This window comes from Rana temporaria, chromosome 11 (assembly GCF_905171775.1).
Source record: "Rana temporaria chromosome 11, aRanTem1.1, whole genome shotgun sequence".
NCBI classification, from domain to species: Eukaryota; Metazoa; Chordata; class Amphibia; order Anura; family Ranidae; genus Rana; species Rana temporaria.
In genome coordinates this window covers 50,254,516-50,498,308 of record NC_053499.1, presented here as the reverse complement: position 1 = coordinate 50,498,308, position 243,793 = coordinate 50,254,516, and the positions used below count along the sequence as shown (strand labels likewise).

At 43.7% G+C, this 243,793-nt stretch overlaps 2 protein-coding genes across 6 annotated transcripts; one reads left to right on the top strand and one right to left on the bottom strand.

Annotated features, from left to right (window-relative positions):
• The first annotated feature begins 13,497 nt into the window (after positions 1-13,497).
• LOC120916765 (mucin-5AC-like) lies at positions 13,498-143,830 on the top strand. 5 transcript variants are annotated; one of them, XM_040327703.1, is made up of 33 exons: positions 13,498-13,567; positions 15,514-15,534; positions 17,882-17,917; positions 23,016-23,066; positions 24,933-25,194; positions 25,282-25,399; positions 38,428-38,512; positions 42,455-42,561; positions 46,668-46,884; positions 49,627-49,752; positions 49,869-49,986; positions 62,597-62,735; positions 63,815-63,925; positions 70,184-70,253; positions 72,297-72,431; positions 73,656-73,820; positions 73,927-74,021; positions 79,560-79,686; positions 92,342-92,597; positions 96,581-96,630; positions 99,943-100,034; positions 100,499-100,650; positions 101,456-101,594; positions 109,516-109,626; positions 111,746-111,925; positions 118,725-118,964; positions 122,737-122,893; positions 125,559-125,687; positions 128,341-128,485; positions 134,869-134,912; positions 139,703-140,610; positions 140,698-141,190; positions 141,874-143,830. In XM_040327703.1, exons 1-33 carry the CDS (start codon positions 13,513-13,515, stop codon positions 143,730-143,732), a joined length of 6,993 nt encoding a protein of 2,330 aa, XP_040183637.1. In that variant the 5' UTR covers positions 13,498-13,512; the 3' UTR covers positions 143,733-143,830. The 5 variants fall into 5 exon arrangements, with proteins under 5 accessions (XP_040183637.1, XP_040183636.1, XP_040183638.1 ...); XM_040327702.1 differs by having other exon boundaries at positions 139,703-141,190; positions 141,874-142,048; positions 142,136-143,830; XM_040327704.1 differs by having other exon boundaries at positions 139,703-141,190; positions 141,874-142,626; positions 143,311-143,830.
• A 91,925-nt stretch (positions 143,831-235,755) lies between these two features.
• On the bottom strand, positions 235,756-240,533 carry LOC120916768 (intestinal mucin-like protein). The gene is made up of 2 exons (XM_040327708.1): positions 240,345-240,533; positions 235,756-236,766 (listed from the first exon to the last, which is right to left on the bottom strand). Exons 1-2 carry the CDS (start codon positions 240,431-240,433, stop codon positions 236,568-236,570), a joined length of 288 nt encoding a protein of 95 aa, XP_040183642.1. The 5' UTR covers positions 240,434-240,533; the 3' UTR covers positions 235,756-236,567.
• Between the last annotated feature and the right edge of the window lie 3,260 nt (positions 240,534-243,793).

The window sequence follows — 243,793 nt, the reverse complement described above, 5'->3', positions numbered from 1 at the left end:
ATTACACAGCACCCTGCACCTCTGGGCCCCTTTACATTACACAGCAGCCTGCATCACTGGACCCCTTTACATTACACAGCACCCTGCACCTCTGGACCCCTTTACATTACACAGCACCCTGCATCACTGGACCCCTTTACATTTCACAGCACCCTGCACCTCTGGGCCCCTTTACATTACACAGCACCCCTGGGCCCCTTTACATTTCACAGCACCCTGCACCTCTGGGCCCCTTTACATTACACAGCACCCCTGGGCCCCTTTACATTACACAGCACCCTGCACCTCTGGACCTCGTTATATTACACAGCACCGCACCCCTGGACCCTGTTACATTACACAGCACCCTGCACCTCTGGACCCCATTACATTACACAGCACCCTGCACCTCTGGACCCCTTTACATTACACAGCACCCTGCACCCCTGTCCCCTTTACATTAGACAGCACCCTGCACCTCCGGGCCCCTTTACATTACACAGCACCCTGCATCACTGGACCCCTTTATATTACACAACACCCTGCACCACTGGACCCCTTTACATTACACAGCACCCTGAACCACTGGACCCCTTTACATTACACAGCACCCTGCACCACTGGACCCCTTTACATTGCACAGCACCCTGCATCTCTTGACCCCTATACATTACACAGCACCCTGCACCCCTTTACATTACACAGCCCCCCACAGCTCTAGACACCTGTATGTTACACAGACACCCCCCTACAGTGCAGACCCCCCCTTACAATACAGACCCACCCCTACAGTGCAGACCCCCCTCACCTACAATACAGAACCCCCTTTACAATACAGATTCACCCCTAAAGAGCAGACCCCCCTACAATACAGAGCCCCCTACAATACAGAACCCCTCCATCTACAATACAGACCCCCCTACAATACAGAACCCCCCTCCTACAAAACAGACCCCCCCTACAATACAGAACCCCCCCCTACAATACAGACCCCCTCACAATACAGAACCCTCCCTTCCTATAATACAGACCCCCCATACAATACAGAACCCCCCTCCTACAATACAGACCCCCCAACAATACAGAACCCCCCTAAAATACAGACCCCCCTACAATACAGAACCCCCCTCCTACAATACAGACACCCCCCCTACAATACAGAACCCCCCCTCCTACAATACAGACCCCCCTACAATACAGAACCCCCCCTACAATACAGACCCCCCTACAATACAGAACCCCCCCCTACAGTGCCGACCCCCCTACGATACAAACCCCCCCCTTCAGACCCATAAAGCAGGCTCAGATAATGTGCTTGCCGTGTGCTGCACACACAGCACAGTGCAGAAAAGGGGGAGGCGACTTCACTGCTTGACTGCGTGACTGTGAAACAGTCACAGGCAGCCGAGACTCATCAGACCTGCAGCGCTGTCACAGAGAAGGGGGATCATTGCGGCCGGGTCCCAGGTGTGCCGACGGCACACTCGGGTGCGGCTTGCACCCCCCCGCAAAGCCAGGCGCCTGTCACCACGCCATACCGCCCAAAGTCCTCTTCAGTCACGGAGGGGGGGGGGCGCCGGCATGCCCCCTGCCCATTACTTAGTACGCGGGCGATATTAAAGAATTTGTGCCGGTCGCCAGGCGCCCATGTTGCTATTGCGCCCTGTGCGACTGCACATCCCACACACCCCAAAGGCCGGCCCTGTGCTGGACAACCGACAAAGTCCTGGCTATTAACCATTCACCTTTTATTTCTAGATTGCGTTGTGGTTCTACCATCACAGTGGCTCCTTCTACGTGCCTTCTAGCCATAACAGGAAGGGGGCACACCAGCTATTGACAGAGTTTGTATAGTAACCCGCTCGTGTGCGGGAAGGAAGATAACCCCAAATTTCTGTGTATATTTGTGACATGATGTCTGAACAGCCTGACAAGCATTAATACAATTCTGTAGCTGAGTTTCTGGCCATTTAGACCCCTGTGTAGAAGCCTCCTGAAGAAGGCGGGTTAAGTCCAGTTGCTTTAGGGCTTTCATGCCCAACACTAGGGATGAGCTGAATACCCCCCCGGTTCACATCCAGGACATGCGAACGGACCGAAAGTTCGCGCAAACTTTCGAACACCGTTAAAGTCTATTACACTCGAACGTGAGAAATCAAAAGTGTGAATTTTAAAGCCTAATATGCACGTTATTGTCCTAAAAAGGGTTTGGGGACCCGGGTCTTGCCCCAGGGAACATGTATCAATGCATAAAATAGTTTTAAAAATTGACGTTTTTTCAGGAGCAGTGATTTTAATGATGCTTAAAGTGAAAAAATAAAAGTGAAATATTCTTTTAAATATCGTGCCTGGGGGATGTCTATTGTATGCCTGTAAAGTGGTGCATGTTTCCCGTTTTTATAACTATCCCTGTGCAAAATGACATTTCTAAAGGAATAAAAGTAATTTAAAACTGCTTGCGGCTTTAATGTAATGTCTGGTCCCGCTAATATGGATGAAAATCAGCCCATTACCAGCCCCTTTGGGTTTTGTATGGATATTAAGGGGAACCCTGCACCCAAATAAAAAAAAAAGGAAAGGCGTGGGGCCCCCATGCCCTATATACTCTGAACAGCAGTATAAAGGTGGTGCAAACAAGAAAGGGACTGTAGGTTTGTTCTTAAGCAGAATCTGTTTGTAACTTGGAATAGGTACATTTTTAAGTGTAGCTCCAGCCAAAAAAATCTATTTTTAAGCTTTTTGGAAAACTTAGGGAAGGGTTATCACCCCTGTAACATTTGTTTTGCTGTCTGTGCATCTGTTGTTTAGAAGATTTCACCTCACTTTATGTCCCAATGACAATTGGATTTTGAAAATTTGGGGTTTTTAGGGAAACAAGGATTGGTGATAAAGCATCAGTGGAGAGGATTAGAAAATAAACATCAGAGGGTGCTAGACAGAATGTCCATTTGCCAGGAAGGTGAAAATCATTAAAAAACGTTGGAAGACTTTGAGAGACAATTTTAAATGAGAATTGTTGAAACAACAACAAAACAAGAGTGGATCTGGCGCCAAAAAGGGAAGGATCTATTGCCACTATTATGAACTGGAGTTTTTAAAACCGGTCATGCAAGAGAGACACCATCTATTCGTTTTGGATGATCGGTTCCGATCTGAGGCAGCTCCAACACACAGTATATAGTCGTTTGGGTGACTTTAAATAACCTGCGCCCAGTCTGACCGCCGTTGTGGTCAGTACATCTGGTAAGGAGATTTTACTTCTGTCACTCGGGTGTACCCTTGGTGGAAGGTGGTGCCAGCTTTTAAATACCCTCTATTGGAAGATCGTTTTCTGGAATTCACTTTTCATGAATGTTTCTTTAGACACTTTGGAATTTTTTTATGGACACATATATTTTTCTACCTAAGTTTGGAGCTATTTATTTGCATTTTTTTTACTCACTGTTTTTTCATAAATACATGGACAGACACTACTTTTTATGTATTTTTATGTAATCACTCAATGATTATTTATTTGCATTTGTAGTTTATATATTAGTATCAATTTTTTCTGATCAGTATATATTTTTCACAGCTAAATTTGTTCATACATTATTGATGCATGGTGTTTTTGTTATATCATTTATATAATTTTGGATTATTATCAGAATTTCAAGTATTTAGTTTTTGCGCTGTACCTCACTCTTTTTCTAATCTCTTCCTAATATACGTGTCTATATTTTTGGTACTAGCAGCAATTTCACGGTTCTTGGTTTAGTGCAGTGTTTTCTCTCTTTTTTCATCAGTGGAGAGGAGACTAGGGATGAGCCGAACACCCCCCTTCGGTTCGCACCAGAACCTGTGAACAGACCAAAAGTTTGTGTGAACGTTAGAACCCTGTTAAAGTCTATGGGACTCGAATGTTTGAAATCTAAAGTGCTAATTTTAAAGTTATTGTCCCAAAAAGTGTTTGGGGACCTGGGTCCTGCCCCAGGGGACATGTATCAATGCAAAAAAAAGTTTTAAAAACGTCTGTTTTTTCTGGAGCAGTGAATTTAATAATGCTTAAAGTGAAACAATAAAAGTGAAATATTCCTTTAAATTTCGTACCTCGGGGGGTGTATAGTATGCCTGTGAAGTAGCGCTTGTTTCCCGTGCTTAGAACTGTCCCTGCACAAAGTGTAATTTCTGAAGGAAAAAAAGTCATTTAAAATCACTTGCGGCTATAATGAAATGTAGGCTCCCGACAATTCAGAGAAAAGTCAATAATAATAATAATAAAAAAAAGCGTGGGGGTCCCCCCAAATTCAATTACCAGGCCCTTCAGGTCTGATATGGATATTAAAGGGAACCCTGCATCAAATAAAAAAAGGACGTGGGATTCCCCCCAAATATCCATTCCAGACACTTTAGGTCTGGTGTGGATTTTAAGGGGAACTCCCCCCCAAATTTAAAAAAAATGGCGTGGAGTTCCCCCTAAAATCCAAACCAGACCCCTTATCCGAGCACGCAACCTGGCAGGCCGCAGGAAAAGAGGGGGGGATGAGCGAGCGCCCCCCCTCCTGAACCGTACCAGGCCACATGCCCTTAACATTAGAAAGATGCTGTGGGGTTCTGTGACCCCTCAAATGAAGGGGACCCCCAGATCCCAGCCCCCCCATGTGAATTGGTAATGGAGTACATTGTACCTCTACCATTTCACTAAGGAAGTGTAAAGAATTGTAAAAAAACACACACACCGGACTGTCTCCAGTGGAGACAGGCGGCGATGCATGCGCTGGATCCCGGACCTGGATGAAGAGATCTTCTCATCGCTGGACCCCGGAGGAGAGGAGATCACCAATCGCAGGATACCGACAGCGTTGGAGCAGGGACTGAGAGTGTTTTTTTAAATTTTTTTAATAAAGGACTTTCTCCACGGTGTGTGTGTTTTTTTTACAATTCTTTACACTTCCTTAGTGAAATGGTAGAGGTACAATGTACCCCATTACCAATTCACATAGGGGGGGGGCCGGGATCTGGAATTCCCTTTTGTTAAAGGGGTCTTCCAGATTCCGATAAGCCCCCCACCCGCAGATCCCCACAACCAACGGGCAAGGGTTTGTGGGGATTAGGCCCTTTTCCCCATCAACATGGGGACATAGTGCTTTGAGGGGTCACAGACCCCCAAAGCATCCTCCCAATGTTGAGGGCATGTGGCCTGGTACGGTTCAGGAGGGGGGGCTCTATCTTGTTCGCCCCTCTTTTCCTGCGGCCTGCTAGGTTGCGGCCTGCCAGGTTGCAGGTTGCGTGTGGACTTTTGGGGGAACTCCACGCCATTTTTTTTTATTTGGGGTGGAGTTCCCCTTAAAATCCACACCAGACCTGAAGGGTCTGGAATGGATATTTGGGAGGAACCCCACGTCATTTTTTTTTATTTGATGCAGGGTTCCCCTTAATATCCATACCAGACCTGAAGGGCCTGGTAATTGAATTTGGGGGGGACCCCTACGCTTTTTTTTATGAATAACTTTTCTCTGAATTACCGGGAGCCGGCAATTCATTATAGCCGCGAGTGATTTCAAATGACTTTTTTTTCCTTCAGAAATTACACTTTGTGCAGGGACAGTTCTAAGTACGGAAACAAGCACTACTTCACAGGCATACTATACACCCCCCCCCCCCAGGTACGAAAATTAAAGGAATATTTCACTTTTATTGTTTCACTTTAAGCATTATTAAATTCACTGCTCCCGAAAAAACAGACGTTTTTTAAAACTTTTTTGGTATTGATACATGTCCCCTGGGGCAGGACCCAGTTCCCCAAACACTTTTTAGGACAATAACTTGCATATTAGCCTTTAAAATTAGCACTTTAGATTTCTCCCACAGACTTTAACAGGGTGTTCCACGGTATTTCAAATTTGCCGCAAACACCTTAAATTGTTCGCTGTTCGCCGAACAGGCAAACAGTCAATGTTTGAGTCGAACATGAGTTTGACTCGAACTCGAAGCTCATCCCTAGAGGAGACACGTTTTTCCCATATTAACTCTTACAGGAGAGAATTTCCCTTCCTAGGGGTAGATTTCCTCTGACTTCCTGTTGTCTCCCTTTGTTTGTAAGTAGGAGTCGTTTGTAAGTCGGATGTTTGAAAGTAGGGGCCTGCCCTATATACTCTGCAGAAATGTGGGCCTTAGGTTTGGTGTTGCCACAACACTGTAAGCCCTCACAGTTACTCTTGGTGGGTGCAGGAACAGGCCCTGCTGTAAAATATTAGATCAACAATTGTAATTACACGCCCCTGTTGAATAGGGGCAGAAAAATTGGGCCTTAGGCACTGGTGCTGGTGCCACAACACTGCAACCCCTCACAGATACTCTAGTTGGAGCACAGGAATGAGCCCTGCTGCAAAGTATTACAGCAAAAATTGTAATTACACGCCCCAGTTAAACAGGGGCAGAAAAATTGGGCCTTAGCCACTGGTGGCGGTGCCCAGAACCAAAAATGTTCTTACAAGCTATCAACATGAATATTGAGGAGGAAGAGGATAGTCACTCAGCATAACAGGATAGTCACTCAGCATAGGCAGTCTTAAAGGGATCCAGATTCATTAAAAAATTATTCGGTTACATCAGCATCAGGTGCTTGGTAGCTGGTGATTCAAGACTGATTCATTTTTATGAAGGTCAGCCGATCGACCAAGTCACTTACTTTGGGGGTCACCATTGGTGTGGCGACCGACGACACAGTGGCAGCAGCAGTAGTGGTGATAATGGTGGGAGTGGGCCAGGGAACAACTTCCTCCGCGGTCACAGCTCCAGTGACCCAATCGACCCGATATTCGCTGGGTGACTCTGTTGGTTGCTCCACTTGGAACAGGTATTCCCCACACTTTTTGCATCAGACGAACGGCTGGATCTGGATAGCCAGCTCCGTGCATCTGGGGCAAGACACGCCGAGTGCCTCCACGCTGCCGTTAGTGAACAGCACGAACCCCCCCCGGGACTTCATCCGTATTCCGGTGTCTGTCAAAGAAGCTCCAGGAAGGACAGGCATCGGGTTAACTCCCGGGAAGGACATGGGAGACCTCAGCCTCTTGGGTGGCTCTGGGAATGCAGACATGGTTGCACGATCCTTCTCATGGGCAGGCAATCACTCTCTCCCTTGGCGCCAAACTCGCCCTACGCCTGACGCAGAGGTGGGTAACTTCTCCCACTTTTATTTATTTTCTAGCAAGTTGCTGGGACATGTCACTCTGCTGCACGTGCACCCAGAACTTTTCAGTACCTAAATTTAACCCTCTCTTCACCGGCACAGTCCAACACCACGACAATTCTGAGCTCTCAATGGCGGAATAAACACAAAAATCACTCAGTTCAGTTGCCAGAGGTAACAGCCAATCCCGGATGAGCCCCCACGTGTAGCACTACCCCCGAAGGAGCTGCTGGTTTGTTTTGGGTGGCACATTACCTCTGTATCTCCGCCGTATAAGGTACTTGATGAGAGCTGCAGTAAAGTCAATGTCCGCACGACAGGTATCTTTCTGTGCTTTTATTACCCAGTCGGGTAAAAACAATAAACAGTAGAAAGGTGAAGGGATAGCGAAATAGAAGATAGCAAATTCGGGTGTAACTGTATATGGAAAACAGTCCTGCTTCCAACGACAACTTTACTTCACCACTCCAGCCGGAGTGAGTACAGTGCACCTGGACAGGCCTCTCTCACCAGCCTGGCAGCCAGATCTGATGAATAAGATTAAGTCTCTGCCACAGACCCTCCTGAAGATTGGAGACAATTTCGATCCAAAATCCTTCTTGACTGGATTTAGCACTCGGTTCTCCTTCACATAGCTTCTGGTTTGATCAGCAACTGATAGGCGACCCATGTCCAGCCTCTCAGAACCAAAGTGTCCTCCGATGAATAGACAGACTTCTCCTGAAACACCAGCCTCGTGCTCGGTATCTCCCGGACAGGTTCCTCATCGGTCAGCTTCCTCCAATTGGACGGACAGCCCAGGACCACTCGGCAAAATAGGGACCCAGTCGACTCACTGGATCCACAATCTAGATGAATGCGCTCCGGACCAACGTGGTCCCGGAGCCATAAACACACACGCACGCACCCCAGGAGGGCCACACATGGGGTGGTGGGAAGACTGCCCAGCTCAAGGGCGGGAACACAGCGACCTCAACTAATGGCGTCTGCCCCTTAAATACCCCTCCCCAGCATGCACAGCAAGGTGGCCCAACCTCCTGATAGGCTGCTGAGGTGAAATACTTAACTACACTTGACCCCACTGCTGCCACCTGCCGTCCGGGGGTGACAGGAGTCCCCAGACAAAAGGATAGCACACAGTACAGCTAAGCTGGAGCAGAGACCCAAAATTTAACCAAATAACAGGTTCAGAGCCAACTACCTGTCTGAACTCCCTCTAAATTTACCATAGCACCGGCTCTAAAAGTAGCCAGGCGCTACATAAGTATTTAGGGGGTCTGTGGGGAGAGGGGGGCTGCTTGCAGAATTTTTTTTTTACCTTAATGCATTAAGCTAGAAATAATGTTCTGCCTTTAGAACCACTTTAATTACAGATGCTAATGCTCAAGTTTTTGGTACTTTGGTTTGACAAATGGATTTAATAATAATGTTATATAATATGTAATCTGTTTCAGGTCCTGTTATGTCTGTAAACAAAAAGGAAAAAACTGTGGTAAAACAAAAAATATCTCCAGTAGGTAAGTGTTTTACTGGGACGCCTGCCATTTTATTCTGCTTGAAAATTCTCAAAAATGCAATCCAGAAGTTTTTTTTTTTTTCTGCCTCTAAACCCTGAGCTTAAAATATGCCTCTGAACATCCTAATGTACATGGAGCTCAGATGCAGCAGAGATGATTTAATAGGAAAATACACCGTCTTAGATTAGGGTGACCAGACATCCCCAGTTTCAGGGGACAGTCCCCTGATTGAGGACACTGTCCCCGGACCAAGTCTGTCCCTGGTTTTGTCCCCAGATTGGATTTAATAGGGGACAGGGGCAATTTCAAAGACAATCAGTGCAGAATTAAAATAAAAAAAATAGAATTACACACCCTTGCTCCGCCGTGCCTACTAGCATAGGGGGGTTGCATTTTTCCCATTATCTGTGCCCCCTTCTGATGATCATGTGCTGGTCAGAGCGGAGGGAATATTTCTTCAGTTTCGGGCGCATGCCCATTCAGCTCCGCTCGCATGTTCTTCTGCCTTGGCTCAAATCCTGGCCAGCCACCTGCCTATCTCCTTGCCTTCCCTGGCGGAGTGATCTTCCTCCGCTCCCCATCTAGTAGTAGCCGGGGCCCGAAGAGTAAGACTTGAGAGGCTGTGAGGTGAGCGGCAATGGGCAGAGAGTCACTGATTGTTGCCATTACTAGTAAAGAAAAAATATGTCCCCGGGTTTCATTTAAAAAATCTGGTCACCTTATCTTAGATGATCTTCTATCACAAACATAACAGCAGTGCTGATAGGCAGGTCTCCTGAGGATCCCTGTTCTGTCCCTGCATGCTGGAACACTTTCCCTGATTAAGGCCTAGCTTTCCCTCACAGGCAGTATACCTTTCCCTCACTCATTCCACACACGTCTCTCAAAATGTTGGCTGGGCTCTCTTTTAGAGTGCTTTCACACTCACAGTGCCCGGGCGTCGGCAGTAAAGCGTTGTTACTTTTAGCGGCGCTTTACAGTCATTTTTTCTGCACTTTTCAGTCGCCAGCGGGGCTCTTTCAAAACCCGCTAGCATCCGAAAAAGGTTTAAAATTCTCAGCAAAGCTTCTCGAAAGCAGTGCTTTGCCGGCGGTTCGGCCGCGCTGCTTATTGATTTCAATGGGAAGGGGCGCTGCAAAGAAGCTGCTGGCAGGACTTTTTTTGACGCCCTGCCAGCGCAGTGCCCCAGTGTGAAAGCACTCAAGCTTTCTCACTGGGATTGCAGCCAAGGCTTTTTTCAGGTGCTTTACAGGAGCTATTTTTAGCGCTAAAGCGCCTGAAAAAACGCCTCCAGTATGAAAGGGGTCTTATATGGAAGCCAACAGAAAATGGTGGACAAAATCTTAAGATAATTTGGTACCAATCAGAACAAGAGGTTTCTAAAAGATAGCTGCTGGGGACAATTTAGCGAACAGTTACAGCTTCAACAGGATTTCACAAAACGGCAGGAAAACACAAGCTCATTCTGAATATAATATGACATTTCTGCATGAGAAAGTAAGTATGATACAATTGTAGTCCCAGGCCAGCAAGACTGTCCTGTCAGGCCCCGTACACACGTCCGAGGAACTTGACGTGCCAAACACATCGGCCCCGTACACACGTCCGAGGAACTCGACGTGTCAAACACATCGAGTTCCTCATCGAGTTCAGTGTGGAAGCCGCCGAGATCTCGGCGGGCCGACTTTCCTCATTGAACAACATGTTCTCTATTCGGCCCGACGAGTTCCTCGTCGGCTTCCTCGCTGAAAAGTGTACACACGACCGAGTTTCTCGGCAGAATCCAGCTCCGATCGAGTTTCTGGCTGAATTCTGCAGTGAAACTCGGTCGTGTCTACGAGGCCTCACAGTTAACTGTATGTGAGGAGACTACCTACACACATCTAAAACAACATGGACCTACACACAGGTGGAGGTATCTGTAGGTGCTATTAATCCACGTTAGTAGTTTAGAAACGGTATTTTTATGATAGATTTACTTTTAAAGATAGAGTAATAAATAACACATCCTTGACTCTGTGCTAGGGTTGTTTTATATTAATGATATGATATGAGTCCAGGTACATAAAATCCAATATTTACAGTGTGAGACATGCACATACTCCATAAGTCATTCTGTAAAACTGTAGCAATCACATTACAGTGACTCTAAAAGAAAATGTTTTCTTTTTTTTAAATAACAAATGTCATACTTAACTAGAGATCGACCGATATTGGTTTTTCTCTGGCCAATGCCGATATTTAGAACGCAGATTTTTTGGGCTGATATCTCATAAAATCTAACAGTTATGCTGCGTACACACAGTCGTTTTTCGGCATGAAATCGTTTTTTAAAATGTCATTTTTCGTGTTGTTAAAAATGATCGTGTGTGGGCAAAAACGATGTTTTAAACCCATGCATGCCCAGAAGCAAGTTATGAGACGGGAGTGCTCGTTCTGGTAAAACTACCATTCATAATGGAGTAAACACATTCATCACGCTGTAACAGAAAAAAAAGCGTGAACCGTCTTTTACTAACAAGGAATCAGCTAAAAGCAGCCCAAAGGCGAATAGAACTTACGAGTGCCGTCGTACGTGGTGTACGTCACCGCGCTTTGTTCATCATTTTTCAAAAATGATGGTGTGTGGGCAACGTCGTTTTTAATGATGAAGGTGGAAATACTTTGTTTTTTGGACATGCTGAAAAACAACGTCTTTTTTTAATGCCGAAAAACAACCGTGTGTACGCGGCATTAGACCCCTTTCACACTGAAGTGTTTTTCAGGCACTTTTTGGCTAAAAATAGCGCCTGTAAAGTACCTGCAAAACGGCTCCCCTGAGACTCAGTGTGAACGCCCGAGTGCTTTCACACTGATGCGGTGCGCTGGCAGGACGTTAAAAAAAAGTCCTGCAAGCAGCATCTTTGAAGCGGTGTATACCGCTCCTTCACCACTCCTGCCCATTGAAATAAATGGGCACTGCTGTCGAAGCGCCTGCAAAGCGATTCTGCAGCGGTGCTAGACGGGCGCATTTAACCTCTCCATCGGCCGCTAGCTGGCAGCCGTGCTAGCGGGTCTGACCCCAAAGCACATTGTCCCCATGTTGATGGGGACAAGGGCCTCATCCTCACAACCCTTGCCCAGTGGTTGTGGGGGTCTGGAAACCCCCTTTAACAAGGGTACCCCCATATCCCGCTCCCCTATGTGAATTGGTAATGGGTACATTGTACCCCTACCATTCCACAACATTTTTTAAATGTGGCATCAGAGGGGGACGGGGTCAACAGTTTACATCACCGGCCCCGCCCTCAGCTATATAACTGGAAAAAAGCTGTCAAAGCGAGAAGTGTCACTCAGCGGGAGCCTCCCGTTACCAATTCACATGGGGGGGGGGGGGGCTGGAATAAAGGACTTGTCCCAAGGTGTCTCTTGTGTTTTCTACAATTTTTGACACTTCTTTTGTGAAATGGTAGGGGTGCAATGTACCAGTTACCAATTCACATTGGGGGGGGGGGGGTCTGGAATAAAGGACTTGTCTCAAGCTGTCTCTTGTCTTTTTTACAATTTTTTACACTGTTTTAGTGAAATGGTAGGGGTACCCCGTTACCAATTCACATGGGGGGGCGGGATCTGGGGTTTGCCTTGTTAAAGGGGGCTTCCAGATTCCGATAAGCCCCACAACCACCGGGCAAAGGGTTGTGGGGATGGGGCCCTTGTCCCCATCAACATGGGTCAGATGGTCAGACCCCAAAGCACCCTCCCCATGTTGAGGGCATGTGGCTTGGTATGGTTCAGGAGGGGGAGCTTTTCTTCCTTTAGAAATTTCATTCTGCTGTGGGACTGTTCTAAACAGGGGACAACTGCACCACTTAACAGGCATACTATAGACACCCCCAGGCATGATATTTTAAGGAATATTTTATTTTTAATGTTTCACTTTAAGCATTATTAAGATTACTGCTCCCAAAAAAAACGTCTGTCTTTAAAACTTTTTTTTGTATTGATACATGTCCCCTGGGACAAGACTCAGGTCCCCCACTTGTTATGGCAATAACTTGCATATAAGCCTTTAAAATTTGCATTTTTGATTTTTCATGTTCGTATCCCTTAGACTTTAACGGTGTTCACGTGTTCGAACAATTTTTTTGCCTATCCGCAAGTTCTGGTGCATACCGAACCAGGGGGTGTTCGGCTCATCCTTATTTACAACTTGAAGGTAGACAGTACAAATACTATACACTTTAATACAGTAGGAATCAGAGGGCCCTGCTCCTTAGAGCTTACAATCTAAGAGGGAGGGTCAAGAGGTATGAACTTTGGGGGATGTGCTGATGGAGAAAATAAATGTACAGTTGTTAGGTGGGAGCCAGATAGGCTTCTCTAAGGAGATGAGTTTTTAGGGATCATCTGAAAATAGACAAAGTAAGAGATAATCAGACAGATTGGGGTAGAGCATTCTAGAGGATGGGAGAAGCTCGGAAGAAGTCCTTGAGGCGAGCATGGGATCTAGAGATGGCAAGGGAGCTTCCGGAGGTCCTGGGAGGAGCGAAAAGGACGATTTGGTTGGTATTTTAAGACCAACCAATGGAGAGACCAATGAGGAGAGAGAGCTAAGAGAGCCTCTGCTATCATGGATATCTTTGGATTGAGATCGGGATCATGTAAGTATTTAGGGGGTCTGTGGGGAGAGGGGGGCTGCTTGCTGAAGGTTTTTTTTACCTTAATGCATTAAAGTAGAAAAAACTTTCTGCCTTTAGAACCACTTTAATTACAGATGCTAATGCTCAAGTTTTTGGTGCTTTAGTTTAACAAATGTATTTAATAATAATGTTATATAATATGTAACCTGTTTCAGGTCCTGTTATGTCTATAAACAAAAAGAAAACAACTGTGGTACATAAAAAAATATCTCCAGTAGGTAAGTGTTTTACTGGAACGCCTGGCATTTTCTTCTGCTTGCAAAATATAAAAAATGCAATCCAGAAGGTTTTTTTTTCTGCCTCTAAACGCTGAGCTTAAAATATGCATTTGAACATCCTAATGTACATGGACACATAAGATGGACACAGTGGCGGCTGGTGCTCCATTTTTAGCGGGGGGGTCGGCAAACAAAACCCCCTACTGTGCGCCAGGTCCGCACTTACCCTCTCCAGGTTGCTGGCTGCTTCCTCGACTTTGGCGGCTTCCCCTGCTTCTCCTCCCGGGCCAATCCGACTTAAGACCTGCTTCCTGAGTGGCCATGAGGAAAAGCAGGAAGACAATAGCTTATTTTATTTTTCTAATGTCACAAGTGGGTGGGTTTGGGGCGCAGTGCTCTGTGCACCTAGCCCAACCTTTTTGAAGCCAATTAGAGCCTCAAGCTCTAATCATGTGCTTCAAAAAAAAAAAAAAAAACCTTGTAGAAATCCATGCGTCCAGCCCCCCCGCATGGAGATTAGGGGCCGGCGCATAGAGATTAGGGGTTCGTGCGCCCCTGCACCCCTTATGGACTGACCGCCGCTGATTGAGCTGCTTCTACAAGCAAAACCCAAAACTCCTGTAGAAGCAGCATTTTTTAAGCCCAGTGTGCATGGACCCTAAAAAGTCCTGCGTGATGCATCTTTGGTGCAACGTTTCAAAAGCACAACAGAAAGGCACCTTTCATTGTAAAAAAAAACTGATGTACTACAAGATTTACACACCCACACTTTAAGTCCCACCACTGCACCAGGAATAATGTAATAGAAAATGAAGAAAGCTGCCACTTTAAATTACCGTAAATATAAACTGTATTTAGCCTGTACTTTAAAGTAAATAGTGGCGCTATGCCTAAACAATATACACCCAGTGACACGTGTTGGTCAGTGTCACTATAACAATAGTGAACACAATAATAGTCGCGATTAAACAGTCCATAAATAGGCCACAATGGCTCAATAAAGGTTAAATAGCAATTGTGTTCTTCCAAATCTTCCACCACACCGCGTGCATTTAGTTATTTCACTCCCCTTTAAAAATGCACTCACCAAACGAAGGTGCCTTGCACTCTAATGCTCGTCAAATAAGCATCAACCCTCACAGGGTTAAATCATTCAACGATATCCAATCATGTTTAAGATGTCATATCCTCTCCACATAAAATAAAGTGCAGTAAAGTTATAATAAATGTATTCAATAAAAAGTAAACCTTCAAACATCGCACTCACATGAAATCAATCAAATAAAAGCATGTAATATCCACTTGCCACAGCAAGAACTGGCATTTTGTGGTCACAGCAGACCCGACGTGTGTATCCTGTATCTCACCCATACAAGATCATCAACCTTGGAGTGTTACTTCCGGTATAGCGTCAAACGTCACAACTAGTTGCCTTACAGCCACACTGACGCGTTTCGTCATCACCTGCTCATGGATACTCATACACAATGGGATATCTTTGGATGATTTAACCCTGTGAGATCTGATGCTTATTTGCCAAGCATGAGAGTGCAAGACATCTTCGTTTTGATGAGTGCATTTCTAAAGGGGAGTGAAATCACTAAATGCACGTGGTGTGGTGGAAGATTTGGAGGAACACAATTCCTATTTAACCTTTATTGAGCCATTATGGCATATTTATGGACTGTTTAATCTCAGACTATTATTGTATTCACTATGGTTATAGTGGCCAACACTAGGTGTATTGTGTTGAGGCATAGCACCACTATTTACTTTAAAGTACAGGGAAAATACGGTTTACCTTTCATTGTAAGTCAATGAAAACGCATCAAAAGTGCATCAGTGTGAAAAGGTTCGTAAGGATAAATGATTTATAATTGATAAAGTTGGGTTTGCCTTAATCGATCAGTAAGGGAGCAAAAACCTTTTTTTTTTCCTTTTTACAGGTGTTGGTGTCAATTACAGAGGTAAGACAAAGCTTATCTTGAATGGTAACTCTTTATAAATTGTTATCTTTAAAGAAAATGTTTACTTTGCCAATGTGGTCCAACTGTGGCCAAATTTGAACAATTAAACTCACTAGTGCATAAGCAGTGAACAAAAATGTTTTCTAGTTTATACCTAGAGACCTGGTTATTGACCCATTGGGTTTACTAAAAGCCAGGCAGTCAATCAAAGTCCATACTATACGTCAAAGGCTTCTCTGCTGTTCCTGTGACAGTCATATGTCACTGCTCTCAGCATATAGGCAGTGGCCATGGGAGATATGGAGAATAAAGCTTAGCTCTTGATTTTTAATTCTAACTTTGCATCAGCTGCTTGGGCTGAATCATTTAGGGAAAGAAACAGTGGGGTTATTTACTAAGACTAGAGTGTGTAAAATCTGTTGCAACTCTGCATAGAAACCAATCAACATCCAGGTTTTATTGCCAAAGCTTAATTGAAAAAGCAGAAATTGAAAACTGTTTGGCTACCATGCACAGCTGCATGGATTCTGAGTGCACTTGTTTTAGTAAATCTACCCCAATGAGGAGTCTTAAATAGTTGAGGGAGTGGATTATAAAAAGTATCTCTGGCCCATATTCTCTGTAAAAATCCGTGGGCTGCGCTTAAGGCACTTACACTCCGCTGTCCCAACTTACAGGAGCAAGTGTTGTATTCCCCAAACACTTGCTCCGTAAGTTGGGATGGCGGAGTGTAAATGCCCCGGCGTAGCCTGGCGGATCTCCAAGGGGGTGGCTTGTATTCAAATTAAGCGCGCCCCCGATTCTAATGAACTGCGCATGCGCCGGGCTTCAAAAAGCCCAGTGCGCATGCTCCAGTTCTCGGCGGAAAACGTCAATGACGCCGACGTGTGCGTCATTGACGTAAAGTCGTATTCAAGAACGACTTACGGAAACGACGTACCCGACGAAAAAACACGACGCGGACCCGACGCCATCCGTAACATGGCCTACGTGGGACTTGCAGAAATTTAATCCTCATATAGCAGGACTAAATTTCCGCTTACGCAAACGACGTTAGCGACGGTTACGCGACGCGAACTCGTTCGGGAATCGGCGTAGAAGGATCATTTGCATACGCAAATGAGTCCTTCACGTAAATGCCATTTAGCGGAGGCCGGCGTCATTACATTTAAGATCCGCCAGTGTAAGTGACTTACAGATGGCGGATCTTAAGTGTATCTATGCGAAAATGATTCTAAGAACCAGTCGCATAGATACACGGGCCAAAAAAGGGAGATACGATGGAGTATCCTGAGATACTCCATCGTAACTTCTATGAGAATATGGCCCTCTGTGTTTACATGTTTGGGAATGAAAAGATTCACTTTATAGAAGTGTTATGCCGCATACACACGATCGGTCAAACTGATGAAAACGGTCTGATGGACCGTTTTCATCGGACCAAACCGATCATGTGTGGGCCCCATCGGTTATTTATCCATAGGTTAAAAAAAAGCAATCTTGTTTTAAATTTAACCGATGGATACCTAACTGATAGAAAAAAAACGATCGTTTGTAGTAGGGTTGTCCCGACACCAATACAAGTATCGGTATCGGGACCGATACAGAGCATTTGCGTGAGTACTTGTACTCGCACAAATGCTCCCGATGCCTGACCCAATACTTGGTCAGCGGGCGGAGGTTTTGAGCGGATAGGTTGGGCAGAGTTTGCGAGCAGAAAGGGCGGGTGTATGCTGCTCTCCCCCTCCGCTCGCCGCGTCCCCCTCCGTGCTTCTGCTGTCCTACTCCATGCTGTGTACTGTGTCCCCTTCCGTGATGCTGCTCTCCCCTAGTGATGCTGCTGTCGGTGCTCCTCCGTTTTCCTGCTGTCCTCCATGCTCTGTGTCCCGATGCCTGTTTCCTCCATGCTGTGTCCGGATGCCTGTTTCCTCCATGCTGTGTCCCATGTCCTGTGTCCCCTTCCGTGATGCTGCTCTCCCCCCGAGTGATGCTGCTGTCCGCGCTCAGTGTCCCCCTCCATGATCCTGCTGTCCTCATATCCTCATCCATGCTCTGTGTCCAGTGTCCTCCTCCGTGATGCTGCTCTCCCCCTCCATGCTGCGTGTCCTCTGTCCCCCCTCCTGCTGCTGTCCCCCTCTGTGCTCTGTTTCCCCTCCATGTCCTCCTCCACTCCCTCTGTCCTTGTCAGAATGGAGAGTGGAGGTAGGAGCCACTAAACCCGGCTCCTACCTGTTTTGAATGAACAGAATCAGTGATCACTGACTCTGTCCATTCACATAACTGAAACATCGTAACCTGTGGTGTAATTTGATGTAAGAATGCCTGTATAAAATATAGTCTATTTCAGGTGCTTTTAGGTCAAAACCAAAACCAGCACCTGGAAGTAAGTAATTTATAAGTACTGTTTTTTTGCAAATCAATATTTATACCAGAGCTGCTTTTACTGAAATATGGGTTTCTTACTGAAAGTGGAAGTAAACCCTTTTATCGATTTCAGCCAAGATAGGTGCCATCTTGGCCTCTGTTTAACCCCTTTGTGCTTGAAGGGGTTGTAAAGGTAAAAAAAAAATCCCCAAACAGCTTCCTTTACCTTAGTGCAGTTCTCCTTCACTTACCTCATCCTTCAATTTTGCTTTTAAATGTCTTTATTTCTTCTGAGAAATCCTCACTTCCTGTTCTTCTGTCTGTAACTACACACAGTAATGCGACACTTTCTTCCTGGTGTGGAGAAAGCCTCTTGAGGGGGCGAGCAGGCAAGTCAGGACACTCTCTACTTTGCAGATAGAGAAAGGAGCTGTGTGTTAGTGGGCGTCCTGACACTGCTGTAGTCCACGGGAGGGAGCGAGCACGACACTCCACACCAGGGGGAAAGTCGTGCATTACTGTGTGTAGTTATAGACAGAAGAACAGGAAGTGACTATTTGTCAGAAGAAATAAGGACATTTAAAAGCAAAATCGAAGGATGAGGTAAGTGAAGAAGGATTTCAATAGTACTGGCCTAAAATAGTAAAAAAAAAATAGTAAAAAAAAACAACCTTTTTTTATTTAGCTGTAACTTTCTTGCTACTACCAAAACCTTCCACCCAAATTAAATTCTCCTTTCTCTGACGATTGCAGCAATACCACATATGTGTATGTTAGGTTGTTGTTTGTAGCCGTAGCACAGCCCAAAAACAATAGTGCACAGTTTGCCTTTTTTTTTTTTTAATACACTGACACTAAGAGCCCATTCACATCTAGGCGACAAAACGCCCGACGCCGGCCGCTTGTGCCGCTAGAGGGGGAAATTCCCATTGCTGTCTATGGAGATGGTTCACATCTCATAGACGCCATACGCCTGTCGCCTGAAAAAAAGTCCCAGACCCTTTTTTTCAGGCGACATTGGCGTTCGCCCATTGACAGCAATGGGAAGAATCTGAAAAAAAAATTTTAAAAAAAAAGATACACTATCCGTGGCAAAATACGCCGCGTACGCGGCGTTGCTTGTCGCGGAGATGTGATACTAATTTAAAAATGTAAGTAAAGAAAAAGTCCTGTCCAAAAAAAAATACGGACCCTGACCTTTGACCCTGACCTCAACCAGAACACCCAACCTTGATCTAAGTATTTTTTTTGTATTGTTTTGTTACTTTTTTTTTTTTTTTTTTTTTTACTTTGCAAGGAGAGAGAGAGAGATGATTTATCTCTATCCTCCATTCATATGGATAAAACACAGGGGCAGGCTTCACAGTGACTGATTACTGTGATAGCCAATCAGAAGCTATCACAGCTACTAAGTGACCCAGAATTGTTAGGTATGGACCCCGATCATTACTACGGGGCCCAAGGTGCACTCCCAGCACACGGAAAAATGCAAAGCCCCATGGAAAAAAAGTCCAGTACAGTGGGCTGCATATTTGTGTTAGGTCGGCGTGAAGGGATTATCGTCAACTGCCATGATGCTGCACATGTGATCAGTTATGACACCAGCCATTGGATTGTTTGTAGTTTAGTTAAAAGCACATCTAATTTGACAGTTATGTTCCTGCATGTGTCGCAAATGTAACTGTTTTTTGAAACTGTTAAATCGATGGGTTTACTTCCACTTTAAGAATACATGATTTAAACTAGACTGGAAAACTTGGGGTTGCTCTAATAAATAATCACAAGTGCTAATTTTCAAGGCTTATATGCAAGTTATTGTCATAAAAAGTGTTTGGGGACCCGGGTCCTGCCCCAAGGGACATGTATCAATGCAAAAAAAAGTTTTAAAAAACTGCCTTTTTTTCGGGAGCAGTGATTTTAACTACTAGCCGACCGCGCACCGTCATTATACGGCGGCAGGTCGGCTCTCCTGGGCGAGAGCCCGTAGCTATACGGCGGCTCTTTGAGCCGCCACTAGGGGGCGCGTGCACGCCCCCGCTCGCACCGGACTTCCATGCGTGTGCCCGGCGGGCTCGATCGCCAGGCACCCGCGATTGCTCGTTACAGAGCGGGGACCGGGAGCTGTGTGTGTAAACACACAGCTCTCGGTCCTGTCAGCAGGGGAAATGCTGATCTTCTGTTCATACAATGTATGAACAGAGGATCAGTGTTTCCCCTAGTGAGGCCACCCCCCCCCCCCACAGTAAGATAACACACAGGGACATACTTAACCCCTTCCCCGCCCCCTAGTGTTAACCCCTTCACTGCCAGTGGCATTTTTATAGTAATCCAATGCATTTTTATATCACTGATCGCTATAAAAATGCCAATGGTCCCAAAAATGTGTCAAAAGTGTCCGATGTGTCCGCCATAATGTCGCAGTACCGAAAAAAAATCGCTGATCGCCGCCATTACTAGTAAAAAAAAAATATTAATAAAAATGCCATAAAAATACCTCCTATTTTGTAAACGCTATAACTTTTGCGCAAACCAATCAATAAACGCTTATTGCGATTTTTTTTACGAAAAATATGTAGAAGAATACGTATTGGCCTAAACTGAGGGAAAAAAATGTTTTTTTATATATTTTTGGGGTATATTTATTACAGCAAAAAGTTAAAAAATATATATTTTTTTCAAAAATTTTGCTCTATTTTTGTTTATAGCGCAAAAAATAAAAACCGCAGAGGTGATCAAATACCACCAAAAGAAAGCTCTATTTGTGGGAAAAAAAGGACGCCAATTTTGTTTGGGAGCCACGTCGCACGACCGTGCAATTGTCAGTTAAAGCGGCGCAGTCCCGAATCACAAAAAGTGCTCTGGTCTTTGGGCAGCAATATGGTCCGGGGGTTAAGTGGTTAATAATGATAAAAGTGAAACAATAAAAATGAAATATTCCTTTAACCGCTTCAATACAGGGCATTTTCACCCCCTTCCTGCCCAGACCAATTTTCAGCTTTCAGCGCTGTTACACTTTGAATGATAATTGCGCGGTCATGCAACACTGTACCCATATGAAATTTTGATAATTTTTTTACCCACAAATAGAGCTTTCTTTTGGTGGTATTTGATCACCAAACAAAATAAGAGCTTAAATTTGGAAAAAAACACAATATTTTTAACTTTTTGCTATAATAAATATCCCATTAAAAAAATATATGTTTTCCTCAGTTTAGGCCGATATATATTCTTCTACATATATTTATATATATATATATATATATATATATATATATATATATATATATTAATTGGCTTGCGCAAAAGTTAAAGCGTCTACAAAATAGGGGATACATTTATGGCATTTTTATTGTTATTTTTTTTTTACTAGTAATGGCGGAGATCTGCAATTTTTATCATGACTGCAATATTGCGGCAGATACATCAGACACTTTTGACACTAATTTGGGACCATTCACATTTATACAGCGATCCGTGCTATAAAAATGTATTGATTAATACATAATCCACGTCCTCGGCTGTGTCACCGGAAATCGTGGGTGCCCGGCAGACTTCCGGCTAGAGGCTCGGAAGTAAAAGACGTCATATGACAGCGGACAAAGGGTTCCTGCCACCATCATATGTCTATCCACGTAGGGAAGTGATTAAATATCATGCCTGGGGGGTGTCTATAGTATGCCTGTAAAGTGGCACATTTTTCCCATAGTCCAGCAGCAAAATGACATTTCTAAAGGAAGAAAAGTCATTTAAAACTGTTTGCGGTTGTAATGAATTGTCAGTCCCGGCAATATAGATAAAACTCATTAAAAAAAAACGGCACAGGTCCCCTCCCCAGTCCATTACCAGGCCCTTTGAGTCTGTTATGAATATATTTTTTATATAATTAGGAGGTGTTGCGTTTATAATATCACCAAGCTCCAATATTAACATAATATTTATGAATATTAAGGGGAGCCCGATCCCAAATTTTTAATAAATGGGGGTCTCCCCAAAATCTATACCAGGCCCTTCAGGTCTGGTATGGATATTAAGGGGAACCTTGTGCCACATTTAAAAAAAATGGCTTAGGGTCCCCCCAAAATCCATACCAGACCCTTGGAGAGTGCAATGGTTCTCCCCAAAGAGGACCAGTGGCACTGGACAACAGTGGATTCTATGGTGAGTTTTGGAATGTGAAGAGGGAAGTAGAACATGTCACTTTTTTATTTGTATAATTTGTATTATAGTGGGGAGCACAAATATAAAAAAATGGAGTTCTGCGTTAATAGGCAATTTATGCAAGATACTTACAAGATGTGTGTTAGTAAATATGTCCCAGCTGTCAAAATCTGTCCCGGCCAGGAATTGCCAGTAAGGCTGTACTGTACATTGCAATAATACATGGAAGAGAACCCACTGTTTATACTGCACAGTGTTTAAGTGAGAAACATTAGCATGTTCTATGGATTACCTGTTATTACCTATCTATTGATACGCCGCACAACTTCTAGGTTGCTCCGGCGTATCTTTGTTTTGTATTCACAAAACAAGATACGCCTGAAGCTGGGCTAGATCCGACTGATGTACGTCTTAGTACGCCGTCGGATCTAAGGTGCATATTTATGCTGGCCGCTAGGTGGCGCTTCCGTCGATTTCCGCGTCGAGTATGCAAATTAGTTAGATACTCCAATCCACAAACGTACATCTGCCCGGCGCATTTTTTTACGTCGTTTACGTAAGGCTTTTTTCGGCGTAACGTTACCCCTGCTCTATGAGGCGTATGCAATGTTAAGTATGGACGTCGGCCCAACGTCGTCTAGGCATTGAGCGGGCGTAATTTAATTTGAAAATTCGACGTGATACTGAGCATGCACGCACCCTTGTTCATCATTTGAATTCCGCGCCCTTACACCGGTAGATTTACGCCTCGCCGCCGTAACTTTAGAGGCAAGTGCTTTGTGAATACAGCACTTGCCTCTCAAAGTAGCGGCGGCGTAGCGTAACTACGATACGCTACGCCTGCCTAAAATTACGCCGGGCTACGTGGATCTGGCCCAGAGTTTTTTTTGTTTTGTTTTATTTTTGGTGCAATGCAATTTGGATGTGAGAATATTGTAAAAAAAAATTATCTGTTTTAGATGGTTTGGGGTCTGTTACCATAATACCAAAACCACAACCAACTCCTTTACGTAAGTATTTTACATCTTTACTGGTACTTTGCAACTCTATGCACAATTGTTTTTATATCATTGTTTTTATGCCAATTTTGCTGGGTGACATACTGAAGGATTTACAGGAAGAAAATGTTTAGTTTAGTAATCTTGGTGGTAGCTTTTTAGGGGGAAAACATTTGTTTCTATAATTTTCCTTATCAATTACAGATAAAGATAAGCACACCAAATCTGAGAGATCTGTATTCAGCTTGGATTACAGCAGATTTTATGTCTATAAATCTGAGGCAAATTCATTCTCATCCACCAATATATTATAGAGAAATAATAATTTTTTAACAGTTTAATGTATACTGTATAAGCCACTTTTATGATGCTGATAATAAAAAAGAAGACAATAAAATTATTGTTATACTTAAAGTATATGTAAACCCTCACCTTGTAAAACAACAAACTCCATTAAAAATATAAATGAAAGGCAAAACATTTGTGTATAGATATAAAAAAAAAACACGTTATAAATACATGTTTTCCCTTTTTTTTTTTATAAGTGATCACATTCCCTCTGTTCTCAGCTGCATAAGAGCCAGGGAGGAAAATCAGCAGCACAGTGAACTTTTGTGTAAATCGCTATAAGCTGTCAGGACAAGTTGAATTATTGGAGGAGAGCAGGATGAGTTCTTAGCATAGCTGGAGAACTGACCATGTTGTGTTCTCATGCCTAGTGTGGCCAGTTTTTAATAGGAAAGCAGAAAGACTGTCAGGAACACCAGGAATTTCACACAAATTAAGCAATACAAAGAGAATAGGATACTTTTTTTTATACAAGGAGGGACAAGATAAGGGGTGGGCAGGAGTGGTGGCTGCTGTTGGAACTGTGGTATCATGTGAGGTGGAGGAGGGTGCCACAAGGAGATTGGGGAAAGGGTGATGTGTGTTGGAGGGGTACATTTAGGGGTAACAGGCAGGGAAGTATTGTTCTAGGGGAAATCTGGGGAGGGGGTTGCTAAGAGTGGTGATTTAGGGGGATTTGTGTGGGGAGGGGAATGGGGGATGAAGATGCGTGCTAGGAGGGGGGATTTGGGGGGATGGGAGGGCAAAAATATGTGCTGAGAGGGGGGATTTCAGCAGGGGGGGTGGATTTGTACAGGAAGAAGGGGGAATTTATGCTTAGGGTGTAGGCATGCAGATTAGTGCTCAGTGTCTTTTGTGTTTTTTTTTTGCTATCACAGAAAGCTCATACATCTGGGGGGGGGGGGCACAGTTTGGCATGTTAGCCCTGAGCTCTAGGTGACCTTATCCTGGCATTGCATACAAGCACATGGTACAGCGGGCACATATCAGGAATATGAATTGTTGGTTTTACATATTCTTTAGGAATGTAAACACTAAACCCAAGGGTAGAGTTCTTTTAACCACTACACAGAGCAGGTAAGTATAGACATGTTTGTTATTTTTAACAAAAAATAAATAAATTAGACTTTAGTATCACTCTTTTTCATGATCTATTATTGCCATAAAGTAAATTAATCTCTTTGTGCCAACTACCTCGCGACCCTTTAATAGTTCTAAAAACAGGGGGCAGCGGCGGGCATTTGGGTCATGTGACCACTGTAATTGGCTGTCACAGCTGTCAAATGTTCAGAAAGTTCCCGATCACTTGTATGCCAGCCGTCTACCATGCTGGGAGCGTGCTCTCAGCAAGGTAAGTTGTAAATACAGGGCTGAATATATGCGGCAGCTTGGCCCCATGGTCTACCCACCAAGAGGTTGCATATATGCCTACGGCTGGCGTCAAGGGGTTAAAAAACATACTTTTATTGTAAAAGAATGTTCTGCCTACTGTTAAACTTTCCTGATCTCCTTCTCTTCTCTGACACACAGCACAATTCACAAGTCATAGTGAGCAGGTTTGCAGTACCTGGGGAAACTACCACTTCATGACCTATGATGGTGACTTTTACTACTACCCGGGCAAGTGCAAGTATGTCTTTGCCTCCCATTGTAAAGGGAGTCAGGAGGACTTCCACATTTTGTTCCAACGCACTCAAGAAGATCTCGGTCCAGTCATCAGTAACATTTCCATAAAGATCCACCAAGTAGTAATAGAAATTTCTAATAATTCTATTACAATGGATGGAGAACTGTAAGTGATTTCTTTACTCGTAGTTAGTGTGCATTTCAGAAATGTTACATGACAAATAAAATTATCATTTTTAATCTGTACTTGCAGTATTACTGAAACACCTGTTGATGAGTCCGGGGTTCTGATTGACATAATTGGCGATTATGTGAAGATTGCCTATTCTAGTGACATTTACTTTATGTGGAATAGAGAAGATAGTATACTGGTAATTATACTTGTATTTATTATACAGTAAATAACTGTACGATCTCTTTATTCATTAATGAATAATAATACATTTATTCCTACAATCTATGCTGTAGAAATAGGAAGCGATAGGCTGGCTGCCGCACCCCTCACCAGGCCCAAGTGGTTAGCAGGTAAGAGCAGCCTCAGCTTAATTTGATACAAGCCATGCTCCTAACAAATTTCGTCCCACCCTCCCTGGGGCTTATCATGAATTGAGCTGAGGCTGCTTTTACCTGATAACCACTTGGGTCAGGTGAGGCAACCGGGTTATCTCTTACTATTTCTACAACATGCTTTGGGTCTGGACAAACATTTTCCCAGCCTGCACCCTTACTAGTCAGCGGCATCCAATTCATCAAACCTTGTAAGCCTGAGCGGGCAGCCACTTAACATTTATTGCAGGTGTGCCCAACCAGTGGCCCGGGGGTCACATGTGGCCCGTGGAGCACCCTGATGTGGCCCACGACCTTGTGCTTTGGGATGGAATAAAATAGAATAGAATACTGTTATTAAAGGTAAGTTTCTTACTAAAATCACAGTGTATATATGGGCATATCTTTTCTGCAGTGGTTACTGGGCTTCTTCAAACTGATCCACAGGTGCACCTGTGGGTTACCTGCACTGAGCCATAGAATTCTATTACCTGCGAGTTGGGTGTGCTGAAAGTATAGTGGGCTCTATAGAGCCGAGTGGGCTGCCATCCACCCACTCCACTCATTGTGACCCGCGACTGGTTACCAAGTCGCTTAAGTAGCCCCTGCTCTTCAAAAGGTCGGGCACCCCTGATTTATCGTATTCCTACAATCAAGTTACATTTTACATAATTGATCTTTTTAAATTGAAAAATCTGTTGCTCTTTCAATATGCAAAGCAAAACTATGAATCAAGAATATGAGGGTTTCAAAAAAAGAAAGCAACATTTTAGATAATGCAATTTTAACTAGATGTGCCCAATAAACATCAATATGTATTTAACCACTTAAGCCCCGGACCTTTAGGCAGCTAAATGCCCAGGGCAGTTTTTGCGATTTTGCACTGCTTTGCTTTAACTGACAATTGCGCAGTCGTGCAACGTGGCCCCCATACACACTTGGCGTCCTTTTTTCCCCACAAATAGAGCTTTCTTTTGGTGGTATTTGATCACCTCTGCGGTTTTTATTTTTTGCGCTATAAACAAAAATAGAGCGACAATTTTGAAAAAATGCAATATTTTTTTACTTTTTGCTATAATAAATATCCCCCAAAAACATATATACATTTTTTTCCCTCAGTTTAGGCAGATACGTATTCTTCTACCTATTTTTGGTAAAAAAAATCGCAATAAGCGTTTATCGATTGGTTTGCGCAAAATTTATAGCATTTACAAAATAGGGGATAGTTTTATTGCATTTTTATTTTTATTTATTTTTTACTACAAATGGCGGCGATCAGCGATTTTTTTCGTGACTGCGACATTATGGCGGACACTTCGGACAATTTTGACACATTTTTGGGACCATTGTCATTTTCACAGAAAAAAATGCATTTAAATTGCATTGTTTATTGTGAAAATGACAATTGCAGTTTGGGAGTTAACCACAGGGGGCGCTGAAGGAGTTATGCTTCACCTAGTGTGTGTTTACAACTGATGGGGGGTGTGGCTGTAGGTCTGATGTAATCGATTGTGTCTTCCCTATAAAAGGGATGACACGATCGATGCAGCCGCCAAAGTGAAGCACGGGGAAGCCATTTTTACATACGGCTCTCCCCGTTCTTCAGCTCCGGGGAGCGATCGCGAGGGGGCGGCTAGAAACGAATAGCCGTGCCCTCGTCCCGGATCGCTCCCCGACGATTTCCGACTGCCGCATGTAGCAGGGGGGTCCCGATCGGACCCCCGACCCGCGGAAAGGCGGGGACGTACATGTACGCCCATATGCCTGTACGTGCCATTCTGTGGACGTACATATACATGCGGCAGCCGTTAAGCGGTTAATTATCTCATGTATATTTGAAAATACTTATTTATAAGTGCCAATATTATACTCAAGGTATAACTAAAGGCAAAACTTTTTCTGTTTGGATAAGGTGGAAAGGGGTTAGAGGGATTTTTTTATTGCTGTCTGTGTCCCTGTTAGGGAGATTGAAAGAGGAAGTAAAAGAAAATCCCAATTTTGGGTTGTCCCCAGAAAAGTAATAGAGGCAAAATATTCCAATGTGGACACTAGTTCTAATGACCTGAGGGTGCCCAAGATATTCCCTTATTTGAAAAAAATCAGACAGGGGTTATAACCCTCCCTTATGCCCTGTACACACGATCGGTTCATCCGATGAAAACGGACCAATGGATTTTGTCATCAGATATCCGATGAAGCTGACTTTCATCAGTCTTGTCTACACACCATCAGTTAAAAAAACGCGGTGACGTAAAACACTACGACGTGTTGAGAAAAATGAAGTTCAATGCTTCCGAGCATGCGTCGACTTAATTCTGAGCATGCGTGGATTTTTAACCGATGGACTTGCCCACAGACGATCGTTTTTTTCTATCGTTTTTTTAACCATCAGATAATTTTAAAACGGGTTCTAAGTCTTTTTACCGATGGAAAAAAAACGATACGGGCCCACACACAATCGGTTCGTCCGCTGAAAACGGTCCATCGGACCGTTTTCAGCAGACGAACCGATCGTGTGTACGCGGCATTACTCTATCCAAAATGAAAAAAAAATACGTTTTGCAATATTTCTACTTTAATTCCACTAAACCATTATTTTCTAGTGCTGATTAGCATGTTGACCTAAAAGGTACAACTGGCAACTGTATATAATGGTTTACTGGATTGTGTAACTGGACCTACTGTATGTGTCTTGCTTTTTGGAGCATTTAGCTTGTTTTAAAGATCAACTTGAGATGCTACTGAGAATGCTATAAGTTTCATATTGGGTTCATTTCCACTCTTTAACTTATTCCTACCTGGATTTAGGGGGGTAGTGTCTAAACACATACTATGGGCACATATCTCCCAGGAGAAATAACCTACTATCCCTTGTGTGGGGGGATGCCTTCAGGGCAACGTGTCCTGGCTTAATAAGTATCTGTTAACAGCTTTTTTCCAGAAGTTATCCCCATAGAAACTAAGGAATCTCTCCTCCTTCCTAATATATCCTTACTCAGGATGCCCATTTGATACAGGAGCAGAGTTGGCACCTAACCCAAACAGCACCTAAGCTGAATCTATCTCTAAATCTATGGAGGCATGCAGTGGGCGATTAGAGAAACTACGACAGACCACATCCATGCCCTTCCACTGATCTGTAGTTGATTTCCTTCTAAGCTGCATCAATCGTCCGATGGTTTTGAATTTGAAGATGTTTTTTGCATTTGTGAAGCTGTGAGGTAGGGCAGGGAATTGAGTTTCAATTGATTTGGATCTTAAAGTGGACCATTAGTCAATAAAATAAGTCCTACTAGATCAGTTCAGGCTGGTCCTTTTGGCAGGCTTAGCTGTGTAAAATATTAAAAATAAGTGACTTCACTGTTTAAAATCCAGTAATACACTGACTCACCCTGCTCTGCACATGCTCAGTTGTTCTCTATTTTTAGGGAATGTGCCAAATTTGTAGAGACCAGTCTGACATCCTAAAGATTTACTGAACTAGGTGATACTCCTGCGCTGTGTAGGATAAATGGGAAAAGGAGGGAGGTGATGGGGGGCCAGGGAATGGGTGTGGGCACTGCAGCAAACAAAGAAAAAATCTGTCCAATACAGACAGTGAATAGTGATTAAAAAGTGTATATGTCTGCGCTGTGAATTAAACTAGTGTTATAAGTGAGCAAAAGGAAGGGGAGGGGGGGAGGGGTGAAGTAGTGTGAACTTGGGAAGTGAAAAACTATGCAGACAGAAAATGGAAGGGACCTATGTGACAATCTATAAGTACAGTCCTAACTGGACCGTATTAAAAATCCATGGTGAAAATGCTTCGGTGAAAAAACCATATAAGTGATGAAGATAAAAATATATGAAATATATATGATATGCAAAAAGTCCCGGATTAGTCCAAGTAAATACAAAACAGTTCCAGGTGAAATTAATGGAGTAAGTGGATGGTTGAAAGTGAAAACAAAATCCAAATGCACGTGGGTGGAAAATGTGCAGTTTGATCAAATCCACAACAGCATGCAGCCCACACCATAAGTGATCTTGTCAGCTTACCTCCCAGCTGTCACTTAAAGCCAAAGATAATTACCAATACTCCAAATTCCTGTTAGATGGCTGTCACTCTGTGTACTCATCGGTGATTGGTCATACATAAGGGAGAAAAAATATGAGGTGTAACCTGGTTCTTCTATCACATATGAGGAAAAGGGGTGTAGCCAAGGTGGGTAAGTATACACTTACACTACTTACACAACGTGTAAGAAAAGGGAGCCTATCTCCACGAGCGCCGAGCTCGTCTCTCTGACTTCTCTCCGTCTCAGCTCCAATCCCTCAGTGTCCTCCAAGCCGATTGCTCGTGGTAAGATGGAAGAAACATCGCGTGAATGGTACAACAAAAGTATATGGAAACACAAAGGTGCGGTAAAAAACTCACATGGAGCAGTGATGGAACGATCGCAAATCCACGAGCGCCGCGCTCGTCTGCCGTCCGTCTGGTGCTGCTCCTGATTGGTGCTCTGGTGTCACCAGAAAAATACAAAACAGGAATGTCAAAGCAGGAGAGACGATGCAAGGTGTTACAGGTAACAAAAGGGGCGCAGCCCTGGTGTGACAATACTCATACGTAAACATAGACATTTCACTGAGCGGATCAGAGAATAGAATACGGCATTTGAAGAAGATCAATAAGCATGTAATGGTTACAGTAATAGTTACAGTAGAGGCGAGATCCTCGTCCACAGCCCCCAAGAACAGGAGGGGGGTGCGAAGGAGGATACCGCCCCCACATTGGTATGAACTGGTGGGATCTATGCAAAAATAGATACGTTACCTGGGTGAACCTGAGACGGGAGGGGGGGGAGGGGGGGAGAGAGGTGACAACCAAGGCCAAAGTCATCAGTACAGTCCCAATCAGCTGGGAGCGGTGGAAAGTGTCAGAGATGGGGTATCCTTGCCTGAGGCCACAGGTGGAGGAGACGTAAAGTACGAGAAAGAGTAGTGGTCAAAGGGGTTGTAGTCCTCTTGAGAGAGTGATGCGGACATAAAAGGTTGCCAAGTTGCGAGGAAGCGGGACTTTGTCGTAGTACGTTTGAAATCCGTTGTGGCTCGTTCCTTGTAGAGGAGGTGAAGGAGATCTCGTGTAATCATGGTGATGGAAGGGGGTTGAGGAGAGATCCAGTTTCTCAGGATAGCCCTTCGTGCGACCAAGAAGCATAGTAGTGGCCAGTTCTTGGGTACCTGTGAGGGGGGCGGAAGAGCAGTGGAAGGGGGGGCAGCCCCTTGAGATCTTTGGAGCAGCAGGGGGTCCCAGTAGCCAAATATGAGGAGGAAAGGGTCCTTGGGTAACTTCAGTAGGGTGATTTAAAAGACATAGGCCAGGATTTGGTCCCAGAAAGTTGAGATAAATGAACATGACCAGAACCGGTGCGTCAGAGACGGTTTCGGGTGTTGGCACATGGGGCAGGATGCGACATTCGTGTCCTGTGATGAGCGTAGAAAAGGGATGTGAGCCCGGTGAATTATCTTTAGCTGGGTTTCCTTCCAAATTTCGTTCGGGGTTAACTGTTGGACTTTGTTAAAGCCATGCAGTAGTTTGGGTATCAGATTCTCGTCAGGAAAGTCCTTGCCCCAGTTAGCAGCGGATGAGGACGACAAGGAGGGTATGGCTTTAAGGAGCAGAGGCTTGTAGATGTCCGAGATTTTATAGGAGCCTTCCAGGAGCAGTCGGTCCGTGAAGGTGGGGGAGAAGCGCTTCGCAGAATTAGTACAGGAGAAACGAATGTAATTGAGACATTGCCAGTAATGGAAGATATGCGACTTGGGTATATCAAACGTTTCAGCAGTTTTCGTGAAGGACAGGGGGAGGCCTGTCGACTTTTCGCACAGTGAGGAGAAAAGCGTCAACCCCTTTTCCTGCCATACTTGGAAGGGTTTGTGGTCCAGTCCCGCGGGAAAGCTGGGGTTGCCCTGGATGGGAAGATGGCGATACATGAAAGGGGACAGACCAAGGAGCTTCCGGGTTTCCCTCCAGGCGATGACTGTGTCCCTGAGTAGCAGATTATGCTGTAGTGTGGGAGTAATCGATTTCCATTTGCAGTGGAGGAGGGCCACTAGGGAGAAGGGATGTACCATAGCGGATTCTAGGGAATAGTTTGAGTACCTCGACGAATGCGAGATCCAATCTAGACCTGTTCTTAGTAGACATGCTAAGTTGTACAATCTAACATTAGGAAGACTAACACCGCCTTCGCGTCTGGGAAGAAAAAGTTTTTTCAGAGCTATGCGGGGTCTCTTGCCATGCCATATGAATTTGGAGATAGCCGATTCAATAAGTTTAATATCTTTGTGGCGCAGGAGTAGGGGTATGGTTTGCATAGGGTATAGCAATCTGGCAAAGCTGACCATTTTGACCAAGTGGCATCTTCCCAGGAGCGAAAGCGGCAGATCCGACCAGTTCAACAGTTCCTGATACAATTTTTGGAACAAAGGGGGGTAATTCAGATGGTACAGAGAAGAGGGGAGTTTGCCGATTTTTATGCCAAGATACGTAATGTGAGAGGTAGCTACCGTGAAGATGGAGTGGCGCGTCCAGGGGGGGGTCGGGGCGAGTGCCCAGGGGTAGGATCTCGCTTTTGGAATAGTTTATTCGGAGGCCGGAGCAGAGACGAAACGTATCGAAAACCGTTTTAATGGTGAGCATATCTGAGGAGGGGTCTGCCGAAAAAATGAGGACATCGTCGGCGAATAGAGACAAACGCAGGTCGTGGGAGCCCGATTGTATGCCGTGGAGGGGAGCTATTTGGGAGAGGTGCCTGGACAAAGGTTCTAGGGCTATGTTGAACAGGAGAGGGGAGAGGGGGCATCCCTGCCTCGTCCCCTTATGGAGGCGGAAATCCTCTGAGAGAATTCCGGTGGCCACTAGTTTCGCTGAGGGAGTTGTATACATATCGTTTATAAGATGGCAGAAGGGACCAGAGAATCCCATTTTTGCCATGGACAAGGAGAGCCAATCGAAGCTGACATTATCGAAGGCTTTCTCCGCGTCTAGTGTGATAATGGCATAGTCGCCTTCTGGGTGTTGTTTGGCGTGTTCCAGGGCCAGCATCACTTTGCGGATATTTAGGGTGGCCGTCCTACCCTTCACGAAACCCGATTGTGCCGGGTGTATTAGGGAGGGAATGATATCAGAGAGCCTATTTGCAACGATCTTGGAGAGAATTTTCACATCAAGGTTTAAAAGGGATATTGGTCTGTAGGAACCTTGTTCAAGGGGGTCCTTACCTTTTTTAGATAGCAACTTGATAATCGCCTGGTTTCCCGAGGGGAGGTATGGGCCGCCGGACCACACGCCGCTGTATACTTTGTGCAAGGTAGGCTCTAACATGGTTTGTAGGGTCTTATAGAATTCGCCTGTGAAGCCATCTGGACCTGGGGCTTTCGAGGGTGTAAGTTTGCGGATGGTGCCTGATATCTCTGGGATGGAAATAGGGGCGTTTAGGCTTTCTAGTTGGTAGGGAGTAAGTTTAGGAATGTCTAGAATGTCCAGGAAGGTGGTCGCCGCATTTTTGTCTATGGGGTCCGGTGCGTACAGGGCCGAGTAATATTGGAGCATCACTTTGTTAATCGCCGGGGGGGTGGATTTAACGGAGCCACTGGGGTCCCTCAGGTAGGTGATGTGGGTAGGGGCAAAGGGGCCTTTACATAGTCTGGCAAGTAGTTTGCCCGACTTGTTCCCAAATTTGTGGAGGGTGGCATCTAAATTCGCTCTTTTGACTGTTTCTAGGGTGTCTGCCCAGGTGTCGAATGACCTCTTGGCTGCATGCCACTTGTCTCTGTTGTCGGGGGAGTCGATTGGATATAAGGTCCTTTGTGCTGTATGTAGTCGGGAGCTTGCTAATTTGTATTTAGATAGTGCGTTTCTCTTGAAAGAGGTAGCGTAGGAGATGATTTGACCCCTGAGGAAAGCCTTGCCTGCGTCCCAGAAGAGGTTTGGGTCATCTATATGGGGGGCATTTGCCGAGGAGTATTCTGTCCAGGCTTTCTCCATAAAGAGTCTGAAGTCTGTGTGGTTGTGGAGGTAGGAGGGGAAGCGCCATAACTTCGGGTGAGAAGGAAGGTCTAGGTTGTCAAGGGATACTGATACCGGGGCGTGGTCGGATACTGCGATGTGGAGGATATCAGAGGCTGACACCAAAGGGATTAAGTCGTCGGATCCGAAGAAATAATCTATTCTAGTGAATATTGCGTGGGGGTTTGAATAAAATGTAAATTCCCTATCTGCAGGGTGAGACAAGCGCCAAAGGTCTCGCAGGTGGAGGGAATCCATAGTGGAGGCAAATAGCGAGGGTTGCGACGTGTCAGGGCCTGTGCTGGAGTGTTTGGGGGACGATCTGTCGTCTACCTGGTGGAGAGTGTCATTGAAGTCACCTCCAACCAGATGGGGGAGATTGTTGTTTTGCAGTAGCCAGGAAGATAACTCACAGTAGAAAGCTTTTCCTGGGCTGTTAGCGGCATAAACGTTAGAGATGACCAGTTCCTTGGAGCCAATTTTGAGGTGGGCCGATACTAGCCGGCCATGTGAATCGGAATTAACCGCTAGAACCGTGCATGGGAGATTTTTATGGATCAGTAGGAGGACACCAGCCTTGCGGCCCTCCGCTTCTGAGCCCAAGACCGTTCCCACCCATAGTTTCTTCATGCGCGGGAAGTCAGGTGTGGCTAAATGGGTCTCCTGTAACAGCGCTATGTCTGCCTTAAGTCTTTTTAAGTGTCTGAGGATCTTCATCCTCTTGTTTGGGGATCTAAGGCCTTTTACATTCCATGAAAAGATTTTCATGTTATGGGCTCTGGGAAGGGGGTCTGAGATGTATTTGCAGGTAAGGCACCGCTTGGTGCGCGGGCGGAGGAGGTCACCGTAGAAAGGGGCAGTAGGTCCTGTGTGTCATGGGAGGAAAAGGGGGTGCGTGGCGAGTGTATGCGGGTGCCGGGGGGAGGGGGAGGGGAAGAAGGAAGTGGGGAGAGGAGGGGCAAGAGGGAGAACTGAAAAGAAAGTAACAAAAATAACCAAACCAATATCGAGTACTTCGCTTTTTTCCGCATGGAGTCACTGTACTAGCAGGCCCCCTTGTCACGACCCTGGTGACAAGTGCCCAAGAGCCCGGACACTGGTAGCGAGGTTCCTAGCAGTGGAAACCGTCAGCGTACGGAATGCGGGGGGGGGGGCATGCAGATAAGAACGTACAGTGAGACCTGGAGGGGCACATATATATAACAACTATAGCAACATAACTGAATGCATGAAAGATCCATTAGGGAGGGGGGGTAGAGGGAGAGCATGACCGGATTGAATGCAGTCATTTGCAAATGAGCATAAAACATAGTAAAACTAAACCAATTAATAATGGCAAAAGATAAGATAAACGAGCGAAATAGGGACATAGAATAGATCAGACAGATACATTCACATATGAGTCTACATGACCTGACGCTGAGGATGAGCCGACCGCAAGTGGGTAGGATCAGGCAGTGCCATAGCATGGCCTGCTCGGGAAGGTCCTTGACGGGGCAACAAGAGCGTTCAATGGTAAGGGTTGAGCCAGGGGGTAGCTCTGGTTGCAGGTAAATCATTTTGCGGTGAACCAGGCCGGTTCTTGAGCCGAGGGCCTGAAGCGCTTGGGTGATTCTTTCCTCGGGCTTCTTTGGTCCAGTGGACGGTTGAGTGGAGTGGCCTTAGAAGGCGTCTGGGGGTTAGGGTGTGCATGACGCGACCGCAGGAAAGCTTCGGCTTCCGAGGGGTCCTGGAAGGTCAGCTGATCGCCATTAGGGGCCCTGAGGCGCAGTATGGCGGGGAAGGCCAAGGTGAATTTGATTTGTTGATTAAAAAGTTCCGTGCAGACCTGTTGAAATGCCTTTCTCTTTTTCGATACCTCAATGGAGTAATCAGCAAACACTAGCACTTTTATGCCGTCGATCTGGAGCTGGCGGGCTTGCCTAAAGGAGTGCAGTATGAGAGTCTTGTCAGCATAATTGAGGTATTTGGCGATAATCGGGCGCGGTGATTTACGGTCTGAGTTGAATGCCCCCATGCGATGAGCCCCAGAGGTGGAGGGGGGCTCGGATGGCTTCTTGGGCCGGTTTTACAGGCTGTTTTGCGGGTCGTACGGCGGGAGCTGCAGAGGAGAGCTGCTAGTCCATGCGGCGCCGGAACCGGAAGTCGAAATTATTTTTTTATCAAGTTGTTATGGGTTCCAGTTATAAGGAATGGTCTTCAAGTGTTTTATTTCTTTTTTTTTTTTGGTGAAAGATTTTATTTACACAGCATGTCCTATTGCATCTTCTATTTTTCCTGCATGTGTGATAATGTGAATGAAAACAAAGCAATTTGAAAGGTTTAGGCAATTTTTTCTTAAAAGCATAACGACTAACGTTTGTGTCTGAGGCCTCAAAGGTTACTGCTGTTATAATGGTAACTCACCATCTTGGATACAGTTTGGGTAATTTGCTAAAGAAGTATTTTATCTTTCAAAGATTTTTATTTGTTTATAAAAAAAAAAACAGACATACAGGAAATACGAAATTCTTACGAGGCATTGAAAGAGCCTACATTCTTGCAGATACGAAAAACAGTTGACGTAAGTTAATGCAAAACATTCTAAGGCGGAACTGAAATTTCTGCAGTACACTCATGTTGCTAGAATACCTGTTCCAGGAGTTCATTGAGGTTCTCCCGGCACCCCTAAAGGGAGCATACTGTGCCTGGAAAACCACCTCTGAGAACCCGGAGTGTGGTGGCCATTACCACAGATAGGCTATGAGTACTATGTAATGTAGAGTGGATTAGGTGCCTAGCCTAGATGCCCCGAGGGGAGGGCCCTTTGACCTAAGGACCAAGAGGTACTTAGTTATATACGGTCTTTAAAATTGTAGTATAGGGCCATAGTGAATGAGAGAAGGTGGGACAGAGTAGAGAAGGGAGGAGAGGGGTGACAAGCCAATCAACAGGATGTTAGCTGAATATGGGGTAGAGATGTGTGTTTGTTATGTCTGTACCCCAGGGGTGAGTTCAATACCCATATGTTGGGCCCAGGGTTCCCAGGTAGATTCAAACTGAACTTGAGTCTGGCAATACACTGGTCAACTTCTCCTGAGACATAATCCATGATACTTTACGTTTGGCAACCATAAAGAAGACTCTGGGTTGTTTAAGAAGTATTTTATCATATGCCAAGTTGACCTGTGGACATAAGAATATCCTTTGCTCATCCTGACTGAATTATTGAAGTAACCACTGCTTTATCAAGTAAAATTCAACAATTTACTTCTTTAGAAAATCAATCCTAGTCCTAGTACGACTGAGAAAAGGGAATACCCTGCGCTGCCAATAATGCGGTAATGGTAGCTGCTAACACAGCTTATTCAAAAAAGCAAAGTGACAAAAAGATATATAAGTGTAGCGCTTATAGTGATATAGTAAATATCAAAATACCATAGTCTATGTAATAAAAAAATACACAGATATTAATAAATGTAAAACATAAATCAAAACAGTATGTACAACCCTTTAAATGAAAGAGGTGCCAATTAAATGAATGGTCTAGTACACTTGATGTGATATCAAGTGAAGTGCAAAGTCCAACAAAACTTAGTGTTCAGGATAATTGATAATGTTGAAGTTCATATTTTCCACATGTCATTCAAGTGAGTGAATAAATGAAAAGATACGTGACTTCTAAAACGAAACAATCCCACCACCGATAAGAGTGCAGGCTTACCGGAACTAGTTGACCACTGATGGCGTATGCCAAAAGAGGTCGATCAAGGCTTTGTATGACAGATGTCAAAAAAACGATCCTTGGCCGGGAAGTGTAGACCCAATTGGATGATGTATCCTTGGATGGAATAGGTCCCCAGGGACAGACTGGAAACTGTACCATGTCTGCTCCAACTGCTTCCTGATTCAAGCTGGAATCAGGAAGCAGTTGGAGCAGACATGTTTTTTGGAACTGTGTGAAAATTGAATCTGTTCGCATCCAGGCGGAACCGTGCGTCCTAGAGCTTCAGGAACGGCAGCTGAGTAATCACCGTTCAGTACAGAGCCTGTCCGGAGGAAAAAGGGATAATTTTTCAGGAAGGATGATAGGAGTTGAGACACAGAGAACTACCTCACCTGCAATATGATTGCTGAAAGGACTTTTGTTAATCGGTTGGAAGACATCATCGGCTACAGTTCAAGACCTGGTACAGTTTCCAGTCTGTCCCTGGGGACCTATTCCATCCAAGGATACATCATCCAATTGGGTCTACACTTCCCGGCCAAGGATCGTTTTTTTGACATCTGTCATACAAAGCCTTGATCGACCTCTTTTGGCATACGCCATCAGTGGTCAACTAGTTCCGGTAAGCCTGCACTCTTATCGGTGGTGGGATTGTTTCGTTTTAGAAGTCACGTATCTTTTCATTTATTCACTCACTTGAATGACATGTGGAAAATATGAACTTCAACATTATCAATTATCCTGAACACTAAGTTTTGTTGGACTTTGCACTTCACTTGATATCACATCAAGTGTACTAGACCATTCATTTAATTGGCACCTCTTTCATTTAAAGGGTTGTACATACTGTTTTGATTTATGTTTTACATTTATTAATATCTGTGTATTTTTTTATTACATAGACTATGGTATTTTGATATTTACTATATCACTATAAGCGCTACACTTATATATCTAGTAGGACTGAGAAACAAATTGTAGCTTCAAACCATGCAGGTTTTAGGCAAATTTGAACCAAAGATTTTTTTTCAAACTCCTTTATGTGTTGTATGGAGGCCAACATTTAATAGATATTAAAACTTCCTTCTTTTATTTAGCTGAAACTGAACCGCGATAAATATGCTAATCAGACATGTGGAATGTGTGGAGATTTTAATGGCGTTAAAGGATTAACATACGATGGTAAGAATTTATTGTAAATAAATATATGCTTATTTGTTGGAACAAACCCATCGCTGAGTTAAACATATTAGCACTTATCAACAAAAAAAGCACACAGATTTTTAGACAGGGTATTGTTACTTAAAGGAACACTAAAGGTTCATTTTTTATTAGATCATGTGATTGCTGTAAGCTAGAGCATTTAAATATCACTTACCTCGTTTTTCCTTTTGACCTCCAAAATACAGTAATCCAGGTTTAAAAATGCCATTTCCTGTCACTCCTCTTCTTGCTTTCCACCAGCATCTGAGCCGTTTTGCATGGTGGATAGTGTTGCTCACGAATATTCGTATTGCGAATATCAGGCTCGAATATGGCACATTCGAGTATTCGCGATATATTTCGAATTTCGCGGTGAATATTCGCTATTCCGAATATTCAAATTTTTTCAATTTTATTTTTAGAACAGATCACATCCTAGAGATCTCCATCGACGTCTAAAAGCATTGCTGGTATGATTAGAGACCTTGGGCCGAGTAGCTGAAGCGATCATTTTATCTTGCCGAAAAATCGCAATGCGATTATTCGGCAATCGGAATATCGCGCGATTATTTTCTCCGCCCTTCTTTTGCATCAGAGCCAATCAGAGTGCTCCTACCGCAGTTGTCGAAATTCTGCAATAAATATCGCATTCGCATTTTGCGAAATTTCGATAAAATATCACGAATATTCTGAGCCAATCAAAGGGCTCCTACCGCAGTTGTCGAAATTCCGCAATAAATATCGCATTCGCATTTTGCGAAATTTCGATAAAATATCACTAATATTCTGAGCCAATCAGAGGGCTCCTACCGCAGTTGTCGAAATTCCGCAATAAATATCGCATTCGCATTTTGCGAAATTTCGATAAAATATCACGAATATTCTGAGCCAATCAGAGGGCTCCTACCGCAGTTGTCGAAATTCCGCAATAAATATCGCATTCGCATTTTGCGAAATTTCGATAAAATATCACAAATATTCTGAGCCAATCAGAGTGCTCCTACCGCAGTTGTCGCATTCGCAATAGCGAATTTTCGCAAAAATTTAATTTCGATAAAATATCACGAATATTCGAATTTAGCGAATATTTCTCGAATATTCGGCTATATATTCCTGATATATCGCGAAATCGAATATGGCGTATTCTGCTCAACACTAATGGTGGAAAGCAGAATGTGCTCACCCCCTCCCTATGATTACAGCCCTGCGTGAAGATGCTCTCTTATCCCTCACAGGCATGGAGGCTAAGCCTAATGGGAACTGTAGTTCCCATTAGGCCGTGATGTAGCAAGAATGAATGCGCACCGCAAACCAGGAAGTCAGTGAGAATAATGATTCAGGAGTAACGGAGGTGAATAAAACAGCTCAATTTCAACAGGTATCAAACTAGTTATAATGCAAAACATTACTTTTTACTTTATCAGCTACTGTCAGACTTTAATTTAAGAGGAAAATATCTTGTCTTTACAACCCCTTTAAGGGCTCTTTTACATGGGTGGACCGTTGAGGCCCGCCTGCCAGTTTTTTAGGCAGACCTGAACGGGAGCTCCGTGCTCCTCTATGGAGTCACGGATGTCAGCGGTGACATGCCTGCTGACATCCGACCCACTGTGTATCGGAGAAAAACCCTATTTTTCCATCCATCTGCGGATCGGGTGACAACGGTCCATCGTCATCCGATCCCCCATAGGGGAGAGCATTGCTCTGACAGGTCGGTTCCTGCACAGTGTGCCGAGACAGACCTGTCATCTGTCGGGTCAGCGGGGATCGACGGAGTGATCCCCGCTGAGCAAAGCGGAGCCCGAAAACGTTCCGCCCTAAAACTGACCTTGCAGAGCACTGAAGAACCCACTTATAATGTTTGGCCCCCTCTTACTGTAAAAATTACCTGCAAATAGTATTTGAAAAAGCTACCCGTAAAGAAAAAGTTAGAATTATTCTTATCTTACCTTTGTCTAATTTTGAGGGGGACATTTTCTTTTTTAACCACTTCAGTACCAGGCACCTTCACCCCCTTCCTGCCTAGGCCAATTTTTAGCTTTCAGTGCTGTCACACTTTAAATTGACAATTGCGTGGTCATGCAAAACTCTACCCAAATGAAAGTCTTATAATTTTTTTAACCACTTCAGCCCTGGAAGGATTTACCCCCTTCCTGACCAGGCCATTTTTTGTGTTACGGCACTGCGTCGCTTTAACTGACAATTGCGCGGTTATGCAATGCTGTACCCAAACAAAATGTATGTCCTTTTTTCCCAACATATAGAGCTTTCTTTTGGTGGTATTTGATCACCTCTGCAGTTTTTATTTTTTGCGCTATAAACAAAAAAAGACAGACACTTTTGAAAAAAGCACAATATATTTTACTTTTTGCTATAATAAATATCCCAAAGTTGAAAAAAAATAAGAAATTTCTTCCTCAGTTTAGGCCGATATATTTTCTTCTACATATTTTTTTGTAAAAAAAAAAATCGCAATAAGCGTATATTGATTGGTTTGCGCAAAAGTTATAGTGTCGACAAAATAGAGGATATTTTTTATTATTTTGTTATTTTTTTTTTTACTAGTAATGGCAGTGATCTGTGATTTTTATTGGGACTGTGACATTGCAGCGGACAGATCGGACACTTTTGACACTATTTTGGGACCATTGACATTTGCTAATTACTGTATAAAAGTCAGTGGCAGGGAAGGGGTTAACACTAGGGGGTGATCAAGGGGTTTAATGTGTTCCCTCAGTGTGTTCTAACTGTAGGGGGGATGGGACTGCCTGGGGGAGGAGACCGATCATTGTTCCTATATACTGGGAACACACAATCTGTCTCCTCTCCTCTGCCAGAACACGGATATGTGTGTTTACACACACACACATCTCCATTATGGCTTGGTCAGGAGAAACTACGGGTGCCCCACCGACATTGCAGCCGCTGGGCATACGCATCAGCTCCTCAGTGATGCGGTGATGCCCCCTATACCCCTTAAAGCAGCTGCTGTACAGCTACGATGATTCGCGCAGGGGAGCCATTCTGCCCCTGTCAAACGATGGCGGGCAGTTGGCAAGAGGTTAACACAAATAGAGCTGTCTTTTGTTGGTATTTGATCACCACTGTTTTTTTTTGCTAAACAAAATTTAGGAATATTTTTTTCTTAGTTTCTGTTATAAAATGTTGGAAATGTATCGTTTTTCTTCTTTGCTGATGTGCGCTGATGGGGCTACACTGATGGGCACTAATAAGCTGAACTGATGACCACTGTTGAGATTGCACTGAAAGTCGTCACTGATGGGCATTGATAGCCTGCACTGATGGGCACTGATAGGCTGCACTGATGGGCACTGATTGGCACTGGTGGGGCTGAACTAATAATCAGAGCACTGCTGATCAGTGCCCTGATTACCATTGTTAACCATGTGCTGACAGGTCTGACGGTTACCGGCTCTCCTTTCCTCCCACAGACAGTGTAGGAAGGAAAGACTGCCAATAACTGGCTTGTCTGTTGGACACAGCAGATCACATACAAAAGGGCTGCTATGATTGGCTCTTTACGCTGATCAGTGCGCACCTGATGCACGCCGCAGGAGGCGTGCAGGGGGCAGGGTTCTGAGAGGACATCTTTTGATGCCCTCCCAGAACTGGAAGACCACGCTGTAGCTGTCTTTTGACTATAGCGTGGTTGGCAAGTGGTAAAAAAAGATCAAAAAGCAAGCATTATGTCATTCTCTTGTTAGAGCTGGTGTTCCCATAACGATGTAGGAAAGTCAGAAGATGTTATACCTATCTACCATACAGTAGCTGTAATTTACACATCTCATATCTGCTCAAGTGGAACAACTTAGTCAATACGTATACTTGGAGTTATCAATATATTATTAATAATAATAATAATAATAATAATAATAATCATAAGAATACATTTCTGTTTAGGCATTAAGGCCACTGCAGTGCAGTATGGAAACATGCAGAAACGGAACGGACCAGTGGAAGACTGTCCAGATGTTTCTCCTCTAACACCAACTAAATGCAAAAATGCGGTAAATGGAAACTTTCATATATGTGAAGAAATGCACAGTTCACTCAAAGACAGAGGGTCAAAATGCAGTCACACCCCTACCCATAGATTCCTCTTAAATGTTTTATTTTTGTTGTACAGTAGACATTTTAATTCTATGGGTGGGGTAATGAAATGCTTGTAGTCAAATATAGGGTAATGTTTGGATGAATAAGTGTGGCTTATATGTCGTATGGGTTTCAGATTTTACAATTCTCAAAACCTTGTATACAGTATACATGCTTTTAAAATAAATCTGTCTCAAACCAAGCAATTCAGGATCGAAAAACTTTGGAAAATACATAAAGGTTTCAATTTAACCTGGTTGTAAACCTCAGACATGAACTATAAACAAAGCATAGCCCTCTATTGTTTGTGCTTGACTCAATTAAGATAACTAATTGTCATTTCTGTCTTCTGTCCAGTTTCTCTGCTATCTGCATGGATCACTTTTGACAGGTTTTCCTGACACTAAAAGAAAAAAGGTGACAGGGGAGGGAGCTTTAGTACACAGCTTGTGATTGGCCGCCTCAGCTGTGTTCCTATGTGCTGTGTGAAGGGGATCTGTCCATTCCCTCCAATCAGCTCTCATCAGCTCTTCAGCTCTCTGCCGCCTGTTTACTGACAGCTCACACACCGTCCACTGCTCTACTGTCTGACACTGTCCACTGCCCTACTGTCTGACTCTGTCCACTGCCCTACTGTCTGACACTGTCCACTGCCCTACTGTTTGACTCTGTCCACTGCCCTACTGTTTGACTCTGTCCACTGCCCTACTGTCTGACACTGTCCACTGCCCTACTGTCTGACTCTGTCCACTGCCCTACTGTCTGACACTGTCCACGGCCCTACTGTCTGACACTGTCCACTGCCCTACTGTCTGACACTGTCCATGGCCCTACTGTCTGACACTGTCCACTGCCCTACTGTCTGACACTGTCCACTACCCTACTGTCTGACACTGTCCACGGCCCTACTGTCTGACACTGTCCACTGCCCTACTGTTTGACTCTGTCTACTGCCCTACTGTCTGACACTGTCCACTGCCCTACTGTCTGACTCTGTCCACTGCCCTACTGTCTGACACTGTCCACGGCCCTACTGTCTGACACTGTCCACTGCCCTACTGTCTGACACTGTCCACGGCCCTACTGTCTGACACTGTCCACTGCCCTACTGTCTGACTCTGTCCACTGCCCTACTGTCTGACACTGTCCACGGCCCTACTGTCTGACACTGTTCACGGCCCTACTGTCTGACACTGTCCACTGCCCTACTGTTTGACTCTGTCCACTGCCCTACTGTCTGACACTGTCCACTGCCCTACTGTCTGACTCTGTCCACTGCCCTACTGTCTGACACTGTCCACGGCCCTACTGTCTGACACTGTCCACTGCCCTACTGTCTGACACTGTCCACGGCCCTACTGTCTGACACTGTCCACTGCCCTACTGTCTGACTCTGTCCACTGCCCTACTGTCTGACACTGTCCACGGCCCTACTGTCTGACACTGTTCACGGCCCTACTGTCTGACACTGTCCACGGCCCTACTGTCTGACACTGTCCACTGCCCTACTGTCCTACTGTCTGACTCTGTCCACTGCCCTACTGTCTGACTCTGTCCACTGCCATACTGTCTGACACTGTCCACTGCCCTACTGTCTGACACTGTCCACTGCCCTACTTTTCTGACTCTGTCCACTGCTCTACTGTCTGACTCTGTCCACTGCCCTACTGTCTGACACTGTCCAAGGCCCTACTGTCTGACACCATACACTGCCCTACTGTCTGACACCGTCCACGGCCCTACTGTCTGACACTGTCCAAGGCCCTACTGTCTGACACCATACACTGCCCTACTGTCTGACACCATACACTGCCCTACTGTCTGACTCTGTCCACTGCTCTACTGTCTGACTCTGTCCACTGCCCTACTGTCTGACATTGTCCAAGGCCCTACTGTCTGACACCGTCCACGGCCCTACTGTCTGACACCGTCCACTGCCCTACTGTCTGACACCGTCCACTGCCCTACTGTCTGACACTGTCCACTGCCCTACTGTCTGATACTGTGCATGGCCCTACTGCCTGACACCATCCACTGGCCTACTGTCTGACACCTTCCACTGTCCCAAACACAGTGATTTGCAAACACCTGGACTTTTTCTGGGCACTTTTATTCCCTAATCTGTTAGGCTGGGTTCACACTAGTGCAAATTGGATGCGAGTTTCCCTGCAAATCACTGTTGTACTTGGCACAACTACAGTGAGTGTCATAGCCTTCTGGGTCCTGTGCCGAGCAGCTGCCATTCTGCATAGTCATCACGGCTGCCACAGAACACCTTGTATTTTTTGTGTGAATACAAGGCATTCTTTGACTGGATGAAGGTGGAGATTGTAATTCCAACTCCCCATCTTTCCACCTCATCCAATCAGAGAAAGCCTTGTATTCACTGGAAAAAAGTATTTCTGTGAACACTGGCCATACTGAGCAAGTGAGTTCCTGTGCTGAGCCACTCTGTTCACTATGCAGAAGGGCATCCACTAGGTACAGATCATCAGCTTCCATAGGTATTCACTATAAATCAGGGATAAGCAATTAGCGGACCTCCAGCTGTTGCCAAACTACAAGTCCCATCATGCCTCTGCCTCTGGGTGTCATGCTTGATGCTGTCAGAGTCTCACTATGCCTCATGGGACTTGTAGTTTGGCAACAGCTGGAGGTCCGCTAATTGCATATCCCTGCTATAAATGCTTACAGGCATACCCCACATTTAAGTACACAATGGGGTTTATTTACTAAAGATGGAAAGCGCAAAATCAGGCTCACTTCTGCATAGAAACCAATGAGCTTCCAGGTTTTATTACCAGGCTTAATTGAACAAGCTGGGGTTAGAAGCCCATTGGTTTCTATACAGAAGTGAGCCTGATATTGTGATTTCCAGCATTAGTAAATAAACCCCATTGTGTACTTAAAAGCGGGGTATGCCTGTATATGTAACTATGCAATCAAAACCATACCTTGAGTTCATTAGTAATAATAAAAACCTGACATAATTTTTAGCACGTGTTCACTTAAAAATGGTATTTGGCCTTTAAAGCCTCTACAACTTTAGGCACATTCCTATTTTTTTTTTGGGGGGGTACCTACATTTGATACTTACCAATCCTTCGTAGGCGATCCCAGTGAAGGTTTGCCTCCCTTCTGCCTGCAGCCTCTTGGGACATGTTAAAAGTCCCAGAAGGTTGCAGGACCATTCATACATGTGCAATGGGAAACCAGCTGTGAAGCTGCAAGGCTCTGGAGACCCGTAGAATGGTAAAGAATGGCCCCAGTGAGGATGGCGCTGGATCCTTGGCCAGGTAAGTGTCCTTTTATTAGAAGTAAGCAGCTACATTATTTATATCTGCTGACATGAATTATTTGGTTCTTAGGGTAAAGATCCTCCTTAAAGGGGATGTGCCATGAAAAAAAATATTAAAAGCCAGCAGCTACAAATACTGCAGCTGCTGACTTTTAATATTAGGACACTTACCTGTCCTGGAGTCCAGCGCCGTCCGCAGCAGAGGACGAGCGATCACTCGTCACTCTGCTGCTCCCCCCGCCAGTGAGAGAACCAGGAACCAGGAAGTGAAGCGCTCCGGCTTCACTACCCGGTTCCCTACGGAGCATGCGCGAGTTGCGCTGCGCCACTGATTGGCTCCCGCTGTGCTCTGGGAGCCGAGTGTTCCCAGAGCACAACGGGGGGAGGACGGGAGGTGACGTCATGCCCGCAGTTTTCCCGAAACTGTGTGGCCGGAAGTGGGTGCAAATACCTGTCTTTAGACAGGTATCTGCACCCCCTCCCCCTGAAAGGTGTCAAATGTGACACCGGAGGGAGGGAGGGTTCTGATCAGCGTGAGATCCACTTTAGGGTGGAGCTCCGCTTTAAGGATCTGACTCTTTGTAAATGGAGTTGGCGAACACCTAGTACTTTGTGTTAGCCTCAAAATATCCTGCTCAAAATAGTTTATTGGATACATGCAGTGTAGAAAGGGGGGGGGGGGGTGTATGGACCACACAACCTAACATTATTTGTTTGTTATAGGATAAAATATGTGAAGACAGCCTGACATCTGAAGCCTTCAGAAGTTGTAACAAGCTTGTTAACCCTAAACAATACATAGCCACCTGTGTGCAAGACCTGTGCAGGTGTAGTTCCAAGAGCCGAATGTCCTGCCTGTGCAATATGCTTGCTGAGTATACACGTCAGTGTACACATGCTGGAGGTGTTCCTGGGAACTGGAGAAACCCCAAATTTTGCTGTAAGTATAAAGCGAATGCAAGAATATGTCATACATACGGAATCAGACAGAGTAACTAACTGGTAAAATTAGCTACTATGGGACTAGCCCACCCCAAGTGGGTGCAAGTGCAAGTGCAGTTTCTCTAAAGCTTTGTAAATTAGGTAAAGGTTCTCTTTGCAAAGACTACCCAATCACATGCAAGGAAAATTAAAAAAACTACATTTCTGATTGCACATGATTGGATGATAGAAGTCAGCAGAGCTTCTGCTCATTTACTAAGCTCTGGAGCAACTGCACTTGCAGAGTACCACTGCACTTTGCAAAGTGCACAGTCTCTTTGCATTTAAGTAAATCAACACCATATCCAATCCAGGGATATACCAATCCAGGTATAAGCACAGAAACATTTAAGTAATTGCATTCTTACTTTCAGCATTTATCATTTGCAAATATGATTTTTACTGACTTGCAATGTGCTCGGGAATTGACACACCAGCAAGTGTAATTCTCCTACCACATTTCTAGCACATTCTCCCATCCCCTTCCTTCTTGCATGTCATAGCCTCTTCTCTTATGGGAGTGTCTAATTACACTGTGTGCTGGCCCAGCTCCTTCTTCCCTCCTCTCAGTTCCCCACATAACCTTTTATGTAGCAGATGGAGGAGGAGTGAACAAGAATGCCGTTCTCCGTTCCCTGCGACATTACGACGCATGGGGACGGAGAACGGCGCCAAATTCAAAAAAGTAAATAAACACATTACATACAGTATACTGTAATCTTATAGATTACAGTACTGTATGTAAAAAATACACACCCCCCTTGTCCCTAGTGGTCTGCCCAGTGTCCTGCATGTACTTTTATATAATAAAAACTGTTCTTTCTGCCTGCAAACTGTAGATTGTCCATAGCAACCAAAAGTGTCCCTTTATATCAAAAGTGATTTTAGACAGCTAGAAAACAGCGATAATAAATTATAATCACTTGCAGAATTGAGCGATAGCGATTTGTGGAGAAATTCGTCATAAAAAAATAATGACAGCGACAATTTTGCAACTGAGCAAATTTCAGTGATTTTGATTTGATTACATTATTGAATAATTTTTATTATAATTATATTATTATTTGTTATAATTATTTATAATTATTTATTATATTATAATTTATGATTTAGTTTTTCAAACTTTTTCATACCCGAGATGTCTACTAGACTCTTGTTTGGACAGATTTAATTGAGTTATTCCTAAGAATTGCAGGCCTACAGTATAAAACACCAATAGGTAGATTCACAAAGAGTTAGGCCGGCTTATCAGTAGATAAGCCGACCTAACTCCGAATCTACGCCGCCGTATGTTTAAGCGTATGCTCAAACAGAGATACGCTTAAACAAAGCTAAGATAGGACGGCTTGCGCCATTCTATCTTAGCTTGCAATTTTTCGGATGGCCGCTAGGTGGCGCTTCCATTGCGGCCGGCGTAGATTATGTAAATGAGCTTGAAGTTGGGTAGTTGTGTTGAGGATAAAGATACTTGTAGTATTGAGGATAAAGCTATTTTCCATTTATCACCTTCCATATCGCCAAGATCCTCGTGCCATCCTCTGCTACATGGTAAATGTTCAGTGGCTTGTTGAGTGATCAGTAAACTGGTATATAACCAGGATATCATCCCTTTCTTGACAGGGTTTCCGAGCCATATCCTGTAATGAGGTTGGTTCATGTTGTTCCAGAGAAGTGAATTCTGCATGGGCATGGAAAAAATGTGAGACTTGAGCTGGGCTTAATATTTAACATAAACCCAGTTCTAATGCCGCGTACACACAACCGTTTTTCATGACGAGAAAAATGCAATTTTTTAAATTGGTCGTGAAAAACGGTCGTGTGTATGCAAAAGCAGCCCAAAGGGTGGCGCCATTCGAATGGAACTTCCCCTATATAGTGCCGGCGTACGCGTTGTACGTCACCGCGCTTTGCTCAAGCATTTTTTTTCATGAACGTGTGCATGCAAGTCAGGCTTGAGAGGAATCACGACAAATCACGTCGAGAAAAACAACGTTTTTTTTGCATGACATGAATAACTTTCCCTTTCCCTCAGGGTTCCGAGCCAAATTCTGAAATAAGGTTGGTTCATGTTGTTCCAGAGAAGTGAATTCTGCATGGGCATGAAATAAATGTGAGACTTGAGCTGGGCTTAATATTTAACATAAACCCAGTTCTAATGCCGCGTACACACAACCGTTTTTCATGACGAGAAAAATTTAATTTTTTAAATTGGTCGTGAAAAACGGTCGTGTTTATGCAAAAGCAGCCCAAAGGGTGGCGCCATTCGAATGGAACTTCCCCTATATAGTGCCGGCGTACGTGTTGTACGTCACCGCGCTTTGCTCAAGCATCTTTTTCATGAACGTGTGTATGCAAGTCAGGCTTGAGAGGAATCACGACAAATCACATCGAGAAAAAACGTTGTTTTTTTTTGCATGACATGAATAACGTCCGTGTGTACGCGGCATAAGCCTTATCTCGAAATTTAAAATTGTCCAGCTTTCCTAGTACCTACCAAACAAGTCCTGGGCCCACTAATGGTTTGACGTGAACCCATCTGCTCTTCTATTAGGATAAAGTGCCCTTCATTTTTTTTGTCCATGCCTCATAAATAGTTAATACAAAAATAAGGGAACGTTTTCCAAAACGTTTGTTGGGTGCTGTATGCCAAACATTTAGTCTGTACTAACTTACTCATACTTAGCTCACTTTTGTTTTGCAGCAAAGACATGCCCTTTAAACATGGTACGCCAGGAGTGTGGCTCCCCTTGTCTCAATACATGCTCCAATACAGACAGATCCATGGTTTGTGAAGATCACAACATGGATGGATGTTTTTGCCCCAAAGGTAACACATTGACCAGTTTTTTTTTCCTTTTCAAATTCATTGCGTCCTGCACTATATTTCATGTATGCAAACATCAATTATTTCCCTTATATACTGACTTCATGTTTCGTTCTCAGACACTGTGCTTGATGACATAAACAACACAGGCTGTATTCCTCAAGAGAACTGTTTCTGTGTCTATGATGGTAAAAATTACTCCCCAGGATCATCCTACAGTACCCCATGTCGAGCATGGTGAGTTAAAGCAGAAACCTGGGAAAAAATACCAAGATAAAATAAACAGACCGTTAAAAGATAATAAGAAAACCAGCATTTGTTGCAATATCAGCATATTTCAACCCACTTCCTCTGAGCCTAGGTCATCCTGGGCTCAGAGGAAGTCTCTGCCTGTGACCGGACAGTGAAATGAGAAGCAGCACAGTGATGAGCTCATCTATGTCACTTTGCATTCTTTATTAGCATGCTTCTTGGCAGCACTGATCAGAACTGATTGGTTTCTTATGCCGCGTACACACAATCGTACATTTAAACTCCGATGGAATTAATCTAAATTCCGATGGAATTTCTCCGATGGGGCATACAGATGGTCGGAATTTCCTATGGAAAAAGTCCATCTGACTTTTTCCATCGGAAATTTTGATTGTGTGTATGCAGCATTATGCTGCTGCTTCTTCTCGTGATGTTTCAGGCCTGAAACATCACGTCGCTCATCTGCTGTTCATTCCTAAAGATTGTTACTTCATGCCGTTTTTTGTCTGGCCAAATGTGAGTAGCCTGACTTTTGCTTCTTTTAAAGAATAAATCCACACATTGCAACAGTGAGCACTTAGTCTGTGATTATCTCTTTACATGCACCTGTCCTTTGCGGTTTGGTTGTCTTATGAGGATCTAATACATCAGCCTGGTTCCTGTTCATGACCTGCCTATTTGATTTGCTTTATTGACCATCTGTTAACTCAGTGGTCCATATATGAAGGTGAGAGTAGCCATCTACAACGGTGGAGGGATGACTTCAAAATTTTGGTGGATTGTCACGTGGTGGAGATTTATTTTCGTTTAATTCACTCATCTTCTGATACTTATGGACTTTTGGACTGTTTGTTTGAATTATATTTAATTTTTAATATTTTTTTTTTTTTTTCATTTTTTCTGCATATTCATATTCACACTTATGGTATTGGTGTTTGAGTATACCAGTATCATTTATATATTTGAGTTTTGCGCTGCACTTTTTCTATTTTATTTTTTACATACAGGACCTTATTGTATAATGTCTGTTCCTTTGGAAAAAATAAACTCTTGTCTTTCTTCAGGCTTTGCCAATGCTACCTATTTTATATTTACTTCCATGGCTTTTTAAATCAAGTCAGATATTGGTAATTATATTTACTGCTTGTTTGTTGGAGGATTTTCCTCCATGGCAAAAAAGTAGTTTGTTGTTAAAATGTTGGAGGCATATTTTGTCTCATGTTGTACTGTAATGTGCTAGGGTGCAGATCTATTTATTCAGCATTACATCAGGCTGATACTTACCCCTATTGTTGATGCTTCCCAATAACTTTCCTAGAGATGAGAGCAAACACAGCCAAAGAATAAAGTCAAATGTCTTATCTTTATAACTGTTGAGATTGGATTAAGTACAGAACTGTAATGCAATGCCTATTATGCTCAAAGTGAACATGTGTTTGTCCATGCAGGACAAAGCAAAAGGTTTGCTTAAAGTGGATGTAAACCCACTATCATCCTTTCTAAATTACTGCCATAGTGCTGATCTATAAGGATATAGATGCCTCCTGCATGTATCCTCACCTTGACTAAGCATTAGTTGTTAATGCGAAACGCGTCAGCTGTCTATCCCACTGTATGCTGTTGTGTGCTGTGCATTTTTTCCTTTTTACAATAAAGAGCACATCTTTTTTCAACAAGACTGTTTGGAGTGCGGCTGTCCATCCATTCTCCCACCTGCTTTATCCTCACCTGTCAAATGTCTCCCCTCTGTGTTATAAGAACTGAAAAACTGCAGATTCTGTGGGTGGATCTGTTGTCTGGAGCTCGGTGGGTGGAGTTATGATGTCATTAGACTCCCCGCCCTCCTCTACACTCCCCTTGTCAACATGCATTTTTTCCTATGTATTCTTTACACTAAATTCTGCTATGATCACTAACTTCCAGTCAAAATCCAGAAAAGTAACCACATGACTTCAGAAAAGGAGTGGGGGTGGGAATTAAAAAATAATGCCTGTGTCCAGGCTAGTGCATGAGATATGTAAATAACCTGCCATTCACAGCAGGGGGGCGGAACGGACTAAGATTTTTCTCTGTAAGTCCGTTTTATCTCACTGAACAATAAAAGAGGATTGCTCAGAGCTGGATTAACTCTGTGTGGCAAGACTGGACACAGATGATAGGAAATCTTATACTGTACATTGTGACATCGAAAAATAAATAAAAACATTTCGGGTTTACATCCACTTTAAAGTGGTTGTAAACCCTTAGGCCTCGTACAGACGAAGGGACAGTCCGCTGAAAACGATCCGCCGGACTGTTTTCAGCAGACATGTCCCCTCGGAGATTTCTGTCTGATGGTTGTACACACCATCAGACAGAAATCCGCGCGGACAGACAGCGCGGTGACGTGTCCGCGCCGTCGCCGCGACGATGACACGGCAACGTGCGCGACGCTGGAAGGTCAATGCTTCCACGCATGCGTCAAAGTGATTCGACGCATGCGAGGGATGGCGGCCGCTCGGACATGTACGGTGAGTCTGTACAGATGACCGAACATGTCCGACGGACAGGATTCCAGCGGACATGATTCTTAGCATGCAAAGAAACATTTGTCCGCTGCAAAACGGTCGGCTGGACAAATGTCCGCTGGAAACCTGTCCGGTCGGCCGTACACACGACCGAACATGTCTGCTGAAACTGGTCAGCGGACCAGTTTCAGCAGACATGTTCGGTCGTCTGTACGAGGCCTTACAATCTATTTTTTACTACAGGTAAGCCTATAGTGCTACCCCGGATATCTCCTAAACTTGCACGGTTTAGGAGATATCCCCTGTATCAGCATGTGCCGACGTCATCGGCACATGCACACTGAAGCAATGACACATTCGTAACGTTGCTTCAGCTAGTGTGCCATTACTGGCGACTTGCATGCGCGGGAGTGACGTTATTGCGGTTCCAGCCAATCACAGCGGCCTGAGCCCGAGATACCCGGAAGTACTCCGGGAGCGATGTCTCCAGCCAGAGCTGTGTACTGGGACCGCTGCGGGGGCTTTGATCCAAGGTGAGTATTTCATAATGAGCTAGTATACAATGCATACTAGCTCATTATGCCTTTGTATTGCAGGATTTGTATGTTTATTTTTGTGGGTTTACAACCACTTTAAAGGCAAACCTTTGGATAGATTAGTGAGGGGGTAGACCCCAATCAGAGGGGTTCACACATTCTAATTGCCCTGATCACTAATGTCATGGGGAATAAAAGTAAAGGTTGCCATCAGGACAGGAATAGAAAGGAAATCTTCCAGTGGGGACACTAGTTCCAATGACAGTTGTTTAGGAGGGGATATCCCTTAGTTTGGTGGCTTATCCTCTTGCTTCCTATCAAGTCTACAGGACAGGAAACCAAATGCCAAATTACATTATCACACTCTCAGTCTCTTCTATGGGTTTCTCAGGGAAATAAGGATATTGCAGTCCATAATCTTGGGCAGCTTTCTTTTTCACTGTCTGCTACAGGCATGGTAGTTCAGTCAGCTCCTGCACCCAGGGAGAACAAAAGAATCAGGTAATTTAAAGATATGGTTGAACTTTTCTGGGCTTGAGTACAGGCCGCAGTCCATGAATTTGAATCACTAGGGTGATCTATAGGTAAATCTTCCAAATTAACCCTCTGCAACCGAGGGCTGGTACAGGCAGAGGTAGTTTAGGGGCAGGCATTGGAACAGTAGTGGCAGGGATCACTCCACCCCCTACTCGTCTGTAGAAGATCCAAAGTCTGACTCCCTCATGGTCTCTGGACACTAGTACTGGGGCAGAATTCACTACACTAGCTATGGTAGTAACCACATTGTCACACCAGGTTTGATTGTGAATATTATCCCAGGTGCAAGGCTTGCTCCCTGCTTATTTTCCTTCAAGCTTTCTACCAGACCTTGACTGTGCTGTAGGATGCCTGACCATATCCCACCATGCCAGGTGCTCTCAATGGAGAGGATAATGGCCTTAAGAGACACTGGTACTGGCAGTACTCAAGTCTACTCTCAGCACACTAAGGTTAGTATAACTAGCACAAAGTTTAAACAAATGGTCACAATGATGCTCAAGCGGAAAGTGCCATACAATTTCCATTTCCTCAATAAGGTTGTATCAACACAGAGTGGTCCTGTGGGTACCTCTAAAATAATAAGTTCCTCGTCCTATTAATTGAAATATACAAACACATTTGGAAAGAGGCTTGGACTTTTTAGGCACCATCCGATGAGTAGTAAATGTATAAAAGTTTATTAAACATATATAAAAAAAACATAAAAAATATCCATCTTTTAGAAGTCAATAAAAATCTATAACAAAATTCATGCTGTACGAGAGCCATCCTTACACGTCGCCTCGGATTTCCGACTGCTAATCCCCCTGTCCTAGCTCCTGGGATTCCCCTGTGCAGATCCCTGCCTGTATTGGATCCGTAGAGCTCGGGATCACTGAGAAAACGGAGCCGTGGACGGCACCATCCACGGGTGCTCAGCCGCCATCTTGAGGCCTCTGGAGCCTTACATTCAGCCGCGCTTGAGTATCGCTGACGCGGAGGTATCAGCGATCGACCTCGGATCCACCCACAGTGGCTCTCCCAGACCTGGTGGAGGACAGAACAGAGCGGAGAGATCCCGGAGCCCGGAGCACACACGCAGCAGGAGACGCCGCGCAAACCCAGGTGAGAGGCTTCACACCGCCCGCCTCCTGGGCCCCCCCGTTGGCTCCCTCGCCCCCTCCGAGTCTGACTCAAGCCCCCCCAGCCTATCACAGGGGTTCAGTTTGGGGACCCCGCGATCACATCCACCCCCGTCGGACGGCGGACCTAGGCGAGACCGCGGCTTCGGCCTAGTCCTGGAAGTCGGCGGCCATCTTGGCGCATCCAGGCTTTTCATCTACATCTCTACTTGCTGGCCTGGTCACCTGAATCCCCCCCCCCAACACTGAACACTGCATACTCCCCAAACTGCTGCTGACTGGTCCGAATCAGCACATAAACCATTGATTGCATACAACCTCTGGGGAAGTTGTGCTCTTAACTGAACAATGCAACTAACAAAAGCCTAAAGTACAGGGGGGAATGCGCATGTAAGGCCTGTGACTATGCTTAAAATTAGAACCTTGGCCTAAATTTGTCTTTTTGTGGCTCCCGCTCCACTCCGACAGCTTCTTCAGCCCCGGGAGCCGTCCCACTAGCTCCAAGAACTGCCCAATTGCCTAACGGACGTTTTGTATGGGGAAAGTCGGGGATCAGCGGCGTATTTACAAAAAATCCACGCCGAAGACCGTATTTCAGCCCTCCCCTCTCATGGACCGCTTTGTGTTTAGGCCTCATTCCCCGGCCCCAAGCTCTATAACTGACACCACAGACCCACCTGACGAGCCTGCAGTGGTTGACCCTTCTCTACTTGCTGAACAGCCTGTAACCCAGCCATCAGCCTCTACTCTGCCAGCAATGTCAGCGCCAGTGACGGAAAATGTGCTTGACCAAAAATTGCAGGCTCTGCTGCAGAACCTCACCAACAACATTGCTAAAGAGGTAAACAAATTAGCACACGAACTTAGAGGGGAGATAGATCAATTGGGAGAGCGCACAGATACTCTTGAGACTAAGTTTGATGATATGGTCCAATATGTTCATGCTTTAGAAGAGGAAAACGCTACCCTTAAAAATGCTGTGACACAGCTTCAGACACAGCAAGAAGATCTCGAGAATAGGGAGCGCCGACAAAACCTACGGATCCGTGGGGTCCCTGAATCAATTCCCGATAAGGAAATTCGGCCCTACCTGCTGGCTCTCTTTAACTATCTCGCGCCCGATATCCCGGATATAGATTGGCGCCTTGACCGGGCACACAGATCATTGGCCCCCAAACCCCCTCAGGGTGCCAACCCTAGAGATATCATCGTTCGCTTCCACTTCTATGAAAGCAAAGAAGCTTTGACCATTATCACACGCAACAGATCAAGAATTGAATATAAGGGTGCAAGGATTCAACTTTTTAGTGATCTATCTCCCATCACCTTAGCCAAACGTCGCACTCTGAAGCCTGTCACGGCGCACCTACAGCAACATCAAACACCGTACCGTTGGGGCTTCCCGTTTCGTTTATCAGTAACCAAAGACGGAGTTCAGCATTCCATGAGGGATCTCCAGGAATGTGACTCTTTCATCAGAAACCTGGGTCTCCCTCCCATCCCGGATGAAAACCTGCAGGCGCAACCTCCAACATCCAGACCTCTTTCAACTCCAGGCAAGATATGGACTCCGGTGCGTCATAGATCTCGAAATACCGTCTTCACTCCTCAACGGGCTGCGACATCCAAGGGCTACACCTGATCTGACTTCTTTCTATTTTTATTTCTTTTTCCCCTTTTTTTTTGGTGCTCTACATAGAGTGGCTCTGATCCCCACCCTTGAGCCTGATTGTTCTGACTCTCAGATTAAAAATTTTTCTTTTTTATATGCACTATGCAACTGGGTTTTCACTCCCTGAACAATTGCTTGTTAAATGTTTCTTGATTGTTTTCTTTCTTGCAGTTTTCTTGGAATAGTTTGAGGCTAACACACACGATCCAGCGGGCTGACATGCCGCCCCTCTGTCACTGACATGGTCCTGATGTGTGACCATGTCCTCCTGAGAGGTCCACTCCTCTCAGGCTACATGCCTGTAAGGTATTTTTCTTTTTTTTTGGTGTCGTTCCTGATGTTTTTTTTCTTATTGTGCTTTACAACCCTTTTTTTGCAGATACGGGGGGCCCTAGGGTCCGTCTTAACCTTTGATTTCCTTTTCAGACACCCTCGAGACCACCGTATACTGCTCATGTTTTTTTTATTACTTTTTTTGTTCCTTTTTTTAATTTTTTCAGGGTCTTTTTTTGACTCGTTTCAGAAACACGGCTGTGTTTCCACTACCTTGTACCAATTTTTCTTGTTCACACATATTACTATAATTACCTGTTTTTTTTTTTGCACATCATGGTCTCTGCTGAATATATGTTTTTTTTTGTATGTAATGCGAGATATGCTTACAATGCTTAACAATGGCTATTAGTGTATTTTCTTATAATGTTAAGGGCCTGGGCTCCATCCGTAAGCGCTGGCTGGCGTTGAAAGAGTTCAGGTCCTTCAATGCTGACGTGATCATGGTTCAAGAGACACACTTTAAGGCTGAAGGTTCATTTAAATTTGCATCTAAACACTTTCCTACCACATTTATTGCTTCTGATCCCTCTGGTAAAGCCGGAGTGGCTATTCTTTTCAGACGCTCCTCCACCATACGTGTCAAATCCTCATTTTTAGATCCTAACGGTCGCTTCATTCTCTTGAACTGTGATCACATGAATACATCATTTACCTTGGCGAATGTTTATGCTCCCAATTCGGGTCAGATTGGGTTTCTGGAAGATTTTTTTGAAAAACTTACTGCCTTTTCCCAACCCTTCATGATTATTGGGGGGGATTTTAACCTATGTATGTCTTCCTCTAAAGATAGATTTTCCTTACTACACAAAACCCCCCCTGGTCAAGCACAACGGTCTTCTACCTCATTTCGAAAGATAGTCAGGGCTCATAACTTGTTCGACGCTTGGAGAGTAAAACATCCAATCGCTAAACAATTTACTTTTTTTTCACCCTCATGCAAACTATATACGAGACTAGATCATTTTTTCATTACTGCTCCACTGCTGTCCTATTTAATCGACTCTAATGTCCATCCGATTACATGGTCAGACCATGCGCCCATCTCACTTGAGCTCCTCATGTCTGCGCCTACTCCTAGAACATGTCACTGGCGCCTTAATGAGTCCCTTCTCAATACCCCTGATATTCATCTGCACTTACAACACCAATTATCCGAATTTTTTCAACTCAATGAAGGCTCGGTGTCTGAGGTCTCTACCCTGTGGGAGGCTCATAAGGCTTTTTTCAGGGGTGAATGCATTGCCGCTGGATCTCGCCTTAAGAGAGATCGTGCTCTCCAACGCACGACTCTACTAGCTGACTTAACAAAAGCTGAGAGGAATCTTCTTAGTTATCCCACGGTAGACCGCCTCCGCATTGTGACTTCCCTGAGAAACCGTATCAAGTCACTTGATTTGAACAAAATTGCTAAGTCTATGCTCTGGTCAAAGCAAAAATTTTATGAATTTGCCAACAAACCTCACAGAATGTTAGTCAACAGATTAAAACCTCGCCCCCATACCTCTCTACCTGATTTCATTCTCCAGTCAGATGGGGTTCCTACCTACTGCCCTCAAGGTATGACTAAAGTTTTTGGACATTTCTACCAAGACCTTTACAATTGTATATCTAAAGACTCAGGGTCCCAGTTTTCCCAGGAGAAATTTGATGCCTTCGTAGACTCCCTTAAATTATCCAAACTATCCCCAGGTGACCGTTCCGGACTTAACGCACAGATCACTGCTGAAGAAATTTCTTCGGTCATTAAAGAGCTCCCATCTCATAAACCTCCAGGCCCTGACGGACTCCCTTACTCCTATTATAAGAAATTTCTCCCAGAGTTGCTTCCCCATATGGTATCTTTATTTGCGTCACTGATGAAAGGGACTGTACCATGCTCTCAATTCTTACACGCTTATATTACAGTTATTCCGAAACCAGACAAAGACCCATCAATTCCCGATAACTATCGCCCCATAGCCCTCCTGAATTCCGATTATAAAATATTCACTAAAATATTGGCGAACAGACTTTTCCTTCCATCTCTGATACATAGAGATCAAGTAGGCTTTGTTCCCACTAGACATGCAGGGGACAACACAAGACGAACCATTGATCTTATTGACCTTCTGACCAAGACCGGGAGACCTGCCATTGTATTGAGCCTAGATGCGCAGAAAGCTTTCGACCGTCTAAATTGGTCTTTTATTTTTGCCACTTTGACGAAATACGGTTTTTCGGGCCCATTCATGCAGGCTTTAAAAGCGCTATACTCCACACCCACTTCTCAGGTCCGACTGGCTTCTTGTCTCTCACCGCCCTTCCCCTTGAGTAATGGTACCAGACAGGGCTGCCCCCTGTCCCCTTTGCTATTTATCTTAAGTCTCGAGCCCTTGGCTGCTGCTGTTAGGTCCCACTTGGATATACGGGGGGTGACGCTGAGGCGTGAAGAGTACAAGCTTTCGCTTTTTGCAGACGACATATTGTTAACAATCACCCGCCCACATATCTCCCTCCCTTCCCTTCATGTAACTCTAAACTTATTTGGTAGCCTATCCGGTTTTAAGATTAACCCAACTAAGACGGAGGCTCTCCCTATAAATGTCCCTGCGGATACACTTACCTCTCTACAGAATAACTTCAATTACCATTGGTGCACCCACTCCCTGAAATATTTAGGGGTACACTTGACCAACCTCTATTCAGCCCTATACCAGGCTAATTTCCCTCCCTTATTTATAGAAATAGGTAGATTGCTGAAGTCATGGACGAAGCTCCCGTTATCTCTCATTGGAAGGGTGAATGTCCTCAAAATGTCTATACTCCCCAAATTACTGTATTTATTTGAAACTCTACCGGTATTGATTCCCATGAGCCAACTGGAAACATTACATAGGAATTTTCTAAACTTTATCTGGAACAACGCCTCCCATAGAATAGCCAGCTCGGTTCTCATGGCCCCCCGCTCACAGGGTGGCCTAGGAGCCCCCGATATAATTAAATACTATTATGCGACTCACTTAAGGGCCATAACCTCTTGGACGTCTAGATTTGCCCCAAACAGGTGGTCTGAAATAGAGATGGGAATTACAGTCCCTGCCCACCCATGCTCCTTATTGTGGCCCTCGAGTGATAAATCGAGTGATAAATCGTTTGCTCTTTTAAAAAAAGTCTGTCTAAACCCGATGCTATTCACTCTTTAATATGGAGGCGCTGTTCTGGTAAATTTTCCCTGTCGTCCCCTTGCCCACCCCTGATAAACATTATCTTTAACCCGGAAATTCCTGACAGTTTGTCCTATGACTCTATGCTGCCCTGGACTCGAGCAAACATATTCCAATTACGACACCTAGTACATCCAATAACACGTACATTACTATCTTTCACGGACCTTCAGTCAAAGCATAAAATTCCAAAATCCCTTTTCTATTCCTTCCTCCAGATTAGACATTTTTTTACATCCCTGTCCCCCCTATTGACCCTTAGCGTTCCTACCGATTTTGAATCACTATGTGCTAGGGGCCCTCACGAACTTCACCAGATCTCCACTATCTATAAAATCCTACACTCAGATTCTCCCCTCTCTGAACACACCCATTTATATATGAGGAAATGGTCCCACATACTGGGTAAACCCATCTTACTGGGAGATTGGAGACGAATTTGGGACGCTACCCTCAAAAGTATCTAGGTGTGTGGGCCAGAAAGAAACCGCATATAAAATACTTATGTTCTGGTACAGAACCCCAGAATTTCTGGCAGCACATGGATTGACCCCACATAGCCATTGTTGGAGATGTAGCTCCTCTGTGGGTACCCACCTCCACATCTTTTGGGATTGTCCATTAATTACTCCCTTCTGGTCACAGGTCCATAATCTCCTCGAGAAGGTCCTAGGGACCAGTGTACCTTTTCAGCCTTTACATATGTTGCTAGGCCTACCTTTCCCGAAAATCTCAAAAACTCTTTGCAAATTGGTGGCTTTTCTTTTACTGGCAGCCAAACGTGTCATCCCACAACGCTGGAGAGATACCTCCCCTCCAACCTTTGCACAATTCTTATCAAAAATTGCTGATATTAGAAGGATGGAACGTCTTACAGCTGTCATAGATGATTCCTTACCCAGATTTGAAATTATTTGGGAGAGATGGGACTCTTCTGAGTTTAACACAGAGCCTCATCTCACCCCACCATAACAGAGTACCCATTGCCCATATCCCCCCACTGCTTCATATAGGATAATATCCCTTTCTTTCTTTTCTCGCTTTTTATTTCTCCTATGTATAGGTCATAGTTTGTCTATATAGGTTTCTACTTAGCAGAGCCATGATTAGCTGTTCTTGTTGAACTCGCTACTTAATTCCTAATTTCTTTTATTGTTATAACAAACATGTATACATCCGGACCTGTATGTTTCATGCTGACAATGTGATTGTTTATTTCCTATACTCTCGATCAATCAAATGTCTGGATTTTGTTATTACTTTGTATGACTTAAAAATCTTTAAATAAACAATTTAAAAAAAAAAAAAAAAAATTCATGCTGTACAAAGCCACTGGAAATAGACACGTAAACTTGAAGATGAACATAGATCATTACATCATTATGTTAAAGTCCAGATAAGAGGCTAAGTATCAGCTGTAGATAAGAAGATGTCCTGGGCTCTACATGTTACACGCCTTGTACTTCTTCAGGAGAAAAGAAAAGACTAGTAATTTGTGTGGGATATTGCACATAAGGGTAAGACCAAATTTATAAAACCACAGACTTAAAGCGTATTGCCGTCTGTGGTTTTATAAATTTGGTCTTACCCTTATTTGCAATATCCCACACAAATTACTAGTCTTTTCTTTGCTCCTGAAGAAGCGTGAGGTACGAAACATGTAGAGCCCAGCCAGGACATCTTCTTATCTACAGCTGATACTTATCCTCTTATCTGGACTTCAACATAATGATGGAATTATCTATGTTCATCTTCAAGTTTATGTATCTATTTCCAGTGGCTTTGTTTAGCATGAACTTTGTTATAGATTTTTATTGACTTCTAAAAGATGGATATTTCTAATGTTATTTTGATATATGTTTATTAAACTTACATTTACTATTCATCGGGTGGTGCTTAAAAAAGTCCAAGCCTCTTTCCAAATGTGTTTGTATACTTCACATATGATTTCATACCTGCCCATGGTGCACAGAGCTACGCTCCTTCATAGTTTCATCTGCAGGCCTGTATCTCTGTGAGATACAACAAGACTGCTGGTAATAAAGCACATTTAGCTTACTAACTCTCTGTATAGGAGAGATATTACCTGTGGAACAGCCACAATGTAACCGTGCAACACAAACAGTTATTTTACTATAGTATGCCGGACAGCTCTCTAGCAAGCAGGGTATGGTGGCTCCACTCTTGTTCCTCAACACCAATATTTCCCACCAAACAAAATCCTCCTAAGAAAAATTAACCCTCAGATCACCATCTAAAGTGACAAATGCTAGGGATCATTCTCTTTCAGTAAAAATACACGTCTTCGCGCTAAAAGAGTTGCTCTTCAACAGTGACCTTTACTCTTAGCTCCAAAAAAAAAACATTTGCCAAATGGCCAAGATTATTTCTCACAGTTTATTTGATATTCAATATACAATACTTAGTCCAAAGATAGCATTCATTAAATTGTCATGTTTGTATTGTGCAAAATCCTCTTCTATGCATGGGCATATTATAATTTCTGTAAGTGTCGGACACAAACAATATCAGTGCTATGTGGATGACCCTGTGTCAAGATTATCACCATGTAAACTGCAGAGATATGAGACCTCATCATAGCTGGTTGACAGTAATGAAATAATATACTGTAATTGCATAGTAGAATACATTATGACTTACATCACTTCATTTTCTTCAGCACATGTTCCAGAGGGAAGTGGAAGTGTAAAGAGCTACCTTGCAAGGGCACCTGCTCAGTTGTAGGAGGATCACATATTACAACCTTCGATGGATTCCATTATACTACCAATGGGGACTGCAGTTATGTCCTGGCAAAGGTAAGAATATTAATAAAACAAAATTCTAGAAACATAATAATCAGTAATAAACAAAATATTGCATGGGCTATGTCCTCCTTTATGTACTCTTTTTGGATGAGGTTGATAAATAGGACAGCCAAACAACTATGTAAATTGCATTTCTTGTCTATTTTATTCCTGCCCTAGGGTGACAATGCTTGCTCACTGTACCTATGAAACAACGGTGTTGTCTAGGACAGGACTACAAACACATCCTCTTCTTCTCTTCTCTGCAACATAGTAGGGAATCATTTTATGTATAAGAATGTGGCACAGGAAGACAGCACAGAACGTAATCAGCTGACAAGATTATTGCAAGATCTTTTTGCACTTATTGAACAGATTTATCAAAACACTTGCAATTGTACAGTATATTTAATAAACTAAAAGGGAGCAAATAAGAGAAGTTCATTGTTAGGGTTCACATATGCTTTGATTGTTGCTATCAGGTGACTGTAGTGACATCAATATGCTGCACCTATGTAAACATTCCATGGAATAGACAGCAATAGACTCCATAGAGTCAATCACTTTAAAAGTTTCCATTTGGTCTCACAGTGATACTGTAATCGTTATATATTTTGGGTGATAAAAGCAAGAGAGTGGAGAGAAGCTCCAGGCAAGTCCCAGTAGAGCAATATCAATTTATTTAAGATTAAAAATCTAAAATCATCAATGGCAAGATTGGATTGCACTCACATTGTGCTCAGTGGATGCAGGCTTTCCAAGTCCAGGGAGAAAACAGAAACCTCCGGCATGACCCTAGGATGGTGAGCTGTGAGCGCCATGGGCAGCGGGGAGCTGGAGCCTCGAGGGACCTCGGGTGGATGCCAGCTGGACAACTTGGCTTTAGGCTGATCTGGAACTGTAGACCAAAGAGCCACTGGAATAAGCCAATCAGAACGCATTTTGGAAGCACGGCCACGCCTCCTTCATCATATATTTTGGGTGATACTTTATATTCTTGCATTGGGTAGTCTTCATTCTGTAAAGGCAAATAACACAGATTCCCATGCACATTATGAAGCTTTCATTCTCTATGTTCTCATGTATTTCAGCACAGCACTGGTCATGACTTTGTGTTACTGGGAGAGTTACGGAGATGTGGAATCATTAAGAGCAAATCCTGCCTTAGAGGTGTAGTTCTGGTATTAAACGGAGGCGAAACTGTAAGTATGAGTATGAAATATCAGCTTGTTTTGGTGACCCTCAGCTGTAACCCAAAAAGAAACATAGGCCCATCCCAACAAGTACCAATTAATATCCATTAAAGTAGGCCACTGTACTACTGATCATAAGGATGATCATGAGAGAGTTCTCGTAGAAGACGTTGTATAACACAGTAAGGCCGATGCTGGATAAAAGGCCTGCGCAAGATGTGTCCTGACATCTCTGGTGTGTTATATTTAACATGGGGGCCACTGGAGAAGATAACTTACCTTGAGTGAATTGTAGATGGCAGTGTTGCCAACCGTCTGTATTTTTACGGACAGTTTGTAAAAACAGGCACTTTCCCCCCCCCCCGTTCGTAAATGTCCGTAGTTGCGGGAATGTGCCAGTAAAAATAGCCGAGATCGGTTTGGCTTGGAACTGTGCATGGAGATTGGAGGCAGGGGGTGATGGTGGCTGCGGTGGCACCGCAGAGGGGGATGGAGGCAGGGGGCAATGGAGGCAGGGGGAGATTGGAGGCAGGGGGTGTTGGTGGCAGGGGGTGATTGGAGGCAGGGGGTGTTGGTGGCACTGCAGAGGGGGATGGTGGCACCGCAGAGGGTGGGGGATGGAGACAGGGGTTGTTGGTGGCACCGCAGAGGGGGATGGAGGCAGGGGGTGATTAGAGGCATGGGGCCTGGGGGAAATTGGAGGCAGGGGGGAGATTGGAGGCAGAGGGAGATTGTGGCACAGCAGAGGGGGGTGAAGGCAGGGGGTGTTGGTGGCAGGAGGGGGATGGAGGCAGGGGGGTGATGTGACTAAATAATTTGCCTTTATTATATATAAAAAAAAAATGTTTACCTTAATATCTACCTTAAATCACATTGCTATTTGCCTAGCGTACTTGTTTGTAGCCTAAATACTGACATTTTCACCTAAAAATTTAATGTAGTAACTTTTGTGAAATACCAGTAAAACGTGGCTGCGCCAGTAAATTTTGGGTGTCGTGCCAGTAAATTTCAATCTGGTAGGTTGGCAACACTGTTAGATGGTTCCTGATGAACGTGACAAAATTTAAGCCATGGGAGGCCCTATCAGCAACCTACTGCCCGATATTCTTCAATCTGCAACTTGAAGGAGCTGGGCAGAGAAAAGGCAGTTGCAAAATACAAGAGCTGGTACTGCACATTTGTCCATTAATGCTGTTGGATGGGGGAATCAATAGATTTTTCTCATTCAGCCCCCAGAGCTGAACAAGAGAACTCTTACAGCATATTATCAGCTTAAAAGTGGGAAAGCGTAGCTGTACATAAATGATCCTAAAATATCACTAGCCGATGTCAAAATAAATTTCACAGTGGAAGCCAATGACTATATGTTGTAGCATTTACAAAAGTTGATGGGTGTCAAACGCGCGCATTTTTGAGGATTATGAATTTTCTATTAAACTAACTCCCAAAACTTTTTTAAATTAAGTCAATATCATTGTTACCAAACTGTCCCCTGAAGTGCCCATAGTGGTTTTCATAAATATCCATTAAGCCATAAAAGTAAAGCCATTTGTAAAGAAAAAAAACTGTTTTTAGGGCTCATTCACACTAGGCGCAGTCACCTACTTTTTTTTCCCCCATAGAAAAATTAGGTAAATGCAATGACACAGACAACGATAGTTCCCTGTGCATCATGTTCAGACCAGAATGCTGTGCGATATTATGAAACATGTGTAGTGCTCACCCCCGAAGGAGCCGCTGGTTATAGAATGGGATGGCCTGTTACCTCTGTGACTCCGCCGTCTAGGGTAGTTGATGAGAGCCAAAGCAATGGAATGTCCACACAGCAGGTGTCTTTTCTTGTGCTTTTATTTTACCCAACACGGTAAACAGTAAAACTTGAGGTAGATAGCAAAGAAGGATGAGGAGAAGAAATAGCAGATTCAGATAAGGAAACAGTCCTGCTTCCAACGATACTTTACTTTCGTCGCCACTCTGGCCGGAGTGGGTATAGTGTACCTGGACAGGCCTCTCACACCGACCTGGCAGCCAGAGTATCACTCGGAACTTTGAGGGAAAAGATCTCTGCCACAGACCCTCCCTAGAACTTAGATCATGGAGACAATCTCCTTGGTAGGAATTTGTGTTAGAATCGTCTTCAGGTAGTATTTTCAATCAGGTTACCGACTGACAGGTTGCTGACATCCAAACCTTTCAGTGTCCGGTTACCTTGATCCTCGATGGATTGTCTAGGCCCTGTTTTGATTGCCAACCTCTCTTGGCTCTCCTCAGGAGGACTCCCCACCGAACAGCTATCTTGCTTGGGTCTTCTCAGAATTGGGGGACCCAGTCGAATACTGGGGCCCCGCCACAGCTTTAAATGCTCCGGGCCAACATGGTCCCGGAACCAGAAACAACGCGGGGCACGCGTACCCCGGCCTGGTAGGCCATCTCGCCAGGGGTCGTGATTTGTGTGTCACCCTAAAGGTGGGTGCCACCTCAGGAAAAGACTCCCCGCCTTAATGGCATCTGCTCCAGAAGTACCCTCCCCCAGCATGCCAACCGCAAAGAGAAACTCCCTCCTGATTGGCTGCTGGCAAGAGGCACCCAAGCCTGAACTCCACTGGCGCCACCTGTCTCCCCGGGGTGGTATAGCACCCCAGGAACAACAGAATGGACCCACAGCACAGCCCAGCTGAAACAGAGACCCTTTATAGAATTGCAAACAGAATCAGAGTCAACTACACTCTGATTTCCCTTAACTTTTAATAGCACCGGTACTTGGGAAGCACACAGGCGCTACACATGTTTTACATAAATCCGCACCCCACTGCATGGTCTTTTAAAGCTTTCAGGACATAAAAGTTCTATTAATCTATTTATTGGAAAGTAACTTGGGGCTGGAGTAAAGACACTGATTGTGTAAGTTCCTAGTTTGTTTTTACGTTCTATGTAATATCAGATTTTCTCTTTGAAGGCGTCTTTTTTTGTCAGTTATACCTTCCTTGGTTCCCTACACTATATTGTCAAAAGTATTTTGACACCTGACTTTACACGCACATGACAAGGTGTGGCTCGCAGTCTCTGCTCTAATTCACCCCAAAGGTGTTCTATCGGGTTGAGATCAGGACTCTGTGTAGGCAAGTCAAGTTTTTCCTTTCATTATGGACCTTGCTTTGTGCACTGGTCCATTCATTTGTTGGGGGGGGGACATTATGGTTTGGGGTTGTTTTTTAGGAGTTGGGCCTGCCTGACCCCTTAAATCCAGTGAAGGGAACTCTTAAGGCATCAGCATACCAAGACATTTTGGACAATTTCATGCTCCCAACTTTGTGGGAACAGTTTGGGGACGGCCCCTTCCTGTTCCAACATGATTGCAAACCAGTGCACAAAGCAAGATCCATAAAGACATAGGTGAGCAAGTTTGGGGTGGAGAAACTTTACTGACCTGCAGAGTTCCGACCTCAACCCAAGGGATGAATTAGAGCGGAGATGAGAGTGGAGGCCAAGGGTAACTATATGGTGTATATCAATATGGTGAAAGGTTGTCTGAATATAAGAAAGATCCATAAGAAGGAGAATTATTAGAAGGCGCTAACCAGAGGATTTATTATTACCAAAGGCGCATATATGCAGCCTATGAGGTGAGGGCACAACTGGTGGAGGGTACATCAATATTTTTGTATATGTACAAAAGTGGATCAGTGTGGAGATATTATATCTATATGAACTGTCTTCAAAAAAACGGAATGTCACGCTGTTTGCACTTCAGATTGAATACTATAAGGACACTGTGTGGTGTATTGAGCCCATTACACTTTATTGCCATCTTGTGGTTGTTTGCAGCATTTTTATTATTTTTTTTAAATTGCAAATAACATTTCTTCTGGATATTTTTTCTTTTGTGATATTTTTCTTTTGGATTATGTCAACTACTGTTGCATTCTATATTGATATGTATATGTATATTAGAAGTTCATTATTTAGTTTATTTAGGCCTGCACTCAATTATCTTTATCTGTTACCTCTAGTCACCCCCAGTACATCACCTGGTTCCCCAGGAACAGCTAGCCCTATTTGTTGGTTAGGCCTGACACCGACTCATCCAGGTCTCAGCAAATACCCATTGAAGGCTGGACGGCGGGCCCCAGTGTTGTAGAAGAAAAGTCCTTGTGCTAGCTGCCCTAACTGTTTCCCAGTTAGCCCTGCCAGCCCTCCTGGCTGCAGTTGCCTTCCTCCTCTGCCCCTTCCACCGCAGTACACCACTTCTGGTTCTGAACCCATCTCCAGACTGCAAGTTCCCCAGTCCTCCTGACTGTGCCTCACTCACCAGCCCTCCTGGCTGTGACCAGTTGTCCTACCTGGAGTCTCTTAGAAGTGCTCTCTCCCGCTCGCTGTCCTCTTCTTGCTCTCTTTTGTGCCTCGATCCAGGACCTTTTCATGCATTCTTGTTGTCTTGACTGCACCCGAACCCTGGCCCAAGGTCACCCATCCCCCCCAGACTAGGGACCTTCTTCAAAGGCCCCAACAGCCTCTGCACCTATCCAGCTCCTCCACCCAATAATTCCTCACCAGCTGGGCTTGTAATATAAGGAGACTGCCCCCTGCCATTTCCGATTGGGAGGTCCTGGTGACACCACCTGTGAGCCACCCTGCCCTACCCTGAGCCACTCCCAGCCCAGAATGAAAACAAATAGGCCTAGTAACCAACCAGGCCTGCTTACATTTACCTATCCTCTCTGACACACTACTAGAGCTGCGACACTTGCAGTTTGATGATCTTAACACAAAGGGGTTGATTTATTAAAGGCATCAGAGCTTCACCTCATTCCAGGGGATCCAGGGGGGGGGGCAATGGGGCAATTGCTTTCACCGAAAAAATAGTGAGCGGGTGAGCCGGCAGGGGTCTGAGCAGGCAGGTGGTTGATCAAGCGGATGGGCAGGCCGGCGAGTGAGCAATCATGACGCCGTGCCGGTCAGGCTTGTGACCAAGTGAGCAGGCAGGTGTTCTGTCAGGAAGCCTCTCCCCATCTGATATGAAACTGACTTGGCGTTACATCACGGCCATCTTGGTACACCCGCACGCAGTAAACCTAGAGTTAGAAGTCAGCAAGCGGACATCTTTATACACCCACTAGAGTCTTGCTTTTCACAGTTATTTTTAACAGTAAACCCAACTTATATTTCACTATATAAGCTGAGTTTACTGCTAAAAATAACTGTTGAAAAGCAAGACTCCGGGTGGCTGTATAAAGATGTCCGCTTGCCGACTTCTAACTCTAGGTTTACTGCATGCAGGTGTACCAAGATCGCCACAATGCAACATCACTTTGGTTGCATATTCTGATTGGTAGCAGCTTTCTGACCTCATCTCTCACCGCCCGCCCTCAGTCCTGGGACACAGCCACTGGCAAGTGACAATATACATTTGGTGGCAGGGGATGTGCAAGTGACATGGCATGTGACAATCCGCATCTCATGGCAGGCAATGGTAGCAAGTGACACCGCTTCGGGCTCGATTCTGCATTATGGTGAGTTGAACTATTAAATTGTATATTACAATGTAATAATACAAATAATGTGCTTTAATCATCCTGACACCATAACAACCATGGCGCCGTGATGATTGAAGCGCCAACACCAGCCATTGTCCCCCGACAAATTCCCTGCAAAATTTTCTAGCAGTGTCCCTCCCGAGACTAGACTCTGGATCCGCCCCTGCCTCATCCACTAAATTTTGGGGAAAATTCCTTGCAAAGTGCAACTTCCTTTACAAAGTGAACAGCCTATTTTCCTTTAGTAGAAGAACCCTAAAGATTTTGAGAAACAATCATGTCAGAGCACTGTTTTACCCTCACTTGTACATTAACTCTTAGGGCCTGCACAACATTTTGGACTGTAGAGCTGTGCGGCAGAGGGCGGTGTGATGGGCAATTTATCACATCACACAACTCTCTTTTTTTTCTTGTTGAAGCATATAAATACTTCAGTCATACGCTACATTTGCTGTGCAATGACACACAAGACCATGCAATGGGGTGCGGATTTATCTAAACATGTTTCATAATATTGCACTGCATTCTGGTCTGAACATGATGCACAGGGATTTAATGTTGTCTGTGTCATTTTAGTTACCTAAATTTTCCATGGGGAAAAAAAAAGGAGGTGACTGCGCCTAGTGTGAATGAGCCCTAAAAACAGCTTTTTCTTTACAAATACTTTGCAAAAAGCACTCTTCAGAAAACGTTTTGATGCCTGAATGTCCAATCGTGTTTCTATTATATACAGGTAGTGAATATTAAAGAAAATTGTGCCGCCTATCTTAATTGGATGACCATTCAACTTCCTGTTTCAGTTGGTAAGTATGGACACATTTGTACATTTGTAAAACACGTCTCCAACTCAGACAACACTAGGAAAGGAAAAAAAACAGGGGCTTAAAGGAGAATTACAGCCAAAGTATAGCTGTACATTTCCTGTGGATCACAGGAGTGCAGTTCAATTCTGCACTCCTGTGATCCATTTTCAGCAGACAGCGAACTGAAGCCCACTGTCGACTGACATCACAGAACCGGTTCAGGCTCGTGAAAGATTGTGACCATATGGTCAGGATCAGCCCACATGCCTGGACCCAAACCTGGCTCAGCCTCTCAGCATGCCGCCTGACAGTCACCTGCTCTCTGCTCTCTTCTCAGGCAAAGACTGAATACATCCAAGATATAGCTGCCAATGAAAATATACATCAAGGATCAATATTATTATAAATGCAAGGGCCATTACAATACAGAATATTGGAGTAGGCCACACTTACATCACAGATTCACATAATTGCAAAGGGAGCACAAGTCCCAGGTATAAGTAGTACTTGCTAAATAGCATAGTTGAACCGAGGTAGAGCCTATCAGGCAGTATTACAGATCATGCTTAAAGTGGAGGTCTGCCCAAAAATGGAACCTTTGCTTTTTGGAACCCTCCCCCCCTCCAGTGTCACATTTGGCACCTTTCAGGTTAAAGGGGGTGCAGATACTGCACCCACTTCCAGGCATAGACCTCAGCGGGGGTTACGCCTCTCCCCCCCACCCGCTGTCGGCTTCGGCTGCCAACATAGCGGGCAGGATGTAAGTGTCCATTTATTTAAAATCAGCAGCTGCAGTATTTGTAGCTGCTGGCTTTTTTTAATATTTTTTATAGGCGGACCTCCGCTTAAAAGAAAAACTCTCATAGCCATAGTACAAGCCACACATAAAATGGCGTCATTTATTCATAGAAATCTGTGAATGTGAAAACTACAAGTACAGATAGCCTTTGCAACTGTCAGCTTGTAGCTCCTAATAAACTATGAGGGCACTGTTGGGCTCTCTAGGTAGTTCACTGAGATTCATGTCATTGTGTAACTGCCTGCCATATCATAGGTAATGAGGGGGGGATTAGTGACAAAATGCTGCTGGTGTTCCTGCTGGAGCACACACTGCATGGTGTAATAGTCTGGTCACTAGAGGCAAAGCAGGAGAAGGAAGAGGAGGACTTCATGCTTTCCCAGAGCTAGCAGGATACTTTTCCTACAACCTCTATCCCCACAGAGGCAGCAAAAAGCACAGGAGACTATAAGGCATAGGGTTTGGGTGCTGGCAGTGTGGAGGAGGCAACTTTGCAGGGGGGTATTTCATCCCTCTCAAAACCTGCTAGTTGTCTGGCCAGAATTGACAATAATTTGCTAATTCAAGAAAAGAAGACGACTATGATGTGCAAGGAGGGAGGAAGTTGTGCTAGGGAATGACTTTTCCTGAATATGTGACACTTGCTACAAAGTTCAAAGACATATTGAAAGTGAATAAAAAACATTTAAGAAGAAAAGTTTTGGCATTTAAATGATCTCTTTTATTTGCTAAAAAGTGTATAAAGATACAGTATAATCCTTGGATCCAAGCTTCTTACAACTATACAAATGTATAAGGCCCCGTTCACACCTAAGCAAATTTCTACTTAAAGCTTGTTGCTCTAAATCTCTCAACAAGCCAAATCCCATTCATTTTGATGGCCCCTATTCACATCTGAGCATTCTGTCGCCTGAAGCTCAAAAAAGTACTTATTTTTGGCAGATTACAAGCTTTTTTGGCTACATAGACTTCAATAGAAACGCCTGACTTGAGTGTTTTATGAGCATTTTACGAGTTTTATGCTCAAATAGCAGTTCTCCATACGCTCAAGTGTGAATAGAGCCTCAGGCTCGATCTAAGGCATCCTGAAAGCTTGCTGTATTCGATGACAGGGTCTCTTTAAACAATTTATTCAATATCATTTGGGCTACAGGCAAACATAAATAACCCCATCTCTTAATAACCTTGAAGAGGGGAACCAGTGCTACATTTCTGACTAACAATATGTTGTTGTTTTTTCACAGCTAATTTGACAATTTCTCAGCCTACATCATTTTATCTGAACATTAAAACGTTTGGAATGTCTATCATGGTTCAGTGCGTACCAATATTGCAGGTGTATGTTGATTTGGATTTTTCTTATGAACATCAGACTTGTGGTAAGATATTCTTACACTTTAAATTGATATTTCACTGGCTGGGTACTGGTAAATAAAGGGTCCATGCACACACTAAAAAAAAAAAACACCATTGTTTTTGGCAGAAAATAAAATGCTCATATAGAATGTTTTTGTACAGGCATTTAGGAATTTTTAGTTTTTTTTCTGCCAGAAAACTCTGTCAAAAACACAAACCAGAAGGTTTTTTTTGTGCCTCTAAACGTTGAGCTTAAAACTTCTGGGAGATTGGGCCGCAAGAAAAACTTTTCAGCAGAAAAAAAACACACTAATGTAAATAAATGCTAGGGGCTTTTTCAGATGACCTGTGTACATGAGGCCATAGATTGAAATTTGTATTCTTACCAATGAAGACTCAAGATGTTACAACTAGGCTCTTTCACATGGGCGGACTCCGCCAGCGGATCTGCCTGTTTAGTGGGGGGATCTGTCCACATATTTCCTCTATGAGTGGTCGGATGTAAACAGACCACCGGTTCATTTACATCCATTTGTCATCCGATCTGCCAGACGTATGCAGAATTGCATCCCCCATATGTCTGTTTTTTTCAGATAGGATCAGATCGGATGTCAGCAGGTGTAAAGCCTCATACACACGATCAGATTTTCGGACAATATTTTTTGTTGTCAAAAGTGAAGAGGTTACCCACCATACGAAAATTCTCATAAGACAGAATACAACTTTAGTGACATAATGGGGATTATTTACTAAAGGCAAATCCATTTTGCCCGATCAAACTGTAGCAGGCACTTGGACGGTCTCAGCCGATTCCGGACCAAGCCGAGCGTCACAGCAATATATTTTAGTTGCCAGTAAAAATACTGACGGTTGGCAACACTGAGGCCAACCCAATCGGTCTGTCCGTGTAAAAGGGACCTAATAATTAGTGTTGGGCGAGCAGTTTGGAACACCGCCTGTTCAGCAAACACCTAAATCTTTGGGGTGCTCAGCAGGATGTTCGCCCACCGAGTGCACAGTGAACAGCTGGCAGTTGTTGAAGAGCGAGACGGGAAGCCAGCCGATATGTCCTTAACAACGTATGAGCCATCAGTTGTCAGCAGGCTTCCCCGCTAACAGCTGAATGAAAAACAAAACAAAAAACATTGTAGTCAATAGAAAAAAGCCAAGTGGGTGTACCTACGTTAATTGTTTAGCATTCTATAGCACTATGAAAACATATTTTCTAATATCATTATATGTTAAAGGTCTATGCGGAAATTACAACAAAATCCAAAGTGATGATTTTAAAGCTCTGAGTGGAGTCATTGAAGGTACTGCTGCAGCTTTTGTTAATACCTGGAAGACTTTAGCCACCTGTCCGAATATTAAAAACAGCTATGAGGACCCATGTTCACTCAGTGTGGAGAAGGGTAAGTCTTTAATGTAAGGTGAACTAAACATGAAAGCAATGTGAATATGTTGTATATCATACTTTTTTTCTCATGTGCTATAAAAAAAAAATGTTGTATTCTGCAGAAAGATATGCAGCGCATTGGTGTGGTCTTCTTACATCTGAAACTGGACCTTTCACTGAGTGCCACAGCTTGGAAAGCCCTCTTATTTATCATACGGTAATACCTCTATATAATATTATATCACGCTTATGTACAAGAATGTTATATATGCAGGCGGATGGGGAAAATTCCTACAAGTCAAACAAAACAAGAACCTGTAAAGGTGCTTGATGCCCAATTTGAAAATTTTAGAAAGTCTTGTGTCTCTAGGTGTCAATTGGCTTTACCAGACAATAGGGTTGAGTTACTAAAACTAGAGAGTGCAAAATGTGGTTCAGCTGTACATGGTAGATGATCAGCTTCTAACTTCAGCTTGTTCAGTTAGTGCCGGTTCACAGAGGGGCAACCCGACTTGCAGCGCGACTTTGCAAGGCGACTTGGAGGCGACTTCAGCGTGACTTTGAGCAACTTACAACGCGACTTAAAGTTGCCTCCAGGACAGGCGACTTTGGCTGTGGCCAATCACAGAATAATAGGCTATGTGGGAGGGAGGGGTTTGCCTGAGTAAACTATTTTCTTTTCCTGTAAAGTTGCTTCATTTAAGACAGTGATCCGACTTTGGAGGCAACTTCCATTGAAATCTATGGTTACAAGTTGCCTACAAGTTGCCTACAAGTCACCTTGAAGTAGTACAGGAACCTTTTGTGAAGTCGGAGAAATTTCAGTAGTGTACATTAAGGCAGCTCTCATTCACTTCAATGGAATTTCTTATGTCCAGTGACTTGGGGCAACTTGAGGTCTGATAAGTCGGATCCCAAGTCGCTGTAGTGTGAACCGGCACTTAAGCTTTGACAAAAAAAAAACTGGAAGCTGATTGGTTTCTATGCACAGCTGCAGCAGATTTTGCACTCTTCAATTTTAGTAAATCAACCCCAATGTCTGACGATTGAAAAGTGATTTACAACAGGACCATTGGACGTGTTGAATGTTTATAGCAGACCACAATTGTCTTCCTTAAAGTGGAAGTAAACCCACCTATCGTTTTCAGCAAAGGAAGCTGCCATCTTGGCCTATGTTTAATCTTCAACTGCCATGATGCTGCACATGTGAACAGTTATGATACTAGCCATTGAATGGTTTAACAATTTGGTTGAGAGCACAACCAATGGAAGGGTTACATTACACAATTTTAACTGTTTTTTGAAACTGTTAAATCTATGGGTTTACTTCCGCTTTAAGATAAACCAACAGTGTGACTCCACGTTCTCCAGCAGATACTGTACATATACGCACGGCTACACAGTCAGAAAGTCCAATTGGATATTTTGCCTTGCATCCTAGCTTGCTTTTAAACTTTGTTGTGAATTTAGCTGCAGCAGACAACACTGAGTTTAATTGCACATGCAAGATAAGAATATGATTGTTAATCTGTAATCCGCGATGACAACAGTGATCCATAGTGCATGCATCTAGCTGCAAATTCAATTTAAAATGATTGTAAAGTCTTGTTTTTTTTTTGGTTAAAAATAACAAACATGTCATACTTACCTGCTCTATGCAGTTGGTTTTGCACTGAGCAGCCTGGTCCTCCTCTTCTCGCGTTCCTGGCCCATGCCTTATGACACGTGCCCACAAACTAAGCAGCTTGCTATGGGGGGCCCCATTCAGACACAGAGCTGTGCCCTGGCCCCACCCCCTCCCTATTGGCTCACTGAATTTGATTGACAGAAGCAGGAGCTAATGGCGCAGGCTGACGTCTCAGCCAATGAGGAGAAAGAGTCTCGGGCAGCCGAGACACTCCTGCAACATTGCTGGATCTAGAGGGGGCTCAGGTAAGTAGTAGAGAGAGGCTGCTGCACACAGAATCCTCTGTATCTTAATGCATATCATGCATTAAGATAAAAAAAAAAAAAAACTTCTGACTTTAAACGAAAAGCAAATGCACTTGACAATGCAAGCACGTTCTTGGATACTGGCTTATTGGAGAAAGTGTTTTTTTCCACATCATTTACTTGCTGTGTCAAATACAAGGCCTGTAGGCCTCTCCTAAAAAACTGCAGCACCCCCCCCCCCTCCCATCTTTGCACTCACCTTATCTCAGCAGTAGACAGCAGAGAGGAGGACAGAACTTTTCCACCAGATCCTGTACTTCTCAGTGCAGAGACAGACAGACTCATCTCTACCCTCGCCCCCTCCCCCCACCTTATCTCAGCAGTCAGCAGCAGAGAGATCATCCACCTACAGGAAATATTCCACATTTTGTCATGTTACAACCAAAAACTTAAATGTATTTTATTGGGGTTTTTTAATGTAATAGACCAAATCAAAGTGGCACATAATTGTGAAGTGGAAGGAAAATTATAAGTGGTTTTCAAAATCTTTTACAAATAAATATGTGAAAAGTTTGGCGTGCATTTGTATTCAGCCCCCCTGAGACAATACTTTGTAGAACCACCTTACGCTGCAATTACAGCTGTAAGTCTTTTTGGGTATGTCTCTACCAGCTTTGCACATCTAGAGAGTGAAATTTTTGCCCATTCTTCTTTGCAAAATAGCTCAAGCTCTGTCAGATTGGATGGAGAGCGTCTTTGAACAGCAATTTTCAAGTCTTGCCACAGATTCTCAATTGGATTTAGGTCTGGACTTTGTCTGGGCCATTCTAACACATGCATATGCTTTGACCTAAACCATTCCATTGTAGCTCTGGTTATATGTTTAGGGTCGTTGTCCTTCTTGAAGGTAAACCTTCACCCCAGTCTTTTGCAGACTCAAAATAGGAAAAGACAGGAACTCCATGTCCATTTTCAAATGTAAATGTTTATTGGTACATTGCTCTGTATTTGGCTCCATCCATCTTCCTCTGAACAACTTCCCTTTTCCTTGCTGAAGAAAAGCATCCCCACAACATGGTGCTGCCACCACCATGTTTCACGGTGGGGATGGTGTTTTCAGGGTGAAGTGCAGTGTTCGTTTTCCGCCACACATAGGGGCAGATCCACATAGATCTGCGCCGGGCGCAGCGTATGTCAGATACGCTACGCCGCTGTAACTTAATTTGCCTTTGTTTGAATCCTCATCGAATTTGCGCCGTAAGTTACGGCGGCGTAGTGTATCTCTCGCGGCTTAAGGGCGCGGAATTCAAAATCGGCGGGTAGGGGGCGTGTTTCATTTAAATGAAGCGTGTCCCATCGCCGAACAAACTGCGCATGCGCCGTCCATAAAAACTCCCAGGGTGCATTGCTCCAAATGACGTCGCAAGGACGTCATTGTTTTCGTCGTGAATGTAAATGGCATCCAGCCCCATTCACGGACGACTTACGCAAACGACGTAAAATTATACGCGGGAACGACGGCCATACTTAACATTGAGTACGCCACCATATAGCAGCTTTAACTATACGCCGGAAAAAGCCGAACGGAAACTACGTAAAAAATTGCGACGGCCGCTCGTACATTCGTGGATCGTCGGAAATAGCTAATTTGCATACTCGACGCGGAATACAACGGAAACGCCACCTAGCGGCCACAGAAAAAATTGCATCTAAGATCCGACGGCGTACTAAGGCGTACGCCTGTCTGATCTAACCCAGATGCCGTCGTATCTTGTTTTGTGTATACCAAAACAAAGATACGACGCGCAAAATTTGAAATTATGCGGCGTATCAAGAGATACGCTGGCGTAATTTCTTTGAGGATCTGCCCCATAGTGTTTTGCTTTTAGGCCAAAAAGTTAAATTTTGGTCTCATCTGACCAGATCACCTTCTTCCACGTGTTTGCTGTGTCCCCCACATGGCTTCTTGCAAACTGCAAACAGACTGCTTATGGCTTTCTTTCAACAACAGCTTTCTTCTTGCCACTCCTTCATAAAGGACAGATTTATGGAGTGCACAACTAATAGCTATCCTGTGGTAAGATTCTCCCACCTGAGTTGTGGATCTCTGCAGCTCCTCAAGAGTTACCATGGGCATCTTCGCTGCTTCTCTGATTAATACTCTCCTTGGCCAGCCTGTCAGTTTAGGTGGACAGCCATGTCTAGTAAGCAGGGGTCAAGTCCTGGGGAAAAAAGTGTGGGAACTCCCACCCAAGATCCACTCCCCCACCAAAAAAATTATACGCTCATATCATAATTACTAAACCGCTTGCTTAGAAAGAAGCAAGTCCTTTCTAAATCCTGAGATAACTCGCGGCAGACCTCCGCAAAGTCTCCGCAAAAGCTCCCAGGAGACATTGCGGCATCGAGGAAGTGACGGAATACCCGCACACTACCTGATTAATCCATATACAAGAAGCGGCCAGTAACATAAAGGATTACTAAGGTTCGCCTGCCCCTGACAGTGACTCGAGCTGGGCATCGCTGCTTAGGGAAGGATCGGCTCGGGCGGCTCAGCTGCTCTAGTCCTGCAAAGGGAACTGCGTTCCTGTTGCGAATAAAGTGCAGGAACTCCTTTCCCACGTGTTCCCGCAGGACTTGAGCCCTGCTAGTAAGGTTAGCAATTGTGCCATATGCTTTCCATTTTCAGGTGATAGATTGAACAGTACTCCATGAGATGTTCAAAGCTTGGGATATTTTTTAAAACTTAACCCTGCTTTAAACTTCTCCACAACTTTATCTCTGACCTGTCTGGTGTATTCCTTGGCCTTCCTGATACTGTTTGTTCACTAAGGTTCTAAGGTAACAAACCTCTGAGGTCTTCACAGAACAGCTGTATTTATATTGAGATTAAATTACACACAGGTGGACTCTATTTACTAATTAAGTGGCTTCTGAAGGCAATTGAGTCCACTAGATGTTCGTTAGGGGTATCAGAGTAAAGGGGGATAAATACAAATGCACGCCAGACTTTTCAGATATTTAATTGTAAAAAAAAATTTAAACCATTTATCATTTTCCTTCCACTTCACAATTATGTGCCACTCTTTGTTGGTCTATATCACATAAAATCCCAATAAAATACATTTACGTTTTTGGATGTAACATGACAAAATGTGGAAAATTTCAAGGGGTATAAAAACTTTTTCAAGGTACTGTAGATGCCCACAAAGTGTACATTTATTGTATAGATTTTTTTTTTTTTTTTTCATTAAGTCCTCAGTTGTTTTTACATTTTCCTGTATAAATAAATGATATTTTTGTGCCATTTGTTTATTTGGGTCATCTGCAAACCAATAATATCAGAATGAAACTTTTTTTTTTTTTCATATTTATCATTTTATATTATTCTCTTTCAAATTATCAAACTTTTCTATAAAATGAGTTGTCTGAGAAGTTTTTTTTTTGCTTACCACTAAGCCCTGGTTCACACCAGTGCAACTTGTCATGTGACTTGACAGGTCAAAGTCGCATGACAAGTTGCATCCCATTTGCGGCAATGAAATTGTTCAAATTTAACTTGAAAAACAGTTCCTGCAATATTCCTGTGCAATTTCAGTGCAACTTGCATTGACATATATCAAATTAAGTCGCACAGATGTCAACAAGCCACGGATGAAATCGCACTGACAAGCTTTAAAGTCGTGCTGAAGTAGCCCAACTTCAAAGCCGCACTGGTGTGAACCAGGACGTAAAGAGATTCATCCTTCAGACCTGTCTGCTCTTGTTGTTTTTATCTCACTATGACTTATGCTCTAAATTTGACGTTATATCTTGTGTCTAGAACTGTATGTCGGATACCTGCAGCTGTACAAACAGTGAGGAGTGCATGTGTGCTGCCCTCCATTCTTATGCTTTTGCATGTAATAAAAAAGGAGTCCTTATCGCTGGCTGGAGAGACAACGTGTGCCGTAAGTATTACACTCATCACTTCTTTTACTTTAACCGTTTGCCGGCCGTAAAACATATTTAGCGGCAAGGTGGTTCTCCTGTGCCAGACTTCTTGCTAGGGTGCGCGTGCATGCGACGCTGGCAACACAGTTATATACATCCGATGCTGATCAGCGGATGCTGGCCAATAGATGACCAATTGTCTGGAACACACACACAGGATGTAAACAAGGCAAAGCTCTGTCCTGTCAGAGGGGAAGTAATAGATTTCCTTTCCTCGCAAAGCAGGGAATAAAAATTACTTACAAGAAAAAAAAACAAATGCGCACCAGCCTAGTGTATTACTGTTTTGACATATTTTATTAAATACAATATAAAAAACCTACTCACAATTGTGGTAGAAAAGTTTGCAGTAAGAAAGTCATTCCATAAATGGCTGCAGCATATAGAACCCGAACCGCACTCCAAATGGTCATGGAGGAAGTGAAGAGGGTCACTACCAGCTGATGTGTTTCAAAGCACAAGGCTTCTTCATCAGAGCCCAGCAGTGTACTACCCTCAAAGAATCACTTTTTATATATGCACATATATACACACAGACATGTGCACCACAGAGCAAGCAATGGAGGACCCCCCAGAGGTCATAGGGGCTCCTCCCACCGAGGTGGGAGGTCGAACAACAAAAATAATAATAATAATAGCAGTGGGATGAAAAATGAGACACCTATGGGATGGGGCCAGATGGATGGTCCTAAAAGGCCATAGCAGATTACTAGCACTAGCGAGGCTAATGATACCACAGGCTCAATGAGTATTAGTGTAACTGTATGTGTACATATACATCTTGTTGTCTCACATGAAACAGAAAACAGGAAACACGCCCATAAGTCAATTTAGAAAGATATTATTTGCCAAATGGTAATGGCTGCAGATGGAGCCCCACACGATCTGTCTATAGCAGCACTGGTGGTGTACCTTCGCACGAGGCCTCGCGTGGAACGCAAGCCAAATCGTCTGCGCTCCACGCTATCCAGAATGCGGGCCCTACGTCATCACCAAAGTGTCCACCGATGCCCGCTAATGACGCGCGGGCTGGGCTGGATCGCCACCATTTTAGAGGAGATCAAAACGATAGAGGGAGAAACCAGGACAACCAAGTAAAACAGTGGTTGCGATATACAGTGAACTTACTCACAGGAGGTCCTTGGGGGATGGCTAATTCCACCTACTACCTACTGGGATGGTCACACCATCAGCTCACAGGGGCACATACATATGCACTTGGAGTGTGGGTACAATAAAATCAATAATATAATATTAAGATTTAAAAATTACTTAAATCACATATAGTGAGTGAGTGAGTGAGTGAGAAACTTATATAGCGCAACAAATGCGAACTTAATCGCCTCAAGGCGCTTGGCATCCAGAGTTGTACAGGTCTTTCAGAAGAGGTGGGTCTTCAGTTTTTTCCTAAAAACCCGATGGTTTTCTTCCAAGCGGATGGTCGTGGGTAGAGCATTCCAGAGGTGTGGTCCTTGGACCGAGAATCTACGTTCTCCCTTAGATTTGTAGTGAGATTTGGGGATTTGTAGAAGGTTTTGGTTGGTTGATCGAAGCACGCGCTTGGTGACGTAGGGTTTTATTTTCTCGCTTAAATATTGAGGAGATTTACCCTGTGTAACTTTGTGGGTGAGTGTCAGGACCGTTAAGGTAAGTACTCACCGAGGCCGAGATGCCGAGGGCGGCTACCTTTGCGACTCTGTGCACCTCACCCCCTGGAGGTGGTAACAGCGAGGAGGGGCACAAAGAGGCACCGGCTACCAGCAGCGGAAGATGGTAAGACGAGAATCACTGGAGATGTGATGCGAAGACACCAGGGGAGCTGTGGTAGATATAGCAGAGATGCAAGTGCAAAAACAAAGTCCAGAAGGCTGAGAGCCCGTTCAGGTCAGGACAACAGGAGATCCAAGAAGCAAGCCAAATGGTCAGGGGTTCCGGAAGGCAGAGAGTCCAAGTCAGTAAGCCAATGGTCAAAGGGAGTGGAGACGGCAGCAGGTCCAATAAACAATCCACGGGTCAAGTGCAGGAGAAGGCAAAAGAGTAGTCAAGTCCAGATCCGGGTCAAACAGGTAAAGGTTCAGGTTTCTTCAAGGTGTTTCAAACAAGGTAAAGCTGACAACGAACCAGCAATTAGCAAAGGGGAAGGGGCTGGCTTAAATAGGCCGCACTGGCCACTGATTGGTCCACAGAAGTACAGGTTTCAGAACCAGGCTCCAATGGACAGCACACAGAATAGAACTGAGCAGTGGCTCAGAGACAAAGAGCCGGACCTGAAAATGAAGAAGTCCCAGGTTCGATTCTACCCAGAACCAGCTGGGGAATGTGACCGTGAAAGGTCTGTGCCCTGACAGTGCCCCCCCCCTAGGGGCGGACTCCGGACGCCCAAACTGTCCATTAGTTCCGGATGCTCCTGATGGAAGCTCGGATAGAACATGGAGCATGTAGATCTTTACTTTTTCTTTTTGGACTTAGTTGATCCTGAAGTTCTGGTAGGGGGTGCCCTCCTCGCTTGTAAAGCTCGTTCAAATATCTCCAGATCCCGTTTACAAACTATGGTACCAACTGAGGCATATGTGCAGTCTGGAGGGAGAACTTCACTTGGGGAGATATGATCTGGAATTTCAACTGGGGACACAGGAACTGAAGACACTGGAACTGGGGACACAGGAACTGAAGACACTGGAACTGGGGACACAGGAACTGAAGACACAGGAACTGAAGACACAGGAACTGGGGACACAGGAACTGAAGACACAGGAACTGAAGACACTGGAACTGAAGACACTGGAACTGAAGACACTGGAACTGAAGACACTGGAACTGAAGACACAGGAACTGGAACTGGGGACACAGGAACTGAAGACATAAGAACTGGAACTGGGGACACAGGAACTGAAGACACAGGAACTGAAGACACTGGAACTGGGGACACAGGAACTGCAGACACTGGAACTGGGGACACAGGAACTGAAGACACTGGAACTGGGGACACAGGAACTGAAGACACAGGAACTGAAGACACTGGAACTGAAGACACTGGAACTGAAGACACTGGAACTGAAGACACTGGAACTGAAGACACAGGAACTGGAACTGGGGACACAGGAACTGAAGACATAAGAACTGGAACTGGGGACACAGGAACTGAAGACACAGGAACTGAAGACACTGGAACTGGGGACACTGGAACTGGGGACACAGGAACTGAAGACACTGGAACTGGGGACACAGGAACTGAAGACACAGGAACTGAAGACACTGGAACTGGGGACACAGGAACTGAAGACACTGGAACTGGGGACACAGGAACTGAAGACACTGGAACTGGGGACACAGGAACTGAAGACACTGGAACTGAAGACACTGGAACTGAAGACACTGGAGCTGGAACTGGGGACACTGGAGAGGTAGGTACAGATTCTGAGGCATAGAAAAAACTCCCAATAGAACCCAGCTGAAGAAGCTTTGGCCGAGGTGGGCGAGTTGGGCAGAGCGATATAAGGTGCCCGCTAGCACCACAATAAAAGCAAAGTCCATAGCCTCTCCTCCGCTCTCTTTCTACCTCAGATAGGCTGGACCGGATGGCCCCGATCTGCATGGGTTCTTCCTCCTCCAAGGTAGGCGTGTGTGCATCCGCAGAAATGTCAAGACCTTGTGATGGGGAAACTTCCAGGCTGGGCACATAAGGAGTCTCATAATTTGGCACACACTGGGCTGGCTGGAGGTCATAACCGTACTGGGGCTTCCTATCCTTGGGTACCCGTAGGCCTCGTGAATTAAGAGCAGACCTGGGAGTGCTGGTCCTCTTGGAAGCAGGGATATATGAGTCCAGAGCAGACATGAACGTCTCCCAGCTGTCCAAGACTGGACTTTTTTCCTGCAGCAGCAGGTGAGCCCACGATTTGACCTGCCCTGTTAGCAAGTTGACAGAGGCTCTAACCCTAATATAGTCCGTGGCATAGGTCCTAGGTTTAAGGGTGAACAATAGCTCACAGTCGGTTTTAAAGCACAAGAAGGATGCACGGCTACCATCAAATTTTTCTGGCATGACAACAAAAGGTTCATAACATGCTGGTTCCGGGGCTGGGCGTGTTGTCCCTTTAAATTTTTGGACTTCTTGTTGTAGTTCCTGAATAGTATGGTTCAGGCTGGAGACTTGCAGAGCCAGGGAGGTGAGCATCTTGTACAAGTCTGCGGACTCCATATTATTAGTTAGTCCATTATGTAAAGGTTTACCTTCTTGCAATTTTTGAACGGCAATCGTCAAAACAGACACCTGTTGACACAGGTTTTCAAGGGGTGAGCATGCCCTGTCGGCCTCAGACATAATGGCTGGTTCGTACTGTCAGGACCGTTAAGGTAAGTACTCACCGAGGCCGAGATGCCGAGGGCGGCTACCTTTGCGACTCTGTGCACCTCACCCCCTGGAGGTGGTAACAGCGAGGAGGGGCACAAAGAGGCACCGGCTACCAGCAGCGGAAGATGGTAAGACGAGAATCACTGGAGATGTGATGCGAAGACACCAGGGGAGCTGTGGTAGATATAGCAGAGATGCAAGTGCAAAAACAAAGTCCAGAAGGCTGAGAGCCCGTTCAGGTCAGGACAACAGGAGATCCAAGAAGCAAGCCAAATGGTCAGGGGTTCCGGAAGGCAGAGAGTCCAAGTCAGTAAGCCAATGGTCAAAGGGAGTGGAGACGGCAGCAGGTCCAATAAACAATCCACGGGTCAAGTGCAGGAGAAGGCAAAAGAGTAGTCAAGTCCAGATCCGGGTCAAACAGGTAAAGGTTCAGGTTTCTTCAAGGTGTTTCAAACAAGGTAAAGCTGACAACGAACCAGCAATTAGCAAAGGGGAAGGGGCTGGCTTAAATAGGCCGCACTGGCCACTGATTGGTCCACAGAAGTACAGGTTTCAGAACCAGGCTCCAATGGACAGCACACAGAATAGAACTGAGCAGTGGCTCAGAGACAAAGAGCCGGACCTGAAAATGAAGAAGTCCCAGGTTCGATTCTACCCAGAACCAGCTGGGGAATGTGACCGTGAAAGGTCTGTGCCCTGACAGTGAGGCAGAGTGTCTTGAATGTCACCCGGTCCTGTACGGGCAGCCAGTGGAGGGACCTCAAGGCCGGGGAGATTGGTTCCCACGGCTTTTTACCAGTTACCAGTCTGGCTGCCGTGTTTTGGACGACTTGTAAACGTGAAATCTGGTATTTCGGTAGTCCTAAATAGAGTGAATTTGCCTAGTCGAGTCGTGAGTTGATGATTGTTCCAACCACTACTGCTGTGTCCTCTTCCGGGATATAGTAAAATCACATATATAAATATCTATTTACCCTTCAACTATGTATACGCTAGAGCTGCTCTACGACAACCTGCATAACGTGTATAGAACAGCAATATTAGTACAGACCGATAATGTCAAAAAATCACTTGGAAAGTGTAAAATTTATTAAAATAGACTAAGGAAAATATCATCATGACAATATCAACCAGAGTAATGAAATTGCTACAGATAACAGACCGAATAGAAAACTACTAGAAAGGGGAAGGACCAAGAACCTGGCCTAAGCCTGAAAGAGGGCCACATAATACTCCAAAGGGAAAGGGAAGGAAGGTAATATAAAAAGAAAAGCGGGGGGGCCTACAGGGATGTTAACTTTTCCTTTTTAGGGGAGCATTTCCTGCAAACTAGGGGCACGGCTATGGGAACCAGGTTTGCCCCAAGCTACACTAACCTCTTTATGGGGTATTGGGAGAAAGTCTTGATTTGGAACAATAACCCGTTTGAGGCTAACCTGGTTCTCTTCGCCCGGTATACAGATGATATTCTTAATATCTGGGATGGAATGGACCTAGAGTTAAACAATTTTCTTGAATACTGTAGAGTGAATCCTTTTGGAATATCGTTTACTCATGTTATCAGTAAGGATGCTCTCGTTTTCCTTGACTTAGAACTTAGGAGCGACTCTGACGGTACTATTTGTTCTAGGACTTATTTTAAACCTAGTGGGGGCAATTCCTTTCTGCATGCTAAAAGTAACCACCATCCTAGATGGATTAGGAATATCCCCTATGGACAGTTTTGTCGCCTAAAACGCACACTTATTAACCACTTGCTTACTGGGCACATATACCCCCTTCCTGCTCAGACGAAATTTCAGCTTTCAGCACTGTCACGCTTTGAATGACAATTGCGCGGCCGTGCGACGTGGCTCCCACACAAAACTGACGGCTTTTTTCCCCCCACAAATAGAGCTTTCTTTTGGTGGTATTTGATCATCTCTGCGGTTTTTATTTTTAGCACTATAAACAAAAAAAGAGCGACAATTTTGAAAAAAACACAATATTTTTTACTTTTTGCTATAAAAAATATCCAATTTAACCACTTAACCACCAGCCGCCGTCTACAAACGGCGGCAAGGTGGTTGCTTAACTGGGGGTCGCCGTTCTGAAACGGCGCCCACCAGAAGCAGTAATGCGCGCCGCCTCGGGCGCGCACACAGAAAATTCTGTGCGCGCCGGGTCTATGAGACCCGGCGCTACACAGATCACGGTAATTGACCGGCAACGGCGGTCTTTTACCATGTGATCGCGCCGTCCAATGACGGCGCGATCACAGGTAAACAAACCGGCGTCATTTGATGACGCCGGTTCCTCCCTCCTCTCGCTGTACCGATCGGTACAGTGTGAGAGGAGAGCGCGGATGGCAGCAGCAGTGTGGGATGGATCTGTGACTATTGCAGTCACAGATCCATCCATCCCTGCTCAGCCATCCCTGCATTAACCCCTACAATACTCTGCCTTCCCTGTGCAATACTCTGCATTAACCCCTGCAATACTCTGCCTTCCCTGTGCAATACTCTGCATTAACCCCTGCAATTCTCTGCCTTCCCTGTGCAATACTCTGCATTAACCCCTGCAATTCTCTGCCTTCCCTGTGCAATACTCTGCATTAACCCCTGCAATACTCTGCCTTCCCTGCGCAATACTCTGCAATGCTCTGCCTTCCCTGCGCAATTACTCTGCAAAACACCCGCGCAATACTCTGCAAAACACCCGCGCAATACTCTGCAAAACACCCGCGCAATACTCTGCAAAACACCCGCGCAATACTCTGCAAAACACCCGCGCAATACTCTGAAAAACACCCGCGCAATACTCTGCAAAACACCCGCGCAATACTCTGCAATACCCCCGCGCAATACTCTGCAATACCCCCGCGCAATACTCTGCAATACCCCCGCGCAATACTCTGCAATACCCCTGCGCAATACTCTGCAATACTCTGCAATACCTCCGCGCAATACTCTGCAATACCCCCGCGCAATACTCTGCAGTACCCCCTGCCAGTACTCTGCAGTACCCCCTGCCAGTACTCTGCAGTACCCCTTGCGCAATACTCTGCAGTACCCCCGCACAATACTCTGCAATACCCCCCGCAATACTCTGCAATACCCACGCACAATACTCTGCAATACCCCACGCACAATACTCTGCAATACCCCCCGCACAATACTCTGCAATACCCCCCACACAATACTCTGCAATACCCCCGCACCATACTCTGCAATACCCCCCACACAATACTCTGCAATACCCCCCACACAATACTCTGCAATACCCCCCACACAATACTCTGTAATACCCCCGCACCAATACTCTGCAATACCCCCCACACAATACTCTGCAATACCCCCGCACCATACTCTGCAATACCCCCGCACCAATACTCTGCAATACCCCCCACACAATACTCTGCAATACCCCCCACACAATACTCTGCAATACCCCCGCACCAATACTCTGCAATACCCCCGCACCATACTCTGCAATACCCCCGCACCATACTCTGCAATACCCCCGCACCAATACTTTGCAATACCCCGGCCAATACTTTGCAATACCCAGAAAATACTCTGGGGAAAAAAATGTGTTTTAACCACTTCCCGCCCACGTCATATGAGGTCCTTGACTTTGTGCAGGGATATCTAAATGATGCCTGCAGCTACAGGCATCATTCAGATATCATTTTTTTCAGCCGGCGATTCTCTACACCATAAGAACGATCATTGCGGCTGTTCCGCCTCTTGATCGTTCTTACGGGAGGCAAAAAGGGACGTCCCCACTCCCTTCGCCCTCCGGTGCTTCTTCTGACTCACCGCTGCGATCGAAGCCAGGATCGTTTTTTTTCTTGTTTTTTTTCAGGCTTCCCAGCCTAGAGGTGAGATTTGGGGTCTTATTGACCCCATATCTCACTGTAAAGAGGACCTGTCATGCTATATTCCTATTACAAGGGATGTTTCCATTCCTTGTAATTGGAATAAAAGTGACCAAAACATTTATTTTTGGGGAAAAACGTGTCAAACTAAAATAAATTAAGTAAAATGAACAATAAAAATAAAATAAAAATATTTAAAGCGCCCCTGTTCCCGCGTGCTCGTATACAGAAGCGAATGTGTACGTAAGTCCCGCCCACATATGAAAACGGTGTTCAAACCACACATGTGGGGTATCGCTGCGAACGTTAGAGCGAGAGCAATCATTTTGGCCCCAGACCTCCTCTGTAACTAAAAACATGTAACCAGTAAAAACATTTAAAACGTCACCTATGGGGATTTTTAAGTAGCGAAGTTTGGCGCCATTCCACAAGCGTGTGCAATATTGAAGGGTGACATGTTGGGTATCTATTTACTCGGCGTAACTTCGTCTTTCATATTATGCAAAAACATTGGGCTAACTTTAATGTTTTTTTTTTTAAAAAGCACAAAACTGTTTTATTTCCCAAAAAAATGCGTTTGAAAAATTGCTGTGCAAATACCATGCGCGATAAAAAGTTGCAACGACCGCCATTGTATTCTCTAGGGTCTTTGCTAAAAAAGCATATATAATGTTTTGGGGTTCTATGTAATTTTCTAGCAAATAAATGATGATTTTTACATGTAGGAGAGGAATGTCAGAATTGGTCTGGGTGTTCCAGAACGCCTGATGGTGCTCCCTGCATGTCGGGCCTCTGTATGTGGCCACGCTGTGTAAAAGTCTCACACATGTGGTATCGCCATACTCGGGAGGAATAGCAGAATGTGTTTTGGGGTGTAATTTGTGGTATGCATATGCTGTGTGTGAGAAATAACCTGCTAATATGAAACTTTTGTGGAAAAAAAAAAAAAAAAAAAAAAAAACCTTGATTTTGCAAAGAATTGTGGGAAAAAATGACAACTTCAAAAAACTCACCATGCCTCTTTCTAAATACCTTGGAATGTCTTCTTTCCAAAAAGGGGTCATTTAGGGGGTATTTGTACTTTTCTGGCATGTTAGGGTCTCAAGAAATGAGAGAGGCTGTCAGTACATCAGATGTGATCAAATTGATCAATTTTCAGTAATTGGTACCATAGCTTGTAGACCCTATAACTTTCACCCAGACTAAATAATATCCATTTTTTTTTTTTTTTTACCAAAGATATGTAGCAGTATACATTTTAGGCCAAATTTATGAAGAAAAATTCATTTTTTGCAAAATCTTATAATAGAAATGAAGAAAAATTCATTTTTTTTACAAAATTTTCGTTCTTTTTTCATTTATAGCAAAAAAAATAAAAACCGCAGAGGTGATCAAATACCACCAAAAGAAAGCTCTATTTGTGGGAAAAAAAAGGACAAAAATTTCATTTGGTTACAGTGTTGTATGACTGAGTTATTGTCATTCAAAATGTGAGAGCACCGAAAGCTGAAAATTGGTCTGGTTATTAAGTGGGTTTAAGTGCCCAGTTGTCAAGTGGTTAAAAAAAATTTTCCCTCAGTTTAGGCTGATATGTATTCTTCTACATATTTTTGGTAAAAAAAATCGCAATAAGCGTATATTGATTGGTTTGCGCAAAAGTTATAGCGCCTACAAAATAGGGGATAGAATTATGAATTGTTTTATATATATTTTTTTACTAGTAATGGCAGTTATCTGCGATTTTTGTCAGGACTGCGATATTACAGCAGACACATCGGACACTATTGACACATTTTTGGGACCATTCACATTTATACAGCAAAAAGTTATAAGCTATAAAGCTATAAAACTGCACTGATTACTGTATACATGTGACTGGCATGGAAGGGGTTAACACTAGGGGGCGATCAAGGGGTTAAATGTGTGCCCTACTAGGTGATTCTTGCTGTGGGGGGAGGGGACACAGCATTGGTCTCTCCCTGACAGGACATGGATCTCTGTGTTTACACACAGAGATCCACGTCCCTGGCTCTGTGACTGCCGATCGCGGGTACATGGCAGACATTGCGGCCGATAGGCAAGCGCATCAGCACCTAAGTGACGTGGGCACCCTCAGCGGCCGGAGGCCCGAGGAGGTCATATGATGGCCTCCCGACCCTGTAGAGCCGTCATTCGACAATTTCCCGGGTCCTAAATGGTTAATGCGGGTTACCACGTTTAGATGCATTTACGCGCTGTTACAAGCATTTGATGTTTCAAATGGTACTAAACTACCGTCCTGAATGCGATTTATCTGCTTTCAAAAAAATTCTTCTGACCTCAACTGCTTCTTAAAGCGTAGTTCCACCCAAAAATGTAACTTCTGCTTATCCGGTCCCTACCTGTGTAATCCTCCGGCAATAGATTGCCACAGAATCTACGACATGTCCGACCCCTCCTCTGCCCCCCCTCCCCCGATGTCTTCTGGGAGACACACAGGTCTCAGAAGACAGCAGGGACCATTCAGAACACGCAGCACGACTCGCGCATGCGCAATATGGAACCAGGCTGTGAAGCAGCAAGGCTTCCCTTTCTGATTCCCTTACCCAAGATGCCGGCGTCTCCACCCTGGAGCTGATGGACAGGTCGGCTTCGGGTTAATTATTAAAAAAAGATTTTGTCCGAACTCCGCTTTAACTTCTATAAACAACTGAGTGTACATGTACCCATAAGATAACAATAAGGCGAGTTCAGGGGCAGCTGAAAAAAAAATCCCAAATGTCCTAAATATCTGTTTACCAGCTGCAGTGTACATGAGGCCTAATGCCGCGTACACACGGTCGTTTTTCAGCATGTCCAAAAAATTAAGTTTTTCCAACTTCATCATTAAAAACGATGTTGCCCACACACCATCGTTTTTGAAAAATGATGAACAAAGCGCGGTGACGTACAACACGTTCAACGGCACTCTGAAGGGGAAGTTCTATTCACCTTTGGGCTGCTTTTAGTTGATTCCTTGTTAGTAAAAGACGATTCAACTTTTTTGTCTGTTACAGCGTGATGAATGTGCTTACTCCATTGTGAATGGTGGTTTTACCAGAACGAGCGCTCTCGTCTCATAACTCGCTTCTGGGCATGCACGTCGTTTTAGCCCTCACATGATAATTTTTTTACAACCCGAAAAACGACATTTTAAAAAACGACGTTAAAAAATGCAGCATGTTCAAAAAAAATGTTGTCGTTTTTCAGAAGCCGAAAAAAGATGTGATGTGTTAGGGTCAGAACCGACCCGTTTTCAGGTTTTGAATGTCTATAAGTATCACATAAATTTGTTTATTGCATCAAGATTTATTTACTTTGTCAGGAACCTCTATTTAAACAATGTAATAGAAAAAGAATCCTTTTCTCTAAATTATAAAATACTGTGGTGAAAATTAAGACGTTTATGGTGTTAGGGTCAATTCTGACCCAGTTATAATATAGGATTATAGGACACTAATAAGTGCCAAAACTGAAATCATAAACACTCTCTCTGCTTAGTAACACTGACAGCCAAGCATCTCTCAACCCTGTGAGCTGTAGTTAGGGAGGGGCATATCTCTTTGCCTGCTTGTCTGCTTCTCTAAATAAAGTAAAGAAACATAGGACCAATTTATAATATTCTATTGAGGTTCATTTTACCATTTTTTAAATTTGAGGTATGCTATCAAAAGAAAGGTCTAAGGGGTCACACCAAAAATATTAAAACCAATCTTTTCAAGGATAAAGAAGCCTAACAAGGTAACCAAGAGGTAAGAAACAAATTGGATGATAAATAATTGTTCAGAGGGTATTTTATGGCTGATTTAAGACACGGGTCAAAACCGACCCGTTAACATCATGGATAGTAACAGAAAGCTAACATAAGAGGAGGGTTAAATGACGTTTTCAAAAACGTTGTTTTTTTAATGCCGAAAAACGACCGTGTGTACGCGGCATAAGGCTTCATGCATACGGGTTGTTTTTAAAACCTCTCCGGAATGATTTTACTTGACAGATAGTAACCCACGTTTAAAACGTCCACGTTTACATGCTGCATTTAGCAAAGTTTTGCCGCGTTTGCGTTTAGAAGCGTTTAAAAAAAAATAGATTTTTTCTTAAGAATAGACAAAAATTAAAAACACCTGTAAACTAAATGCCAGTTACCGCGTTTAACCGCGTTTAGAAGCAGTTGGCGCTTGAAATGCCTCTAATTTTCTGAACGCACTGCCTAAAAACAACTGTAAACGACCCTGTGTACATGTACTGATAAGATAACAGAGGAGAGTTCAGGGGCAGCTTAAAAAAATGTGCGTTTACCAGCTGCAGTGTACATGAGGCCTAAATGGTAAAAATGTGTAGCTTTATTGTTATCATTCATTCTATCTGTTGCCTTTTCCAGAAAATTACACACAGAGCTGCAAAGAATCCCAGATATATCGCTATCATGTCAATGAGATCCAGCCTACATGCCGATCCCTGAGTGAGGCGGATGCTACAAGATACACTGAGCTTGACCCTGTGGATGGCTGTGTGTGCAGAGATGGCACCTATATGAATGACAATGGAGACTGTGTAGAGGCCAGTTCCTGCCCCTGTTATTATCAAGGAAATGTCATGCAGTCTGGAGAAATGGTCGAGGAAAATGGGGTAGCTTGGTAAGAACTTGTAGTTAAATTTATTTATTTATTTTATGTATTTAAATTTGTTTAGTTAGATTTGTTTAATCCGTTTAACTCGTTTTCAGAATTAATTTAGTTTATTCGTATTGGAATCGATTTGAATAGTTTTCTAATTTCCAAAGAGAATAAAATAGAATAGAAAATAAAGGAATAGAATAGAAAACAAATTGAATAGAAAAGAATATAACAGAAATAAAAGAATAGAATATAGTAGAGTCAAACCAAACAGAATAGCATGGGGTATAATAGAATAGAATTTAAAAAAAAATAGAATTAAATAGAAAGATTATACCCATCTTCTGAAATTTGAATATAATAGTAAATAATTGAATTAAAAAAATACTACCATTTTCCAAATTTCAAATAGAATCAATTTGAATAGAATAGAAAATAATAGAGTAGAATATAATAGAAAATAACACACTAGCATAGAAAAAAAACTGAATAGACCCAGAATACAAAGAATATAACCATCTTCATATTCTAATCTATTATTTTATATTCTATTCAAATAGATTCTATTTGAATTTTGGGAAATTGTTATATTCTTTATATTCTATTCTATTGTTTTTGTAATTTTATTATTTTTCTATTTGTTTATTCTATTTTGCTCTTTTCTTTTCTATTCTATTATTTTCTTTTCTATTATATTCTTTTCTATTCAAATTTATTCAAATGTATTCTATTTGAAACTTAAATTTTGGAAAATGGTTATATTCTTTCTATTCTATTGTTTTTTTTATTATTTTCTATTCTATTGCAATCTATTGTACTCTATTTTTTTTTCTATTCTGATATTTTCTATTTTATTCCTGTTTTATGTATTTAAATTCAAATTTATTCTATTTGAAATTTGAATTTCAGACGATGGTTATATTCTTTCTATGTTATTCTATTTGTTCTGTTCTTTTATTTTCTATTGTATTTTGTTCTGTTTTACTCTAATATATTATATTCTTTTATTTTCTGTTATATTCTTTTCTATTCTATAATTATTTTTTCTATTATATTCCTTTATTTGTTATTCCTTTATTTTTTATTCTGTTTTATTCTCTTTGGAGATTCGAAAACTATTTGAATTTGAAAACTATTTGAAAACTAATCGAATTAAAAAACTATTTTAATTTGAAAAAATTTCAAATTTGATATTGAGAATTATTTGGATTTCAAAACTATTTAATTTGAAAACTTTTCAAATTTGATTTTGAGAACTATTTTAATTTGAAAATTATTTGAATTTGAAAACTACTCGAATTTGAAAACTATTAGAATTCGAAACGTATTCAAATTCAAATTTTGTCCATTTTTTTTTCATTATTTCGAATCCATTTAAATAAGAAACTATTGTAATTTGGAAATTCGGATACTTCGAAAATCAGTCCAAATTTCAATTTAGAACAAAATGAACCGCACATGTCTAGTCTTGCCCACTGTGAGCTGCAGTATCTGGGAGGGGGAGCATGTTGTGAAACACAGATCAAGGAGGATTTGGCTCAGTCAGGGAAGGTAAAGGAAGTTTTTGGTTTACTTTAGGAGGTTTGTGAATCCCAAAACTTTGGTATTTGTTCATACTGCCATACAGGAGCTTTTATTTGTACATTTAGGCTAAATTCACATATATGCGAATGCGGGCGTGTGTAAATTGCATGCATTACTGCACCCTCATACAGCTTCACACAAAATGTGTTCCTGCCTAGAAAATGCACAGGGTGTCATTAACTCTTAATGGCACACCCACGCACTGAAAAATGCAGTATGGTTTCCCGCACACGGAAATCAAATGCTGCAGAAGCACGGTGCGGCCACAAGAACCTTTTCAATGCAGAAAAGACAGGCACAGCAACTCATTTTAATGAATGGGCTACTACCCCGTGGCACATAGAGTCTCATACAAGTTAACCAGGGCCAAATTGTTGCCAGTTTAACGCCATACAGAGCCAAATTTTGTGCAAACCGTTTTGTCAGGAGACAGTGTGGAAACAGACTAAACTAGAAATTTCATAAAGTGGAACTAAATTCCCAGGTTAACACCATTTACATTTGTGTGCGTTACTGCCAGTTTAACGCCATATATTTCTGTGTGCGTTACTGCCAGTTTAACGCCATATATTTTTGTGTGTGTTACTGACAGTTTAACGCCATATATTTCTGTGTGCGTTACTGACAGTTTAACACCATATAGTTTTGTGTGCGTTACTGCCAGTTTAACGCCATATATGGGCCAAATTTTGTTCAAACCATTTTGTCAGGAGACAGTAAATATTTTGTGTGGAAACAGACTGTATTTGAACACCACAAACTGAAAACACTATTTATTTAATTTTTAATACTCAAACAAAGCAACCAAATTACACTTTACTGCTATCAAATGAGAAACATATCAGATCTGTTTGCTTTTTATACATTGTTGCAGTTTAAGAGCTCTTCCCAATATTGTCTTCATTTTAGATCTGCCTTTTTTTTTTTTTTTTAAAGTGTGATTACAGAACATAACATACATTTTGCAACTACATGGGAAGAACCTAAGGCAATAGATGGCCGCATACATAAATCAAGGCAGAAACTGTAATATGCGGATGTCTATTAACCTCCAGAGTTTGGCTCGGGGTGAATTTTCATTACCAAAAGTGGTAACCCAGAGCCACACTCGGGATCGCATCGCAGGATCCATGTAGAGGTTACTTACCTTGTCCCCTGGATCCTGCGATGTCTCCCCGCTGTGATCTGCGAGCCGCCATTTCTCGCTCGATTCACAGTGTCAAGCTCCGTTCCCTGCAAGCGTTGCGACGCATGGGGGCAGAGTTCGGCGCCAAATTCAAAAAGTAAAAAACACAGTATACTATAATCTGTAAGATTACAGTACTGTATCAAATAATTACACATCCCCTTTGTCCCTAGTGATTTGTCCAGTGTCCTGCATGCACTTTTATATAATAAATACTGTTCTTTCTGCCTGAAAACTGTAGATTGTCCATGGCAACCAAAAAGAGTCCCTTTATGTCAAAAGTGGTTTTAGACCAGCTAGAAAACAGCAATAATAAATTAGAATCACTTGCAGAATGGAGCGATAGCGATTTGGGGTGAAATTTGTCATCAAACAATAAAAGTAATGACAGAGACAATTCTGCAACTGAGCACATTTCAGTGTTAACATTATTGAATAATTTGTATTATTATTTGTTATAATTATTTCTAGCTATTTATTATATTATATTATATTTATTATATTATAATTAATGATTTTGTGTTTCAAACTTTATCATACCCGGGATGTCTACTAGACTCTTGGTTGGACAGATTTAAGTGAGTTATTCCTAAGAATTACAGGCCTACAATATAAATAATTTCAGCATAAAAAATCTGACAAAATCATACTGCCAGGAAGGTTAAGTAACTTATATGATAAAGTACTCTACCTCCATAGTGGTGACATGGTAAAAGACAGAACATATATAAGTATGTGTTGGCATCAGATAGAACACCTTCGGGATGGGGGAGAGGGAAGAGGTGAGACCGGTATGTTATCTTCGGGTAATTTTAGTCTGCTGGGAAAGTTACTAAGGTTTGCCTTGATATACCATTCTGTATATTAAAGCAATTTCATAAGAAGAAGGATTTCTGAGCTCAGAAGAGAATGTCCATGAATGACTTGCAGCTACCGAAGAAACGTTTGGTAGGCCCAAAGTTCTGGATAATGGTATCTAGTTTTTCAATATATAGGAGACTTTTCAACTTCTTTTTAATTGTGACAATTGAGGGAGTGGAAGATTATATCAGGATAACCCAACGTGTTGTCAGAAAACAAAGTATCAATCGAGGGAGTTTGACAGGAGAGGTCTGACTTTTTAATGAAGACATGTATATCTTGTACATTTTGTGACCAATATTTACTTTAGGTTTTAATAATAAATCATATAACTGAAATATGTATCTGTTTTTTTATTTTTTTTCCCCTACAGCAAATGTGACAAAGGCCAGCTAAACTGTATGGGTGAACTTAAAAAGCCAGGTAATTCTATATGACATGCTCCTTGTTTTTTCACAACAAATGTTGGACTGTGTTGTCCAATGGAATCTAAATGCAAGGACAGTTACATTGCCTTATTTACTATGGTTTCAGTCCACACCAATGTGCTGTGTTGGTGTGTGCTGAAAAAAACAGTACAGCTTACATTTTTACCATAGCTAAGTCAGAGTTTAAGCTCTTTAATAAGCACTGAGCTGAGCTTTGCAGAGATTTAGGTCAGCTTGGTGTAAGTTGGACCTCTCCAGAGGGAACATTATTTCCTCACAGAGAACAATAATTCATTCCTTCAGTATGCTGGCAGGGATAAAGGCTTTTCTGCTCAGGTTGTGTTTGCTTTCTAAAACTGTAAGAATTCATCACCATACATTGTATTCAGCTTATTTAGTGTTCAATCTATATTTATTGAATACCAATTGTATATATACATAAAATATATTACAGCTAAAAATTGGTCTGGGATCAAAGGGGGTGAAAGGGCCCAGTATTGAGGTAGTTAACCACTTAAGCCCCAAGCCTGTTTTTCAGACTCTGTGTTTACACGTTAAAAACTATTTTTTTTTTGCAAGAAAATTACTTAGAACCCCCAAACATTATATATTGTTTTTTTCTAACACCCGAGAGAATAAAATAGCGATCATTGCAATACTTTTTGTAATGCCGTATTTGCGCAGCGGTCTTACAAGTGCAATTTTTTTGGGAAAAAAAATCACTTTTTTTTAATTAAAAAATAAGACAACAGTAAAGTTAGCCCATTTTTTACAGCCCCACCGCCTGAATAGGTGGATATCTCGGTTGTGGCAGCAGCTGCTGCCGTTACCAATATATCCCTCTTCAAAAAGAGGAGGTATATAGTCGTGTGGCGGGGCTTAAGTGGTTAACTAGTTTAAAGTTCAATTGGTATATAAGAGTTTAACCCCCTTGGCGGTAAACCCGAGCGTGACTCGGGGTAGGTTTCCAATGTTAGGATCGGTATCCCCGAGTCACGCTCGGGGTGGACGTGCAGAGTGTGCAGCGGCGCGGCTTACCTTCTCGCTGGATCCACAGGTAAGTTACATACCTTGTCCCTGGATCCAGCGATGCCACCCCGCTGTGTGAGCGAGTGGGACCTCCTCGCTCGATTCACAGTCTCCCCGTGTGCCGCCGATCTCCAATCCCTGCGACGTTATGACGCACGGGAGCGGAGAACGGCGCCAAATTCAAAAAAGTAAACAAACACTTTACATACAATATACTGTAATCTTATAGATTACAGTACTGTATGTAAAAAATACACACCCCCCTTGTCCCTAGTGGTCTGCCCAGTGTCATGCATGTACTTTTATATAATAAAAACTGTTCTTTCTGCCTAAAAACTGTAGATTGTCCAAAAGTGTCCCTTTATGTCAAAAATGGTTTTAGATCAGCTAGAAAACAGCGATAATAAATTATAATCACTTGCAGAAATGTGCGATAGCGATTTGTGGGGAAATTCGTCATAAAAAAAATAAAAATAATGACAGCGACAATTCTGCAACTGAGCAAATTTCAGTGATTTTGAGTTGATTACATTATTGAATAATTTTTATTATAATTATATTATTATTTGTTATAATTATTTATAATTATTTATTATATTATAATTTATAATTTTGTTTTAAAAAAAAAATCATACCCGGGATGCCTACAAGACTCTTGCTTGGTCAGATTTAAGTGAGTTATTTCTAAAAATTATAGGCCTACAGTATAAAACGCCAAATTTCCTTGCAAAATAATTGTACAGCTTTTGGTACGTAATTCCAGACAGAATCATACCGCCAGGGAGGTTAAGTAAAACTCTAGACATCCTAACTACTCTTAAATACTCCCTCCCCCTCTTAACACCTATGCGTTGGGAGCATTTTAAAGAGCAGTTAGTGTTTGGCCAGGTTTTCTTGGTTAAAATAAAACTTTATTTGCAAAAAAATCAGAAAGGTTTTTATTGTGGAAAAGACATACACTGTCTCCTGTAATACATTTTGTTACCTGCCTTCTAACATCACATTATATAATCTTGCCATGCCTTCGTACCTAAATGAATTATATCTCATACGCATACACGGAGTCCAATCTTCTTGGGCCAGCCATTTAAGATAGCTAAAAAAGATGAACCCAGAAGACTAAGCAAATATGTCAAGCTCCTGTGAGGAAGCTCACAGATATCACATCTCTGGAATAGAGGTAAGTTTTGTTCTGCTCTATGTTAAGGGATTTGTTCACCTTTAGGAGCATGTTACATATTACACCCATATGTAGAGTGTAACATGTAACATACTTCTATGCACCCACCTCCCACCGCCAGTGCTCCCCTCTCTTTGATAATGAGAGGGGGATCTCTGTGTGAGTAATTTATAAAAAAAAGCTCTTCACAGCGATCACATGATCCGCTGGCTTTCTTCTCTCCCGTCTGATCGATACAGCGGGCGGGCCGAGATTCCCCTGTTGACATCATTCGGGGGAGGAGAGGAGGGAGAAAGCTAGACATTCATGTGATTGCTGGGAAGAGCTGTGAAATGAGGTATAGCAGGCTTTTTTTAATAAATCATTCACACAGGCACGCAGGATTAGAACACAGAGGGGATGGTACAAAGATGTAAAAGTTATTTGAGCAGAAGGAGTTGAGGGGGCAGGCACTGTCACAAGCTGACAGGCAGAGAGGGGGGGAGAGCACAGAGGAGACAGATTGCAGGCTGCGGATGACAGAGGCACGTATGGATGACTCCGGTGTCAGGGCTCAGTAGCCCTGATATATCAAAGTCAGCATACAGGGGGAGGGCAAAACCAGGCAGGATCAGCCAGATATTACAGGAGGCCAAATGACACAAGCACTGTGCTGTATAAAATGCATTAAAACAACAGGATCTTTTTTTAGGGGGTTAACAAACGCTTTAAGTGTTATGGATTGGTGGTGGGAGATCTGCTGTAACTGATATCAAACTAAAAGTCATTTTAATCTTAGAAGTCATGATTTGTGCAGAGGACATTCTTTTCAACATAGTTGTTCTTGGTGCAAATCCCTGCACTACAACCTATCAAAATACATCTCTCAATGCTAAAAACCAATGTAATAATAAAAACTTTACAGAAGTTCTAATACTTTACCACTCTATCCAAAACTGAAAAAGTGTTTACTGGATTTCCACATTATTGTTATAATGCCTAATTTATGTATTTATTTTAATAAAAACGCTGATTACATTTTTTTGATAATGCATTTTGCGTGCCAGTTACAAAATAATTAAAGATAATCTTACGGATTATTTTTATTTCCTTTTCCAGTGTGCACCCCTCCGATGATTTATCTTAATTGCACCAAGGGAAGTAAAGGTATGGAGTGTCAGAAGAGCTGTGACACACTCGACATGAACTGTGTAAGTAAATATGGCAATGACAGACACATTACATTCCTGGATTCTTTTTATAAAGCAGATTTAATTATTTGCACCATTGATTAATGTTTTTTGTCAGAAGTATTTATTCCACCTTTTGACTTACAGATCATAAGTCTTTGGTGTCCATTTGCAACTTGTGATCCTCCTTTCATTTAAAGAACTTGTGACAAAACACAATATTTAGTCATAAATATGCAAATGGACATTCACTTATGCTTGCTTTGTAAATGTGTTTGTATAGCAAGAACTAAAGCCTATTGCAGACAACTTTTTGCTTTTTCAAATTAGACAATATGATAGCAATTACACCCAATGCTGTTCCATTCAGAAGGTAGAGACTTAAGTCCAGTTCATCAGGAACTATTATTATCATTATTATTATTATTTCTTCAGCATATTTATTTTTCTTGATTTAAATGAAATTCTCTTTTGTTCCTCCACAGTACAGCTCCCAGTGCATTTCAGGTTGTGCTTGTCCTAAAGGTTTGGTTTTTGATGGATTAGGAGACTGCATCCCTGAAGAACAATGCTCATGTATCCACAATGAAGCTGCATACAGCCCAGGCACCACCATCTCTGTCGCTTGCAATACTTGGTACAACATTTTAATTTTGTCTATGGAGCATATTGTAAATTCTGCTTGTTCTACTGCCCCGATTAAATGTCCCTTAATGCTCAATAATTATTTTTGAACAAGTGAGGGTGTGGAATGGCAGACCCACATATCCGATCCAAAATTGAATAGTCCTAGAATACAAAAATCTATGTTGCCACAAGAACACCTTAAAAACACAACAGGTAGACAACATCACCTTCATGGCAGGATCACCTTATATTATTATAAGGAAAACTTATGCAAAAATCAGGAATTCTGAAAGAAAAAAACTCTATCCTTGCAGTTGGACCCTCTTCACTACAGGGGTTAAATGCTCAATATGTTATGGGGTGCTGGAATAAGGAGAAATACTTACCTTATTCCATATTCCTACAGGCAGTGGGGCAGCACAGAGCCAGCCAGAGTGGGGGATGGGGTAAGAAATCCTGCCTGTTCCTCTCCCCTCTGGACATAATGAGCATTTAACCCTAGCTGAGCAGGTGTAGAGGAGAATGGTAATTCCACTGCCAGGTTAGATTTTTTTTCTAAATCCTGGAGTTGGGGTGTACATACTGTATATGTAAAATTACTTTTGGAATTAAATTACATTTATTAGGGTTACATATACTTATTAAAAAATAATAATTATAATACAAAAAAAAAATCAAATAAGACTTGTCTCAGTAATAAAACGTCAGCATTGTCCACTACCTTTAGTGAAAAAGTCAACATTCATCTTCGTAATATCTAGCAAGGCAAAGTATGACGAAAATTGATGGTACTCTTATCTGCTTCACTTGTTTAGCACCTGCAAGAACAGGAAGTGGCAGTGTACCCATGAACAGTGTTTGGGGAGCTGTTCCGTTTATGGAGATGGCCATCACATATCCTTTGATAACAAACATTTCAGCTTTAGTGGAGCTTGTGAATACACATTGGTTCAGGTAAAAATGTACTTATTTTTTCTTAATACAGAATGATGGGTGTTTGTTATGTCGATAATAATTGTATCTGAACTGCTAACACAGTTATTGAATCCTGTTAAAGCATTCCCCTACAACCACCTCGAAAAAACACTAAAGGCCGTACATACGATCTGACTTTTTGACAACGGTCCGACGGACGTGTTTTATCAGACAATCCAACCGTCTGTATGCTCCATCTGACAATTGTTTTCGGTTTTTCAATGTTCACTGTGCATGCTCTCAAACTTTCCGACAACGAGGGGCGTGGCCTGCATGCATCGTGATGGATGCCTGAGCTAACAGCTCTGACTGGCATCTGGGGATTTCTCGGCCAATCCATCAAAATATCGCTCTGTGAATCGCCTGAGACTGATATTCTGTGAGGGGAGACCACACTCGATGCAGTCACGCAAGCGGATTAAAGAAACTCGCTTTAGAAAGCTGACTGACATGTCTGATATGTCAGCTGCAGCAGAGGATCAGCTTCAAAATGGCCCCCACAGATCTGAGGTAATGCCATCCTCCTATTATACTGATCTCCCTGATGAGATACAGGACAACTGGGATCCAGACTCTCATGTATTTAACCCGGAGGTGTCTCCCCCTCATAGTCCATCCTCTAAAAGCCCGGCTAAAACGCGGATGAAATATGACCATTCAGAGCAATCACCTGTAATTCCTGCGACATCATCAAGCCAGGACCAGGTAGGCCTTAAAGTGGCATCATCAATAGCCTGTTATCCTACCTCAGGCCAACCGGTCCTTGATACTACCATGAAGGATATGCTTTTATCCCTTCAATCGTCACTTATGGTGAATATATCTGCTATGCTCAATAAATTTTCTATTGAAATGAAAGGTTTGGGAGAGAGGGTCCTCCATGTAGAAAATAAGATTGAGAAACAATCAAAAACTGTGAACAATTTGGTTAACGCATATAGAGATCAAATGGATGATGCAGATTGGATGCGTGCTAAAATCGCGGATTTGGAAGATCGCTCTAGGAGGGAAAACATTAAACTGAGGGGAGTTCCTGAATCTATTGCTCAGGCAGATCTACAAAAGTATGCGGGAGACATGATAATGGCCTTGTTACCGGACATATCCCCAATAGAAAGAATGATTGACCGTATACACCGCATTCCTAAACCGAAACACCTTGACGCATCCGTCCCACGCGATGTTCTCATGAAAATACATTTTTTCCCTACTAAAGAGAAATTGCTGACCAGAGCTCAATCCCAACCTGAACTCCCTGCTCCTTATAAGGAGGTTCATATGTACGCTGATTTGTCAAAATATACTCTCAATATGAGAAGGCAGCTGAAAACTGTCACAAAAGCTTTAAACAACCATAAGATCCCATATAAGTGGAGACATCCTGCTACATTGCTGATAACATCTAACGGGAAAACCATCATCATATCCAAGCCTCTGGATGGACTTCGCTTGCTGCACTCGTGGGGCATTCTCCCTAAACTATCTGATGAGGAAAGACGGGCTATGGACGGTATCCATCTTGGTAAAGGAAGCAACACAGCTCATCACATCCCTGCTGCAAAGTAATACATTGAAGAAGTATTTGTTGATATTTTTCACTGCAACAATGTTCCCTGGATGCCAGTCTTTACATCCTTTGCTGTTTGAACATTACCCTGTTATAGTGTCGGGTTACTAATATCACCCGACATTAGTTGCATTTGACACTTTTGTTCTGGTATTGCTCTATCCAAGTTTGTAGGATATATTTCTGTTTAAGCATATCTTGCCTTGAATATCCTACTTCCTTGGTCCTGTTCTGATTGAGCAACTCACTGATACCTATTTTTTATTATATTTGTGTGCCTTTTTTTTTTGTTTGTTTGTTTTGTTTTGCCCTGTGTTTTTGTGTTTTCCTTTTTCTTTTCCCCTTATCATTCTAGTATATAGTGTACTAGGTAGTTATTTTCTGCACACTACTCCCAAAATTTGAACTTCATCGGCACATTCCAGCAGCTTCTACACGCTATTCACAATGTCTATCAATTTTCTTTCACTTAATGTGAAGGGACTGAACCACCCAGCAAAACGTTCTTCGCTTTGGAGAACTGCTATCTCCCACAAATGCGATGTACTTTGCGTGCAGGAAACGCACTTTGCTCAAGGGGCGACCCCCCAATGTAACAATAGATCCTTTCCCTATGTTTTTAAGGCTGACTTTTCTAGAAAACAAAGGGGTGTCTTGATTGCCATCCGTGACACTATTTCTTTTCAGTTAATATCCTGCACTACTGATCCGAATGGAAGGTTTGTTATATTAGTTTGTAAATTAGACAATGTTTTGTATACTATTGCAAACTTGTATGCCCCGAACCACGGTCAATTGAAGTTTCATAGATCCGTGCTTGAGAAGGTTCGAAAAGTACAGGAAGGTCATCTGCTGTTATGTGGGGATTTTAATATTGTTCCAGATGTCACTATGGATGTTTCTTCCGGTCCCAAGAGGATTTCTTCCCCTCTATCCACCTTTTTTAGAGAGAATGATCTTTTTGACATATGGAGGTGTTGTCATGCGGAGGAGAGGGACTATACGTTTCTCTCCTCGCGTCACAACACTTATTCCAGGATTGACATGTTCATTTCTGACAAATGGCTACTACAGAATGTTATTGACTCTCGCATCCACTCTATCACCTGGTCGGACCACGCACCAATCAGTATTAAAATAGCTAATAAGAATTCTAAACAGCACTCGTACCTGTGGCGTGTTAATAATTATCTACTCCAAAACCCTACTCACGAGGAATTTCTTAAACAAAAATTGACGGAATTTTTCTCCAACAACGTAGGTTCGGTGTCCGACCCGGCGGTACTGTGGAATGCCCACAAATCTTATATGCGAGGTTTCTTCATTCAACTCGGATCGCGAGTTAAGAAATTAAGAACTAAGGAACTCGATGAATTATCCAAAAAGATAGAGGAGGTTGATTTCAGAAATAAATCGACTCCGTCGCCTCACCTTCGGTCCCAACTATTTGAGCTGAGACATGAATTACGGTCCTTACTACTTGAATCCTATGAACTTAATTTGAGGAAACTTAAAGCAACCTCCTACACTGCTAATAATAAGTCAGGGAAGCTAATGGCTTGTCGCATCAGAGGTCTTAGACTTAAAACTAAAATCCCCTACCTTTATCACCCGACTTCTGGTGAAAAGCTCATCAATCCACAATCCATTGCCGATGCCTTTGGCATTTATTATGATAATTTGTATAACCTCAAATTGGATGCTAGCACCCATCAACCAACTAGTGAGGAGATTGGGTCTTTCCTCGATCAAATCACTTTACCTAAATTATCTGCTAAACATCTTGAGCAATTGAATGCCCCTATCACTATAAATGAAATCAGTAAAACCATTGATGGTCTGCCTTCCTCTAAGTCTCCGGGCCCTGATGGGTATACTGGGGAATATTTCAAGTTATTTAAGGATTTAGTTTCCCCTCACTTAACAACACTGTACAACCACTCGATTTCTACCTCCGCTTTTCCAAGAGAAATGTTGTCGGCCATTATAGTTACTCTACCCAAACCTGGTAAAGAACCCAACTCTCCTTCTAATTTTAGGCCAATCTCCTTACTTAACGTTGATTTGAAAATATATGCCAAGTTGATAGCCAGCAGATTGAATCAAATTCTCCCAGACCTAATCCACACTGACCAAGCGGGTTTTATGAGAGGCCGCCAGGCTTCAGATGCTACTAGGAGAATGGTGAATGTGATTCACAATGTGGGACTGATGGGAACGCCTTCTCTGCTTCTTTCTCTAGATGCAGAGAAGGCGTTCGACAGGGTTAATTGGGACTACTTGAACTTGACTCTTCGGAAATTTGGATTTGCTGGGCCTATCCTTGAAGCAATACTGGCTCTGTATACTACTCCTACAGCCAGAGTCTTTACCTCAGGTCTTTTATCTAAACCTTTTGATATTTCCAATGGAACTCGACAGGGGTGTCCACTTTCTCCCCTAATTTTCAACATGCTGATTGAACCCCTGGCAGAACATGTTAGAACTAATTCTAAAATTTCAGGAATTAATATTGGCAATCAAGTACATAAAATAAGCTTGTTTGCGGATGATGTCATCTTAATGATAACTAATCCATTCTCCTCCTTACCCGAAATCCAAAAGCTTCTATCCTGGTTTGGCGAGGTTTCATTTTACAAGGCTAATGCCTTGAAGTCACTCATCTTAGACATTGGAGTTGATGCTGTTAATAAAAATTTGTTGCAACATCAATTCCCCTATGTTTGGGCGGATTCCACCATCCCATATTTGGGTGTTCATCTCACAAGGACCACCGAAAAATTATATGAACACAACTACCTTGCCCTTAGAAGTAAACTACAAACTGACCTTCAGATTTTGAGCAAATTCGAATTTTCTTGGTGGGGTAGATTATCAGCCTTCAAAATGGTACATCTTCCACAAGTTTTATATTTTTTCAGGACTTTGCCCATTCCTGTTCCTGTTATGTTTTTTAAGTCCATGCAATCTCTCTTGTCTAAATTTGTCTGGAATGGGAAGAAATCCAGGTGTACTCATGATAGGTTAATTAAACATAGAATGAGCGGTGGAACTGGATATATTGATTTCCAGGACTATTATCATTCCTCCATCTTGTCCCAACTGAAGGAGTGGTTCTATCATACTCCTACTACTCAATGGGGGCTGATAGAGGCTAGTTACTGTACGTATGGTTCTACCAACCTCTGGTTGTTTGGTTCTCTATTGGGTGTTAAGACCCCAATACACTTACCTCCTACGATGCTTGCATCCATACGAACTTGGCAAAAATTTATAAGCTCCACTGGTCTAGCAGGGCCCGGAGTCGAAGTTAGAATTCCCATCCAAACATTATACTTTGTTACTAACAGGATGCCGATTTCCTTTTGGAACCAGAAAGGTATTAGGTATCTGGACGACTTTTATTCGAATGGATACATCAAGACCTTTTCTTCTATCCAATCGGAATATGACCTCCCTCACACCAACGAGTTTCAATATACTCAATTAATGCATTGTCTATATAAACTTGGCAATATTTCCAAACAAGTTAATGCTTCAGCTTGGACCTATTTTTCTTCGCCAATACGACAAAATAAGGGCATTGCTTTATTTTATCAATTAATGCAACAAAAACGAGTTTTTAATAAATCTACCTCCCATCTTCTTTGGGAAAAAGATCTTAAATGCTCTTTCACGAATGACCAATGGCGCTTGGCCTGTAAGGCCAATCAATCTGCCACTCGTTGCACCTCCTTGTGGGAGTTATCTATCAAAATCACTTTGCGTTGGTACCTTACTCCGGTAATAGTGTCTAAATTTGACCCCCAAACCCCTGCAGCTTGTTGGAGACGTTGCCCAACTTCAGTCAGAGGAGACATATTCCATATATTATGGAGTTGTCCAAAGCTCACAGTCTATTGGGCAGGAATCTTCAATATAATATCTGACCTGACTCAAACACGAGTGGCTCCTGATCCAGCATTGGCTATTTTATCATTAGGAATAGACAGGTTTTCATTTAATCTTCGTAGAACGATAACCCATCTACTCTTGGCAGCTAGATTGTCGATTACAAGAAAGTGGAAAGATCCCGATCCGCCTTCCCCTGATGACGCTATTGACCTCTTGGATTTACATAATTCCTATGAAAGGATTTTAGCGTCATCCTTGGGCTCTCTTCATAAATACTCAATCCAATGGGACCTCTGGAACGTCTGGTTCAAAAACAGGACATAATTCTGTTTACCTTATTTCCTCCGTCACGTTGCTTACTATTCAGATAGGAAATATGAGAGGAGATAGCTCTCGAACACTATGATTCCCATATGGGGTGTTCGGGAAAGCTAGTTCCTCTATTTTATTTGTTTGCTAATGTATTTCTTTCTTTTTCCTTTGATATTGTGATTTGATCTCTTATTGACTTGATACTATTGAGAAAATATTCTACAGAAAATACTCTACATTTTTTCTTATGATGATTGGTAGTATTATATTGCTTAGCCAACACATATCTGTATGTTAGATAATGAGTATTACTTTGTCTCCTACTGTTACGATGCATTGTGTACTATATGCTATTGTAATGCATTATTTTGTTTGATTGAAAAATATCAATAAAAAACTATTGAAATAAAAAAACTTTCCGACAACAAATGTCCGATGGAGGATAATCCGATCGTGTGTACACAAGTCCATCGGACTAAAGTCCAAAGTACAAACACACATGCTCAGAACCAATGCTAAACATCAGACAGCAATAGCAGAAATTGCCTAAAGGGTGGCGGTAAAGAGCTGAAAAAAACACGTGATTTGGTGAATGTTGGCTGAAAAAGTTCAGCCTTGTGTATGCAGACATAGTTCACGGCCAACGCCCCTTCGGACAAAAATCCATGTAAAAGTCAGATGGAAGTCCGATCGTGTGTATGAGGCTTAACACTCCATCTTCTGGTGAGCTCTCCTAAGTAAGGATGACATCACTGGGCCTTCTGCCAGAATCCTGGAATAGCTGAGGAGCCCAAATCTCCCAAGAAGCCAATCTTACACAATGCTGGAGGATCTTTTCATGAGGTTTTGACTCCTCAGGATCTCAAGAAAAGGCCCAGTGATGCTACCCTCACCTACAGGAAGCGGCAATGTAAAATGAGTATTTTTTCATTTTTCTTCAAATTTTTTGGAAAATGTAATAGGCTAATTCATAATATCCTTTAGATTTGTGGTGTTATTCAAACTTGACCAAGAATGTATTCTTTGAATCCTGACAAGTATAAAATGGAATCTGATTAGTTGATATGGGTTTACTGCCCTTAAAGTGAACCTTTGATATTATGTTATCTCTGAGCCAGCATCTTAGTCCATGAATTAGATGCTGTTCCTAGATAATATCTGAACAAAGATGGCTCTGTCCTCCTGGGTTAAAAAATTGGAAGAATACATTGTTAGGGGGAGTATCGTGATCTCTGCAAGAGGCAATAAATGTCTTTAAATATTACATTTCCACATTGTATACATGCATTCACAACAAAACTATATGCTTAAGCCTCGTACACACGATCAGTCCATCTGATGAGAACGGTCTAATGGACCGCTGTCATCGGTTAACCGATGAAGCTGACTGATGGTCCGTCGCGCCTACACACCATCGGTTAGAAAAACGATCGTGTCAGAACGCAGTGACGTAAAACACAACGACGTGCTGAAAAAAGCTTCCAAGCATGCGTCGACTTGATTCTGAGCATGCCTGGATTTTTAACCGATGGTTGTGCCTACTAACGATCGTTTTTTTCCCATCGGTTTGGAATCTATTGGTTACATTTAAAGCAAGTTGGATTTTTTTTAACCGATGGTTAAATAACCTATGGGGCCCCACACACGAACGGTTTTGACCGATGAAAACGGTCCATCAGACCGTTTTCCTCTGGTTAACCTATGGTGTGTACGAGGCCTCAAGCCAAGAAACTTGCTGGGATTTATTTTTTTGCCGAGGAAACCGGTCGTGTGTACATTTTTAGACGAGGAAACTGTCGAGGATCCTGTCGAGCCAAAAAGAGAGCATGTCTTCTTTTTCCTCAACGGGAATGGAGAAACTTGCCTTGTCGAGTTCCTCGACAGCCTAACAAGGAACTCGATGAGGAAAACGATGTGTTTCGCCCGTCGAGTTCCTCGGTCGTGTGTACGAGGCTTAAGTCTTCCTAAATAATGTGCTTTTATTGAATGAAGTCATTGATGTCCAATTGCAATAAAATTATATTGACTGCTATTTATATTAGCTTTCAAGAAAATACTAAAGAGTTTAATCATCAATTATGAAGTGGCTACGTCAGTATTCATGTTGAAAATCTTTTTCCTCCTAAGGATAACTGTGGTGAGGAAAGAGGCCAAAGCTCCTTTAGAGTTATCATGCAGAATGTTCAGTGTGGCTATAATGGCACTATATGTACCAAAACTATCAAGATCTTTTTTGGGGTAAGTAATTGGATTGAAAAAAAATGCATCGAAAGAAAAAATAAATAAAAGATTTAACATTTAAAAAAATGCAAATTTTAAAAAGTCATTAAAGTTAGTAATTGTAACATTGGACATATTCATAAATTGTACTGTGACCTGTAAATCCAGATATTTACTAAATGAACAAAGATTTAACTGCTTAAGGAATAAGGATCAACCCATGTAGATATACGTCGGCAGAATGGCACGGACAGGCATTATCACGTACCTGTACTTGGCCCTTTCAATGCCTGCCGTGTGGTCGGGAGTGCGCCGTGAGTCGGAAAGTGGCCTGATCTTTGACCACCCAAATGGTCCGGGGCTGAAGTGGTTAAATGAGACCAGTCAACAAAGGGCCTTTAAACCTTTCACTGCTAGAGCTGTTTTTTGCTTTTGCACACATGTTTAAAAAATGATTTTAGGCCTTAAGATTAGGTAAATGGCCAACAATTATATATTTTATGAAAGCAAACACACTAGAGAATAAAATAGTGGTAGATCCAATTTGTATGTCACAATATTAGCACATTTATGAAACACACAATTTCAGTAAACAATACACTAAAGTTCATATCAGTGCAAAAACACAATATATTACCCAATCTCTTAAAAATATCAAAGCTGAGATTGCACCAAGTAAATAGGTACCCAATATGTCAAGACTTTAAATTGTGTGAGCCCAAGAAACAACAACAAACTTTAGTACTCAATAATTTAAAAGCCCCTATAGGTCATCAATTTAAAGTTAACAATAATTAATGGGCTTTGAATTATTGCTCTCACTCCACTGTGCATGGCAATATGTAGCATGTGTATCAAATTCAACATTTTTATGTAAGGGAACCCCATATGTATGCATTTGTGTGCAGGGATCTCAAAAACATTTTGCGGGGGTTTTAAGTGCCTGGATGTCATTTTTAACGTGATGATATTTTTGGTAACAAGTCTTAAAAATCATTAGTGTCTCATCTGACCTACATTAAACCTAATGCAGCACAGACTGTGTCCCATTCACTTTCCCAACCATACTATATGGGGAAATGACACCAGGACACGAAAGTACCATTTTAAACATCACTTTCAGTTTATTAGTAGGCAGGGGAGATGAGTGAATGGATGTTCGCTGATCTTCCTCCCCTCTACCTGGCGGCACCCACCATGCCTGCCTTGGGTCTGCCAATGGGGTTGGAGATCCGGGGAAGTGGGGGCACTTACAGGGGTGAGAGAAAGCTCGATAGTCAGATTGTGAGATTTACATACATCTGCCGGGAGTGTGTGTAAACCCCCTGCCGCCACCGACCTATGGCATATGGTGGTGTCGGTAAAAGTGTTAAAGTAAATTTTAATTTTTTGTTTAAATCAGCTAAATTAATTCCAGGTGCATCAAAACAAAAGGTGTGTAAAGTCTTATGCCCTGTACACACGATCGGTTTGTCTGATGAAAACAGACCGATGGATTTTTTCAGTTAAAAATCCGTTCGTGTCCAACGCGGTGACTTAAATCACGACGTGCTGAGAAAAATGAAGTCTAATGCTTCAGAGCATGCGTCGACTTGATTCTGAGCATGCGTGGATTTTTGACCGATGGATTTCCCCACCGACGATCGTTTTTTTCTATCGGTTTTTTAACCATAAGAAAATTTTAAAACAGGTTCTATTTTTTTTTTGACCTATGGGAAAAAAAAACGATGGGGCCCACACACGATCAGTTCATCCGATGAAAACGGTTCATCAGTCCATTTCATCAGACGAACCGATCCTGTGTAAAAGGCATTAGAGAAAATCCTCTCTCCTGCCAGCATGCTGCAGAGAAAAACTTTTACTCTTGGTGTGGAAGTAGTGATCTCTCTGCAGTTCTATAGATCTGCATTTACTAAACATCATGCTCCCTGCTGATTGGAGAGCTTTAGACTAGTCTAGTGGAAAAAAGATGACAAATTGGATTTTCTGTTTTATAATTAGGCTCCTTAGTTTTGCACTCAATTTTTTTTGGGGGATTGTAATGTCCAGGCAAATAGATAGTACCATCTTTATTCACTTGCCATTTTATGTGTATTTAATAACTTGTCTGGTGTGTACATTTTGTTGTGTGTGTCAGGGAGAAGAACTTTTCTTCGACAAAGAGAAGATCGAGATTGTAAAGCGAGGAGAAGCGAAGAGTATTCAGTATGAATTAATTCGTAAAGGAATGTACCTCATTTTAAAAAGTGTTAATGGACTCTTCATCATTTGGGATACCAAGGCCACTGTCCACGTAAAGCTCAGCTCTGACTTTAAGGTACAACTTTTGATTTTACTTTTGTGATGTAGCGCCTGTTTGGCAACACAATAGGAGGAGCTTCTACTAAATTGGGAGCATGGGACCCTCTGTTTAAGAATCACTCCACTCCATAACAAGTGGCACCCCCCAACTAAACAGGTAGCATAGAATTTGGACGGAGGAGGTTATTTAAAAAGATAACTGTGCTAAAATATAGTTATTCTATAACTGTTTGCCAAAGAACAGCTAGAACAGAATAGGAGAAGACTAATGGGCAGATTTCAGAATATGCAGATCGTTTAAAGCTGAACTTCACTGTATCTGAGCACCACAAACCAAAAGCGCTATCCAATTTTTTTTTATATATTCAGCACAAACTTCCCCATCCATCCAAGTCTCCATGTTTTATTTTGTTGATAAACATCCCCCTAGCATTCCTGGCTGTGGCCATCTTTAGTAAGGACAGATGATTCATGTAGTCTTTGCTTCCTGGAATCTATCTGTACTTAGCTCAGGCATATGGGCAGGAGGGTGTGCTTAGCTGAGTAAACCCCTCCTTCCCTCCTGAAGACTCTTGGGATGTATGACATCATTTGCCTAGGAATGAAAACCAGGACGTAACTAAAGAAATGTAAAAAACTGTTTCAAACAAGTAAATATTATATATTTAATAATGCTAGCATAACACGGATTCAAAATAGTCAATATTGATTGAGAGAGTGAAGTTCCATTTTAAGTTTCTATCCTAGAGAATGCTTCTCATTCCCAGTGGCACTCATAATGACTACCCAGGTAGGATTACAGAAGTGGAGGTTTCTGTGCCATATTCTCACAAGGCAGCTGGATTTAATGAGACCATCTTTACACTAGGGTGAAAGATTTACCGTATATACTCGAGTATAAGCTGAGTTTTTCAGCACATTTTTTTGTGCTGAAAATGCCCCACTCGGCTTATACTTGAGTCACCTTTTTGCGCCTGATCTCCCAGACTTTGGGGACCCGGTTTCGGCACACATGTAGCCCCACACTTCCTCTACAAGTGTGCAAAGTTTGTTGTCCAGGGGACCTACGGCCGGGGAGCACCGATTTTTTAAAGACGGGCACCCCTTCCATAGACTCCCATGTTAAACGGTCATTTCTCCGGTGACTTTGGGGACCCGGTACCGGCCGCTCCTAGGTCCCCTAGACCCAGAACTTGGCACACATGTAGCCCCTGAAGCCTGGCAACCCTTCCATAGACTACCATGTTAAACGTCAATCTAGTCATGGACACATTGAGGAATGGGCACAGAGAGGCATGGGCACAGTGAGGCATGCACATGGACACAGTGAGGCAAAGTGAGGCACAGTGAGGCATGCAGATGGATACCCTAGGCTTATACTCGAGTCAATAAGTTTTCCCATTGTTTTGTGGTAAAATTAGGTGCCTCGGCTTATATTCGGGTCAGCTTATTCTCGAGTATATACGGTAATAAAAACTTGAGGGCCTCTGCAGGCTCCTGCTTTTTTGCCAGTTTTCGCCAGCTTTTTTGCCTCTCCCAGTGGGCAGCTAGATATGCCTCAGCAGCAACAATCTCTTCAGTCCCTTCACAGCTAATTAATATACATTTATGTTTTGTGCATTTAGTAACACATCTAGCTCTTTTGAAACCATTTACTGAATCAGATACAGTGCCTTAAAAAAGTATTCACACCCCTTGAAATTCTTCACATTTTGTCATGTTACAACCAAAAATGTAAATGTATTTTATTGCGATTTTATGTGATAGACCAACACAAAGTAGCACATAATTGTGACGTGGAAGGAAAATGATAAATGTTTTTCAATTTTCTTTACAAATAAATATCTAAAAACTGTGGTGTGCATTTGTCAAATCGGCGGCATTTGCTGGCAATGGCACTGTTGTAATTGATGCGACGCCACACCGATTTCCAAAAGTAGTTCCTATACTACTTTTGGCGATTCCGGAATGCGAATTACATTGGCATCTGTGCAGAAACCCACACAAATGCTTTTGAAATCGTCCCCAAAATCGGGACTGACATTCGGGAATGAAAACTTCATTCCCACACTCAGTGTGAACCTAGGCTTACTCTGATATCCCTAAATCTAAAATCTAGTGGAACCAATTTCCTTTAGAAGTCACCTAATTAGTAAATAGAGTCCACCTGTGTGTAATTTAATCTCTATATAAATACAGCTGTTCTGTGAATCCCTCAGAGGTTTGTTAGAGAACCTTAGTAGGGATGGTCCCAATGTTTGTATTGAACAAAAATTTGACTCGAACATCGGGTGTTCAATTGTTTGCAGATTAATCGAACATATGGGGCATTTGAGGCAAATTTGAGCACCGCAGAGTGTCCCATAATGCACTGATCACAGCGCATTGACGACTACTGATTGGCCAAAGCATACACCTGACCTGCATGCTTTGGCCAATCACAGCGCAATCTGTTGTGAGAGCCATGATTGGCCAAAGGCGCCATTGGCCAATCATGGCTCAGGGGGCTAAGTCCACGCCCCACACTATATAAGGCTGCTTACACGGCAGCCGTATGTAGTGTGATAAAGTGGAGATTGAGAGAAATTCAGCTAGATTAGCCAGTTTAGTGGCGTGCAGGCAGTTTAGCATAAGCATATATATATATATGTGTGTGTATATACTGTGTACTCTAATGTACCAATAAATGACACTTCAAGGATTACATATTTGCCGGCTCTCTTCTTACTATATATATATATATATATATATATATATATATATATATATATATATATATATATATATATATACACATACACATACAGCTGCGCATACCTCATTCACACCAAGGATACCACATGCAAGCAAAATAAATGGATTAGCGCATATTGAGGAACCTACTCATCAAGTGAGAAAAAAAAAGCAAGTCCACTTGAATACCACTGTCCCTAAACAGAAGGGAGAGGCGGTTCCCACAGAGCAATGTGTATATAGTTCCAAAATGGCTTGTAAGTACGTGGAGTATTATGGTTGAATGAGTAGAATGAAGTATGATCCTGATTACAAAGGAGTTGGATGAGAAGTCCGGCTATCAAGAAGTAGTGCAAACCATGACTAAGCGCTGAAGTACAGCGTGAAACGCGTCGGCCTATACTGTACCTGTTGCTTGCGGTGAATGCATGTGCATTTGAAAATAAAGACCAACTTTGTTTTAGTTATTTTGGAGTGCGGCCGTCCAGAGTTTTTTTTCGTCCATTTGCTACAATCAGCATCGCCGGCACCCTGGTGGTTCAACAGCCCTTAATGATACACGAGGCTCACCTGGAGCGGTGAAAGATTTGTCCGTAGTGCAAACCACAGAGGGCTCACATTGATGACCGTGCTGGTAAATTAAGCAGAGCTTAATGGCAGTGGAGACAAATGACCAAACAAACTGGGCAAGTTCATAACAGGGAGAGATGATTAGAGGATACTCTCATCGCACTTTGCTGAGCCAGTCGTCCTTCTGGTAGTCTCAGACCCATTCAGCCACGGTCAAGATTAGCCAGGAAATGCCTGAAGAGATGCTTCGCTGTTAGTTAAGGCCTGGGTCAGGCAGTAAACAAATGTAGTCAAATGTAATCTGCAGTAGATCGAAAAAAAACACCAGCTTCAGACAGGCAGGTTTACTTCACTCCAGCAAACAGCTAGCAGTCCCCCAGTGACGTGCTGATGTCGAGCTGACTAGTTTCACCAGCCAATAGACGCTGGTTTCCTCAGAGCCATGGACAGGGCTCTGCGCAGCTGCAATCACCCCTTGTTTTTAGATTGTATAACAACGTTGTCCTAATTTTAAATCAGTTTGTTTTGAACAATCTACTTGCTACTCTACTTGCTACTCTTTGATTAATTTAATTGTTGTAATATTAATTTTTGTAATTAATAAAGTCTTTTTGTATTCATCCAGTGTTTTGGTATACCCACTTGAGAGAACTATATTCTATCCTTCTGTTTATGCGATTTGGGTCCACCTCAACTGCGTCCCTTGGGCCCCCTTGTGGACGAGTTTTGAATACTTATGCCGCGTACACACGACCGTTTTAAAACAATGTTTTTCTCGACGTAATTCTTGTCAAGCCAGCCTTGTATACCCACGATCGTGAAAATAAAATGCTCGAGCAAAGCTACGTGCAACACGTACAACTGCACTTTAAAGGGGAAGTTCCATTCGAATGGTGCTACCCCTTGGGCTTGATTATGCACATTTTCCTTCTCATAACTTGCTTCCGAGCATGCACTTTTTTCCCTGTCGTTAAAGCCTACACACAACCATTTTTCATGACGTGATGAACGTCGAGAAAAAATAGAAATTGTTCTAAATTTTTAATGGCCATTTTTCACGTTGCGAAAAATCAGTGGCGTCTCCAGCTTTCATATTTAGGGGGGGCACATGGGGGGACAGGGACAAAAGTAGGGGGGCCAACTATAAAATGCAATTATATATATATATATATCCTGGGGCCCTTTTCTACGATCCCACTATGGGCCCTTTCACATGTTCTGCAGTGAGCTCCCTTCCTACTATACTGGGGCCCCCCAGGGTGGCAGAAAACAAGAGATATATGTCACCAGCACACCAAGAAAATATAAGGGTCCAAAGCAGTGGGAGAACTATCATTGTTGCAAAGGTTGTCTTGCCATCGGGGCCTGGTGTTCTGCCACAGTGGGGATCCCCAGCTGTCCTGTCCCTGCTATTTACAGCGCTGGTCTGGCATCTGTCTCCTTGGCAGCGGCGGCAGTCAATTAGGACCTAGTGCTGGTGAAATTATGGGTGCATGCAGGGGAAGGCTGGCACTATTGGTTATAGAGAGCCGAGCCCCCAGCTGGTCACCTAGCAGCAGTAATGCTGTATAACCTTCTCTGTTGACATGCTGATCGGCATGTGATCCAGGTGATGCTCCCAGTCAGATCTAATAAACACAGTATTTATAAGCATCAAGAGTACAACCACATGAATATAATCAACCGTATGATCAGCAGCCATGTGGGCTCTATGCCTGTAAAGTGTGGGCTTTGATCAATAAAATCACTGATATTTATGACTAGGATTTGACTAAGAGCATCACCTGGATTGCATCCCGATCAGCATATCAGAGAAGGGTCCACTGCTGCTAAGCAACCTGCAGGGAGCTCAACTGTCTACAACCAATAGAGATGGGCTCGGGTGTGTTTGAAATCCCACATGCCCGATCCCGCCAGGAAGCCGACACTCCACAGTGCTAATCAATGTATGGGCTGCCTAAGAGCTAAGACCAGCCATAGACAGTTTAAATCTCAGCTGGTTCAGCAGAAACTGGCTGAGATTTGAACCATTAATGAGCAGATTCTCTTATAATTATCACTAGTGGTTGCTGTATAGTCACTAGTGATAATCACTGTTTGTCGGGAGAATATAATTGCTGGGCAGGAGGGATATTCCCCTGTCACCACTGTCTGTTGATGGGGGAATCATGCAAGTTTCTTTCCTGCAATCTGTGGATGCAGGAAAGAAATTTGCACTGTATATTATTTGCCTAACTGAAAGTGAAAGTAATTGTGAATGTTTTGAAAGAACAGGAGAGGGGGAGGGAGACAGATGGGGGGAGAGAGAAGGGATGGAGATAATGTAGTTCAGTGATTACAGTGTACTGCAGTCTGCAGTGCACACACTTAAACACGGTCCAGGCTAGAATATCTGGTTGTGTGAGCGCTCGCATTACGCAGTGATGGCGAGCAGAGGGAGGGGGAGGAATCCCCCGCAGAGCAGAGCTGACTGGGGACGCTTTCCCTCTCGGGGAGCAAAATACAAAAATTGCAAAAAAAAAAAAAAAAAAAAACAATTTTTTTTTGGGGGGGCACATGGTGGGGCACAGCATGATGTTGGGGGGGTCAGGGCCCCCTCTGGCCCCCCCCTAGGGACGCCCCTGCGAAAAATGCTCTGGAGCCTACACATGATCGTTTTTAATGACCAATTTAAAAAATTGCATTTTTCTCGTCATGAAAAACGGTCGTGTGTACGCGGCATTAATGTACCATTACTCCCCTATATTGTAGTTTTAATTGCGGTGGATCCAGGTACTCCCCCCTTTTTTGTATCAGCTGCCAGTCCAGCCTTCTAGGTGGATTCCAGCCATATGAAGAACTGACTGCACTCCTGTGACCCATTTTCAGCCAAAAGTGGGCTTAACCGGGCTGTCGGCGACATCTCAAAGCCAATCCAGGCTCTGAAAAGAACTCAACCACATGATCGGAATCCACCTAGAAGTGTAGAACTACAGCTGGCTCAGCCTCTCAATAAACGGCTGAGAGCCAGAGCCAGTTTAGTGCTCCAGGGTTCTCTGTGCAGAGCTGTCGGCTGACACATACAACACCGGATTGATGCTTAATCCACCTAGGCAAGTATATATATATATATATATATATATATATATATATATATATATAAAATATATATTTTTTCTAAAGCCCATAGTTCTCTTTTAAAGCACATGGTGGCAGCTACTATTTGTGTGTAAAGGGTTAGTTCAGAGTTAACCAACCTCAGTGACAGTCACCGTCAGTCTGTTTGGTGCTTGGTGACAGTGGTGGAACTGGAGACTGCCATTGTCACATTCATGTCAGGCGAGCTTCCTATCAAAGGGGCAGCTCACCACTGGCCTACCTCTGTTGTTTCATCAGATAATCAGAAACAGGTCCTCAGCTTTGACAGTTTGTGACCCATTTACACAAACCTCGTTGCACATTACTTCAAGTGCATAAGTGTCCTGGCTTCACATTCAATATTGTTTTCTATATCTGCTTGCCTCATATTATAGAGAAAGGTATGTGGCATCTGTGGAAACTACGATGGAAATGCAAATAATGATTTCACCACAAGGAGTCATTCAGTGGTAGAGAACTTGATGGAATTCTATAACAGCTGGAAAACAGACCCAAAATGCCCAGATGTGCACCATGTCAAGAATCCTTGCTCCATCAACCCATATAGGAAAGCCTGGGCAACAAAGCAATGTGCTATTATTACCAGCAACGTCTTTCAACCTTGTCACTCTCAGGTAAATGACTTTTTATTTTTAGAATCCTTTGGTATTTAATTGTGTTTAATCGTGCCCCCAAATATTATAAGCTGATAGCAGTAAGGGGTACAGAAATAAGCAGTACAGAAATCACTACTAGCAAACCTTGCAACCTAGGTGATTACAGTGCATTCAGAGTGTATTTTTAAAGGTCTATCTATCTATCTGTCTTTCTATAATTTTTTCAATATTATCCCAATTTAGAATTAATGTTACCTTTAGTTTCCCGAAAGTATTCAGAGGGTGCAGCTTCAATACACCCAGATTCTATTTTGTGCTATGGCATCAGTGGGTAATATGCCATGAAAGGAAGTGGTCAGTGGGTGACCCTTCCCTCCTCTCAAACCTACATCTCCTGAGAGTTTTCCAGTTTCAAATTTGTATCTGCAACAAAGATTTTATTAATCATATTTTATTAATGAACAGATAAAAGGCATGCAACCTTTAAGATATCTGATTTACAAAGATATGGGTGCAGGTCATACAATATTTGTATGTCATCTAAAGATTGAAAAGACAATATGACGTGTGCACCTTAAAATGCCATTACTAACCTTTGGTGCTAAGCTACCATCCCAGCCATGTGTTATACTTTTGGTGCTGGGAAGCAATACAATGTCATCTCAGTAATGTTTATTGTAGTAGGCGGCATCTAATGCCACGTACTCATGATCAGAGATTCCGACAAGAAAATAGCAACATTTTTTTAGATGGAATTTTGGCTCAAACTTGTGTTGCATACACATGGTCACACAAAATTCTGACCGTCAAGAACGCGGTGACGTACAACACTACAATGAGCCAATAAAAATGAAGTTCAATGATTCCAAGCGTGCGTTGAATTGATTCCGAGCATGCGTGTTTTTTTTGCGTGTTGGAATTGCATACAGACGATCAGAATTTCCAACAAGAACGTTTCCCGTCTGAAAATTTGAGAACCAGCTCTCAAATCTTTGTTTTCAGAAATTCTGACAGAAAAACTCAGATGGGGCCTACACACGGTCGGAATTTCGGACCAAAAGCTTACATCAAACTTTTCTTGCTGGAAATTCCGATCGTGTGTACACGGCATTAGAGAACTTTCAACAAATGTCATACTGCACCTACAGGGCACTGCCTGAGATTGCCTGCTTTCCCAGTGATAGGAATAGATTGGTAAATACAAGATTATAGTACCAATGGGCCAGATTCAGGTAGAAGTGCGGCAGGGTAACGTATCGTAGATACGTTACACCGCCGCAAGTTTTCATCGCAAGTGCCTGATTCACAAAGCACTTGCGATGAAAACTACGCCGGCGGCCTCCGGTGTAAGCCCGCATAATTTAAATGGGCGTGTGCCATTTAAATTAGGCGCGCTCCCGCACCGGACCTAGTGCGCATTCTCCGTTTCGGAATTCCCGCCATGCTTTGCGTGCAGTGACGTCATTTTTTTCGAACAGCGACGCGCGTAGCGTAATTCCGTATTCCCGGACGGCTTACGCAAACAACGTTAATTTTTAAATTTCGACGCGGGAACGACGGCCATACTTTATACAGCAATACGATTGCTGTGTAAAGACGGGAAACTTGACTACGGACGACGTAGCGAACGCGAAAATCCGTCGTGGATCCGCCGTAACTGCTAATTTGCATACCCGACGCTGGAATACGACGCGAACTTCACCCACCGGCGGCCGCGGTATTGCATCCTAAGATCCGACAGTGTAAAACAATTACACCTGTCGGATCTTAGGGCTAGCTATGCGTAACTGATTCTATGAATCAGTCGCATAGTTAGAAACAGAGATACGATGGCGTATCAGGAGATACGCCGTCGTATCTCTTATGTGAATCTGGCCCAAAGTCCTTAATATTCAGAAATATATATATATATATATATATATATATATATATATATATGTTTATTTATATAAAAAATATAAATATTTAAAAATATACAGCAGCTGTTCTTTTTAAAGTACTGCTTTATTCATTGACATATCTCAATAGACTAAGGCAGGCCATAAATTATGCAATTTTCTTTCCTTCCACCACAGTCAGTATTAAAGGGGGAATCTCTCCCGCCTTACTTTCCCTGTCTTCCCTGCCGGCAGAACACAATTATCACTGCTAGTAGCTATAGGATGGATCAACTTCAAAACAAGCAGCCTGACTATAGATGAATTGAATCTTGGCTGGTCCCTGCTGAACTGGTCGAGATTTGATCCATCTTTGGCCAGCTTTAGTATGTCCAGTATGGTCCAGGTAGTGGATAGTAACTATCTACAGGCAGCTTAAAGCGGCAGTAAACCACATAAAAAAGAAAATGGGCCCCTGGGCAGTTTAAGTCATAATGTGCTAGTATGCATTGCATACTAGTACATTATGACAGACTTACCTGAAAGCAAAGCCATCCAGTGGTGTGTTGTCACTGCTAAAGGCGCTTCCATCCTTATCCCATCTTCATTCTGGCTTCAGCGATATTAATGGCCGAGTTGGTGATGACGTCACTCCCTTCATCGATGTTTATGGCACCGCTCTGAAGGAACGGCACAGGTATGCCTTGAAGTCGCCAGCTCCATCTAAAGTAAATATCCCCTAAACAGTGCATGTTTAGGAGATATTTAGTCTACCTATAGGTAAGCCTTATTATAGGCTTATCTATAGGTAAAAATTATACATGGGAGTTTACTCCCACTTTAAGGCTTCCAGAAAAAGTTGAATCCAATGCAACTATTTCAGGTAATTGCAGTACAGAGGATGTTTCTTGGTCTTATGAAGTGTAAGAAAACAAAAACATTTCTAAACCCTGTCTCTGAGAAGAACTATAAATGACTGAGGGAACATGAAATAAATAGGGAGGGTCTTGCTAGGGCTGAGCTAACTAGCACTAAACAGGAAGGGAGGTCAGAGAGAGAGACCAAATCACATAAGTTGTGTAAAACCCTGTACACACGGTTGGTTTGTCCGATGAAAACAGACCGATGCACTGTTTTCATCGGACAAACCGATCGTGTGTGGGCTCCATCGGTTTGTTTTCCATCGGTCGAGAAAAAAAAATGTTTTCCCATGGATAAAAAAAACGATGGAAAAAAAGGATCGTCTGTGTGGAACTCCATCAGTCAAAAATCCACGCATGCTTAGAATCAAGTGGACGCATGCTTGGAAGCATCGAATTTCATTTTTTTCAGCATGTCGTAGTGTTGTACGTAACCGCGTTGTGGCACGGTTGGATTTTTGACTGATGAAAGTCAGCTTCATTGTATATCCGACGAAAAAATCCATCGGATTAGATTCCATCAGATATCTGATCGTGTGTACAGGGCTTAAGTTGTAGTGGCCGAAAACACCGCTATACGTCAACATACATCAGAACAAAAATAATTAGATACAGTTCAATTCACCAGCAGTATGAGTAAAAATTTCGATGTCTGATCTTTCAGGAGCTGAAAATGACAATATTTTTTTTCAGCTGTAAAAAAACTATTCCAGGAGAGGTCTACTAAACAGTAATTAATCTGCTAACCATGATTTCTAAACTACCATAACATGTTTATCTATTGCCCTTCATTTCACTTGGCCTATAATAAGCATCCTACCTATAGACTTTTTTTTTTTTTGAGCACGCTGGTAAAAGAATAATAGGAAAACAGGAGAAGAACAAGATGCACAACAATCAGGGTCAGCGCAGGCAGGTGCTCCTTTTGCATTATACCCTGTACAAATAATAAGATCTGAAAATCATATTCTACTTGTGTATTTCTACGCCTAGGTGGACCCTACCATTTATTATGACTCTTGCATCAGTGACTCATGTTCTTGTGTTTCTGGCGGAGATTGTGAATGCTTCTGTACTGCGGTTGCAGCGTATGCTCAGGCCTGTAGTGAGAATGGAGTGTGCATAAGATGGAGAACGCCAACTATATGCCGTAAGTATTACCATATAGTTCTGTGTATTACATTGAGTGATAGGTGTGGCTGATCTCAATTATTCATTCAAAAAGTTGTAAAAAAGGTCATCCCAAATTAGAAACATGTTATGCCGTAAACATAGTTAACAATGTTCAGTTTCCATAATGCTTCTGAAAAATGTTCATTGCTTTTGTATCTTATTTCATATTTATGGTAAAGAGCCATGGGTACACATTAGGTTTCAGCATTGGGTGCATGATGCTGGACATTATTCAACCCAGAAGAGAAGCATTGCAGCAAAGTCTATGGAGAACAATGTCATAGAGTAGGTGACTATGGGTCCACTCATACTTGCAAATGCACCCTGTGTTGGACCAGCTAAGAGAACCTCAGCAGGGGTTCCTGTAATTAGCAGTAGGCAGCCCCACTGAACGCAATGGGAAGTTGCAAGCTATTCACGTCAGCTCTCATGCAATCTATCAGGTAGCAATCACATGTCAGTGGTCATTCCTGAACACAGGCAGTCTGCATGTGATCACTGCATGAGCAAATTACATGCGAGTAGGTACTATTAGCTATGAGAGCAGGTAGCCACCTATTGCCTTTAATGGGGGCTGCTTACTCGCAGCTAATCAGGGGAAGTTCAACTGAGGTCCTCACATCAGATCGCACACAAGGTACATTCGCAAGTGTAAATGCACCCTATAGCAGCTGAAACAGTTTTTTATTTTTATTTGGGGAACTGACCCCTTTTTTGCCCAAAAAATAAAACCTGAAATCGCTTCCTGTTCCAGGCCAGATCTCAAACTTTGCTCAGTATTATCTAGAGCATGGGTCTCCAAACTGTGGCCCAAGGGCCAGATGTGGCCCTTTGCTAGCCTTTATTCGGTCCTTGTGGCACTATTCCACTCACTGATATGAGGCACTATTCCTCCCACTGACACCAACAAGGGGGCACTATTTCTTCTACTGATACCAATGATGGGATACTTTTCCTCCTACTGATAGAGGCACAACTCCTCCTCCTGGCCACCAACCCTGAGGCCATATTTATTCTCACTGATGCTGGACTCGGGACATTTTCTGCCCCCACTGGCCACAATCTGGCCTTCCTAAAGTCTGAAGGACAATAAACTGGTCCTTTGTTTGAAAAGTTTGGAGACCCCTAATCCAGAGATAACTTGTTATAGTTTACAAAACATCATTCAAATTGTGATAGTTATAAGCCTTTATTATTGTTCAAATGTGCTTCTGTGAAAAAAAGGGTTTTACCATATGGTACCTATAAGTTTAGTCAGTTGCTTAAAGCAGAGTTTCACCCAAAAGTGGAACCTCCGCTTATCTTCTAACCCCCCCCCCTCCTCCGGTGCCACATGTTTTTGACAGGTACCCCTCCTCCTTCCTCTTCCGCCGGGCCAGTTAGAAAGTTCAGGGCGTTTCGCGCATGCACAGTAAGGAACCAGCAGGGAAGCGGAAAGGCTTCTCTGCCGGTTTCCCTTACCATGAATGGTGGGGGCAACACCTGAGAACAGATCCAAAAATCTGCTGGGGTGCCGAAATTGTGGGATCCCTGGACAGGTAAGTGTCCTAATATTAAAAGTCAGCAGTTACAGTATTTGTAGCTGCTGACTTTAAATTTTTATTGTGGGGGGGGGGCAGAAATCCTCTTTAATTTGTGCACACAGTTGTTCCTATCAAAAATGATTCTACTGGGTTGATTTAGTAAAGAAGTAAAGCATGTTTATTTTGAAAAGTGAATTTTCACTTTGCAAGAGAAGTATGTCTGAGCTTAGTGAATGTAGTGAAAACTCACTTTGCAAAGAATACCCAATCATGGTTAATTAGCTTGTGTTAATTTAAGTCTCTGTGTATTGCTGGAGTAATATGAGCAGAATGTGGGACCCTCCTCTTTTGGTGTATATAAGAGCCTGAATTCCTCAATAAAGATTGTGATTTCTGCTTGAACCTCATACAGAGCCTTGTCTCGTATTTGGGGGAGAATTATTCGTATGGGGTGCTTGTTCGCCTGATTGGAGTGTCTGGTAGCTGCCTTGTGTTCGGGAATGGAATATCCTAAACGACTTTAACCCCTTTCATACACGGGGTGTCGTTACAGACACTTTAACTGACAATTGCGCGGTCCTGCGACGCTGTACCCAAACAAAATTGACGTCCTTTTTTATTCACAAACTGAGGTTTCTTTTGGTGGTATTTGATCACTTCTGCGTTTTTTTTTAATTACACTGGCAGGAAAGGGGGTTAACACTAGGGGGCGATCAAGGGGTTAAGTGTGTTCTCTAGGTGTGTTCTAACTGTAGGGGTAATGGGCTCACTGGGACATGACAGAGATCACTGCTCCTGATCACTGGGAACAGAAGATCTTTGACATGTCCCCTGTCAGAACAGGGATCCGCTTGTTTACACTGGCAGATCCCCATTCTGCCTCTGTACTAGGCAAATGAGTCTCCGCTCGACCCATGGGCACACTCCTGCAGCCCGCAACTGAGCCACTGTACAGGTACGGCAAATCCTGCAGCGCTGCCAACCTGCCACAGTAAATGTGTGTGAGCTGGTCGGCAAGTGGTAAAGAATTAAAATCATGCTAAGTATATTTTTTGCTTATTCCTGGTCATACTCAAACAGTTTAAAACAATAAACCTTACCTGTACTTGCAATCCATAGCTATGTTCTGCGATTACTACAATGAAGCTGGAGAATGTGCATGGCACTACAAACCTTGTGGGGACAAGTGTATGAAGACCTGCAGGAACCCCAAAGGAGAGTGCCTATATGAACTTTCAGGTCTTGAAGGTAAGTCAGTAAAATCTATTCAAGGAAGACATGTTTAGACATGTGCGGTTCGTTTTGATTAAAATAGAAATTCGGACAAGTTTTTGTTTTTCGGAAATTCGGATGCACCCAAATTTCCAAATTACAATAGTACCGACTTTGAACGAATCAGAAATAACAAAAAAATACAAATTCAGACAAATTTTTAATCGTTTTCGAACCGTTTTCAAATACTTTTCCAACTACTAATAGATTTCAAATCAGAATTAGAAAATGTTCGAATTTGAATAGTTTTCCAATTTCCAAAGAGAATAAAATAGAATAGAAAATAAAGGAATAGAATAGAAAAAAATTTAATAGAAAAGAATATAACAGAAAATAAAAGAATATAATATAATAGAGAAAAACAGAACAAAATAGAATAGAAAAATAAAAGAACACAATAGACTAGAATATAATAGAAACAAATAGAATATAATTACATAGAAAGAATATAACCATATTCTGAAATTCGAAATAGAATATAGAAATAAATTTGAATAAGAAAATAATATAATAGAAAAAAATTGAATATAAAAAAAGAGTAGAATAGAATAGACTATAATAGAGTAGAAAAGAATAGAATAAAAACAATAGACTAAAATAGAAAGAATATAACAATTTCCCAAAATTCAAATAGCATCAATTCGAATTTGAATAGAATAGAAAATAACATAATAGTATAGAAAAAACAGAATAGAATAGAATGAATATAACTATCTTTTGATTTTTTTAATAGAATAAACTTGAATTTGAATAGAAAAAAATAGAATAGAAAAGAATAGAATAGAAAATAAAATAATATAAAAAAAATAGAGTAGAATAAAACAATAGAAATATAATATAATTAAAAAAACAATAGAATAGAATGGAATGAATAGAACCAATTCCCAAAATTCAAATATAATCAATTTGAACTTGAATAGAATACAAAATAATAGATTAGACTAGTAAAATGGTTATATTCATTATATTCTGTTGTTTTTCTATGGTATTGTGTTATTTTCTTTTCTATTCTACTATATTGTTTTATATTCTATTCAAATTTGAATTTATTCTTTTTGAATTTTGGAAAATGGTTATATTATTTCTATTCTATTCTATTGTTTTTTTTATTCTATTATTAACTATTCTATTAAAATTTCAGAAGATGGTTATAAACGTTCTATTTAATTCTATTCTTTTTTTATTCTATTTTATTCCATGCTGTTTTATTTTATTCCATTATATTCTGTTCTTTTATTTTCTATCCTATTTTGTTATGTTTTACTCTCTTGTATTATATTCTTTTATTTTGTTATATTCTTTTCGAATTCTATGTATTCCTTTATTTTCTATTCTATTTTATTCTCTTTGGAAATTGGAAACCTATTCAAATTTGAAAACTATTCGAATTACTAAACTTTTGGAATTAGAAAACAATTTGAAATTGATTTGCAAACTTTTCGAATCGATACGCATTTGAATAAACTTTTCAAATCGTTTTAAATACGAATAAACTAAACGAATTCCAAAAACAAATTAAATGGCTTAAACAAATTTATGTAAATAACGAATCGACACAACACATAACCATTTTTTTCGTTCTGCACATGTCTAGGCTTGTTACATTTTGTTATTCTTTAGAAAACATGTTTCAGCAGTTCTGAACCCCATGGGAAACAAAATCGTATTCCCTACAACTCCCATCAAGGGTACTACTGCCGCTTCCAATATGGAGCAGAATGAAGGAACAAGCTTGTAAAACGAATCAACTTAATTAATTAAATAATTAATGTAAAACTAGTCACTTTACATTTACAGACAAAGGGCTAGATTCACATAGATCAGCGGATCTTTAGATCCGTGTGATCTATGTGATTTAAGAACCGCTGCCGCAAGTTTGAGAGGCAAGTGGGTAATTCACAAAACACTTACCTCCAAATCCCCTGGCGAAATTCAAATTCCGCGGCTAGGGGGAGTGTACAATTTAAATCAATCGTGTCCCCGCGCCGATTTAACTGCGCATGCGCCGCCGGCGAAATTTCCCAGTGCGCATGCTCCAAATGACGTCTCTAGGACGTCATTGTTTTCGGCGTTAACGTAAATTACGGCCATCCGTATTCGCGACCAACTTACGCAAACTGGCTATACTTAACATTGGCTGCGCCTCATAGAAGCAGGGGTAAGTATACGCCGGGAAAACCGCTACGTAAACGTCGTAACAACACTGCGTCGGGTCCGCGTGAATTGCCATATCTCGCTGATTTACATATTTCTAAGTGTAAATCAGCGAGAATGCCCCCCGCGGCCATTTTTAAATTGCAGTTAAGATCCGACGGTGTAACACAGTTACACCTGTCGGATCTTAGGCATATCTATGCGTAACTGATTCTATGAATCAGGCGCATAGATACGACCGGCCTAAGTCAGAGATACGACGGCGTATCAGGAGATACACCGTCGTATCTCTCTGTGAATCTAGCCCATAATTTCCACTTTTTGGGCTTCTCGTATCTTATAGGTTTTATACCTAGGATGGCTTTCCAGAAAAATAATGACATTTGCAGCTAATGGTGACTGTGTGATTTTGAAATTGTTCCATTATATAAAATGTAACAATATGTATTTTCCTCTTGTTCTAACTCCTCTGTAGGCTGTTATCCCAGCTGCCCTGCATCTTCACCATATTTAGATGAAGATAATATGAAGTGTGTGTCTCAGTGTGGCTGTAATGATGAAAATGGCAACTTTTATAACTATGGAGAAAAAGTACCATCTAAAGAAAATTGTCATTCATGGTAAGGTCTAATGTAGATGGGAAAATTCGGGAATTTTCCTAGCTAACATGACGGAAAATCTGAGTTATATGATGTCAGGAGTCGAGTATCTTGCATTAAATCTTTCTTTTTAATGCCCATAGCAGAAATACAAATAATAATTTCTTTATGGTAGAGAAAAAAAACTTCATAGAACTACAATACCCAGCAGCCCCGGGGACTCCTCCCCTAGGTCATAGTCCCTATATAAGGGGCTGTCTGGGTCTCCTCCTCCTCTTTCTTTCGTGCGATGTTGGAGACCACACGTAGTCTTGTCGCAGCGCATGTCTTTCCACGTAGGCCGGGGACTTCTCCTCCGAAACAGGGAGTAGGGCCAACCGGGCCATGTTCAACTGTGTTCAACTGGAACAAAACAGAATATTCGTCATTCGGGAACTCCAGAACACTTCATTGTCGGCTGTGCAGACGAAGCTTCCACTCCTCAATAGCCTGAAACGAGAAACACACCGTGATAGGGTGGGTAGGGTGGGAAGATACTCGCCTCCTGTCATCATATAACTCAGATTTTCCGTCATGTTAGCTAGAAAAATCCCGAATTATATATCAGACAGGAGGCTTCGTATCTTGCAAGTTTAAAGCTAATCATACCTTATATATATGATCTGTAAGCATACAATATCAAAGTACAGAAAGAGAGACATGGTCTTGTGGTCGAAAATAGTATTGCCGAAAGGTCGTTTCTGACGACCAGTCTGCCGCCAATAAAAGGTCCGAGAGCGAACCTCCTGACGTGACTACCTTGGTAGCCATGGCACCTCTTGAAGAGTGAGCCCCAAAGAGTGAAATGTCGATTCCGGCCATTTCCATGGCTGTTCTCACCCATCTGGCTATTGAAGCCGAGGATACTGGAAGGTGTGGTTTCACATATGAAATCAACAGTTGGTTACGAGCGGTCGACCGCAGGGTGGCAGTCCTAGACCCATATTGTTGCAAACATCGAACTACACAAATGTGTGGATGATCAGGGAAGAATGGATAAAACACCGTTTGAATTCTCGTTTTCGTTCTACGAACCACGGAAAACCGTACGCCTTCTGGTGAAAATTGACGCCGGGAGATGTCCAGTGCCTTCACGTCTGAGACCCTTTTGATGGAGACCAGGCATAAAAGGGTAGAGAGTTTGATAGAAAGCTTCTTCAAAGAGAGGACATCATTGTCCTCCCAATTGGAGAAGAGTTCTAGAACCCGGGAGACGTCCCACGTAGATTGGGTATCTAGGACGAGGGGGGCGTTTGAACTTTACTCCCCGGAGGAGCCTACATACCAAGGGGTGTTTACCCACAGGTAAAGCATCCACCGGGCAGTGATAAGCCGAAATGGCTGACCTATAAACATTCAGTGAACTATAGGATTTTCCAGCTTCATAAGAGTCTGCTAGATAGTTCACTACTGCTGATACAGGTGCCTGAACGGCATCAATTTGCCGTTGATCACACCAACGAACCCACAGGGTCCAGGCAGATCTGTACGCCGATCTAGTCCCCGGGGCCCAGGCCAAGGCGAGGAGGTCTCTAGCTGATTGTGAAATAGTGTTGTCGGCGTCCTCGACCCCGGAACCAACCACGCTAAGAGAGGTAGATCGCTGTTCAGTATCAAGGGGTGGTAACCCTTGTTTGTGTTCGAGAGAAGGTGAAGGGAGTAGGGGAGCAAGCGGGGATAGTCGATCGACATACCCAGCAGAAGGGGAAACCATGGTTGTGTCGGCCACCAGGGGGTGATCAACACAACCGTCGCCTTCTGACTTGTTACATGAAGAAGGGTTCTGGTGATCATATTGAACGGGGGAAACGCATAGTGCGTCCCCTGCGGGGAAGTTGCCGGTTGAGGCGAGAGGCGAAGAGGTCTGTATGAAAGGGACCCCATAGGGTGTGTAGTGTGAGGAAGACAGTACGGTTCAGCGTCCAGTCGCTGGAATCCGTAAGGTAGCGAGAATTCCAATCTGCTACAGCGTTGGAAATTCCGGGAAGGTATTCCGCTACTGGAATGGTATTCACAGACAGACAAAACTGCCAAAACTCGGACGCAATGTCCGCCAGCACCTTGGACTTCGTGCCCCCTAAGCGGTTGACATATGGAACCGCTGCTACGTTGTCCATGCGTAAAAGTACACATCTGTTGGAGGTGTAAGGGAGAAAACTCCTGATCGCAAAATATGCCGCCAGGAGTTATAAAGCCTTGATATGGAGGAGGGATTCCTCTGCGGACCATTTCCCGCCGGTGGTATATTGTCCGCAGCGCGCACCCCAACCTTGGCGGCTCGCATCGGACTCTACGATCACATCGGGGTAGGAATTGAAAATGGTTCTGCCATTCCACGCCACGGCGTGACGAAGCCACCACAGTAATTCCTCTATTGCTTCTGGGCACAACGGAACCTCGTCCGCGTATCGCAGCCCTTGGCGTAAATGAAGCGTCTTGAGCCTCTGTAATGCTCGGTAGTGTAAGGGGGCTGGAAATATTGCCTGGATAGAGGCCGACAAGAGACCTACTATGCGAGCAATCATACGTAAGGACACTAGACCTTTGCGTAACGTGGCTCTGATTTCCTTGCGAATCAGAGCCAATTTCGATTTCGGTAATAGTAGCATAGCCTGTTTGGTGTCTACTAGAAAACCCAGGAATTCCATCTCCTGAGAGGGATCCAGGACGGATTTCTTGTAATTGATGAGGAATCCGAGTTCCTCCAACAAAGAAACGGCCCATTGGCTGTCTAAGAATGCTTGAGTCCTGGAACGTTCCATAATGAGAAGGTCGTCCAGATAGATTATGAGGCGTACCCCCCTGCTCCTCAGTGCGGCCACTACCGGTTTGAGCAGTTTGGTGAAGCACCAGGGGGCCGATGACAATCCGAACGGGAGGCAGGTGAACTGCCACATTCGGTCTTTCCACTGAAATCTTAGGAAAGATTGAGATTCGATGTGAATGGGGACGGTAAGGTATGCGTCCTTTAGGTCTATTTTTACCAGCCAGTCTCCCGGCCAGAGGAGATCGCGTAATAGATGGATACCCTCCATCTTGAAATGGTGGTAAACCACATGCTGATTGAGGTCTCTGAGATTTATGACAGGGCGGTAGCCGCCGTCCTTCTTCTTCACTAAGAAGATGTTGCTGATAAAGCCGGGTGAGAGGGGGTCTACTTCTTGAACCGCCCCCTTGGATAGAAGCTCCTTGAGCTCGTTGTCTATCAGCTCCACGTTTTGGGAAGAAAATCGGATGGGATGGGGCATCAAATTTAGGGTCGGGAGAGATAGGAACTCTATTCGGTAGCCCGTCACCGTACTGAGGATCCACACGTCTGCCGAAATCGTGGACCAAACATGGGAAAAATACATTAGTCTGCCCCCTACCAGTGTATGTGGAACTGAGTATGGGAATGTACTCACCGGTCAGTGGTCTCGATCGAGGAAAAACACGTCCTCCGCGTCCTCTCCAGGGGCGTCCTCGGGGAGGGAAGAAGGGAGCTGGTGGAGCCACGGGTAGGGCATATGGCTGTGGAGCAGGAGTGAACTGCTGGTTTGGCGGTCTTGAGTAGGGCCTGTATGGGGTAGTGCGGCCGGTAGATCGCCCTCTGTACCTACCAGCCTTCCCAAAAACCTTGCCAGGTTGGGACTTTCTCAGAGAGGTCTGTGCTTTATCCAGGCTCAAGAAAAGGCTAACGAACCTATTTATATTCTTGATCAGATCGTCCCCGAACAGGAGACCATCGGCGGAGGGGCCCGGTTCATTCTCCGCTAAATGACTGAGCTGGGGTTCCAGCTTCATTAAGATGGAGCGACGACGCTCCACTGAACATGTCGTGTTTGCGGTACCCAGCATGCATATCGCACGCTGGGCCCAGCCTCTAAGTTGTGTCAGGTCCATTGGTTGGGCCAATAAGGCCGCCTGTTCTGCCAAGTTTAAAATTTTTGTGAGCGGGCCCAAAAGATCCAGTATGCAGTCTTGAATGGCTTTAAAGGACCGTTCGATACTCTTTTTTGAGTACTTCCCAGACCTTGTGAGGTACTTGAGGAGTACCGGGTCTATCTCCGGGGTGACTGCCACTTTGTTTGCCACATATGGTCTGGGGCATTCTGCACGCAACTTGTTGCGGTTCACTTTGTCCAAGGACCGTCTAGTCCATAGTTGCAGGTATTGAGCCACATGGGGTAACGGAGCCCAATCCCCCGAGCGAGGGTGAAAGATTTCGTCAGGGTTAAACAAGGGTAGACCCTGAGAATCTAGGATGGCTTCCTGTGGCATCTCAGTGCTGGCATTATGGTAGTCCGCCATTAACCCCGCATCCTCCTCGTCATCCAGGTCCGAGTCAGAGGCATCGGCCCTGTCAGACTCGTCAGAATCGTCATCAGACGTTTCAAAAGTATCTGGTTTAATCCGCCTGTCGGATTTTTGCCCTTTTTTGTTCTCCTTGGGGCCCAAGGGTCGAGACGGGTCAGTTATATGCGGGGTGCGGCAGACCGGTTCGGGTCCTGCCTGGGGCATGCTGTAAACTTCCCCTGCAGCGGAGTCGAAATGCACTGTCAAGTGCTTACGTTTTTGGGTCGCTTTACCCTTCGTAGGGGCGCTCCCAGAGGTGGGTGGTACAGGCAGTGTGGTTTGAATATTGGCCGCAAAAGCTGCTTGAATGGACTTGTTAATCAGGTCCTGGATTTGGGTTGTGGACAGCAGATGTGAGGCATCTAAGTCCACCACATCACTGGCTACTGCGGTGAGCCCAGACAGGTCGGTAGTGCCATCATTAGCCATTTGGATAAGGTTTTATTTAATGCTGATTGTGAGAAGATTGTCAGGGATAAATCACTGACACTCCAAGGATAAATATAGGGCAAAGTTTTGGGTTATGTATGTAGTTGGGGAAAAAGGGAAAAAGGGAAAGTACCTGTATTATTTAGGATAAAAAACTCGCCAGAGCGCGCCAACAGCAGTCACTCCTTCCTCTACACCAAAGCGATTGCTGAGGGAAGGAGGAACGGTCGGCAGAAGCCCCAGCCGAAATCTCGCGAGATTACGGCCGGGAGCGCTCTGATTGGCTGCCGGGATACTGAGGAGTGACGTCGAGCAGCACGTCACTCCGCCTCGCCCCTCTAGCCCACAAAAGCCCGCAAAGTGCGGCGCGCGCGGGGGGGAAGAGGGGAAAGAATGGAGGATTCAGAACGTGAGGTAAGAGACAGTATCATGTATGACACGATGACTGGAGTAGCTGTGGAAGTTACCGCAGCATTCCAGACACTGAAAACGAGCTGAAAACGAGCTGAAAGTGAATAGCTGACAGTGAACGTAGAATTAAAGACATAATAAGAAAAATCATATAAACATGAAATAGTACTTATCTTGCCATGAGCAGAAAGAAAGAGGAGGAGGAGACCCAGACAGCCCCTTATATAGGGACTATGACCTAGGGGAGGAGTCCCCGGGGCTGCTGGGTATTGTAGTTCTATGAAGTTTTTTTTCTCTACCATAAAGAAATGGTTATTTGTATTTCTGCTATGGGCATTAAAAAGAAAGATTTAATGCAAGATACGAAGCCTCCTGTCTGATATATAATTGGAATTATGTGTTTGTGAAATTCAGCATCCAAGGTGTTCATTGCTGGTAGATGATCCACAAACACTCTGACCACAACTGATTCTTTTAGAATCCAAGTAATGCACAGTTGCACCCACAATCATAAATATATTTACATTCCTATAACCGTTCAACACAGAGCTGACTGGAGTCTATAATGAACTCTCAACAGAACCAAATGTTAGGCCTGTACACACGGGCCAGAATCTCGTCAGGAAAAAAACAGTGTTTGTTCCGACGAGATTCTTGGCAAGAATCTTTTGCTGCCCGAGTGTACACACATGACTTAAGCCCTGTACACATGATCGGTTTATCCGATGAAAACGGTCTGATGGATCGTTTTCATCGGTTAACCGATGAAGCTGACTGATGGTCAGTCGTGCCTACAGACCATCGGTTAAAAAAACGATTGTGTCAGAACGCGGTGACGTAAAACACAACGACGTGCTGAAAAAACAAAGTTCAATGCTTCCAAGCAGGCGTTGACTTGATTCTGAGCATGCGTGGATTTTTAACCAATGGACGTGCCTACAAACGATCGTTTTTTTTCTATCGGTTAGGTATCCTTCCTTTAAATTTAAAACAAGATTGCTTTTTTTTAACCTATGAATAAGTAACCGATGGGGCCCACACACGATCGGTTTGGACCGATGAAAATGGTCCATCAGAACGTTCTCATCGGTTTAACCGATCGTGTGTATGCGGCCTAACTGTTTCATTTCAGTTGCCATAAAACAGGTCTTCAATTATATAACATATTATTTTTCCTTTTTTTTTTTTAGTGAGTGTTCCAAAAAGGGTATATCATGCCAGTATGATATCTCAGGTATGCAAACTGTTATATATCTGTGTTAAAAATAAAGCTTGTGTAGTTAGTAAAGCCTTTTCATGACCAGAAGTTGTTGATGCGTAGATGTCCAGCCTAAATTTACCAGCACCAACACGTCAGTCAACTTAAAGCGGAGTTCCACCCAGATGAACAATGTTATCTTATCCCCTTCAGCACACTGCCGACATGTTCACTTGACAAATCTTTTTTTTTTCTCTGTAAATACCATATTACAGCTGTTTCAAGATTGGACTTCTGGGATTTGACCTCCTACGGGGAGTAGGGGTTGCTACTGTATTCCCCCAGGGCCGCAATGACTCTTGGGAGCTTGGTGTCATGCCTCCCACTGTATCTTTAATGTAACAGTAAAGCTACAATGGGCCAGTCACTAAGTGGTTAAAGAATCACATTTTCTTAGTTTAGAAGGGTGATTAATTTTAACTAGAAAAAGAAAATGTTTTTGCTTATAAAGGCCCTTCAGAATTCTTGTTACATTGTTGCATAAGCCTACATTCACACGTGTGTATCAAGTGGGGCTTTTTATTAAGGGGGGCTACCAGATTCTTATAATCCACCTGCACACAGGCCCCCACAACTACTGGGCCTGGGGTGTAAGGAAGAGGCACTTGTCCTCATCAACATTGTGACAAAATGCCTTTGCCAGGGCTATCCCTGCCAGATATAAAATCAATGCACCATGCTAGGCAAATATTTAACAAATAATATAAACAATAAAATAAATTAGATAATAAATTGCATAATAGTTGTGTCATGTACCTTATGGATGAGATCAATATGCAGAGGGGGAAGCCTCTCTTACGCCCCTGACTCGCGGGCCCCCCTGATAGAGAGTACAGGAGGCATGGGGAGTGCAAGGTAGCACGAGTGCCTGGCAGGATCAACAGCTGGTGGGCAGTCCAGAAATTCCAGAGGACTTAGGCCCGTACACACGGTCGGTTTGGTCCGATGAGAATGAACCGAAGTTCATTTTCTATCGAACCAAACCGACCGTGTGTATAGGCTATCGGTCTGGTTTCCTTCGGTCCAAAATGTCTAAACATGCTTCAAAACCGAACCGATGGACCACTGCCCCATCGGACCAAACCGATGGGTTAGTACAGAAAAAGCATTGGTTCAAAACCCGCGCATGCTCAGAATCAAGTCGACGCATGCTTGGAAGAATTGAACTTCGTTTTATTCAGCACGTCGTGTGTTTGACGTCACTGCGTTCTGACCCAATCGGATTTTGAACTGATGGTGTGTACACATATCAGGCCGTACGGCCACTTCAGAGGTGAACCGATGAAATGGTCCGACGGGCCAGTCCTCATCGGTTTGGTCCGACCGTGTGTACAAGGCCTTAGTAGCTGGTTCAGCAAACTTGACAGGAAACAGGAGCAGACTTGTAATAGGAGACACTTGCTGGCAGCAGGTAGGTAGCTCCAGGAAAGATGCACAGGAAGGTCAGGCAAGCTGGGTCGAACACAGACGGACGGTACAAGAACAGATGCAGGAGACAGAAACAGAATCACAGAACAAGCCGGGTCAATAGCAGGCAGGCACGGATGAATCAGAGGATAAGGTAAGTGCAAGTTCATGGACAATTCGGGGTCAGATGCAGGCGGATATCAGAGGTAGTCACAAGGCAAGCCGGGTCGAACACAGAATCAGGTGTCTGATAATCAGATAAGGCACAGGAACACTGTAGATCAGACGGCAGGGCTTTGGACAACAAACTGAGTTTAAATATCCCGCCCGGCGCTAAATGCGCTCCTGTGCTCACTTTTGCACACGCACATGCGCATAGGCGCCCGCAAGCACGCACTGAGAGGAATGGAACTACTGTTCCCAGCCAGCCTTTCCTGGCAAGTTGATTAAATCACATAGATGACAGTCCCAATAAGTGATATAAGGTGTTCATGCTTAAAGATAAGGGTATCCATGCGTCTTAGTGCTCAAACAAGGTGCCCCACATGGATGTGCACTCACTCCTCCTTATGAACTATCGCTAGTATTGTCAAACAAGCCAGTGGGGGGACCCCTGGAGATATCCTTAGACTGGCAGTTCCTGAAGTTGATAACCCTCATGCAAGCCAGATATGAAAAAAATAACCTCATTGCGCAATACCATTTAAAAAAGGGTTTAACGGTATTTAAAACAATAAAATTACACTCACATGAATGGGTCCCTATAACCTGGCACCTGTTGTGAATAGCAGGTGATTGTTTAGGGGAAATTGTCCCTCGGAGATGGTTCACCGCTAGCCGCAGTTCTGCTTGATTGCCGGAAGTTCGTTGGGGCGGAAGTGTGTCGCGATGAGGCGATCAAACCTTGACACGTTTCTGCCTATCAAATGGGCCATCATCAGGAAGCTCTGATTCCACCATTTTGGATGAGGTTATATATACCTTTACTTCTGGTCACGTGATTTGAATCTGTCCACAGGTTGTTGTTATTACTACTATTACTATTTACTCAGGGGTGCTTACACTCTAGTATTAGCAGCCTAATAAATATATGTAATAATATAAAGTGCATAAAATGAAAAAAAACTAAATACATAAAATTATAATATTAACCAAAAATATGTTTTTGAAAAAAGAAGGTATTAGTGAAAATAACATGGTGAGTGTTAGTCTCTGTGGGTATGAATGGACTAAGTGAGCTAGATGCGCCTAGTTCATCTTAGGCTCAGCAACATGTATAAATAAATGCGTGCATATATGAACTATAACCATCTATTAATTAGAATTATTTATAATTTAATGTGTTTTTTTTAGAAAAAGGTAGTAAATACCTGAATGAGTTCTAGGCACCTCAATATTAATATTCTCACTATTAAAAGCATAAGTTAGTGAATGGCGAAAAGCTAGACATTAATACATTCCTATTAAGGTTAATAGTTTTTTATAGTGAGTATAGACAGGATCCCACTACATAGTGGCCTCTGTCATCTACTCTACCTCTAAGACAATTAAATTACAAGAGATCCAGCTCAACATTTAAACCTAATGGGGTGAGGGTCTGGAGTTCAAATATCCATCTAGTTTCGTTTTGAGATCTTTTTTAATAATTTTGCAGAGCCTACGATGTACGAGGCGCATCTAGCTCACTTAGTCCATTCATACCCACAGAGACTAACACTCACCTTGGGGCACCTTGTCTGAGCACTAATAGTTTTTTTATAGTGAGTATAGACAGGATCCCACTATATTGTGGCCTCTGTCATCTACTTTACCTCTAAGACAATTAAATTACAATGTACATATAGGTTAAAATAGTAAAAGGGACTAAATGAGCTGCTAATAGTTGGTTATAAAGCAGTTGAGATCCAGCTCAACGTTTAAACCTAACGGGGCGAGGGTCTGGAGATCAAATATCCATCTAGTTTCGTTTTGAGATCTTTTTTAATCATGTTGCTGAGCCTAAGATGTACAAGGCGCATCTAGCTCACTTAGTCCATTCATACCCACAGAAACTAACACTCACCTTGTGGTACCTTGTCTGAGCACTAAGAAGCATGGATACCATTATCTTTAAGCACGAATATCACGCATATCACTTATTGGGACTGTCACCTATGTGATTTAATCAACTATTATGCAATTTATTATATCATTTATTTTATTGTTTATATTATTTGTTTAATATTTGCCTAGCGTGGTGCATTGATTTTATAGTTTTGGTTGCATAGCACGTTTTTCACTGCAGCTGGTAACTATATTGGATTATCATTTATTATCGTTGGTGCTTTGGTTATTTACTTTTTTATCCCTGCCAGATCACTAACAATTAGGAGCCCAGAGCAGAAAACTCACATTTAGCAGTGATAATAATACTATTGTTACATTTTTGCCTTCCAGCAGCAGCTGGTGGTTTGTTTGACCAGAGACCCATTAGTTTGGCTATTCATTAAACCTCCTGATATAAGGTACACATTTCTAGGCACTTTGTACACAGTGCAGAGGTCTCCCTCTTATTTATTTTTCCTCCTCTGGTTGAATATTCTTAGCCTACAGTGTTAAGCTATTTTCTCTATTTGTCAAATGTTCTTTAACTCTTCTGGTCGAATATTCTTAGAGGTTGTAAACTCTTTAAAAAAAAATGAAAAATAAACCTGTAAGACAAAGGCATAATGAGCTAGTATGCATTGCATACTAGCTCTTTATGAAATACTTACCTCAGCCCGCACACCGCTGAGACAGCTGACATTTTCCCCAGAGTTTCTTTGGGTTTGCAGGATCTGGCACTGTGAGTAGCTCCCGCAGTTCACGGCACAGGACTCTAAAGGACCGGCCATTCCTTCAGAGTGCATGCGTCAGTGATGAAGCTGCATTTAATGTAAATATCTCCTGAACGGTACACCTTTAGGAGATATTTACACTACCTATAGGTAAGCCTTATTATAGTCTTACCAATAGGTAAATGTCTGCAGGGGACGTTTACTTCCTCTTTAAGGCTATTTTCTCTAGGAAATGTTACATTCACCCTGCAAAATGCAACTAATAATTATTTACATTTCACACATATTACAACCATTACAGGTAATATTTGTGACTTTTACCTAATTGCTGAGACATTTGTGAAGAAATGTTTTTTACTGAAAAGACTCCTAAGTATTATGAACATGCAGTACTGTAGTCATTTATCTGAGTAATTAGTAATAGATTAAGTGGAATTATTACATTATTATTATTATTATTATTATTTAAAAAAAAAAACATACTGAAAAGGCCAACAGAAGTAGCATGAGTGGTTATTTTTTTATTTATTTTTTCTCTCTCAGCTTGTCATTGTGAGCATGAAGGAAAAGTGTACAAAATCACAGAAACCTTTTCAAGCTTCAGTGATAAAGATGGAAGCTGCAAGCAATTGAAGTGTGAAGTCAATGGAACCATTGTCACTCTCAGTAATTTATGCACTACACACATCACAAAAGGACAAGACGAGCCAACAACAACAATAACAACAACAAAAACAACAACAACACCATGTAGTCCTCAGTGTCGCTGGACACAATGGTATAATGAGTCCAAACTTTTAGAAAACGAAATAAGTAATACTAAAATGAATGACACAATCACAACCAAAATAAAAGTAAGCTGCAAAGATGAGATCTATGCTCAGAAGACAGAATGTAAACTTGCAGATTCTAGCAATGATCTGCCCAGTTCAAAGCAGAGAATAAATGCATTTTGTAATATAGTAAATGAATCAGAATGTATTAACAGTAAGCAAGATGGACCCATGAATGTATGCAGAACTTTAGAAATACGATTCTTGTGCTGTGATGATTTCTCACTTTGTTTCGGGTATAATCCACCTACAAAATCCACTACATTTTTATCAACTAAAGTAACAAGTGCACCTGGAAAACAAACATCTGTAGTATCAACACGAATATCCCATCCTCCAGTTTCTACAGTCCCTACTACACATTCTAAAAAAACTTTCAGCACATCAACTACTACACAAATTGTGTTCTCCACTCCTACATTTTCTTCTACTACAGCTACTACAGCTACTTCGCCATCAAAATCAACATCAGAGTCTACAACAGCAAATCCCCCATCCACCTCAAGTGTAACACAGTCTACCCTTCATGTCTCCAGAGAGACAACAAGCATAGGCTCTAAGAGTTCTGTTTCTACAACCACAATACCAACTAGCACGTCTTTTTCTTCAACAACTAAAATGTCTCCCACTACAACCTCTGTTACACAAACTACCTCCTCTACAACCACAATACCAACTAGCACGTCTTTTTCTCCAACAACTAAAATGTCTCCCACCACAACCTCTGTTACACAAACTACCTCCTCTACAACTACACCTTTTATATCATCAGCCACACCAAACACCCCATCCAGTCTTCCAACTGTTACAACCAAACCTACAACATCTAGTCCTTCACCATCATCTACGGGTCAAACCACAACTTCTTGCTATTATTGTTTTTGGACAAAGTGGTATAATGAAAATAATCCAACATCAAAGGCCGAATCAGGAGATCAAGAAAGCTATGAGATAGTGGAATCTAAAGGAAACTCAGAGTGCAGGGATAAATCGCATGTTCAGGATATTCAGTGTGAAGCTAGTTCATACTCTGGAAAGGGCTTTAAAGATTTAAAACAAAATGCTACATGCGATGTTAAATCAGGCTTGATATGCAGGAATGAAGATAATCCGGGACCATTTAAAATGTGCTATGATTACAAAGTAAGATTCTACTGTTGTGAAAAACAAAAATGCCCTTCTTCCACAGCTACTACAGATACTACAGTTACTTCTACATCACAATCAACATTAGAGTCTACAACAGTAAATCCCACATCCACCTCAAGTGTAACACAGTCTACACTTCAAGTCTCCACTGAGACAACAAGCATAGGCTCTAAGAGTTCTGTTTCTACAACCACAATACCAACTAGCACGTCTTTTTCTTCAACAACTAAAATGTCTCCCACCACAACCTCTGTTAAACAACTACCTCCTCTACAACTACACCTTTTATATCATCAGCCACACCAAACACCCCATCCAGTCTTCCAACTGTTACAACCAAACCTACAACATCTAGTCCTTCACCATCATCTACAGGTCCAACCACAACTTCTTGCTATTATTGTTTTTGGACAAAGTGGTATAATGAAAATAATCCAACATCAAACGCTGAATCAGGAGATCATGAAAGCTATGAGATAGTGGAATCTAAAGGAAACTCAGAGTGCAGGGAAAAATCGCATGTTCAGGATATTCAGTGTGAAGCGAGTTCATACTCTGGAAAGGGCTTTAAAGATTTAAAACAAAATGCTACATGTGATGTTAAATCAGGCTTGATATGCAAGAATGAAGATAATCCGGGACCATTCGAAATGTGCTATGATTACAAAGTAAGATTCTACTGCTGTGAAAAACAGAAATGTCCTTCTTTCACAGCTACTACAGATACTACAGCTACTTCTACATCACAATCAACATCAGAGTCTACAACAGCAAATCCCTCATCCACCTCAAGTGTAACACAGTCTACACTTCATGTCTCCACTGAGACAACAAGCATAGGCTCTAAGAGTTCTGTTTCTACAACCACAATACCAACTAGCACGTCTTTTTCTTCAACAACTAAAATGTCTCCCACTACAACCTCTGTTACACAAACTACCTCCTCTACAACCACAATACCAACTAGCACGTCTTTTTCTCCAACAACTAAAATGTCTCCCACCACAACCTCTGTTACACAAACTACCTCCTCTACAACTACACCTTTTATATCATCAGCCACACCAAACACCCCATCCAGTCTTCCAACTGTTACAACCAAACCTACAACATCTAGTCCTTCACCATCATCTACGGGTCAAACCACAACTTCTTGCTATTATTGTTTTTGGACAAAGTGGTATAATGAAAATAATCCAACATCAAAGGCCGAATCAGGAGATCAAGAAAGCTATGAGATAGTGGAATCTAAAGGAAACTCAGAGTGCAGGGATAAATCGCATGTTCAGGATATTCAGTGTGAAGCTAGTTCATACTCTGGAAAGGGCTTTAAAGATTTAAAACAAAATGCTACATGCGATGTTAAATCAGGCTTGATATGCAGGAATAAAGATAATCCGGGACCATTTAAAATGTGCTATGATTACAAAGTAAGATTCTACTGTTGTGAAAAACAAAAATGCCCTTCTTCCACAGCTACTACAGATACTACAGTTACTTCTACATCACAATCAACATTAGAGTCTACAACAGTAAATCCCACATCCACCTCAAGTGTAACACAGTCTACACTTCAAGTCTCCACTGAGACAACAAGCATAGGCTCTAAGAGTTCTGTTTCTACAACCACAATACCAACTAGCACGTCTTTTTCTTCAACAACTAAAATGTCTCCCACCACAACCTCTGTTAAACAAACTACCTCCTCTACAACTACACCTTTTATATCATCAGCCACACCAAACACCCCATCCAGTCTTCCAACTGTTACAACCAAACCTACAACATCTAGTCCTTCACCATCATCTACAGGTCCAACCACAACTTCTTGCTATTATTGTTTTTGGACAAAGTGGTATAATGAAAATAATCCAACATCAAACGCTGAATCAGGAGATCATGAAAGCTATGAGATAGTGGAATCTAAAGGAAACTCAGAGTGCAGGGAAAAATCGCATGTTCAGGATATTCAGTGTGAAGCGAGTTCATACTCTGGAAAGGGCTTTAAAGATTTAAAACAAAATGCTACATGTGATGTTAAATCAGGCTTGATATGCAAGAATGAAGATAATCCGGGACCATTCGAAATGTGCTATGATTACAAAGTAAGATTCTACTGCTGTGAAAAACAGAAATGTCCTTCTTTCACAGCTACTACAGATACTACAGCTACTTCTACATCACAATCAACATCAGAGTCTACAACAGCAAATCCCTCATCCACCTCAAGTGTAACACAGTCTACACTTCATGTCTCCACTGAGACAACAAGCATAGGCTCTAAGAGTTCTGTTTCTACAACCACAATACCAACTAGCACGTCTTTTCTTCAACAACTAAAATGTCTCCCACCACAACCTCTGTTACACAAACTACCTCCTCTACAACTACACCTTTTATATCATCAGCCACACCAAACACCCCATCCAGTCTTCCAACTGTTACAACCAAACCTACAACATCTAGTCCTTCACCATCATCTACAGGTCAAACCACAACTTCTTGCTATTATTGTTTTTGGACAAAGTGGTATAATGAAAATAATCCAACATCAAAGGCCGAATCAGGAGATCAAGAAAGCTATGAGATAGTGGAATCTAAAGGAAACTCAGAGTGCAGGGATAAATCGCATGTTCAGGATATTCAGTGTGAAGCGAGTTCATACTCTGGAAAGGGCTTTAAAGATTTAAAACAAAATGCTACATGCGATGTTAAATCAGGCTTGATATGCAGGAATGAAGATAATCCGGGACCATTTAAAATGTGCTATGATTACAAAGTAAGATTCTACTGTTGTGAAAAACAGAAATGCCCTTCTTCCACAGCTACTACAGATACTACAGCTACTTCTACATCACAATCAACATCAGAGTCTACAACAGCAAATCCCCCATCCACCTCAAGTGTAACACAGTCTGCCCTTCATGTCTCCACTGAGACATCAAGCATAGGCTCTAAGAGTTCTGTTTCTACAACCACAATACCAACTAGCACGTCTTTTTCTTCAACAACTAAAATGTCTCCCACCACAACCTCTGTTAAACAAACTACCTCCTCTACAACTACACCTTTTATATCATCAGCCACACCAAACACCCCATCCAGTCTTCCAACTGTTACAACCAAGCCTACAACATCTAGTCCTTCACCATCAACTACAGTTCCAACCACAACTTCTTGCTATTATTGTTTTTGGACAAAGTGGTATAATGAAAATTATCCAACATCAAAGGCCGAATCAGGAGATCAAGAAAGCTATGAGATAGTGGAATCTAAAGGAAACTCAGAGTGCAGGGATAAATCGCATGTTCAGGATATTCAGTGTGAAGCGAGTTCATACTCTGGAAAGGGCTTTAAAGATTTAAAACAAAATGCTACATGCGATGTTAAATCAGGCTTGATATGCAGGAATGAAGATAATCCGGGACCATTTAAAATGTGCTATGATTACAAAGTAAGATTCTACTGTTGTGAAAAACAGAAATGCCCTTCTTCCACAGCTACTACAGATACTACAGCTACTTCTACATCACAATCAACATCAGAGTCTACAACAGCAAATCACCCATCCACCTCAAGTGTAACACAGTCTGCCCTTCATGTCTCCACTGAGACATCAAGCATAGGCTCTAAGAGTTCTGTTTCTACAACCACAATACCAACTAGCACGTCTTTTTCTTCAACAACTAAAATGTCTCCCACTACAACCTCTGTTAAACAAACTACCTCCTCTACAACTACACCTTTTATATCATCAGCCACACCAAACACCCCATCCAGTCTTCCAACTGTTGCAACCAAACCTACAACATCTAGTCCTTCACCATCAACTACAGTTCCAACCACAACTTCTTGCTATTATTGTTTTTGGACAAAGTGGTATAATGAAAATAATCCAACATCAAAGGCCGAATCAGGAGATCAAGAAAGCTATGAGATAGTGGAATCTAAAGGAAACTCAGAGTGCAGGGATAAATCGCATGTTCAGGATATTCAGTGTGAAGCGAGTTCATACTCTGGAAAGGGCTTTAAAGATTTAAAACAAAATGCTACATGCGATGTTAAATCAGGCTTGATATGCAGGAATAAAGATAATCCGGGACCATTTAAAATGTGCTATGATTACAAAGTAAGATTCTACTGTTGTGAAAAACAAAAATGCCCTTCTTCCACAGCTACTACAGATACTACAGTTACTTCTACATCACAATCAACATTAGAGTCTACAACAGTAAATCCCACATCCACCTCAAGTGTAACACAGTCTACACTTCAAGTCTCCACTGAGACAACAAGCATAGGCTCTAAGAGTTCTGTTTCTACAACCACAATACCAACTAGCACGTCTTTTTCTTCAACAACTAAAATGTCTCCCACCACAACCTCTGTTAAACAAACTACCTCCTCTACAACTACACCTTTTATATCATCAGCCACACCAAACACCCCATCCAGTCTTCCAACTGTTACAACCAAACCTACAACATCTAGTCCTTCACCATCATCTACAGGTCCAACCACAACTTCTTGCTATTATTGTTTTTGGACAAAGTGGTATAATGAAAATAATCCAACATCAAACGCTGAATCAGGAGATCATGAAAGCTATGAGATAGTGGAATCTAAAGGAAACTCAGAGTGCAGGGAAAAATCGCATGTTCAGGATATTCAGTGTGAAGCGAGTTCATACTCTGGAAAGGGCTTTAAAGATTTAAAACAAAATGCTACATGTGATGTTAAATCAGGCTTGATATGCAAGAATGAAGATAATCCGGGACCATTCGAAATGTGCTATGATTACAAAGTAAGATTCTACTGCTGTGAAAAACAGAAATGTCCTTCTTTCACAGCTACTACAGATACTACAGCTACTTCTACATCACAATCAACATCAGAGTCTACAACAGCAAATCCCTCATCCACCTCAAGTGTAACACAGTCTACACTTCATGTCTCCACTGAGACAACAAGCATAGGCTCTAAGAGTTCTGTTTCTACAACCACAATACCAACTAGCACGTCTTTTTCTTCAACAACTAAAATGTCTCCCACCACAACCTCTGTTACACAAACTACCTCCTCTACAACTACACCTTTTATATCATCAGCCACACCAAACACCCCATCCAGTCTTCCAACTGTTACAACCAAACCTACAACATCTAGTCCTTCACCATCATCTACAGGTCAAACCACAACTTCTTGCTATTATTGTTTTTGGACAAAGTGGTATAATGAAAATAATCCAACATCAAAGGCCGAATCAGGAGATCAAGAAAGCTATGAGATAGTGGAATCTAAAGGAAACTCAGAGTGCAGGGATAAATCGCATGTTCAGGATATTCAGTGTGAAGCGAGTTCATACTCTGGAAAGGGCTTTAAAGATTTAAAACAAAATGCTACATGCGATGTTAAATCAGGCTTGATATGCAGGAATGAAGATAATCCGGGACCATTTAAAATGTGCTATGATTACAAAGTAAGATTCTACTGTTGTGAAAAACAGAAATGCCCTTCTTCCACAGCTACTACAGATACTACAGCTACTTCTACATCACAATCAACATCAGAGTCTACAACAGCAAATCCCCCATCCACCTCAAGTGTAACACAGTCTGCCCTTCATGTCTCCACTGAGACATCAAGCATAGGCTCTAAGAGTTCTGTTTCTACAACCACAATACCAACTAGCACGTCTTTTTCTTCAACAACTAAAATGTCTCCCACCACAACCTCTGTTAAACAAACTACCTCCTCTACAACTACACCTTTTATATCATCAGCCACACCAAACACCCCATCCAGTCTTCCAACTGTTACAACCAAGCCTACAACATCTAGTCCTTCACCATCAACTACAGTTCCAACCACAACTTCTTGCTATTATTGTTTTTGGACAAAGTGGTATAATGAAAATTATCCAACATCAAAGGCCGAATCAGGAGATCAAGAAAGCTATGAGATAGTGGAATCTAAAGGAAACTCAGAGTGCAGGGATAAATCGCATGTTCAGGATATTCAGTGTGAAGCGAGTTCATACTCTGGAAAGGGCTTTAAAGATTTAAAACAAAATGCTACATGCGATGTTAAATCAGGCTTGATATGCAGGAATGAAGATAATCCGGGACCATTTAAAATGTGCTATGATTACAAAGTAAGATTCTACTGTTGTGAAAAACAGAAATGCCCTTCTTCCACAGCTACTACAGATACTACAGCTACTTCTACATCACAATCAACATCAGAGTCTACAACAGCAAATCCCCCATCCACCTCAAGTGTAACACAGTCTGCCCTTCATGTCTCCACTGAGACATCAAGCATAGGCTCTAAGAGTTCTGTTTCTACAACCACAATACCAACTAGCACGTCTTTTTCTTCAACAACTAAAATGTCTCCCACCACAACCTCTGTTAAACAAACTACCTCCTCTACAACTACACCTTTTATATCATCAGCCACACCAAACACCCCATCCAGTCTTCCAACTGTTGCAACCAAACCTACAACATCTAGTCCTTCACCATCAACTACAGTTCCAACCACAACTTCTTGCTATTATTGTTTTTGGACAAAGTGGTATAATGAAAATAATCCAACATCAAAGGCCGAATCAGGAGATCAAGAAAGCTATGAGATAGTGGAATCTAAAGGAAACTCAGAGTGCAGGGATAAATCGCATGTTCAGGATATTCAGTGTGAAGCGAGTTCATACTCTGGAAAGGGCTTTAAAGATTTAAAACAAAATGCTACATGCGATGTTAAATCAGGCTTGATATGCAGGAATGAAGATAATCCGGGACCATTTAAAATGTGCTATGATTACAAAGTAAGATTCTACTGTTGTGAAAAACAGAAATGCCCTTCTTCCACAGCTACTACAGATACTACAGTTACTTCTACATCACAATCAACATCAGAGTCTACAACAGCAAATCCCCCATCCACCTCAAGTGTAACACAGTCTGCCCTTCATGTCTCCACTGAGACATCAAGCATAGGCTCTAAGAGTTCTGTTTCTACAACCACAATACCAACTAGCACGTCTTTTTCTTCAACAACTAAAATGTCTCCCACCACAACCTCTGTTAAACAAACTACCTCCTCTACAACTACACCTTCTATATCATCAGCCACACCAAACACCCCATCCAGTCTTCCAACTGTTACAACCAAACCTACAACATCTAGTCCTTCACCATCAACTACAGTTCCAACCACAACTTCTTGCTATTATTGTTTTTGGACAAAGTGGTATAATGAAAATAATCCAACATCAAAGGCCGAATCAGGAGATCAAGAAAGCTATGAGATAGTGGAATCTAAAGGAAACTCAGAGTGCAGGGATAAATCGCATGTTCAGGATATTCAGTGTGAAGCGAGTTCATACTCTGGAAAGGGCTTTAAAGATTTAAAACAAAATGCTACATGCGATGTTAAATCAGGCTTGATATGCAGGAATGAAGATAATCCGGGACCATTTAAAATGTGCTATGATTACAAAGTAAGATTCTACTGTTGTGAAAAACAGAAATGCCCTTCTTCCACAGCTACTACAGATACTACAGTTACTTCTACATCACAATCAACATCAGAGTCTACAACAGCAAATCCCCCATCCACCTCAAGTGTAACACAGTCTGCCGTTCATGTCTCCACTGAGACATCAAGCATAGGCTCTAAGAGTTCTGTTTCTACAACCACAATACCAACTAGCACGTCTTTTTCTTCAACAACTAAAATGTCTCCCACCACAACCTCTGTTAAACAAGCTACCTCCTCTACAACTACACCTTTTATATCATCAGCCACACCAAACACCCCATCCAGTCTTCCAACTGTTACAACCAAACCTACAACATCTAGTCCTTCACCATCAACTACAGTTCCAACCACAACTTCTTGCTATTATTGTTTTTGGACAAAGTGGTATAATGAAAATTATCCAACATCAAAGGCTGAATCAGGAGATCAAGAAAGCTATGAGATAGTGGAATCTAAAGGATACTCAGAGTGCAAGGATAAATCGCATGTTCAGGATATTCAGTGTGAAGCGAGTTCATACTCTGGAATGGGCTTTAAAGATTTAAAACAAAATGCTACATGCAATGTTAAATCAGGCTTGATATGCAGGAATGAAGATAATCCGGGACCATTTAAAATGTGCTATGATTACAAAGTAAGATTCTACTGTTGTGAAAAACAGATATGCCCTTCTTCCACAGCTACAACAGCTACTTCTACATCACAATCAACATCAGAGTCTACGACAGCAAATCCCTCATCCACCTCAAGTGTAACACAGTCTACCCTTCATGTCTCCACTGAGACAACAAGCATAGGCTCTAAGAGTTCTGTTTCTACAACCACAATACCAACTAGCACTTCACCAACAACTAAAATCTCTCCCATTTCAACCACTGTATCATCAACCAACCCAAACACCCTATCCAGTCCTTTAACTACTCCAAGTGTTTTTCCCAGTATATCAACATCTTTAATCACAAGTGGGTCAAGTGTAAAGCCTCCCACGTTTTTTTCTTCTTTGACAACAACCACAACATCTGAAGAAAGCACAGTTACAAGTATGTACTGCTTTTTTAATACATGTGTTACTAGTGTTTTTCCTCATCTGTGTTTCAGTTGGTTATAATATATGATTCTTACTGTATGCCAAAAAGGTTTCTTAATTTAATGAAATAATAAAATAAAAATACAGAATATCAGTATTGTATTCAGTTTAAACTTTTCCACCCTTTTTGAGTCAGGCTTTTTAAACTATTATTTAATTGTATTTTTTTAAACTATGTTGATTTGTTGTTGTTTTTTACATTGACTTGTTGCGTGACCCTTTTGCACATCAGCTTCATCTATTATGTTTTGTTATGGCACCCCCTGGCAGGTGACACAGCCTCAACCAAGGCTCAAGTCTCAGTGACAGTCTTTGCCAGAGTTTCTGGTTGTGGAGATGGACCAGAACCCCTTGTGGTACTGTTTTTTTTTACTTCAAGCTGTCACCAGGGCATGGCCCTCAGGATCGTTCCACCAGTAAGGTATCTGCAACAAAACAGCTACGGTGTGTGGAATGTAAATCCTAGGTAGAAGGATAGTCAGGTTCCGTCAGAGGTTTTGGCAGGTGGCAAGCAAGAGAGTCATTGGGTCCAGCAGAGGTCATGGGCAGGTACTGTATCAGGAAAGAGAGTAGTTAGATCAATTCAGATCAGAAAAAAACAAGGCAGTCAAGTATAATAACTCTTTTGCACAAAGGATAGCTGGTGATAGGTCACAACACTGGCAAAGGTCAGAGTCTAAAGCACCTTTTGGTCAGAGGACATGCCCAGGTTTTTTTAGGGACCTCTTTAAGTACTAGCAGGGATGCTGTAAGTACCATCTGTGATAGTGATACATTTAAAGACCATCACACTCCTGCCTTTATGTCTGACCGATGGACATTACCATATTGTCTTTTTTCTGTGTATAACATTATTGCACTTAGTGTTTGCTACTGACAAAACGAATAACAAACACCTTTATTGTCCATAGTCCTGGCACTTTAGGTCCCTTGCACACGTGGCCACCTAGCTACTATGCATTTGAATGTGCCTGGGAGGGAAGGATACAGCATCTGGCCCTGCTACCAGACGCCTGTCAACGTTTCTGGAAGGCTTCAGATGAACAGGGCAGAACACTGGGCCAGATCCACAAAGCAGATGCGCAGACTTAACTCGAGATGCGCGGCGTAATTGAAAAATGCGCTGCGCGTATCTTTGCGCCTGATCCTCAAAACGAGATACGCCTGAAATCCAGGTTTTTCCGTCCTACCTAAAATAATTACACCGGCGCTTCTTCGCACGCAAAATACGCTAGACACACCACTGTTTTGCTAGGCAAAGATGCAAATGAGGGAGATAAGGCGATCCACAAAATTAAGTGTGTGCTTCTGTTAGTTTCATGGTGTAAAATTACACTTTAAAAAAGGTGCCCTAATTTTACACAAGCCGTGTAAAGGTCAGCTAAAGCAACACCATTAAGGAAGAGCTGAGCACACACACTTGCAGGACAACAATCTGTATGCCAACATACCAGGGGCATCCATGCTCATAACTATACTAGTGACTTTAGTAACCGAGGGTACCCCCTCTCCTGAGGGAACAGCAGCCAGGAGACGCCTCGCAGAATGCATCTTTGCACAGTTAACACACACATTAATCATATCACAATGAGAATGCATACATGCACACCCACTGTGGTCCCTAGCACAGACACATCACATGCACATCTAATTGGATTAGATCCAAGTACCCCCAATGGTACTTGGGAGCAGTAACGCCCCGCCACGGCTCCAATTATGTCACTGTGCATTCATATACCATTCACATGGACCTGGGATCACTTCTCCCTGGTCCTGGGGATCCCTACTCCACCAAAACTGAGGGTGACACCCCTTTTTTAATCAGGAATGCCACCCCCACATTCACACATCATTCACACACATAAAACAAATCATAAGTACAGTATAATAATAAAAAAATAAAAAAAATAAAAGTACCCCAAAAGAGCTACGCCTGGGCCGCCCACGGGCATGGGCACGGCCCACCATGGGAGACTCCTGGGGGGGAGTGAGCAGGGGAAGGAGGAGACTCATGGGGGGGGTGAGCAGGGGAAGGAGGAGCCTCCCCTGGTGACTGTCCTCCTGCTGGCCAGCCCTCCAAGGCCACTGCTATTCTGTTCAGACTGATTGTGAGGGCAGCCCGGGTATTGTCCTGGACAGCCTGGGTCAGGGCATTCACCTCCTGGGCCACACCTGTTGTGGCGGTCTGCAGGTCACAAATGCATGTGATGACCGCCAAGGAGTTTGTGGCCACATCAGTGAGTGACTCCTTAATTGAGCCCATGCTGTCCTCCATCTGGGTCAGAGTCTGTTTGATCTGACCCAGATGGTGGGTCTGCCGGGCATTGTCCCTCCGCAGACTGGCCGGCAGATGCTCGGCCACCCCCCTGGTCTCATGGGTCGCCATCCTGCCTGCAGCTGAGGCTTGTGGCCTGGGAGGAGGGGAGAGAGAGACCCTTGTGGGTGGAGGCCTGTTGGGGGAGGAGTGGGAGGGGCTACCCCTGATGGTGGCCTGACTGCTGCCAGCCTCAGTGTAAGCCTCAGGGGTAAACAAATCCGGGGCCAAAAGGACTTCCCTGGCAATGTCCATATCTTCATCCTCAGCCTCCCCCCTCATCCTCCTCCCCCTCAACCTCCTCATGAGGGGAGGTGTGGCCACTCCCCTCCCCTGGGGACTCCTGCCCTTCTTGGGACTCTTCTGCAGCCTGTTGTCCTGGGGATGGTGCAGCCTGGCCTGATGGCCCAGCAACCTCCTGGCCTGATGGCCCAGCAATCTCCTGGCCATCTGTGGAGGACACAAAACAATCACAGGTTGGAGGATCCACACACTTGGCAGATCTTCCCTTCCCCCACCCACACATGCTAATCACCAGAAAAAAAAACAATCAGAAAAAACAAACAGAAAATACAATCAGAAAAAACACACAGCTACTACACTCTACTACTCATCCAAATCTTTTAACTAACACTAAACTCACCAACACACACCAACAGACGACAGAGCAGAAGCAACTTTCTCTAGGAAGGGGAACACAGGGATGTACTTTTGCAAGGGAAGTGTGTTTGTCTGGGGCTATTTATACACAGGGTGATTCTCAAACTAAGTACGCTTGGCCTTTTTCCTATCTCACTGATTGCGCTGAGCCAAGTTCTGCACATGCCCAGTGAGGTGCAGATTTGTGCGCGCATGCGCAGTACGGCCGGCCCTTCATTTGCATGGGGTCATGGCTCATTACAATGGAGCACGCCCACTTCCTTTACCACTTGCAATAACCCCGCCTTACGCCTCTGGATTTAAGTTACGCTGGCGCTAAGTTGGGCGCAATTGCGCTGTGAATACGGCACTTACGACAAAAAATTAAGGCGCCGTAACTTAAATGAGGTTTGGAGTAACTTAATTTGCGCCGCTGTTTGTGGATCTGGCCCACTGTACCTAGTGGTGTTTAGGTCCCCAGGGGACCAAGGGGATGTTCAGGGATAAATGCCAGGAAGGCAGTTTGTCTACCTTAGGTTTGACTGTAAAAACTATTGTCACTAGTCAGCATTATTTCTTCATAAAGTCCTACAGATAATTCTCTAGAAGGCAGAGGATGGAACATTTCTGTAACCTGTGCCCTCTTGTGGATTGTTCATAGAAAATTGTGGAGGATTTTGGACTGGTGACAAAAATAGTCGGCAGACATTTTACAGACATGCTATGCTTAGGAGAGGAAGAATTTTCTGCAGTGTAGGGACGATCTTCGAGTTTGAGTAGAACATTGCCTGTTCGTCGAACAGCGAACAATTTGGGGTGTTCGCGGCAAATTCGAAAAAAGCCGTGGAACACCCTGTAAAACTCTATGGGAGAAATCTAAAGTGCTAATTTTAAAGGCTTATACTGTATGCAACTTTTTGTCATCAAAAGTGTTTTGGGACCCGGGTCCTGCCCCAGGGGACATGTATCAATGCAAAAAAAAGTTTTAATAACTGCAGTTTTTTCGGGAGCATTGATTTTAATAATGCTTAAAGTGAAACAATAAAAGTAAAATATTCCTTTACATTTCGTACCTGGGGTGTGTGTATAGTATGCCTGTAAATTAGCACTTGTTTCCTGTGCTTAGAACTATCCTTGCACAACATGTCATTTCTGAGGGAGAAAAAGTAATTTAAAAGTACTCACGGCTGTAATGAATTGTCGGCTCAAGGCCATACAGAGAAAAGTCATTGAAAGTCATTGATACAAAAAAATTATGTGGGGTTCCCCCCAAATATCCATACCAGACCCTTCCGGTCTGTGTGTGCTCGGATTAAGGGTCTGGTATGGATTTTTGGGGGGAACTCAACAACATTTTTTTTTATTTGGTGCGGAGTTCCCCTTAAAATTAATACCAGACCTGAAGGGCCTGGTAATTGAATTTGGGAGACCCCCACGCATTTATTTTTTATTTTTATCAATGACTTTCAATGACCTTTCGCTGTATTGCTGGGAGCCGACAATTCATTACAGCCGCGAGTACTTTTAAATGACTTTTTTTCCTTCAGAAATTACATTTTGTGCAGGGACAGTTCTAAGCACAGGAAACAAGCGCTACTTTACAGGCATACTATATACACACCCCAGGTATGAAATTTTAAATAATATTTCACTTTTATTGTTTCACTTTACACATTATTAAATCACTGCTCCCGAAAAAACTGCAGATTTTAAAACTTTTTTTTGCATTGATACATGTCCCCTGGGGCAGAACCCAGGTCCCCAAACACTTTTTTGACAATAACTTGCATATAAGCCTTTACAATTAGCACTTTCGATTTTTCATGTTCGGGTCCCATAGACTTTAACGGTGTTTGAATGTTCGAAATTATTTATTGCCTGTTCACATGTTCTGATGCGAAACGAACTGGGGGGTGTTCGGCTCATCCCTAGTACAGTGAACAGACAGTAGTAACGATCTAGCAATTTTAATTTAGCCCCACCACACCTAATAGCTCTTCATTAGGTTTTTCTTATTGGTTAACGCTAAACAGTCTCATTGACAAATGTTTACTCCACTGTTATACTGTTTATATGTGTCTCTCTTAGTAGCACTAGTCTGCCTTCATTCATGAATACTTCTGTTAATTACTTATACATGTATATTTTTTTCAGCAGAACCACATGATTGTTATTATGGGGGCTCGGTATATAAGGTGAGTAATTTATCTAAATGTGTTTTAGATTGAACAATGTATAGCATGTAATGTAATATCATAAGCATATGGTACATTTTGTTTGCCATCTGAGTCTCATTGAGAAGATTTTCCTTCACTTCTTGTTCCATAGCAAAAACAGTAAGTGAGAGAAAATTCCTCTAAAGTAAGGGAATTTCTAATTGTTCCCAGGGATTATCTCACATGCCTGACAAAAGGGTCTTGCATGGCTCTGAAATGTTGCACTTTGTTCGCTGTGATGTGATCATTCTTCAAAAAAAATCTTAGATGCTACTTCATGATCTGTGCAGTGCTGGGACAAGGTCCTCTAGAGCCCAGGGTAAACATGCCAAACTGTGCACACCCCCAAGATGTATGAGCATTACAGTATGTAAAAAAAATAAAAAAAATAAGCACTAATTTGCAGGCAGACCCCCTAAGCATAAACCCCCCCCTTCTCCCAGTAAAATTCTGTCACCTGCTAAAATCGCCCCTCTCAGCACAAATCTTTGTTTTCCCCATCTTAAATCCTCACTCTTCCCAAATCTCCCCAGCACAAATCTCACCCTCCGAAAAAACACCCCTCTACCCTGAAAATGTACCCCTCTCCCCCCGTTCCAAATCCCCATCCCAGCACAAATTCTCCTTCCAATCCCCCCTCCTAGCACATATCCCCCCCCCTTTTAAATTTCCCCTGCTAGCACAAATCCCCCCCAATCATCCCTATAAGCACAAATCCCCACCCCCCCTCAAAAAATCCCCCCTCTATCAAAACAAATCTCCCCAAAACATCATTCCTAGCATCCCGTTAAATTTCCCTTCATAAAACAATTCTTATCCTCTGCCACCCTCAAAATTCCCCCTCCCAACACAAATCCCTTCCAACTCCTCCTGGTACCCTCCCACTTCACATGATACCACAGTGCCTAGGGCAGCTTTCCCTTCTGCCCACCCCTTGTCCTGGTCCTGGGTACATGCAAATATATACACTGTGAAAAAAATTGCAGCAACAAAAGTAATTTAATCTACCCTTATATCAATGCATAATTAAATCAATTAATCAGTGCTGATAATAAATTCACTTCCTTCAGTGCATCTAAATCAATAATGGTATAAATGTTCACATAGGTGTAAGTAAATAAATAAATAAGTCTCACGTGTGTAATCAATCATGAAAAGTTTATAAAAAAAGTGCAAAAATTAATAGATAAACACAGTGGGGGTTATTTACTAAAGGCAAATCCACTTTGCACTACAAATGCAAAGTGTAAAGTGCACTTGAAATTAGACTGAAAGTGCACTTGGAAGTGCAGTCACTGTATATCCGAGAGGACATGCAAGAAAAATAAAAAACAGCATTTTAGCTTGCATATGATTGAATAATAAAATCAGCTGAGCTTCCCCTCATTTCAGATCTACCCCTCAGATTTACAGCGACTACACTTCCAAGTTTTGTTTTGCATTTGTCCAAAAATCCGAATTAATTAAGGTTGAATCTGTCATTAAAGGCTTATGGTTTCTGTCGAATGTTCTAAGAAGATTCGACGGAGCAGCTAAACTGTACGACGCCGCAATCGTATATTTCCGGTCAAATGTTCCGCCTACAAGCTATATAAGAATTCTAATGTATGACACTAGTGATAATTATATTTATAGATTATTATTACTAGTCAACCAACATTCCAATTCTTCTATAGCCTATGGGCCGAGCATTTGACCGGAAATGTACGATTGTGGCGTGGTAGAGTTTAGCTGCTTGTCGAATCTTCTTAGAACTTTCGACAGACACCATGGGCCAGATTCACAAAAGAGATATGACGGCGTATCTCCTGATACGCCGTCGTATCTCTGTTTCTATCTATGCGACTGATTCATAGAATCAGTTACGCATAGATATCCATAAGATCCGACAGGTGTAATTGTTTTACACTGTCGGATCTTAGGATGCAGTACCGCGGCCCCCGCTGGGGGGAGTTTGCGTCGTAAACCAACGTCGGGTATGCAAATTAGGAGTTACGGCGATCCACGACGGATTTTCGCGTTCGCTACTTCGCCGCTAGTCTAGTTTCCCGTCGCAAAGTTAGTCGTCGTTTTTGGTGCCTTAACTTTACACAGCAATCGTATTGCTGTATAAAGTATGGCCGTCGTTCCCGTGTCGAAATTTAAAAATGAACGTCGTTTGCGTAAGCCATCCGGGAATACGGAATTACGCTACGCGCGTCGCCGTTCAAAAAAATGATGTCACTGCGCGCAAAGCACGACGGGAATTGCGAAACGGAGCATGCGCAGTAGGCCCGGCGCAGGAGCGCGCCTAATTTAAATGGCACACGCCCATTTGAATTGGCCCGCCTTGCGCCGGACGTATTTACGATACACCGCCGCAAGTTTCCAGGTAAGTGCTTTGTGGATCGGGCACTAAAACTGTAAACTTGCGGCGGTGTAACGTAAACGGGTTACGTTACACCGCCGCAAATGTATGTGAATCTGGCCCAAAAGCCTTCAATGACAGATTTGACTTTGTATGTTTTTCGTTGCATCGTCAAATCTTCGTCGTTCATGTCAAATGGTCTACCCCAACACTGTCTATGTTAGAATCTTTTCTCTCTATGTAGAATAATCTTGGACTAATAGAGTTAGGTTAGGCACATTCGACCGCAGATTCTATAGACACCGATTGCTTTTGTCAGAGTCATGTCGAATGTCCTATCTGTATCGAACTGTTGTAGCAACGAAAACGAAAATAAAGCATTTTTTTATGTCGGGTCTTTCGGATTTTGCCCGTTCATTTTTATTAAAACGATAACGAAAATACCCGAATTTCAAACTAAAATGCATTCGAACGAAAACGAATGCACATGTCTAATGATTACTACAAGTCTATAAAAATATACAAAATTTACTAAAACAACATAGTAAAAACACAATCAGCCTAATGGGAGAATGTTTTATAGATTGCACATGTCTTTTGTAACATGTTCATTATGTGATTTTACTATGTCGTCTTAATAAACTTTGTATATTTTTATAGAATTGTAGTACTCCTTTATTTCCTAAATATTTTCTACAGTTGGCAACTGTTAAAGTCCATTTTCTTAGTTTTTTTTATAGGGTACACATATCTACTAACAACAGGGTAAATAGTGGCACTATCTTAAACACAACAAAACATTCTTTGAAATAACCAGTAAAAATAACAAAATAAAACAATCGTAAATTTACAGAGGAAAAAAGAGAAACAAATGTTATTAAATTAAAGAGTAAGAAGAATCCTGGATGACCCGCACACTGATGCAACACCTTTATTGTATTACAAGATACAATCCATACAGTCAGTCCATACAGTGCAGATATATATAATTCAATTGTTTTAATATGTGATGTTATTTATTTGTGATTTATAATTTTGTATCAATTATTTTATATATACTGTCATGTTTTGAATTATCGTCATTAATTTTAATTTCAATTTATTTTAATCTTACATACATTTTCTTTATTTAGTTTTCAACACACTTTTATATGTAATTTTGTTGTTTATGTTGGATATTTTTTGGTGGGGATTCGGGTCATAGGTCATTTACTTGATTGGATACCCTGTGGTGCTTTATCTCCTTTGGAGTTCTCCTTCATGTGTTCCTTTTTCTGATTTGATTGCATGTGGGGGTGTTTTAGGTGCATCATTTTTTGATTGACCTTTTTTCACTCCTATATATATATGCACAGGGAAACTATGTCACATCAGCTATGATTAAGCACTGACCTACGGTGTGAAACACGTCAACTAAATTCTCATGCCTCTGCACTGTATGGACTGACTGTATAGATTGTATCTTTTAATACAATAAAGGTGTTGCATTGGTGTGCAGCCGTCCAGGATTCTTCTTACTCTTTGATGTATTGCTGAGATGCACTTGTTGGCCTAGCAGGGTGGGTGTGTACGGGACTTCTGCTTGGAGCCGCATTCCTCTCATTTAGTTTAAGTCTAGTATTATATTAAAGTGGAAAAATATTCATAACCAGTGAGGCCATATAAAAGTTCAATCTTCACACCACACCTTGTGCTTCACTGTCACTACCTCCCAATAGGACACTCACTCACCAGATTTATTTGCCTCACTCATGTTCGGCAAAATGCGCTTTGACTTTGAGATCAGTATATATAACCATTGATGCTCTCCAGGCCACGTTAGTCATAAGAGTGAGAAAAATATAAATCGCGCTACCTCTAAACCCTCCTTGACAAACACAAGTTTTAGGCATTTACAAGTGGGTGATATATGGTGATATATATAAAGCTCACTGCTAAATCAAAACATTGGAGTATAATGGCCACTAGGGTGCACTATGCAGCCATCTCAATACCCCTCAATAATAGTGATATTGGTGATTAGTACAAAAAGAAAAACCAAATAACATTTCGATCAAAAAACATATAACTCAAGTGAAATTATAACTTTAAATAAATATGAAAATAAAATCAATTGAAAGTTCGAAATTGTGACAATAAAAGTCCATAAATATTTAACAAATGAGAAGTCAAACACCTGTGTAATTGTGCCACATTTCAGATTAGTTGAAAAACGTGTCCAAAAGAAACAGTGATGTATCCTCCACAGGCTATAGATTTGGTCCTTACCAGATTTCCACAATCCCTTATGACAGGGGATCATGAACAGTATGTACTAGGTAGTGACTCCCAATCCAGTGGTTTACATATATACGGTCCTAATGGGTCTCATTCACAAGTAATTTCACCGGCATCAATGCCCACCATGTAAGAAACAATAACAGCTCCACATAGTGTATTAAATGAGTAAACACATTTATTTAAAAAATAAAATTGCACTTACAGTCATGCAGTTAAAAAATAGCCTTGAATCTGATGTGTCGGCCTGTACACAAATTCTCAGGCACCCATCCACTGGGGGAATGTTTGGAGCTTCTTGGGTGACGTAAAATATTACTTCTTCAGGGGCATTATTCATAAACTTAACAATTTGTCTTTGTGGTCTAGCAAGGAGTGATGTGGTCTATGACATCCCATAAAGTATCTTAATGTCTCACAGATCCCAAACGTCCTCTACGCTGCTCGCTAAACTCTGAATTTAGACCCTCCCCCAATAAAGACCCAGTGCTGTTCAGCATCAGTCAGAATAAATTTTGGAAGTCAGTATTAATTTCCCAGCTACATCGGTATTTGGGTTTTATATATTAATATTTACATTGATGGTTTATAAGGGCCTTCGTTCATTGGTGGTCAGTGGTTACTTTTTCTCCCAAAAAGAGGTTCCTTTGGACATGCTGAATACTGCACCCTCTTCAATGGAGTTAAGACTTACCATCAGGTATCACCCGAAATCCAGCCAGGATTCTTTCATTTAATCTAGTTTTAAAATTAAGGGGCCTATTACAGGCAGAGGCAGGGCCCATAGAGTTTAGTCATTGCTTGGGACAGGAAGACACAAACACCAATATTACCATTTTCTTACGTTGTAACTCCTTTCCCACTCACTAAATATGCTAAAAATGTGTTTTTGTTTTTATTCCCATTGGAGAAGTAAAATGAGCTCTCCTGCACAAAGAATTAAAAAAACAGACAGGGTATCTATGCTTTTCCCTGCTTTATGCAAAACTAAAGAAAACTGACTTGACTGGAACTGAGCTTTTAGATTAAGATTTTGGTATTATTTACAAGCTTGTGAGTTGCAGGGGACAAACAGGAGTTGACTGCTATGTTGAGAAATTGAATGGCTTTAGTTTTGTCATTTTCTGATTAATGTTATTATCACTAATCTGGACAAAGTAAATCTCACATGTAATTCTTGTTTTTGTGCATCTAGGTGGGCTCCTCTATTCCGCAGCCATATGAAAGTTGTCAGAAATGCAAGTGCACTGCAACTACGAAGAATTATGCTGAAATAAAATGTAAACCAGTAACATGTAATACAGACTGTCAGCTGGTAAGAACACCTTCCATCTATCTAGCTGAGCCTCACAGACAGAGAAAATGGGTGTTTCTAGAGCTTCAGCACAATTATGTTTTTCAATTTGATCTACCCTTATTGCCCCTAGCAGTCAAGAAAAATCTTTCTTAACCACTTGACAACTGGGCACTTAAACACCCTTAATAACCAGACCAATTTTCAGCTTTTGGTGCTCTCACGTTTTGAATGACAATAACTCAGTCATACAACATTGTAACCAAATGAAATTTTTGTCCTTTTTTTTCCCACAAATAGAGCTTTCTTTTGGTGGTATTTGATCACCTCTGCGTTTTTTTTTCCGCTATTAATAAAAAAAGAACGAAAATTTTGTAAAAAAATGAATTTTTCTTCATTTCTATCATATCATTTTGTAAAAAAGTAATTTTTCCTCATACATTTGGCCTAAAATGCATACTGCTACATATTTTTGGTAAAAAAAAAAAAAATTTGGATATTATTTAGTCTGGGTGAAAGTTATAGGGTCTACAAGCTATGGCACCAATTTCTGAAAATTGAACAATTTGATCACACCTGAAGTACTGACAGCTTCTCTCATTTCTTGAGACCCTAACAAGCCAATAAAGTACAAATACCCCCCAAATGACCCCTTTTTGGAAAGTAGACATTCCAAGGTAGTTAGTAAGAGTCATAGTTAGTTTTTTGAAGTTGTCATTTGTTCCCACAATTCTTTGCAAAATTAAGATTTTTTTTTGTTTTTTTTTTTTTCATACCAATATTGTCATTATAACAGGTTATTTCTCTCACATGGCATGTAAATTCCACAAATGACACCCCAAAATATATTCTGCTGCTCCTCCTGAGTATGGCAATACCACATGTGTGAGACTTTTACACAGCGTGGCCACTAGTGTTGCTCACGAATATTCGCATTGCGAATATTCGACTCGAATATAGCATATTCGAGAAATCGCGCTATATTTCGAATTTCGCGGTGAATATTCGCAATTCCGAATATTCGCATTTTTTCAATTTGATTTTTAAAACAGATCACATCCTATCGACGTCTAAAAGCATTGCTGGTATGATTAGAGACCCTGGGCCGAGTAGCTAAGCTGAGGCGATCCTTTTATGTTGCCAAATTGAAAAAAAAAAGATTGCGATTTTTCGCTATTGTGAATGCGAAAATGATTGCGAATTTTCGATAACTGTGGTAGGAGAACTCTGATTGTCTCTGATGCAAAAGGGGGGGGCTTTGTGTATGTGTATCTTATGAATATTTGTATGTTTGATATTATTTTTTTTTGTAAGAAGGAAAAAATTGCGCATACCTTAAAAAAGGGGAGAATACAGCAGCAACTCAAAAATGTTATACAACATAAATTAATACAAGACAGAAAATGGAGTCGCTCTACAAGAATAAAAAATATGTCTAGTGACAAGACATGTGGGCAAATTATAAAATAAGCAAGCGCAAATAACTTGTGAAATACACAGTGAAACAAATATATAAAGAAATATAGTCCCAATAATAGAAAAATAATCTTTCATAAAAATGTCTTTGATATGTGAAGTGAAAAAAAGTCCAAAGCATACAGCATGAACGTGTTCAATCTTCAAGGTGTTTGATTGACAAATGGCTGTGACAGATGGATAGAGTAAAGAATCACCACCAATGCAAAACACTTTTTATTTTGTATTGTAAAATATCACGAATATTCTGAGCCAATCAGAGTGCTCCTTCCGCATTTGCCGAATATTCGCAATTATTTTGTATTGTAAAATATCAAGAATATTCTGAGCCAATCAGAGTGCTCCTTCCGCATTTGCCGAATATTCGCAATTATTTTGTATTGTAAAATATCACGAATATTCTGAGCCAATCAGAGTGCTCCTACAGCATTTGTCGAAATTGCGCAATAAATATCGCATTCGCATGTTGCGATATTTCGATAAAATATCACGAATATTCTGAGCCAATCAGAGCGCTCCTCCAGCATTTCTCGAAATTGCGCAATAAATATCGCATTCGCATGTTGCGATATTTCGATAAAATATCACGAATATTCTGAGCCAATCAGAGCGCTCCTCCAGCATTTCTCGAAATTGCGCAATAAATATCGCATTCGCATGTTGCGATATTTCGATAAAATATCACGAATATTCTGAGCCAATCAGAGTGCTCCTACCGCAGTTATCAAAAAATCGCAATTATTTTCGCATTCGCAATAGCGAAAAATCGCAATCATTTAATTTCGATAAAATATCACGAATATTCGAATTTAGCGAATATATCTCGAATATTCGAATATATATTCGAGATATATCGCGAAATCGAATATGGCATATTCTGCTCAACACTAGTGGCCACATACAGAGGCCCAACACCGAAGTAGCAACTTCAAGCATTCTAGGAGCATAAATTACACATCTAATCTCTCACCCACCTATTACACTTTTGAAGGCCCTGGAGCACCAGGACAATGGAAACGCCCACAAAGTGACCCCATTTTGGAAAGCTAACACCCCAACGTATAATCTATGAGGCATAATGAGTCTTTTGAACAGTTCATTTTTTTCCAGATGTTCTTGGAAAATGTGGAAAAAAATAAAAACGCATTTTTTTTTACAGAAAGTTGTCCATTTATAGGATATTTCCAACACATAGCATGTACATAGAAAAAATTACACCCCAAAATATATTCTGCTGCTCCTCCTGAGTATGGCGATACCACATGTGTGAGACTTTTACACAGCGTGGCCACATACAGAGGCCCAACACCGAAGTAGCAACTTCAAGCATTCTAGGAGCATAAATTACACATCTAATCTCTCAACCACCTATTACACTTTTGAAGGCCCTGGAGCACCAGGACAATAGAAACGCCCACAAAGTGACCCCATTTTGGAAAGCTAACACCCCAACGTATAATCTATGAGGCATAATGAGTCTTTTGAACAGTTCATTTTTTTCCAGATGTTCTTGGAAAATGTGGAAAAAAATAAAAACGCATTTTTTTTTACAGAAAGTTGTCCATTTATAGGATATTTCCAACACATAGCATGTACATAGAAAAAATTACACCCCAAAATATATTCTGCTGCTCCTCCTGAGTATGGCGATACCACATGTGTGAGACTTTTACACAGCGTGGCCACATACAGAGGCCCAACACCGAAGTAGCAACTTCAAGCATTCTAGGAGCATAAATTACACATCTAATCTCTCAACCACCTATTACACTTTTGAAGGCCCTGGAGCACCAGGACAATAGAAACGCCCACAAAGTGACCCCATTTTGGAAAGCTAACACCCCAACGTATAATCTATGAGGCATAATGAGTCTTTTGAACAGTTCATTTTTTTCCAGATGTTCTTGGAAAATGTGGAAAAAAATAAAAACGCATTTTTTTTTACAGAAAGTTGTCCATTTATAGGATATTTCCAACACATAGCATGTACATAGAAAAAATTACACCCCAAAATATATTCTGCTGCTCCTCCTGAGTATGGCGATACCACATGTGTGAGACTTTTACACAGCGTGGCCACATACAGAGGCCCAACACCGAAGTAGCAACTTCAAGCATTCTAGGAGCATAAATTACACATCTAATCTCTCAACCACCTATTACACTTTTGAAGGCCCTGGAGCACCAGGACAATAGAAACGCCCACAAAGTGACCCCATTTTGGAAAGCTAACACCCCAACGTATAATCTATGAGGCATAGTGAGTCTTTTGAACAGTTCATTTTTTTCCAGATGTTCTTGGAAAATGTGGAAAAAAATAAAAACGCATTTTTTTTTACAGAAAGTTGTCCATTTATAGGATATTTCCAACACATAGCATGTACATAGAAAAAATTACACCCCAAAATATATTCTGCTGCTCCTCCTGAGTATGGCGATACCACATGTGTGAGACTTTTACACAGCGTGGCCACATACAGAGGCCCAACACCGAAGTAGCAACTTCAAGCATTCTAGGAGCATAAATTACACATCTAATCTCTCAACCACCTATTACACTTTTGAAGGCCCTGGAGCACCAGGACAATGGAAACGCCCACAAAGTGACCCCATTTTGGAAAGCTAACACCCCAACGTATAATCTATGAGGCATAATGAGTCTTTTGAACAGTTCATTTTTTTCCAGATGTTCTTGGAAAATGTGGAAAAAAATAAAAACGCATTTTTTTTACAGAAAGTTGTCCATTTATAGGATATTTCCAACACATAGCATGTACATAGAAAAAATTACACCCCAAAATATATTCTGCTGCTCCTCCTGAGTATGGCGATACCACATGTGTGAGACTTTTACACAGCGTGGCCACATACAGAGGCCCAACATCCAAGAAGCACCATCAGGTGTTCTAGGGACATAAATTACACATCCAATTTCCTTACAATCTATCACATTTTTGAAGGGCCTTCATATTTCTAACACAGCATGTACATACCAAGAATTACACCCTAAAATACATTCTGCTGAGTAATGGGTAAAAAAAAAAGAAGATTACCTGTGGTTTTAGTAGTGCAATTGTCCACAGAAGGAGAGCCCCGATCCAGGCAGCAGGCAGGGACGTGGTCACTGGTCAGCGACAGTGAATGGAATTGTCCAGGCAGCAGGCAGCAGGCAGCAGGCAGGAATATTGTCCATAGTCAGGCAAAATATTCGTCCTGGTAGGAACATGGTCCAAGTAGCGGGCCATGGGTAGGGGAATGGGGACAGGGGTAGAGGCTTCTCCCACCCAAATCTCTTTGAAGCCTCCGGGCAACCAGACCCTAATCCGGGAATGAGAAAACTAAAAAATTAGTTTTTTCATCCAGAAAAACAATTCTGGAGCCCCTCACATATGTGAGACCCCTGTGTTCCCACTAGTATAGCAGGGTAAAAGATCAATCCAAGGGGCAGGCAAAAAACGTGGTCAAACAGTCCAGGGTCAGTTCCAGAGCAGGCAGATGTAGGTACAGTTTAGGGTTAGGCAAAAGAGTGGTCGTATAACAAGCCAGGGTCAGTTCCAGAGAAGGCAGAGGTATGTTTAGGGTTAGGCAAAAGAGTGGTCGTATAACAGGCCATGGTCGATTCCGGAGAAGGCAGAGGTATGAGTGCAGTGGCATAAGGGGTGTGGGGGGAAATTACAGGAAATTAGAATTGCGTTTACCATACGTCCCTAATAATGAAGAAACGTATGGTAACGGCGGAAACATGTTCCAATACAGAGGCCTGGTTGGGAAGGACAATCGGGACAGTAATACACAGTGTCTTTTCGAATTCCTCTTCTGGAGCACACCCGGCACCTCTTCTGATTTCTGTGGCCTGTTTCAGGGGAGGGGGTTTTCTCAGGAAAGTGACGCTCGTGGAGTCTGCTCACAGAATCAGAGCGAATATTTTCCGGTGGGTTTTCAGGGTACAAAAGGGCGGTGATGACTTCTTCTTGATAGTCCAGATATGATACGGGGTTCTCTGATGACTTTTTGTAGATTACATAGGAGTTATAAAAGGCCAAACTAAAAAAATAAATGGACACTTTCTTGTACCAGTGGCGGGATTTTCTTGTGGGCAGGTAGGGTTCTATCATCTGGTCATTGAAGTCCACTCCCCCCATGAACAAATTATAGTCATAGATGCACTTTGGTTTTTGGATTGGGCCGGTTCTTTGGGGGACTTCCACGCAGGTGTCGTCGTGGATTGATGTAAGCATGTGGACGTTCCGTTTGTCCCTCCACCTGACAGCCAATATCTCCTGGTTCCTCAATGCTGCAGACTCCCCTCGTCTGAGCTTTTGATCCACCAGTTTTTGCGGGAAGCCTTTCCTGTTGGGTCTTATTGTGCCACATGCTGGGGTATTCCGGAGGTAAAGACAGCGAAACAGGGGCAAGCTGGTGTAGAAATTATCCACATAAAGGTGGTATCCCTTTCCAAAGAGTGGATACATCAGATTCCAGACCACTTTTCCGCTGACTCCCATATACTCTGGACATTCAGGGGGATGCAGTTGGGAGTCCTTCCCTTCATACACCATGAATGAGTAGAGGTACCCTGTGGCTCTGTCGCAAAGTTTGTACATTTTGACCCCATATCGGGCCCTTTTGCTGGGGATGAACTGCTTGATGCCCAGCCTGCCTGAGAATTTGACAAGGGACTCATCCACGGATATGTTCTGGTCAGGGGTATATAATTGGGGAAATCGTTGAGCGAAAAAATTTAGAAGTGGCCTAATTTTATATAGCTTGTCAAAAGCAGGGTCATTTCGGGGAGGGCACTGGGCGTTATCGTTAAAGTGGAGGAACCGCATAATTATTAAATATCGGGATCTTGGCATAAGGGAGGAGAAGAGTGGCATGTGGTGAATGGGTTTGGTGGACCAGTAGGAGTACAATTGTTTTTTTTTTTAAAGTGCCATAGTAAAGGTTAGGCCTAAGAACATTTTAAATTTGTCCACGGTTAGTTCTCTCCACTCAAAGGGGCGGGCATATCTGGAACCAGGGTTACTTCTTATGTACTGTTGTGCGTAGAGATTGCACTGGGCCACAATGAAGGATAGCAAATCTTCGGTGAAAAGTAAATTAAAAAAATTAAGCATTGAAAAGTTTTCGGTGTTCACCTGGACACCTGGCTGGGCAGTGAAAGGGGGGATATTTGCTGCTCCGGAATTAGGGGGAAGCCACAGGGGGTTTTGAAGGCCATAGGGAAGGCTGGCATGGCCCCTTTGTTGCAGTGGCACAGCGCTTGAGGCGGACGGGACAGCGCTTGAGGCGGACGGCACAGCGCTTGAGGCGGACGGCACAGCGCTTGAGGCGGACGGCACAGCGCTTGAGGCGGACGGCACATCGCTTGAGGCGGACGGCCCTGCGCGTCTGGGAGTAGGCCGCTTCTCCACGCCAGCACCCCTTCTTTTCCTGGGCCCACGTTCCTCTTCAGATTCTGAATCCGACCCACTGTCTATAACGGGTTCATAGGCCGAATCCGAATCGGACAGAGACTCCTCGCTGCTCTCATCGCTCATGGCAAGTAGAAGATGTACGGCCTGCTCACCGGTAAAGAATTTTTTTGCCATACTGGTGGCTGGTGAGGCTGTACTGCAGAGCACTGTGGTGGCACTGATGGACACAGGTGGGCACTTATGTGCACTGTAGTGGCACGGGTGTGGCTCTGGTGGGCACAGGTGGCTCTGGTGGGCACAGGTGGCTCTGGTGGGCACAGGTGGCTCTGGTGGGCACAGGTGGCTCTGGTGGCTCTGGTGGGGCTCTGGTGTGCACTGATTAGCAGAAGGCGGCACTTATGTGCACTGTAGTGGCACGGGTGTGGCTCTGGTGGGCACAGGTGGCTCTGGTGGGCACAGGTGGCTCTGGTGGCTCTGGTGTGCACTGATTAGCAGAAGGCGGCACTTATGTGCACTTTAGTGGCACGGGTGTGGCTCTGGTGGGCACAGGTGGCTCTGGTGGGCACAGGTGGCTCTGGTGGGCACAGGTGGCTCTGGTGGCTCTGGTGTGCACTGATTAGCAGAAGGCGGCACTTATGTGCACTGTAGTGGCACGGGTGTGGCTCTGGTGGGCACAGGTGGCTCTGGTGGGCACAGGCAGCACTGGTGGGCACAGGCAGCACTGGTGGGCACAGGCGGCACTGGTGGGCACAGGCGGCCCTGGTGGCACTGGTGGGCGCAGGCGGCACTGGTGGGCGCAGGCGGCACTGGTGGGCGCAGACGGCACTGGTGGGCGCAGGCGGCACTGGTGGGCACAGGCGGCACTGGTACGGCACTGTTTTGGCACTGGTATAGGACTGTTGTGGCTCTGGTGGCACTGGTGCGGCTCTGGTGACACTGGTGCGGCTCCGGTGACACTGGTGCGGCTCTGGTGTGGCACAGGTGGCACAGATGTGGCACTACTGGGCACAGATGTGGCACTATGGACACAGATGTGGCACTGATGTGGCACTTTAGGCACAGATGTGGCACTGATGTGGCACTATGGGCACAGATTTGGCACTGATGTGGCAATATGGGCACAGATTTGGCACTATGGGGCAATATGGGCACAGATGGGCACTATGGGGCACTGGTATGGCTTGCAAAACTCACAGTTTATCTCCTCTTCTCTCTCGCTGATACTGTGTGAGGAGAGGAGAGGAGATAAACTTTCCCTGACCTTGCTGTGTTTACATTGTGATCGCGCCGTCATTGGACGGCGCGATCACATGGAAAAAGACCACTGTTACTGGTCAATTTCCCTGATCTGTGTAGCGCCGGGTCTCATAGACCCGGCGCGCACAGAATCTTCTGTGTGCGCGCCCGAGGCGGCGCGCATTGCTGCTTCTGCGGGGCGCCGTTAATTAACGGCAACCCCCAGTTAAGCAACCACCTTGCCGCCGTTATATGACGGCGGCTGGTGGTTAAGTGGTTAAAGCGGAGTTCCACCCAAAAGTGGAACTTCCGCCTAATCCACTCCTTGCCCCCTTACATGCCACATTTGGCATGTCATTTTTTAGGGGGGGGAGTGGGGGCTTCAGGAGGAGTGGGACTTCCTGTCCCACTTCCTCCTTCTGCCCAGGGACCGCCTAGGCGATACATCATGTGGCCTACAGCGGCCCCTCCCTGTAGGTGATCGCCTGGGACACGTGACAGGTCCCAGGCGATCGCCTGACCAATCACAGTGCGCAGCGCTGCTTGCGCATGCGCAGTGAGTCCCCGGCCATGAAGCCGAAAGCTGTCACGGCTGGGTGTCCACACTAAGAATGAAGACACCGGCGCGTCGCTGGACCGTGGAGCAGGTAAGTGCATGTTTATTAAAAGCCAGCAGCTACACTTTTTGGCGGGCTAAAGGCGGACTTTAGGCGGGCGTAGCGTATCTCAGATACACTACGCCGCCGTAACTTAGAGCGGCAGGTCCCGTATTCACAAAGCACTTGCGCTCTAAGTTACGGCGGCGTAGTGTAAACGGGCCGCCTAATTCAAACTAGGCTGGTAGTGGGCGTGTTGTATGTTAATGACTCGTGACCCCACGTAAATGACGCGCTTAACGAACGGCGCATGCTCAGTATTACGTCGAATTGTCTTCGTAAATTACGCCCGCTTAATGCTTAGTCGGCGTGAACGTAACCTACGCACAGCCCCATTCACGGACGACTTACGCAAACGACGTAAAACGTGTAAAATTCTACGCTGTTCCGACGTCCATACTTAACATTGGCTGCGCCTCATATAGCAGGGGTAACTTTACGCCGGTCAGATGCCTTACGTAAACGACGTATATTGATACGCTGGGCGCAACTACGTTCGTGAATCTGCGTATCTTACTCATTTGCATATTTTTTAATGGGAACGCCGAATGCGTCCAGCGTAACTATGCGACCACGATACGCCGACGTAGGCAAGTTACGTTGGTCGGCTGAAGCCATGTTTTCAGGTGTATCTAGCTTTGTGAATCGGCGTAAAGATGCGACGGCGCACATTTTAAATTACGGCGGCGTATCTGGAGATACGCCGCCATATCTCCTTTCTGAATCCGGACCCTCGTCCGTAACTTCTTTAACGCAAAAAAACTACAAAAGGTGGCAACACAGGTATGAGGCCTACTTGTAGAACCATGGATCCGGCAACATGACAATGTCCCCTTGAGAATTGGTAGTGGTAATAGAGAAGACTTGATCCACTTTTCCGGGACATTTAAGGACCACTCTATCGGTAAAGATGTACCGGCCAGGGCTCAAGTCTTCCAAGCAACCTTCAAATCTGCTGCCAACACAGATGAGGGACATTCAGGCGTTCCCAGACTGCATCCCTGTACAAGTCCTCCCTCATCTTTTCGAGCTCGGGCAGGAGGGCTGGAGGCACGTATGGGTATTCCCATCCATAGTCGGTGGCCACTCTCAACATGAATATGCGCTGCAAACGGGCCAGCTTGGGTAGAGAGTGAGGATCTCCTAGCCACAGCGTGCCACACTGAGACCGCATTAGTTGGTGTCGCCTCCGGTACAGGATCCACTTTCTCACTGGCCACACACTCGTTCTCATCTCCGTCGCTTACCTCCGGTGTTATGGTTGGGGTAGCAGCCGATGGCAGGGTAAGTGTGGATGAGACGGTCACTACCTCCGGATCAATCACTACTGTAGTTGAGGAGGGTTCCGGCCATGGGGCCTCCTCCTCCGCGGTCACAGTCCCCGCGATACATTCCACCTTGTACTCCCGGGGAGATTCGGTCAGCGGATAAACTTGAAACAAGTAGGCCCGGCACCTCTTGCACCAGGCAAACGGTAAAATCCGGACGGCCAGCTCCGAACAGCGGGGGCAGGACAGTCCGAGGGCCTCCACGCCACCACTGGAAAACAGCACAAACCTTCCTTGGGTCCGCATTGGGATTCCGGTTTCCGTTAAGGAAATTCCAGCAATGAATTTATATAGGCCTCTCTTATGATGTCACAGTCCCATCATGCTCCGGTACCTACCCATGTGGTACCTACCCACGTGGGTAGGTACCGGAGCATGATGGGACTGTGAAATCATAAGAGAGGCCTATATAAATCGGATGCAAACCGTGAACCCGGCATATCAGCGGGAAGAAGCGTTGTGTCAACTTCGGAAGAAGGCAGAAGAAGAGAAGAAGATGTCACTGAAGAGCGGGCTTGCACCGCCGCTAGTAATCGAGCTAACACACGAAGATATCGGCAGCCAACCCTGAAGAAGAAGGCACCGGAGAGCGAGCGGGTGATGAACCGGGGTCGAGATGACAGCGGAGAAGATTGGAGAAGACCCCCAGAGAGCGGAGAAGACCCCCGGAGAGCGGAAGAACACCCCTGGAGAGTGGAGAAGACCCCCGGAAAGTGGAAGAAGACCCCAAGAGAGCGGAGAAGACCCCCAGAGAGTGGAAGAAGAAGGCCCCCCTGGTAAAAGAGATAAAGAAGACAGAGGGGGCCCCAGGAGCTGACTAATAAATTACTTTAAAAACCCTGTGTCGTGTGTTTTTTCTTTTACACTTTGCCTCCAGGTGAATGGGTAGGGGTACGATGTACCCCATATTCATTCACCTAGGGTGGGGGGCCGGTATCTGGTGGCCCCCTTATTAAGGGGGGCTCCCAGATTCCGATAAGCATCCCACCCGCAGACCCCGACAACCAGCGGCCAGGGTTGTCGGGAAGAGGCCCTGTCCTTATCAACATGGGGACAGGGTGCTCTGAGGTGGGGCATCACAGTGCACCCCCCTGCCCAAGAGCATCCAACCCCCCCCATGTTGAGGGCATGCAGCCTGGTACGGCCCAGGAGGGGGGGCGCTCGCTCCTCCCCACCCCCATTTCTGACCGGACGGGCAGAGTGCTTTGGATACGGGTCTGGTATGGATTGTGGGGGGACCCCCACGTCGGCTTTTCGGCGTAGGGGGGGTCTCCTTACAACCCATACCAGACCTAAGGGCCTGGTATGCCCCTGGGGGGGAACCCATGCCGTTTTTTTATTTAAAATTTGGCGTGGAGTTCCCTCTCGGGATTCATACCAAACGCCACAGCTAGAATTGGCGGGAATTCAAGTCGCATCTCCGTTGCTTCTATGACAGCTTTGTCTCCATTGCGGCAAGCCAGCTCGACGCTGGCTCCCGCGATGGGGCTCGTCGGTGGTCAATCTCGCTGAGAAAGGGAGCGAGATTGACACAATATCGCTGTCACCCACTGTAGGCGCACATGGCTTTGTCGCACATGCGCCTAACGTTAATGGCGACGTTAACTCCTCCCTCACCAAGCACATTTTTGACACACGACAATTCCTTGAATCGATTACTGGTTAAACTTCTGAACTTGAGAATGTTGAGGTAGTAGCCAATCCCAGACGAGCCCCTACATGTAGCGCTCACCCCAAAAGGAGCCGCTGGTTATTGAATGGGATGGCAGTTCTACCTCATGGCTCTCTCCAAATGTCTAGGAATGAATGATGCGCACAGCAGCAGTAAAGGAATTTCCATGAATAAATGTCTTTTTATGTGCACTTTATTACCCAGCCGGGTAAAAACGGTCAACAGGTGATGAAAAGGGTAGAGATGAAAAGAAGGGAGGAAGTAGAACAGCAGATTCAGGCGTAGTACTTGGAACAGTCCTGTTCCTATTCATAGCAACCTTTCTTACACCACTCCTGCCTGAGTGGGCACAGCGTGTCGGGATAGGCCTCTCTCACTGACCTAGCAGCCGGAACACCACTCAAATCTCTTTAGAACAAAGTCTCTGCCACAGACCCTTTTAAATAAATGTCAGAATGGAACCTCTGCCACAGGCCATTTTAAATGAATGTCAGAATGGAACCTCTGCCACAGGCCCTTTTAAATGATTGTCAGAATGCGGAAATAACCCTCCTAGGTATAGTTACACCTGGATCTTAACATCGCCACAGGTACCGACTGAAACAGGAGTCAATCCTTCAGTGTCCGGTCACCTCGATCCCCGGTGGTTCATCAGAATCCTGTTGGACCGCCAGCCTCTCATTGGCGCTCCTCAGATGGACTCCCCACTGAACAGCTAAACTCGCTTGGGATCTTCGAAGTGGGAACCCAGTCGACCACTGAGTCCCCGTCCTGCTCAAATGCTCCGGACCAACCTAGGCCTGAAACCAGGAACACTGCATAGTACGCACCCTCCGGCCAGGTCGGCCATAACGCCTGAGCGCCGTGAGATGGCCACCCTAAAGGTGGGTGCCACACCGGAAGAAGACCACACAAAATGGCGTCTGCTTCATAAGAGAGAACACCCAAACCTCAGCTCCACTGCTTCCACCTACCGCACCGGGCTGGGAAAACACCTTGACACGACAGAATGAGCCCACAGCACAGCCAAGCTGAAGCAGAGACCCTAATCAAATGGTTGCAATTGGAATCAGAGTCACTTACACTCTGATTACCCCTTATATTTCAATAGCACCGGTTACCTTAGAAGTAACCAGGCGCTAAACAACCTAGGTGCCTAGATCGTTTGGCACCCAGACCACGACCCTGGATATACAAAGTACATTACACATTATCATAAGCATAAACACATAACCATTTCATAATGGTTCCACAATGGTTCAATAACAAGGTACAGTGTACACAATAGGGATGAGCCGAACACCCCCCGGTTCGGTTTGCAGCAGAACATGCGAACAGGCAAAAAATGTGTTCGAACACGCGAACACTGTTAAAGTCTATGGGACACGAACGTGAAAAAGTGCTAATTTTATAGGTTAATATGCAAGTTATTGTCATAAAAAGTGTTTGGGGTCCTGGATCTTGCCCCAGGGGACATGTATCAATGCAAAAAAAAGTTTTAAAAAATGCATTTTTTACGGGAGCAGTGATTTTAATAATGCTTAAAGTTAAAGAATAAAAGTGAGGGATTGTGGGGGTTGTGGGGATGAGGCCCTTGTCCCCATCAACATGGGGACATCCTCCCCACGTTGAGGGCATGTGGCCTGGTACGGTTCAGGAGGGGGGGCTCTCTTGCGAGACAACACTCGCAGACCAAGTCAGGATTTAAAAAAAAAGTTGTTTGTCTTTGAAAACGCTCATTAACCGCATTACTCGTTAACCAAGGATCCACTGTACTTATTTTTTAATATATAATATATTTGCGATTGTGGGACATTATGTTACAGCATATGAATCAGGAGAGTCAGGACGCTCTCTACGTTGCAGATAGAGAAAGGAGCTGTGTGTTAGTGGGCATCCTGACACTCCTGTAGTCCAAGGGAGGGGGCGAACACTACACTCCACACCAGGGAGAACGCCTTGCATTACTGTGTGTAGTTACAGACAGAAGAACAGAAAGTGAGGATTTCTCAGAAGAAATAAGGACATTTAAAAGCAAAATTGAAGGATGAGGTAAGTGAAGGAGGACTGCACTAGGGTAAAGGAAGCTATTTAGGAAAACAAATTGTACCTTTACAACCCCTTTAGGCCCCTTTCACACATGCGGACCGTATGTCTGCTTTTTCATCCATCCGTTTATTTTAAGTTAGGAACCAGCAACTATCATTTAATTGTATCTCTTTTTTTTTCAGGGGTATACATACAAAAAAGTAGAAGGCCAGTGCTGCGGCAAGTGTGTTCAGGAATATTGTGTGCTAAATAACACTGTGCAAATTAAGGTATGTTTTGATCATATTTCAATTATGTTTGGTACAATATGAAAGCAAAATGTATGAACAGTTCAGACTAGCTACCTATAACCCAGAAAACTGTTTAAAACTGTTCACTCCTGTGTGATGCTGTTTAGGTTTTTAAACTAGTAGGCATGATGTGAATAAAAAAAAATATTGTACTGAATGTCTCAGCTCACAGGGGAGTAATATGTTGAAGGCTGATGTTTGCAGATACTGAGTGAACCATGCCACCACTAGTTGTGTCATATTAGTCCCATATATGCGGTTGTTGTGAGGCCTCCGATTTTCACCAAGCTACTGCATTTTGTATTTTGAATCAATATATTGAAATTCAACTACTGACCATCACTCATTTGATTTTGTTAAATTGCTTTCACAAAAGGTTGATAGGTTGTGTCCTCTGGTTTTTGTTACTTGGCAGTAAAGTTCACACTTGCATAGGCTACTGTTTGCACCTAAGGCCGCGTACACACGATCAGTCCATCCGATGAGAACGGTCCGAAGGACCGTTGTCATCGCTTAACCGATGAAGCTGACTGATGATCTGATGTGCCTACACACCATCAGTTAAAAAAACGATCGAGACCAACGCGGTGACGTAAAACACAACGACGTGCAGAGAAAAATGAAGTTCAATGCTTCCAAGCATGCGTCGACTTGATTCTGAGCATGTGCGGGTTTTTAATCGATGCTTTTGCATACTAACCATTGGTTTTGACCTATCGGTTAGGCGTCCATCGGTTCAATTTTAAAGCAAGTTCTAAAATTTTTGACCGAAGGATAACTGACCGATGGGGCCCACACACGATCGGTTTGGACCGATGAAAAGTTTCTTCAGTCAGTTTTAATCGGTTTGGACCAACCGTGTGTACGCGGCCTAAGGCCTCGTACGCACGATAGGTTAACCAGAGGACAACGGTCTGATGGACCGTTTTCATCAGTCCAAACCGATCGTGTGTAGGCCCCATAGGTTATTTTAAAAAAGCCAACTTGCTTTAAAATTAACCTATGGATTCCTAACCGATGGGAAAAAAATGATCGTTAGTAGGCACGTCCATCGGTTAAAAATCCACGCATGCTCAGAATCAAGTCGACACATGCTTGGAAGCATTGAACTTCGTTTTTTTCAGCACGTCGTTGTGTTTTACGTCACCGGGTTCTGACACGATCGTTTTTTTAACTGATGGTGTGTAGGCACAACGAACCATCAGTCAGCTTCATAGGTTAACCTATGACAACGGTCTTTCAGACCGTTGTCCTCTGGTTAACCTATCGTGTGTACGAGGCCTAAGGATTCTGGAGCAAAGGCCAGTGATAAGAGATGTATAATCAAAATCCAAAACAAAGAGGGAATAAAAGAAAAAGAGCAAAAATAGGGTTCTCTCTTCACCATTTAATAATTCAATATTTTTATTAAACAAGCATCATGTCGCACTAGAGATCTGAGGCTTACCATCTATGACTCTGCTGTCTTGCTATTTCAACCAATAAAGCCCCATACACACGATCGGAAATTCCGATGCAAAAAGTCAGATGGACTTTTTCCATTGGAAATTCCGACCATGTGTATGCCCCATCGGAGTAATTCCAATAGAAATTCAGATGAATTCCATCGAAGTTTAGAACATGTTCTCTTTTCTCTTTTCCGTCGGAATTCCGATGTGATTTTGGTCGGACAAAGGTCCGATCGTGTGTACAGGGCTTTAGACATCTCGGTTGCTACTACCCTGTGACACCCATTAGGGAAAATTATAGTTGCCCCTTGGTGATTTTGCTGCTGGTGAGGTTTACTAGCTTGAAGTAGCGCTTAGGCTACATTTCTAACGATTATGTTGAATTAAACAATTCTGGTCTTTTTAAGCATCCTATTCCTCAAATTAAATTTTTTTTCGTTATAGCCTGGGAGTTTCTGGAACCCTCCAGGAGACAACTGCACAAGTTATGATTGTGAACCGGGCACATTTATGGTTGTCAAAAAGGTCATGTCTTGCCCACGGCAAAAGCCAATAAACTGTGACAAGGTACAGTATTCTAGTCTCTTATGTATAGTATGCTTTCATTGTTCTTAAAATATTAAGGTAAATTAGGATTCTGTGCTGATTTATCAAACAGTCTTTTCAAAATGCAGAAATATCCAACATTTAAAAAATTAAAGCTCAATCAAAGTCACAGAAATACATATTCAGTCAGATAGACATTGCACAATATATTGTTATAGCAGTTGTGTAGTATATCTAAATATGACTCCATAGTCCTGTAGGCACCAGAGTTTAACCACACTTTCCAGTACACTAACTGACCTAGTCAGACCTGTCCACTCTCTTATTCTGCAATGCAATTATTTTGTGTGAAGATGCAATAAATGAGAATGTGGCAGTTACTCATCTATTGTGGTATAGAGCAGCAGTCTCCAAACTGTGGCCCAGGGGCCGGATGCTGCCCTTTGTTTGCTTTTATCCAGCCCTTGGGGTACTATTCCATTCACTGACACCAACAATGGGAAATAATTTCTGTCACTGACACCATCAATGGGGCATAATTCCTTCCCTTGATACCAACTATGGGGTATAATTCCTTCCATTGATACCAATGTAAGGGCAAAATTCCTCCCGCTTTCACAAACAATGGGGCACAATACCTTCCATTGACACCAATGATGGGGCATTATTCCTTCCCTTGATACCAACGTTGGGGTATAATTCGAGATTTTCCTAGCTTGTGACGGAAAATATTGATTATATGAAGACAGGAGGCGAGTATCTTATGCATGATCTTTCTTTATTCATGCTCACAGCAGAAAACAACTTTAGTGAAATGTTATAGAAAAAATGTTTCTTTAAACTGACAACCAGAAGCTACACCCCCGGCAGCCCTCTAGGTGGGTCTGCCAATCACAAGGTAGTCCAGTCAGTATATAAAGGCCTGTCCCTTTAGAAACCTCCTCTTTCTTGAGGCGAACTGCAAACAAATCCGGATATGATAACAGGCCGACCTCTATCCTAGGAACCGAACCTCTGGAGCCGTAGGTAATCGACAGCCGAACATCTGGATGGAGAGGGGGCCCCCGTCTCCTATCTGTGAGGACAACCGGTCCAAGTGATGAACAGAACATGACGAAAAAGATCCCAACAGGAGATCAAACAGGACGCGCTGGAACAGACAGCCATAGAACTGGAACCTGCGTGGTTCAATAACCTGGAATAGATGAGATATAATACAGTGAAAGGGACGGGTCGGGAGGGAAGATACTCGCCTCCTGTCTTCATATAATCAATATTTTCCGTCACAAGCTAGGAAAATCTCGAATTATACATCAGACAGGAGGCTCATATCTTATGCAAGTTTAAAGCTATAACAAGCATACAGTAAAAAACACACATAATTATAACACAGTCATAGATACGTGTTCCTCCGGTCTGAAATAAAATTGACGGAATGTGGTCGCTGAAGACCAGTCTGCTGCTAGTAATAGATCCGATAAGGAGCCTCCCGTAGTGATGACCTTAGTAGCCATAGCCCCTCTGGTAGAGTGAGCGCCAAATAGGGACGTGTCGATCCCTGCCATGTCCATGACAGAGCGTACCCACCTGGCCAATGTGGCCGAAGAAACTGGAAGGTGAGGTCTAACGTAAGAAATAAGAAGCTGCGAAGAACGCAGAGACCGTAATGGGGACGTCCTAGACTCATAAGTCTGTAGGCAGCGAACCACACAAAGGCGTGGATGAGATGGAAAGAAAGGGTAAAAAACCGACTGAAGCCCGGTCTTAGTACGACGTACGACCGTAAACCTCACCCCCTGAGGTGAGAACTGGCGTCTGGAGATGTCCAGAGCTCTGACGTCCGACACCCGTTTAATGGAGATTAGACATAAGAGGACAGTCAATTTAAAGGATAGTAACTTTAAAGGCAGTGAATCATTGTCGTCCCAATCTGAGAACATGGAGAGAACTCTGGTTACGTCCCAAGTCTGTTGGTACTTGGGTCGAGGGGGTCGTTGAAACCTAACGCCCCGCAGTAGGCGGCACACTAAGGGGTGTCTTCCTACTGGTAGCGAGTCGACGGGAGAGTGGTAGGCTGAGATCGCTGATCGATGTACATTGAGGGAATTGTAAGACCTCCCGGATCCATAGGATTCCGCTAGGTAATTAACCACAAGGGTCACAGGTGCTTGAATGGGATCAACCTGTCGTTGATCACACCAACGAACCCAGAGTTTCCAGGCTGATTGGTATGCCGACCTAGTTCCGGGGGCCCAGGCCATGGTGAGGAGATTCCTAGCTGCTCCTGAAAGGATGCAGCCTGAATCGGGCACCCCGAGACCAACCAAGCGAGGAGAGGGAGTGAGCTGTCCACGAGTAACGGATGAAGGTCCCCGTTGGGGTCGGTGAGAAGGTGAGGGGAGTGAGGGAGGAGTCTGGGAAGGTCCACCGTCATCCCCAGGAGGAGAGGGAACCAAGGTTGCGTCGGCCACCATGGTGTGATTAGAACGGCCCTCGCTCTCAGGTGTGTAATGTGAAGAAGAACCCTGAGGATCAGGGAGAAGGGGGGGAACGCATAGTGCGTCCCTCGGGGCCAGGTCTGGCGGAGGGCGTCTACCGCCTGCGCCTCCGGATCCGGTCTCCAGCTGTAAAACTGTGGGAGTTGGCGGTTGAGGCGGGACGCGAAGAGGTCTAGGGTAAATGGACCCCACAGGAGATCGAGGGCAAAGAATACTGTCTGATCTAGTCGCCAATCGCTGGAGTCGGATAGGTGACGGGAGTTCCAGTCCGCTACTATATTGGAGATGCCGGGAATATATTCCGCGATTGGGATGATGTTGCGTTCCAGGCAAAAATGCCAGAACTCCCTGGCGAGATCCGCTAGGATCTTGGACCTGGAGCCCCCCAGTCGATTGACGTATTGGACAGCGGAGACGTTGTCCATGCGAAGTAATATACAGCAGTTGAAAGCGTGAGGCAGTAGACTCTTGACGGCGAAGAAGGCTGCTAAGAGTTCTAGCGCATTGATGTGAAGTAGTGATTCCTCCGCGGACCACGTCCCTCCTGTGGAGGATGAACCGCACCGAGCGCCCCAGCCATGGCGGCTGGCATCCGACTCCAGAATGAAGTCCGGGTTGGAGCTGAATATGGTCTTGCCGTTCCATTCTACGGCGTGGCGTAGCCACCATCGCAGTTCCCCCATGGCTTCCGCGTCCAGTTGGACTTCGTCCGCGTAGCGGAGTCCCTGGCGGAGATGAAGGGCTTTGAGCCTCTGAAGGGCTCGGTAATGGAGGGGAGCAGGAAAGATGGCTTGGATCGACGCTGCCAATAGGCCGACGAGACGTGCCAGTCCGCGAAGGGATACCCTCTGCTTGTTGAGCACGAGACTGATCTCTTTGCGTATGGTCAAAAGTTTGGCCTTGGGTAGACGCAGGACCGCTAGGTTGGTGTCTACCAGGAATCCTAAAAACTCCATCTCCTGAGATGGTATAAGGACCGACTTTTCGTGGTTTACTAGAAAGCCCAGGTCCTGAAGTAGGGTAACTGTCCAGGATGCATGGGCGTTTGCTAGGTGGGGTGAGCGAGCCATTATGAGTATGTCGTCTAGGTAGACGATCAACCTCACCCCTCTGCTCCGTAGGGATGCTATTACAGGTTTTAGTAACTTGGTAAAACACCAAGGGGCTGAGGAGAGACCGAAGGGCAGACAAGTGAACTGCCACACTCTGTCCCTCCACAGGAAACGGAGTAAATGTTGAGAGGATGGATGGATGGGAACCGTAAGGTAGGCGTCCTTTAAGTCCACCTTGACCAACCAATCCCCCGGGCGTAAGAGGTCTCTTAGGCAATGAATGCCCTCCATCTTGAAATGTCGGTATACGACATGTTGGTTGAGGTTCCTCAAGTTTATGACCGGTCGGAAACCTCCGCCCTTTTTCCTGACAAGAAAAAGGTTGCTGAGGAAACCGGGAGAATCTGAGTCCACCTCTGTTACAGCTAGTTTGGTCTGGAGATCCTGTAATTCGCTGTCCATAAGACTGGCGTTTGGGATAGAAAATCGGATGGGGTGAGGAGTATGGTCCATCACTGGAAGGGCATATAACTCTATTTGGTAGCCCGCCACTGTACTGAGTATCCACGAGTCTGCCGTAATCGCAGACCAGGCGTGGATAAAATGTTTCAACCTTCCCCCTACAGGCATTTGGGACAAGTGCAGAGGTATCGTACTCACCGGAGGATGGTCTGGAACGGGGGTAGCCTCTAGCACCTCGGCCTCTCCATGGACGTCCCCGGGGGGGGAAAAAGGGTGCCGGTTGGGCAACCGGAACGGAGTAAGGCGGTGGAGTCTGGTAGTGAACGGGAGCTCTTTGGAAGGGCCTGGAGGAGGAGAAACGGCCGGTAGAGCGGCCTCTATATCTACCGGCCTTGTGAAAAACTCTAGTGTTAGTCTTCTTCAGAGACGTCTGGGCCTTGTCCAGGCTGGAATAGAGCCCTACCATTTTGTTTATGTCCTTTATTAAGGAATCTCCGAATAGCATGCCGTCGGCAGACGGACCCGGTTCAGAGTCGGCCAGATGGGAGAGTTGGGGATCGAGTCTCATGAGAATTGAGCGACGACGCTCCATGGAGCATGCAGTATTTGCTGAACCCAGGAGACACACAGCTCTCTGAGCCCATCCCCTAAGTTGGGCTAAATCGACGGCTTGACCAGAGGCGGAAGCCTGCTCACTGAGATTTAGGATCTTTGTGATGGGGCCAAACAGGTCTAATACCCGGTCTTGGATCATTTTGAAGGACCTCTCTATCCCCTTTTTAGAATATTTCCCACTCTTAGTGAGGTATCTCAAGAGGATGGGGTCCACCTCAGGAGTGCTCACTACCTTTTTTGTAATACACGGGCGGGGACATTCCGCGCGTAGTTTGTTCCTGTTGGCCTTGTCGACCGACCTCCGAGCCCAGTATTCAATGTATTGAGCCACCTCGGGTAGAGGTGTCCAATCACCGGATCTAGGGTGACTAATGGCTTCGGGGTCAAAGAATGGCTCCCCGTGGGAGTCTAATAAAACCTCACCCTGGGGTACAGGGTTGTTGTCGTTCTTAACCGACAGGTGCCCACTGTCCTCATATTCTTCTCCAGACTCATAGGCGTCAGACGCCTCGGACTCCGCGGACGACTCAGGAGAGGAGTCCACGAAGGAGTCCGGTTTTGTCCGCCTGGCGGAACCTTGCCTCTGTAAATTTATCTCCCCGAGGCCCGGGGGTCGTACCGAGTCTGGGAGAACAGTGGGTCGACAGTCCTGGGATGGTACTGTCTGGAGCATATTTAGTACTTCCCCTGCCGGGGAGTCGTGGGCCACTTCAATGTGGCGGCGTTTCTGAGACGCCTTTCCCTTTTTTAACATAGGTATGCCGGTGTCAGGAGACCCGGATCTATGGGGTATAGGTGGGGCAGATACCACCGAGGCCATGGCAGCCTGCACAGACTGAGTTATCAGCTGTTGGATCTGTGCTGTAGTCATGACTACAGGCGTGTCCTGTGAGGGATCTAGTAATTCTATGGGAATGTCCATACTAGTGGGGTCTCTGCCTTCTGCCATGCTGCAGCTGTAGGTAACAGTGCTGTTAATGTGAAAAGCAGTGCTAGACTGAAGGAAGGCTAGGGATGCTGAAAAACAGCTAGGCTAATAAGAGTGCAGTAGCACTAAGGGGAGAGCTGCAGCGCAGATCTAAGCAATATATTTATATGTATTAAAATATATAAGGGTAATAAAAGGCTAAGTATATATATATATTGGGTAATAGGGGGGAATAAATTCCCAGGAATAGGTACCGCAGGGTCCGTGCTCCGTCCACCTCTCCGTTCGCTCACACACTGCTGAGCGTGACGGAGGAGCGGAGCACGGGGGAGGAGGGCGAAGTCTCGCGAGAACTCCCGTCCTGATCTGATAGGACGAGAGGTCGCGACACGCCCCCCTGTCTGAAAGAGCGCGCTGATGGTGAGCAGAAGGCGCGAAGGATCCGATGGCAATGGCGCCGACGTCTCGCGATGTGAGGCGAGACCGCGCAGGAGAAGTGAATGATTCGGGGTTGGTCAGAGCGGAGGGTGCGCGCTGACCGGGGTCCCATAGAAAAACGCAGGTAATGAGTGGTCTGTTAAAAACGGAGCTTAACAGAGCGGAAAAAAGGTTTGTGGAATAAAATGAAATAAAATAAAATAATCAAGTACAGAAAGGTGGAAAATAGATAGCGCCCCGAAGGGGGGGCGAATCAAAAGGAAAATCCACAGAGGGATTGAGCTAATAATAAATTCCCACAAGGGGAAAAAAGGAACCAATGTCAGATTTGTGACAGGTTATAGATATTACAATGAAACAAAGAGTATATCTATATATATGTATATAAAAATAATCTTATAGAATTCAATGAAATTACTTATCTGAGTTCTGATCTGTGAGCAGAAAGAAAGAGGAGGTTTCTAAAGGGACAGGCCTTTATATACTGACTGGACTACCTTGTGATTGGCAGACCCACCTAGAGGGCTGCCGGGGGTGTAGCTTCTGGTTGTCAGTTTAAAGAAACATTTTTTCTATAACATTTCACTAAAGTTGTTTTCTGCTGTGAGCATGAATAAAGAAAGATCATGCATAAGATATGAGCCTCCTGTCTGATGTATAATTCCTTCCATTGATACCAATGTAAGGGCACTATTCTTCACACTGACACCAAAGATAGGGCATTGTTTATCTCCACTGGATTCCAGTACATTTTCTACTCCCATTGGCCCTAGTCCGTCCCCTTGAAGTCTGAAAGACAGTGAACTGGTCTTTGGTTTGGAGACCCCTGATATACAGTAGAGCAATGTTTCTCAACTCCAATCCCCAAGTACCCCCAACAGGTCATGTTTTCAGACTTTCCATTATTTTGTACAGGGGATTCGATCAGTTTCACTGTCTTAGCAATTATCACAGCCATTTCATGTGAGGGAAATCCTGAAAACATGACCTGTTGGGGGAACTTGAAGACTGGAGTTGAGAAACATTGGTATAGATAGAGCAATGGGATCAAAAGTAACAGTTCTGTCTTTGCAGGTGACACTAAGCTATGCAGTGGAATAACGTCCTTACAGGATGTCTCCAATTTACAAGCCAACCTCAATGCTCTGTCTAATTGGGTGACTATGTGGCAGATGAGGTTTAATGTTGATAAATGTAAAGTTATGCACTTGGGGGCTAAGAATATGCATGCATCATACATACTAGGGGGAGTACAACAGGGGGGATCCATAGTGGAGAAGGATCTGGGGGTTTTGGTAGATCATAAGCTCAATAATGGCATGCAATGCCAAGCTGTGGTTTCCAAAGCGACCAAAGTCCTTTCTTGTATTGAGAGGTATGGAATTTTGCCCCTGTTAAAATCATTAGTAAGCCCTCATCTGGAATATGCAGTTCAGTTTTGGGCACCTGTTCTCAAAAAGGATATTGGGGGGACTGGAGAAGGGCAACCAAACTGATAAGAGGGCATGGATGAACTATGAGGAAAGATTAGAGGAACTGAATTTATTCTCTCTTGAGAAGAGGAGATTAAGGGGGGATATGATCAACATGTACAAATATATAAGAGGTCCATATAGTGAACTTGGTGTTGAGTTATTCACTTTACAGTCAACACAAAGGATAAGGGTGCACTCTATGTCTAGAGGAAAGGAGAATTAATCTCCAAATACGAGTCTAGTAGACATCCCGGGTATAATAAAATTTGAAACATAAAATCATAAATTATATTACAATTGTTATATATAAATAATTATAACAAATAATATAATAATAATACAAATTATTACTTTTAATTTTTTGATGATGAATTTCCCCACAAATCGCTATCGCTCAATTCTGCAAGTGATTCTAATTTATTATCACTGTTTTCTAGCTGGTCTAAAACCACTTTTGACATAAAGGGACACTTTTTGGTTGCTATGGACAATCTCCAGTTTCCAGGCAGAAAGAACAGTTTTTATTATATAAAAGTGCATGTAGGACACTGGACAGACCACTAGGGACAAAGGGGGTGTGTTTTTTTTACATACAGTACTGTAATCTGTAAGATTACAGTATACTGTATGTATTGTGTTTATTTACTTTTTTAAATTTGGCACCGATCTCCGCCCCTGTGCGTCGTAACATCGCAGGGAACGGAGCTCGGCGGCACTCGGCACTGTGAATCAAGCGAGGAGGACACAGCTCGATCACACAGCAGGGAGGCATCGCAGGATCCAGGGACAAGGTAAGTAACTTGTGCCTGTGGACTCTGCAAGGTGATCCCGAGTCTAGCTCGGGGTTACCGCTTTTGGTCCTGAAATTCCACCCCGAGCCAGACTCAGGAATACCACCAGGGGGGTTAAGAAAGGCCTGGATTCTTAATGTACATAATATAACTGGGTACTAACATTTATAGGTAAATTTGATCTGGGAAAATCCGATTGCCTCTTGGGGGATTAGGAGGGATTTTTTACCCTGCTGTAGCAATTTGGATCATGCTCTGCTGGGGTTGTTCACCTTCCTCTGAATCAACTGTGGGTATAGAATTGGGTATATGGGATTGTTTTTTTTTTTTTTATGGTTGAACTGGATGGACTGCATTCACACCTGAGCGTAGAGTTTTGCAGCGTTTTTTACCGTGATTTACGGTGACAAAAGGCAGCGTTTTTTACCGTGATTTGCCACGCCAAAACGCAGCGTTTTTTACCGCGATTTTGTACAAGTCTAGGGTCACCAATGTAAAATGCCCAAATACGCTCAATTCGAGCGACAAAAAAGGGTCCAGAACTTGTTTGGGCTTCAGGCGTTCGGCTTCAGGCGTTTTGTAGTGGAGATGTGAACCATCTCCATAGAGGATAATGTATTTTTTCCCCTCTAGCGTCGCGCTTCAGTCGACAAAACGCTCAGGTGTGAATGCAGCCTAATGTTTTAGTTTATGAATGAAGAGAAGACGCTGTCTTTCCTGCATTAATTTTCAGCGCAGCTGATGCTGCTGAGAAAGGGACTGGGGAACATGAGTCCCTAGTCCCTTTCTCTGTCTCAAAGGGGAGATGTCAGAGATCTGTTAAGACCCCTGATATCTCACCAAAGCCCCCCAACAGGGCTGAAAAAAAAAAAAAGAATAAAAAAAAAAAGATATTGAGTACAGTGCTATGAGGCTCATGCCTTTCTTGTGCTAATGTTTGCTGCTAATTTTAATGCAAGCCTTTGGTAGAAGTTGCAGAATAGTTGCATCGATAGGAAAAGATAGGATCCCAGCTGTTGCACAGTGCTTAGAATATTGCGGTTTTGTCTTGTATTATATTCTGCAACTTCTACCAAAGGCTTGCATTAAAATTAGCAGCAAACATTAGCACAATAAGGGCATGAGCCTCATAGCAATGTCTGTACTCAATATCTTTTTTTAATTTTTTATTCTTTATTTTTTTAAGTCACAGTTACTTTGCTGAGTACCTCAATACTTTTTCAATGTAGTAACTGAGTCACTAACGCAATTACTTTTTCGGAGAAGTAATTTGTAACTGTAACCAATTACTTTTTTAAAGTAAGATGAGCAACACTGGACGTTAATACAGTGATCAGTGCTAATAAAATACACTGTCACTGTAATAATGACACTGGGTAAGAAGGGGTTAACTTCTAGGGCAATCAAGGGGTTTACTGTGTGCCTAACTATGTTTAATGTGTGCTGCTTTTAAGCCTCACTGCATGCCATTGGTGGCCAGTAATTATAAATCCTGTATTAAAGACTGTCCCACTAAACTCCGCTTTTGCTGAATTCCACTCTTCACCATCCACTGGACTTCATAACTATGAGGGATACTATAATAGTAGTATAGTATAGTATAGTCTAGTATCGTATTATTGCTATGTGAATGTGAAAGAGCTGCATAATATGTCAGTAATATACTGTACAGTATAAATACCTATAATAATAATATTGTGGTAGTTACCTTACTTCAGGGAGAGAGCATTACTAATTGCTAGACTCTAGTTGTAACTCAGTAGGGGAGTTCCAACTGGTCTACATAGACTGCTGCTTTACTGTAGCTGCAGCCTCCAGATGGGCACAGGGGTTTCTGCTGGGGTTGGGCCAACTTTAACCCCTTGCCGAGCAGTGCACAACGATTTACGTGGGCACAATGGCATGGCTGGGCAAATGGGCGTACCTGTATGTCCCCTTTAAATGACAGCATAGTGGGCACGCACGCGCCGTCATATATTTTTTAAAATTGTCGCTCTTTTTTTGTTTATAGCGCAAAAAATAAAAAATGCAAAGGTGATCAAATACCACCAAAAGAAAGCTCTATTTGTGGGGAAAAAAGGACATACATTTTGTTTGGGTGCAATGTCGCATGACCGCGCAATTGTCAGTTAAAGCGATGCAGTGCTGTATCGCAAAAAGTGCTCTGGTCAGGAAGGGATGTAAATCCTTCTGGGGCTGACACAAAAATTTGCAGTACGCTGTTAGATTTTAAGTTTATTAATATTTTTATGTGATAAACGTTTCTGAATCAATGTTTAAACATGGTAGTTTTGAGGACAGACAAGGTCAGTTACAGGACACTACATCTATTCTTGAAGTTCTACGTCAAGACAGTGGGTGGAGATATGTTACTTAAATATACACAAGTGTGTGTTACGTTTATCACCAACCTTCTTTGGAGCTAATCTAAATGTGAATTATGCTTAATTTGGCTTTAAAACAGTATAAGTATACATGTGGTTTGGGTAGCTAGCTAGAGGACCTTGGGGTCACGACCCTACAGGGAGATGGGGGCCCACAAAGCAGGAAGCTTTCTCTATGGAAGCCGAGCAGAAAGACGTACCATCATACCATCATAACATCTATTTCCTCCGTCTGTAACCTTCTGAAATTACCATCTTGCCATGTGTTACGTTACCAGCTGTAACTATGTAAGCATTGACTGTTTGCTTGTCCTGTCTTGGAGAATAAACCTTGTACTTTGGAAGAAAACCTGAGTTTTGTATATTGGGAACAAAGGGCCAGATCCACAGCCAGCGGGCTTAACTTAAATCTTCCTATTTAAGTTACACCGCCGCAAAATCTCGACCTAAGTCCCCGATCCACAAAGCACTTACCTAGAAATTTTCGGCTGTGTAACTTAAATGTGTCCGGCGCAAGGCGTGCCCAATCTAATGGGGCGAGTCCCATTTAAATTAGGCGCGCTCCCGCGCCGGACGTACTGTGCATGCTCCCGACGCGAAAAAAAAAAAAGATGCGGCGGGAAAAAAAAATGTAAAAAAAAATTTGACATCGCTTCGGGAAAGAAGGGTATACTTTTACAAGGTGTACTAACTTTACACTTTGTAAAAGCAGCCCTAATTTTGCGTTTGCAAACTAACAACTTACGGAGACTTCACAAAGGGAAACCGCTTTGTGGATCTCCTTAAGTGCTAATTTGCATACCCAACGCGGAATTTCGACGAGAAATGCCCCCAGCGGCGGCCGAGGTACTGCATCCTAAGATCCGACAGTGTAAAACTATTACACCTGCCGGATCTTAGGAATATCTATGCGTAACTGATTCTGTGAATCAGCCGCATAGATAGAAACAGGGATACAACGGCGTATCAGTATATACGCCAGCGTATCACTTTTGTGGATCTGGCCCCAAGCACCTGGAAGAAGGAGACTTTTGACATATCACATGACACATGTTAAAAATGTCCCCTCTCTCCCACATTCTACATACGCCCGCATATTACCACTAAGAGCTCTTTCACATTGACAGCGTGGAGGTGTCGGTGGTAAAGTGCCGCTAGTTTTAACAATGCTTTACCATCGTTTTAGAGGCTTTTCGCTAGCGTGGCATTTTTAACCCCCACTAGCGGCCTAATAAAGGGTTAAAAGCGCCACAAAGCACTGCTGCCGAGGCGTTTTGCAGGCGCTTCGGCGGCGTTGCCCATTGATTTCAAAAGCACCTCAAAGAAGCTGCTTTGAGGACTTTTTTTGACGTCCTACCAGTGCTGCACCCCAGTGTGAAAGCACTCGGGCTTTCACACTGGGATTGCAGATGAGAAGTTTTTCAGGTGCTTTACATGTGCTATTTTTTGTGGTAAAGCGCATGAAAAATGCCTCCAGTGTGAAAAGGGTCTAAGACCTCGTACACACGACCGAGTTTCTCGGCAAAAACCAGCAAGAAACTTGCTGGGAGATATTTTTTTGCAGAGGAAAGCGTTTGTGTATACATTTTCGTCAAGGAAACTGTCGAGAAACTCGACGAGCCAAAAAGAGAGCAAATTCTCAATTTCCTCGACGGGAGTCTCAAATTGGGCTGGTTTTCGACGAGAAACTCGAGCGTGTGTATGCTAAGAAACATGCGCTTGCTCAGAATAAAGTATGAGACGGGAGTAAAAGTAGCATTTGTAATGGAGATAACACATTTTTCAAGCTGTAACAGACTGAAAAGTGCAAATCGTCTCTTAACAAACTTTTACTTAAAGGGTCACTAAAGGAAAAAAAAATTTTGCCTAAAATGAATGTCTGCAAGGTAGACAGACAGAATAGTGTAATGATTCTGTTAAAAAATTAGTAAATACCTATCTATATCACCTCCGGCATTCTAGTTTCTGTTCTCTCATTCATTTCCTGGTTTGCATCGTTTGTTCATGTAAGAACTACATTTCCCAGTATGAATTGCGGCACGCCCAGTAATTCACACCTCCTTGAAGTCTCTAACACGTAGAGAGCGTCCTGCCACACAGATGTAGTTCCAAGGAGGGGGTGAGCACGTTACTCACCACCGCAGTAAAGCCTCCCATCACGGTGGTGAGTAACAATCAGACAAGCAGGAAGTGAACAGAACAGAGAAGAAATAGAGCAACTTCTGAGCAAAAACGAACAATGAGGAAGTGAAAAGAGAAATGTCTGCAGGTAACGGATGCTTAATATGAAAAAAAAATGTTTTCCTTTACAACCCCTTTAACACGCAAACACATGAGATTAGCAAAACCAGACCCAAGAGTTTAGCCAGTGGAATCAAACTTCCCCTGCCGTTGTATGTGTTATATGTCACCGCGTTTGAGAACGAGGAGATTTTGTCTTGACAGTGTGTACGCAAAGCAATCTTGTTGAGTTCCTCGACAAGCCTAACAAGGAACTCGACGAGGAAAACGATGTGTGTACGAGGCTTAAGGCCCCGTACACACGATAGAATCCATCCGCTGAAAAATCTCAGCGGATCGGTTTCAGCGGATAGATTCTATGGTGTGTACATTCCTGCGGATATTTATCCGCGGAAATTTCCCAATTCCAGCAGATAAAAATTTGTAGACATGTCTACAAATCTATCTGCTTGAATTGGCTCCCGCGGATCGATCCGGTGGTCTGTACAGAGTCACCGGATCGATCCGTCCGAAGGGATACCCCGCATGCGTCGTAATGATTCGACGCATGCGTGGAATTCCTTTTATGACAGCGTCGCGCATCATCGCGGCGACGGCACGACACGTCATTGCGAGGGGATTTCGTTGCGGATTTCGATCCGATGGTGAGTACACTCCATCGAATCCAAATCCGTGGAAATCCTTGAGAGGATTTATCCGTGGATACGGTCTGGTGGACCGTATCCGTGGATAAATCCTCTCGTGTGTACTAGGCCTAAGTGTTTTGAGGCAGCCACAATTTTCTGGTCTGTTTTTTTTGCCATAACCTTACCCAAATATAGGTGTCTCGGGTTTTTTGCAGCTAAGTTTGGACTTTCCTGACCATCTCTTACATAGTTACATAGTAGGTGAGGTTGAAAAAAGACAGAAGTCCATCAATTCCAACCTATGTGTGTGATTACATGTCAGTATTACCTTGTATATCCCTGTATGTTGTGGCCATTCAGGTGCTTATCTAAAAGTTTTTTGAAACTATCGATGCTCCCCGCTGAAACCACAGCCTGTGGAAGGGAATTCCACATCTTTGCCACTTTTACAGTAAAGAACCCTCTACGAAGTTTAAGGTTAAACCCATTTTCTTCTAATCCTAATGAGTGGCCATGTGTCTTATTAAACTCCCTTCCACTGAAGAGTTTTATCCCTATTGTGGGGTCACTAGTATGGTATTTGTAAATTAAAATGATATCCCCTCTCAAATGTCTCTTCTCCAGAGAGAATAAGTTCAGTGCTCGCAACCTTTGTTCATGACAAATATCTCTTGATGAGTAACCTCCTGTGTAACAAAATACAGGTATCGCCTGTTGATATCTCTGCTACTAGTGCCACATCCGTCGTGTACCATTGCGTCTTTTGGTTTGAATTTTTTACCACTCATTCTAACTTGAAAGATAGCATGTGATGATTATATTTTAGCTTGCACTACTGATAAAAAAAAAATTATGGGATTATTTTTTTGTATTTTCTCAGGGTATTTTGGTTAATTTTACAAGTTCTGATGGATGTTGCACAATACAGTTATGTGAGCCACGTAAGTTAATGTTGACTATATAGTGTTCTAATTCTATTGCATAGTCCCTAAAAGCCTAAAAATATAAGCATGGACAGTATAGTAGGCCAAGTAAACAATCAGAGCATAGTTCATAAGCAGATCTAAGTGTACTTCAAGGTTGTGAGACCCAGAGATATAGAAAATAATTGAATTCTTTGAAAAAGTATCAGCCCTATACAAATAATACATTGCAAATAATACTTGCGATAAGGCACTACCAACAAAAAACAAGTAGCTAACACAATATTGCAAACGACCTAATAGACAAAGTTGGATAAAAGAAAGTGCAAAGCTAATGTTAGATAGACAAAATCTGGTTAAAGATGTACAAAAGAGGTGCAAAACAATCAAAATTATTCAGCTAAGTCCATAAAGTCCTTAGATGGATTGTAAACGGTACTCTTCAATAGATGTGACATAGAGACATTCACCATCAAACCACATGATCAGCCTTTTACCAATTTAATATCTCTCTTCAGAAATGGAACACGTCCCACGATCTCCCTTCTGCTAACAAATATGATAGTTGTTCCTATCCTGATGACTATCAGGATTTCCAATAGGTGATAGTCAAAAAGAAAGATAGAAGTATCTCTTCTATGCAGTAGGTTTGTTAAACGTAACCATTTATTTTAAGTAAAAATGATGCGCTCACATTTAAAACCACGTGTATGGTTGAGTCTTGGTGGGTGACGACATCGCGCAACAGACGCAGCAGCCATCTTGTTGGTTGGAAACATTCCTATGCGATTTTTTTTATGGTTTTAAATGTGAGTGCAGAATTTTTACTTTAAAAAAAATGTTACTTTGAACAAACCTACTGCACTATGAGATAGTTCTACCTTTCTTTTTTACTATTACTTATTGAAAGTCCTGATGGTCATCAGGATAGGAACAACTATCGTAAATTGGATCATGTGTACAGGCCTTTACAGTATTCTATTATGTAGTGAACACTGGTTCAGAATAACAGAATAAAGCCTGCACCTTTAAAAACAAATCAGCAAAGACAGTAATGGCAGCTTCAATAATCTTATTCTCACAGGCTCTTTTCTGAAATCAAATACAGTATTGATAACTATGCAATTTATGGATAGTGTCTTTTGAATACAGAATATATAATTGAGATTTTCCATTGTTTCCCTTGATACAGGCAAGTGTGATGTAATGAAGTCATGGAAGCTCATTGAAAGTGGTGGTTGTAAGACCAATGTGACTCTTACTAACTGTGGAGGATACTGTAGCTCTGTTTCTAGGTATGTATATGTGCATTTAAGCAGATGAATGTATAAGAAAAAAAAAACATAGGGCCAGATTCACGTATCTGGCCGTATCTTTGTGCGGGCATAGCGTATCCTATTTACGCTATGCCTCCGCAACTTGGACAGGCAAGTGCAGTATTCACAAAGCACTTGCTCCGTAAGTTGCGGCGGCGTAGCGTAAATTGGCCGGCGTAAGCCCGCCTAATTCAAAATAGGCTTGTAGGGGTCGTGTTGTATGTAAATGAATCGTGACCCCACGTAAATGACGCGCCTAACGAACGGCGCATGCTCAGTATCACGTCAAATTTACTCCATAAGATACGCCAGGCCCAATGCCTGTGATGTGAACGTAACCTACTCACAGCCCCATTCAAGTACGACTTACGTAAACGACGTAAAAAGATACGCTTGCCGACGTCCATACTTTGCATTGGCTGCGCCTCATATAGCAGGGGTAAGTTTACGGCGGACGTAAGCCTAACGTAAACGGCGTAGCGGGCGCAAGTAAGTTTGTGAATCGGCGTATCTACCTAATTTACATATTCAACATGTAAATCTACGGAAGCGCCCCTTGCGGCCAGCGTAAATATGCACGCAAGATACGACGGCGTAGGAGACTACTACGCCGCTCGTATCTTGGCCAAATCTATGCGTAACTGATTCTAAGAATTAGGCGCATAGATACGACGGCTCACATTCGGACTTAAGATGGCGTACGTGGAGATACACCGTCGTAAGTCCACTGTGAATCTGGCCCATAATCTCTGAACTGAGTATGAATGGGAGGATCTGAATTCATAGTTTCTTGGTGTGGAGCAGATTCTACAGTATACTGTGCAGCACAATGGCTCTGGCCATCCAACTCTTTAAATCGTATATGTAGTAAATTTGTTTTTAGAGAGTAGAGCTAGCCAGTTTATTTATATTTATTGCTATCTGTGTACCATTGGAAGAGTTTCCTTTTATTTCCTGCCCCATAGACACAAAAGCAAGTGTAGCACTACCCCCGAAGGAGCTGCTGGTTTGTTACCCCATGGCTCCTCCGCCGTCTAAGGGTGTATGGTGGAAATAGCATTAACGGGATTTGGACAGGTGTCTTTTTCTGTGCTCTTTATTACCCAGCCGGGTAAAAACAATAAAACTTTGTGGTGATAGAAGAGTTGAAGTAGAAGGAGAAATAGCAGAATCAGGCGTATCAAAAGGAAAACAGTCCTGCTTCCAACAACACTTAGTCTTCTTCGCCACTCCAGCCGGAGAGGGTATAGCGTACCTGGACAGGCCTCTCTCACTGACCTGGCAGCCAAGTATCACTCGGAACTTAGAGAAAAAGTCTCTGCCACAGACCCTCCTTAGGATTGAGGTAGCGGAGGTAATCCTCCTTAAAAGACTTTGGCCTGGATCTCCTTCAGGAAGTTTACAGGTGACCGACATCCATCCTTTCAGTATTCGGTTCCCTTGATCCCGGTGGATTGTCGAGACCCTATTGGATTGCCAGCCTCTCTTGGCTCTCCTCAGATGGACTCCCCACCGAACAGCTATCTCGCTTGGGATCTTTTCAGGATTGGGGACCCAGTCGATTACTGGGGCCCCGCCACAGATTTAAATGTTCCGGACCAACATGGTCCCGGAACCAGGAACACTGCGTGGCAAGTGCACCCCGGCCTGGTAGGCCATTTCACCGGGGCGCCGTGATGCAGTCACCCTAATGGTGGGTGCCGCACTTGAAGAAGAACCCAGACCAATGGCGTCTATATCATAAAACCCTGCCCCAGCATGCACAGCGAGGAGAAACCCTCCTGATAGGCTGCTGTGAGAAAAGCACCCAAACCTCGACTCCACTGCTGCCACCTATCATCCTGGGGTGGGAATAGCACCCCAGGAACAACAGAGTAAGCCCACAGCACATCCAAGCTGAGACAAAGACCCAATTTGAATAGATTAACTGAATCAGAGCTACTCAACTCTCTGATCCCTCTCTAAATTTAACAAAGCACCGGTACTTGGAAGTAAACAGGCGCTACACAAGTTAGTCGAAATTTCTCAAAGTTAAGGGAATTCCCATCTTAGACAGACATTCCCAGAACAGGTTTATGAAAACCTGTTGTGAATTAAAGGAAAAGTACTTTCCTTTACCTCACCTGTACTTCTCCTATGGTGTCTGCTGATGTGACAGAGCTCTCCGGGCAAGACTGCCACACTTATCCTTCCACATACCTGGACTGAAACCACGCTCAGCCTCTCAGCGAGCCACGGAGAGCATGAGTAAGCAGCTTCCGCCTCCTCCACAGCCCAGTGATTCAGTGAGCGAGGAGGGTGTAGAGCAGTGAGCGGAGACTGACAGTCACCAGCTCTCTGCGCTGTTAGATCGCTCCGTTCTCAGCCTTAGAGCCAACGGGGGACACATGCCTCATCAGACTGATGCTGCATCCACCTTGAGGCGATTTAGTTCGCATATGTAGCGCTATACAAGTTACTCAATCACTCAGGTAGGTATAAATGCCATACCATCCTTTTAAAGCCTAACTTCAGCAAATACATTTAGTCTTAGACTAAGTAAATAAGAACTAGGACCTCTGCAATTTTTTTGCTTGTGGTCTGTGTCCCTATTAGGGGGATTTTCCCTTACTTCCTGCCAGGAATGTCATGTCAAAATACAAGATCACCACATGAGTACCTGTTCACCTGCATATTTTGATCCTCAGCCTCTTGTGCAGGGTTGCTGCTAGTTGACCAAGTATGTGCATGGGTGTACCCATCTGCCTGCACACTTCGCTATGTGTGTGCAAGCATCCATGTATGCTCATTGGTGCCAAGTAGAGATGAGCCGAACACTCCCCGATGCGAACGGACCGAAAGTTTGCGCGAACATTCAAACACCGTTAAAGTCTATGGGACCCAAACGTGACAAATCAAAAGTAACCATTTTAAAGGCTAATATGCAAGTTATTGTCATAAAAAGTATTTGGGGTCCCGGGTCCTGCCCCAGGGGACATGTATCAATGCAAAAAAAAGTTTTTAAAATGCCCGTTTTTTCGGGAGCAGTGATTTTAATAATGCTTAAAGTGAAAAAATAAAAGTGAAATATTCCTTTAAATATCATATCTGGGCAGTGTCTATAGTATGCCTGTAAAGTGGCACAAACTGACATTTCTAAAGGAATAAAAGTAATTTAAAACTGCTTGCGGCTTTAATATAATTTTGGGTCCCGGCAATATAGATTAAAATTATTGAGAAAAATGGCATGGGTACCCCCCCAGCCCATTACCAGGCCCTTTTGATGTTGTATGGATATTAAGGGGAACCCCGCACCCAAATTAAAAAAAGAAAAGGCGTGGAGAACCCAGGCCCTATATACTCTGAACAGCAGTATACAGTCAGTCCCGGGTTACAAACAAGATAGGGACTGTAGGTTTGTTCTTAAGTTGAATTTGTTTGTAATTTGGAACAGGTACATTTTGTAAGTGTAGCTCCAGCCAAAACATCTATTTTTAAGCTTTTTGGATAACATAGGGAAGGGTTATCACCCCTGTTCAGAAGATTTCACCGCACTTTCTGTCCCATTGACAATTGGATTTTGAAAATTTGGGTTTTTTAGGGAAACAAGGATTGGTGAGAAAGCATCAGTGGAGACACTTTTTTCCCCATATTAACTCGCCGTTTGGAGTCATTTGTAAGTTGGCCTGCCCTATATACTTTGCAGAGAATTGGGCCTTAGGTATTGGTGGTACCAGAACACTGTAAGCCCTCACGGTTACTCTTAGTGGGCACTGGAACGGGCCCTGCTGTGAAATATTATACCAAGAATTACAATTACATGCCACTGTTAAACAGGGGCAGAAAAATTGGGCCTTAGGCAGTGGTGGTGGCACAACACTGTAAAGCCTCACAGTTACTCTTGGTGGGCGCCGGAACACGCCCTGCTGTGAAATATTAGATAAAAAATTGTATTTACGCACCCCTGTTAAACAGGGGCAGAAAAATTGGACCTTAGGTGGTGGTGGTGGTGAGTGATACAACACTGTAAAGCCTCTCAGATTGTTGAGCACAGGAACGAGCCCTGCTGTGAAATATTACAGCAAAAATTTTAATTACAGGCCCCTGATAAATAGGGGCAGAAAAATTGGGCCTTAGGCACTGATGGTGGTGCCACAACACTGCAACCCCTCACAGATACTCTAGTTGAGCGCAGGAACGAGCTCTGCTCTGAAATATTACAGCAAAAATTGTAATTACACGCCCCTGTTGAACAGGGGCAGAAAAATTGGTCCTTAGGCAGTGGTGGTGGTGCCCTGAACCAAAAATATTCTTAGAAAGTAGCATCATCAAGAGATTGAGGAGGAATAAGATAGTCACTCAGCAGCATAATAGGATAGTCATTTAGCATAGGCAGTCTTCGAAGGATCCCACATCCATAGAAAAATGTATCAGTTACATCAGCATCCAGTGCTTTGTAGCTGGTGATTCAAGACTGATTAATTTTTATGAAGGTGAGCCGATCAACAGAGTCTGTGGACAGGTGCACTCTGTGATCAGTTACAAAGCCTCCAGCAGCACTGAATGTGCGTTTAGAAAGAACGCTGGATGCAGGACAGGCCAGTAGCTCAATTGCATATTGTGCAAGCTCTGGCCAGTGGTCCATCCTAAACCCCCAGTAACCCAGTGGATTTTCTGTTGGAAAGCTCTCCAAGTCTGATCTTGCCCCTAGGTATTCCTGCACCATGTTATTCAGACACTGGCAATGGTTGCTGGAAGCGATCAGACCTTGGGGCTGTGGACTGAAGAATTGTCTGAAGGCATCGGTCAGACGGCCACCTTCTCCACCGATCCTTCTGTAACTGATCGAAGCCTCAGCAACGCATTGTCCGGGACCAGGGAGGCCATGCAGCGTAGGTTTACTGTGGCATTCGATTCGGAGTCCTCTGGGTCACATGATTCGCAGCCACCTCCTCCCAGCCACTAACAACTCCATGGGATTCTGGGGACTGAAAACGATTCCTTGAAGACTGCTGCTGATTCTGAGTGCTATGCTCCACCTCCATGCTGACACAATTCTCCTCCTCCTCATCCTCTTCCTGTGTGATCGGCGGGTCCGCAGGAATACTATCTGTATAAAGGGGGCCTTGAGAGGTAAGGAAGTCCTCCTCTTCCTCCTGCTGTTCTGCCTCAAGTGCCCTGTCCATTATACCCTGAAGCGTGTTCTCCAACAGGAAGACAAGAGGGACAATATCACTGATGCATGCACTGTCACTGCTCACCATCCTTGTGGCCTCTTCAAATGGTGACAGGACAGTGCGTGCATCCTTGATCAGTAGCCACTGGCGAAAAAAATCCTGGTGGGCATGTCACAAATGAGGCGGTTCTTGGGCAGGTTGCATTACTTTTGAAGGTCAGAGAGCTGAACAATAGCATTATATGACCTGCGGAAATGACCACAGACTTTCCTGGCCTGCTTCAAGACATCCTGTAAGCCCGGGTAACTTCCCAAGAACCGCTGCACCACCAAATTCAGGACATGAGCCAAACAGGGAACATGGGTCAAGTGTCCCTGTCGGAGGGCGGAGAGGAGTTTGGGGCCATTGTTGCATACAACCATTCCTGGCTGAAGCTGGTGTAGCGTCAACCACCTCTGTGTCTGCCCCTGCAGAGCTGACAGAATCTCAGCCCCAGTGTGGCTCCTGTCCCCTTATCAGGCCAACTCAAGCACTGCATGGCATCTTTTTACCTGAGTGCTTGCGTAGCCCCTTGAACGCCTACGAAGCACCGCTGGTTCCGAGGACAAATCTGCAGAGGAAAAGGCCATAGAGGAAGAAGAAGGGGGGTGGAGGAGAGAGCTGTGGCAGAATCACCACTACTAGCATTTTGGAGGCGTGGTGGCAGAACAAGCTCCAACAATACTGCACCCTGCCTTGCATGCTTCCCAGCAGAGTTACCCAGTGCACCATGAAAGAAAGGTTACGTCCCTATTCATGCCTGCTGAACCATGAGTCAGCGGTAAAATGCACCTTACCGCTGACCGCCCTGTCCAGTGAGGCCAAGACATTGCCTTCCACATGGTGGTAGAGAGCTGAAATGGCCTTCCGTGAAAAAAATGGTGTTTGGGAACCTGCCACTGAGGTACCGCACATTCCACAAATTCACGAAAGTAGGCAGTCTACCAGCTGAAAAGGCAGCAGTTGGAGTGCTAGCAATTTAGCCAAGCTAGCATTCAACCGCTGGACATGTGGATGGCTGGGAGCAAATTTATTTCACCTGTGTAGCAACTGGGGCAGGGAAATTTGCCTGCTACAATCAGACGTTGGTGTACTGATTGCCCGCAAGTACTTGGCAGTGGCACACCTAATTCTACACCTTCATTCCTCTCAGTGCAGGTTTCTGAGAGGTATGAAGGTATAGTGGGGTTGGAGATCCCAGCTGATGAGGAGCAAGGAGAGGTCCACCTTTTTCTTTGGTGTGGGTCTTTTCACCACTTAAGGACCGCCTAATGCCGATATACGTCGGCAGAATGGCACGGCTGGAAAATAACGTACCTGTAGCTCCGTGACCACAGACGCGGGACCCGCGGGCCCGATCGCCACCGGAGTCCCACGATCGGTCCCCGGAGCTGAAGAACTGGGAGAGGTGTGTGTAAACACACCTTCCCTGTTCTTCGTTGTGGCGCTGTTATTGATCGTCTGTTCCCTGATATAGGGAAAGGCGATCAATGACGTCACACGTCCAGCCCCGCCACCCTACAGTTAGAAACACATATGAGGTCACACTTAACCCCTTCAGCGCACCCTAGTGGTTAACTCACAAACTGCAATTGTAATTTTCACAGTAAACAATGCATTTTTATAGCATTTTTTGCTGTGAAAATGACAATGGTCCCAAAAATGTGTCAAAATTGTCCGATGTGTCCGCCATAATGTCGCAGTCACAAAAAAAAACTCTGATCGCCGCCATTAGTAGTAAAAAAAAAATTATGAATAAAATTGCTATAAAACTATACCCTATTTTGTAAACACTATTAATTTTGCGCAAACCAATCGATAAATGCTTATTGCGATTTTTTTTTTACAAAAATAGGTAGAAGAATACGTATCGGCCTAAACTGAGGAAAAAAAATATTTTTTTTATATATTTTTGGGGGATATTTATTATAGTAAAAAGTAAAAAATATTGCATTTTTTTCAAAATTGTCGCTCTATTTTTGTTTATAGCGCAAAAAATAAAAATCACAGAGGTAATCCAATACCACCAAAAGAAAGCTCTATTTAAGGGGAAAAAAGGACGCCAATTTTGTTTGGGAGCCACGTTGCACGACCGCGTAATTGTCAGTTAAAGCGACGCAGTGCCGAATCGCAAAAAGGGGCCTGGTCCTTTACCTGCATTTTGGTCCGGGTCTTAAGTGGTTAAAGCGGAGGTTCACCCTAAAACAATTATATACCATTACATCCACACACATTTAATGTGACAGCCACCACAGTGCCATCACATTAAATGCCACCACAGTGCCATCACATTACTTTCCCCCACAGTGCCATCACATTACTTTCCCCCACAGTGCCATCATATTGCATGCCCCCACAGTGCCATCACATTGCATGCCCCCACAGTGCCATCACATTACATGTCCCCACTTTCCCCCCCCCACTGTGCCATCACTCATGTTTTGCAGGCCGGTGACAGTCTCCGTCTGCTGCGAGCGTCCATGATTTCAAAGCCGCGCGCCGTCTTCTCAGCGTGTCCTGTGATTGGCAGAACACAAATTTTCCCAGTAGCGCCTCTATTCTATGTTCCGCCAATCACGGATGCCTTCTCATCTCGTCCGAGGATGAGAAGGCATCCGTCATAGGCGGAAAACAGAACAGAGGCGCTGCTGGGAAGATTTCTGTTCCGCCTATCACAGGACAGCGAGGACGCGCTGAGAAGACGGCGCGCAGCTTTGAAATTATGACGATCGCAGCTGCACGGAGACCGTACCCGGCGTATAAGACGACCCCCGACTTTGGATGCATTTTTTTGCATCCAAAAAGTCGTCTTATACGCCAGAAGATACGGTATTTTTTTATATTTCCTTGCACGCTGTGTGGTATTCTTTTCAAAGTGAATTCTCATCACATTTACTAGACAAAGGGAAAACCCTTTGCAAAGTCTTTTGCAAAGTCTTTTGCAAAGTGAACAGACTATTTGCCTTTAGTAAATCAAACCCAATGTCTCTAATACAAGAGAACAATGGTCTAATGACAAATCTGTTTTATTTTTAAAGGTTGGCCTCAAAGTGGCAGATGAGGTCAGCAGGCCCTGTAAAGACATTTCTATCAAAATCCTATAATAACTATCAAATGATTATATGTATAACCTTGCATTAAACCTTACATTAACTCCCCTGGCGGTATTCCTCGAGTCTGGCTCGGGGTGAAATTTCATTACCGAAAGCGGTAACCCCGAGCCAGACTCGGGATCGCCTCGCAGCAGCCACAGGCATGGTTTACTTACCTTGTCCCTGGATCCTGCGATGCCGCCGCGCTGTGTGATCGAGCGGTGTCTCCTCGCTTGATTCACAGAGTCCCTGTGTGCCGCCGAGCTCCGTTCCCTGCAACGTTACGACGCACGGGGGCAGAGAACGGCGCCAAATTCAAAAAAGTTAATAAACACAATACATACAGTATACTGTAATCTTACAGATTACAGTACTGTATGTAAAAAATACACACCCCCTTTGTCCCTAGTGGTCTGCCCAGTGTCCTGCATGTACTTTTATATAATAAAAACTGTTCTTTCTGCCTGCAAACTGTAGATTGTCCATAGCAACCAAAAAGTGTCCCTTTATGTCAAAAGTGATTTTAGACCAGCTAGAAAACAGCGATAATAAATTATAATCACTTGCAGAATTGAGCGATAGCGATTTGTGAGGTAATTTGTCATAAAAAAAAAAAAGTAATGACAGCAACAATTCTGCAACTGAGCAAGTTTCAGTGTTTTTGAGTTGATTACATTATTGAATAATTTTTGATATAATTATATTATTATTTTTTATAATTATTTATAATTATTTATTATATTATAATTTATGATTTTGTTTTTCAAACTTTTTCATACCCGAGATGTCTACTAGACTCTTGTTTGGACAGATTTAAGTGAGTTATTCCTAAGAATTACAGGCCTTCAATGTAAAACGCCAAATTTCCATGCAAAATAATGGTACCGCTTTCAGCACCTAAAATCTGAAATAATCATACAGTCAGGGAGGTTACAGGCATTAAAGGCATATGTATAAACTTATATACCTACTGTTTGTCCATAGGGGCACATGTTTCTACATTTTAATTGCATGTATTTCACTTTAAAATGGGAACTGAGATGAGTTGTGAATTATCAATAGTAGTAGCAATAGTAGTTCTATCTTCATAGAGCAGGGGAAGAGCTTTACTGTTCCAAACCAATAGGTACTTAAATTAAAAGTGAAGTATGGCAAAAGCTTTTTTGATCAAATCTCTCTTTTTGAGACATAGGAGTGCACTTACTTTTGCACTGTGACCAAGAATCAGCCAATAGCAGGCTTTAGCATCACAGAGTCCCTCCAGGCTTTCGAAGAATCCCAGCCATATTGTCAGGATCCACCCAGCTGCCTGATTAATAGCTGGCTCAGAAGCCAGATGCTCCCGCCCCCTCGCCAGTCTGGAACTCCAGTGAGCACTGGAGGGACAGAGTAGAGACAATGACTGATAATCATCGTTCTTTGCTCAAAGCTGATTGAGAACTGCGCGATTAGCGGTCATGTTATTTCTCAGTTCTTGGATTTGGAGCTGGCAGGGGACAGCTGCAGCATCACAGCGATGCTGCAGCATGGAGGGGAGTATAGATGTTTTTTTTGTTTACTCCAAACTGCTCCTTAAAATGTTGCCTGATGAAGGTATTATTTGAGGTCTGCACAGTATACTTATCAGTGGCATATCTTTTTTTTTTGTTTAAGTACAAAAGTAAATTCTTTTTTGAATCCTAAGTATCTAAGCACTGTAAACTGCAGAGGTAATCACAGAAATATTGTTAGAATGATATGGCAGTTGATTCAAAATTTTGAGTTGAGGCTAGGAGTTTGAGTCAAAGCTCTGTAGTATTGGGGGTGTTTAACTCTTGTGGTAGATGCATTTTCGTGCAGTGAGTCGACATCAAACAGGCATATAACATTAAGGGCCTGGTAGCCCACGTTTATTAAATGAGGAAAACATAAAACAAAGTCCACATAGGAATCCCACGCAGGGGTTTAAACGTTATTCAGAGACAACTGAAAATACCAGCCCACCTGGCTACTCTTTAATGGCACTGCTGCCACAGGTACTAGTCCCTCAAACCAGCAGCTCCTCCAGACCCACGGTCCTGGATGCACACGGCTCCAAAGCCCTTCAACGCATACAGCGTCTGTCCGCACACAGCGTCTGTCCCAACACAGAGACACCAGCAGCCAGCTGCACACACTCCACCTTCCTCTCCACTCTGCTCTCACCAGTCTCTCATTATATTGGTTGTGTGCACCTGGGCACACAACCTGCTGGCTATTCATAATACCTGGACACAGGGTTGGAGAACCCATCCCACCCAAGTCTCTGCAAGATCTCCAAACTACACAGCCCCATTCAAACTTAGCTTTGAAACAGAGAAAACTGTTTTGGCAGCTTTCTCCGGGTTTTGCTATGCTGTGTAGTTCTGCAGTCCACTGACATGCAGACTCTGTGTCCGTTTTTGCTCCCTTTTTATAGTGACAGGGACTCTCACTATTACAGCTCCAAGTGATGATGTAACAAGAGCCTCACATCAATGCACACACGCTTGTGGTAAAGTGAATGGCAGTCTCAGCCTGGGTTCCCGTCAGGCCATGGGTAGAGGGGCGTGGCCTGGCAGGGGTCCCGGTTGAGATTGCCATTCACGTCTGCATTGATGTGCGGCTCTTTGGAACACCATCTGTTACATTATCGTTTGGAGCCGAGACAAGCTCCTTCCCTGGCAAGCACTCACAGCAGTGGGTACAGGATCATTATTTCTTACAGCCTGAGCGGCACACATTTTCCTTTATTGGATCACAGTTTGAGTCAAGGTTTCAAAGGGAATTACATAATTCTTTCCTTCCCATGTTAAATCCCAACTCAAGGAATTAAAAAAAAAAAATACCTTATCCACTTCAGCCCCAGAGGATTTGGCTGCCCAATGACTGGGCTACTTTTTGCGATTCATCGCTGCATCGCTTTAACTGACAATTTGGCAGTCGTGTGACGTGGCTCCCAAACAAAATTGACGTCCTTTTTTTCTCACAAATAGAGCTTTCTTTTGGTGGTATTTGATCAACTCTGCGTTTTTTTTTTTTCGCTATAAACAAAAATAGAGTGACAATTTTGAACAAAAAGCAATATTTTTAACTTTTTGCTATAATAAATATCCCCAAAAAATGAATAAAATTTTATTTTTTTCCTCAGCTTAGGCCGATATGTACTCTTCTACATATTTTTGGTAAACAAAAAATGCAATAAGCGTATATAGATTGGTTTGCGCAAAAGTTATAGGCCCAGATTCACAAAGCACTTACGCCGACGTATAACAAGTTACGCCGACGTAAGTGCAAATGTGCGCCGTTGTATCTGTGCACCAGACCCACAAACAGATATGCGCCTAAAACCAGGCTACACCCCGCCGACGTAGCTTGCTTACGCCGGCGTAGGGTGGGTGCACATTTAGGCTGGATGCATGGTGCCGCTCCCATTGATTAGCCATTCAAACATGCAAATGAGGGAAATACGGTGATTCACGAACCTGCGTGCGCCCAAAGCAGGCTACGCGAGGTGCGCGTAAGTTGTACATCCGGCGTAAAGTTATTCCCCATAAAGGAGGTGCAACCCAGCAGCAGACATGCAAAGGTCTGCACCAGGGAACACAAGCCGGCGTAGTTTACGTTGGACGTGTGTCTGGCTGGGCGTAGGTTACGTTCACGCCGTACGCATTGATCCGGCGTCATTTAGGCAGTTGTTGCGACATGGTTGTGAGCAGCCACAGGGGGATATGTCCACGTCACAGCACATGCGCAGTTCGTGATACGTATCTGTCTGGCGCTCGGCCCATCATTTGCATGGGGTCACGCCTCATTTGCATGGGTCACGCCCACTCCCACCTACGCTGGCGTACACCTTCGAATCCCACGCCACGCTGGCGCAGCGTTGGGAGCACTGGCTTGCTGAATGCATTGCTTGCCTCTCTGCGCTGCGTTGGCGTAGCGTACATTGGTTACTCTACGGCGGTGTAATGTGCGCCCACACTCTGTGAATCTGGGCCATAGCGTCTGCAAAATAGGGGATAGTTATATGACATTTTTATTCATTTTTTTTTTTACTTGTAATGGCGGCGATCATCAATTTTTATTGTGACTGCGACATTATGGCGGACACATCAGATACTTTTGACGCTATTTTGGGACCATTGTCATTTATACAGCGATCAGTGCTATAAATATTTGCTGATTACTGTGTAAATGACACTGGCAGGGAAGGGTTTAACCATTAGGGGGCGAGGAAGGGGTTAAGTGTGTCCTAGGGAGTGATTCTAACTGTGTGGGGGCTGGACTTACTGTTACATGACACTGATCGCTGCTCCTGATGACAGTGTTTACACAGGCATTCGCCCATTCTGCAGCTCCGTGACATGATCGCGGGACACCCGTGGACATCGTGTCCACAGGTTCCATGGTCACGGAGCTTGCGGCAGGGGCACGCGTCCACATGGCGGCAAATTTAAAGGGATGTACATTTACTCCCATTTGCCTTTCTGTGCCATTCTGCCGACGTAAAAGTGTGTGTGGCGGGCGGCAAGTGGTTATAGTGGGTTAAATGCACATTACTTCTAGGGGATGATGGCTGTAATATTTACCTTACTACTTGCTCCTGTGGGCTCTGGCTTTCTTCTCCCCTTCAATTGAGTTGGGCTGAACACCCCCCTGTTTGGTTTGCAGCAGAAATCCCAAAGAGGGGAAAAGTTCTAAACCGAATCTCATTAAAGTCTATGGGAGCCAAACAGGAAAAATGTCCATCTTGAAGGCTTATATGCAAGTAATTGGCCATAAAAGGGGTACGAGGGTCTTGGTACTGCCCTGGGGGAGATGTATCAATGCAAAAAAATGTTTTTAAAAGCAATTGTTTTTTTAGGAGTAGTGATTGAATGACGCTTAACCACATGCCGACCGCCACACGCAGATATACGTCGGCAGAATGGCACGGGCAGGCAAAAGGACGTATATATACATCCCCTTTTAAGAAGCGGCATTGTGGATGTGCGCTCCATGACTTCGACCGCAGGTCCTGCTGACAAGGTATGTCCGCGGACATACCTGCGATCGTGTCACAGTGAGGAAAAAGGGAGGAAATGCTGATGTAAACAAACATTTCACCAGTCTTCCTAGTGACAGGACAGTGAACACAGCTTCCTGAAATCGGAAGCGGTGCTCACTGTCATGTCACACACAGCCCACCCCCCCTACAGTTAGAAGCACTCACTAGGGCACACTTAACCCCTACAGCGCCACCTAGTGGTTAACTTCTTCACTGCCAGTGACATTTTCACAGTAATCAGTGCAGTGCATCGCTGTAAAAATGACAATTGTCCCAAAAATGTGTCAAAGGTGTCCGATGTGCCCGCCATAATGTCACAGTCATGATAAAAATTGCTGATCGCCGCCATTACTAGTAAAAAAATGATTAATAAAAATGCCATAAAACTATCCCCTATTTTTTAGACGCTATAACTTTTGCGCAAACTGATCAATAAACGCTTATTGCAATTTTTTTTCACCAAAAATATGTAAAAGAATACGTATCAGCCTAAACTGAGGGAAAAAAAGATATTTATTTTTTGGGGATATTTATTATAGCAAAAAGTAAAACATTTTTTTTTCAAAATGGTCACTCTATTTTTGTTTATAGCGCAAAAAATAAAAGCCGCAGAGGTGATCAAATACTACCAAAACAAATCTCTATTTGTGGGGAAAAAAGTCAATTTTGTTTGGGAACCATGTCGCACGACCATGCAATTGTCAATTAAACCGATGCAGTGGCGAATCGCAAAAAGTGGCCTGGTCTTTGACCAGAAAAATGGTCCAGGGCTTAAGTGGTTAAAGTGCAACAATACAAATTTAAAATTTGCCTAAAATATAGTGCCTGGGGGGTCCCTTTAGTCTACCTGTAGTGGTGCAGTGCAGTGGTCTACCTATTTATGGAGCATAAATAGAACATGCTGCAGCAAAAAATACATTTCTAAAGTAAAAAAAAAAAAGAGTCAAATCCCATTTAAAATGTCACGCGGTTGCAATTGCTGAGTATTGAAAAAATAAAGAAAAAAATGGCCTGGACCTTCCCCAGTCTATACCACGCCAATTTTTTTTTTGCATGGGGTCCCGCCAAAAGTCCATAGCAGACCCTTATTCTGCCCTGCTCCTTAACAACCAGCTTATACTACACCCTGATTGGGCAAGGCTTTGTCCAATCAGGGTGCCAAATGCACTGTGCAGCGTGTAGGGCATGTAGGGCATGTTGCAGGGCGTTCAGAGGGGAAAACACCCGACGAACACCATGCAAATTCGGGTGTTGGACGAAAAATGTTGGACAGCCACTGTTTGCCCCAAACTCATGCTTGGGCCAAACCATTCAGGTTGTGGGTGATCCCTTGCAATCCTCACATACATGGAAATTCCCAAAGAAATGCGGAGTACAAAGCTATGAAATTAGTGTAACCATTACAATTTTTTTTTTACAATAACTGTTAACACCAATAAGGCTATGTTAGTTTCATAAACTAAAAGGACCACAGAGACATGAAGTATACATACAGTATGGTGGGGGTCATTGATGTCAGACCATCATCACAACTGTTCTAAGCAAGTCCTAGTCCTTTCATATTTGAGTATCATTATATTGTTCATAATAAAATAGACTTTTAAATAAAATGATATATATTTTTTTTCAGACACCCCAACTTTGCAAAAATGGAGAAACATGACTGCACCTGCTGCCAGGCAACCGAAACCATGGAGAAGAACATCCAACTGGAGTGTAATAATGGAAGGAAGATTGGCTACACCTATACTCATGTCCTAAAATGCGCCTGTAGGAAAGCAGCCTGTGTGTTCACAGAATAAACCGCCAGTGTAAAACAAGATTAATGGGCTGTCACTTTAACTGTGCTATATTTACTGTTTAGAAAATATCTATTTCTGCTAATATAAAATTACACTTTATCTTATGTTACTTACTATATTATCCTCGAGTGTCTATATCATTTGAGTGATAGATTCTTGCTCAAGCCTCAGCAATGTTAATATGAAACCAAGTTACATAGCTTTGGTTAATGAATACACTGTGATAAGAACATTACCTATATATATATATATATATATAAGCATTTACCTATTTAATTTGTTTCCATAATTATCAGAATATTCTTCCCACTGGTGAGCGCATACAATCAAAAGGCTATAATGTGCATTTAAAAAAATCTAATAAAAAATCATGTAGAATGTGCACTTACAAAGACTGTCTAGTTCATCTTTCTATTTCTTTCATAGTTTTTTTGTCCTAAGAATTCAACAGCGATAAAAACAAAAGCGCATATCACAGGCATAAATATTTGAAAAAGGAAACATTTAAAAATGTGTATTACAGATTGAATACAACTGCCCATACGTGGTTCAAATCTCATCTATGGCTGGTTTAGGCAGCACTCTGTAGATGCCTTGGGCCAGATTCACAGAGCAAGTACGCCAGCGTATCTACTGATACACCGGCGTACTTTCAAGTTTGCCGCGTCGTATCTTTAGTTTGAATCCTCAAACCAAGATACGACGGCTTCTGGCTTCGATCCGACAGGCGTACGGCTTCGTACGCCTTCGGATCGTAGGTGCAATACTTCGGCGCCCGCTGGGTGGAGTTTGCGCCGTTTTCCGCTTCGGGTATGTTAATTAGCTTTTTCTGTCGATCCACGAAGGTACACGTGGCTGACGCATTCTCTTACGTCGTCGCTAGTCGGCTTTTCCCGGCGTATAGTTAAAGCTGCTATTTCGTGGCGTATAGATAGACTTGCCATGTTAAAGTATGTCCATCGTTCCCGCGTCGAATTTTTATTTTTTTTATTTTTTGCGTAAGTCGTCCGTGAATAGGAAAGGACGTAACTCACGTCTAAGTTCAAAAAATGACGTTGGTGCAATGTCATTTCGCGCAAAGCACGGCGGGAAACGGAGCATGCGCATTTCAATCGGCGCGGGGACGCGCTTCATTTAAATGAATCACGCCCCATACCCGCCCAATTTGAAATACGCGCCGAGAGATACACTACGCCACCATAACTTACGGCGTGAAATCTTCCTGGATTCGACTTATAGCCAGGTATGATACGGCGGCGTAGCGTATCTTTGATACGCTGCGCAAGGGCAATTCTATGTGAATCTGGCCCCTTATTTTTTTTAAATGGATTATGATTGTCTGTGGAGATCTATGAGAGAACCTTAGGACAAGGAGATAATGGCCTTTAGAAAGTACTTGGAGAGCAACAAATGGGTAATCAGATAAATGAAGCATAAAGATGGGTGCTATCTATAAGTTGCTACACCTTATATGCTAACTGTTTCAAACATCTCTAGTAAAGGCTGAGATAAGAGATGGCTTCCTTTACATCTACTGTCCAATAACTTCTCCTATATGTAAATACACAGATCTTGGGGCATGGCCATATGTCTGACCTTCCTGACACTGCTATAACTGAGTCATAAGAAGCACTGCAGCTACTGTTTTTCAGCTCTGGTCTTCCCTTTATTATTATCCCATTTTGATGGGTAACCTTAATATTTGGGATAATGTGTGTTGGTGCACTTAACTCAACCTCTTAATAAAAAACACATAGTGGTTATAAACAATTCTAGAATGTGTATAAATACACAACTAACAATAAGCAAAATACTGTGTGCAAAAATGTCCAAAACAAAAATAATCCAAAATGCCCACAAGCTTGTTAAATTGGTTAACCCGGTCACTTGAAAGCACTCAAATTTGTATTACTAAAATCTTCCTTAATTAGAGCAAACCTGTCCACATTCCAAATGGTGATTAACATTCAGGTGATCTCTCATTAGTTCCTCTTTGATTTCTCCTTAAAAACGATTCTCAAATGAAACAAAACAAGAGAGATAAAACTATAGTGCGATATGTTAAAACTTCATCACAAGGTCCGGAGTGTTTAAAAGCTTGACTCACATTTGGTCATACAACCATCGCGCCTGTATAGAAACGATCAGATGTGATGTAGCGAATGCCTCAATCCACATCTACTATGCTGGGACACGATGGATGTTGTCACTTTGGCTCCTCCCGACACATTGCGTCACATGTCACATGACTTTTTCAAGGGTACCTTTTTATGGTTGCGGCTTTTATCATTTAATTATCTTTTATTATTTATTCATTTTTTATTATTCATACCAGCGCTTTAGTCACTTTATCAATAACCTTAATATTTAATATTATTGAGCATGAGATGAAAGAGAACAGGCTAGAGCTAGTCACCAGGAAGTTGCTTGCTATTTGCAAGACAGGATTTTTCTTGCCTTGAGTAGTCCCTAGTCACAAGTATAACAAAAACTCGTAAAGGGGTTGTAAAGGTTTGTCTTTTATTTTCTAAATATGTTCCTTTAAACTAGTGCATTGTTGGTTCACTTACCTTTTCCTTCTATTTACCTTCTAAATGTTTTTTTTCTTTGTTTGAATTTCTCACTTCCTGTTTCTCCTCAGTAAGATTTCCACCATCATCCGAGCGGTGGAAAGTCATTTAGAACAGCTTACTGAACACCTTACTGAGGAGGAACAGTAAGTGAGGAATTAAGACAAAGAAAACAAAGAAGAAAAACATTTAGAAGGGAAATGGAAGGAAAAGGTAAGTGAACCAACAATGCACTAGCTTAAAGTAACCTATTTAGAAAATAAAAAACGAAATGTGGCGGCAGCATCGATCGTGTCATCCTTTTTATAGGGGGACACAATTGATGACGTCACACCTACAGCCACACCCCTCTACAGTTGTAAACACACTTCAGGTCCCACATAACCCCATCAGCGCCCCCTGTGGTTAACTCCCAAACTGCAATTGTCATTTTCACAATAAACAATGGTCCAGATTCTCAAAGGGCTTACGACGGCGCAACGCCATGTACACCGTCGTAAGTCCTAATCTGGGTCGTCGTATCTATGCGACTGATTCTTAGAATCAGTTACGCATAGATATCCATTAGATCCGACAGGCGTAAGGCTATTACGCTGTCGGATCTTAAATGCAATTTTTTTTTTGCTGCTAGGTGTCGCCTCCGTCGTTTTCCCGGTTGATTATGCAAATTAGCTAAATACGCGAATTCCGGCGCATGCGCAGTACGTTCGGCTTAATTTAAATGCTCCACGCCCCCTACCCGGCTAATTTGAATTAGGCGGGCTTGCGCCGGGGGATTAACGCTACGCCGCCGCAACTTTACAGGCAAGTTCTTTGTGAATAAAGCACTTGCCTGTAAAACTTGCGGCGGTGTAACGTAAATGAGATCCGTTACGCTTGCGGAGTTTTACGCCCATCTACGAGAATCTGGGCCAATGCATTTTAAATGCATTTTTTGCTGTGAAAATGACAATGATCCCAAAAATGGGTCAACAATTGTCCAAAGTGTCCGCCATAATGTCGCAGTCACGAAAAAAATCGCTGAGTAGTAAAAAAATAATAATAAATAAAAATGCAATAAAACTATTCCCTATTTTGTAAACGCTATAAATTTTGCGCAAACCAACCGATAAAATCGGTAGAAGAATACGTATCGGCCTAAACTGAGGAAAAAAAAAAAAGTTTATATATTTTTGGGGGATATTTATTATAGCAAAAAGTAAAAAGTATTGCATTTTTTTAAAAATTGTCGCTCTATTTTTGTTTATAGCGCAAAAAATAAAAACCGCAGAGGTGATCAAATACCACCAAAAGAAAGCTCTATTTGTGGGAAAAAAAGGACACCAATTTTGTTTGGGAGCCACGTCACACGACCGCGCAATTGTCAGTTAAAGCGACGCAGTGCCGAATCGCAAAAAGGGGCCTGGTCTTTTACCTGCATTTTGGTCCGGGTCTTAAGTGGTTAAAAAAAATGCGTAGCGGTCCCCCTCAAAATCCATACCAGAGCCTTCAGGTCTTGTATGGATTTTAAGGGGAACCCTGTGCCAAAAAAAAAATGGCGTGGGGTTCCCTCCAAAAATCCGTACCAGACATAGTTGCGGCTGGTGCTCAAAATTTTTGGGGGGGCGCAAACAAACGAAAAAACAAACAAAAAACATCAATTGCAGCCTCACTGTGCCCATCATTTTCCCGCCACTGTGCCCATCAAACGCAGCCACGTGCCATAAAATTGTCGCCACTGTGCCATGCCATCAAACGCAGCCACTGTGCCATCAATTGTCACCACTGTGCCCATCAATTGTCGCCACTGTGCCATGCCATCAATTATCGCCACTGTGCCATGCCATCAATTGTCACCACTGTGCCATGTGAAACGCAGCCACTGTGCCATTAATTGTCGTCACTGTGCCATGCCAAACACAGCCACTGTGCCGCTGGCTCTGATAGACACTTCCACAGCCAACCAACTGCCGTTATTCAGATGGCCGGCGCTCGCCAAGGGGCCGGCCATCTGAATAATGGGCGGCCGTGGCGACAATACATAGATTCGTGCAATGCATAAATCTATGTATTGTTTTTCAGTGGCGGTGCATGAGCAAGAGGGGGTAGCGCTCCTGTGCCCTCTATGGATGCACCGCCACTGACCAGACCCTTATCCGAGCACGCAACCTTGCAGGCTGCAGGGAAAGAGGGGGGAACAAGAGAGCGCCCCCCTCCTGAACCGTACCAGGCAACATGCCCTCAACATGGGGAGGATGCTTTGGGGTCCAAAGCACCATGTTGATGGGGATAAGGGCCTCATCCCCACCACCCATGGTGGTGTGGGTTTACGAGTGAAGGACTTAACGGAATCTGGAAGCCCCCTTTAACAAAGTGGACCCCCAGATCCCAGCCACCCCCCTATGTGAATTGGTAATGGGTAAAACGTGTCAAAAATTGTAAAAAACACAGGAGATAGTTTGGGACAAGTCCTTTATTAAAAAATAATAATAAAAATTCCAGCAATGTGCATTCATTCTCAAGCAGAGGATACGGAGGAAAAAAAATGCTGACACGATCCGCCTCCATGGGTGGTTCCCGTCAAATTACACTACAACCACCATGACAGCTCTTAAATAGCTGAGGGCGGGGCCACCCATCACGTGCATGGGTGACCCCGTCCCCTGACGCAACAGGGAAATGCTGTGGGTTACCCAGTGACATGAACGGTGACCCTGCCCCCCTCTGACGCCACAGGTGGTACTTAGGGAACTCAGTCAAGTAATTTCCAGACCACTGTTCCTAATTTTTACTGACAGTCTACTGACTGGAATGGTACCAGCTGATTGGAGAAAAGTAACACCAATATTTAAAAAGGGACCAAAATACATTCCTGGGAATTATAGACTAAGCCTAACATCAATAGTATGGAAGCTCTTGAAGGGGATGATAAGGCACTATATACAAGATTTTAGTAATGAGAACGGTATCATTAGCAGTAATCAGCTTGGATTCATGAAGCATCATTCTTGCCAAACCAATCCATTAACCTTCTACGAGGAGGTGAGTTGCCATCTAGATAAAGGAAGGGTCATAGACGTGGTGTATCTGGATTTTTCAAAAGCATTTGACACAGTTCCCCATAAATGTTTACTGTACAAAATAAGGTCCATTGGAATGGACCATAGGGTGAGTACATGGATTTAAAACTGGCTACAAGCAGTGCCATCTTAATAGCATCATGGGCCCCTGGGCAAAGAAATGCATTGGGGCCCAAACAATAAAAAAAGGTGACCTGCGACTTGCGACGCTGTCTGAGTCTGAAGATGGCAGAGGTGGGTGAAGCCGATCTAGTTTTCCAGCCACGGAGGCGGCGCACTCTGAATGTTGGGGCGGCGGCGGCCTCTGACGTCACTGGTTGCTAGGCACCGGGCGGCCCGAGATTCTAGCAACCAGTGCAGTCAAGTGGCATGCCACACCTTCAGAGGCTTGGCGAACCTTTTCTGCAGCAGCTTACAGTGCCGGGGTGCTGTGCACCCACCTGGGATCGGCCCTGCCCATCCTGATGGGGCCCCATGGGCACCTGGGGCCCCTGGGCAATGCCCAGGTGTGCCCACTGGATAAGATGGCCCTGGCTACAAGGACTAGTTAAGAGGGTAGTGACAAATGAGGAGTACTAGGTATGGTCAGGGTGGGTAGTGGGGTCCCTCAGGGTTCTGTGCTGGAACCAATCCTGTTTAATTTGTTCATAAACAACCTGGAGGATGGGATAAGCAGTGCAATCTCTGTATTTGCGGATGATACTAAGCTAAGCAGGGCAATAACTTCTCCTCAGGATATGGAAACCTTGCAAAAAGATCTGAACAAATTAATGGGGTGGGCAACTACATGGCAAATGAGGTTCAATGTAGAAAAATTTTAAATAATGCATTTGGGTGGCAAAAATACAAATGCAATCTATACACTGGGGGGAGAAGCTTTGGGGGAATCTAGGATGGAAAAGGACCTGGGGGTCCTAGTTAGGGATGAGCTTTGTGTTCGAGTCAAACTCACGTTTGACTCGAACATCGTATGTTCGAACATTCGTCGAATTACGAACGTTATGGGCCGTTCGCGTCAAATTCGAGTGGTGTGTCACGGCCCATAATTCAGAAAGTATTTTCACTTGGTATACTATGTCCTCTGCACAGTGTGCACCTAAAGCCAAATACAATTGCTGTTGTTGTCATATTAATACCACAGAATAATAGCTCCAACTAGAGTATCTGTGAGGGGTTGCAGTGTTGTGGCACCAACACCAGTGCCTAAGGCCCAATTTTTCTGCCCCTGTTTAACAGGGGCGTGTAATTACAATTTTTGATGCAATACTTTGCAGCAGGGCTCATTAGTGCGCTCTAACTAGAGTATCTGTGAGGGGTTGCTGTGTTGTGGAACCAGTGCCTAAGGCCCAATTTGTCTGCCCCTGTTCAACAGGGGCATGTAATTACAATTCTTGATCTAATATTTTACAGCAGGGCCCATTCCGGTGCCCACCAAGAGTAACTGTGAGGGCTTACAGTGTTGTGGCACCAGCACCATCACCACCAACAAAGACCCAACTTTTCTGCCCCTGTGAAACAGTGGCATGTAATTACAATTCTTGATCTAATATTTAACAGCAGGACCCTTTCCTGTGCCCACCAAGAGTAACTGTGAGGACTTACAGTGTTGTAGCACCAGCGCCAGCACCAAGGGCCCAATTTTTCAACCACTGTTCAACAATGGCATGTAATTACAATTCTTGATATAATAGTTCACAGCAGGGTGTTCCAGCGCCCACCAAGACTAACTGTGAGAGCAATACCAACACCTAGGGCCCAAATTTCTGCAGAGTATTTACGGCAGGCCCCTACTTTCAAACATCCAACTTACAAACGACTCCTGCTTGCAAACGGAAGGAAACAACAGGAAGTGAGAGGAAATCTACCCCTAGGAAGGGAAATTCTCTTCTGTAAGAGGTGTCCCAAATGTTACAGGGGTGATAACCCTTCTTTATGTTTTCCAAAAAGCTTAAAAATTGCTTTTTTTTTTAAATGTACCAGTTCAAAATTACAAACAGGTCCAACATACAACAAACCTACAGTCCCTGTCTTGTTTGCACCGACTGTATACTGCTGTTTAAAGTATATGGGCCAAAGGGGCTGGTAATGTTTTAAATTACTTTTTTCCTATAGTAATGTCATTTTGTGCAGTGACAGTTCTAAACATGTGACACTTCACAGGCATACTATAGACACCCAGCAGGTACGATATTTAACCACTTCCATACAGGGCACTTATACACCTTCCCGCCCAGACCAATTTTTAGCTTTCAGCGCTGTTGCAATTTGAATGTCATGCTACACTGTACCCAAACTAATTTTTTATAATTTTGTTCCCACAAATAGAGCTTTCTTTTGGTGGTACTTGATCACCTCTGGGATTTTTATTTTCTGCAAAAAAAAATTACTGAAAATGTAGAAAAAAGTTTTTTTTGTTTCAGTTATAAAACATTGTAAATAAGTACGTTTTCTCCTTCACGGATGGGCACTGATGGTACTGCACTGACGAGCACTGATAAGGCGGCACTTATGGGCACCGATGAGGTGGCACTGATGTGGTGGCATTGATGGGCACTGATGATGGGCACTAATATGCGGCACTGATAGGCGGCACGGATGGGCATGGATAGGCGGAACAGATGGGCACAGATAGGCGGCATGGATGGGCACAGATAGGTGGCATGGATGGGCACGGATAGGCGGCATGGATGGGCACGGATAGGCGGCATGGATGGGCACTGATAGGCGGCATGGATGGGCACAGATAGGTGACATGGATGCACATTGATAGGTGGCACAGATGGGCATAGATGGGCACTGATAGGTGGCACTAACGTACTAATGTATGTGTTGTACAAATGGATGGCAATCAGTGCCAAACAATAATGCCTGCCAATCAGTGATGCCCATTGTGGGCACTGATTGGCATCCATTGTGGGCACTGATTGGCATCAATTATTTGTGATTGTCATCCCTGGTGGTCTAGGATGGCATACCTGTGGTGGACATCCCTTGTGGTCTAGTGGCATCCCTGGTGGTCCAGTGTGGGCATCCGGCATCCTCAGGGGGGCTGTGCTGATAATCAATCAGCACAAACCCCCCCTGTCAGAGGAACAGCCGATCGGCCGATCCGTCAGAGACTCTTTACCTAGATCGGTGTTGCGGGGTGTCAGACTGACACCCTGCAACAACGATCGCCGCGGTGCACGCCCCCGGGGCGCGCAGCGGCTCAATATCCTAAGGACATCATATGACGTCCATTAAGGATATTGAAACCACTTTGCCGACGTCTTTTTGCATAAGGCGGGCGGCAAGTGGTTAAAGGAATAATAAAAAAAAAAAAAATCACTTTAAGCATCATTAAAATCACTGCTCCCCAAACCCGTTTTACGGCAATAACTTGCATATTAGCATTTAAAATTAGCACTTTTTATTTCGAACGTTCGAGTCCCATAGACTTCAATGGGGTTCTAACGTTTGCGCGAACGATCGGTCGGTTCGAAGGTTTTGGTGCTGTTCGGCTCATCCCTAGTCCTAGTAGACGAAAGGCTTAGCAATGGCATGCAATGCCAAGCTGCTGCAAACAAAGCAAACAGAATATTGGCCTGCATTAAAAAGGAAGTCCTCAGAAAGGATGTACTGGAAATGGAGAGAGTACAAAGAAGGGCAAATAAGCTAATAAAGTGTCTGGAGGATATTAGTTCTGAGGAAAGGTTACAAGCACTGAACTTATTCTCTCTGGGGAAGAGACGCTTGAGGGGGGATATGATTTTAAATTTACAAATACCATACTGGTGACCCCACAATAGGGATAAAACTTTTTGCGGAAGGGAGTTTAACAAGACACGTGGCCACTCATTAAAATGAAAAGAAAAGAGGTTTAACCTTAAACTATAAAGAGGGTTCTTTACTGTAATGGCGGCAAGGATGTGTAATTCCCTTCCACAGGCGATGATCTGGGCGGAGGGCATTGATGGTTTCAAGAAGGTATTAGCTAAGCACCTAAATGACCACAACATACAGGGATATACAAGGTAATACGGACAAATAATTACACACATAGGTTGGACTTGATGGACTTGGGTCTTTTTTCAACCTTACCTACTATATGTAACTATGCTACTATATATATATGTATCAATGCAAAACATTTTTTTTATCAACTGTTTTTAAACCGGAGGTTCACCCAAAAGTGAACCTCCGCTTTTTGGAACCCTCCCCCCCTCCGGTGTCACATTTGACACCTTTCAATGGGGAGATGGTGCAGATACCTGTATAAAACAGGTATTTACACCACTTCCGGGTATAGACTCCTGCGTGAGTCTGGCCCCTCCGAGTAACCCCCCCCGTTGTGTTCTGGGAATCACTCGGCTCCCAGAACACAACGGGGACCAGTGGATGCGCAGTAGGGAACCGGGCAGTGAAGACGCAGCGATTCACTTCCCGATTTCTTACAGAGGATGGCGGCGGGGGAAGCCGAGAGCCGAGCTACCGCTCGGCTTCGGCTGCCGACGTCGCCGGCGACTTGGACAGATAAGTGTTCATTTTTTAAAAGTCAGCAGCTGCTATATTTATAAAATTTTTTTTAGGTGAACCCCCGCTTTAAAGGAGCAGTGATTTTAATGATGCTTAAAATGCAACAAAAAAATAGAAAGTTCATTTCAATATAGTGCCCCGGGGGGGGGGGGGGTATGGTATGGATTTTAAGGGGGAACCCACCGCAAAAAAATAAAACACGCGTAGGGTCTCCCCCCCAAAATCCATATCAGACCCTTATCTGAGCATGCAGGTAAGGGGGGAATGAGCGAGCACCCCCCCCCTATACCAGGCAACATGCCCTGAACATGGGGGGGTGGGTGCTTTCTGGCAGGGAGTAGTTTACCTTTAACAAGAGGGCCCCCAGATCTCACGCCCCCCCCCAATGTGAATGAGTATAGGGTATATGTTACCCTTACTTTTTCACCACAAAAAGTGTCCAAAAAAATAATAACAGTAGCTGTTTTTTAAAAAAAATGCTAACAATTTAAAAAAATGATGTGGATCCAATGTCAATCATGATGCCACACGTTGCCAGGTAACATTTCTTAAATTGATATGGGGGGGGGCAACCCGGTGAAGTCACCGGGTGCCCCCACCCTTTACTTATTTAATAAACGTCAGCCGGTGGAGGAAGCATTCGACGGTCAGCCGTGGTTGCCGGCAGAGGGTTTTTAGTTTAAATCTTTTTGGGTCCGGCGGGATCGTGATTGGCGTTGAATCTACATGGGGGGACATAAGCCTCCCACCCACAGACCCCCAAAACCACCGCCCAGGGTTGTTGGAAAGAAGACCTTGTCCCCATCAACATGGGGACATGGTGCTTTTGGGTGGGGGGGGTGCAGAGCCTCCTTGCCCCAAAGCACCCACCCCCTGTGTTGAGAGCATGTGACCTGGTATGGTCCAGGAGTCCAGAAGGTGCTCATCCCCCTTTCCTGGCCTATCAGGCTGCGTGTTCGGATAAGGGTCTGTTATGGATTTTGGGGGGACCCCAAGCAGTTTTTGTTTTTATTGCTGGCAATGGGTTTTTTTCAGCTGTCAGCGGGGAAGCCCACTGACACCTGAGGACTCAACTTTCCAGCCCTGCTCATTAACAACCAGCAAATTTTGCCCAATCAGGGCGCATAATGCACTGTGCACAGTGTGCAACGCGCAGTGAATTGCAGGGTGTTCGGCAGGGGCGAACACTTACCATTCACCCTGCAAATTCTGGAGTTTTTGGCCCGAACTCATGCTCGGACCGCACCATTCACCCAACACTTATGGTGCCTGGGGGGTTCCCTTAGTCTGCCTGTAAAGTGGCACATCTGTCCTGTGTATAGAACCTGCTGCAGCAAAACTGACATATATAAAGAAAAAAAATGACAATTATATTTACTAACAAATTCTAAATTCTTAGAACAATTGGAATTCGAATCAGTCGAAAATTGATTCACAGATTCTAATTCTGTGTGAAAATTAGCTGGTTGTCACTGCAAAGAGCAGGCCAGGAAGCGTCCTTAAAGCGGAGGTTCACACAAAAAGTGAAACTCCGCTTTTGGATCCCTCTCCCCCTCCGTTGTCACATTTGACACCTTTCAGGGGTGAGGGGGGTGCAGATACCTGTCTGAGACAGGTATTTGCACCATTTCCGGGTTCGGATCCCCGCAGGAAATCCAGCCTGGCACGTCATCCCCCCCGCTGTCTTCTGGGAAACTGTTCCCAGGAGAGAGCGGGGACCAGTGACGGCGCGCCACGATCCTCGTGCATGGGCAGTAGGGAATTGGGCAGTGAAGCTGCAAGGCTTCACTTCCTGATTCCCTCACGAGGATGGCAGCGGAACCAGCCGAGGACCGAGCGATTGCTCAGCCTCGGTCGCTGACATCACGGGCGCGCTGGACAGGTAAGTGTCCATTTTTTAAAAGTCAGCAGCTGTCGTATATGTAGCTGCTGGCTTTTAAAAAAAATATTTGGCCGAACCTTCGTTTTAAAGGGGTTGTAAAGGTAAAAAAAAAATTCCCTAAATAGCTTCCTTTACCTTAGTGCAGTCCTCCTTCACTTACCTCATCCTTTGATTTTGCTTTTAAATGTCCTTATTTCTTCTGAGAATTCCTCACTTTCTGTTGTTCTGTCTGTAACTACACACAGTAATCCCTGGTGTGGAGAAAGCCTCTTGAGGGGGGAGGGGGCGAGCAGGAGTGTCAGGACGCCCACTTACACACAGCTCCTTTCTCTATCTGCAAAGAAGAGAGTGTCCTGACTTACCTGCTCGCCCCCTCCCCCTTAAGAGGCTTTCTCCACACCAGGGAGAAAGCCTTGCATTACTGTGTGAAGTTACAGACAGAAGAACAGGAAGTGAGGATTTCTCTGAAGAAATAAGGACATTCAAAAAAAGGATGAGGTAAGTGAAGGAGGACTGCACTAAGGTAAAGGAAGCTATTTAGAGGGGGAAAAAATTACCTTTACAACCCCTTTAACAACCAATGACTCATTAGCTGTTGGTGGTGCCACCAGGTGATGGCGTCATGTGGCTCCGCCCCTTACCTATTTAGGAACTTCAGACAGCGGAGCAGACAGTCAAGGCCAGGTCTTTTTTTTTTTCTTTTTTGGGGTTTGAGTGACATTGTTTTTTATTTTTAATAAAGGAATTATCAAAAACGGTGTGTGATTTTGATTTATTTTTATACCTTTTTTTGGTGAATGAGTAGCAGAGCCCCCTGCCCTGAAGTGCCTCCCCCCATGTCGAGAGAATGTGGCCTAAAATGGTTCATGAGGGGGCTCCTTGCCTGCCAGGCTGCATGCTCGGATAAGGATCTGGTATGGATTTTAGGGGAGACCCCACACTTTTTTTTTGGTGTGGGGGTTCTCCTTAACCACTTGCTTTCTGGACACTTAAACCCCCCTCTTGCCCAGACCATTTTTCAGCTTTCAGCGCTGTCGCACTTTGAATGACAATTGCATGGTCATACAACACTGTACCCAAATGGAATTTTTATAAAAAAAAATCCCACAAATAAAGCTTTCCTTTGGTGGTATTTGATCACAACTGCAGTTTTTATTATTTGTTAATTTTTTTTTAAAAGACTGATTAAAAAAATAATATTTTAACTAATAATCCAATGATGATAAAGCTATCTCCCCAGCTTTTCTAATGTGTTATGGCACGGGGACTGCCCCCCCTCCCCCGCCAGAAGACTCTGATCAGTACTCTCAGCCATTGGCTGAGTGCTGAGTCAACCCCGCTTAAACATCTGTGTGGCCCAGACTGCCGAGTCCCATACCCACAAACTTGTGTGGCCTGGCCTATTGAGTCCCTCTCCCAACCCCCTATTCACACTTCACTTGGCCTGCCAAGTCCTCCCCTCTACAGGCTTGTGCGGCCTTGCCTGCTGAGTCCCCCCAAAACCCCCACCTCCCTTGCACACTAATGCGATCTGGCCTGTCGAGTCCCTTTCCAACCCGGCACACTCATGCGGCCTTGCCTTCTGAGTCCATACCCAACAAGTCTTGTCTGTCAAGTTCATCTCCCAGTTCCCACCTTGCACACTCATGCAACTTGGCTTTAGCAGGTTAGGCCACACAAGTGTGCGGGGTTGACAGGGACATGATAGGCTGGACTGCACGAGTTTGCAAGGAGGTGGGGGGGACTCAGCAGACAAGGCTGCATGAGTCTGGAGGGGGAAAGACATGGCAGGCTGAGTTGCATAAGTGTGTGTGGTGGGGATTGGAAGAGGTACTCAGCAGACAGGTCTGTGAGAAAGGGAAGCCTTTTGGGGTATGGACTAAGCAGGCAAAGCTGCACAAGTGTGCAGGGTTGAGAGTGATGATTTTTCAGGCCATGCCGCACGAGTGTGCAGTTTTTGGACTTGGCAGTCCTTGTCACATACATTTTGAGAGGGGGGAACTCAGATCTCGGGGCTACACAAGTTAAATGAACTCAGCAGACGAGTGTGCGGGATGGAAAGGGATTCAACAGGCCAGACTGCATGAGAGTGCAAGGGAGATGGGGGTTTTGGGGGGGGGGGGGGTCTCAGCAGGCCAAGAGCACTTGGCAGGCCAAGTTGCATGAGTGTGCATGTTGAGGGTTGGGAGAGGGACTCAGCAGGCTGGACCACAAGAGAATACAGGAGTTTGGTGAAGGAGAGTTGACACTCAGGGCCACATGAGTAGAGTGAACTAAGCAGGCAAGGCTGTATGAGTGGGGTGGGGGGGGGATTCCACGTTTAGGACCGTACAGGTTGAGTGGACTCCGTAAGCAAGGCTGCAAGAGTTTGTGTATGTATATGGGGGGGAGACTTGGCAAGCCAGATCACACAATTATTTTGAGGGGGCGCACAAGTCTGTAGGGGGGGACGTGGCAGGCCGAGTTGCACAAGTATGCAGGGTAGAAGATGGATTTGGGAGTCTGGGTGATATAAGTGTATAAGGGACTTGGGGTTTGGGGTGGGGACTCAGCAGGCAAGGCCTCATGAGTGGTCAGGGTGGGGCAGAGTGACTTGGCAGGCCGGGCAGCACAAGTGTGCAGGTGAGGGAGTCAGCAGTTTGAGCCACACAAATGTTTCAGGGGGATGACTCGGCACTCAGGGTCTGTAGAAGGGAGGACTTGGCAGGCCAAGTTGCATGAGTGTGCATGGTGGGGGTTGGGAAAGGCACTCAGCAGGCCAGGCCACACAAGTGTGCAGGGTGGGGTGGGTCAATTTGGCCACCGGGCCGCACAAGTGTGTAGGAAGGGTTCTTGGTGTGCCTTGCCACACAAATGTTTGGATGGGGGGGTGACTTGGCACACTGGGCAGCATGAGTGGAATAGACTAATGAGTGTGCGGCTTGGAAATGGGTTTGACAGGCCAGACTGCAAGAGTGTCCAAGGGAGGTGGGAGTTTTGAGGGTGACTTAGCAGGCAAGGCTGCACAAGTCTGTAGAAGGACAGGCCAAGTTGCATTAGTGTGCATGGTGGGGACAGTATGCCAACCGCTCATTAATTTACAGGCAGCCTTTACATTTCAGCCCATTTTCAGGCAGTCCGTAACCTGCAGCAGCAGCACTGCGCATGTGCCGTCTCAAAGCCTGCCGGACTCGGCAAAGCTTGCGCATGTTCTGCCATTTTCTGCCGGACGCATTGTGCAGTGATGTAATGGCACCACCTGGCCCCATGAAGGGCACTCGGTCTCGGCGTAGGCACCTTGCCACATCAGCAGGTACAGTACAAGACCTCACCATGGTTAGAAGAGCCTGTGGGGACTACAACCACCACCACACTGTACCCTTGCACTATCCATGATACTGGGCTGCTGGAGACTCCCACCACCAAACCCCCTGCAAGTTTAAACATCCATCCATGGCTATGTAAGGACTGAGAAGGCACAGCAGTACCAGACAAGAATGGCAGTGGTGATATTTTACAAAAACACAGATGTTCACAATCTCTTGATATATCCTGTACAATGTCTGCATCCTCTAACCATCTCTTTTACCATGTCTGTATCCTCTAACCATCTTGTGTACCATGTCCACAGCCTCTGACCACCTCCTGTTCCATTTCTGCAGTCTCTGACCACCTCCTCTTCCATGTCTGCAACTTCTTACTGCCTCCTGTTCCATGTCTGCAGCCTCTGACCACCTCCTGTTCCATGTGTGCAGCCTCTGACCACCTCCTGCATCATATCCTCAGCCTCTGACCACCTCCTGTACCATGTCTGCAGCCTCTTACCACCTCCTAACCACCTCCTGTATCATGGCAACAGCCTCTGACCACCTCCTGATCATGTCTGAAGCCTCTAACCACCTCCTGTATCATGTCCACAGCCTCAGACCACCTACTGTATCATGTTTGCAGCCTCTGACCACCTCCTTACCACCTCCTGTATCATGTCTGCAGCCTCTAACCATCTTTTGTATCATGTTCGTAATCTCTGACCATCTCTTGTCTTTTATCAGGTCTGCAGTCTCTGAGGGGGAGTCTGGAGTGGAGTCAAAAGTGGTGGCGCCGGGATGGGGGTCATGGGAGGAGTCAGATGTGTGTGGACTGTGGTTAGGAGACTATAGGCTAAAACCAGAGCCACCAAGCTGGAGCCGTCTGACTGAGCCCTGCAATGTGCACCTGAGAGGAGGTTGGGCGGGCGCATGTGCAGTGACGTAATAGTGCCGCATGGCCCCATGGAAGACACTCAATCTCGGCCTGGCACCTCGCCACATCAGCAGGCACGAGACTGGACCCCGAACCTCACCATGACTGGAGGAAGCTGTGGAGACTACAACCAACACCACACTGTGCCCCTGCACCATCCTTAATCCTTGGCTGCAGGAGACTCCCACCACCGAAACCCCTGCAGGTTGCAACATCCATCCATGGCTATGTGAGGACTGAAGAGGCACAGCAGTTATCAGACACAAATGGCAGTGATGATATTTTACAAAATCAAAGATGTTCACAATCTCTTGCTATCTCCTGTATCATGTCCGCATCCTCTGACCACCTCTTGTATAATGTCTGCAGCCTCTGACCACCTTCCAACCACCTCCTATATCATGTTCGCAGCCTCTAACCATCTCTTGTATCATGCACGGTGCACCTGAGAAGAGGTCAGTGACAGAGCCGCCAAGCCAGTCTAAGGGGGGGGGGGTCAATGATGAAAGGGGGGAGCAAAGGGGCATTGATATTATTGTCCCCCTTTATATCAATAACCCCCCCCCCTTACCTTAGTGTATTCACTCTGTGGAAGGTGGTCTCTGGCATTCCCCTTTACATTAGAGTCTGCAGGATCCCCCTTACAATGCAAGAAGGAACTCTGTGGACCCTGATGTAAAGGGGAACTCTGATGTAAAGGACAATGTTGCAGACCAGTGGACTCTGATATAAGGTGGTCTCTGGTCATCAAAGCCCCCCCCCTTGTGTCAAAGTTCCCCCTTAGATCGTGATCTGCAGTGTTCCCCTTTACTTCAAAGTTCCCTTGCATTGCAAGGGGGGATCCTGCAGACTCTGATATATAGGGGAACTCTGTGCTGACTGGAATACAATAACCTGACCTTAATGTAAATGGAGAAATGTTTTTTGACCTTTGTTTAACGTAAACACATTGCTAAAAGCAACAGCTATATGTCTATAGTTAAAATATTGATATTTGCACTGAAAATTGGCATTTTATGTACTTTTTTTGCGGTGTCAGTAAAAATGGGGCTCGGTCAGTATATGTCATAATTTTTGTCAGTAAAAATGTTGTGCTGTTTTTAAATTTTGGCATCCTGTCAGTAAATTTCACTTTGGGAGGGTTGGTAACACTGGGTGAGGCAAGGCAACACGAGTCTGTGCGGGGGTCTTGTGGGTATGGACTCAACAGGCAAGGCCACAGGCGTGTACAGGGTTGGGGCGTGGTGACTTGGCAGGCCGAGCCACACAAATGTTTGGGGGGAGTGATTCAGCACTCAGGGCTGCAGGAGTGGAATGGACTCAGCAGCCAAAGGCCACACAAGTGTGCAAAGTGAGGGGTCGGAAAGGAACTCGACAGGCCAGACTGCATGAGTGTGCAAGGGAGGCTGAGTTTATTCCTTACTATTATTCAAGTTGTTTATATCATTTACTTTAATATTGCTGGCACTCTCACTTTCTTTGAAAAAAAATTTGCCACACTATACTCAAAGGGTTTCCTACCCCGGCTATAATGTATTATGCTGCGTACACATGATCGTTTTTCGGGATGAAAAAAAACGACGTTTTCGGCATATAGAAAAAACAAAGTTTTTCCAACTTCATCATTAAAACAACAATGCCGGAGGGGCGTGGCCTGGACATGGCCGAGTGAGGTTGTGCTTTTGCAGAGCTCCCGGGCCCGAACCCCGCTCATCGGCTAAAACAGAAAATAATTCGGCATGAACTCAAGTAAGAAGTATAAGACGAGAGCAGTTACGAAGGGGACACCCGCAGGCAAAACAACGGGAGAAATCCAACGCTATTTCCACACGCTACAGGAGACCCCCTCCGGAGCCGGGGCTGCAGCACAGGGAAGCCCACCACGTGGAGCCGCAATTCAACACCAACCCCAACTGCCTGGGCCGGTCCCCTCTCGCATCGGAGGTCCCGCTACACCCTCGGATCCTTCCTCTCCCTCCCGGGGGCAACCGGGTGAAATTATGGCCCTACAGATGCCACAGGAAGAGATCATACCTGAACAGGACATCAGGGTACTGCTGAGGGCCTTACCCACTCGATCGGACATTGAAGCCCTGATCCTCCGCCTGGAGGAGACCCACCGCCGCGATATCCAGGAGGTGAGGGGAGAACTGTCCTCCATCGGTGACCGGGTGTCGTCGGGAGAGACAGCAGTGACATCGCTGGAGAATCGGGTCCTCGCCCTGGAACGCTCCCGGGACCAACATCGTGAGGCGGCGGTGTCGCTCCAGCTCCACCTAGAGGATATGGAGGACAGAAGCCGCCGCTCCAACTTACGGATCCGCGGCATCCCGGAGGACACAGAAGCTGAAGACCTCGGCGTGCTGGTGAGAGACCTCTTCCGCGCAATCCTGGAAGACCCAGAGGCAGACATCATACTCGACAGGGCGCACAGGGCCCTGGGCCCTAGATCCCCGGACCCGGCCAGGCCACGTGACGTGGTGTGCCGCCTACACAGGTACGCACAAAAAGAAGACATCCTGCGCCGGGCCTGGGATTTTGGTGATCTAGAAGTGTAAAGATACTCCCGGATCTCTCCGGGTCAACTTTGAAACGGAGAGCCCTCTTGAGGCCCCTACTGGAACTCGCCCGGCAGAAGGATTGCACATACAGATGGGGATACCCTTTGGCGGTGACATTCCGACGAGAGGCAAGAGCATTCACCCTCCGATCACCAGCAGAGCTCCCAGCGCTCTTCCAATTCCTGGAGGCGGATCCGATACCAGTCCCGGACTGGCTGCAGCTGCTTCCGCGGATGACGGGCCGATCGGGGATCTCCAACATCCGCGGTCCGATGCCCCCCCGTCGGCAGAGAGGCAGACGCCGCCAGAGAGAGGCTTCAGGAGGCGCACGTGAGTAGGCCCTGGGCCGCCTTTCCCGGTACAGCTCCCCCCCCGGGGCGCCTCGCCCCCCCCCGGAACATGAAGCCTACACCGCAGCCCTCTCCCCCGCTATCTCCCCCCCTGGGGTCTCATTCGGAGGAACCCGCCGAGCAAATACCCACCCCCTGTCGGCCTTGTTACTGCTCCGCGGCTCTTGGGCGGAGCCGCACCTCAGGGTAGAGCGAGATGCTCTGGTGTTGGGCAGACTATCTCCCTGCCGTTGAGATATGACATGTCGGGAGGACGACCCTGGAAGAGGGAGCCCCTTCACGGTACACGGCCTTGCCCTGGGTGGGGGGGTGGGGGTCTTTCGGAACTGGTTTATATCTGGCCTCATGAGACCTGGGAGACAAGAGGTTGCTATTTGGAGCCCCGCACGGGTAGCCGCCCCTGCAGCCGGAGGAGGCGATATTTGGGCACTCCAGAAGGCACCTCAGAAACCTAGGATCACAACCGCAATACTGGCTGGATGTTTTTACCCCCCGGCCGAAGAAGGCCCTTACAGCCCCCATTTTATTTTTTGTCTCTGTTCTTCATCCCAACGGGACAAACGGACGTTGATTGGATTGTGGGGCTGGGATCTGTGCTAGGGGGAGGTGCTAATGTGGATTCTGCTGGGCTGGGGGAGGGCTGAGACCCGGCTGGGATCCCACCACGTTTACTGGGGGAGAGGATATGACAAGACATCCCAGCCGGGGGGTGGTGGTTGGTGCCGAGGGGGGGGATGGGCGGGGGTGATGCTGGGCTGGGCTAATTCCTAGTTCCGTTAAGATTTGCACTCTAGATAGAATTTACCTTATGTGCTGTATGCTACTGCTCCTTTTACAAGTGACTTCTACCTGATAGACATTGTTACTGTTCTTATTTTGTATTTGTTTTGCCGTTACAGTTTATGTTTGCAGGAACAGCCGGGGGCGGGGCAAGGGATTCGGGAGCTTGCTTCCCGACTTTGTTCGCCCGACACCCCACTTAGGACCTCGCTCAATTTCCGGGTCCTTCCTGGAGAGCGTATTAGCCGCTTAGGCTCATTTAGAAACTCTTACAGCTGCCTACACTCAGGGCAGCTTCCTAACTTCCTGCCTGTCTTACAGCGGGCCACTCTCTCCCCCTCTTTCTAACTCCCTCTGATCTTCCACCCCCCCCAACCCCCTTTCCCCCCCCCCCCCCCTCACCTCTCCCCCCGCCTTATCTCCCTATCTCCTGTGAGACCCCCCACCCCTCCCACCCTCCCTCACCCGCGGACATGGACGAAATACATGTGATCTCTCTTAATGCCAAGGGCCTAAACACCCCGGAGAAGCGCCGGATGCTTCTTCATGATATGCGTCAGGCGAGAGCGGACATCGTATTCTTGCAGGAGACACATTTCAGGGACGGGTCCCTCCCTGTGCTCAAGAACCGCTACTACCCACATGTATATCACTCCGCATTCGCCGAGGCAAAGTCGAGGGGAGTGTCGATCCTCATATCGGCCAAGGTGCCATGGACCTGCACAGACACAGAGACCGACACACAGGGCCGCTTTTTGTTCCTGAAGGGTCGAGTGGGTGAGACAAAGATTACCTTTGGAAACCTCTATGCGCCAAATGTCCACCAAGACATGTTTATTAAACGCCATATAGAGAGACTTGCGAGATTCAGGGAGGGACAGTTGATAGTGGGCGGAGACCTTAACGTGCCCCTGACGCCATCGGAGGATACCTCCTCCGGCGGATCGTCAATCTCGAGAGAAACACGCAAGCGCATCGGAGCCGCCCTCCACTCCGCCCAACTGATAGACGCATGGCGCCTCCTCCACCCTGGGGAAAAAGACTACACCTTCCACTCGCGACCCCACCAGTCATACTCCCGCATTGACTATTTTTTAATCCCCCATGAACACCTGCAGGCGATTAGTGAAGCCACTATAGGCTCCATAACATGGTCGGACCATGCGCCGATAAGTCTCCGCTACACCATCTCAGACATCTACGCGACTCAGAGGCCGCCATGGAGGTTAAATGAGGGCCTGCTCCAGGATCCTGAGATCCTAGCAGAGGTGGTAAAGGAAATCGGCCTCTATTTTAAATCCAACGTTACACCTGACAGCGATGCGGGAGTGGTCTGGGAGGCGCACAAGGCAGTAATCAGGGGTGTTCTTATTAAACATGGAGCACGCCTGAAACGACAACGCACGGCCCAACTAAACTCACTAATGTTAGAACTGCAGGACCGAGAGTCTAAACATAAACAAACACCTACCAGGCAACTGGGCGCTGAGCTGGATAGCGTCCGCGCGAAAATCACAGACCTCCTGAGCTTTAAAGCTAAAGCAGCCCTACAGATCTGTAGGAAAAAGATCTACGAGTCCGGGAATAAGTGCGGAAGGCTCTTGGCCCAGACACTGAGATCACAAAAGCAACTGTCTTACATTCCACACATTATGTCAGCAAGGGGACAGAAGGTCACACTCCCCCTCCACATTACAGGCGAATTCAAAACTTTCTACGAATCCCTCTATAACTTACCCAGGATGCCCCACACCCAATCCGCGACAGCTAAGTACATATCCGACTCCGCCATGCCATCCCTACCGACCGAAGACAGAGACTTACTAGAAGAACCCTTCACCGTGCTGGAGTTACAGGCAGCCCTTAAAACCACCAAGTCGGGTAAGGCCCCTGGCCCGGACGGCCTCACGACATCATACTATAAAACCCTGTTGCCAGCCCTGGGCCAGCACATGGTGAAACTTTACAATGACCTTGGTTCGGGGAAGACGTTCCACAGAGACACGCTGAAAGCGCAGATCTCAGTTATACATAAAGAGGGTAAAGACCCGACGCAATGCGGTAGCTATCGTCCAATTTCCCTTCTGAACACGGACCTCAAACTTTTCACTAAGCTTCTTGCCAACAGACTACAACGACACCTCCCACGACTTATCCACTTAGACCAGGTAGGCTTCGTGCCAACTAGAGAAGCCAGAGATAATACGACTAAGGTCTTGAATCTCCTACACATTGCGAACGCCACCAGAACTCCGTGCCTGTTCTTAGGAACTGACGCGGAAAAAGCTTTCGACAGGGTTAACTGGGATTTTATGTTTGCAACGCTTGACCATATTGGACTGGGAGTCAAGATGAGAAATTGGATATCGGCAGTGTATGCGGAGCCGACAGCCAGGGTCAGGGCGAACGGGGTCCTTTCTGAGCCCCTCCCAATAACTAATGGTACAAGACAGGGATGCCCGTTGTCGCCCCTGCTGTTCGCCCTGTCCCTGGAACCCTTTCTCTGTCACGTCAGGTTGAACTCCGCCATCTCTGGGATAGAGGTCGGCGGCATGCACTGCAAGGTATCGGCTTACGCAGACGACCTGATGTTTTCCCTGTCGAAACCAGCTGACTCCCTCCCTGCCCTGATGCGTGAGTTCGATACCTACGGACAGATATCTAATCTGAAGATCAATTTCTCTAAATCAGAGGCAATGGGACTGGGAATGCCCCAGCCCCTGTTGGCACGCCTTAAGACACTCTTCCACTTTAAGTGGACGGACTTGGCTCTAAAATACCTAGGCACCCTTATACCATCTAACATATCAAGCCTATTCAAACTTAACTTCCCCCCCCTCCTGAAGACAGTGAAGACACTTCTGGAGCAGTGGACAGGTGGCCTCCACTCATGGTTTGGACGCTGCAGTATTCTAAAAATGTCTATCCTTCCCAAGTTCCTTTACCTCCTACAGGCCATACCGATCCGCATCCCAGTGACTTTCTTTAAACAAGTGCAGGCCGTTTTTGCCAAATTCCTGTGGGCGGGGAAGAAGCCTCGCATACATAGGAGGATACTTACTCTTCCGAAGACGGCGGGGGGACTGGCGCTGCCTGACATCCAGACTTACTACCACGCAGCACACCTTGGTAGGCTTCTAGATTGGTGCCGTCACTTCGACACCAAGCTGTGGGCTCGACTTGAGCAGGCACAGAGTAATGTTCCCCTGACTGGGACTCCCTGGTGTTCGGCATTCCTTCCGCCCAGCCTCAGGAACCACCCATTGATCGGTAACACGATCAAGACCTGCACGCGTCTGCTGGAGCGCTCTTCCCTCTCGTCTCGAGGCTCATTGCTGAGGCCCATATTGGGTGATCCTCGCTTTGGCCCGGGCTTAACTGACAGGCCCTTCCGAGACTTGAGGGAGGCGGGTCTACACCGGGCCTCGCATTTCAGCACTGGCGGTAGATGGCGTACACAGGCGGAGCTCACGGACCCGGGAGGCGCATACCGCCTGGATTTCATGAGAGCGCTACAACTGAGCCACTTTTTGGCCGGACTGCCTCCCCCGGAGAGGCGGACCGGACCCGGTCGGAGTTTGAGGAGCTCTGCGAGGAGAGGGGAACGTTACCACATACGCTATCCCTGGCCTACGGCATGCTTATCGCCCCACCAGAGGGCTTCCAGCTCCCGCCCCTTCTTAAGTGGGAGAGAGACCTGGCCCGCCAGTTCCCCATCACCCAAAGACAGAAAATACTTAGATTCACACATAAGTCCTCCCTCTGTGCCAAAACCCAGGAGACGAATTACAAGCTCCTCACACGGTGGTATAGAACGCCGGACCTTTTACATAAATTCTTCCCGGAGACAACGGAGCTTTGCTGGCGTTGCCACGAGGAAAGGGGAACTATCCTGCACATCTTCTGGTCCTGCCCTAGACTCCAGAGCTTCTGGAGAGAGGTCCACAGGATAACACAGCAATTTACGGACCGCCCCATCCCGTTTGACCCGGCTTGCTTCCTCCTCCACGCTAATAACACACCAGCCCGCATATACGGGGCTTCAGTTGTGCGCCACTTGCTGGACGCAGCAAAGTCCTGCATTCCAATTCTGTGGAAGACCACGACCCAGCCAACCATAGCTGAATGGATTAGACGGGTGGACGAGGTGAGCAGACTGGAGGACTTGATCCTAACCAGCCAAAACAGACAAGAACAGTACAAAACGACCTGGCAACACTGGAATTTTTTTAAGTACTCCAACGAAGGGCAACTACTACGGGGGGCACCGGGGTTAGACCTGCCTGCCCCACACCCTACCGCAACTGCTCCAAACTAATCCTCAGCCGCACTCTTTCAGAGTCAGCGGCCCACTGTAACCGCTACGTATTAACCCGTGTCCGTGGGTTGTCCTCTCCACCCCCCTCCCCAATCTGCCTCCCCCTCTCCCCGTGCTGACCCCCCCCCCCTCACTCCCCCGCTAATACCAGGATATCTATCCACTAGTCCCTTACTCTCTTCCTTCTTATTGCTAACTTCTCAGGTTGTAAACGGAAAAAGGGGAGGTTGGGTCCCATGGGTCCGCGGTTCACCTGTAGGGCGTGCGGGGGGCTGAACCGCTCTCAGGAGCCTTCTTAAGTGATTGTTTCAGTTACAGGATGTGATTTTCTTTGATATGTTTGTACCGTGGTCCATGTGGGCCGTTTCCTCTGTCATAAATAAAAAATTTTGAAAAAAAAAAACAACAATGCCCACACACCATCGTTTTAAAAAAATGCTCTAGCAAAGCGTGGTGACGTACAACACGTACGACGGCACTACAAAAGGGAAGTTCCATGCGGATGACGCCACCCTTGGGGCTGCTTTAGCTGATTCCATGTTAGTAAAAGACGATTCGCGCTTTTCTGTCTGTTACAGCGTGATGAATGTGCTTACTCCTATATGAGCGGTAGTTTTACCAGAAAGAGCGCTCCCGTCTCATAACTTGCTTCTGAGCATGCGCAGGTTTTTAACGTCGTTTTAGCCCACACGCGATCATTTTTTACAACCCAAAAAACTCCATAGTTAAAACGTCGTTAAAAAATGCAGCATGCTCGAAAATTTTTCGTTTTTCAGAAGCCGAAAAATGTGAAGCCCACACATGATCATTTTAAATTACATTTTTTTTAAAACAACGTTTTTTTCATGCCGAAAAATGATCGTATGTTTGCGGCATTACTTCTCTAATTCTCTCACTAAACCATATCATTGGATGATGAAATTCTTCTTAATTGTACCTCTATTCAGAATTCACAAAAAAAAGCCGAAAAATTTGAAGCCCACACACGATCATTTTAAATTTCATTTTTTTTAAAACAACGTTTTTTTCATGCCGAAAAATGATCGTATGTTTGCGGCATTACTTCTCTAATTCTCTCACTAAACCATATCATTGGATGATGAAATTCTTCTTAATTGTACCTCTATTCAGAATTCACTAAAAAAAAATCCCCAGTATTAGCCCTTAAGAAGGGTGAGCTTCAAGACTTTTGATTCTCGCACAGCACTCTTCACACACTGCCACAATCTTCACATGCTTGAAGAGACCCACATTTCAAGAACCCTCCACACAACTGGAGTTGCCATTGATCAAACCATCGCAGACAAAGTCTATCTCTGCCTCACTGGTGCACCCCATACAATATATAAGAGAAAGGAATTTTTTTATTTTAAAGGATCAAATGTTTATTTTGATTCATGTGGGTTACCTTATGCATGCAGCATTTGCTAATGAAAGAAAACAGACATAAGCTATGATGAAAATGACATCAAGAAAACAAACATTGCAATAAAAAATCAATAAAATAGCAATAGGAACATACATCTACAACATATGACAATATATAGAATTCTAAATCAACCTTCATTGGTTCTTAAAGCTTAACATAGTCGGCTTTCAAAGTGCTAAAAAGTGGCAAAAGAGAAAATGGATAAAGCTGACACTTTCATCAGTAGCCTTGCTTTCATTTAGGACTTTTAGATTCCCTTACCCTTTCCCAATGAATTTCAATTTCAATTTCTTATTCGGCTAGAATGAACTTTATTAGTTTAATTGTAAAGCATCTGGTAGGAGTTAAAGATGTCATGTGCAACTACATTGGTAGGTCACTCTATGTGTTCTGTTCAGCTGTAAGTGTACTGCTAGTAAGCCAACAAATCTGTGATATGCTGCACAAGTGGAATTATCTACCAAACATAGCTGTCAGTAAGTGCACTGGTAAGAGGATCCTTTGGACCCATTAACAGTTCACCTCCATTAAACAAATTCCCTATCATTCCTTACCATCACAGTTTGGGGCCATGTATCTTCCACCCATCCAGAGTGGATGGGTCAACATAGCATGTTATGCCGAGGCTGCAGTAGATAGCCTTAAAGGTGAGCCTTGTCCTCAGAATCCTCTGGTAAAAAGAAGGTGAACTGCTAAGGAATCTAAAGGACTCATGGAAAAGATTTTATAATTCATGCCAGGCATCTGATTTACCATGAAGCTGGGACTGGACAACCCAATTCGCTCAACCCTACTCAGAAGTAAAAGGAAAATTCCACTGCAGGGAAAGCAACAAAAATGACAGGGTATCATAGGGACAGGAAGAGATGGGAAATCTCTACAGTGAGGGCAGTGATTGCAACAAAAAATACTTTATTTTAGTGCAGGCATCACTAAATGGTAGACATCTCCTGGATGGTAGTGTTCTGGGGTGTCCAGTTTGGCCATCTGAATTTCAGCTTGGCGGTTGCCTACACAATCCTATAGAGTCGCTCTTGGAGTGCCTTGAATTTCTTTGATCGTTCCGGAGACCTGCTTATATGGGCACCCCTGCTTGCTTGACTGAAGCCTCTTACACACGACCGAGGAACTTGACGGGCGAAACACATCGTTTTCCTCGTCGAGTTTCTTGTTAGGCTGTCGAGGAACTCGACAAGGCAAGTTTCTCCATTCCCGTCGAGTTAATAGAGAACTTGCTCTCTTTTTGGCTCGTCGAGTTTCTCTAAACTCCCTGCAAGTTTCTTGCTGGTTTTTGCCGAGAAACTCGGTCGTGTGTACAAGGCCTGACTCGTTGTCACTGACACTCGAGTCCACCATTTCCAGTACATATTTCTATTTGTTGGATGACATATTACCCCGAATGTTCCACATGCTTGTCAAAAGCCATTGTTATCTTAGACTAATGACCATTTTGTGGTGGACTTTATATGCTCACCCTAGGATTTATTCACTGTTTGGACTTTTTTCATCTGTGTTTTTATCCATTAAATATATGATTATCATACTTGAAGATTTTTATCACCAAGTTATTGTTTATATACTATTGGTACACTGTTTACTGTACACTAATCTTGGCGCTACATCTCACATCATCCAATAATAATTAACAATTATAATTATTACTACATTAGAATTCTACTATAACTTTTGGGCAGAGCATTCGACCTGAAATGGACAATCGTGGCGTTGTACAGTTTAGCTGTTTCTTCAAATCTTCAGACACCATAAGCCTTCAATTGACAGATTTGACCTTAAAGGGGTTGTAAAGGTTTGTTTGTTATTTTCTAAATAGATTCCTTTAAGCTAGTGCATTGTTGGTTCACTTACCTTTTCCTTCGATTTCCCTTCTAAATTATTTTTTTCTTTGTCTGAATTTCTCACCTCCTGTTTCTCCTCAGTAATCTTGCCCCCATCATCCATGGGGGTTAGTCAGCCAGAACAGCTTACTGAGGAGGAACAGGAAGTGAGAAATTCAGACAAAGAAAACATTTTTTAGAAGGTAAATCAAAGGAAAAAGTAAGTGAACCAACAATGCACTAGCTTAAAGGAACCTATTTAGAAAATAAAAAAACAAACCTTTACAGCCCCCTTTAATTAATTCGGATTTTCGTATGAATGCATTTTTAACGAAACAAAATAAATAAACACGAATTTCGGGAGTAACTAAATGAATAAATATTTTGGACGAAACCGAAATTCCGAAACAAAATATTTCAGTGTGCACATGTCTATGTTCTAGTAGATTGGGGAGGAGTTAGAACCTCTGTTTCATTGTTATTGTCGTTGGTGTCTTCCTGATATGGTGATGCCTGTTCCCCAATTATTATTTTTTTGTCCTGGTATCACAGGAACAGGAAGTGAAAGGAACTTATTTAACAAAGCCACAGACAAAAATTAAACACTTCTGATGTTCTAACTCTTGTCTACTCACTCCACACAAAAAATGTTTTGTCTGAAGCAAGGATTTAACAGTATGAGTTTCCTGAGGTGCAAAATATCTAACTAGCGTAGAGTGGAAGAATGTGATATTTTACTAATCTGTTTTACTTCCATTGGCCCACAAAGTGGTAAGTTTGGTACAAATAAATACAGTCTTATTTGGATCTTCCATAACTGACAACTCCCATTGTTTATTCTTGAATATTATCCTTTGTTTGATTTTGCATAAATAGAATAACATATTTTTGTTAATTTTACAATTATTGCCTCTGTATAAGGAAGTAAAATCTCCAAAACATTTTACATTTTAAATAGCTGATTATGAAAGTATGAAACATGTCATAGAAATAATAAAGCTTTATATTTTTATATAGTTAATACAATCTATACAGTAACTACATCCCTGACCTTTTTTGTAAATAATTCAAATTTGAGTTTTTGAGCCCAATACTATTTAACCGTCTACATTGCAACAAACTAGCAAGAAAAGCAATTACTTTAAGGTCCATGAAAGTAACAATTGAATGTTAATCTGAAGTTAAACATTGTACGGAACCATATTGGTTGGTGTAAGATATTCACATTCAGGTATTTGGCAGCTACACTCCTCCACATAGATGTATGAATACAATGTTGTAGTGTTATCTAAACACGTCAGTTCAACAGTTCTGTTTGTGGACTGAAAAGGCCTGCAACATGTACAGTCTCCGTCCATCATTTCACTGTCAAAGGAGAACCTGCAAATGGATAAAAAAAAAGTTTAGTTATGTTTCAGGTTATCGGAGAAACTTGCAAAAGAACATGAATAACGTTTACGGGGTGGATTTACTTGGATTGGATTTACTCTGCAAGAGCATTTGCTCCAGAGCTTAGTAAATGAGCTGACTTCCATCATTCAATCATGTGCAAACAAAAATGCTGTTTCTTTTTTCTTCCTTGCTCCTGATTGGGTGTTTTTTGCAAAGTGAAGCTTTACATAATTTACTAAGCTCTGGAGCAATTGCACTTGCAGAGTTCAACTGCACTTTACAAAGTACACAGCTGTTTTGCCTTTAGTAAATCAACCCCTATATTTTTACCAGTGCGCACAATGGAGATTCCTCAATGCCTACCTCCCACAAATCCAACGTTTCTCTAGAATCAGGAGCCATGAGGTTGTAGTACACACTACTATGTTAAGTAAATAAAAATACATGAATGGATTTAACCACTTGCCAACTGCCCTAAAGCAGCTTTACTGCTATAGGGCAGCCGCTCTGTGCAGAATCACGTATATATATATATATATTTGAATCTGCACTCTTAGGTAGGGGACGTGCATGCTCCAACAGCACACTGCTTCTGCTGTGATTAGTCAGTGCTGGCCAATAGATGTCCCCCGACACTAGGGTGACCACATTTCCAATCTACCATTCAGGGACACCCCCCTCCCAAAAATCAGCTTGTGCTGTAACGAAATAACAGCACAGTGATTGGACACAAGAGGCAGGGTTTATGATTTCTCCAATCACAAGCAGGGGGCGGGGATTGTGATCCTTCAGACATTCCCGGCCAGGACAAGTACTGTCAGTGAGTAAAGCGGTGATGTGGACGCCTTTTTTGGGGCCATCAGATCGGCCCGGGGGGTTGTCTGTGTAAGTTTCATTTTGGGACACTGTATTGTCCCGGAATAACGGTACCCGGGACAGGCCTGCAAAATGCGGGACTGTCCCAGGCAACCCAGGACACATGGTCACCCTACCCGGCACCCTGCTGGTCAGCAAGGAAACACACTGGATGGAGCTCTGCATATGTAAACAATTCAGAGCTCCGTCCTTTCAGCTGAGATGTGCAGGGAATAAAATTTAGCACATCTTTAGTAAAAGCACCTGAAATTAAACACAAAAACACTAGTTAATAAATTCCATCTTCCCCTAGTAAATGCCCCACACAGTGTACAGTAAAACACTGGTTAGGCACACAGTTAATCCTTAAATTGCCCTAAATGTTTAACCTCTTCTCAGCCAGGGTCATTAGTACAGTGACATGTTACAGTGCATATTTTTAGCACTGATCACTGTATTAGTGTCACTGGTTTCCACAAAGTGTCAGTTACTGTCAGATTGTCCGGCACAATATCATAGTTCCACTATAAGTCACTAATTGCTGCTATTACTAGTATAAAAACAACACAACTTTTGTGCAAAACAGACAATATACGCTTATTGGTGATTAAATACCACCAAAAGAAAGTTCTATTTGTGGGGAAAATGTCATACATTTTATTCATGTACAGTGTTGCATGTTTGCACAATTGTCAGTTAAAGTAACATAATGTAGTATAGCAAAAAAAAAAGAGAAAATTACTTAGAACCCCCAAACATTATATATATATATTTTCTAACACCTTAGAGAATAAAATGGTGGTTGTTGCAATACTTTCTGTCACACCGTATTTGCGCAGCGGTCTTACAAGCGCACTTTTTTAGAAAAAAATACACTTTTTTAAATAAAAAAATAAGACAACAGTAAAGTTAGATTAATACCCAACATGTCACGCTTCAAAATTGCGCCTGCTCGTGGAATGGCGAAAAACATTTACCCTTTAAAATCTCCATAGGCGACATTTATAAAATTCTACAGATTGCATGTTTTGAGTTACAGAGGAGGTCTAGGGCTAGAATTATTGCTCTCGCTCTACCATTTGCGACGATACCTCACATGTGTGGTTTAAACACCGTTTTCATATGCGGGCGCTACTCACGTATGCGCTCGCTTCTGCACACTGAACGGGGCACATTTAAAAAATGTTGTTTTTATTTATTTTACCTTTTATTTTAATTTTTTTCACTGTTCTTTAAGAAATAAAAATTGTGTCACATTTATTCCTATTACAAGGAATGTAAACATCCCTTGTTATAGAAAAAAAGCATGACGGGACCTCTTAAATATGAGATCTGGGGTCCAAAAGACCTCAGATCTCATATTTACACAAAAATGCAATAAAAAAAAACTGTCATTTGAAAAAAATAAAAAAAAATGTCCCTTTAAGAGCTATGGGAGGAAGTGATGTTTTGACGTTGCTTCGGCCCTGCAATGACTTGGAGACGGGTGGGGGCCATCTTCCCCTCACTCGTCTCCATGTCAGACTAGGGACAGGTCCGGATCACCTCCGCCGTTACCGACGGCCACAGTAAGCAGCGGAGGGCACCCGAGCACGGTGGGAGGGGGGCCCCTGTCCCGCCGCTGATAAAAGTGATCTTGCAGCAAATCCGCCGCAGAAACCACTTTTATCTGAAAGAGAACCGCCGGCTCTTGAAGAAGATACTGGGGTTATGGTAGCTAGCTGCTACCATATCAACAATATTCCTCTTCAAAGAGAGGCCGTTTATAGTCGTACGGTGGGAAGGAAGTGGTTAAAAAAAAAAAATTGTTTTTGAACCTACCATATGGATGGATAGGTTGCTTTGTTAAAAAGTCCCCTTTCCTACACCATACGCTGTCCTGGGAAAGTAATATTGTGGATATGTGATGCCATAAAGTAAGCGAAACATCAGAACTTCAACATATGCAGTATTGGAGAAGTACCACTATAGTCTGTATATGATTACCATATTTTCTTTAGGCCAAAATGGTTATATGTGGTTTTAAAATAATATGTATTTTAACAAATTTGTAATAAAGGGAAGTTGTTTTTATGAATATTGTTTCTTTGGTTTGGTTGCTGGCAAAATCCCATAGGGGGAAAAAAATTAAATAAATTTGTCAACCTTCCCCAGAACAGAGTGAATAATATAAATAAAATGCATACGTTACATTTTAACGCAAAGCCTGACAACACAGCATTGTAGTGTGAACAGCATACATAAAAAACAATTGTTTTTTTTTTTGTGTCCATGCGTTGACCTGTGAACCTGAAAATAAGCTCTGCTCAGGCTTTCACAGCCCTGTTCAGTGGATCCTGTGGTCTGAGATATTTCCAATTCTCTCACATTATGAATTGACCTGCATTTTACAAGTGCTGTAAAACGCAAGTCAATGCACATTAAAGGCAATCCACATTATGTGCAGTGACAGACATTTTATGAACATGTGTCTTTGTTCAACCTGACTACAGTACATAACTCTGTAACCTCTAGTTACTGTATGTATGTATGTATTTTTTTAATCATATACTCAGTTTTAATTACCCAGGTTTGAGACAAGTTCACGTTAAGTAAGATGCAGAATACTATTTAAATACTTTTTATATTTGATAGAATGTTATATCATTACTAGTTCTATGAAACAAGCCAGATTTATTGTGGAACAAATTATGAATTGCAGTAGTTCTCACCTTGATGAAGACAAGCAACCTCCTTCACAATATGTCAGTTCCACAGGTCCAAGGGATGTGCAGTTTTGGTTCTCAATAATGCTGGACATAATGTATTTGACACATGGTTTTATAACTGTAAGGTAAAAGAAAATATGTTCAAGAACTGAAAATAACCAGATCCATCAATTGTATGCAGATTTAGAATACAAATCACGTTACTGTGGAGCAGTGTTTCTCAACTGCAGTCCTCAAGGCGCCTCAACAGGCCAGGTTTTCAGGATTTCCTTCAGATGAAACTGCTGTGGTAAATACTAAGGCAGCGAAACTGATCAAATCACCTGTGCAAAATAATGGAAAGCCTGAAAACATGACCTGTGGGGGCACCTTGAGGACTGGAGCTGAGAAACCCTGCTCTGGAGGATGTTTTTGTACCATTTTTTTTTTTTCAAAAAGATATTATTAGATTTTTCCATGAAATATACAGAGAAATACATCAAACTGGGGTACAGGTTCCATACAATATAAGCTCAACAGTAGCTAACAGGTTGCTAACATCAAAATTGTCTAGAGGTTAGAACTATCTGGAGCTCTATAACATTACGAGCAGTATCTAAGATCCGAGCGTGCAGTGGCTTCTCTCTTTGATCATGTGTCTCGGCTCAAATTAACTTACTAACACTCTCGGAGACTGTCCGAACTACCTGACGGCCTATTTGCAGCAGCCCTGTATTACCCAATTCTGGCTTCTTGGAGCAGTAGACTGGAGGTCAGGACCGACCCAAATAGTCGGCACCAGAGTTTTTTTTCTCAGAAAATAGGTGCAGGAACTCAACCACGACCCGTTCAAACTTCACAAACAGTAGAAGGGTCTTAAAGGGGCAGAATTGCATTACATACAGAGTGCAGAGTTCAGGGGGTTACAAAGCTGTCACTTGTAAACACAGAAACCAGACTTCTGTGTTTACAAGTGATTGTGGTGAGCAGGCACCAAAGGGTCTGAGCCAGAGGTGGTGGAACTGAGTTCCCCCAAGTTCCCCCTAAAAAAAAGCCCTGGTCGGCACCAACCTCCAGATCCCCAACCATAAAGGGCTCAAACAAGAGAGACAAAATGTGGAAACAAATCCAGACAATCACATTGTCTGATTTGGAAATAATTTATTTGCGAATTATAGTGGAAAATAAGTATTTGGTCAATATCAAAAGTTCATCTCAATACTCAATACTTTGTTATATATCCTTTGTTGGCAATGACAGAGGTCAAACGTTTTCTGTAAGTCTTCACAAGGTTGTCACACACTGTTGCTGGTATGTTGGTCCATTCCTCCATACTGATCTCCTCTAGAGCAGTGATGTTTTGGGGCTGTCACTGGGCAACCCAGACTTTCAACTCCCTCCAAAGTTTTCCAATGTGGTTGAAATCTGGAGACTGGCTAGGCCACTCCAGGATCTTGAAATGATTCTTATAAAGCCACTCCTTCGTTGCCCAGGTGGTCTGTTTGGTATCATTGTCATGCTGAAAGACCCAGCCAAGTTTCATCTTCAATGCCCTTGCTGATGGAGGAGGTTTGCACTCAAGATCTCACGATACATGGCCCCATTCATTCTTCATTGTACACGGATCAGTTATCCTGTTCCCTTTGCAGAGAAACCGTCTCAAAGCATGATGTTGCCACCCCCATGCTTCACAGTAGGTATGGTGTTCTTTGGTTGCAACTCAGAATTCTCTCTCCTCCAAACATGATGAGTTGTGTTTCTACCAAACAGTTCTACTTTGGTTTCATCTGACCATATGACATTCTACCAATCCTCTTCTGGATCATCCAAATGCTCTCTAGTAAACCTCATACAGGCCCAGACATGTACTGGCTTAAGCAGGGGGACACGTCTGGCACTGCAGGATCTGAGTCCCTGGCGGCATAGTGTGTTACTGATGGTAGCCTTTGTTACATTGGTCCCAGCTCTCTGCAGGTCATTCACTAGGTCCCCCTGTGTGGTTCTGAGATTTTTGCTCACCATTATTGTGATCATTTTGACCCCATTTTGACCCCACGGGGTGAGATCTTGCGTGGAGCCCCAGATCGAGGGAGATTGGTCTTGTATGTCTTCCATTTTCTAATTATTGCTACCACAGTTGATTTCTTCTCACCAAGCTGCTTGCCTATTGCAGATTCAGTCTTCCCAGCCTGGTGCCATTAATACAGGTAATGAGTGGAAGACAGAGGAGCCTCTTAAGGTAGAAGATACAGGTCTGTGAGAGCCAGAAATCTTGCTTGTTTGTAAACAACACAGTGGAGGTAAGTATGACATGTTTTTTATTTAAAAAAAAATCGAACCTTTACAACCACTTTAAGTTCATTTTCATGCCAAAGAGGGACCTTGCAATTAATTGCAATTCATCTGATCGCTCTTCATAACATTCTGAAATATGTGCAAATTGCCATCATAAAAACAGAGGCAGCAGATTTAGTAAAAATTCATTTTTGTGTCATTGTCTCACTTTTGGCCATGGCTGTACAGTACTAGAGTAGGATACTAAGCTCAGTTTCTGCTGCCATTGATTTACCAAAAAAATAAAGGAGAATGTTCACTTAGGAAACTTAAAGGCAACATTTTATTTTTTTTCATTTTGGATAGAGAAAAAGATTAGATCACCTGTCAGTTTTTATTGCTGCCTGTTTACCCCTTCTATTTGTCCTACTTACGCTTATCAGTAAAAATTGAAATAACAAGTAAATCCCAAATTTTAGGTGTCCACAGAAAAGTAAAATCTCCCAATGGGGACACGAATTCTGGTGACCTGGGAGGCACCAAGAGATTCCTCGTAAAATTTAAATTAACAGTCTACTTTATTTTAGTAACCTCATTATGTCACTCAATATCCAATATTTAATGGAAAAGAAGAATACAAGAAGTGATTTTTTTTTTTTTTTTACTTTTTGCATGATCAAAATAATAATGTAGAAGTTTCAATAGTTTAGGAGGGAGGATTTAAAATCAATGGTGCTGTATTTTAAATAAAAAGCTTACCTTGAAAGTAAAAGATATTAAGAATAAATTTGGACTTTTAGAAAATACTTGCAGCATTTGAAGGATTCTGTAGTAATGGAGGTGGTGGGCGCCTCCGTGTTTAACCTTCCCTCTCCTTGTTTACCTCCTTCCCCTTTCCCCTGAACACTCACAATGTTCACAGAGCCTCCATAGGCCAGAGGACTTACTGCCCCCTACTGGCTGTATTGGACTGGCAGGAGGAGGTAGTGGGAAGAGATCAAAGGAACTCCAGATTCAGCCTCTATTTCTCTTTGCATGTTGCTGCAAAGGTGACAGAGAGAAGCAGGAATAGAGATAGCAGTGGTGAAATATGTGGTGGCAAAGTTGCTAGCTGGCAGAAAGACACAGGATCTGGTGTGTTGGAGTGCAGTGACAGAGGAGTTTAAAGGCAGGAAAACTCAGAGCCAGTGGTACATAAA

Coding starts and splice junctions, on each gene's coding strand:
- LOC120916768 (XM_040327708.1), bottom strand. CDS start 240,433: ATGTCCAGCATTATTGAGAACCAAAACTGCACATCCCTTGGACCTGTG. Junction 236,767..240,344: donor GGTTGCTTGTCTTCATCAAG/GTGAGAACTACT, acceptor ATCCATTTGCAG/GTTCTCCTTTGACAGTGAAA.
- LOC120916765 (XM_040327700.1), top strand. CDS start 13,513: ATGTCTATAAACAAAAAGAAAACAACTGTGGTACATAAAAAAATATCT. Junction 46,885..49,626: donor GAGAAACCCCAAATTTTGCT/GTAAGTATAAAG, acceptor TTTGTTTTGCAG/CAAAGACATGCCCTTTAAAC. Junction 96,631..99,942: donor GGGTGAACTTAAAAAGCCAG/GTAATTCTATAT, acceptor TTCCTTTTCCAG/TGTGCACCCCTCCGATGATT.